This window comes from Erpetoichthys calabaricus, chromosome 3 (assembly GCF_900747795.2).
Source record: "Erpetoichthys calabaricus chromosome 3, fErpCal1.3, whole genome shotgun sequence".
Classification (NCBI taxonomy): domain Eukaryota; kingdom Metazoa; phylum Chordata; class Cladistia; order Polypteriformes; family Polypteridae; genus Erpetoichthys; species Erpetoichthys calabaricus.
Genome location: NC_041396.2, coordinates 165802623 through 166090980, shown reverse-complemented (window position 1 = coordinate 166090980; position 288358 = coordinate 165802623). Strand labels below are relative to the sequence as shown.

At 38.0% G+C, this 288358-nt stretch overlaps 3 protein-coding genes across 4 annotated transcripts; all 3 read right to left on the bottom strand.

The window, feature by feature from the left end:
- Positions 1 to 3906: 3906 nt before the first annotated feature.
- LOC127527097 (crooked neck-like protein 1) lies at positions 3907 to 9006 on the bottom strand. Its single transcript, XM_051924724.1, has 3 exons — positions 8998 to 9006; positions 6254 to 6502; positions 3907 to 4147 (listed from the first exon to the last, which is right to left on the bottom strand). Exons 1-3 carry the CDS (start codon positions 9004 to 9006, stop codon positions 3980 to 3982), a joined length of 426 nt encoding a protein of 141 aa, XP_051780684.1. The 3' UTR covers positions 3907 to 3979.
- Positions 9007 to 24952: 15946 nt separating this feature from the next.
- Positions 24953 to 25921, bottom strand: LOC127527289 (cilia- and flagella-associated protein 61-like). Its single transcript, XM_051925560.1, has 3 exons — positions 25853 to 25921; positions 25186 to 25253; positions 24953 to 25107 (listed from the first exon to the last, which is right to left on the bottom strand). Exons 1-3 carry the CDS (start codon positions 25909 to 25911, stop codon positions 24986 to 24988), a joined length of 249 nt encoding a protein of 82 aa, XP_051781520.1. The 5' UTR covers positions 25912 to 25921; the 3' UTR covers positions 24953 to 24985.
- Positions 25922 to 80371: 54450 nt separating this feature from the next.
- LOC114649383 (interphotoreceptor matrix proteoglycan 1) lies at positions 80372 to 256530 on the bottom strand. 2 transcript variants are annotated; one of them, XM_051925550.1, is made up of 18 exons: positions 256129 to 256530; positions 215358 to 215603; positions 194755 to 194921; positions 183658 to 183692; positions 176241 to 176308; positions 171847 to 171908; positions 166599 to 166748; positions 160837 to 160895; positions 147312 to 147568; positions 146515 to 146573; positions 143625 to 144297; positions 139275 to 140152; positions 93951 to 94170; positions 89248 to 89458; positions 88759 to 88944; positions 88475 to 88646; positions 83212 to 83295; positions 80372 to 81195 (listed from the first exon to the last, which is right to left on the bottom strand). In XM_051925550.1, the coding sequence occupies exons 1-18, from the start codon at positions 256202 to 256204 to the stop codon at positions 81100 to 81102; spliced, it is 3699 nt and encodes a 1232-aa protein (XP_051781510.1). In that variant the 5' UTR covers positions 256205 to 256530; the 3' UTR covers positions 80372 to 81099. The 2 variants fall into 2 exon arrangements, with proteins under 2 accessions (XP_051781510.1, XP_051781511.1); XM_051925551.1 differs by lacking the exons at positions 88475 to 88646; positions 88759 to 88944 and having other exon boundaries at positions 256129 to 256528.
- Positions 256531 to 288358: the final 31828 nt, after the last annotated feature.

The window sequence follows — 288358 nt, the reverse complement described above, 5'->3', positions numbered from 1 at the left end:
ATGGACAGAGAGTGTTAATAAATATAAAAAAGCCCTCTTTAAAGCTCACTCAGAATATTATTCTACATTAATAGATAACAATAATAAAAATCCTCGGGTATTGTTTAGAACAGTGGCTAAATTAACAAATGGAAATTCAGATCAACAGTGCAAAATACCAACAGATATTAGCAGTACAGACTTTATGAACTTCTTCAATGAGAAAATTAAAAATATAAGATCCCAGATCTCTGCATCACAGTACAAACCAAATACTAGCTTAGCAGACCCTGTCTCACATTGCACTCAGCACCTTAGTAATTTTAATCCTGTATCTGAGCAGGAAGTCTTAACTTTAATTTCTAAAATGAAGCCCACTACTTGTTCCCTAGATCCAATGCCAACAAAACTAGTAAAAAGTGCAATGAATGTTCTTGCAGTGCCTATCCTAAACATTATCAGTAGTTCATTATTGCATGGCACAGTACCTGATGCACTAAAAGTGTCAGTCATTAAACCATTACTTAAAAAGTCAGACCTAGACCCACACATACTAAATAATTATAGGCCTATTTAAAATCTACCGTTTCTCTCTAAAATACTAGAAAAAGTAGTCGCCAATCAGCTTCAGTCACACCTTACGCATTACGATTTATTTGAGATATTCCAGTCTGGTTTTCGCACTGGTCATAGTACAGAAATGGCACTGACACTGGTTGTAAACGACATTCTGATATCCTCTGATGAAGGAAAGTCCACTGTAATTATGTTGTTGGACTTAAGTGCAGCATTTGACACCATCAACCATTCTATTTTACTACACAGGCTAGAAAATAATGTTGGGCTTACAGGCACCGTGCTCGCTTGGTTTAGTTCTTATTTATCAAATCGATTCCAATATGTACCGAAATGTGCTGACAGTACTCCATCATTATACACAGAAGTTCAATATGGTGCCCCGCAGGGCTCAGTACTGGGACCTTTACTGTTTTCACTTTACATGCTTCCATTGGGATCTATCATTAGGAAACATAATGTTAATTTTCACTCGTATGCAGATGACACCCAGTTATACCTTTCATTTAAATCAGATGAAGTTTCTCCGATGTTGTCTTTAATTAATTGTGTTAGCGAATTAAAGGAGTGGGTGAAAGAGAACTACTTGTCTTTAAATACAGATAAAACATGAGATGTTAATTGTTGGAGGGAATGACGCTGATCATAACAATATTTTGTCATCATTTAACTCAGTTGGAATCCCAATTAATTTTTCTGAATCAGCCCGCAATCTAGGAGTTATCTTTGACTCTAGCATGTCATTTAAAGCGCATTTTACAAAGTTGTCCAAAACATGCTTCTTCCATCTTAAAAATGTTAGGAAATTAAGGCGCTTTCTAAATAAACAGGATTCTGAGAAATTAATTCATGCATTTATCTCTAGTAGGATTGACTACTGCAATGTGGTGTTCACTGGATGTTCAAACTGTTCTTTATACAGACTCCAGTTATTACAAAATGCGGCTGCAAGAATTATTACAAGAACAAGAAAATACGAAGACATAACTCCAGTTCTTAAATCCTTACACTGACTCCCGGTTAAGTTTAGGGCAGATTTCAAAATCCTTCTTTTAACATATAAAGCATTAAATGGCCGAGGTCCGGCTTACTTGTCTGAACTTATCATGACTTACAAACCAGAGCGCACATTAAGATCTCAAGATGCTGGTCTGCTTATGGTTCCAAGGATTAATAAAATAACAATGTGAGGTCGAGCTTTCAGTTACAGGGCCCCTAAACTGTGGAATGGTCTGCCTGCTACTATAAGAGATGCCCCTTTGGTCTCAGCTTTTAAATCCCGACTGAAGACTCACTACTTCAGTTTAGCATATCCTGATTAGAGCTGCTGATTAAATGTACAGACTGCATCTCTGTTGTTAGTCATTAGCACTAAAACATAAGTAACATGATAGTTAGAATTGGATGGGCACATCAAGGTGCATGCGCACTGCTGCACTGCACAGAAAACACAGAAACGAGAAAGTTGTAAACCGGATGTCACGCGCACTGCCGCACTGCTATGAGTCCGCCACCTGTAAACTACACTTGCTCTAATCCACTGTGCCAGTAATGTAGATCACATAACGATCATTCAGTTTGGCGCCTGCCCCAGAGTCCAGAGTCAAATGCAGCGGCGTCCCAAAATGCTGTGGCGCCTGCCCCAGAGTCAAACGCACCAACTTTCCAAACCGCGCCGGCTTCCCGGAGTCAGTAGGTGGCGCCCAAATAACATAATGTAATGCGCCGTGGCGCCTGCCCCAGAGTCAAACGCAGCGGCTTCCCAGAGTCAGTACGTGGCGCCCAAACAACACAACCTGTGAGCTACACTTGCTCTAATCCACTGTGCCAGTAATATAGATCACATAATGGTCACAGACTCTAACCCAGCGGCTTCCCATACTCAGTGGCTGGCACACGAACACCACAACCTGTAAACTGAACTTGCTGTGCAAAACTCTGCCAATTTCCCCAGACTGGAATACTGGACTGGAATTCCCCAGAATTGGATACTAACCCTCACCTATTCTGTTTTTCTTCTCGGTACTCAAATGTGGCACTTGGTGCCACGGCCTACCTGCCAAGTTGTTTTGCCTGCCTAAGGTAAAGTCATCCCTGATGGAGGATCGCAGGAATCGTGAGAAAGAGGGGTCCTTTTATCAGATTGGCTGGCCCAACACTGTTTCAGTCGTGGAATGGCCAAATGGGGGAGGCAGCTTGATGGATGAGGTCTCCAGGAGTCTAAAATTATCCAAATCTTATTATGTGATATCATCTACTGTTAAATTCTGCTCCGTACTTCTAAAAAAAATTTATTTTTTATTTTTTATTGAGGATTTGTTCTGTTCTGTGTATTGTATTGTATTGACCCCCTTCTTTTGACACCCACTGCACACCCAACCTACCTGGAAAGGGGTCTCTCTTTTAACTGCCTTTCCCAAGGTTTCTTCCATTTTTCCCTACAAGGTTTTTTGGGAGTTTTTCCTTGTCTTCTTAGAGAGTCAAGGCTGGGGGGCTGTCAAGAGGAAGGGCTTGTTAAAGCCCATTGCGGCACTTCCAGTGTGATTTTGGGCTATACAAAAATAAACTGTATTGTATTGTTTAGCTAGATACTTTTTCCATATCATGGCAGTGTAATCTCAAAAGCTATTATCAACACTGCAAGACACTCCAGTCTGTCAAAAATCCACCCACAGTCACCTACATGAGGCCTTTTCACTGTCACAAATTAGCCTAACATTTTCGATCTCCTGAAAGTTTCCAGGAAAAAAAATCCATGTGGATGTATAAGAACCTTAGGCACTGATTGGACCAGAAATTAAATCAAAGTTCCTGGGGCTGTGACACTTCAGAAATGCAATGGCTACCTCACAAAACTATTTACTAGTCCAATGATGTTAGTTAACAGAGTAAAGAAGTAAAGAAAGTATACACTTTTACAGTATTTTAAATATATGCTTATACTATATATACACTTTATACACCTTATATAGCACAGATAAATCAGAATTAGGCCTGCAACTTTGAAAGATGTTTTGAAACAGAAATTCTCATTTTACACCTTAAAAAACACTTTAAAAGAAATATGTTTACTTTTTATGCAGGCGTTTTTATCACAAGGTGAAAGAATTGATTAGTTCAACCTAAAAATAACCATTTTTTTAAAAAACCTTTGGCATTTTCTACCGAAATATCAAATACATTTAAAATGTTTACAATGTTGGGTATACCAAACACGCGTTTGTTTTGCTGTCAAATCCATGATTTTTAAGCATAATCATGAATTACCATACATCCACACATACTCTGATCATTTGCCTTTAACTTAAGGTCAGTTTTGATTTGTGAAATGTCATCAAGACACCAGAAATATTTGACCATAATGAAAACAATTTATTACTTTTTACATTAAAAAAATAAAATATTTGACAGGATAAGCACTTTGCTAAGATACACTTTCAGCTTCAGCACTATCATCATTGTATTCATCAGCAGGGCTGGTCTGTTGCTGTTTTTTCCACATTTTAGCCATTGCAAGCAGTTTGAGATGAGGCTGGTTGGCAGCGTCTTCAGGGAAAATGTAATCATAATACTCTTCCCAGCCAGCATCCGACTGGAGGAAGGGAGGAGGAAAAAAAACACTGGAATTAACAATTTATACAGAAACTTAAACACAAAAGTATCTATAGAAAGTAGCTACTACACATAATCCAAAGCTGCTTCACAAATGCAGAATTAGAGTGTAGTTGTTCATACACACTTTAAATTTACATGCCAGTGAGCTGACTTAGTTTTGTTCATATAGTGAATCAGTAGTGTAAATAAAACCAGTGCCATAGCCCTTATATTGAACTGCCATAATGAGCCTTTTATTTAAATGCACATATTGTCAGATAGGTATTTTATTGAAACGAAGGAGAAACTGTACTGTTACAGCAGTCTGCACATATTATGTAATCAGCAAAATAAATCAAGCCCATAATGTTTTTAAATAAACATATCAAGATGGCAGAAAATAGATGATCTAGCCAGAGAATAGATTTATGGGTTTATAGGGTACAGTAGCACTGTCTTAACCTGGTGGTACAGCCTTTTGTTAAAAGATACTCCACACATCAATCAGGATGTCATACAAAATGATGTGAGGCCATTTTCATGACAAAACATATCTTATCTACAAACCCTTCTCTCTGCTTCTACCTAAAGAGGGTCCAGGCCAGTGCAGACCTCCTGACTAACATGTCCCATCTGTACCACCCCACATTTGTATACACAAGCTAACAGATAACTAATCATAAATAATATTCAAAGATTACTATTACATTTATTTTTTTCTTTTTAATGAAATAACTCTCACAACCGAACATCATTATTTGATCAGAAATGTGTTTTTACTTCATCCAGCAGCAAATATTTTACAGAATCTATCACAAATGTTATGAATAATAGCAATATTCATTGACAAATGTTTTAGATGTAAATAAAAATGCTTACAAATGAGAAACGGCTGTAAGGTTGGGACTCAATCAAGACAAACATAAATTATAAAACAATGTGTTTTGTTAGTCCATTTTTGTTGGCCTTGTATTAATATATCAGGGGTGTCAAACTCCGGTCCTGGAGGGCCACAATGGCTGCAGGTTTTCATTCTAACCACCTTCTTAATTATTGACCTGATTTTGCTGCTAATTAGCTTTTTTTGCCTTAGTTTTAATTAACTCGACTCACGCCCATTAGTTCCTTCTATTTCCTTAATTAGCAGCCAAACAATAATGAGACACAAAATGAGCAAACAGGTGATCAGCTAACCACATTATCTGAACATAAAGAAAGATGAGGGTCTCAGTAAGGTTGATCTCTCAGGCCAATAATCAGAAACAGAAAATCAACAGTGTGGGAAAATGTCTGCTGTAGCAGAAAGAGAGCAGCAGCAAGCCGAGGAATTAAGTAACGGGTTTAATTAACAGCAAGTATTGGCTTCTCATTAAGAAGCTGGTTGGAGTGAAATTGGTTGGAGTTTGAAACCCCAGTTTAGCTGGTCATTTGTTGGCTCGTTTCTCGTCACATTTCTGTTTGGCTGCCATTTAATGAAGAAAATAATCAATTCAAACAAGGCTATTAAAATGAAGGGAAAAGGAGTTAATTAGCAGTGAAAACTGGTCACTGATTAGGAAAAGGGTTAGAATGAAAACCTGCAGCCACTGCGGCCCCCCAGGCCTGGAGTTCGACACCTGTGTAATATATAATAATATTACAATTGTGAATTTTCTGCTAGACACTTTAGAACTTGTTACTAATTAACATGAATTAAATTAAATTAATTAAACTGAATTTTACGAACACATCCAGACAGGATTTTCTGGTTTATCCATCAATCCGTTTTCCATAATTATATTTTTCAATACAGGATCACCAAGTGCTGGGGCCTATCTTGGCAGCATTGGCACAAATCCGAAAACAAGACTGAATAGTATACCAGCCCATCACAGGGCACACTCACACTTTGTCATACATGGCCAACTAAACAAACTTGCATAGCTACTGGAATGTGACAGGAAACCAAAGCCTCTGGTAACAAGCCAATGCAATCATAAGTACAACATATAAACTCCACAGAGAAACAGGGCCAAGAACCAAACCATGTTTCCTGGAACTGAAAGGCAGAAGCAAATATTTCACCATCTTCAAACCCAACTGTAAATGAAATATGAAGACTTACGCCATCCTCGGCTTGCAGCTTTCTTCTTTTCTTGACTTTCTCTGGAATCAGTTTCCTTACTCTGTCTTTTGTTGCCTCAGTACCGAATTCTGATTCAAAGTCTCTCCAAGATTCCAGCAATAAAAGTCTCTCTTCCTTTTCTTCACTGTTACGCAGAGCCTTGTTAGCTTCTTCATAAATCTGCCGGCACTTCATCAAGCGCTCCCCACTTTCCACAGACAGTTCAAACTGAGTATAGCTAATCCAAACCTAAAATGTAACCACACAGTAATTTGAAACTAAATTCTTAGAAAGTTAAATGATCAAAAGAACAAACATAGATATTATGTAACATAACACTCTTCAGCCTGTTGGGGTGTGACATGTAATGTCTAAACGAATATACAACAGAATTACGGTAAAATATATTCTTTGGTGCAGGCCTTAGCGTGCTTACTTTTGTGTAATTTAAGGTGCTTCTTTATTGTTTTTAAGGACAAACACAAATCTATACTGTGATAACTCATTTAACTTGCATTAAATAATACACAACTGATACTTATATAAAAAATATTACACTCCAAAAGTTGACTGAAAACAAATTGTCAAAAAGTTAACTATTCCATTAGGCAATTACGCAGTCAGTACAGACCACCTACAAATTAAATACAAGCACTGTTTTCCTTTGATTTTTATTTGCCGTTGTTGGTGGTCTTTTGCCACATTCATATCCCTGCATGCTTTTTTTCCATAATTACCATGTGTGACCTATGACGCTCTCATCAGTTGATGTCTTTCAAGACATGTATCAGCCTAAGAACGCAGAAACTGCCAACCTGGACATTTTTTGTCTGACTTCTACTCTTCTTATACTCTTCTTAACCTAAAGATTGAAAATATCTTACATGAAAAGTTAATATGTTCCACTACACCAGCAACCCACCTTTTTTGGTTTTGTGCTGAGTTCTACCAAATGCAGTGATGCCACATGGTGCATGAACACAATTTGCTGTGCATGTTCTGAGCCTTTGTGCATGCAAGCACAATTTAAGATAAATATGGCAAAACTACACACTTTCAGGTCACAGTATGAAGGTCACAGTATGACTTTCAGAAACAAATATTAAGTTTTACAACTATATCAGTTTCACACTTCTAAAAGATAAGGAGATTAAAGTGACATTTACCATTTGTTTGCTGCATTCCTGTAAAGCACAACACAGTCTTGTACAAACTAAAATATATCAAATTTAAGACAATTTCAAATGCTTGCATAAAAAGTTTTTTTTAGGATACTGAAGCTCCACAAATCAACAATATGAGAAGGACTCTACAGAATAGATTTACTGCGATGCTTTAGTCCCCTCCTTAATTATTCTTTAGATAACTAGGGGGATCCACCCCCTGCTTGCTTCGCTCACCAACCCACGGGTTTGGTCCTGTGGAAATACAATTTAAATTGTTATTTTTCATGGGACTTGTTACATATGCATTATGTTCACTTTTGATAATGCAACATATAACTGGCTGTGAGTGAATATCGTTTCAATAAAAATAAGACTTTTCTGATAAAACAATCTACTTATGAAAGTGGGAATATCCAGAGCCGATGTAGCAGGTGGCATTGTTCTCAAGAAGCTGCGGATTTCTGGCCACTGTGAATTGCACGTCACTGTAAGAAATAAATCTGGCCGACCGATAGTTCGGGATATTGCCATTGCATCATGATATAACTGTTGCAATGCTCTTGGACTACCTTGATATGATGATGGTAATATTACTGCTGTACCTATTTTGAATTTGTCTGAACTATTGATATTTGAATTTTGAACGTGATCAATGAGACCTTGCATATGTACCATTCTAAGTTTAGTTTGATTCGATTTAATAAAGAAGAGACAATTAGCTGCGTCTTTTACATACGCATTGATAATGTAATGTTGCGATAGGCGTTGAGATGATAGAAGTGGGTTAAATACATGGGAAAGTTTCGCTAATTTTGACCTGAAAAATTGTGTGGGTGTTATTCGTTTTGCAGAATGCGTTTATTTCAAATTGTACGACTATCCTGTTTCGCCATCTGAGAAATGCAAAGGTAAAGGGTTGGCATGTGGTGATGTATTTGACATAAATGACGAAGCATGCTTTGCCTTTGGATATACACGAATATCTACTCTGTCTTTGATATCTCCGTCTTTCGAAAGTATTATCGCTGACAGTTTGTCACATTTGGGTTTATTATAATTTCAACTGTGATCTTTTGGATTCATGCAGACATCCAAGAAAATCTCTTTGTCCGTGTGTTGCTGGTACATCTAGTGTAAAGTGCAATACGTATGGATGTATATCCATTATTGGCTGTATAATATCTATTACTTCGGATCGTTTAACTGTTTCGACTCTATGTTGCATTGCTTCTACGTGATCATAAAGATACACCTGACCAAATTGTGTTTTTTTTCTGAAAATAAACTTGTCCCAGTTGTAATTGTTGCGGAAACACAGATTCTTATACCGTTATGGTCCATTATTGTGTAAATCAACATTTGTGCGTTGAATGATGCTAATGCGAAACGATTATTGTAGACGCGTATATTTTGCTTGTAGTGTTTGTAGATTTCACTTTCACCAAACAACAAATCTTTTAATTCTTGTGGAAACGCCCCTTCATTACGAAGCAGTAGTACTTTTCCCTGATGGCAACAAGAAGTAGACGATCTACAAGTCTCCGACATAAACATTAAAGCCTTACAGTATCTACATACTTCCGACATATCACCTATGTCCATATATTCGATCTCTTTTTGCTGTTCCGTTATTTCACCTAGTAATAATTTCCATTTGTTTGTGCGAATGCGATCTGTACTGTCTTGTTGTTCACACTTTTGAATTTTAGTACTGTCATATCTTTGAACTTGCTCTGCGTGTGTATCGCGCCAAGATTTTTTTGTGAGCCTTTTGAATTCCACTGCTGTCATAATCTGTAACCTGCTCTGCATGTGTATGGTGCCAACGTTAGCGGTAAGATGCGCTAACGCGGGTTCCAATCCTTGGGGCTCGCATATGTTGAAATAAGGAGTTTGTATAAAACAGTTATGTAGATAGATAGATAGATAGATAGATAGATACTTTATTAATCCCAATGGGAAATTCACATTCTTCAGCAGCAGCATACTGATACAATAAATAATATTAAATTAAAGAATGATAATAATACAGGTGAAAAAACAGACAATAACTATGTATAATGTTAAATATTAACGTTTACCCCCCCTGGTGGAATTAAAGAGTCGCATAGTTTGGGGGAGGAACGATCTCCTCAATCTGCCTGTGGAGCAGGACAGTGACAGCAGTCTGTGGCTGAAGCTGCTCTTCTGTCTGGAGATGACATTATTTAGTGGATGCAGTGGATTCTCCATAATTGATAGGAGCCTGCTGAGCGCCCTTCGCTCTGCCACAGATGTTAAACTGTCCAGCTCCATGCCAACAATAGAGCCTGCCTTCCTCTAGTACTGGTATGTAAGTTAACAAATATATTTTGGAGACATTATGAACGATTTACAATGGGGCACCTTTTTCCTTTGTGTGGAATCGTGTTTACCTAGAATCTGTAACAAATTGATGAGCATAGTTTGCGTAAGGTAGCACGAGGAGAAGTATCCACTTGCAGAGCTACAGCACCATACGTCACCGCAGTTTCAGACCCGCAGTTGTAGATCCGGAAGTGACGTTACCATTTCTAGGCAAGGCGAACACAACGCCTCCATTTATCGAACACAACAAGTCTTAGTTTTTAGCACGAGCGTAGCATTTTCAAGTACAAACAAAATATGATAGGAAACAGCACGGTATTGTTATTATTATTATTTCTGTTATTCTTAACTATGATTATAAAACTGCACATTTTGCAAAACGTTTTTCAAAACAGTTTGAAAAGTTAACGTTACATTTACATGTATGTAATCTTTGGCTGGCGAGCTAATTGTTAATGACTGCAACACTGGTTACGGTGGTTTGCCTCGTAAAAACTGGGGAAATCGACACTTAATGTTGCATTGTCAGCAAAATACGATAAAAATGCACTTTGCCCAAAGTTCAGTCTATGTTCTTGATGAACGGAAAATTCCCAGTACTTTAAGATGATATTTAACTTAAATTAAGAACTTTTAAGTTCCGTTTTATTGTTTGTTATATATTTTATAAATTGTATTCATCCAGCCATCCATCCATTCATTTTCTAACGAATGTTAACGTAGTGTTTATTTAACTTTTAATTCTTTTCTTTTTTTGGGGGTGGGCACGACTTTTTAATGAAAATGAAACAATAAACATATTCCTGTTCTGTTAAGAAGTGAACCTTAAGTCTTTAAATGAGAAAGTACGGTAATCTAGAGATAAGCTTCAAAATTCTACACCACTTTATAATAAATTATGTTTTCTTATTTAGCCAGTGAAGTAGTGTCAAATGATGTTGCTTTTAAGAAAGCTGAGAAATTAAAATCCTTTGCCCAAATTGAATGTTCAGAATTTGGTGCATTAGTTAACAAGTCAAAATCTTCCTTCATTTTATTACTACATTTGTGAAAGATCTTTTACTTTCTCTTTGGTAATCCACATTTAAAAATTAAGTTTTTAAATCTTGGATATGTACCTGCATTATATATACTGGCTAATAACCTCTTCTTAAGGTAAAAAAAAATCTTTTTAACTGTGATCTATCAAATTATAGACCAATTTTCTAGTCTTTCTTGTATTTCTAAAATTTAGAGAAAGGTGTAGGTAAGCGGTTCTCTGTATTTTTGCAAATAAAAGTAATTTCTTGTAACATTTTTACCCAGGTACTGCTTTAGTCAAAGTATTCAATGATTTGCACTCCACTGACCATGGTTGCATTTTTAGGCCCATAGTATTGCATCTACAGTAAGTGCCACATTTGATACTATAGACCAGGGGTCGGCAACCTTTTGCTAACTGTGTGCCAACTTAAGGTTTCAAATTATTCAGAGTGCCAACATCACATATTATTTTATACAAGTCGAGGTCAATATTCTTATTTTACCATATATTTTATTTTTATATTTTAATTAATATATAGTGATATTCAATAATATGTAAAGTTGTAAACAACATTAAAAGAAATAGAGTTTCTTGAAAGATTTAAAAAAAAACTTTTTTATTATTAATGGGAGCCTTGCCCTTGCATGGTCTTGGCCAGTTGCTCAATATCAACAACATACTTTGTCACTTTGAGTTTGACACAATTTTCTGAATGTTCAGGCGTTAGGCGACTACGTTGTGGATTTAGCACTGCTTTCATGTGAGAGAAAATTTGCTCACAGGAATAGGTTGATCCAAAAGCTGAAAGAAGAGCAAAAGCAATTTTCTTCAAACAGATGTAATAATTCGGAAGGGATGTCCAACAGCTGAGAATAGCTGCAGACTTTTCTAGATTTTCATTTTCCAGAGACTTCCGTAGTTCAACAAATTTTGATGTCCATAATTCTGAAGATCTGAAGTCAATCTGTTGCATTTCAAAGTCATCAATATCCATCCAACTAAATAGTTCCAACTGGGTAGTTTCCAAATCAATTATATCAGGCTTAATGAGATACGAAAATAAAGATCCATGAATGTGAAAGTCTTTACTTCGTTTATCAAATTCTGCTTTGAGTGCTTCAATGTACTCTTGAAACTCATCTACATTTACTTCAAATTGATTTGAGAGATTCTTCACATTCGGGAAGTACTTGAATGCTTTGATGTTGATATCACGGGAAAAAATGTCTAGTTTCATTGTAAATGCTTTCCAATAGCTGTAAAGATCAAGTACTGTTTGTCCCTGTCCTTGTAATTTCAGATTAAGTTCATTTAAATGTGTGCTTATGTCAGTCAGAAACATCAACTTTAACACCCAGTTGTCATCATTCAGTTCAGGAAAATGTTTCTTTTTTTCATTAAGAAACACCTTAATAGCTCCAAGGCAACTGACAAATCTATTTAAAACTTTGCCTCGACTAAGCCAGCGAACATTGCTGTGTAGCAGAAGATCTCCATATTCACACTCAATTTCTTGTAAAAGAAACTTGAACTGCCTGTGAACCAGTGAAGAATGAGAAATTATAAAGTTGACTATTTCAACAACAGTTGTCATCACAGAGACCAAATTCAGAGATGAGGTCTTTGCACATAGGCTCTCCTGGTGTATAATACAATGAAAATTCAAAAGTTTGCGGCCAACATGATTTTCAAGAAGTTTTACAAATCCTTTCTTCTTGCCAACCATTGCAGCAGCACCATCGGTTGTCACACAGAATAACTTGTTTAAGTCTATGTCATGTTTAGCAAAATAACTAATAAATGCAGTCAAAATGTCTTCTGCTTTGGTTGTGTCATGAAGTGGTAATAAGCAACACAACTCTTCATAAATGTGATTATTTTCAGGATATCTTGCAACCAAGGCTAAGCGAGACAAATTGTTTAAATCAGTGCTTTCGTCAAGCGCAACACTAAATACTTGAGATTGTTTTAATCCAGATATTTGTTTAGTTGTTACATTTTCAGCTAAATCAGTTATGCGCCTCTCAACTGATCTTGCAGAAATTGGTATTTCTCTAATACGAGTGAATATAATCTCATTTGGTAAATCACTGAATAAAATTTCAGCACTGCTTAAAAAAGTTTCTTTGATGTATTCTCCGTCTGTAAACGGTTTCCCTTTCAAAGCAATACATTCAGCTATTTTATAAATACATTCAGTAGCTTTAATCTTCATTCCAACTGCTTTGCTCAAAATACTAGTTTGTTTTTCGAAACCAGAAATAGCTTTTTTGATAGCTTCACTTTTCTCTTCTGAGGTTTTAAACTTAGACTGGTGTTTTGTTTGAAAGTGTCTTTGTACACTAGATGTGCGACACACAACACTTTCACAACAGAAAGCACACACAGCACGATCTTTTTGTCCAACAAATCCATATTCTTTTGTCCAATTTTCTTGAAATGGTCGATGATCAAGTTTCCTTTTCTTTGCAGCCATATTTAACAAAAATGATCTTCTGGAAATATAAATAAATCAGCAAATATCAATGCCAATATTTACATATAAACCACTACTTATAAGCAACAAAAAACTTTACAAAGATATAAATTTTTTTTATGAATTGTTTAAGAGCACACTCAGCAAACACATCCGGTTCACATGCATATTTATTTAAATTACCGAGTCATTCAGATTTTCAGATATTAAATACATAAATACACACATAAATTTGTCCGTGTAAACGCAGAATTATAGATCTACATACGTGCATATGAGAGGAAAACCGTCAGTAAACTGTCAGCTATAACTAGTCATAATGACACTATAATGCCGATCGCTGTACACAGCTTGTTTAGAAGCGTGGGCCTTAATTATATTGACGTTTTTTCTAAGTAGATCTAGGAACTAATAAAAATATGACCATCTCAGTTTTTTTATACAATGGATATATTTAGATTAATCAATATGAACCATATATATTATTCAACTACCGGCATCCGGCCTTTGTAGATCTAGATCTGCATATTTGCAGCACGTGACCGGAAAGTCGTAACCAATGTTCATATTAGAAAACATTTATAAAATGCAAAAACCAACGTTGTTCTATAGTGGGTATCGTTAAAATATCACCTGAAAAATTATATCTGTGCTTGTATACAACGAAATCCAGATATACACACAACAGGTTTTAAAGCAAATGCGCCACAATTTTTTATGTAATAGAATTTTGATCTCGCTAGTTGGCGTTACTGTCGTTAGTTTCTGAGATTTCGCATATAGACTGTTCCCCTGACCTACTTAGACTGCTGTTACAACAAGTCTGGATAAGTCTGTGGCTGGTACCCTGCTACGCCCAAGTGCCGAAATGAGCGAGGAAACCCCGCTAATCGATTTATAATCAACTTTATACAGGAAACGTGAAGAGTCTGCGTGCCATTTGAAATTGCTTGGCGTGCCAAGTGTGGCACGCGTGCCATAGGTTGCCGACCCCTGGTATACAGTACTGAAAAGATGTAATAAAAAGATGCGCTCCCTCTGCTGGCAAACACAAACAAAGGGTGTTTCAGCAAGATAATAATTTAAAGTACACTATCTGAGCAACACTGTATTTGCTTAAAATGAAGTGATCCAGTCTGAGTCTGGATTTTAGTTTAATCAAAATCTGGGGTAATGTGGGGCACTGGGGCACCACCCCCCTCCAAATATTTTAAAAACTCTACTTAAATTAATTAGGTAATGCATAATAATAACTAAATATATTTGTTTATTTGCACAATGTGCCTGGAGTCAGTACAGGACAACATCCATTAAAAATTGGTTCCAACTTGCACTTGCAAGTGAGAGTGTATGTAAGTTCTTGATCTTTTGGCAAGCAGGTGACCTGAGACTGCCCTTTAATTGGTTGCGTTTATATTTTTTGGGGACACAACTCTGCGTCCCGGACACTCCCACATTAATTGGCAGAGAATTTTTTTTTTTTTAATAATATGATTGAACAATCATTGACGCACTATTTCAAGTTAAGTCAATGGTTCACAGTTCACACCTGCCATTAATGTAACTACAGATGAGCAAGCACGACTTTATAGAGATGGCAACTTCAAGAAGAAGTTAAGAAATCATAGAAATTTTGCTTATTTCTTTAATGAAATACCCCTTCATAAATCATTCACATAAAAATAAAATAGAACATAAAGGAACTTGGACTGGACGGACCTGACTTAACAAATGACTTACACACAAACATTGTCCTGCTTATTATAACAAATGGAGTTGGCTAACTGAGTGTGATGTAAGCAATGCCTTACTTTGCTTTCCCTGTTTGCTGTTTCACAGTGTCAAAGCGTTGTGGACAAGAACGGGGGTACAAGACCTAAAACATCTTTCTGAAAAATGCAAGCAGCATGAAAGTAGCAGTAGTCATCTACAGCAGTGTTTTTCAACTAGTGTGCCATGGCCCAGTGGTGCACCAATGAGAGCTACCCAGGTGTGCCATGGAAATAATAGTGTGGCACACTTGGGTGTGAACCTGAGACGGACAATCTCTGCAGGTGGTCGAGACCTATATAAGGAGGATAGGTCTACCTGGTGAAGCTGGCATAAAAGCAGCTCCATGATCACTATATTGCAGACACAGCATTTAGAGCACTTTAGATGCGTCACCAAGCTGTTGGGGTCCATCTGCCCTGGGTGTGTGGTTGCCAGCAAGCCTCACAGCGCTGGTGGATAGTGGGCCTCTAAGGCAGGCAGGGGCAGGCAAAAAGGCAAAGCAGCTTGGAGATGCCACCAAAGTGTTCACTAAGTGTCATATCCGCAAACACTGATCTTGGAGATGCTTTTTACCGGCTTCTCCAATAGTCTCGACCCTTCGGGCAGTTGAGCATGTGTATGAGACATAATGTGTTTGTGTTTAGTAAAACAGTGGTGTGTCTTGGGATGATTTTGGTTACAAAAGTGTGCCACTACAGAAAAACAGCTTGGGAAACATTGACACAGACAATAGTTTGAAGCTAATTATTTTGGCAGTCTTAGTGAAATGACTCAATTTTATCTGAAAGTAAATGAAAAATTTCAAGCCTGAAAGAAAGGAGGGCAAAATTTATATTCATGGAAATACACCTATCCTGAGCATAAAGGTAAAATAAGATTTAAGTTGGACTTGTCTTATGGGTGTAGTACAAGACAGGTTGGGGGACGAGTTATTTTTTAAGATGTGGGGGTCTGTGGATCTTACAATATGAATTTGTTCCTAGGTGAGATAAGCCTGGAAAACTTGCCTAGGACTGGGCAGACTGCCAGCAAGTATTGAATAAAATTAGGGTGGGAATGACTCTGTGGGTGTGGTAAATGATAAACTGGGATGTAAGATGTGAGGTGAGGAAAAATAAGAGGACTAGTGATTGTATGATGTAGATTTATGGAATACAGTGGACATGGCCAAGGACTGGACACTCTATTAGCAAAATCAGAATAAGATTTGGATTGGACTTGTGCTATGGATTTGTTATAGATCAGATGAAATTGCATGTATTGGAAGATTATGGAAATGAGGATGTGGACAATATGTAGACATGAAAAGCACTATTTAATAAATAGGTGTGAAAGGCACTATATAATAGAGAATTTTTTCAGTTTGTCCACGCAAAACCTGTCCCCACTGCCAAATTTTTTTCACCAGCTGCCACTGCAAAGATTATGCAAAAACATGATTAGATGTCATGGCTTCGGGAGGTGGCACATTTCTAAAGAATAATGGCATAATGACATAGCTGTTCTGGGTGAATACTTTTTCAAAGCACTATGTTTGCCTATGACATATTGTATTTAGGAGAGTGTTAATAAATGTTTCACCAGAATCCCATTACTTCTGCAACATTTACAGATACATTTGTGTAAATCTAATTTAGAACATGCACTATTGAGAAATTAACAAATAACACAATTCAAATGTGATTCTCACTAAGTAAAGATATCACATGTTCTTTTAATTAAAGGGGGAAAAGAGCAAATAATATGATTTAAACATATAAGAAATGATGCATAATTACACTACTCAAGATTAAGACTAAAACAACAATAGAAGGTTAACCGATTGAAATATCATCTTCTATAGAAATAAATTACTACGACAATAAAGTTTACTGACTGTTGTGAAAACCAGTAGGCATTGTGGTTCCCACAAATATACTTCTGAACTTCTAATTTAAATACTTTTTATAGGATTACTCATCCTTGTTCTAAAATGCTTCCTTAAAGAGTAATGTCATTTGTTCAAGTGTGACAATATGCTTTCATTAAACAATATTCTTGTATATTCTTCACTCTTCACTTTCAGGATTATAAGTATCCCCAGGCATTTTTTTTTACAAAGACTAACTAATGTCATTAGGCAAAATAAAATAAATGTTCTTAATCATTTGGCACAGACTTTACTAAAGGCAAGTCAGACAAAGCCAAAGATTGGAAACAATTAATGGTCTTGTATCGCAGTCACAAAAGATCAATAAATTCAAAGTCATAAGGGAAGCAACTAGATTCAATTCCAGAGCATTTGTATGAGTTTAATCAGTAAATTGCATAAAACCATTTTTTTTCACTAATTCTTTCCGTGCGTATGGATGTCTGTAACAGAAATTCTCTGCTTCACCAGAACATACAATTAACTTATTTGCTAGATTTCATATTCTGCTGATTGTTACTGAGAATTGTGTTGTCAATGGCAAAGAATAAGGACTTAAAAAATTAGTTTTAAATATGACAAGGATGAAACTTGGCAGTAATCAGCAACACCATCTTATAATTAACTGGCAAAATCACTTTAAATTATTATAAAAACATCAATGTATCTAGGAGCAAATGTCTAGGACGTAACTCTCCACTGGAAGTTTCTCAAAGAGATCCATCTTTTCTGCTTAACCAGGTATTTTGGTAAAACTTTATTACTTACAATCGGCATTTTTCTTTCCAGAGGCATTGGTTTTTAACAGGTTGTCTTTCTCAGCGACACAAACATCCCTAACTTTATTCAGAAACACGGTATAGAAAACATGGGTGAAGCATCTTAAGTTTAGTGGGGGTTAACCATAAACATTTTCAAATGGAAGACACCCATTTTGCCCTTAATTTATAAGTATTTCTTCCACTATAGAAATAATTGCACTACAGTTAGATGAAGAATTGATCTTTATTACAGCCAAGATATTTCTTCAGTTCCCGATTTAACCTCTCCTTCTGTCCTGGGTTGATAACAAGATTAGTTTTATTCCTAATTTTGTGAAATGGCTTTGCCAAAAGCAGGAAATAAACTGGGAGCCACGATCATTTTTAGACAAAGTCCCACTACCTTTCCTGACACCTACAGTCATAAGTTCAAAGTAGCAATAAAACTAATATGGCCACATCTAATTAGTACGTCGGAGTAAACCTAGTACTGCTTCAGATCTAGAGAAGACATTTTAACTTCTCAAGGCATCTAGCAAGGATGCTTTAATGACATCTCCCACTGGAAACGTCCTCAGTGTGACTACTGGTAGGAGAATCACAAGTAGACTTAGGATGTGTTTGAAGAATTACATCCTTCAGATGGTTTGAGAGCATCTGGCTTTTCACAGCAGAACCTACATATTGTTGCTGGTGACACAAAAGCCTGGTCTGTCCTGCCTACCTTGTTGATGTGCAAGGAAAGCAGTACAGAAAAAGACAAAGACTGTGCTAAATGTAAAAAAATATCACCAGCATTTTTCTAAGGGGAGTGTACTAATCTGAATAATGCACATATTTGTTTTTTTCTACTCATCAATACTGGGAAGCAAATAACTTTGACTACTTGCATGTTACCATAAGCATTAATAATATGCACAAAAGACGAAACATGAGAGGAAGGTTTAGTAACCAATATATTGTCTCTCTCTCTCTCTCTCTATATATATATATATATGGGCAGCACGGTGGTGCAGTGGGTAGTGCTGCTGCCTCACAGTTGGGAGACCTGGGGACCCGGGTCCTCCCTGCGTGGAGTTTGTATGCTCTCCCCATGTCTGTGTGGGTTTCGTCCGGGTGCTCCGGTTTCCTCCCACAGTCCAAAGACATGCAGGTTAGGTGGACTGGCGATTCTAAATTGGCCCTAGTGTGTGCTTGGTGTGTGGGTGTGTTTGTGTGTGTCCTGCGGTGGGTTGGCACCCTGCCCGGGATTGGTTCCTGCCTGGTGCCCTGTGTTGGCTGGGATTGGCTCCAGCAGACCCCTGTGACCCTGTGTTTGGATTCAGCGGGTTGGAAAATGGATGGATGGATATATATATATATATATATATATAGTAACTTTTCAATGTTAAATTGCATTTTACCAGTTTTCCCTTTTGCAGAAGAGACCTACAGTATATGTAGAATCTCAGAGTAATCCAGTGCAGCATACAGTACATGAAGTAATTCACCAAAGGACATAAATAAAAGTTCAGTTTAAATTTTCTCCAATGAACCGTATATTTTGTTGTTTACCTGCAGTATATTAAAAAAAAATATAACTCGAGTAGTGTATGAAAAACAGACCAAAATAAAGAGGTCAAGTCAAGTCAAGTTGGGGAGCATGCACTGGTACAGTGTGTTGAGCACCCACCACACAATGAAACAGCTCGGGATCCCAGTTGGCAACCCCCCAGGCAGACATGTGGTCCAGTCCCACGCTCCGGAAATTACCTTCTATCTGCCGCAGCCAGGTGTTACGTGGGTGACCCCTTGGCCTGGTCCAGCCACTTGGGTCCCCACCAATCCAACAATGAGGATCCTACAAGGTAAATCACCATTGAGGAATTGCATCAATTGGCATAGTGCCACAACTGATGCTCTCTCACAATGCAGGTAATGTGCCTCATTCGGGACTCGATGAGCAACCGCTCATTTGACACAAAGTCAAACCAGCAGTACCCAAGGATTCTCCGGAGAGACACAATACCAAAAGAGTCCAGTCTTCGTCTCAGGTCACTGGATAGCGTCCATGTCTCACAACCATATAACAAGACAGGAAGAACCAGGACTCTAAAGACTTAGACCTTCATCCTTTTGCATAGATAACGGGAGTGCCACACACCCCTTTACAGCGACCTCATGACCCCCCATGTTTTTATGGCTAAGCATATACTATATGTTAGTCAAAAGCATCATTAAGCTTTAGTAAGACATAGCGATATTGATAAATTCTTGATGGAATAAAAATGACACCAAATAGCACATCATATAAGCTGTTGAACTGAAGGATGCAGAAGAAAAACATGTCTGTAATTATTCCAACGCTTACCTCACACACAACAGCATGGTTTTGTTCATTCTGTGCTTCAATCAGCTCAGCAAGAAAGTAATCTCCATACATAGCCGTAAGATCACTGTTATGCTGTGTGAACAGAGGAATGAGATCATCATGGTCTTCAACTTTGAAACGAAATTATTATGCACTCAGTTTCTCCTATGTATGCACTAACATATCTAACAGGGAAGAAGTCACAGTAAAAATATAAACAATTAATTATACAATTAATTAATTATTCCTAGAAAATATCACTAGCTTTCAAAAAGTGAATAATTTCTGTCTTTAATTAAACTACTTTGTTAGTTGTATTTTTTTCATTTTTTCTTTGCTGTATTTCTGAAGCATCATTATTTTCTACATTAACCTACAGCATGGAGCTTATCCTTCTGGTACAATCCAATCACATCCATCAATGTTCTGTGCCCACTTTGTTCAATTCAATCCTATTTTGTGGGGGTCAAGACATATCACAGTAGCATCAGGTGTGAAATAAAAAACAACACTCTATTCCATCACAGAGCCCAGTCATTCTTGCATCTTATGTTCATGCATGAAACACCTAACAAGGGTCTCTACATACAGTATCTATCCACATTACTAACCGAGAATGATAAACCGGATGGATGCAGGGACATCCGGCAATGGGCCGTGGACGCAAAAGACGTACTGCGCAGGCGCCCCACAAATCCCCCCCCCCCGCAAGCAACGGGAACCGGATGGAATGCAACCTAAAAAAGAAATGAGGCACCGTGCACAGAAAAAAGGAGTCAGACCACAGAAAAAAGGAGTCAGATGCCGGCGCTGTGCACGAAACCCATTGCACACGAAACGGGACACACACAAAGAGGAGGATTCAACAAGCCCCTACCACACAAAAAAAAAGAAGCCGCGAGCACCACACAAAACCCATTGGACACAAAACGGGACAGACTACGGACATAGCACACGAAACGTACACAAAAACGACAATTCAGACCCACGACCACACTAACATAAATAACAAATGACACACAAAGCCCCATTTCTAAATGAACCGTCCCTATTAAACATACGTCATCTCAACACGTTCATACTATGCAACATAGGTGGATCTCATTACAATGAGGCACTATTAACCGTTCAACCGCAGAAAAGGCTCCATATTAACAGTGAGTGTGATACTCCTTATTACTTATCCATATATCTAACGCTGAAGAACAAACAAGTCATGAATTCACGATCACGGGTACAACATGAACGTAGACGCATGCAATCACAGCTGCAGTATGGAGAAAGGAAGTGACTGAGCGTGCTGAGATTTAGATAGATAGATAGATAGATACTTTATTAATCCCAAGGGGAAATTCACATACTCCAGCAGCAGTATACTGATAAAGAAAATATTAAATTAAAGAGTGATAACAATGCAGGTATACAGACAGACAATAAACTTCGAATAATGTTAACGTTTACCCCCCCAGGTGGAATTGAAGAGTCACATAGTGTGGGGGAGGAACGATTTCCTCAGTCTGTAAGTGGAGCAGGAAAGTGACAGCAATCTGTCGCTGAAGCTGCTCCTCTGTCTGGAGATGATACTGTTTAGTGGATGCAGTGGATTCTCCATAATTGACAGGAGCCTGCTCAGTGCCCGTCTCTCTGCCACAGATGTCAAACTGTCTAGCTCCGTGCCTACAATAGAGCCTGCCTTCCTCACCAGTTTGTCCAGGCGTGAGGTGTCCCTCTTCTTTATGCTGCCTCCCCAGCACACCACCACGTAGAAGAGGGTGCTTGCCACAACCGTCTGATAGAACATCTGCAGCATCTTATTGCAGATGTTGAAGGACACTAGTCTTCTAAGGAAGTATAGCCGGTTCTGTCCTTTCTTACACAGAGCATCAGTATTGGCAGTCCAGTCCAATTTATCATCCAGCTGCACTCCCAGGTATTTATAGGTCTGCACCCTCTGCACACAGTCACCTCTGATGATCACGGGGTCCATGAGGGACCTGGACCTCCTAAAATCCAACACCAGCTCCTTGGTTTTGCTGGTGTTCAGCTGTATGTGGTTTGAGTCGCACCATCTAACAAAGTCCTTGATTAGGTTCCTATACTCATCCTCCTACCCACTCCTGATGCAGCCCACGATAGCAGTGTTGTCAGCGAACTTTTGCACGTGGCAGGACTTCAAGTTGTATTGGAAGTCCAATGTATATAGGCTGAACAGGACCGGAAAAAGTACAGTCCCCTGCAGCACTCCTGTGTTGCTGAGCACAATGTCAGACCTGCAGTTCCCGAGACGCACATACTGAGGTCTGTCTGTAAGATAGTCCATGATCCATGCTACCAGGTATGAATCTACTCACATCTCTGTCAGCTTGTCCCTAAGGAGCAGAGGTTGGATGGTATTGAAGGCACTAGAGAAGCCCAGAAACATAATTCTTACAGCACCACTGCCTCTGTCCAAGTGGGAGAGTGATCGATGTAGCATGTACATGATGGCATCCTCCGCTCCCACCTTCTCCTGGTATGCGAACTGCAGAGGGTCGAGGGCGTGATGGACCTTTGGCCTCAGGTGGTGAAGCAGCAGCCTCTCCATGGTCTTCATCACATGCGACGTCAGAGCGACAGGCCGGATGTCATTCAGCTCACTAGGACGTGATACCTTTGGGACTGGGGTGATGCAAGATGTTTTCCAAAGCCTCAGGACTCTCCCCTGTTCCAGGCTCAGGTTGAAGATGTGCTGTAGAGGACTCCCCAGCTCCAGCGCACAGGCCTTCAGCAGTCGTGGCGATACTCCATCTGGACCCGCTGCTTTGCTGGCACAAAGTCTCCTCAGCTCTCTGCTTACCTGGGCTTCTGTAATTGTGGGTTGGGGTAAACTCTCTCCTATGCTGGTATCAGCAGAAGGATGGGTAGAGGGTGCAGTACTCCAAGGTGGAGTGGGTTAGGGTGGTCAAGCCTGTTAAAAAAGTTGTTCATCTGGTTTGCTCTCTCCACATCTCTCTTGATGGTGTCACCCCGCTTTGAGCTGCAGCCAGTGATGATCTTCATCCCATCCCACATTTCCTTCATGCTGTTATTCTGGAACTTCTGCTCCAGTTTTCTCCTGTACTGTTCCTTTGTCGCCCTGAGCTGGACTCGGAGTTCCTTCTGCACGCGCTTGAGCTCATGCTGATCACCGCCTTTAAAAGTCCTTTTCTTCTGGTTCAAAAGGCCCTTGATGTCACTTGTAATCCATGGCTTGTTGTTAGCATAGCAGCGTACAGTTCTTACTGGAACTACAATGTACATACAGAAGTTGATGTAGTGAGTAGTGCAGTCAACAACCTCCTCAATGTTCTCACTATAAGATCCCTGCAGGATATCCCAGTCCATAGTTCCAAAGTGGTCTCTCAGAGCCTGCTCTGCCTCAGGGGACTATTTCCTGAATGAGCGTGTGGTTGTAGGTAGCTCCCTCACTCTTGATTTGTAGTGAGACTGAAGCAGATCCAGGTTATGATCTGCTTTCCCAAGCGCAGGCGCTGTATGCGTCTTTAACATTTGCATACAGTAGGTCATTAGTCCTATTTCCCCGGGTGTTACAATCCACATACTGGGAGAAGGCAGGTAATGTTTTGTCCAGCGTTACATGGTTGAAGTCTCCAGCGATTAGCACAAGTGCCTTGGGGTGTTGTGTTTGTAATTTAGCCACATCGGAATGGATGATGTTACCCGCTATCTCCACGTCCTCCCGAGGAGGGATGTAAACAATAACAACAATTTTACTGCAAGTATGTCAGCACTATCCTGTGCATATAGCCCATTAAATAAAATAAATTAAATGATTAAAGCATTGTCTTGGTAAAGTGTTTTAAAACAGTTTTAGCCCTTCCTTTTGCAACTCAGTAACAACAGTTAGATGTAAATACTGAAAAGATGATCCAAATGTTTTACAACAAGGAAATACTGTAGGTAAAAATTAAACTTCCTCTCATATATGAAAAATGTGCATATTTAAAATGGGACAGCTGTTAAGGTGGTGTTATGACTGGAAATCCCAAAGCACCTAAATCCCAAAAGCACTTTGAAAAATACCCAGTAAAAGGGGAAATCTCGTCAAAAACCCCAGCTGGATACAAAAACGGCCACATAGAATCTTTACAAAATAAATGGTTTATTCTCACAAAAATACTCTTCAAAAAAATGAAGCTCCGTAGGGCACAAAAGCCCAAAATAGAGTTGCCTAAAACAGAAAGGCAATTCAATGTAAGCAAAGTCCCAATACAGGAATCTAAACAGTGGTCAAATTTCAGAGCAAAACAGGTTGAAAGTCTAATAAATCACAATAAGCACAGTAGAAACACATTAACTCACTAAAACTCCCAAGTGCATTATGAGCCACCAGGACCCTCCATATTTTTAGGGCAAAGGGCAGTTTCTGGCAGTTTTCCCCTCCTCTTGGGGGGGGGGGTCACCCATGAAACACATGTAACAGCAGATATTAAACAAAGGTAACATTAACATACCTGAATGACTCAAAACTCAACAAAAAAGACATAAAACAAGAGTTTGTAACCCAGTAAGGGGAGGACATCTGGCTGACACATAACAGATTGCAGGCAAATAATAAATTTTCTGTGTGCCATTTGCATGTTCTTGCTATGTCTGAATGAATGTTTTTGACTGGACACTCTAGTTTTCACATCTTATTAAAAAGAGTACTGCACTTGAGTGTGTGAGTGAATGTACCTTGTGATAGACAGGCTTCCACAGACTCAGAACCACATGACCCATAATTAACTGATGGATTTATTGGAAACATTTCTTTTTTTTTCTTCAGAAAGTTTGATTTTTTTTAAAATTATTGTTTTAAATAAGACCTATTTTAGTATGCAGCTTTCCCACCATAACAGTACAATGACTATAACCTTTTTAATGTCAGAAATGTGCATATCATCACTCACCTCGCCTTACGGACCCGAAGTACTGGGAAATGCAGATGGCGATGAGTAATAAAAGCAGTGTATTGACACACTGTTTCTGGATCTAGGACAGGCTCAAACACAGCTTCCAGTGATGGCTCTTAAAATGCAAATGTTAAATAATTATTTTTTTGCTTTAACAAAAAAAACACCTTAAGACAAAATGCAAAAATCTTACCTAAAGAAACAGTGCTTGGAATGAAAAGAAATATATAATGTAGTTCTGGGACAGCATTGAAAACGGTTCTGTAGTTAAAAAAAAAAAAGCAAAAAGAGAATTATCAATTTCTAGGTTTTAATTGGGAAATGGTGAAAAATACATAAAATCTTAAATAATGCAAAGAAATAATATTTGCTTATCTAAATCTGTCTTTTATATATAATAAAGAAGTTATCAGTAGATGGAATATGTCATGTTTTTGATTACTAGCTTATAAACATTACTGTGTAGTAATTCTTTCATATGTTTTAAAATTTTATAAAAATAAAACGAATTAATATTTAGAGTAAAAGTAAAGCAAAATAATAAACACTATGACAAAAACATGTTGTGCAGGCTTTTTATGTGGGGCCTCAAATGTGGGAAAAAATGTCACCTGCTCAATTGCTTCAAGAGCAGCTTCTGCAGCTTCATTCAATGGCAGTCTGTGTGCTGTGCTGTAAAGCACTTCTCGTTGTCCCACGATTATTATTCACATGAAAATATATAACTTAAAATATTACATAATATTATAACTGTCTTTGACCTTCATATTCTTTTATGTGATTTGAATGAATTTTTAACAAACGTTTTTAATTTTTTAATATAAATTAATAAGTGCTTTGCAGTCCTTGTTAATTCTCACCTGATGATTTCTTTAGCACCTTCTAAAGCACAATCAGCTTGTGCCACAAATAAGTGCATGAACAGAGTGTTCAAGTGCTGCAAAATATATGATAAAAAATCAAATATTAATTTAAAACAAATCGATGTGTAGCAATTTATCTACTACATGAAAATAATATAGTGAAATGCTGTGTCAAAAACAAATAATTGGTTCCTTTGGATAAAAGAAAATTACATTGTTCTAGTAAACTTGTGTTACTAAATTACCCAAACTGTTAACTACAATTCACAGATAATCAGTGCCACCTAGTGGTAAGCACTGATAATAATGAGTTAATTGTTTCATGAAAGTACTTTGATCATTGTGTTGAGTTATTTAATAATAATAATAATAATATCATCATTATTATTAATACATTTTTTTTATATAGCACCGTAAAAATAACATTTTTAAAAGCCATATTTTTTAAAACAACATTTAAAGCATAGAGTGAGGTAGTTACAGGGAAACATAGAGGTAAACCATACAACATACTTTTAAAGCTAAAAAAATGAATTCTTATTACAAAATATATTTTCTAAATATTTCAGTGTTGAACATGGCTAAAAGGTCCCTGAGAAATGAATCAACTATTCATATATGTAATTGCAAACAAGAAAACAATGAATAATATGTGCTAATTTGATTAAGTCAATTTGTATAATCTTTTATTATCTGAATAATAAATAAAATCAATGAATAATCAATAACAAAGTTAAAAACTTGAAAGTAAACAAACAATAATCAGAGTCAAAATGCATTCTGCAATAAGCAGCTCAGTCTGCCATTAATTTAAAATGTGTGAATAAAATTTTCTTTTGCTTGCTTTTAAAACTTAGTGGTAGTAGTAATTTAACTCTTATTAGCATCCACATTTTCCAGTTTTCCCTCTGTAATTTCCTGAGGCAGTGTCTTATTAAATACTTCAAAATATACTACTGTATATCTGACACAATGTACTATTTCTAGACCTGATTAGTATATCTAGTCAAAAACTGTGGATAAATGTTGCTTTTTTTAAAAAAACACTCACAGTGTATTCATTACTTTTGTAATTACTTTGAATCCAAGGGACCCACTCAGCAGGGTCAGTGAGACTGTGATTGGGATAATCGAAAAATGCAGCATGGGCAACGATCTCCTTATTCTCATTTTCAAGGGTTACTGCTAGATTTGATTTTTTCCCTTGGTAGTAAATAAAATACATTTTATAAACATAACATATTAATGTACCAATTAAGCAAACATTTCATTTCTATAACAATATATACAAGTTGTATTTTGAAAACTTTTTGCTAATTATCAAATATACTGTATAAGTAGACTGTAAGTAAAATTTAATGCAAACCATTAACAAGTTCTTTAAATAAATAAATAAACAGGTCTCTCTCTATTTTCATGTGTTGGACATTGAATAGGATTAGAATGCAGCTTTTTTGTATTTAGAATTGAATTTAGAATTTAGAATAAGAAAATTTCACAAAAAAGTTAGAGAAAAGTCAAGCAAAATGACACCTTTTATTGGCTAACTAAAAAGATCACAATATGCAAGCTTTTGAGGCAAGATTTCCTGAAGAAGGGGCCTGAGTTGCCTTGAAAGCTTGCATATTGTAATATTTTTAGTTAGCCAATAAAAGGTGTCATTTTGCTTGACTTTTCTCTACATTCATAATAGCTAACACGGTACAACACCCTAGTACTACAAAAAAGTTAGAAACATTTATAGTTTCAAAATAGTAACTTCAATAAAACATAATACTGGATGCGTGTTTAAACCCCTTTGTGGATATTTAATAACAGCCTTTAATATAATCACTTCAAGGTTCACCTAATCACTTCAAGGTTCACCTGGTGTCACCAGGAGACATATCTTTGTAATTACATTTTAGTATCATTAGATTAAAAAATAAGGGAAAACCTAAACTCACAGCAAGTAAAGTACATTAATTCTTCCAAACATTCCCATGGTTGAAGGAGTGACCAGTTTGCTAATTTCATGAACATCGAGCGATTCTGTGCAGACGTCTGGAGGTGATCACCTCTTCAGTACTACTTAAAAATGCAACAGCTGACATTTTCTTTCTTTCTAAAAACAAAAATACACAGACGAATATGAGAAATTTAAATGTTTGAGCATCATAATAAAAAATAGCACACTTCAAAGATCAGGTGAACTTTATTGAATCCCACTGCAAAACACTTTACTTACCATAAATGAATACACTATAATAATAGCACTGCAAAACATCTAACCCAACTTACAGTAGTGCAGATCAATAAGAAAATTCTGATAAAATAAAAAACACTCTGCAAAAATTTTCCTTGTTGTGTTCTGCATTTGTATGTGATGATACTTTTTGCTGTGTTTGTAAAAAATTAGCATTTAATAAGTATTAGTTTATTATTCATATTTTTAACTATTTTAAAGTAATTTTAGTATTCTGTTCTCATAAACTATGTAGTTAAAATACTCTATATTTGATTGCATGTCCTTCTGAATATGTTCACTATCAATTATAGTATGGTTATTACATAGAATACACAGTACGTTCACACAGTATAGACTCCTACCTTTTGATGGCTCTCCATATCATAGATATTTACAGTATTTATATAATCCATGGTAGGTGCTCTCCTGTTTTCCTTACATTGCTTAAGGAGCAGTATGAACATGCCTAAAGAACTGTACTTGAAACCAACTATTTCATATAATCAGCTCTTACTACAAAAAGCACAAGTCTTGTTCATTAACATGCCTGTTCTCCAACAATATATTGTAGACACTGTATGTTTTAGATTGCATTGCATATGTAATTTATTATTTTTGACAAGCATTTATACTACATTTTATATATATGACCAAAATTTAAAAAAAACAAAATATTATCAAAGTAGAGTCCCACCAAACAGTACATTTAAAAGTCATGGGAATATTGATAGCTATCAAGATATTTTAACTGTAAATATGTAGTAAATAATGGCATTTATCTGAAAACAATAAAGCAATAAAATGTACATTACATTATTTAAGTACATACTAATCAATGCAAGGCCCTTTACCCCAGATTTTGGACAAAAGGCATTTTAAATGATTATATTACAATATATGAGCCTTACAAAAAAAATGTGAGCCATAGGTTAGACTCCTGTTTCCAAAGTGATTTTAAGGATGGTCTTTAAAAGCCCTCTTCTACAATTTTCTGTAACAGCGCCTGCAGTGGAATCAGTAGGCTTGCAAAAGGTCTTTCTAACTACATAGTTTGTGAGCACAGAATACTAAAATTACTTTAAAATAGTTAAAAATATGAATAATAAACTAATACTTATTAAATGCTAATTTTTTACAAACACAGCAAAAAGTATCATCATGTACAAATGCAGAACACAACAAGGAAAATTTTTGAAGAGTGTTTTTTCTTTTTATCAGAATTTTCTTATTGATCTGCACTACTGTAAGTTGGGTTAGATGTTTTGCAGTGCTTATTATAGTGTTTTCATTTATGGTAAGTAACATGTTTTGCAGTGGGATTCAATAAAGTTCACCTGATCTTTGAAGTGTGTTATTTTTTATTATGATGCTCAAACATTTAAATTTCTCATATTCGTCTGTGTATTTTTGTTTTTAGAAAGAAAGAAAATATCAGCTGTTGCATCTTTAAGTAGTACTGAAGAGGTGATTACCTCCAGACGTCTGCACAGAATCGCTCGATGTTCATGAAATTAGCAAACTGGTCACTCCTTCAACCACAGGAATGTTTGGAAGAATTAATGTACTTTACTTGCTGTGAGTTTAGGTTTTCTCTTATTTTTTAATTTAATAATACTAAAATGTAATTACAAAGATGTGTCTCCTGGTGACACCAGGTGAACCTTGAAGTGAATATATTAAAGGCCGTTACTAAATATCCACAAAGGGGTTTAAACACGCATCCAGTATTATGTTTTATTGAAGTTTCTATTTTAAAACTATAATTTTTTCTAACTTTTTTGTAGTACTAGGGTGTTGTACCGTGTTAGCCATTATGAATGTAGAGAAAAGTCAAGCAAAATGACACCTTTTATTGGCTAACAAAAAAGATTACAATATGCAAGCTTTCAAGGCAACTCAGGCCCCTTCTTCAGGAAATCTTGCCTCGAAAGCTTGCATATTGTAATCTTTTTAGTTAGCCAATAAAAGGTGTCATTTTGCTTGACTTTTCTCTAACTTTTTTGTGAAATTTTCTTAGTACAGTATATATGAATGGATTCAATTCTAAATACAAAAAAGCTATATTCTAATCCTATTCAATGTCCAACACATGAAAATAGAGAGAGACCTGTTTATTTATTTATTTAAAGAACTTGTTAATGGTTTGCATTAAATTTTACTTACAGTCTACTTATACAGTATATTTGATAATTAGCAAAAAGTTTTCAAAATACAACTTGTATATATTGTTATAGAAATGAAATGTTTGCTTAATTGGTACATTAATATGTTATGTTTATAAAAATGTATTTTATTTACTACCAAGGGAAAAATCAAATCTAGCAGTAACCCTTTAAAATGAGAATAAGGAGATCGTTGCCCATGCTGCATTTTTCGATTATCCCAATCACAGTCTCACTGACCCTGCTGAGTGGGTCACTTGGATTCAAAGTAATTACAAAAGTAATGAATACACTGTGAGTATTTATTTAAAAAAGAAACATTTATCCACAGTTTTTGACTAGATATACTAACCAGGTCTAGAAATATAGTACATTGTATCAGATATACAGTAGTATATTTTGAAGTATTTAATAAGACACTGCCTCAGGAGATTACAGAGGGAAAACTGGAAAATGTGGATGCTAATAAGAGTTAAATTACTACTACCACTAAGTTTTAAAAGCAAGCAAAAGAAAATTTTATTCACACATTTTAAATAAATGGCAGACTGATCTGCTTATTGCAGAATGCATTTTGACTCTGATTATTGCTTGTTTACTTAATGTTTTTAACTTTGTTATTGATTATTCATTGATTTCATTTATTATTCAGATAATAAAAGATTATACAAATTGACTTAATCAAATAAGCACATATTATTCATTGTTTTTTTGTTTGCAATTACATATATGAATTGTTGATTCATTTCTCAGGGACCTTTTAGCCATGTTCAACACTGAAATATTTAGAAAATATATTTTGTAATAAGAATTCATTTTTTTAGCTTTAAATGTATTTTTTATGGTTTACCTCTATGTTTCCCTGTAACTACCTCACTCTATGCTTTAAATGTTGTTTTAAAAAATGTGGCTTTTAAAAATGTTATTTTTAAGGTGCTATATAAATAAAATGAATTAATAATAATGATGATAGTATTATTATTATTATTAAATAACTCAACACAATGATCAAAGTACTTTCATGAAACAATTAACTCTTATTATTATCAGTGCTTACCACTAGGTGGCACTGATTATCTGTGAATTGTAGTTAACAGTTTGGGTAATTTAGTAACACAAGTTTACTAGAACAATGTAATTTTGTTTTATCCAAAGGGAATAATTATATGTTTTTGACACAGCATTTCACTATATTATTTTCATGTACTGTAGTAGATAAATTACTACACATCGATTTGTTTTAAATTAATATTTGATTTTGTATCATATATTTTGCAGCCCTTGAACACTCTGTTCATGCACTTATCTGTGGCACAAGCTGATTGTGCTTTAGAAGGTGCTAAAGAAATCATCAGGTGAGAATTAACAAGGACTGCAAAGCTCTTATTAATTTATATTAAAAAATTAAAAACGTTTGTTAAAAATGTATTCAAATCAGATAAAAGAATATGAAGATCAAAGACAGTTATAAAATTATGTAATATTTTAAGTTATATATTTTCATGTGAATAATAATCATGGGACAACGAGAAGTGCTTTACAGCACAGCACACAGACTGCCATTGAATGAAGCTGCAGAAGCTGCTCTTGAAGCAGTTGAGCAGGTGACATTGTTTCCCACATTTGAGGCCCCACATAAAAAGCTTGAACTACATGTTTTTGTCATAGTGTTTATTATTTTGCTTTACTTTTACTCTAAATATTAATTCGTTTTATTTTTATCAATTTTAAAAACATATTAAAGAATTACTACACAGTAATGTTTATAAGCTAGTAATCAAAACACAAGACATATCCCATCTACTGATAACTGCTTTATTATATATAAAAGACAGATTTAGATAAGCAAATATTATTTCTTTGCATTATTTAAGATTTTATGTATTTTTCACCATTTCCCAATTAAAACCTAGAAATTGATAATTCTCTTTTTGCTTTTTTTTTTTTAACTACAGAACCGTTTTCAATGCTGTCCCAGAACCACATTATATATTTCTTTTCATTCCAAGCACTGTTTCTTTAGGTAAGATTTTTGCATTTTGTCTTAAGGTGTTTTTTTTGTTAAAGCAAAAAAATAATTATTTAACATTTGCATTTTAAGAGCCATCACTGGAAGCTGTGTTTGAGCCTGTCCTAGATCCAGAAACAGTGTGTCAATACACTGCTTTTATTGCTCATCGCCATCTGCATTTCCCAGTACTTCGGATCCGTAAGGCGAGGTGAGTGGTGATATGCCCATTTCTGACATTAGAAAGGTTATAGTCATTGTATTGTTATGGTGGGAAAGCCGCATACTAAAATAGGTCTAATTTTAAAAAAAAAAAAAAAAAATCAAACTTTCTGAAGAAAAAAAAAGAAATGTTTCCAATAAATCCATCAGTTAATTATGGGTCATGTGGTTCTGAGTCTGAGTGGAAGCCTGTCTATCACAAGGTACATTCACTCACACACTCATGTGCAGTACTCTTTTTAATAAGATGTGAAAACTAGAGTGTCCAGTCAAATACATTCATTCAGACATAGCAAGAACATGCAAATGGCACACAGAACATTAACTATTTGCCTGCAATCTGTTATGTGTCAGCCAGATGTCCTTCCCTCACTGGGTTACAAACTCTTGTTTTATGTCTTTTTTGTTGAGTTTTGAGTCATTGAGGTATGTTAATGTTACCTTTGTTTAATATCTACTTTCTTTTCTATGCCTATGCTATGTTACATGTGTTTTGTGGGTGGCCTCCCCAAGAGGTGGGGGAAACTGCACTTTGCCCTATAAATATGAAGGGTCCTGGTGGCTCATAATGTACTTGGGAGTTTTAGTGAGTTAATGTGTTTCTACTGTGCTTATTGTGATTTATTAGACTTTCAACCTGTGTGGCGAGTGGCTGGGGCTGCTACCCAGCTGGGACACCCAGGAGGACCGGAGGAGGGCTTGCGCCTCCTCCAGACCATGAGGGGGCGACCGCCCTGGTGGCTTTGGGGACCACGGGACCTGAGCTTGGAAGCTCAACCCTATAGGGGCCTGTGGTCACCGCAAGGGGGCGCCCGAATGCCTGAGGAGCCCTGGCCCTTAGCACTTCCGTCACACCCGGAAGTGCTGGGGGGAAGAAGACCAGGGACACCCGGGGGTGCTTCCGGGTGTGCAGCCGGTACTTCCGCCACACTGGGGAGTGCCGGCGGAAGATTATCGGGAAGCACCTGGAGCACATCCGGGTGGGGATAAAAGGGGCCAGCTCCCTCCATTCGTTGGCTGGAGTCGGGAGTGCAGAGGACAAGGCGTTGGTGGAGAGGAGTGGAGGCGGCCTGAAGAGACTGAGGCATTGTGAGGCCTGGACTTTGGAGGAGTTTTTTGGGTTGTATGCACTGTTGTAAATAATAGTATATACTGTAAATAAACATGTGGTGGTGCTTTTAAACATGTCTACCTGTCTGTGTCCGGGCTGTATTCCACACCTGTTCTGCTCTGAATTTTGACCACTGTTTGGATTCCTGTATTGGGACTTTACTTGCATTGAATTGCCTTTCTGTTTTAGGCAACTCTATTTTGGGCTTTTGTGCCCTATGGAGCTTCATTTTTTGAAGAGTATTTTTGTGAGAATAAACCATTTATTTTGTAAAGATTCTATGTGGCCGTTTTTGCATCCAGCCAGGGTTTTTGATGAGATTTCCCCTTTTCCTGGGTATTTTTTGAAGTGCTTTTGTGATTTAGGTGCTATGGGATTCCCAGTCATAACACAACCATAACAGCTGTACCATTTTAAATATGCACATTTTTCAAATATAAGAGGAAGTTTAATTTTTACCTACAGTATTTCCTTGTTGTAAAACATTCGGATCATCTTTTCAGAATTTACATCTAACTGTTGTTACTGAGTTGCAAAAGGAAGGGCTAAAACTGTTTTAAAACACTTTACCAAGACAATGCTTTAATCATTTAATTTATTTTATTTAATGGGCTATATGCACAGGATAGTGCTGACATACTTCCAGTAAAATCTCAGCACGCTCAGTCACCTCCTTTCTCCATACTGCAGCTGTGATTTCTGTTTAGTGGCCAGAATGTTTGCGAAAAAGAAGTGCAAGTTTCAGTGTACAAAGAGCTGTATAGCTGAACACTTTTGTGTACCTGTAGCTTCCAGTAAGTACAACAAGGTACTTAGTTTTCATACATTTCCCTCCGATGCGGAAACTCAATCTAAATGGATCATCGCTATCTGTAGAGAGAGTTTTACAGTTAGTCATCATACCTGAGTTTGTAGCCAACATTCTAAAAAGAGGATTTTCATGAGGCATAGTATTAGACATGGCTGCAACTGTTGAAGAAGGGAGAAGATGCTGTGTTGTTATAGTGGAACAATTTCTCCATTCCACTTTAATGAACGGGGGATTGGGAGAGGAGAAAGCGACTAATGGAGGATGACACACCAAATGAGGAGGATGATAAAATCCTCCAGGACCACTGCTATGCTTCAGCTCTGGATCCAGCAGTTGTCAACCTGGAGAGGAGATCCTTCAACTGAGAAAACAAATTGAGATACTTTCAATGAAGTAGTGGTTTGGTATTCACCATTTTGCTGGATCAGACAGAGACATTCACTTTTTTACAAGGTAAGTTGTCCAGGAGACTTATGATATTACTTACTAAGCTTACATACATATTCACCTGTCCCTGAATAAACTTTAATGATTAAACAGCAAAATTATAGCAAAACATTATTAATCTCACTTTACTCATTAAAATATTAGAGATCACAGAACATGTGAAAATGAAGCATCAAAACTCAATCTAGTTTCTGTGAATCCCACTACTTTCACATATTTTTACACACTATGTGATTTATGTGATCTATCATACAAAATACAGTGCATCCGGAAAGTATTCATAGCTCATCACTTGTTCCACATTTTGTTATGTTACAGCCTTATTCCAAAATGGATGAAATTCATTTTTTTCCTCAGAATTCTACACACAACACCCCATAATGACAACATGAACAACGTTTACTTGAGGTTTTTGCAAATTTATTAAAAATAAAAAAACTGAGAAATCACATGTACATAAGTATTCACATCATTTGCTCAATACTTTGTCGATGCACCTTTGGCAACAATTACAGCCTCAAGTCTTTTTGAATATGATGCCACAAGCTTGGCACACTTATCCTTGGCCAGTTTCGCCCATTCCTCTTTGCAGCACCTCTCAAGCTCCATCAGGTTGGATGGGAAGCGTCGGTGCACAGCCATTTTAAGATCTCTCCAGAGATGTTCAATTGGATTCAAGTCTGGGCTCTGGCTGGGCCACTCAGGGACATTCACAGAGTTGTCCTGAAGCCACTCCTTTGACATCTTGGCTGTGTGCTTAGGGTTGTTGTCCTGCTGAAAGATGAACCATCGCCCCAGTCTGAGGTCAAGAGCACTCTGGAGCAGGTTTTCATCCAGGATGTCTCTGTACATTGCTGCAGTCATCTTTCCCTTTATCCTGACTAGTCTCCCAGTTCCTGCCGCTGAAAAACATCCCCACAGCATGATGCTTCCACCACCATGCTTCACTGTAGGGATGGTATTGGCCTGGTGATGAGTGGTGCCTGGTTTCCTCCAAACGTAACGCCTCGTATTCACACCAAAGAGTTCAATCTTTGTCTCATCAGACCAGAGAATTTTCTTTCTCATGGTCTGAGAGTCCTTCAGGTGCCTTTTGGCAAACTCCAGGCGGGCTGCCATGTGCCTTTTACTAAGGAGTGGCTTCCGTCTGGCCACTCTACCATACAGGCCTGATTGGTGGATTGCTGCAGAGATGGTTGTCCTTCTGGAAGGTTTTCCTCTCTCCACAGAGGACCTCTGGAGCTCTGACAGAGTGACCATCGCGTTCTTGGTCACCTCCCTGACTAAGGCCCTTCTTCCCCGATCGCTCAGTTTAGATGGCTGGCCAGCTCTAGGTAGAGTCCTGGTGGTTTCGAACTTCTTCTGCTTACGGATGATGGAGACCACTGTCCTCACTGGGACCTTCAAAGCAGCAGAAATTTTTCTGTAACCTTCCCCAGATTTGTGCCTTGAGACAATCCTGTCTCGGAGGTCTACAGACAATTCCTTTGACTTAATGCTTGGTTTGTGCTCTGACATGAACTGTCAACTGTGGGACCTTATATAGACAAGAGTGTGCCTTTCCAAATCATGTCCAGTCAACTGAATTTACCACAGGTGGACTCCAATTAAGCTGCAGAAACATCTCAAGGATGATCAGGGGAAACAGGATGCACCTGAGCTCAATTCTGAGCTTCACGGAAAAGGCTGTGAATACTTATGTACATGTGCTTTCTCAATTTTTTTATTTTTAATAAATTTGCAAAAATCTCAAGTAAACTTTTTTCATGTTGTCATTATGGGGTGTTGTATGTAGAATTCTGAGGAAAAAATGAATTTAATCCATTTTGGAATAAGGCTGTAACATAACAAAATGTGGAAAAAGTGATGCGTTGTGAATACTTTCCGGATGCACTGTATATGCAGACCTAGTGCAGTATATATACAATAGGCTATTAGATCATATGATTCACAGAAACTTGACACACAGGAACTTGTCTCATGAACAAGCCTCTACTGAACCAGCAGGATAACGTACGAACAAACTGAGGTTTTTGACTTTTCCTCATTGATCTGTAACACTGAGCTATAATGGTAATCTCTCCTTTCTCTGAATCCTTGTTTGAAACTGAATTTGACAAAGCTGTTAGGAAACTTGTAACAGGGATTGACTCACATTAGCAGTATCACTATGTTAACCTTGACTTGTACACAAACATGCTAACACACCCAGATCCTACCTTTGTAAATGTGGATATAGCTTGAAACATATAGTTTGAAGCCTTTCTCCTTTTTAGCTCCTGACGTGTGGCATAATGTGTGAATAATGTGACTTACATTGTCTACTGTAAGTCTGGGCACTTCTTGAAGTGATCAGGTGAAAATACGCCATAGCTGGTCTATTTTGATATTAGGGCCAAAAGTGAAGTAGCAGGCTTATGCGAATCCGGAAGAAAGTGTGCATATTGTCAATGAAATAAAGAATACGAAATTCCAAACAAACTCTAGAAAAATAAAAAGCACTATATTTCAAAATACAAATCTTTAAAGAGAAACAGAAAATTAACAATTACCAGCATGTCACCAAAATTAGCTATTAAATAGCCCTCAGTTAAGTTCAGCACCTGAGGGCAGCAGCTTAATTCAAAAGCTCTCCCAAATGAAAAATTAACATAATAAATATGAATTAAGTAACACACCATAATACTTCACTAATACAGAATTATGCAATGTTCCTGAAGTCAAAGAATTAATGAAAATAAAAATAAAAGCATAAAGGTGAAAACAATTAACAAAGATAAAGAAAAAATGGGCAGGAAAGCATTCAAAAAAGAGCCTCAGTTAAATCCAAACATTGTCAGTACAGTGTCCATTGAAATTTTTCATATACGGGTATTGTCATTTATATTACTTGATGGCAGCAGGGCATATCAGTTGCTAATTTCTGGACTAGATTTTTTATAATGGATTTTAAAAGTGCCAATAGACTGGAAATCTGAAAACTGAAAAATTCAGGATTGTCTTTGTTATGTAGCTTTTTTATCTGGGTAGCACAAGGAAGTATTCTAGCCAGCAATACAGTGGACCTTTGACTTACGAACTTAAATCGTTCGCGAGGGCTGGTTGTACCTCAAGTTGGTTGTAAGTCAAGACTATTTTTCCCATAAGAAATAATAGAAATACCCATAATGCGTTCTGAACCTCCCACTGCAACACTTACTTAACCTTTTCATAATAAAAAAGGGTTGTATAATGTGCATAATTTACCAAAACACCAATAATTTTTCTAATGTACTAACCAAAAAGTTATAAAAAGTGCATAGCCTACCAGAAGTAGGCTAGATTAAGCTAGGAGCATGGCGGTGCACATGGTCGCAGTGGCTCAGGGCTCTCCTTTTCAGTGCACTTTTTTGTTGTTTTTGTACTTTTTTTTCTTGCTTTTTTCTGCACGATCGGTTCGGCGAACATCCGCTACACCCGTCAGAACCTTATAGACATCGGTGTCCAGAGCCAGACATCTGTTTCAAGTGTTTTTCATCACACGCACAACATCCCAGATAACATAGCAAGACCAGCGGGCTCTCCGTGGATTGTTGTCGGGTCTAGGAGACGACGCAGACGGAGGGAAAGGAAGCAGAAGCGGGGCCGCAGATCCGGTGTTATGCTAAGGCTAAAGAAACAACCATACAAGCCCTATGCAGAACTTTTTTTTGCAACTTCTTTGCATCGCACCATTTGTTTATTTGTTTATTTACTTGTTGTGTTCTACACATATGTCTGCACTGAAGGAGCTGCTTTTAATCTCATTGTACGTGTGTATAGTGACAATAAAAGGCATTCTATTCTACTCTAGAAACACCGATTTCATACTGTACTCACCATTTAATTTGACATCTTTGGGCTGCAGGAAAGGAGGAGGAGAATGAAATGGAAGGTGGTTGTTTAGAAGGAGCCTCCTTATGCAAATCTTTTCTTTGTAAAATTGTCGAGATGGTGGATTTCGACATGCATACATATTAGCGAGATAGGTCACACGAACAACACTCTCGTATTTCCACACAATTTCCTTCTTCGTTTTGATTGTGATCGCTTTCCTTACCTTTGTTACCTTCTCTTCCTTTCTTAGCAATTATGTGTCTTGCTTGCATGGTCTTAGTGAATTATATATATAGGTAAATCACTGCAATGACCGAAATTACATCCACAAACACATGTATCTGGGCTCCGACTGACGCTTACTAATGCTCTCGGTTGTTTGTTTACAATCGCGCAAGCGGATACACGTGACCACATGCGGGTCATAACGCAAGATGTTGGTCGTAAATCAAAACAAAAATTTTGGTCGTAAATCAAGTTGTTCGCATGTCAGGCCGGTCGTATATCAAGGGTCGACTGTGCATGTTTTGGAAACCTACTTTAAGAAAATTGCAAAAAGCATTATGTGTCCATCTCTTTATTAGGAAGAATTTGTTTTAATCCTTAAAGAACAGAACAGTCAAATCATTCTTAAACTGACACAATATTAGCCTGCAGATTTTTAGTGATAATGAATCATAATTATATAAACATCACTGGATTAAGAAAATGTAGTATTTATTTTCATATGTCATGCTCTTATTTCATATGGAAGTTCCAGGTTTTCTTCATGTTAACATTATCTTTTTCTACTGCAGGACCTTCAAATATTTTACAGCAATATACATAAGGAAATACTTTCTTCTGTGTTCAGAATTTACAGAGTGTTGGTCTCGTCCGTTACAGGAGATGGACGTCTGAAGTGGAGCTCCGTTAGCACTAGCTTTATTTTTTCACATATTTCTTATTATATTGAGGTATCCTGTATTTACCCGACCTGAGGAGTTTCCACTAAAGTATATAAACATGAGTAACAAGAAAGGGGGTCAGAAAGAACCGGAAAGGAAACTCAAAGCTACATCCAAGTCTAGACAGACATCAACTCCAAGTGCAAGGTACAGCCTCTCAAAGACTGACCTGGAACAGGCAGGTGAATGCACAGACTTCCCAGGACCCCGCTCCACTGCATCATCTCCAGTTGAGAGCGAAAATGGGAGCGAAAATGCAAGTGATGCAGGTCACAATAGCTCTCCAATTCCAGAAGATCACTTGAAACTAGAAATGGCCTTGCAGTCCGTGCTTTCATCTACTCCTCGCGATCCCGAAGCATCGGCTGTAACCGGGGTTGCCACTTCACCCGTGGAGCACGAAAGCCGTCACGATTTGTCTGAACTGAAGGAAATGATCACAACATTGGCCATGGCCATGGCCACAGCCATAAGTGAGCTTAAGAAAGACATTCAGAGAAATATAAAGAAAGAAAGAAGTGACTTGCTTAAGAAAAGCGAGAAGCTGTGGCTGGAGCTGCGGCAGGATAGTAAAGACCTGGAAATGCGTTTATATAATCGTTTTAATGCGACCTTTAAAGGTATGCTGGTGAAAATTGAGGAACACATTAAAGAAAATATGTCTAAACTGAGAAAACTTGCTGATCAGCTGGATGACATTAAGCAGATATTCACAGCTCAAATTGAAACAGCGGAACAATTGGCATCTAACGCTGATGGAAAAGCTACAGCTGCGAATTCCGAATGTAAAAAACTCAGAGACAGACTTGCGGCTCTGGAAGATGGATGCAGAAGGAATAATATTAGAATTGAAGGTCTACCTGAGAATCGTGAAAGTCGTGAAACCCAGTGAAATTCGCAGTTGAAGTGTTCTCAAAATTAATTGGAGGGGACTTTAAATCAAATACAGAGATAGCAGCAGCTTATCGCATGCGTGGATCAAATACCTTTAAACCTAGGTCTTTTATTGTCCGCTTTGAGAGATTACTATGTAAGCTTGATGTGATGGCACTTCTCAGACACAAGCAAGAGATTATACAGTATTTGAAAATAACCACATTCATATTTTCCCTGACTTCTCCCCCTCAACAGCTGCTAAATGGGCAGCCTTCTACAACATTAAACAGCGGTTACGGAAAGCCGATATCAAATACAGCGTCTTGTATCCTGCCAAACTGAAAGTGGATGTTCAAGGCCAATACTATGTCTTCTCCAGCAAGGAGGAAGCAGAAAAGGAATTAAGGAAGCTGATCCCAACACTTTTTGAAACACAATAGTGAGTTGCATCCTGTCATGGCATGGCAAGGAGATATCACCTGCTATCTGATCCACTTGTAATGATACGGGTATTATAATTATACATCCTTTTCCCTACTCGGACGCTTTTTGTTTATGTTTTAATTACAGTTATAGACGTATGTGTGGAAGAAATGAAAGTAGGGTTTTTTTTGGGGGGTTTTGTTTTTTACTACCCTAAAGGAGACTGTTTAACATCATACCCTTGGTTTATTGTTATTATTATTATTGCATTAGGATTTACTATGCTTATCCTGGACCACTTTTTAACACCATTCCCTGGGCTTATTATTTTATTATCTTAATACTTTAAGATTGCTGAAGACTATATTTTAAGCTTATAGAGTCTGTTAATGATTATATTATAGTATTTACACTTTATCGACAATAGATATCTCTACTTTTTAATCCTCAAACGCTGCTGCTGGGGGGCTTGTTTTGTCTTGGACGTGCTCTGTCTCTAGGTATGTCAGAGGACCGGGACTTTGTGAAGTGGGGTCCAGCCTCACGTGGGGAGGCAAAATGGGGGGGGGGGTGGGGGGGGGGGGGGAGAAAGAGAGCAGGCTATATCTAATCTATTCTTTTAATCCATATAATTATACCTACCAACGTAACAATAGGCTGCATGGCAATAACTCATGGGGAAATTGGAAATTAAGGTTAAAGCTGCCTCATTTCCAGTTTAGACTATAAAATGACATCAAAAATTTAGAATCAATGTCTCCATGATGGGACAGTTAACTTTGTGAGCTGGAATATTAAAGGCCTGAATCACAAATTAAAGAGAAAGAAAGTATTCTCTCACCTAACAGGCTTAAATGCTAAAATAGTATTTCTACAGGAGACCCACTTACTAAGCAAGGATCAGTTCCAGCTGCAAAAAGACTGGACTGGCCAAATATTCCATTCTAGCTTTACAAAGAAAACTAGAGGTGTGGGAATTCTCATACATAGAACAGTCTCATTTGTAGTATTAGATGTAGTATCTGATCCTGAAGGGAGATATGTGATTGTCATGGGCAATTTATTTAACTGTAAAATGATTTTGATAAATGTTTATGCACCCAATGTCGATAATAAGGAATTTATGCAAAATGTATTTGCATCCATTCCCAATCTGAACACTCATAAAATTATAATGGCTGGGGACTTTAATTGTGTTTTAAATCCACTCTTAGATAGGACTCCTGTCACAGGAGGGATGACATCTAACACTGCAAAGACAATTACACAGTTTGTAACTGACCACAACTTATCAGACCCCTGGAGGTTTCTAAACCCAAACTCAAGAACATATTCGGTCTACTCACCAGTGCATCATTGCTACTCCAGAATTGATTATTTCTTTATAGATAATAATTTCTTGCCTACGATTAAATCTTGCAAGTACAATGCAATTGTTATTTTTGACCATGCACCTCTAATCTTGGAGCTAAAATCATTATGCCCCACACACTCACCTCTCAGATGGCGTCTTAACCCACTTCTATTAGCAGACAAGAACTGTCAATGTCAATTTATTTATATAGCACATTTAAAACAACATAGTAATGCTGTGGCCAAAGTGCTTTACAATAATCGAATAAAAGAAAAACAAAACAATTAACATAAAACATAAATAGAAATAAAATATATGAACATAAAAATAAAATACATAATAAACAGAAGTAATGTTATATACATAAAAAAATAGAAGTAATGTTATTCTGTATGATCACAAAGAGGAAACCATCAGTATTACTGAAGGTCATGGAATGCAAGTGAATAGAAATGAGTCTTTAGTCTTGTTTTAAACAGTTCAATTGTAGACAACTCCTTTATATGATGAGGTAAAGAGTTCCACAGGCGAGGCGCAGCAGCTGCAAAAGCCCTGTCCCCCTTGATCTTACACTTGGTACGAGGGACAACCAGAGACAGCTGACCAGAAGATCTAAGCACTCTAGATGGCTGATGTAAAACACACAGTTCAGATAAATAGGCAGGAGTAAGCCCATGTAAAGATTTAAAAACTAGCAGCAAGATTTTAAAATCAATTCGAAAACTGACAGGCAGCCTGTGTAAAGAAGCTAAAATAGGAGAAACAGAGTCATACTTTCTTGCCCCAACCAGAAAGCAAAGGTAGCATTTTGGACCAACTGTAACCTGTGTATCAGGGATTTGTTAATCCCAGAATACAGCGAGTTCCAGTAATCGAGGCGAGAAAAAATAAATGCATGAGTAGCTATCTCAAGATCCCTAGAAGATAAAAAAGGCTTTATCTTACCTAATAGACGAAGTTGGAAAAAGCAACTCTTGACCACAGAATTTACTTGTTTCTCAAAAGAGAGGTTACTATCAAAGGTAACACCAAGATTGCGGACTTGAGGTTTGGAAAAGACAGAGAAAGAGCCGAGAAGTCCAAGACCAATTTGGGCTTTAACTGATGGACCCACTGTAAGCACCTCTGTTTTATTTTGATTTAGATCAAGAAAATTATTAGCCATCCAGGATCTTAGTTCAGACAGACAGTTGTGGAGTTGATTTGTTGTAGAGTTGCAGACAGGAATATAAACCTGAGTATCATCAGCATAGCAGTGAAAAGAAATGTTAAATTTCCTAAAAATCGCTCCAATAGGGTGAAGGTATATGGAGTATATGGAGAATAAAATAGGACCCAAAATGGATCCCTGAGGAACACCATATTTAAGAGGAGCAGTAGATGAAGAAGAGGAATTAAAAGTCACTGAAAAGTGTCTACCAGTTAAATATGACCTGAACCAGTTAAGAGCAGCCACTTTAAGCCCAACAAGATGTTCAAGCCACAACAGCAATATCTCATGGTTAATAGTGTCAAAGGCAGCGGACAGGTCAAGGAGAAGGACTGCCGCATCACCTGAGTCAGTAATCAGAGAGATGTCGTTGAATACTTTCAAGAGTGCCATTTCAACACTATGATAATACCTAAAGCCAGATTGGTAGATCTCAAATAAATTATTGGAGTTAAGGTGATCAACCAATTGATTATAAATAATTCTTTCTAGAATTTTAACCAGAAATGGCAGTTGGGAAATTGGACAAAAATTGGCTAAAACTTTTTTAGATGTGTTTAAAAAATGAGGGCACAACCCTCGAAATAATAGAATCATTGATGATGGCTAGTAAGGGTGGGCCCAACACATCAAAGGCTTCCACTAAGAGACGTGGTGGTACAATATCCAGAGGACTGGGGGCTGGTTTAAGGGTGTCAAAAGTTCTTTTTATCTGTGAAAGTGAGGCTAGATCAAAGGATTCTAAGACAATGTCATGATTGACAGTAGGAAGTTCATAGCCCGTTTGAACAATGCCACAGCAGATAGTATCGATTTTACTGACAAAGAATGATAGAAACTGGTCACATGAATGAACAATGCTATTTGATCCCATCGCAGAGTGGGGGTGAATGGCCGCATTAATTGAATTAAATAAGACCCTAGGATTCTTTGAGTGACGGGATGATTCTTTGAATGATGAATATGACTCAGGCACCGCCAAGAGTGGCAGCCTTTTCAGCAGCTCCGTGTACAACTTTATTTTTCTTTTATTTTTCTCTTTATTATTTTTTATTGATCACTCTTATCACTTTCTTTTATGTGGATTCGTTCCCTGGACACTTTTACTATTACAACGTGGACATGGATTTTTACACGCCGAGACCCGTCTATTCAAGTAGTCAATTTCAAGCGGAGAACAAATTCCAGTGTCAGTGTGGTTCCCTATTTACCCGACGAGGTAAGAAAGTGGTATCGTGGCAGCAGAGCCGGCACTAAGCTAAAAATGAAGCGGCTTGCGAGAAAGTGGAGTTTTAAGCCTTCTGTGCCTTCTGTGATCCTGGGAAATGTGAACTCACTACCAAATAAGATCGACGAACTGGCTGCGCTGGTGAAAAATGTCAGAACCTACAGAGAATGCAGTTTGTTGTGTTTTTGCGAAACATGGCTAACTACCACCATCCCAGATGCTAACGTGGAGCTACCCGGGTTTAGCACAGTTAAAGCGGACAGAGACGCAAATACCTGCGGGAAGCAGAAAGGAGGAGGACTCGCTCTCTATGTCAATACAAAGTGGTGTAACTCTGGACATGTAAACGTCAAAATCTCCACTTGCTGCAGGGACATCGAACTGTTGGCTGTAAGTTTGCGTCCCTATTACTTGCCCAGAGAGTTTGGACACGTCATTGTTGTTATTATTTACATCCCTCCTCGGGCAGATGTGGAGACAGCGAGTGACATCATCCATTCTACTGTTACTAAGTTACAGACGCAGCACCCTGAGGCGCTTGTGCTAATCGCTGGAGATTTTAACCATGTGACGCTGCACAAAACATTACCTGCCTTCTCCCAGTATGTGGACTGTAACACCCGGGGAAATAAGACTATTGACTTACTGTATGCAAACGTTAAAGACGCATACAGCGCCACCCCGCTGCCTGCGCTTGGGAAAGCAGATCATAACCTGGTTCTGCTTCAGCCTCACTACAAACCAAGAGCGAGGGAGCTACCTACAACCACACGCTCATTCAGGAAGTGGTCCCCTGAAGCAGAGCAGGCTCTGAGGGACTGATTTGGAACTACGGACTGGGATATCCTGCAGGGATCACATAGTGAGAACATTGAGGAGGTTGTTGACTGCACTATTGACTACATCAACTTCTGTATGGACATTGTAGTTCCAGTAAGAACAGTACGCTGCTATACTAACAACAAGCCATGGATTACAAGTGACATCAAGGGCCTTTTGAACCAGAAGAAAAGGGCTTTTAAAGGCGGTGATCAGCATGAGCTCAACCACGTGCAGAAGGAACACAGAGTCCAGCTCAGGGCGGCGAAGGAGCAGTACAGGAGAAAGCTGGAGCAGAAGTTGCAGAATAACAGCATGAAGGAAGTGTGGGCTGGGATGAAGATCATCACTGGCTGCAGCTCGAAGCGGGGTGCCACCATCGAAAGAGACGTGAAGAGAGCAAACCAAATGAACAACTTCTTTAACAGGTTTGACCACCCTAACCCACTCTCACCTCAGAGTACTGCACCCTCCACCCATCCTTCTGCTGATACCAGCATAGGAGAGACATCCCCACCCACAATTACAGCAGCGCAGGTGAGCAAAGAGCTGAGGAGACTTCGTACCAGCAAAACAGCGGGTCCAGATGGAGTATCGCTATGACTGCTGAAGGCCTGTGCGTTGGAGCTGGTGAGTCCTCTACAGCGCATCTTCAACCTGAGCCTGGAACAGGGGAGAGTCCCGAGGCTTTGGAAAACATCTTGTATCACCCCAGTCCCAAAGGTATCACGTCCTAGTGAGCTGAACGACTTCCGGCCTGTCGCTCTGACGTCACATGTGATGAAGACCATGGAGCGGCTGCTGCTTCACCACCTGAGGCCACAGGTATGTCACACCCTCGACCCTCTGCAGTTCGCATACCAGGAGAAGGTGGGAGCGGAGGATGCCATCATCTATATGCTACACCGATCACTCTCCCGCTTGGATAGAGGCAGTGGTGCTGTAAGAATTATGTTTCTAGACTTCTCTAATGCCTTCAACACCATCCAAACTCTGCTCCTTAGGGACAAGCTGACAGAGATGGGAGTAGATTCATACCTAGTGGCATGGATTGTGGACTATCTTACAAACAGACCTCAGTATGTGCGTCTCGGGAACTGCAGGTCTGACATTGTGCTCAGCAACACAGGAGCGCCGCAGGGGACTGTACTTTCTCCAGTCCTGTTCAGCCTACATACATTGGACTTCCAATATAACTCGGAGTCCTGCCACGTGCAAAAGTTCACTGATGACACTGCTATTGTGGGCTGCATCAGGAGTGGGCAGGAGGAGGAGTATAGGAACCTCATCAAAGACTTTGTTAAAAAGTGTGACTCAAACCACTTACACCTGAACACCAGCAAAACCAAGAAGCTGGTGGTGGATTTTAGGAGGCCCAGGCTCCTCCTGGACCCCGTGATCATCAGAGGTGACTGTGTGCAGAGGGTAAGACTATAAATACCTGGGAGTGCAGCTGGATGATAAATTGGACTGGACTGCCAATACTGATTCTCTGTGCAATACTGGCGTCCTTCAACATCTGTAATAAGATGCTGCAGATGTTCTATCAAATGGTTGTGGCGAATGCCCTCTTCTACACAGTGGTGTGCTGGGGAAGCAACATAAAGAAGAAGGACGCCTCACGCCTGGATAAACTGTAGGCATGGAGCTGGACAGTTTGACATCTGTGGCAGAGCGACGGGCGCTCAGCAGGCTCCTATCAATTATGGAGAATCCACTGCATCCACTAAGCAGTGTCATCTCCAGACAAAGGAGCATCTTCAGTGACAGACGTTAACATTATTCAAAGTTATTGTCTGTTTTTACCTACATTTTTATTACTCTTTAATTTAAATTTTTTTTTTGTATCAGTATGCTGCTGCTGGAGTATGTGAATTTCCCCTTGGGATTAATAAAGTATCTATCTATCTATCTATCTATCTATCTATCTATCTATCTATCTATCTATCTATCTATCTATCTATCTATCTATCTATCTATCTATCTATCTATCTATCTATCTATCTATCTATCTATCTACTAAATCGGCAAAGAAGTTTTGTTTCGTTATCTTAACTTCAGCCTGGAAATTGAAAAGAGAAGTCGTAAAAATCTGTTTAGAGACAATCAGTCCATCTTTTTTCCAACGCCGTTCAGCAGTTCAACAGGCGCGGCGCAGTGTATTTTCATTTAGACAGGGAGCAGGTCTACCCTTATTACTGCGTATCTTGGGCGGAGCAATTGAGTCTAAAATCGTTTTACAGGAAGAATTAAATTTTACGACAGAATCGATACCATTATTTTGGTCATGCACATAAAGACTAGAGAAAATGGTTTTAAAATCAGATATAATAGAAGAATTTAAAAAGCGCGAGCGGCGTGGGGGACAGCTATTAGTCGGGACATCAACAGTAATATTCAGATCGATCATTATAGAAAAATGATCAGTAAAAGAAACATCACATAAATCAGTATTATTCACTGAAATATCACGAGCAAGAACAAGATCAAGGGTGTGACCGAGAGAGTGGGTTGGCATATTAATATGCTGTATAAAATCAAATGAGTTCAAAAATGATAAAAAGTCATTGACCAAAGGTTTTGATTGACAACAAACGTGAATGTTGAAATCACCAACAACAAAAACTTTATCATGAGAGACGGTGATATCAGCCAAGAGATCAGAGAATTCAGAGATGAAAGTATCATTAATTACAGGAGGTCTATAAACCACGGCAAACAGCAGAGAAGGGGAGCTGCACACTTGAAAGTTGAAGTTCAAAGCTGCTAAACGGACCCCTTGTAAGGCTCCGACACAAGAACATTCTTTTAAAAATAGTGGCAATGCCCCCCCCCCCCCCCCCCCCCACACACACACACACAACGAGTCAGGCGAGGAGAGTTTAAAAATGAATAACTTGGCGGAGTCATGTCAGTAAAACAAGAAGAGTCACCATTTAAAATCCAAGTCTCAGTGATGAAGAAGAAATCCAGATTATTTGAGGTAATAAAGTCTTGTAGAATAAAAGTTTTATTAGACACTGATCTCATGTTCAAGAGAGCAGCCTTGATAGAGGTAGAAGAGCTCGTTGCAGGATGAGCACGGGTGAGCGTGCGAAGTTTACTACTCGATTGCAGGCTGAGGAAAAGTGATGCTGTCTTGAAATGGAGAAATTAATTCCGGTGTCCAGCGCCCATAAACCAGTGATGGAGTCCTGAGCAGGAGAAGATGGGTCATAGACGACTCGCAGGCATCGGGAATCAAAGCTCTGGGACTTGTGTCTGCGTTGTTTAACAGCAATTCCGGCTCTTTTCCCACGACGGCGGTGGGTGCGTTTGTGTCTCCGAGGGGCATTCATCTCACTGATATAGGTGAACACCAGCATCCAGGTGAAGAAGTCAGGAGATGAATAAAACAAAGGTGGAGGTTCACAAAAAATCCAACCAGGAGATGAAAATTGAGAGGAAAGCAAGCCAGAAAATATGTTTAGTAAAGACTCATGATCATAGGACAGTGGTCGTTGGGATAAACTAAAACATAAAAACAAAGTTAAAACATAGACTAGAGAGACAAGCAGACGGCCAGTCACACCAGTCGGCTCCATCTTTGATATCTTGAGGTGAACTGTACAGAATTTATATCCAAACAAATCAGTTTCTTCCTAGAGACAAATACATCCTCAGAGGTCTCTGCAGGAATACTCTGGAAAACTCTAAAGGCCTTCTTAAGAGGACAGATTATTTCATATTTTTCCCACTAGAATAAATTAGAAACCAAGAAAGTGTCAGAGCTAAGAAGCGAAATTACTAGAATAGATGAAGAACATGCCAGGTGTCCAAGTGAGGCCCTTCATAGGAAAAGGCAGGCTCTGCATTCAGACCTTAACTTCTTGACAACTAAAGAAACTGAACAACTTATTTTAAAATCGAGACATCATTACTATGAACATGGAGAGAAAGCTTTTAGCTCAACAAATCCACAAGCAAGAAGTTCGCAATGCAATCCCAGTAATCACCAACACGAATGGGGATGAAATCATTGACCATAAAAATACAGTATAATGCACACATTTAGAAACTACTATAAATCCTTATATTCTATTGAGTTTAAAGAAGAAAATACGCAATCTAATGCATTTTTGGATACATTACAGATACCACAAATAGATATTTTTAGTGTTGAGGAACTGGATAAACCTCTGGCGCTATCAGAATTACTAGATGCTATAAAGTCACTTCAAGGCAGGAAATCAGCAGGCCCTGATGGCTACCCTGTAGAATTTTATAAGAAATTCTCCACACAGCCAGCTCCGCTCCTATTAGCAACATTTACAGAAGCTAGAGACAATCAAATTCTACCTCAAACTTTTCGCCAAGCATTAATCACCGTCTTTCCTAAACAAAGTAAGGACTTGTTACAATGTGCATCATACAGACCAATTTCACTTCTGAATAATAATATTAAGATACTCTCAAAAATCATAGCTAGAAGGATGGAGAAAGTGCTGCCTTCGGAAATATCACAAGATCAAACTGGACTTGGCCGACACATATCTTCCAATCTTCGATGCCTGTTTAATGTAATATATTCACCAGCAAAGTCAAACAGTCAATTCTCAAGCATATAATATTAGATTGGACACCCTACCTTTTATAATTGCAGATCAGTTTAAATACCTAGGGGTAAATATCACAAGTAAACATAAAGCTCTTTATCAACAAAATTTTGCCGTCTGTATGGAAAAAATTAAGCAAGACTTGCATAGATGGTCAACCCCTTCATCTCACTCTAGCGGGAACAATTAACGTTGTTAAGATGAATGTCCTTCCTAACCTTCTTTTTTTATTTCAAAACATTCCAATATACATCGATAAATCATTTTTTAAGCAATTAGATTCTACCATAACCTCATTTATCTGGAACTCAAAACATCCGTGTATCCAAAGGTCGACCCTACAAAGACCTAAGGCAGAAGGTGGCATGGCTCTACCTAACTTTCAGTTTTATTACTGGGCAGCAAACATACAAGCTATAAAAACCTGGACACAAATAGATGAACATACACTGGCTTGGTCCGCAATAGAAGTAAAATCCTGCAGTACTTCTTTATATTCCCTGCTTTGCGCCCCAATAAATGCAAGTTATCGCAAATATACTAATAACCCAATTGTGCTTCATTCACTGAGAACATGGAACCAATGTAAAAAACATTTCAAGATGGAGAATCTTTTATCTGTGGCATCTCTGCAAGAGAACCACCTCTTTCAGCCCTTGCAAACATATGCAGTTTTTAATATCTGGAAAAGATTTGGGATTAAATTGCTCAGAGATCTTTACATAGACAACATATTTGCATCCTATGAAAAATTACATTCCAAATTTAACTTTCCAGCTACACATTTCTTTCACTATCTTCAAATTAGGAACTTTGTTAAACAGAACCTGGCTGATTTTCCACATCTCGCACCCTCCTCTATGCTGGAAAAAATAATGCTCAATTTCGAGGACTTAGACACCATTTCTGCAATATATAAAATTATTTTACAGTCCCTCCCTTTCAAAGATCCAAGAGGACAATGGGAAAAAGACCTCTTAATCAATATATCAGATAAGGGGTGGAAGGTAGAAATGCAGAGAATTCACTCGAGCTCCATATGCGCAAAGCATACAATTATTCAACTGAAAATTTTATATCGAGCACATCTGTTTCGCTTAAAACTGTCCAAAATGTTTCCAGGGCAAGATCCAACCTGCGAACGCTGCAATCAAGTCCCAGCCTCACTGGGTCACATGTTCTGGGCCTGCACCAAATTAACATAATTTTGGACCAAAATTTTTAAGTGCCTTTCAGACAGCCTTGGTGTCACAATCCCTCCTAACCCATTAACAGCTGTGTTTGGTGTTCTTCCAGATGGGTTTAAAGTGGAGAAGGACAAGCAAACTGTGATTGCATTCACTACACTTTTGGCACGCAGACATATTTTGCTAAATTGGAAGAATCCTAACTCTCCTCTTTTAAGTCAGTGGGTAACCGATGTTTTATACTATTTGAAATTGGGAAAAATCAAATTCTCAGTTAGAGGATCTGTACAGAACTTTTTCAAAACCTGGCAGGATCTAATCAATAATATTTTAGAATTAGAAGGAGTAATTCTCTCCGCATTTCTTTTTTTTCTCCATTCATTTCAATTGCCCTATTAAACTCATCAATATAGGTATGCTTACAAGCTTTAAGTATTACTCTGTTGGCCATGCTCTCTTTCTCACACACTGTACCAGTACATGCTCCCTAACTTGACTTGACTTGACCTCTTTATTTTGGTCAGTTTTTCATACACTACTCAAGTTCTATTTTTTTTTGATATAGGTAAACAACAAAATATATGGTTCATTGGAGAAAATTTAAACTGAACTTTTATTTATGTCCTTCGGTGAATTACTTCATGTACTGTATGCTGCACTGGATTACTCTGAGATTCTACATTTAGGTCTCTTCTGCAAAAGGAAAAACTGGTAAAATGCAATTTAACATTGAAAAGTTAGAGACAATATATTAATTACTAAACCTTCATCATATGTTTCGTACCAAACATGTCTACGGATCCACATTGTTTTGAAAAACTCATTACAAACTTCAAAAGACTTTCTTGGACAGTTATCTTATCCGAAGATCTTGACCATACATTGTTCTTCTCTCTCTTGTTAAATTAACCCTAGCCTGAATGAATCTATTAATTTTTTACATTTAAAATTTCTCATTTAAAGATTTACCAATGTTGTTTCTTGTCCTAGAGTGTGTATATAAACACAGGGGACTCCAGTTTCTGTATTACATCTTGCCTGAAGAAGGGGCCTGAGTTGCCTCGAAAGCTTGCATATTGTAATCTTTTTAGTTAGCCAATAAAAGGTGTCATTTTGCTTGGCTTTTCTCTACATTCGTAATGGCTAACACGGTACAACACCCTAGTACTACACCTGTCTGTAAATTGCCCAGTGCCCATTCTGCCAAAACCCAGACCATATTGTCCACATCCTCATGTCCATAATCTTCCAATACATGCAATTTTATCTGACCTATAACAAATCCATAGCACAAGTCCAATCCAAATCTTATTCTGATTTTGCTAATAGAGTGTCCAGTCCTTGGCCATGTCCACTGTATTCCATAAATCCACATCATACAATCACTAGTCCTCTTATTTTTCCTCACCTCACATCTTACATCCCAGTTTATCATTTACCACACCCACAGAGTCATTCCCACCCTAATTTTATTCAATACTTGCTGGCAGTCTGCTCAGTCCTAGGCAAGTTTGAAAGGCTTATCTCACCTGGGAACAAATTCACATTGTAAGATCCACAGACCCCCACATCTTAAAAAATAACTCGTCCCCCAACCTGTCTTGTACTACACCCATAAGACAAGTCCAACTTAAATCTTTTTATGCCTTTACGCTCAGGATAGGTGTATTTCCTTGAATATAAATTTTGCCCTCCTTTCTTTCAGGCTTGAAATTTTTCATTTACTTTCAGATAAAATTGAATCATTTCACTAAGCCTGCCAAAATAATTAGCTTCAAACTATTGTCTGTGCCAATGTTTCCCAACCTTTTTTTCTGTAGTGGCACACTTTTTGCAACCAAAATCATCCCAAGACACACCACTGTTTTACTAAACACAAACACATTATGTCTCATACACATGCTCAAGGGGTCGAGACTATTGGAGAAGCCGGTAAAAAGCAGCTCCAAGATCAGTGTTTGCGGATATGGCACTTAGTGAACACTTTGGTGGCATCTCCAAGCTGCCTCGCCCTTTTGCCTGCCCCTGCCTGCCTTAGAGGCAACTCGTATGCCCACTATCCACCAGCGCTGTGAGGCTTGTTGGCAACCACACACCCAGGGCAGATGGACCCCAACAGGCTGGTGACCCATCTAAAGTGCTCTAAATGCTGTGTCTGCAACATAGTGATCATGGAGACTGCTTTTATGCCAGCTTCACCAAGTAGACCTATCCTCCTTATATAGGTCTTGACCACCTGCGGAGATTGTCCGTTTCTGGTTCACACCCAAGTGTGCCACACAATTATTTCCATGGCACACCTGGGTAGCTCTCATTGGTGCACCACTGGGCCATGACACTGCTGTAGATGACTACTGCTACTTTCATGCTGCTTGCATTTTTCAGAAAGATGTTTTAGGTCTTGTACCCCCATTCTTGTCCACAACGCTTTGACACTGTGAAACAGCATAACAGGGAAAGCAAAATAAGACATTGCTTAAATCACACCCAGTTAGCCAACTCCATTTGTTATAATGAGCAGGAAAATGTTTGTGTGTAAGTCATTTCTTAAGTCAGGTCCGTCCAGTCCAAGTTCCTTTATCTTCATTTTTTTTTTAAATGAATGATTTATGAAAGGGTATTTCATTAAAGAAATAAGCAAAATTTCTATGATTTCTTAACTTCTGCTTGAAGTTGCCATCTCTGTAAAGTCGTGCTTGCTCATCTGTAGTTACATTAATGGCAGGTGTGAACTGTGAACTATTGACGTAAACCTGAAATAGTGCGTCAATGATTGTCCAATCATATTAGATTAAAAAAAAAAAAAAAAACTTCTCTGCCAATTAATGTGGGAATGTCCGGGATGCAGAATTGTGTCCCCAAAAAATATGAAAGCAACCAATTAAAGGGCAGTCTCAGGTCACCTGTTTGCCAAAAGATCAAGAACTTACATTCACTTTCATTTGCAAGTACAAGTTGGAACCAATTTTTAATGAATGTTGTCCTGCACTGACTCCAGGCACATTGTGCAAATAAAAAATATATTTAGTTATTATTATGCATTGCCTAATTAATTTAAGTAGAGTTTTTAAAATATTTGGAGGGGGGTGGCACCCCAGTGCCCCACATTAATATCAAAAAGGCAAGTTTACAGGGAGATGTTATAGTCATGGGGGACTTTAATTATCCAAATATTAACTGGGATAACCTTGCAGATGGAGGAGCACAAGAGCAGGAGTTTTTAGAAGTAATCAATGACTGTTTTTTAACCCAGCATGTGAAAGCACCAACATGGGGTGAAGCCTGTCTGGATTTAGTATTTTGTAATAATCAGGATAGAATTAAGAGTGTAGAGGTGATTGAACCACTAGGGTCAAGTGACCATAATGTAATACAATTCTCAGTATTTTGTAAGAGTACAGATGAAAAGACTAAAATTGTTAACTTGAACTTTGGTAGGGCTAATTTTGAGCAGATGCAACAACGTCTAAGCAGGATACACTGGGATAAGCTTTTAAGTGTGGAGACAGTCGAGGAGCAGTGGAACAGGTTTAAAAATGTTTTACATGTAATGCAGGACAGATACATACCTAAATTTGGAATTAATAGGAAACAAAAAAAAACTCCATGGTGGATTAATAAAGACTTAAAAAAGAAGTTGCAAAGGAAAAAACTGCTTTATAAGGCATATAAGACTAATGACTGCAAAGTGAATTGTAGAGGGTATAAGAACATGAGAGCAACCATTAAGAAGGATATTAGTGAGGCTAATAGACAGTTGGAGAAGAATATAGCAGATAAGGCGAAAGAAGACCCTAAGAGATTCTTTCAGTATTTTAGTAGTAAAAGAACAGTCAAGAAGGAGGTCAAGTGCATCAGAAATAGTAAAGGGGAATTAAAAGATACAGACAGTGAAATAGCAGATGCCCTAAACTTATATTTTTCTGAGGTGTTTAGAAGTGAGCAAGTGGATAACCTCCCAGAGGTAAACAGGACTACGAAAGAGGTACTGAGGGATTTGGAAATTGTAGAGGGAGAAGTGCTGCTCAGATTAAATAAACTGAAATCAAACAAATCACCAGGACCAGATAATATTTACCCTCGAGTTCTTAAGGAGGCTAGCAAGTACATACTGTATATAAACCCTTGACATATATTTTTAGGATGTCACTGCGCACTGGAGAGATTCCGAAGGACTGGAAAATGGCAAATATCATCCCATTATATAAAAAGGGTGACAGGGCAGATCCAAGCAACTATAGGCCAGTAAGCTTAACATGCATCACAGGAAAATTAATGGAAGGAATTATTAAGGATAAGATTGAGCAACACCTGGCAAGGACAGGAGTTTTTCAGAACAGTCAGCATGGGTTCAGAAGAGGGAGGCCATGTTTTACTAACATGCTGGAATTCTATGAGGAGGCAACAAAAGGATACGATCAAAGTGGAGCATATGATATTATTTATCTGGACTTTCAGAAAGCATTTGATAAGGTGCCGCATGAGAGGTTGGGCATCAAATTAAAAGAAGTGGGAGTTCAGGGTGATGTTTTTACATGGGTGCAAAATTGGCTCAGACACAGGAAGCAGAGGGTGATGGTGCGAGGAACCTCATCAGAACTGGGCGATGTTAAGAGTGGTGTTCCACAGGGGTCAGTGCTGCTGCTATTTTTAATAATATATATATAAATGATTTAGATAGGCGGCACGGTGGCGCAGTGGGTAGCGCTGCTGCCTCGCAGTTGGGTGATCTGGGGACCTGGGTTCGCTTCCCGGGTCCTCCCTGCGTGGAGTTTGCATGTTCTCCCCGTGTCTGCGTGGGTTTCCTCCGGGTGCTCCGGTTTCCTCCCACAGTTCAAAGACATGCAGGTTAGGTGGATTGGCGATTCTAAATTGGGCCCTAGAGTGTGCTTGGTGTGTGGGTGTGTTTGTGTGTGTCCTGCGGTGGGTTGGCACCCTGCCCGGGATTGGTTCCTGCCTTGTGCCCTGTGTTGGCTGGGATTGGCTCCAGCAGACCCCCGTGACCCTGTATTCGGATTCAGCGAGTTGGGAAATGGGTGGATGGATGGATGGATGATTTAGATAGCAATATAAGTAATAAGCTGGTTAAGTTTGAAGATGATACCAAGATAGGAGGATTAGCAGATAATTTGGAATCTGTTATATCATTACAGAAGGACATGGATAGCATACAGGCTTGGGCAGATCTGTGGCAGATGAAATTTAATGCCAGTAAATGTAAAGTACTACACATAGAAAGTAAAAATGTGAGGTCTGAATACACAATGGGTGGTCGGAAAATCGAGAGTACACCTTATGAGAAGGATTTAGGAGTCATAGTGGACTCTAAGCCAGGCATGTCAAACACGTGGTCCCTGGGCCGCATGCGGTCTGCAACAGAAAGCCCGCATGAAAGATCCTAGTTAGCGCTAAACTTGTACAAAATGATTGCTTTCATTTGTGATTGAATCATTCTGCATCTTCGGCGTTACTTATTGACTTTTCTTACTTCTGCCTTCTGACAAAAGCGCATTTTCCCATGGCATTATGATACTGGAAACGTCATCTGCTGGTATAGCCATGAGCCTTGTCCAAAGTTAATGAGCCGCGATGTCGCAACTGAAGTGCTAGGCTGCAGCAGCCAGGCAGCAGGGGTGGCCTTAGGCACGTGCAAACTGTTCACCTGCACAGGGCCACCACACCAATATATATTGAATATAAAACAGAAAGAGAAAATATCGACACAGTTGACGGCAATGTGGCCGAAAAACATTGTGTTTCTTGTTAATTAGTACGCTGTGTTTACTAATGTCGCTCGATTGGAGCAGTAAGCTATATGTAGTGTAGCTGCTCCCAAAAGTTTTCTCCTGGTATAGATAAATCCACGCTCCGACTGATGTTTGAAGAGTATTTATTTGCTCTCTCTCTCTCTCTCTCTCTTTTTACAGCTCTCAAACACCGTGAAAAACTAAAATAAAATAAAGCTAGTAAATTAAACAATTAATGAATTACACAAGTGTAAGGATAACAAATTAAAACATACCGTCTGCGCCTTCTGACCAGAAATTCAGGAGTCTCTATTACAGTCTCTCTGATACTTCACTTTTTACTATCTTATTAAAACTAAACAGCTCAGCGTCCATTAAGCGTGTCACTATGTGCATTTCCGCTCCACCAATGAACTTTATCATGTGACTACTGCGCCCTTCCGTTCAGACCAGCTTTGCAAACTTATGTACAAATACATTGAGATTATAAAATAAATAAAATTACAATTAGAAAAGCAATTATTATCAACAATAAGATTGCACCACAACTATATGATATCTATATATATAATTCAATAAGCTGCCGACAAGTAAGACACCCATGGCGCACGCAGGACGGAGCCATGCCCACCAACTCTAAAACCATTGGATACGACGACAACTCGCAGAGCCAAGCCCACCAACTCGGACGCGATGACTCGGAAAATATGGCATCATTTATGTTCGTCTGTGCTAGAGTTCACATACATCTCTGAGCCACGTTGACTGTTCATAGAGGCATGTTTCTCGCGGATGTGAATGGCTGTATGCAGCGTGTAAAACAGTTTGCGAGGGGTATCCCATGGGATCCTTAAAACAACCCTTTAAAACTGAGGTTAAAACACAATGAAGGAAGCAGTCTTTAAAAACCAATAAGCCCTGTGCCTTTTTCATTAGCGTCTCACCTGCTTCACCGATGCAGGCCCTGCAACAGTCGAGACGCTCTCTCAGCAGCTGACCTTCTCTGTGCCTGACTCCACTACTGTCAGTTGCCTGATTAAAAATGGCCTTTTGAAGGGGAGCTATGGACCCGCTATACCACAGGAACACATTGCCTTCGAGCCTGCTCTCGCTCACTCTAATGTACCGGCTTTCTCTCTCTCCTCACTCGCTCGCACACTGCACAGGGGAGAAACGCCCGCAGCACGACTCCACCCGGAAACCGTTTCAGCCACACTTCCACGCCCCTTGCTACACTTTGAGTGTGATGATTATTTATTTAAAAATGGCCTTTTGAAGGGGAGCTGTGGACCCACTATACCACAGGATCACCTGTGAAATTGCCTTCACATTGTTTTCCTTTTATTTCTGATCCCGTCAAGCAGATCAGACACCCAGGCAAACAACACTGAATAATCAATAGCTGCAACTACTTTGCCCACCTCAACTCCTCACCTGAGTCGGTTTCGTCTGTGTTCAGCAGTGTTTACCAAACTCAGTCCTGGTGAACCCCTGTGGATGCAGGGTTTTGTTCCAACCAGATTCCTAATCATTAATGCCGGTGAAACTCATCCGGGATAAGTTGGTTTTTCAAACGCAGCCGTGTAGCAGATTAGTCTAGCAGGATGTAATAATCCGAGATGAATGCGCGCCCTTGCGCTGAGTGAAAAGCCAATGTATATTGAGTCTAGAAAACATGATCAGCAGTCTTTGATAGGCTGCAACAAAATGATGAAAGAACGGGCGCATTTTTTTCACACAAGCTGGGTGGGTGGGTGTTAGTTAATTAGTTACTTGAAGGATTTCAAGATTTAATATGCACAAGCGGTAACACTGCAAAAGCAGCCCAAACCAGAAAAGACGGCTGGCAAAAAGTGGCTGACAAATTAAACGTGTGTGCATTGTACTTACTGAAAGCAGCGTAATGGATTTTGCAAATGTTCATTTTTTTCCCTCTGCTTAAAAAACATTAAAAAAGCGGCGTGATTATGCGGCGTATACTACGCCGCGGGTTGGTATGCAGTGTGTAAAACACTTTGTTTGTCGCGGATAATTTGCCTTTTACTTTTACACGAAGACAATTTCCTGTTAGATTTGCCTTTGCAATGACAATTAATAAGGCACAGGGCACACTTTCAAAAAGATATGCATGTATCTGCCAAAACCAGTTTTCAGTCACAGACAGTTGTATGTTGCTCTCTCCAGAGTTCCATCTTTTCATTCACTTACTGGCATGCCTGCAGGAACACGTGCAGCGAGCGAGTGAGAGAGAGCGAGCGACACACACACACACACACACACACACACACACATACATACAGGCGCGCGCGCACGCGCGAGAGAGAGAGCGTGCTGGACACATAAGAATAATAATACTTCATTACATTGATATACCGGTGTTTTCAGTATTCAAAGCGCTATCCACAGTCTCCTTACTGCAAAGCAGCAACACTACCACTGCGCTACAAGGCAGTTAAAGAATGTATCGGGCTCAATTTTGTTTTCGCTTCTGTTTACAGCGATCGGGTCGTAGCGTGCATTATTGCAATGTTACTTTTCTTGGTGGCTTATTACATTACGGATGTTTCACATGTTCATTTTTTTCCCTGTGCTTAAAAGACATTAAAAAAGTGTTCCTCAACTGTGACTCCGGAACAACTCAGTATGCAAGCTATATTAAGCGTCAACAACAAAGACTCGCTACACCTTAATGAACAAGTGCTGAAACTTATCCCTACCGACGAAGTAACTTTCACCAGCGTGGCCTCTATCATCACAGACGATCCCGCTTTCAGTCACGGACAATTGTATGTTGCTCTCTTTCATTCACTCACAGTGGTATCCTCAAACCCGCCCCATTTGGACAACTGTGTCGTTCAGGTAGTGTTCACCTAATCAATACATAATTATGCGGCATATGCTACGCCGCGGGTTGGCTAGTACAATATAATTTACAAAATATATTTTACAAATTCAAACATCAAATTAACATATATATATACAGTATAAACACACATATTTTGTGACAGCTACACTGCCACCAAAATTACAAAGATTTATGTTAACCATATTCAAACAGAATTTAATAAATCTTGTAATTTTCCTTTTACCCTTTTTAAGTCAAAAATTAATCTTACTTCTTGTATGTTACCTCAGGCTGAAACTTGCGAACGATACCATGATTTACATCTCTAAGACATCTATTTTAGTATTATCTGCATAGTAATTTAGGAATCACTCTCTACTAATACAACTAATATGTGAACTGGTTGTTCTAGAAAGGATGGTTGTAGCAGACGTTCACCCTTCTTTCCTAAATCCCTTTGTCCTATTTGAATTTTAACCTTTCGTACTAAGCCATCATCATCTTCACTTGTTTCTATAGCTCTGGCAAGTTTCCACTCATTTCTGGGAATATTGTCCTCCTTGACAATTACTACATCCCCAACTTGCATGTTTCTTTTGGGTGTATGCCACTGTTTTCTAAGGCTTAGGTTAGTCAGGTATTCCTTGCGCCATCTGCTCCAGAACTGCTCTGACAAGTATTGCACTCTGCGCCACCTTTTCTTGGCATACAAATCTTCTCCGATAAACTTGCCAGGAGGTGGAAGAGGCACAGAGGTCTTCATTGTGAGCAAATGATTGGGTGTTAAATGCTCAACACTCTTAGGATCATTAAATGTATTCATAGTGGCGATTATTCACAATCAACATGGCTTCATAGAAAAATGTCCTCAGTGAAGAGTCATCTAGTCTTCCTGCAGCTTGTGTCAGGACAGAGCTCATTACACTTCTAACTGTTCATATTTGGCGTTCCAAAACTCCTCCCATGTGACTTGCCTCGGGAACATTCATTAGAAAGTCACACTGGTTTCTTGCAAGATAAGCTGCAATTCTTTCCTTGTCTAACTCCAACAGAGCTTTCCCCAGCTCATTCCTTGCTCCAAGGAAATTCGTACCTTGGTCTGATCGAATCTGTCTCACTGTCCCTCCAATTGCTATAAAGCATCTCAAAGCATTTAAAAATGCATCAGTTGTGAGATCTTCCACCATTTCTATGTGAATGGCTCTAGAGCTTAAGCATGTGAACAACAGACCATATCTCTTGAATTCTTTACACCCTTGTCTTGTATGGAAGGGTCCAAAACAGTCAATTCCGACATATGAGAATGGAGGAGAAAGTTCGACTAGATCAGCAGGCAGGTCTGCCATGTGTTGCCCTTCATTCTGTCTTCATGTCTATCTGCAAGTGACACAATATTTAATGTGCTTGGCTACTACCTTACTGGCACCTATTATCCAATATCCACTTGTTCTAAGTTCATTTAGAGTTAATTGTGTAATAATACCATCCTTAGGAAGAATTACTGGATGTTTCAAGTCAAACGATGTGGAAGATTTTCTCAATCGACCTCCAACCCTGAGCAGTCCATTTTCAAGGAATGGGTCAAGTTGGAACATCTTGTGAGTTTTTGATAGCTTGTCAGATTTTAGACTGAAACACTTCAACTCCTCTTCAAAGACTTGCCTTTGTGCTGCCTTTATGAGTACAAAGGCGGCTATTCTTCATTTTTCTACACTAATGGGTCCTGTTTGGTCTTTATTTGCCAGCCTTAGAATTCTAGCAACAACATTAAGAGCTGCATTCCAATCTGAGAAACTTGAGAACCTTTCAAGAAAACTTTCTCTTTCAGAAACATCAGCCTTCAAGACCCGTACCTCTGGATCACCTATAAGTAGCGATGGGGATCCTAGGCTTGTTACAATCTCCCGTTCCCATAGGAATTTAGGTCCTGTGAGAAGGTGGTAATTTAGAGAGTTATTTTCAAATTTTGCAGAGCAGTCAAATACGACTGTAATTTTCTCTGGCTTTCTAAGATGATACACTCTATGGTGTGGAATGTACAATGTGTTACCCTCCTTTGGTGGGGAAGTTACTTCTTCTGCGTCACCATCTTTCAACACACCATTCATGAATTTCACATAATCCTCTTTGTACTTGGGACTTTTCTCCAGTTTTCTTTTTAAATGCCTCAAATGTACTTCAGCCAGCTGCTTATTGTTTGGCAGCAGAGGATGCTCTTTGAAGGGTAGAGGCATTTCAAGATGTCCTTCTTCATTGTGGTGAATTTTATCATTCAAGAGGTTTAGAAATTGGATATCTTCTTGAGATATTTTCTTTCCTCTGGGCTCCGTGTCCAAGAAATCAGTTTCTAGTGCCTTAATCACAGTGGCAGGTAGAACAAATGGTAGTTCCTTTACAGAGATGCGGTGACAAAATCCTTTCACCTTCCTTTGGTTTATATAAGGTGTTATGGATCCTACTATACTCCAGCCTAGTTCAGTCTCGACTGCATATGGCTCATAATCCTCCCCTGATATCACTTGTTTCGGTTTCAGGGCTCTTGCACAGTCATAGCCAATTAAAAGACCTGCAGGACAGTTCAACAGATCTGGCATCTTTTCTGCCACACTGAGAAGATGGGTCAAACCTTTCACTGTTTCACGAGTAGGGATGCTACTTTGTTCTAGTGGGAAGTACTCTCGTGTATATACAGGTGGTAGTACAATGTACTCTTGGGAAAAGTACCCTCTCACTCTTAGACCAACTGCTCTTTGACAATTCACTATTGAACCTTAATCTTGTTGACAGCCTTAATCTAACAGGTTCTGTGTCTGCTTGAATTTTCTCACAAATATCCTGGTCAATAAACGTATTATTGCTCTGTGTGTCCAGTAATGCATACACTAAGATTTCTGGGCTGTTCTTTGCTGCACAAGAAAGCCACACTGGAACAATCATTGAAGTGCGCACGCTGTTGGCTACATTCACACTGCACAAAACAGTGGATGAATTCTCCTCTAACTGTGGCAAGTCTGGCCCCTTTTCTTGAAGACGTTCTTCATGAAGCGGTGTGGGGTGGTTACATCTGCAGACATTGCAAATGGCCCTCTTTCTACAATTTTTGGAAATGTGGCCAACCCTAAGGCAGCCAAAACACATGTTATTGTCGACGATAAATTTTTTCCTTTCCTCCAAAGACATTGCTGCAAATTTTTTACATTTATATATATATATAAAGTGGTTTTGTTGACAACAGACGCATTCTACTTGCATTCTACTCAAAAAGTAGTTTTGAGTGGCGGAAGAGCTGGTTTTGGAATCTTTGTTACCCTTTGATCCATCCGAGTCTCTTAAAGTGGATATTGGATCCCGAGATGTCTTTGTTGATGTCATTAAGGTGCTTGCCTTAAGATGCCTTTGTTCCTTTACAGGTTTTTCTTCCATATGTTTCAATGCATAAAGTGAGGAAATTGGATTGCATGCAATGCGTGCTTCCTCTTCCACAAAGTCTGAAAATTCCTGGAAGCTTGGATAAGGTTTGTTATCACTCAGTGCTTTAGTAACATATCGATTCCACTGGGTTGTTAGCCAATCAGGTAGCTTCTGCAATAATTTCTGATTCTCCTCACAATCATCCAAAATCTTTAAGCCCTGCATATGCAGCATTGCATTCTTGCATGAGATTAGGAAATCACTAAACTCTCTCAATTTAAGAGATTCTCTTGGTCGAATCTTTGGCCAGGTACTCAGTTTTGCTCTGAATGCTCTTTGGACTACAAAGGGGTGACCATAACGTTTGTTCAATGCAACCCAAGCTTGCGTGTATGCTTCCCCATCACTTCTATAAAACATTCATTCTACTACGCTCAGTGCTTCTCCACTTATGTATCTTTTCAAATACAACAACCTATGTGCTGGGTTCGTGCAATTTGTTTCAATTAAGGCCTTGAAGCAGGTGCTCCATTCAATAAATATGAGTGGGTCCCCTGTAAACACAAATGGCTCTGGTGCCGGAAGTTTAGTCACTGCCAGGGATTCTCTTAATGCCTGAACTAGCAAGGCTTCTTTCGATGCTGATTCCGTTTTACCTTCAGGAACTGAAGTGCTTTGAGGAACTTGGGCAGGAGGAATGCTGTCATGCTGCATTGGAGACTGACTTGGAGGCAGTGTGGTTATTATTCCAATATCTCCTATTTCGGCACTCAACTTTAATTCCTCTTCAGCATAAACACTGTATTCTGCCTCTATTACTTCAAGATCCCTTTGATTTTCCAGCATTTTTAATCTCTCTTGTTGGGATAGGACCTCCTTTCTCTGAATAGAAATTTTCCTTTCTCTGTTAAATTTCAGCCCGTTTTGCTGCCAAGCATGCTGCAGCCTCCGGCCTTTTTGTTGACATGTGACTTCCTTGCTGACTACAGTAATCCCTCCTCGATCGTGGGGGTTGCATTCCAGAACCCCCCACGAAAGGTGAAAATCCACGAAGTAGAAACCATATGTTTATATGGTTATTTTTATATTGTCATGCTTGGGTCACAGATTTGCACAGAAACACAGGAGGTTGTAGAGAGACAGGAACTTTATTCAAACACTGCAAACAAACATTTGTCTCTTTTTCAAAAGTTTAAACTGTGCTCCATGACAAGACAGAGAGTTCACAGTTCCATCTCACAATTAAAAGAATGCAAACATATCTTCCTCTTCAAAGGAGTGCGCATCAGGAGCAGAGAATGTCAGAGAGAGAGAGAAAAGCAAACAAATCAATAGGGCTGTTTGGCTTTTAAGTATGTGAAGCACCGCCGCACAAAGCAGTTGCAAGGAAGGCAGCAGCTCACACCCCCTCCGTCAGGAGCAGAGAATGTCAGAGAGAGAGAGAGAGACAGATAAAAACAAACAATCAAAAATCAATACGTGCCCTTCGAGCTTTTAAGTATGCAAAGCACCGTGCAGCATGTCGCTTCACGAAGCAGCTGCACAGAAGGGAGCAACGTGAAAGTAATCTTTCAGCATTTTTAGACGAGCATCCGTATCATCTAGGTGTGCGAACAGCCCCCCTGCTCACACCCCCTCCGTCAGGAGCAGAGAATGTCAGAGCAAGAGAAAGAGAGAGAAGTAAAAATCAAAAATCAATACGTGCTGTTTGATCTTTTAAGTATGCGAAGCACCGTGCAGGAAGCATATCGCTTGATAAAGCAGCCATATGTAAGCCCAGCAAAGAAGAGAGCAATGTGAAGGTAATCTTTCAGCGTTTTTTGAGGAGCGGCCGTATCCTCTAGGGGTGTGAACAGCCCCCGTGCTCACAATATATTTGAGGAGTTTTATTTAATAGGTAATACGCGCTCTGGTTGGGTAGCTTCTCAGCCATCTGCCAATAGCGTTCCTTGTATGAAATCAACTGGGCAAACTAACTGAAGAAGCATGTACCAGAAATTAAAAGACCCATTGTCCGCAGAAATCCGCGAACCAGCAAAAAATCCGTGATATGTATTTAAATATGCTTACATATAAAATCCACAATAGAGTGAAGCCGCGAAAGTCGGAGCGCGATATAGCGAGGGATTACTGTACTACATCCAGCTCTTGATACAGTTGAACCATAAATCGATCTGACTTCTTCTCTTTGGAGTAACTGGAGGAGAGTTTCTTTTTCAGCAACTGAATTAAACATTTTGGTACCTGCTTCCATATAGCACCTTTTCAGAACTACCATTATTTCACTAATTACTGAGATGCTGCTATCCATTTTTCTCCTTATATCTTGAGATGGGGTAGCCAGTGCACGTAAACCCTCATATTCCTTTTTCAGATCTGACTCATATTTTTCCAAATCCAATATCATTTCACTTAACTCAGCTTTGGATAATTCTTCCTTATAAAATTTATGTACAAATACATTGAGATTATAAAATAAATAAAATTACAATTAGAAAAGCAATTATTATCAACAATAAGATTGCACCACAACTATATGATATACAATATAATTTACAAAATATATTTTACAAATTCAAACATCAAATTTACATATATATATACACACACATATTTTGCGACAGGTACATGTAGTATTATAATGTTCTGCCGTAATGAGAATATCATGGGCCGCCACTTCGTTTTCAAGTTACGGACACGTACATATAGAAGCGTGTCATGAGCACGAGGCAGCTATGCAGTGTCCACAATGGACGTGGCCATCTGCCATGCATAAGATACCATATTGACATTGGCGGGCGAAGGGGCCACTGATTCTTTCTCTGCCCAGAACCGCCACGAGCCTAGAGCCGCCCCTGGCAGGCTACACTACTGGCTGGGCTGCTGAGACTGGCCACTAGGCAGAACTGACCATCACGAGTAGTAATAGCTCGCATATTTTCATGTTTTTTTGCTCTAGTTTTATGTAATTTTGTGCTAGTTTTGTAACGAACAGTTGCTGAAGATCTGAAGTGGACGCGAGAAATTGGTGAGTTGTTTATTAACAAATTTTTGTGATTTTGAGTTTGTAAAATTATTGTAGGTCAGGGGGCTTTTTGCATATCGGCTTATTTTACAATATAAATTTTGAAGTAAACTTAGTAAAGTAAAATTAGATTTTTGGAGGATTTGTTTTCCAACTTGAATTACTGAGCAATGAATTCAGTGAGCGTTTTCGTAATTTCAGTTCACACAAACAGAACTTTGCGCTGTTTACGTCACCATACTCTTACAACATTGAGAATGTGCCTGAGAATATCAAAATGGAATAGATTGAATTGCAGTCAGATTCTATTCTGAAGGCAAAATACAATAAAGTTGGTGTTCCATTACATGCTTCCATTAGGTCAGATTATCTCAGGGCACAACGTGAGCTACCACAGCTATGGTGATGACACACAGCTGTATTTATCAATTGCACCTGATGACCCCGATTCTCTTGATTCACTAAAACAATGTCTAACTTGTATCTCAGAATGGATGAATAGTAACTTTCTCAAGTTAAATAAAGAGAAAACTGAAATCTTAGTGATTGGCAATAATGGATACAATGAGGCTATTAGAAATAAACTGGATACATTAGGATTAAAAGTCAAAACGGAGGTAAAAAGCTTAGGGGTAACTGTTGACTGTAATCTAAATTTTAAATTGCATATTAATCAGATCACTAGGACAGCATTTTTTCACTTAAGAAACATAGCAAAAGTTAGACCTCTTATATCATTGAAAAATGCTGAGAAATTAGTTCACGCGTTTGTTTTCAGTCGACTAGATTACTGTAATGCACTCCTCTCAGGACTACCCAAAAAAGACATAAATCATTTGCAACTAGTGCAGAATGCAGCTGCTAGAATCCTAACCAGGAAAAGAAAATCCGAGCACATCTCTCCAGTTTTGATGTCACTACAGTGGTTACCTGTGTCATTCAGGATTGACTTTAAAATTCTGCTTATGGTTTATAAAGCCTTAAATAATCTCGCCCCATCTTATATATCGGAATGTCTGACGTGTTATATTCCAAATTTTAACCTCAGATCCCCAACTGAGTGTCTCCTTAGAATTCCAAGAGCAAAACAAAAAAGAAGTGGTGAGGCGGCCTTCTGCTGTTATGCACCTAAAATCTGTAATAGCCTGCCAATAGGAATTTGCCAGGCTAATACAGTGGAGCACTTTAAAAAACTACTGAAAACACATTACTTTAACATGGCCTTCTCATAACTTCACTGTAAATTAAATCCTGATACTCTGTATATCCAATTCATTATAATAACTATTCATGGTGGCTCTAAAATCTGTACTAACCTCTACTCTTTCTTCTGTTTCCTTTTCCGGTGTCCTTTTGGTGGTGGCACAAGCCACCACCATCTACTCAAAGTACCATGATGTTCCAACAATGATGGATGGATTAAAAGACAGAAGTCTGTATGACCATCAGCATCAAGTGATTCCGTGAGAACCCTAACTACAAAGAGGACTATTTCATTTATGTTAGGTAGAATGCCCAGAGGGGACTGGGCGGTCTCGTGGCCTGGAACCCCTGCGGATTTTATTTTTTTTCTCTAGCCTTCTGGAGTTTTTTTTTTGTTTTTTCTGTCCACCCTGGCCATCGGACCTTACTCCTTTCCTATGTTAACTAATGTTGTCTTATTTTAATTTCTTATTTTGTCTGTTATTTTTCTTTTCTTCATTATGTAAAGCACTTTGAGCTACGTTTTGTATGAAAATGTGCTATATAAATAAATGTTGTTGTTGTTGTTATATGCTTACCTGCCACCCTTGTATGTGCAGATCTGTAAGTTGGCATCGAGAGTACTGTCTATGTTTGGAAGCACTTACCATTATGAGCAATTGTTTTCGTTAATGAAAGCTACCAAAACTCCACATCGCTCAAGACTTACCATCGAGCACCTTTCATCCCTCATAAAAGTTGCAGCTGCACAAGATTTCAAGCCTGATATTGATGAACTGGTTACTAACAAGAGATGCCAAGTGTCGGGACAAAAGAAATAGATCTCACACTGTAAGACTCCTATATAAGCAATGAATATAATATAATGAATATAGTATAATAATATAAGGACCTAGCTAAGAGGCTAAGACTCTAATTGTATGCTGTTGTACGGAGATTGTATGGAAATAAATTGCTTTTCTTTAAACTTTAAGTGTTACATTTTTTTAATGTTTTCAGTATTGGAAAGAAAGCTACAGTAACTTTGTATAATAGTATTTGTTACAGTGCGGCCCGCTGACACACGTATGGCAGTTGAAGCGGCCCACCAATGGTAGTGAGTTTGACATGCCTGCTCTAAGCTATTGACTTCCTGACAGTGTTCAGAAGCCATTAAGAAGGCTAACAGAATGTTAGGTTATATAGCACGATGTGTGGAGTACAAGTCCAAGGAGGTTATGCTCAACCTTTATAATGCACTGGTGAGGCCTCATCTTGACTACTGTGTGCAGTTTTGGTCTCCAGGCTACAAAAAGGACATAGCAGCGGTAGAAAAGGTCCAGAGAAGAGCGACTAGGCTGATTCCAGGGCTACAGGGGTTAAATTATGAGGAAAGATTAAAAGAGCTGAGCCTTTGCAGTTTAAGCAAAAGAAGATTAAGAGGTGACATGATTGAAGTGTTTACAGTTATGAAGGGAATTAGTACAGTGGGCCGAGACTGTTATTTTAAAATGAGTTCATCAAGAAAACGGGGACACAGTTGGAAACTTGTTAAGGGTAAATTTCGCACAAACATTAGGAAGTTTTTCTTTACACAAAGAACGATAGACACTTGGAATAAGCTACCAATTAGTGTGGTAGACAGACGTTGGGGACTTTCAAAACTCGACTTGATGTTTTTTTGGAAGAAATAAGTGGATAGGACTGGCGAGCTTTGTTGGGCTGAATGGCCTGTTCTCATCTAGAGTGTTCTAATGTTCTAATTACCCCAGATTTTGATTAAACTAAAATCCAGACTCAGACTGGATCACTTCATTTTAAGCAAATACAATGTTCCTCAGATAGTGTACTTTAAATTATTATCTTGCTGAAACACCCTTTGTTTGTGTTTGCCAGCAGAAGGAGCTCATCTTTTTATTACATCTTTTCAGAACTGTATACCTTTCATGTTTCAGTCAGTTATTACTAGTGAAAGGTATTTCCATGACAAAAAGCTACCCTAATCCTTCTTTATTGTGTACATGTTGTGACTTGACTTTTGTAAAGTAATTGATTTGTGCCACACATATCTTTATATATAGTACGCTACCGTGGCTGTTCGTTTGTCTGTCCAGGATTTTAAATCACCTGTAGCTCGCAAACCGTTTTACCTATTCACCTGAAATTTGGTACACATATACTACGTGATGTCTACTATCCACTTTCGGGGTGATGATTGACCTCCAAGGTTATTCCTCTTTTTATTTTTATTTTATTTTATTGTAGAATCAACTCTCGGCAGCGGCCAGCAGGGAAGCTGTGTGGCGCATGCGTACAGGCGCGTTCTCATCTCTACCACCTTCGCCGTCACTCCCCCTACCTCTTCATATGTTAAATCATTCTTGAGGCAGATTGAAGACTTAAGTGCCAGCTTAATTGAAAAATTAATGAAAACTTACCAAGTAATTGCAACACAAACACTGACTGTAGCTGCGTTTTCCCAAAGTTTCCAAAGTTCAGCAGCTCTAATTCAAAAAATGGGATTCAACAAAAGCCTGATGCGCAGAAATGATTCCACAGACAAATAACTTCGTTTTTAAAAGTTTAGTTAAATTTAAAGTAAAACAGTTCACACAAAAAAAACGGAAAATTAAAATATCAAAAAAAAAAAGAAAAAATTATAATAAGAAAAATTTAGTTCTAAGATTAATTTGTTATATCTTAAATCGTTACTAATCACTTATAATTTCTGAAAAATTTTGAAACGGTCAGAAAACTGTATGCTTATCCCATTTCTAACTTGAAAATGGGTCTTTCAAGTCCCTGTTTACTGGGACCTGCTCTAAACACAACTAAACCTAATATCACACTGTTTCTCAATTATAGCAAGAAGATTCTATCTCTTACTAACTTATAGTGGGGAAAAAGACTTTACCATTGTCTATGACTATAGAAGAAATTATATTCTATTCAAATAAAGCAAACATTAATATGAGTTTAACTCAAAACTTTAAGTTTCTAAAAGTGGCTCTTACACTGACAATTAGTTTTAATGCAAAAAGATGCCGATGAAAGAAGAGAAGAAGCAGGTCCCTAGGGTCTAGAAAAGAAGAGCTGCTCAGGAAGCAGCAAGTGCATCAACCTCTGAGCAAATTAATGCTAAACGTACAGAGAAAGTGTATGAAAACTATGAATACTCAAGTCAAGTGTATTCATTACTGGTAACTACATATTTAGCCTAGAAATATCCACATTAACCTCAGACAACTATAGTTTCTACCACATATACTGTATTTTATAAAAATGTTGAGGGCTAGAATGCAAGAGTTTTGTGAGCCAGGTATACTTTTTTGCCCCTCTTGCCCTTCTTGTGCCATGCTTTAGATACATTTTCATTAATCAAAGCTACAGCTAAATCATTCAGAGCCAAAATTGATCCAATAGAACATTCCAGAAAATATTCCTTTGTTGTCTGTCAACCATGATCTAGGCAGCATAGTGGAAGTTGTGTGTTTTTTTCCACTTCTGTATAATGAACTTCAATAAACAGAGATTAGCTATACTATAGTCTATTATACAGAATGATTGTATTTATCGTGGCAGAATAATATGTAATAGGTGAAGTGGTAATTTTTCTCACAATAGTAGTCCCTCAGAAAATTGTGAGATTTCATAAAATAAAATTACTTGCAATCATAAATGGGATTATTTTTGATACATTAGATCAATGAGGAAAAAGCTCCTTGTGTAAACATGTTTCAAATGTGTCATCTCACAGAACAAACTTGAAAAAGTTAATGGGAGCTGCATACTTTTAAGTACTCCAATTACCATTAATCATGATAAGGAAATAGCAATCATGAAAAGTAAAACTTGGGATAAGCAGAAAACTAGTATGAGTGAATGAATTTCTAGATCAATTTTGTGAATTATACAAAAGATAGTTATCTGCTTCATTACAATTGTATCAAAGGCCCTTATGTACAAAGGGTGGGTACGCACAAAAATGTTGCATTGCTCATTTCCATGCTCAATTCAAGTTGTATAAGAAATAAACTTGCCGTAAAGCCACTGACATTTTCACGGCAGCCTCACACCAATGCATATGCACTTTTCAGCTCAGTTTTGCAAACTGGTGGCACCCAGCATCAAAGCAATGCTACTGTCTCTGTGGTCTTATTTAGATTCACATCTATGATGCGAGCTGTATCAAATACACCAAAATTAATTGCATATCGTTTACAAATTTATGGCATTTGACTGTAATCATTCTCTAACAATATAATGGTGCACGGAATGGCCAAAGTTTTCCAAATACCATAGCTTCTTTAGCGTTGTTACTGTCTGCACCTCTGAGAGTATTTTAATCCATTGTATCTATGTGTAGTATCACAGCTGCAAAGCAGCTGATCAGAAAGCTGTACAGCAGGTTGTGTTAAGAGCGCAGCGTATTACACAGTTACAGTTTCCAGTCCTGGAGGACATTTATAGTATACACTGCCTCAGGAAAGCCACCAGCATCTGCATGAATTCCACTCACTCATGCTACAGTCTATTTGAATTTCTTCCATCCGGCAAATACTTGAGAGCCTTTCCTGCATGGACCTCAAGGCTCAGAAACAGTTGTATCCCAAGAGCTATAAACGTACTCCATCAGTCCATCAATTGCTCTTGGCAGAACTGTTTGTACTTATAATTACAATTACCTTACTGTAAATTTGCACTACAACTGTAATATTGCACAACCTGAACCACTTTATAAAGCATGTGCACTATATGTAAATGTAAATTGTACTTATGCTTTCATATTGTATATTTTTAATTGTTTTTTTATCATTTTCAATCATTTTATAGGAAAATAGCTGAAATACCCAGCATTGCCCGGGAGGAAAATAAGGGTTTTTTTTTTTTGTTTTTTTTAATTGTTTGAGAAAAATATAATTAAAAAAACACAACTTTAAAAATAAAAATAAATTAACAAACAATGAAGACTCACTAATGTGTTTGTCTTGTGATCTTGTATGTATGTTATCATCCAGTTGACGCTCAGAACTGGCCAACTCTATTTAATGTCAAAAGCAACAGGTGCGCAGTGATGCTCTAACATAAAGAATGCTGGCAGTCACCTCCAGTTTGCCCTCTGGTGGTCGTTCCGAGTGTCACCTGGATGATAACATGCATACAAGACCGCAAGATCACCTCCCACCCTACCCTGAAGGGGGTGGGTTAGGGCTGATTTCACCCTAGACGTCTCTGCAACTTGTTGCATGCGTTTCTGCTTTCTAACAAACATATAATCGTATGGTGTCACCAGGGAGGTGCCCAGACCCTTTCATGTTGTCGTGTCTCCCTTTACACTTTTTATTCTGTACAAATTGTGTTGGGGTGGTGATAAAATAATAATAACAATAGTAACTAAAATGTTGTTAATAATAAGACAGTATTAGCTTACTTTATTAAATAAAGGTAATTTTAGGATGATTTAAGTAATGCTATGTCACTTTTGGTAAGTATACTAGTATTATTAAAATAGTAGAATTATTGAATGATTTTTTTAAATGCATTTTTAATTTCTGTTTCAGAATTAGCTGTGCTAAGAGCTGGTTTCGTGTACACACGTGAGTCTTGTGTAGACCTTTTTTTGTTGTAACTGTTAGTTTAACTAGGTAGTTTGTTTTTTTTTATTTGACTTTTCAGTTGATCGTATTCTTTTAACAGAGTGTGCATCACTGGCACTCTGGAAATGCAAGTCTATTGAATTCTCAGGTGATGGCATTTCGACAGCACTTACATGGTGGGTTTTCGTCTTTGTTCTTTCCTTCCTCCTTTCCTTTGAAGTTTTTTTTTTCTGATGCGTTTGTGCTACTTGCTGCTCAGTCCGTCTTTTCGCTTCTCTAGTTTAGAGTTTCTCAATAAAAATACATTCTGTTTTTATGTGGTGGCCTTTTATTTATTTTGATGTCATCTGCAGATGGCTTCACCTTTAAAGATTCTTTTTTTTCTTATGGATGTACCTGTGTGATTTCTATTCAGTTTCTATTTCTTTAGTTTTCTCCTTTCATTATTTTTAAGGATTTTTACAGGCAGCCTCTGAAGAACTGGAACTCTGTGTTTACAGGCTTCTTGCTTTTTTCCTTTTTTTAAGTTTGATTAAGATTCCTATGCAGGTGACTGGCACTTCATAGGGTTACAAACTGACCCTACTTTTCTCATCGTTTTGCTTTTTTTCCTTTGTTTTCAGCTGTTCACACTACAGGTGACTGGCACTTGTGGTTTTGCAGAGAGGAGGTCTGTCTGTCTTTATTTTTTCTTAAATTAAAAAAAATCTTTCTTTTATGCTTTACTTGACCTGCAGGTGGCTGGTACAGAAGATGTTAGCTTCTTTCGCTATTTTGTAAAGATTTGTACAAATTGTACAAGTGACTGGCACTTTGCTTGACCTAAAGCTCACTGGCACTGTATGTGTTTCATTCTCTATGTAATTTAAAAAAAAAAAGTTTTCAAGTCTGTGCAGGAAGCTGCCACTTTGTAACCTTCCTTTGTAAGGAATATGCCTGCCACCTTAGACTACCCCACAAGGGATCAGCAGTCACAGTCCATGTACAGGACCTGAGGTTGGGACACTCTGGAGTCCCTGTATGGCTGCATCAGCTTGGCAGCTATGGGGTCCAGACCAGCACCATCAGGGTTGGTGAGCACCTGGCCATGCCCATTGCCCACACTGGTCACCCAAAAAAAAAGCACTTTGTTGGAAATCTAACCGATGTAGGCTGCCGCAGAGAAAGAGGCAGTGGTGGCAGTGGTGGTGAGGGTCTTGAGTCTGGTGGTGGTGGTCTTGATGGGGCTAGTGATGGCAAAGGAGGAGAATAAGAAACTGTCTGCCTTTGCCTGGGGACTCTGCTTCATGCAGGGATAATAACAACAGTTAAGGATGACACTCACCTCTTCACCTTCCAAGTGATGGTATTTTATGGGGCCTGGAACATCAGGTGTCTGTAAGTCTGAAGCCGATGGGCCCCTGCCTTCTTGAAAATGAAGCCCCCATAGTGGCCAAACTGTAGCTCACTGTGACTGCACACCAGATTGCAGGCCATGGGGTCGCTACCTGCACACTGCCCCTGGCCTCACCAACTCAGGCCCCCTTCACTGTGATACTGGTGGGCAATCTGGACCGCTTGGAGGGTCAGTGGGCTAATAATCACCTCCTCAATCTCAATCTCACAGAAGAAGAGGGCAAATGTTGCGTGTTTTTATCTTCATTAGCACCATCTATTTTGTAAATGTTGAATAACCCAGAATGCATTATTATTATTATTATTAACACCAGACACACTTTGCCTCAAAACACACTAAGATGAATGATTGTTTCTACTTCCATCAACTACATAATTGTCACCGTGAGCGTTCTGGGCGATTGTCCTATTTTGTAGAGTTAATATTTCATTGTTAATTATTATTATTATTAAATCGGCACACTATTTATATAAATGGATCCAGCAGTTTTAAGGTTCAGGGGGTGTGGAACTTGAAGTGTATACAATGCACCAATCAGATCTTGCAAGATTAAGACTCAACCCTGAATGGCCAATTCAGAGGACACAGAGGAGGTTGGAGATCCAGTTTAGAATCCAATCACAGCCTGACCGCGACAGATTAGAATGAGCCAAATAGGTGCCACCAACCTGAGGTACAGCCAATCTGCCCTCCATTCTGTTTGGATCTTATGGAAACCTTACCAGCCTATTCTGTTGTCCAATGTAGCGGCATGGTACAGTGGTAGCGACTTTCTTGCATCCGCTCAGGGGCCATGTGATGGCTGATAACTTGGTGCGATTGGCAATGGATGAGTGAAAATAAAGGTAAATTGATGTGCACATCGGGAAACTAATGCTCAAATACGACTAGGCTAGAGTCACTAAGCCAGACCAATGAGGTAACAACTACTGCCACATTTTCCCAGCAAAACACTTCAACCGTAAGAGTGGTTCAGGAAGAGAGTAAATTTTAACTTGTCCACCCCAGGGACAGCAAAATACTGTAGTGTGGGTTGTATTATCACTTGGCTAATTAATTATCAGTTTTACCTTCAGCAATACCGGTATCTAATTAAAACAATCAACAAGATGTCTGCAAAGGGATGCCAAATAAAATATAGGTTGAGTGAGGGATCTCTGTTTGACTTTTCCACCAGGATCACCAGAAATGAGAAGAGATCTGAACAGTTTAAGAATGACTTGCTTTTACAAATAACCCAGACATGCTTATTTAAATTAACAAAATGATATAATTGTATTTATAATATAAGATTAATAGAAGATGGATAAATGCAAGAAATTAAATATAGACATAGATGTATATACATACAGTACATAGATGAGAAAGATAATAATTCAATTATGGAAGCTTAGTTTAACAGAAAAAGGCGCAGAACTTATGAATTCCATCTCTTGGCTTAGATAGATCTTTTACTCTCTTATAGAAAAAGGCATATGTCTTATGAATCCTGATTCTTCAATCCATGGCTTCAATATAGATAAGTCCATTATCTAGTTAGTAAGCCTCTTGTGTTTTATACTGTGGCATTAATTTGGAAACAGCAGCCTGTATATGCTGGGTTACCGTCAACGCCACACAAAGCTCTCTCTGTCTCTTACACTCACTCTATCTCTCTTTGTGACTACATGTGTGTGAGGTGCTGTTCTGCACTTTTTTACTGGATATAGAATGAGAATCTCTTATCCTTCACAAGGTTATTACCTTACTATGACACCAATACCATAATATGTTAGCTGGTTTTGTTTATTTAATTACAATGAATAGCTTTCAGAATCAAAGTAATACAGTAATTATGGGTCGAGGTGAGTGATGTTTGCTCTTTTCCTGGTAGGCTTTCTTTAGGAAGAATTTTCAGTGCACTTTCTTTCTTTGTTTACAAGCTCACCTTCTTGTTTGTCTTTTGTTGCACCTTCTGATTGCACATGGTGCTGCAGTTTTTCTTCAAGGTTTTACACACACAGTGTCTGCAATAGCTAGCAAATTTATATCTGCTGGGTCAGCTGGTGATCAGTCGGCTACCATCGTTAGCAAGACGAATGTATGGCTTATAAACAGTCTCTCTCTTGCTTGTGCACTCTGCTGTCCGTCAGGAAGGCTGGACTAATGGCAATCTTGTTCAGACTTCAATATGGACAAGTATTCCACCCTTCCAGTTCAACACAGTTGCCCTCAGGAGTTAAAGGATTGATGTGGACTCTGTTGCCCCCACATCATCTCAGATAGAGTTTTGACTAGGGGCAGCCAGGCTGAGCTGTAACTTCATGAGAAGTGCTAGTAGTTAGGGTGTGATTGGTGTTTTTAAAGGAAGGAATAGGGGTCTTCTCATTGGTTTCCTGGGTGCACATATGTCCATTCTTTTGGCTGGCCATTGGTGCAAAGTTCTGTCTCCCAGGGTTGTCATTTCTTGAGTTATGAGCCTTTGTTCAAATTTGGTTGTACAGCTTGTAACTCCCTGTGATGTTACAAGATCTAGTATTGATCATCTTATCAGTTAAAGTGCATTCCGGGGAGAGGCCCCACCATAGAGACTGACGCTTTGTAGCTGGCAATAAGCTTTTAAGCTACAATCTGTGTTCTAGCCATAGGAACAGGACAGATAATCTCAGTCTGTTTTACAGCAGTTAGTTCATCAAGCAGTGCCAAGAGGAAGCCATATAAATGGGTGGCTCTATCTGAAGAGGAAAAGATAACTGCAAGGAAAAAGGGATTGGGTACATATTATTATACCAGACTAAATGGAAAACCAATTTATCAGCTAAAAACATGAGGTTTACATTGATTACAACACATCTCAGACGAGTAGCACATCCAATTTGCTATAAAAGCCAAGGCAATTAAAAAGAAACGGAAGGAAAAATAGAAATCCATTACCTTCCACAGCGTGGAACTGATGAAACTGGTGACAATGGTAAAATTGGACATGGACCCATGTCAGTAAAACTAAGAACAGGGGTCTTCTAATGAGAAATATATTCGGTGCTCAGTTAATCTGTTCTGCATAGTCTGGATGCATAAACCGCTGATTGAAATTAAAATTGACAACTGATTTGGCGGAAAAGGAGCTGCACTTAACAAGGGAGTGAGAGAGATGGGGGAAAAAAGCAAAAAAACCCATTATTCACTTTGATGGAGTTGATGAAATATCACATTGTACAATGTATCAGAGGATGTGGTGCATCAGCTTGAGCTCGCGTAATGGCCTCTACTGGACAATCAATGACTTCTGCCTGTTCCCCCACATCTGCTGTGGTATCCAAGAGAGTTGTGTGCTCTGCTTAGATTTGCAGATACTTTTTTAATTGCACACCTTGTCTAAGTGGATATGCAGATACAGAAGACAGAGGACAAAACAAATCCGCATACAGTATAATATAACACTCAGCCTCAAACTGTAACACCGAATTTTGAAACATTTTCTCTATATATTTAATGTTATCACTTACACTTAACTTCTCAGTTTCAGCTTTGAGAGTAAAGATTGGAACTTGCCCTATCTTTAGGTACAGTCTCTGCCATCTCTCAGCTTATCCATGCTTTTTACATTCTGTGAGCTTTCCTTGGACTATGTGGGTGGTTCTCAAGGTGCCCACTGGCTTGGCTTCTGCGTGCTGTGATGTGCTTTGGTGGTTTTGGTTGGCTTGCAGGTGGGTATGCGGCGGGAAGGAAATGAAACACGTCACACGATATTAGTCCGGGAACCAAAGGTCTCTGCAGAAAGCACAAAGATGGTGGTGGTTCTAAGCCTTGCAACTAAAATAACAATGCCTGAAATTCTTTCTGAAAGGTGAGGCCAGGAAAAATGATCCAGCGCAAACATAGACATACAGTATTCATAAGTCTAAAGATCATGACACTGTGCAACTCATCTCCATAAATACATACTGCATTAAATCAGATATACAGTATTCAGACATGAGAACCATTTTGTGTTTTCATGATGGAGATAAATAGTGCTGGTGGAGATGTTGCTTCAGAATCTACTGAATTTCTCTGCAGAGTTACAAGCATTGCATAGGATTATTTTTAGTGGTCTTCAGACCATTCACTGACCTCATATACTTTGTTCATGAATTACTGTATTCTATCCTGGACAAGTACACTACCATCATGGTAGAAATTCTTCACTATGGAGTGAACACAATCACTCTAGGGTGCAAATTGTGATTTGGCATTTAAGGGTTGGTGGGGAATCCAACAAAATAAAGTGAGCTGTGATGATGAAGACCAGTTACGAAATATTGTGTCATTTCTTGATATAAATTAGTATTATTTGTCTAAAGAAGCTCCTTTGGCTTCCTCCTCAAATTTTTCTGTGCATGGCTGGTTTACTTGTGCATTAATCTGCTCCTTACATAAGTGCATTTCCTTTTGATGACCTTCAGTGCGTCATGCACCATTTATTCCTTCCCCAAGTGTTGTGTGGGGCAGGTGGTAGATCTATAGAATATTCTGCTGGGCTGGCTCCTGAAGCCTCTCAGATAGTGTCTGGAGGGCCTGCACTAGTGGGCTTTACTGGGGTAACATTAACAGCGCTGAACAGATTGCTTAGTTTTGGTTGTCTTGTTAAACCAAAATTAGCAAATGATGCCCTGTGTTTCCTTTTTAACATGGTTGTAGAAAACGGACCAGGATCCATGTCACGGGTGATTTTTGATTTTCTTTGTTGTGGAGAAAAAGCACGCAGCCAATACTAATTTACAAATCTATGCTTTTTCCTTGAAAATCTTAATGAAAGGTGCTTGTGCCAATTTGTGATATGGCTTCTGCTGAAAATTAATGTTACAAAGAATGAAGACTTGTAATGAAAATAGGCAGTTTGTATTCTGTAATTAAGTTTATTGAAAATACTGAAAATGGTCTATTTAAATTAAATGAGACTTTCACATACTACCCTTTAAGGGGAGCTCCTAGAGGTGCCGGACCCTCATCGTTCCCCCATGTTTTGTACTATGGATCAATCAGAATCCTTAAATATTTTTTGGCATTTACCTTGTTCACTAAAGGAATCAGGACCTATATATATATATATAATGTCATGAAAATGAATACCAAACCAGAACAAAGAGGTCGTCCAACTATGGGAAGCAAGCATTTGGCCCATAGGATTCTGGTGGTCGGAGGGCGCAGTGGTAGAGCTGCTGCTTCGCACTTAGGAGACCCAGGTTCGCTTCCTGGGTCCTCCCTGCGTGGAGTTTGCATGTTCTCCCCGTGTCTGCGTGGGTTTCCTCCGGGTGCTCTGGTTTCCTCCCACAGTCCAAAGACATGCAGGTTAGGTGCATTGGCAATCCTAAATTGTCCCCAGTGTGTGCTTGGTGTGTGGGTGTGTGTGTGTGCCCTGTGGTGGGCCAGCGCCCTGCCCGGGGTTTGTTTCCTGCCTTGCACCCTGTGTTGGCTGGGATTGGCTCCAGCAAACCCCCGTGACCGTGTAGTTAGGATATAGCGGGTTGGATGATGGATGGATGGATTCTGGTGGTCTTTGCTTCTTGAGAACAATATACCAGTTTCTACATAAGTGTGTTTTTAGGTGTAATAAGAAATTTTGGCAACCCATCCATAGTACTGATCTTTGTCAAGCTCTTCATAGCCTGTTTATATCTTATATTGACAGGATACAGAGTTACTTCCCTCCATGTTTTTCTGTCTGTCTTGAATCAATGCACAGACATCATGGTCAAGGAAATTGGAAACTTCATCCACACTCATGCCTGGCCAAATAAATCAATCCATAAGTCTTCCATCCAAACGGCATTTTTGTCATGTTTTATTCTCATAAATAATAGAGAAAATCATTTATCTTACATAAAACAATTTCTTTTATTTGTTTATTTTTTTCAAAACAAATAATTATACATATAGAATAGGATTCACCATGCAGGCCCATATCTTTCAGCTGTTCGTTATTTCATTTCATTATGTACATAATAAATAAAATAAACTGACAATTTATGTAAATATATTTAACAGCTTTAATACAATAGCATTTCATTTGTTTCTCTGCATTTAAGAACAAACATTTTTAAAACATAAATCACCTAAAAAATGCACACACTAATTTAACTAAAAATTCTGGAGACAAATAGTTGCACATTTGAAGAATTAGGGATTCATAAAAAATAAACAAAAGAAAGGCTACTTGAGATTCAGAGGACAGTAGAGGGAGACCTTATTGGAAATATTAACATTCCTAGGAATCACAAGCTCCAAAATCATTGCCTCACTGTGAGGAAACAAGATACTGAAGTGTGTTCACCCTGTGCTCATTTTCAGGTACGAGTATATTACGTGGAATTCCAAATTTGATTAATCATTAAAACAAACCTAATATGTTTAACAATAACTTTCTCTTTACCATACACGTTGCAAAACAGTTCTCCTCCAGGTCATAGCTTTAACCTCATTAAGTTTCCATTTTAAAGGATAAAACTACAAAGAAAAATAAATACAAATTGACAATTGTGAAAGACAAGGGACAATATTTACAATCTGCGCCACTCTTTCCCCTTCATGGAAAATGTCCTCACAGTATAGTCAGTTCATATAACTCATGATCTGTGTCACTTTTTTGTGGCCAACTGGATGTTCTGCATCTCCCAAACTTTGACAGATGATTATCCTGCAAAAATAAGAATAAGAAACTCTATAACCAATATAAGGGAAGTGCCATTAGGTGTATCCAGTTTGGAGCTTTTGAGTTTGAAACCAATTAGGATGAAAGATGTGTCACGTACTCTTTGTATAATTTGACAGGGTCTATATGGCATGTCTATGATCTGCTTTTCACAGCTGAGAGGACGGAACACTTTGAAAACACATCAGATCTCAATGGGAAAAAAAATCCAGCTGGATATCTATACTGATATGGACTGGGTAATGTGTTAGGAACAAAAGGATGCCACATTTTTTAATGGAAATGAAAATTATCAACCTACAGAGGGCGGAATTTAAAGACACCCGAAAATCAAGTGAAAAAGTGATGTGGCAGGCCAGTCCATTTTGCTGAAATTTAATTGCAGCAACTCAGAATTGTAGTTTGTATGGCCCCCATGTGCTTCTATGCATGCCTGACAATTCCAGGAGTTGTCATGCTCCTAATGAGATGAAAAGTGGTGTCCTGAGGGATCTCCTCCCAGATCTGGACCAGGGCCTCACTGAGCTCCTGGACAGTGTGAGGTGCAACCTGGCGGTGTCATATGGACCGAAACATAATGTCCCAGAGGTGTTCTATTGCATTTAGGTCAGGCGAATGTGGGGGCAGTCAATGGTATCAATTCCTTTATCCTCCAGAAACTGCATGTATACTCTCACCACATGAGGCCAGGCATTGTTGTGCACCAGGAGGAACCTAGGACCCACTGCACCAGCATAGGGTCTGACAATGGGTCCAAGGATTTCATCCCGATACCTAATGACAGTCAAGGTGCCGTTGTCTAGCCTGTAGAAGTCTGTTCGTCCCTCCATTGATATGCTCCCCAGACCATCACTGACCCACCAGCAAACCGGTCATGCTGAACGATGTTACAGGCAGCATAACGTTCTCCACGGCTTCTCCAGACCCTTTCACATCTGTCACATGTGCTTAGGGTGAGCCTGCTCTCATCTGTGAAAAGCACAGGGTGCCAGTGGTGGACCTGCCAATTCTGGTATTCTATGGCAAATGCCAATCGGGTAGTGTGCACAGGGCCCAACTAGAGGATGTTAGGCCCTCAGGTCACCCTCATGAAGTCTGTTTCTGATTGTTTGATCACAGACATTCATACCAGTGGACTGCTGAAGGTCATTTTGTAGGGCACTGACAGTGCTCATCCTTTTCCTCCTTGACCAAAGGAGCAGATACCAGTCCTGCTGATGGGTTAAGGGCCTTCTACAGCCCTGTCCAGCTCTGCTAGAGTAACTGCCTGTCTCCTGGAATCTCCTCCATGCCCTTGAGACTGTGCTGGGAGACACAGCAAATATTCTGGCAATGGCACATATTGATGTGCCATCCTGGAGAAGTTGGACTACCTGTGCAACCTCTGTAGGGTGCAGGTATCGCCTCATGTTACCGGTAGTGATACTGACCATGGCCAAATGCAAAACTAGTGAAAAAACAGTCAGAAAAGATGAGGAGGAAAAAATGTCAGTGACCTCCACCTGTTAAACCATTCCTGTTTTGGGGGTCGTCTCATTGTTGCCCCTCTAATGTCATTAACACCAAAGCAGCTGAAACTGATTAACAATCCCCTCTACTACTTAACTGACCAGATCAATAGTCCCTAAATTCACTGATTTGATGCTATACTCTGATTAAGAAGTGTTCCTTTAATTGTTTTGAGTAGTATATATATACTCCAAACCCCATTTACATAGTGAATTTAAAACATTTATATAAAGAAATTCATGACATATGGTTAATATTTCTATAACAGAGTCACAAACAAGACCTACATTTTGCTTTTATTCATTCCCAGGGCTACATGAATAAAGATTAATTAAATTTCCTTAAAGGAAAGTGCTTTTAACTGAAATGAAATCTGAAGGCAGACCAATATGCTTTTATAAGTGTTTGGGTCCCCCACGTTATTTTAGTAAGAAGTCTTTCTTGATAAAGAAATTGCTCCAATTCCCTGCTGTATATTCATTCATTGCTCACCTTGCTATGTAAAGGGCAGTACAGCAAATCCATCTTTTCTGAATCTAACTTGCCGGGCCAGGTTGCATATTGATGGCTGGGTATCTGTTTAAATAAAGACACAAGTTGTGAAAATGTCTGCATGACTGCCTCAAACACATTTTTATCAATGGTGATCAAGCAAAAGAGACGATTTATCATTCCTGCTCTTTAACATATGTAAAAGAGGTTAGAATAGAAAAAAAATTAAAACAGTTGTATAAAATGAACATGATAGGAATCTTGCTGCAAAGAAGATATGTTAGTTAGGAAAGCTACAGTATGTGAGTTCCTTGAGTAGCAAGGTCTGCTTTACTTTCCTATGGTGCAGTGTCCTCTTGCAGAAGAGTCAAAGGGCTTAAACCAAACAACTGATATGGCCCTTCTTCCAGCCCTAATAACATCCCACAGTCCCTCAAACTTTTTGAACTGCCTCAAATTCAGTGACAGCTGCTAAGAAATTGTAGTATTTTCTTTGCAAGAAAAGCTAAAGAAGCCAGTGTAATAATTAAGAACACGAATTTAGGAAATATCACACGCACAGTGCTTGGTCAAAAATGGTAACAAATTACCAGGTATGTAATCAGTTTATTTTTTGTATTGAATTGAGGCTGATTTTTGGAATTTGTTGCATAGTGACACTGTCAGTGGCATGGTTGACTCATACACAATCTAGGCTGAAAATGAAGAGTTAAGTTTAGGCTACTCGCTTCACCCTACACAACCACATCTTTAGAGATAATACACTACCGTGGCTGTCCATTTGTCTGTTCAGGGTTTTAAATCACCTGTAACTCACAAACCATTTCACCTATTGACCTGAAATTTGGTACACATATACTATGTGGCGTCTACTATCCACTTTTGGGGTGATGATTGACCTCCAAGGTTATTCCTGTTTTTATTTTTATTTTATTGTAGAATCAATTCTCTGCAGCAAGGCAGCCATGCAGCGCATGTGTACGGGCGCCGTTCTCATCCCTACCACCTTCACCATCACTTCCCGTACCTCTTCATATCTTAAATCATTCTTGAGGCAAATTGAAGACTTAAGTGCCAGCTTAAGTGAAAAATTAAAGAAAACGTACTAAGTAATTGCAACACAAACACTGACTTAATCAATTTTAAAACGAAAAGATGCCGACGAAAGAAGAGAAGGGGGCTGCTAGGAGGGATAAAAGAAAAGCTGCTCAGGAAGTAGCAAGCCCATCGACCTCTGAGCAAATGAATACTAAACGTACAGAGAAAGAGTATGAAAACTATGAACGCTTAAGTCAAGTGTATTCTGCAGTGCGCTGTTACTGGTTTGAGAATATTTCACGTGAATGATTCCCTAATTGAATGCTGATATAACTAGTGGGAAATCATTGAAGATGAAGTCCCTTTCAGTCATTTGAATGTGAAATGGTGTTGTTATGAGCAACAATTGGGGCGTTTTACTTTGTTAAATAGTAAGGGATTGCCTTTCAGTCCTAGTTTAGCACAATTGCTGGGTTACATGTCATTTAGGGGTCTGGACCTCCTAATCGATATGGGGTCCTTTGAGATATGGATCTTGGAGCAACTTGCACTCACCTTTGGACATTAGGCAGGACAAAAATCCTGACATTCCTGAATTCAAGAAGTAACTACTTATATATATTTTTAAGAGTAGAGACTGATCTCTAATAAGTGACAAGAACATGTTTATGTGGTGCCTCTAACCTAGTTAAATTCTGGTCCCCAGAATGTCACAACCTGTGTCCACAATCTGAAAACTAGGCGTTTAGCTGTGTTTCTTCATTTTTCTAAAATTCTTCAGCCACTGGAAAGATTCAAGAATTGAGAATGATGCCTACACAAAAATTCCTCAGTCCAAGTATCTCCGTTTTAAAAGCTTTAGTGAAATTCAAAGCAAAAACATACATAACATAAAACATCTTCTTGTCTGTGATGTTTCTTTTTTAGGCTTACTTATCTGAGTTATTGTGCATTTCTTTTACTTACTGTGTTCATTACTGTTGTAGCACAACATAAAACTGTGTGCCTCTCTAGCTTGTATTTGCAAACAATCTTATCTTTCTATTATTTTGTGTTTCCATCTGAGTTTATTCTACAGCGACATCAGAGTTATAACAAAGTGCTAAGAATGTTCCATTAACAGGTTAGCTTATAGGTGATGAAACTAACATTATATTCTTGTTAAGCAAAAACTTCTGTAAATTTAACATTAACTTACTAGGATTCCCTCTAATAAGGCCAATGAGTGATGCAGTAATTGAGATTAGGATGTAGTAATCTGGCTGTCTACTTTCAAATGTTCACATGTTAGACAACAAGCTGGATAACCTCAGACTTCAACAGATATCCCAGCGAGATATGAGGGACTGTTCTGTTTTTATCTTTACCAAAACGTGGCTGCATAATAACATCCTTGATGTAGCCATTCGGTTCAATGGACTAAGCACTTTCTGAGCAGACAGAGTTGCCTCAGCAACCAGTCAGGTGCGTGGAGACAATCTGTGTGTTTATGTGAACAATGAATGGTGCCAAAACGCTGTAGTAGAGTCAAACCACTGCTCTCCAGTGTTGGAATATCTAACTGCAAAGTACCATTTTCTTCACTTGCTACAGGACTTTACTGCTATTTTTATTCTGGCCACTTACAGTGCATCCGGAAAGTATTCACAGCGCATCACTTTTTCCACATTTTGTTATGTTACAGCCTTATTCCAAAATGGATTAAATTCATTTTTTTCCTCAGAATTCTACACACAACACCCCATAATGACAACGTGAAAAAAGTTTACTTGAGGTTTTTGCAAATTTATTAAAAATAAAAAAATTTAAAAAGCACATGTACATAAGTATTCACAGCCTTTGCCATGAAGCTCAAAAATTGAGCTCAGGTGCATCCTGTTTCCCCTGATCATCCTTGAGATGTTTCTGCAGCTTAATTGGAGTCCACCTGTGGTAAATTCAGTTGACTGGACATGATTTGGAAAGGCACACACCTGTCTATATAAGGTCCCACAGTTGACAGTTCATGTCAGAGCACAAACCAAGCATGAAGTCAAAGGAATTGTCTGTAGACCTCCGAGACAGGATTGTCTCGAGGCACAAATCTGGGGAAGGTTACAGAAAAATTTCTGCTGCTTTGAAGGTCCCAATGAGCACAGTGGCCTCCATCATCCGTAAGTGGAAGAAGTTCGAAACCACCAGGACTCTTCCTAGAGCTGCCCGGCCATCTAAACTGAGCGATCGGGGGAGAAGGGCCTTAGTCAGGGAGGTGACCAAGAACCCGATGGTCACTCTGTCAGAGCTCCAGAGGTCCTCTGTGGGGAGAGGAGAATCTTCCGGAAGACTTGTCAGCGCATGCGCACTTCACCAGAAGACACACAGACACCTGGACGCACAAAGGCATTTTATTAAAGAGGATCATCAAACTTGAATCACTAATAAAAATGAGCATAAACATGTTGTAAACTCAGAATAGTTAAGATATGTATTGAGGATAAATGAGAGTTTGATATCATGAAATCCTAGATACACCTCTGTCCCTAGTGATCGCCCTAATCCAGATGTCAGCAACTCCGGTCCTGGGGTGCCCCAGTGGCTTCAGGTTTTCATTCCAACCCTTTTCTTAATTAGTGACCTGTTTTTCTGCTAATTAAATTCTTTTGAATTGATTTTAATTGACTTGCTCTTGATGACCCAATAATTGTTTCTTTTTCCTTAATTAGCAGCCAAACAATAATGAGATACAAAATGAACCAAAACATGACCATCAAATTGTGTTGCTCATACAATATCTGAAAATAAAGAAAGATGAAGGTCTCAGGAATGCTGATCTGCTTAGGTCCCCAAAACATTTACTAGTGCTCTTAGAAAAGAGAAAATCAACAATTTCAGAAATGTATACTACTGCACAATGAGAGCAGCAACAAGCCATGGAATTAAAGAACGACTTTAATTAACAACAAGAATCAGAGCCTAATTAAGCAACTGGTTGGAGTGAAATTGGTTGGAGTTTGAGGCCCTGACTTAGTTGGTCCTCTGTTGGCTCACTCACTTCACATTTAATGTCTGTTAATGGAACGAAATGAAGTAATTCAGAGGAACAAATCTTAAAAAACAAGTCAATTAAAATTAATTCAAAATTAATTAGCAGCAACAATAGGTCACTAATTAGGAAAAGGGTTAGAATGAAAATCTGCAGCCACTGGGGCCCTCCAGGACTGGAGCTGGGGGCCCGTGCCCTAATCAATGCACAATAGCCACGCCCTCCCTTAAAATATGATCAGACGCTGTCATGTGAGTTACGGCTTACAGCCCAAAATGCACTCTTGCTCCTGGGCCTACAGTGCCCACAGTAATGTTTGGAACAAAGATATATCATGTATGTGCAAAACTTGCCAGTGACAAGTCACTATGATGAAAACTTTAAAAATCAATATTAATTGGATAGTCATCTGGAAAGCTCCTAGTTTTTCAAGAACCAGTGCTTTACTTCCACACTGTAAGTTACATCGACAGCAGCATTGGGATGATGTAATGAAGAAAGCAGTTTAAGCATCTTCCTGAATGCCTGACACTTTAAGTTGCATATCAAGTGATTAGAGACATAGAGATGGTAGACTTCACCATATGTAAGTAACATCCGGTGATCAGTGACGTTACCTCAGAAATGGGCATAAACGTTCAACTGAAATTAAAGTTATTAAAGAAAAAATGGCCAGCGTTGGTGGATTAGAAGAATAAACAGTGGGGAGTGTGGGAAAAACAAGATTGTTGCCTTTACTGGTAGAAAGGATTCCAACATAGGTTCAGAAAGGCCTGCAGGATCCAGAATCTGTTATGCGTTTAAGCCCTTGGCTATCCTCCTATTTATAATTTAGCATTTCACATTTTTAATCCTATGTGGTACCATAGCACAAGTATTTGATCACTCTAATACACATGTTAATCAAAATTAAAAAATACTGAACATGATTAACTTGTTTACATAGGCTCTTTCAGAACCAAAAATATTAGCCTTTTAGGTGCAAGAGGAAACCGCTCCATTTCCATGGACAATTAGTGCTGGTGCACCACTAAACTTGTGTAAAAGAGGAATGAGAGTTAATGTTCTACAGAAGACAACAGAGACAGCAAACTCAGACGTCCCAAAACAATCCACTCATTCACTGACTACATAATAAAGCACTGATGATGGCTAAAGGTAAAGCATTTCAAATGAAGGAGATATTTCTGCTTTGCTCTTTACCTCTACACTGAGGGGCATGGGTTCGATTGTGTCTAATGTTTCTTGCTCATCAGCCTCAACACGTGGAGGGCAATGCATGCTGGCAGCATGCGTGGAGGGAGCAGCGTCCTCATTTTCAAAAACTGGATTTCGCTGCACAGTGCTCTCAAGTGTATAAGAGCTCTTAGAGGGTCTATAATATAGAACAGATGGGGAGTTTCTTTTGAAATCCAGAGCCTTTCAAAAACAGATGCATAATTATTAAGATACAAAAACAAGTAGTGAGAAAAGAAACAACTGCTTACACCAGGTTCACTCGCTTTCTTGTCTGAATAAATTTCTTGTTTATCAAAACCAAGACACCTAGCACCGCAGACACTAGCATGAGGCAACCGATAACTGTAGCTACATAAACAGAAGGCTTTATTGGCTTTGAGGAAAATTCGGCGCAGTGGTCACCATGATACAGCCAATGTTTACCTAGAGGACATCTAAAAGGTTAGAAAAAAGAGCATTAGATTTACACTGTGAGGAAGAGATTCTGGGCCATGAGAACCCTTTTCATTGAACGTCTGTAGCATCAAAGAAACAGAACATAAAAAATTAATGAAATGCCAAGTTGGCAAGGAAAGCTAAGAAGGGAATTTGCTGTATTTAGGCAAAAAGTGGTGATTAGTGTCACAAAAATATTTCTTTTGAGGTATTTTGATAGTTCTTTAAAGATAATAATAATGACAAGATCAAGTCATCCTGGAGTATGGTAGAGAAGCAGCATCCTTTATGGCTACAGGTACCTGCAAACTGCTCCTTGACCTGGAACGATTTCACACTGCCCGCCATTATGACAGTAGTTTGTCTGCAGATTGCAAATGCTTTGACATGGCAGTCCATCAATGCTGATGTAGCCAGGATCGCACACGCATTCTGCTTCCATTGTACGGCGGTTCACAACGCATCCTGAAAACTCATTGCATGCCAAAAACTTGCATGGATCTGCTTGATCGCCTGAATGTTAAAAGAAAAGAAAGGGAAAATGAAGGTTAATAAGTTATACTCTCTCTCCTTCCTGTTTAAAAACTTTGTCATAATTCAGCCTGTTTTCCCCACATTTTTTAAACTTAACATTTCAGCACTGAAAATAGAGTGAAGAACTGATTGCCAAGCCCATCCACAATAATAATCCCAAGTGTGAGGTAACTAACATTTTACACATGTCAGTGGGATGAGACATTAAGGTTAGGGAAACAAAGGAAGGCGGACAATAAAAAATGAAAGTAAACTAGTAACGTCGATAAGAACATTCAAAGGAAGCAGTTTCTCAAAAAGACATTTAGTTTGTAAAGCAAATGATTAACCAGGAGACAGAAAACACTGAAAGGGGTAGAATCATTCATAGTAGGAGATGGGCTTGAGTTGGTAAGCAAACTAGAAACTCTACAAAACCGGGCAACCAAAACAAGAATGTGAAGCTGAATCATAGTCAAAAATAATGAAGAAGAACTAAGACGGAAAATCCCTTCTAACACATTGGTGATGGTTGTAGAAAAACGGTGTGGAAGTGACATTGCCTCCAAAAAATTACATTTAATAAAAGAGGCAAAAAACACATAGATAATTTCCAAAAATATCATAAGTTAGTTCTTATGAATCCATAAATCAGAATTATTAAATGTGCAAACATGCCTGACTGGTCACTCTGTCATTTAAGTTATCTTGAGTTAGTAGGGTACAAAAATAAATCTACTCTTTATATATAAAACCCTAAGCCTAAAAGTGCAACGATTTTATGTGACGTTTTTATGTCAAATTTTTTGTCACGCTTTAAATCTGGCTTATTTTAAAACCTTCATATATATGTTTAGTATCATTCTTTTCAGAATTTATCGAACTTTAATGTGATGTTGTTAGATTTTCAGATTCTAATTCCGTTTTTAAAATATAAACTAAAAAATTTCAGACGAGACTTTGTGCCAAGAGATTTAACCACGCCCGGGGCCAGAAATAAAAGACAAAGAGTAGATGACAAAGTAGAACGTCGTAGAGACATGGCAGTGAGACAAAAGGACAGCTGCTGTACCGGCTTTTAAATGTTTGAAGTGCCATGTGAGATGTTTATCACGTGGCACGGCAGCAGCAGAAACGAGAAGTGGCTGACGCGTAGCGCAGGCTGGGGGAGTTGGTGACCGTAGCGAGCAGGGGGCGAACCCCCTAGTCTATTAAATGAAAATAAGTATTTATTTTAAAGAAAAACCTTTAATCAGAAGCTAATAATCAGCATAAATAACAAAAATAAACACCACAGATCCTTAAAAACTGTCAGTGGAAAATCTTTATCGATTTTCACTTCTTAAAATGACAATTTTCGTAATCATAAAACTAAACTGCATTTCACTAACTTTGAGTCTACCTCCCTCTGAATCACCTTCATATCCTACACCAAAAGCTTGGTTGCTTGAAATAACCCACATTACAAGTAATCATCAAATCAACTACTGGTATACTAGAACAAGCACTCTTCTTTTCTAATATTCAGGAATCATGCCTTTGCATAAAAATCATGATGTACAGGTGTGTCAACCATTCAACTCCAGAAACCTCTACAGCATTCAACATTTCTAGTACATCCATCCATCCATTTTCCAACCCGCTAAATCCGAACACAGGGTCACGGGGGTCTGCTGGAGCCAATCCCAGCCAACACAGGGCACAAGGCAGGAACCATTCCCGGGCAGGGTGCCAACCCACCGCAGGGCACACACAAACACACCCACACACCAAGCACACACTAGGGCCAATTTAGAATCGCCAATCCACCTAACCTGCATGTCTTTGGACTGTGGGAGGAAACCGGAGCGCCCGGAGGAAACCCACGCAGACACGGGGAGAACATGCAAACTCCACGCAGGGAGGACCCGGGAAGCGAACCCAAGTCCCCAGAACTCCCAACTGCGAGGCAGCAGCGCTACCCACTGTGCCACCGTGCTGCCCCATTTCTAGTACAACTCCTGTTTAATATACCTTCATCTTTTTCTATGCTTATGACCTCCCATTTCCAAAACTTACATCTTATACCTTCTGTTTTTCTCACTGTAAATATTACTGTTCCACACATTTTCATTTAGCATCTTCCACATATATTGTACTTCATCCATGTGTCCTTACTCATATTAATCATAATCATATTACGATCAATCGTTATGTTTCTTGCAGTATTTTTAAAACAGTTCACCCCTACTACATACTGTCTTACTTTTGCCATATGCTTCGCTATCTGGAACGCATTTCTCTTTCCTTCCTCATTCTGCAGCTCATTCAGAAGCTCCAGTCTCTGACTTTTTGAGTGATCCGTCCTGCATTTCTAGCATTTCCCTGTAAATGGCCCTGTCACCTTCTGTCTTTTTTCTACCACTACTTATAGCATCTATTCTTTCCCTCAATTGCAATCTCTACCTCAGCACTTCATCAACGTGTTTCTGTGTGTCCTGATGATTCCTTTGTCCAACTGCAGACTTCTTATGTTGCTTTCAATCTGACATACTTCATTGCTTCCCACTGGCTATTCACACTTAATTTTCGGAAACCTCTTTCGTTCTTGCTATCAACATTGTTGCAAATTTACTTCCCACACTCTCCTTCTTCAACTTCCAGATCTTCAGCCTTGGTATATAGGTCCTCTGACTTTTCTTCTTGCCACTTACTAAAAGATTTCCTACAACTAGACGACGTAGTGTTACACAATCTTCTCCAGAGACCACCCTCACAGTTTTCACCATGTCCCAATCAACCTTCCTCACAAACAAATAATCTGCAGTACATTTTACACCACCAGATTCATATGTCACTAACTTGTACCTCTCCTTCTTAAACACAGTGTTACACATAGCCATTTCTACTTTATTAACAAATTCTGTAATTTAGAAATCAACATTCCTATACCTAATGCCAATACCCTCATGGAACTCCTCATAATCATTAGTTGTGGCTTTAACATGCCAATTCAAGTCACAACCCATTACAATCAGTTTTCCCTTGGGTGTCCAAGATGTCAGCTCCATTTACCTGTCCCGAAACTTATCTTTCCTTTCATCAGTAATGCCAACCTGTGGGGAATATGCTGAAACCATAGTCATCAGTCATTTTCCTACAATCATCTTAATGACACAATACACTTATTCACCCTCTTCACCTCAATTTTTCTTACATAAACATAACAGCCCCAGCTTTGCCATCACTGCTTCTTTGCAGAAACATGTTTCTTTCACTAGGCCCAATAAGCATCCTCATATCTTTACCTTTCAGTCTTCTCTCCTCTATGTTGCAAGCAGCTACTCTGTTTGTTTTCAGTACTTCCATCACTTTGCTTGACTTTCCTGTCATACTTCCAACATTAAAAGTTACAATTCTCCACTCACCCTCACACCCCTTACCCACTGCCACTCCCTCACCTTTATGCCACCAAACTGGGCTTCCTGAAGTGCACGAAGTCTAGGACCATAGCAAATTGGATTTCCCTGCCTGTAGTTTGGCTCGGCTTCCCAACTTATCGTTTGACATTGGGTATTATGGGCCGTATGCAACCCATGCTTTGTATCATATTTGTATCTCATCATCAAGGCAAGCATTGGCTGTTTAAGTCTGGATGCTATATCTGATGAAAAACCTCTCTTAGTTGTCTTTTACAAAAACGAGTTGGAACCTTGCCCTTATCCCAAATCCAGGTTCACAGTGGACATGTAAAATTCACTAAAGTACTTATAACATAAACTTATACTTGTGAAATAATTCTTGATCCTTGCTAAATATGAAATTCATGCATCAATAGTTTTTTCTAGATTTAGTCACTTCAAGGCCACTAATATATACCATAGTTTGTTCTTCATAACTGTTCTAAAATCATATATTTATTTTGTGAATTTGCCTCTTCTATTAAAAAATTGCTAGGAAGCTGAAGTCTATCTGAACAGTAGCAAGCACTAGGCTATTACAGTAAATGTGACAGCACTTCTGTGTTCACATGTATCCTGCCAACAGGTGAAGTGACTTGCTCATGGCCACATAGTGTCAGTAGTAGGATTCAAATGTACAACCTCAGGGCTTGAAGTCTGAAGTGACACCACACTACCTGACAATAATATTAGCTGTTAGTTAAAAAAAATACAAATATTATATATATACAAACGTACATATGTTATATTCAGAAAAACATTTAGTTACATAGTACTTCTGATACATCTGATTAAATGACAGTACTATAACTGAGCTGAACTGAATTGTCCATTGTCTTGCGAAACTCAGCTGGTTACACTTATAACTTCCAACCATTGTTCTTTTATTAATAAAGTTTAAAATCTCAGTAAACAAAAATGAAATCAACTCCCTCATATATAAACATTTTAAATACATTTAAAACTAACATATTTGCTAAATCATTTAGCAATAAGCAGGTATCAATGGTGACATCAAGACACATATAACTAAACTTGAAATTGTTCCTTACCTGGCTCTATGTCCAGTGACTGGCTATCAATTTCAATGTGATGATGCTTGGCTTCTGTACTGCAGAAATCTTCCAAAACACAATGTACAGCATGTGTGATGTTATATGGCACAGACTTGGCAAATTTCATTTTGCTATTAACTATTACACTTCCATTCCTGAAGTTTATAATTTCCAGCTGTTTAAATCCTGTTAGATTTGACTGCAGATATGGCAGAAGCTACAAAAAAAACCATTGGATTGGAGTGAGTTATGCAGAACACTTTCCAGTTTTTAGATTTCAACTCTATTTAGTAAGTTTTGCTGTCATATACATCATGTTCTTACACTGTGTTGCCTTGAAAAAACAGCATTCACTAGTCCTCTATTAGATATTCTACAACAGTGTGGCCCAACTTAGCAGTCAATTTAACTGAGCTTGTGCAACAGGAAAGTTATCAGATTGACCCATCTACACATAAAACAACAGAGTAAATTACATATCTAGTAAAACTTACATTTTAGACAACAAACCTTTCCTGGACACATGCTAATATACTTGAAACTCACATTCATAATTCAACCACTATGATCATAAGCTCACATTGCAGAGATAATAGAAGGGCAAAGAAGACATTTATAATCAAGTAAATAATAAATCCTGTTTGGTCTTCTGATATTACAGAAAGAAGCACTTTCTCAATCCTTCTGGTTAGAACTTTGGAGAGTATCTTAACATCATTATTCAGAAGAGAGATTGGACTGTATGATACACATTGTAGTAGGTCCTTATTCTTCTTAGGAAAGATGGTAATTAATGCTTGGTGAAAAGTTTGAGGTAGAATTTTTTAGATCCATTCTGGGAATTTTGCTGATTAATTCAGATACCTTCTTGATTTCCAGTTTATTTTTGTGAGAAAGATATGATATAATCCATCCACTTAAAAATTGCCTTCAGAGTTTCCCAGAGTATACCTGTTGAGACATCTGAGGATGCATTTGTCTCAAGAAAATAATCAATTTTCTTGGATATTAATTCCGTACAGCTCTCTTCAGCTAATGACAGGAGGTTAAGATGCCAGCTACAAGATGAGTAGGATGCAGTAATTTAAGCTCTACGATCAGAGGGGCATAGTCAGAGGTAACAAAAGCATCGTACTTACAAGATTTAATAGTGGACAAAAAATATTGTTTATGAGGAAATAATCAATTCTCGAGTAGCAATGGTGTACAGGTGAAAAGAAGGAGTATGCTCTTAGGTTAGGATTTAACACTAGAATTACCAGAGCCTACGAGAAAATTTGTAAATCCGGCCCACCTTAAATCCTTTCTCACCTCCCCATCAGTGTCTTTTGTCCTGTAAATGTGTCGATTAGTAGCAAGCAGACTGGTAACTGCCGCAGTTTAATTTGCAAAGAAGTTTCTCAGTGGTCAGTGTTTATCTTAGAGTGAAGTGCTGAAGCTTCATAGGGTAAAAAATTACATTGTCATTTGGAATACATACATTTCATGTGTGTTTAGTGTCATCAACAATCTATGTAAAAAGAAATCAAATGAATGTTTTTATTGTATGATATTAACAATAAGAGCAGCTCACTACTCAAAATGGTAAATTTGGGAAGCAGCTGATATCGAAACCGCAACCTCTTGATTGGAAGGCAGCAGTTCTTATCATTGCACCACGCAAGCTGTCATATCAACCGCCTACCGTTTCACGTCTACATTTTGTCAATTATTATTAAAACATGAAAAACGTTTCTGTAGTAACAACATTTTTACATAGATTGTTGATGACACTGAACACACATGAAATGTATGTATTCCAAATGACGATGTACTTCTTTATCCTATAAAGCTCCAGCACTTCACTCGAAGATAAACACTGAGCCCTGAGAAACTTCTTTGCAAATTGAACTAGTTACCAGTCTGCTTGCTGCTTATCGACACATTTACACAACAAAAAACGCTAACGGAGAGGTGAAAAAGGATTTAAGGTGGTCCGGATTTACGAGTTTTCACATAGGCTCTAGTAATTCTAGTGTTAAGAACCTCCATGGGTCAGATAAGTTATAATCCGTTATAAACTGTATAATTATCTTTGCAGTATTAGATGTTATCACTGTTGAATCTGAGGAACTATCCAGGGGCCTCATGCATAACTCTGTGCGTAGAATTCACACTAAAACATGGTGTACGGACAAATGCAGAAGTATGTGTACGCACAAAAAAATCCAGATGCATGTATCTATGCGTATGCCAACTTCCATGTTCTTCCACTACATAAATCACGGTCAGCATGAAAGTAACGCACGCGCCTGTTGCCACTCCCCAACTCCTTCCAGAATTACGCCTCTTTGAATATGAAAATCAATATACATAGCCCTTAAGTTCAGCATTCGGTGAAAAGACAATGGCAAAAGCACGGGGGTAAATAGAAGGATTTCAGCAAATACTAAGTGGAGGCAAGGAAAAACGTACTATTTGTTGGTTTAAGCAGTGGTATAAACAACAAAAGGAAGTTGATCGAGTGACATAGAGTGTTGGAGAAACTCAAAGGTTCAAGTTCACAAAGTCGCAGTGCCCGAAATAAAAAGAAGTTGTCAGATATCAAAATTGCCGTTAAAAGGCGAGTCGTAGCCCACTATCTGAGAGTCATATAGAAGCTTATTAGGGTACAGAGAAAGGACAAAAAATAGGCACACAATGGAAAAAAAAGCTCGAGAAGTCAACTTTAATCTTGAACTTTCCACTTTAATCATGTAGTTTACTTTGTCATTAAAGTAGAATATTATAAACTTCATCTTAAAATCGTTTAATTTACTAGTTTCTCAAATCCCATCGTAACTAAAGTAGCATGTTAAATGCTTTGTTTTGTATGGGTTTTTCTATGTGATCTATGTGTGTAAATCACTACATGCTTCTTAAACGGGCTTTCTCTTCCTCTGACAGGACACAGAATCCATTACATTCATGATATTACAGCTCTCTGAATAAATTAAATCGTTTGGCCATTCCGTATATTGTTACGGGTTAATTACAATCAGATGCCTTAAACTAATAAACAATATGCGGCTAATTTCAGTGTATTTGATAAAGCCATCAGAAACCACACAAAGAAAGGGAAACCACACTGGAACAAAAGCACTGCTTTGACGCTGGGTGCCACCAGTTTGCAAAACCGAGCGGAGAACTTGCGTATGCCAAGGATTTAGCTGCCGTGAAAATGTTGCGTGGCTGTACACCAAGTTTAGTTTTTATACATTGTGATGCAAGCATGGAAACGGGCGTATGCAACATTTTTGTGTATGCTTTGTTTATACATGAGGCCCCAGGTCTGGATTTAAAACACAATTAAAGTCTCCGGCCATTATAATTTTTTGAGTGTTCACATTAGGGATAGATGCAAATACATTTTGGAAGAAAGCTCTATCATCCACGTTAGGTGCATGTATATTAATCAAAATCATTTTAGTATTAGATAAATTGCCCGTCACTATGACATATTAACCTTCAGAATCAGATATTGCATCTGACAGGACAAATGGGATAGTTCTGTGTATTAAGATTCCCACACCCCTGCATTTCTTTGTATAGCTAGAGTGAAAAATTTGACGAGAAACATAGAAACTTTGGTAAACTAAATCTGACTGGTTGTCTTCACCTCCCACCTATTTCAATTACAGAAAAGATATTTAAAAATTTTGGTCCAGAATGATGTTAACTTCTGTGGTGGGCTGGAGCCCTGTCCAGGGTTTGTTTCCTGTCTTGCACCCTGTGTTGGCTGGGTTTGGCTCCAGCAGACCCCCGTGACCCTGTAGTTAGGATATAGTGGGTTGGATAACGGATGGATGGATGGATAATAATGGATGGATGATGGATGAAATTTGGAAACAGTATTGACCAGTACTAGTTCTAAAACTGGTTTGTCTGAACAAGAAACTATGGTCTCTCACAGATATGTTTCCAGCTGTGTGGCAGCAGCTACTGGAACAGAGCACAATGATGCCTCTGCATGTTCATCTATAATCTTATTAAACATGCACTTCATGTTACAACTTGGCTGGTCTTTCCAGGGACTTTCGGCAGGCGGTTTTGCATAATCCGTTCCAACTGCCTCTGGGCCACAACTCCAACAAAACCATCTCTTTGGTCTCCTTGGCGGTACTGATGCTTGAAAAGAACTGATCCTTATATATCTATAACAAGAAACATTTCTTTCTGATGATATTCATGCCAGTTTTATATAAATCCATTCAATATTTTTTGATATTTAAAGACATTTTATGTAAGTAATTGAAGAGATTGTTTCAAAATGCTACACACTTATTTTAAGAAATTTGCCAGTTATTTTTTTTTTTTAAATTAGTCACCTTATCAGTGCATGCTAAAGAAGTAATTAATAATAAATTCTTCAAAGTTTTAGACAGTCATGTTCAGCATACAAACTTGTGAATATCTATGCTAACACATGCAGTTTCAAAAGAATATCTATCTATACTGTATATATGAGTGAGAATGAGATACATTGAAAACATTTTAATAGTGAGTATATGGAATATTAAAATAATTAATTGGGATAGAAATATGTAAAAATAGCATTGCTTCAGTAAAATAAACAATTTGAATGCAGAGTTGTAAATATTTATGTAGACACATACCTATTAAACCAACATGTAAGTTTTATGTTCTTTGCTTGTTTGCAGTTTTAAAGTAAATAAAACTCTACACCAATTTAGAGAATCAAGGATGAAGCACAGCACGGATTCTATTCCATCACATTTGTCAGAAAACAGATGCATCGAATACAGTATTTTGCAAAGAAACACACTCTTCATGCCAAAAAAACCCCAATTTACTTTTAAGATGATCCACCAAAATTAGCATGTACTGTATATTAAGTGACACTTGAGCGTTTCATTTCATTGATTAAAACACAAAGTGACAACCAGGCATTTATCGTGTCCGAAGTAAACTCTTCAATTACAAAAAGCTTAGAAGGTAACAAAACATTTCCATGTTAATACAATACATGAAAAATATGTAGCATGGTATAAATAGGGAAGACCATAACGTTTCTAATTTTAAGGAAGTCATCTTAACATTTACTGTTTAGTTTCCCCACTAAAAATAGAATATGTGACCTAGGAAAAGTCCACATGTGCTGCTTTAAACTCAAGTGCATCACGTAGCTTATTAAATGGACATACCTTAAATCAAGTAAGAGTGGCGATGCTGAATGTCCTCTAAGCGGGAGTATGCTAAGGCGGAATGTGCATTTTGCGCCTGACTATCACAGAATCTGCAACATTTTCACCTATGCAAAAACGCCATCTGCCACTGCCAGCTGGAGTGGATGAGCAAAACAGAAAGAGCTTGGGACTCCAGTGTTATTAATGCCTTTTATTGTATTTTTGCCATTGTTGTAGACCACAACATGCCCATAACTTATCGGAATGGCTCATGTGCCAAGCAATTCCTGAAATGCATCGTCTATTGCATGGCATGTATGGGAGCCTTGAAACTGCTTTGCATGCAGCATAACACACTGGAGTGCAAAATTCTCATCTATCCACTGTTTAATTAAGGTGATAATAGATATTGGACAAACAGTGTTGCTCCATATGTCAGGGGCAAAGCTGACAGCTGTTTTGTTGTGCACGAAGCTGCCAAAAGGCTGTTTTACAAACTTGTGCATCCTTGGTAAGAGGACCTCTGTGATGTGGGCACCACTTGGAATGTTGTACTAAGGTTCAGACTTTTCAGGGGGCACAAAAAAACCCACATTATCAACAACCAACAGTGATTGATCATCAAGAACAACATACTGGGCAAGTGCTTCTGTTATTTTTGCTACTCTCAGGTTATTGTTTGACATTTTTTTTTCTCTCCTTGCTTGAGTCTGCCACAACATTGGCTGATGCTGTGCGCCACCAGAGGTAATTTCGCCATGCTCATTCTTACGTTTACTTTCACAGTTTACAGTCTGCTAGGCTTTGGTTGTCATCATTAAATATAAAAAAAACTTCCATAGACATTTTGGTTATAGTCATTGGGGGGCATTTTTATGAGTATGAGTAGAAATACAAGAGTGTCGGTATCATTGCTTCCCTAGGGAGAACCGTACTAAATACTAAACTAGAACTATCAACTGTGGGAAAAAAAAGAAATGGTCTGACTGGCCAATGATGATAAAAGGGAAGGGGCTTGACCCACTGTAGCCATCACACTCTGCATGTCCCTGTTGGTTAAGAAAATCTTAACTGTCAGAGGGTTTCAGAATTTTGTAAGCTTTCTGTGGTACCCTCTCCAGAAATCTCATTTTTCTTCACTAATGTTTTAATGTTTGTTTTTTGGCTCTTCATATGCAAGCTCATTATTATATTTTTAAAATAAAACTTTTTGTTCAATCCTATTTCCAGATGATGAGTCTCTGAGGGTGTTGTGGATGACTGCTTTTCCCTTCATTTTATTGACAATCCATACATCTTCTCATCTGTGCATTGCATCCAATATCTTCAGCTTGCAGTTTAATAATTCAATTGTTAAGAAATACCTTAGGAATTGTTTTTTTGAAAGTCTAGCTAAATAATACTACTTTCCCTGCTGTAACAAATAAACATGCTGGTACTGATAAAAAACCTTATTGATTAAATACATCATTTTCTAAACAAATACATTTGTTTTTGCTAATCAATGCAAGCTTAATTAACTTTCAGCCATGAAAATTTTCTCCTAATTAGAAGTAAAAAATTCAGGTATAAATCTGAAGCTCAGTGATGACAAACATCAATGAGACTAACAGTTTAAACCTTTTAAAATGTGGAGTTGGATATTATTTCTGTTCACAGAGCTAATTGGCAATTGTTTTTCAAAAGTGGAAGTATTACTCAGCTCTCCTGGACAGCCATTTTTTTACTCCTACCTTCTGGCAAATTCAACAAGAGCATTGACACTTCAGATACATTCATATTTATATATATTTATATGTAAATATGTATATATGTATATTGTGAAGAAATAAACAGACAAAAAAACACAGATTAAGGGTTGGGAGAATTCCCCATATAATGTAGGTGGATCCAAGCAGTCAATTGGGACTGATATTATGGTCAAAGATGCAATATCCAACCAAACAATCTTCAAGGGCTTTTATGTACTAGTGGCAGGAAGTAAAGAAGGAGATAGGTATAACATGGAGAGTAAGCGACTGAGATGACGTCATCGTCAGGAGCCGGAAATTAGGTCATCATAAAGGGACCAGAAGTGAAGTCAGCAATGTAGGACGGAAGCGTCACCAGTTGGACGGGAAGTGGAGTCATCTACGGGAGTCGGGATGGACATGATATTAGTGGATTTCCAAAAAGTGCATTCTCTAGTCCTAGTCCTAGTTTTTCTGATGAAGAAGGGAGAAAAGCATTAATACTCTGTTTTAAATCCCCATTTTTTGTTCATTCGCACTCTGTTGGGCCTGTTGGCTGCCCCCTAATTGCACTTGTATGTAAATATATATATATATATATATATATATATACACACAGTGCATCCGGAAAGTATTCACAGCGCATCACTTTTTCCATATTTTGTTATGTTACAGTCTTATTCCAAAATGGATTAAATTCATTTTTTTCCTCAGAATTCTACACACAACACCCCATAATGACAATGTGAAAAAAGTTTACTTGAGATTTTTGCAAATTTATTAAAAATAAAAAAATTGTGAAAGCACGTGTACATAAGTATTCACAGCCATGAAGCTCAAAATTGAGCTCAGGTGCATCCTGTTTCCCCTGATCATCCCTGAGATGTTTCTGCAGCTTAATTGGAGTCCACCTGTGGTAAATTCAGTCGATTGGACGTGATTTAGAAAGGCACACACCTGTCTATATAAGGTCCCACAGTTGACAGTTCATGTCAGAGCACAAATCAAGCATGAAGTCAAAGGAATTGTCTGTAGACCTCCGAGACAGGATTGTCTCGAGGCACAAATCTGGGGAAGGTTACAGAAAAATTTCTGCTGCTTTGAAGGTCCCAATGAGCACAGTGGCCTCCATCATCTGTAAGTGGAAGAAGTTCGAAACCACCAGGACTCTTCCTAGAGCTGGCCGGCCATCTAAACTGAGCTATCGGGGGAGAAGGGCCTTAGTCAGGGAGGTGACCAAGAACCCGATGGTCACTCTGTCAGAGCTCCAGAGGCCCTCTGTGGAGAGAGGAGAACCTTCCAGAAGGACAACCATCTAAGCAGCAATCCACCAATCAGGCTTGTATGGTAGAGTGGCCAGACGGAAGCCACTCCTTAGTAAAAGACACATGGCAGCCCGCCTGGAGTTTGCCAAAAGGCACCTGAAGGACTCTCAGACCATGGGAAAGAAAATTCTCTGGTCTGATGAAACAAAGATTGAACTCTTTGGTGTGAATGCCAGACATCACGTTTGGAGGAAACCTGGCACCATCCCTACAGTGAAGCATGTTGGTGGCAGCATCATGCTGTGGGGATGTTTTTCAGTGGCAGGGATTGGGAGACTAGTCAGGATAAAGGGAAAAATGTACAGAGACATCCTGGATGAAAACCTGCTTCAGAGCGCTCTTGACCTCAGACTGGGGCGACGGTTCATCTTTCAGCAGGACAACGACCCTAAGCACACAGCCAAGGTATCAAAGGAGTGGCTTCAGGACAACTCTGTGAATGTCCTTGAGTGGCCCAGACTTGAATCCGGTTGAATATTTCTGGAGAGATCTTAAAATGGCTGTGCACCGACGCTTCCCATCCAACCTGATGGAGCTTGAGAGGTGCTGCAAAAAGGAATGGGCAAAACTGGGCAAGGATAGGTATGCCAAGCTTGTGGCATCATATTCAACAAGACTTGAGGCTGTAATTGCTGCCAAAGGTGCATCGACAAAGTATTGAGCAAAGGCTGTGAATACTTATGTACATGTGATTTCTCAGTTTTTTTTATTTTTAATAAATTTGCAAAAACCTCAAGTAAACTTTTTTTCATATTGTCATTATGGGGTGTTGTGTGTAGAATTCTGAGGAAAAAAATGAATTTAATTCATTTTGGAATAAGGCTGTAACATAACAAAATGTGGAAAAAGTGATGCGCTGTGAATACTTTCCGGATGCACTGTATATACAGTATATATATATATATATATATACCGGTATGTATATATATATATATATATATATATATATATATACATACACACAGTGGTGAATGACCAGGCTCTTTACCTACCTGGAACGCCTTCATAAAGGAAGGACCAAAGGAGAGAACATGCACAGGGCATTATCTCCCCCAGAGCACTATACAGCAGTCCCCCTGGGTTGCAGCAGTGCCTTGGATTCCCACAGGGCTTCATGGGAGTTGGAGTTTGGTGCAGGCCTTTTGGGTTTTGTGAGTGCCGCCAGGGCTTCCACCTCTCCTGGAAGTGTTTTCGGACAATGCTAACAGGCCACTAGATGTACTCCCAGGTGCAGCACAAAAGAAGCCCACCGCCTTCATTCCAGGAGCCAGAGTCAGGAGGAAGGTGACAAAGCTTGCTGGTGGAGGAGTGAAGGCGGAACAGAGAATGGGAAGAAAACAGTGAGAGAAGAGAAGACATAGTGTCATGCTTCTTGATACATTCTTGTCTCATTAGCTCCTTTGGGTTTGTGATTACACCACCTGCCTCCACAAATGCAGTTTAAATAGAATGTTCAGGAAGAGAGGGGAGAAATCTTTGGAAGGAAAGCAGAAGCAAGGACAAGCAAGCATGCACAGAAGTGAGGAGGCAGTGTGGTCAGGTCTCTGTGTGGGAGTGAAACCAGGGCATTCTGAGGGGTGTTCCTGCTGAGAAATTGTGTTGGAGCAGGGATTGGGAATTGAAGCCTCTCAGGGATCCAAGGATATGTTTTGACACATACTACTGTAGTGGAAATTGGCAGGACGGGAGTCAGGAGAGGGCAACTGCAGCTGTTGGTGTCCCTGCCAGATGGGAAGACCTGTTGGGGTAAGCTAGGGAGACAGAGAGAAAGAGTGAGCCACTATGAAAGGATTAGTGATCACTGCAAGAGACCTAGTTTCCTTAGTGGATTTGTAATTTTTTATTAAGTTTTTAGCCTGCACATGAGCACTGGATTTTATCATTATGTATGTATGTATGTATGTATGTATGTATGTATGTATGTATGTATGTATGTATGTATTGATATTTTATTTATTTAATGGATTTGCAAAATTTGTACTTTGGGGTTTTGAACCTGAAACAGATTTATAGAAATAAAAACACTTGGCACAATGTTACACCATCTTTCTTGGGCAACTCTGATGCTAAGGATCAGCATTGGTATTTGGAAAGTTGCAGGTTCAAATCGTGTTACTGCCCAAAGGGATCCTACTCTCTTGGGCCCTTGAGCATGGTGCTTAATCTGAAAATTGATTTGAGGCACTGAACAATGACTAACCCTGCACACTGACCACCAAAAGTTATGACAAAAGACAATTTCCTATTGGGGATTAATAAAGTATATCTAATTAAAAAAACATAGAAATTGTACTGGCTTATCTAAGTTTATGACTATCGACGGTTTGGTTTCAAAAGGGACTTGGCAGCTGTTGCCAACCCGGACCTTCACACCCTACATTTATATCATGTTGAGAAAACATTGGGCCATTCGTCAGACAGTTTTGGATTTAAATTTTCTTTATGTCCTCTTATATGATTTGATATGCAACATGATTGTATTGAAACAATTATTTATTGAATTCTTGTTTGTTCTGTGTCTCATTCACTGTAATGTAATTCATAAGATTAATAAAAAATATTTTAAAAGATGCGGAATCAATACATTTCCATATTTTAAGATGAACATTCGGCACATTTCTTTGTGAGGTACTCATTAGAAGGTATTCATCTGGGTAAAGCATGTATCTATGTACAGTATATAAAATGCTATGGTCACACAAGTACTCCCAAACTACCTGGGTTAGAACCTTGATCTTGGTCTTAATGGAAAGCTTGTGACCCAACAGGTATTGGAAATGCAAAATAATCGAGGTGGCCACAACCTCAGAAACTGCCCTCTGCTCGTGGGTTTATTATAGAAAAAGTGAAAGGTAAATGAAGTGACATGGTGAAAAGAAAAAGAACACCAGCGATACCTGCCGAGCGCCAAGTGCAGAACACAGAATGCAGGAGCTACAAATACAAATATTTATATATTGATATATTTATCAGATATTAATCATTTAACAGATATTAATCATTAAATGTAAGATACAGAATGCAAGAATGACAAAGTTAGAGAAATGCATGTGATTGTCACATGAGTGTTCTGAATCCAGAGGGAAGTGTGAGATCTTACATGTGTAAACAACTGGCGGAGAGTTTAGTGTTGTTTATACAGTATCTAGCCTTTTGTTGTGTCACACAACCCACTCCGTAACACAAAAAGATCCTTACTTTACCACCTTTCCCACCATTAAACAACATACTTTGCTTTAACTTTTTATGCACAGACATGCACAGCAACAATCGAGAACATCATCAAATACTCAAAACTTCTGCCCTTATGCAGGCATTGCTTTTACATCCTTGTGTAAAGAGTACTACTTAGGAAAGTTAGATCTCCAGTTAGAAAACTGTGGGGCTGTATTTTGTAATGGTGAAAACAAGAATATGTTACCCACATGGAAAAGTTCAGCTCACTCTGTATGGACCACCTTTATTGTAGGACCGTAGGTACACGTCTTTTACTAGTTTGCTATAACAGGCACAGTTTACATTAGCAAACACATCTAAAATACCTCATAGATGAGACCTCATCATTAACCATCTTCACAGAATAGTAGACTCCTTGCTGTAGCAGCATGAGCCAAACCTTCTCTTCTAAGTGTATTTGGGGCAGCCGTACTCTGTCCTCATTCTCTCCCATCACTACTGTGTATAATATGCTGACCAATATGATACATTAAAGAAATTGAAAAGATGCTGGATGTAATCGCATACCTGCTAGTGTAAGTTAAATTTTTATTTATCCAGGAGTAATCATGAGAAAAATAAGTTAAAAAAGAACAAGAGTACTTCTTTCTTCTAAAACATAATCTTCCAGATGGCAAATATAAAGAAAACTTTACCATCCCAGAATGGAAGCACAGTATGTCACTGGAAAGGAGATGGATTTCAAAACACAACTGGTCAGGGGTTACGGATAAGCGGAGGCGTATTAGAAAAGTCCCTGCCAATTTACCTCAAGGCATCACATCTGTACATTGAAATTGGAGCACTTTGAGATTTTGGATTAATCACCGATTCTCGCAGATAAATTCATTAGCAGGTTTAAATCTCCTCATAATGCTTCTCCAGCACTTGGTTCTCACAAACAAATCAATTGTTTAAAGAAAGCGACAGATCCAACTGAGCAACTTCATTAATTCTAAGAGGGTACGGTGCTGGAGCACAAGAGCAGAATAAATCCTCTTGAGCTCACGCTGAAGGAGCCCAGGACTCCAGTGATCAAAATAAGTCAATATCTTTGTACTAAGCATACATAATTATAGAAAGAAGAACTCAAACAGACAGAGATGAAAAATAAACATACAGCTGAGCAAAAAAAGCACACAGCCTCCAAGTTATAAAATCTTTGGTTGATCCTAAAATGAGAGAGCAATTATTTCAAGATGACCAGTGCAAGTGTGAGCTTGTATTGTAAAGAGCAACAGGAGAGGCAGGGATGAGAAAGCTAACAAGAAATCAATTGAAGTAACTGCTTTAAAGGGAACTAAAGCACTAGCCGAGGAAGAAACTTAAGTTTACTTTCAGGTGTAATCAAAGTTTTGACTGTGGGGAATTCAGTGAAGTATGTGAAAGCAGATAACAGCAAATGCTGTTGGACACTGTGACTTTACTTTTACAGCAGGCAGTGTGACTTGGTTGAAATTAGTTGGAAAGTAAGCCATAGTGTTCCTAGACTGATGTTGCGCAAACTACTTCATATATATATTATATACTGCATATGTGTGTTTGTACTGTATGTAGGTATAAATAAAGAAAAGACAATGGTGCTGTGCATCTAGGATGGGTATTAGTCATGGCATATAGCAGGATTATGAGAACACTAACATCTATGGAAATGTAAATAATCTTGTCGAGAATCACCTTGCTAACTAGCTATCCAAGTATCTTCATAAACCCAACAGAACTGTGTAAGGGTCAGCAACAGGATGGAAGGATTGACAATCCAGTAAACATCCCTCTACTTGGCTGTGAAGCCACACCAACAGTCTTGCCTGGGGTTGAGGTCTATGCAAGTAATAGCAGCCCAGGCTAATAGTGAGCAGCAGCAGTAAAAGAGGTGAGGGTTTAGAAGAGGTGCCTAGGAAATTTGGTATTTGTGGCAGTCAATGTGGGAACAGAGGTGACCTGGAAGCCCTGGTAGACTGTTGCAGCACTGGGAGTTATCTTATGAGGGCCTCCACATCCCTCAGTCAGACGAAGTTGGAGTTATGAGAGGAGCAGAGGCAACAGCTTTGAAGAAGAGAAAGACTGCTTAAGCTGTGCAGTCAAATATTTGAATAAAGTGCTTTGTAAGGCCCAAAAGAGCCCATGTTTTGTTGTTTCATAACCCACATTTGTTTGTTCAATCCTTCCATTTGACTCTTCTTTGCATTCTTGGTTTTGTATAGTAAATTATCAGTTCTAACCTATTACTGAACTGTACTAATGGTTTTGGGTCCAGGATCTACTTAAGACTACCCCCATTTTGTCACAACTCTTTATATAAAACTTGCCTTGCATCTTGTAATGTGCTGTTTGTGTTTGTAGTTGATGTATCATAAAATAATCCAAGGAGACTGCATTTGCCTTCATGAAACATCCCAAACTCCTTGTACCTTCACTAGTGAGTCTGTATTCCTTGTTAAAATTATTTTAGAGCTTATCTGAATTGATTATTATTAAATGATTTTTATTATGAAAGCACATACTAAATATATCATACCATTAAAATACTGCTAAATTGGCCCTAGTGCGTTTGAAGCGTGTTCACTCTGCAATAGACTGGCACCATGTCCAAGGATTGTCCCTACCTTGTAAACTGAACTTTGGCTGGATGTAATGGACAAAGTAAGGCTCCTAGATGCAGGCACTGTATCTGTAACTGGAAGCGACTTTAATCCAACCACCAGAGATTAGACCTTCTTTTAAAACTAGGTGCATTCATCTTTTCTATCTTTTTGGTAGCTGAAGGCTGATGATCCTGTCTCATTGGCATGAGAAGGAAAATAAAATGGGAGCCTTACCAGATTAGCTAATTAATTACTGGCATTGCCAAGGACAACACTGATATGAAGCTGATTAAAATCAATCAGTCAATTATTTGTCTCACATATATATTCCCTAAAATGTTTTGGGCAGAGTTCTTTAACAACATTGTTTGGCATGTCCTCGAATGCCTTTCCATACTTGACTGAACAACATCTTAACTTTCTGCAACAGCAGTTCTCTTTATTTAGAGCTTATTTTCCTGTTATGTTCATTCCACATCAAAGCACTTGTGTCACACATACCTTGACTAAACAGTATCATAACTTTGTACATGTATCTTAAATATGTTGGCTTTCCCAACTTTTCCAGTGTTTATCATCTATTGTAATTTGTTCATCTTCATTACCCATGTCTATACTAAAATGCCCTGTTACTCAGCTAGTGCCTATGTATATGGATATGTTCAAAGAGTCCTTGGCTCAATAGAAATTTTCTGAATGTCTTAATGCTTTTACAGTTACAATAAAACAGAAACATTCCTGCCTTAATAATTACAGGCCAGTAAGTTACTCTACCATCTAGATTCTTTCAATGACACTAATCTTGACCAATCAATTAGCTAACTGTGCCAGTAGGCCAGTAGCAAGCACAATAGACACAGATCTCCATTCCATCTTGCAAAATTAAGAACTTCCACAAAACTGTTTGTGGATTTTAATTCTGCATTTAGCATAATTACTCTAAAACTTCAAAACACTAAACTCCTATAAATGAAGTGAGACAATGTGACATTGTCATTGTTATTGCATGGTATCATCTCAATTATTCGATAATTGTTTCTTTGTTGATTTGTTTTAGAAAGTGTTTTATCAAAAGGGGGGGGGGGGGGGGGGGGGGGGGGGGGGGGGGGGGGGGGGGGTGGGGGGGGGTTGGAAAGCAATTCAGTCCATTCAACAGTAAGTTATACATGAGGCGGCAGATGGAGCAGGCAGCATTAAAAACTAATTTTACTGACTCACAATATGTCACTGCTTCTTGTGATTACGTTGTAAATTTAAATTATCATTAGTTTCTGAATCCTACTACTTGTTCTTTTGACCCAGTTCTATGTGTAGGATGTTCGAAGACCATTTTGAAGTAGTTGCCTAGCCCATACTTGTACCCAATTACTTCACATTAGCTATTGTTAGACATTTGCTGAATATGAATATTCTTAAGAGTTCTTTCTAAATGTTAACAATGACTTTAATCACATAATATACAGTATTTTCAAAAATTAATCCTTTTCAAGAAAATTATGTTTACAGTAGACAAATGGGTTTAACTCATATTTAAAATAATATTGAAATATTATGCATTATACTTTTAGACTTAAGTGCAGTATTTTGATGATATTCATTTGTGCACACTTGTGAAATCATTTTCAATTTGTACAGACGTCTGACATGTCTGCAGTTAGACATCCCTTCAGGGCTCAGTGCAACAAATTCTTGTTTCTTCATTTGTGATGCTGCAGAGGTTCACTGAAATATAATGACTTTTTTCTCCAATAATTATTATTGTCTAAAGCACTATAGTTTACTTTATTTACAATTATGTGATATGTTTTGGCAAGCCACACCAATGACTGAATATTTCCAAATAAGACATTATAAGAAACCTTTCATAGATATAATATGTGTTACTTAAACTGTTAAAGTATTATCTTTTCTCTGGAAAAAAGTGTATGTATAAAATATGTATTGGTCTAATAAGTAAGAGCTGTTAGTTCTAAGGAGTACCTAAGCTGCACATTCATTAAAAGTCTGGGTTAGGGTTAGGGTCAGGGTCTACTCTCAATCTGAACATGTGTGTCAACAAAATGCTTCCTGAGTTCAACTACTAAACAGACATTAAAAATGGCTTCTTTCTAAATTTTATGTTAGAAGTTGTATCTCCAACCTCTGGTCTGGGAGACAGCCTCATGTAAGTGGGCACAGTAGCAAGAATGACCATGACAGCTTGGCAAATGAAAGGTCAGAAATCTTTACACTGCCATTTTGATCCCTGGGCTCTGTTTGTGCCAGGGTTGTCTCTGCTTTCACAGTGTGTGTGAGCATTTATTTTATGTTTAGAAATCAAAAGAGTCAAAAACCAATCAAATAAGAGAAGACCTTTAGATACAGAAGAAGATTCCCTGTGATGTATTTTGGAGTTCCAGCTAGAAAATAAAAGTTACAGAGAGTAAAGAAATATCAAGCTTAAAAATGCATAAAACTACTGTATACTTGTATCTGGAAGAGATTGCTTCATTTATCCATTAGATTGAATAATATTTCTTGAACTGCATCATTAATTAACTTCTTTAGTGTGGTGAAAACATTTATCATTCAAATCAGAAAAAAAAATATTTTTAATGAGTAAAATCTCTGCAAATAGTAGGACTACTAAAGACCCTTAAGTCAAAAGCACTGAAGATTAGCTTGGCTGAATAGCAGCAAAATTTGGGTGTTATCTTAAATATGGATTTAACCTTTAATCATTTTATTTCCATGTTAAGGTTTGCTTTCTCCATCTTAGAAGTATAGAAATTAGGGCAGTTTCTTAATATGGAAATCTTTAAAGACTAGTTAATTCTTTTACTTTAAGATGACCTTGACTGCTGTATTGGGTGCATTGACAGGCTATTCAAATGATTACTTTCTGCACTGCAGTTAATTCAAAACATGATATCAAGTAACTCAGGAGAGGATGGAGCAGAGGGCAAAAACTATTGTTTTTGGGATGAATCAAAAGAATTGTCATTAAATGGAGAGAGGTCAAGTAAAAATTAATTGAAAGAGGCTTTCAAAACAACCAAAACCAAATTACTAGCTAGCAGTCCCTCGCTTAAGTGCACAGGTGAGGAGTTGTTCGCATCCGTAATTGATACTGGGAGCTGCTAATTGCCACACCTGATCCACGTCCCCATGATAAATAATAGAAGCACTAGGGAAAAGGAGAAAAAAAAGAATGGGAGGTTAATGGAGATAGATAGATAGAAAGATAGATCGATCTTTATTTGGCCCCAGGGGAAAATTCGGCTCTTTACATAAGCTCTTTAACTAAATACATAAAACAATAGATAAATATATATATACATATACATACACTATGGTCTGAATACACACCAGAATGACTAAAAAGGAGAAAAATTAAAAAAGAAAGAAAACTTCTGGATTAACAGTCCCAGTCACAGTGAGGTATTATGCAGGCATATCGCTGTTGGTAAAATGGAGCCCCAGTGGTGTTTCTTGACACACATCTGCTGTCAATTTGTTGGCTGAAAGTCCTCAGTGTTAGTGTGTCAGAGAGAGGGTTTGCAGCATTTTTCATAATGGCACTCAATTTTAATTCTCCCCTTTACTACTATCTTCAGGGGGTCCAGAAAGTGTCCTATAATTGAGCCTGCCCTTTTAATTATCTTGTTCATTTAGTGGGCCTCTCTTGAAGTGATGTTACCAGCCCAGAGCACCACAGCGTAGAAAATCAGACTGGCTATCACAGAGTTGTAGAAGATGTAAAGGAAGTCATTACCCACATTAATCGAATCAATAACATTTTAGAATAAACATTTATATTGGGGACAAGGACTTCTTTCCCTCTTTTCTACTCTCAAAGTTTTATTCTGGCTGTTGGCCTTCCTCTCTTTCCCATGGGTAGGGGTTGAAATGAATTTAATTTTGTTAAGTTTTACTTGATTGTATTGAATATTACATTCTTTTAATAAATTCAATAAAAGATAAAAAAAAATGAATGTAGTCTAAGAAAAAAGAGCTTGCTCTGCTCCATCTTATACAACTCCTCTGTGTTATGAGATTAATCCAACCTGTCATTTATGTGGACCCCCAAGTACTTGTAGAAGTGCACCACCTCTGCATTCACTACCTGAATAGTGACCGGACACAAAGGTTCTTTGTGTGGCAAAAGTCAATAACCAGTTCCTTGATTTTGCTGATGTTACTTTGCAGACAATTATTTCTGCACCAAGAAACAAAGTTCTCCATCTGACTCCTGTACATTGTCTCATCCCCTTTCTCAATACACCCCATAAATGCAGAATCATCTGATGATTTCTCCAAGTGGCATGACCTGGTGTTACATTTATAGTCTGAGGTGTAAAGCATGAAGAGAAAAGGAAACAGGACTGTTCCCTGTGGTGCTCCTGTGTTGCTCACATTAGTACCAGAAACACAGTCCTTGAGTATCACAAGCTGGGGTCTGCCCAACAGATAGTCCATTGTCCAGTACACTTTAGGCTCATCCACCTGCATATGTCTGAGCATACCCCTTAACATGGATGGCTGGATGATACTGAAGGCACTGGAGAAATTAAAAAACATAATCCTCACATTGCTGCGAGCTTTGTCCAGGTGAGAATAAGTAATGTGGAGCAGATAGATAATCACTTCACTCCAGTCTTTGTCCAATAGGCAAACTGCAGTGGGTCCAGCAGGTCTACCAGAAGAGGACTCATATAGTCCAGGACCAGCCTTTCAAAGGTCTCAATGATGTGAGACATAAGTGCCACTGGTCTGTAGTCATTAGGTGAAGAGACTGTGACAATGCGGGTTCTGCTCCATGTTCCCATCTTCCTTCTGGGAGCACTCGAACTCGACACTGTCGGTAATGTCACCGATGAGTTGGACAGTGAGGCACAACAATGAAGCAAGGGGATGGTGCAAAAGTGCTTTTATTAAAATCAATAAACAAAACCAAACAGTGTCCAAAGTGCAGTGCTTCAAAAATGTTTAAATAAATAAATCATCCAATAAAAACAGGTGAACTGTGGAGGTTAACACAATAAATAAATCCTTTAAAAACGAGGTTAAAATAATGGCTGGAAGCTGTCCTTTTAAAAACAAAGCCCGGCGCCTTCTTTCTACTGGTGACTCCCCTGTTTCTCCCATCCAGGCTATGCGCCAGGGGAGTCACTCTACAAGCAGCTGACCTTCTTCACAGAACTGGTCTTGTGGCCTTTCCGATCCCTGGCTCCGGTTCTGCTCACCCAGACTGAGACTTGGGCTCCCCAGCGACCAGGACGCTCACACTGGGGCTTCCACTTCCCAAGTCCCCGACTCCTGCTGCCTTTGCTATGGTGAGCCAACCTTCTCCTGGTCACTCCTGCTCCAAAACAAGCGCTCAGCAGGAGCGACCACTACTGTCGGCCCTCGCGTGCCGGCCAAACACTCCACTCAGGCTCGCCTCTCCCAGCTGCTTGCTAACAGCGCGAGTCTGCGATCGCTCACTCGCTTTCTCTCTCTCACCGGCTTTCTCCGTCCTGCTTCTTTCTTCTCCATTAACCTCCCATTCTTTTTTTTCTCCTTTTCCCTAGTGCTTCTATTATTTATCATTGGGACGTGGATCAGGTGTGGCAATTAGCAGCTCCCAGTATCAATTACGGATGCGAACAACTACTCACCTGTGCACTTAAGCGAGGACTGCCCGCATCACAAATTCACCCAGGAACCGCTCCAGCCATACTACCACGCCCCCTCTCTAAGCCGCGAGTGCTGCAATTATTTATTTAAAAAGTGGCCTTTGATCTGAGCTGTGGGCCCGCTATACCACAGAGACGCCTGCCTTTTTTCGAACAGGAACAATGCAGGATATTTTGCACAGCAGCAGCACTTTCTGGACCCTTAGGAACAGACTGAACAGGTGACAAAGGGCACCACAAAGTTGGTCAGCAAAGCTTAAGAGCTGTTTTAAGAGCTGCACTCCCCCTGGGATGAAAGGTTTTGGTCCACCTCTCAAGATAGCTACCTTTAAAAGGGCTAGACAAGTAACCTAACAGAGGTCAGGAGAAATTCCTGCCAGGATCTTATAACATTAGGCTTCTGCAACCCTAACTCCAAAAAAGCTGAACAAATATCGAATCACATAAACGTGCACAACTCAAACTCAACCTGAATGATTCAAATCAATGTCTGTACTGCCAAGATATGGATGTCCATGTAAATTAAACAGTCCATTCCTTCTTAATCCAACTAAGGTAATCTTTAAACATACAGTATGCACCATTGCGAAGGCTTTCTCCTCTTCTCCGCTGAGGTGCATTTTCATTTTGTGGTGCTGTACTTCCGTCTTCTGACACAATGATGATTTGCTGTGTCTTCAAAGCTGCCTTTGCCCACTTCGTCTCATACCAACATTGCGTTTCACATTTCTCATAATAAAAGTCCTATACCATCTAGCTCTGTTAAAAGCTGTACAGCCAGCAAAGGCACCTTCTCTTTTACTGTGGCTTGATAGGCTATTTTTAGTAAGTGAAATCAATCAAAAATCAGCTGTTTCCTCTGGTCTCCCTACCTGTCAACCTAAAGTTATTTTAAGCTAATTATGAGATACAACAAAGATCGGTTCCATCCATCCATCCATCCATTTCCCAACCCGCTGAATCCGAACACAGGGTCACGGGGGTCTGCTGGAGCCAATCCCAGCCAACACAGGGCACAAGGCAGGGAACCAATCCCGGGCAGGGTGCCAACCCACCGCAGAAGATCGGTTCCTAAACCCCTATTTCATATCTTCTTACAAGCATATACACACTGGTTAGTTTATCTGACCCTAAACACATATAGTCTTATAAAAAATATGTTAGTATTATCATATATAGTATTATATAAAATATATAAATGTTAGTTTTTAACATTTACTTCATATTTGCATTTATTTCCTAGAATTCCTTCTATTTGCATAAATGTGTCCCAGAATACAACATTCTGTTAAAACGCATTACTATTCCTTTCATTTTGTTGAGCTTCTTGTTCAAAAGAGGAAGCGATAAAACAGCCCCCTTTTTCTCCTCTTCTAAAGTCGTCTCAAACTTAGTCAATAATGTCCTGTAAAACCTTACTTCTCTTGCTGGCCTTTGCACCTCGTCTTTTGCAGTCTTCTCCCCCATCGCCTGACAGCATGATGCCGTTAGTGCTCATGATCTGTGAACTAACTGCCTGCCTGCACTGGCTCTTCTCTAAACCTTTTTGCTAAACTCCTGTTTAAATACAAAAAGTTTATACAGTTTAAATCTACATCTTAACTAAATAATCCTAGACACAAATAAAATAGCAAGAGTCTTATTTAATAAACTGAAAAACTTATTTTTTTCATTATTATACTACCACTTAAAAATTGCATCACACATCAAGAATGGCTGTGAAAAAGACTTTCATTATTTTTTTTTCTTGTGGTGTCACTTCAATTCAATGCCATTCTCATCACTGGAAAGGAACATTATATGTGTCATGGTGCATTACTGGAGTGTTTAGGAAATGCAGTTTACACAATGAAAGTTTGTAAATATTTATGTATATTTTCATATTTCTAGTTATTTTGTGCTATGATTTTTTTTTACATATTTTTGCATGTTGTTATGTATTGCGTTTTACATTTAATATATTTGTAAAGACCTACTTTACTGGGCAGAGTGGTGGCTCTGGAAAGTTGCCGGTTCGAATCCCGTAAACAGCAGAAGTGACTCTACTCTGTTGGGTCCCTGAATAAGGCCCTTAACCTGCAATTGCTCTGTCCTGGGTATGATGTTAACCTGCGTCTAGCCCTGCAAGTAGGCCCTCCAAAAAACCTGGGAGTTGGTTGCAGAATTGCCACTCCAGCCACCATAAAAAACTTCACATTCCATCTGAACTAGTGTGGTGCTGAGGTGTCATCCATTGCATGACTGCACTCGGCGTCCACTCAGGTCCTAATCTGGGACCTTGAGTTGGTTTGTCATGTGGTGGGTTCAGCAATGCGCTATATCCGCGTGTGCTCCTAACCTCCTCCTCCTCCTACTTAGTGCTTGTAAATGGTATTGCACTAAACAAAAATAAATTGAACTGAAAAATCAGGAGGTAAATATTCTGAAACTAAATGAAATGGCTGTTATAAACGGCAGACACTAGATTCTGAATAATACATGGTATTACAATAAGGTAGAAACATGTAAATTCCTGTGAACCACCTTTTCTTAAAACCTACATTGGAATGAAAGAGATTTTACTAATAATGAAAGTTCAACAGCAAGTGTTTTTTTTTCTTTCAGCTACAAATGTTTAATCTGCACAAATAAAAAAGTGATTCAGTTATACAAGAAAATTGTTGTGTCTTTACTTTTTTCTTAGAAATAAAGTGTAATGATTTGTCTAGACAGTGGAAAGAACTGTGGGCTTAAAATTGTACTCTGTACAGAATCTATAACCATCTTTTCTCAAGAAATGAGCAAACAATCCAATCAAAGACCCCTCATTCAGACAACTATCTGGCGCAGTTACTGTCATCAAGAAAATGTTACAGGTCTTTGAAATCAAGGAACATTTACTATTTTCAGATCTTTCTTCAACAGTAGTTAGTCTGATTGATGAAAATTTCTGATACACTTCTTCCCAACACAGACCTTCCGTCCACAAATTGACCATGAAGAAAATGTGCAAGTATTCTGTTTTTGTATTATGTAGGGCTGCAACTAACGACTGTTGTGCTTGCAGATTAGTTGGTCAATGATTATGATTAATTGGAGATTTTAAAAATGCAATATTTATGCAAAAATGCACTTTTTTCCCAACATAGTTTAATTACTTGTACAATGCTCTCCTTCATAACAATAGCAGAAGTATGCACTAAATTTACATTTGTCAAAGAAAGTGTATATCAACAAATTACTAACTGTATGGTCTAACTTAACACAAAATTCAAATTCATGGGGTAGAAGGCTAAAAACACTGTTAAGCATGGACAAATGTTGCCTAGTGAGTATATTGTTTAACTTTATCCATTAGATGGCAGCAGTGACCTGAGATAAAGTTTCACACAACTCTTTTCCTTATTGCATGGCATCAAAAAAATGCCCATTGCTATCATCAAAAGACATACTCTGCAGGAGAAGTTCTGCATATTTTGAGATGCCAGAAGAAAAAGTGACATTGGGAGTGCTGCTGGATTCTCAAGTGCAAGTGAGACAAATACGTATCACCTTTACTCCAATGTGTTTTTTTTCAGGTGCTCCCAAAGAGCAGAGTAATCAGTATGAATGTGGACTATGCCACATGTGTCTGGATCTCTGACTTTCTAAGGAACAAACCTCAGATAGTGAAGGTAGAAATCATGGCCATTGACATTGAGTGCAAGGTCACCTCAGGGCTGTGTTCTGTCTCCTCTCCTTTTCCCTTTCTCTGCACCAATAACTTTCATGGAACAGAAACAGTTCTTTCCCACTGCCTTTCACTTTAGTTAAACACAGTCTCTGATTCATGTCTGTCTTTTGCTTGTTTCTGAACTCCTCCATCTAATCCAAATTATGTTTATTTATTTTGTTTTATATTATAAAGGCTTACTTGATATGTTACTGGGCAGGAGTGCAATTCTTTGAAATACTGTTTTATATTTGTTTTTTGTGCAATATATTTTTCATTTCTACTATATATGATGTTGTGATGGTGTCATGTATTGCATATTGTGTTGTTTAATTGTACTTGCCTTATTGAGCATGGATGGAGCTACAAGAAAAATTCCTACCAACTCTGTTACCTAGCAATAAAAGTTCAAGTTGAATTGAAGGTCTGCCCAAATAATGAAAAATTAAGGTTGCAGTGCCAGTCACAAAGGCAATTTCACATATTCCAAATACACATATTATTTTAGATAAGAAAATCCATTGAGCATATAACAGAAAAACTGAAAATGTTAATACAGTAATCCCTCCTCCATCGTGGGGGTTGCGTTCCAGAGCCACCCGCGAAATAAGAAAATCTGCGAAGTAGAAACCATATGTTTATATGGTTATTTTTATATTGTCATGCTTGGGTCACAGATTTGCGCAGAAACACAGGAGGTTATAGAGAGACAGGAACGTTATTCAAACACTGCAAACAAACATTTGTCTCTTTTTCAAAAGTTTAAACTGTGCTCCATGACAAGACAGAGATGACAGTTCTGTCTCACAATTAAAAGAATGCAAACATATCTTCCTCTTCAATGGACTGTGTGTCAGGAGCACAGACTGTCATAAAGACAGAGAAAACAAACAAATCAATAGGGCTGTTTGGCTTTTAAGTATGCGAAGCACCGCAGCACAAAGCTGTTGAAGGCGGCAGCTCACACCCCCTCCGTCAGGAGCAGGGAGAGAGAGAGAGATAGAGAGAGAGATAGAGAGAGAGAAAAACAAACATGCAAAAATCAATACGTGCCCTTCGAGCTTTTAAGTATGCGAAGCACCGTGCAGCATGTCGCTTCACTAAGCAGCTGCACAGAAGGTAGCAACGTGAAGATAATCTTTCAGCATTTTTAGACAAGCGTCCGTATCGTCTAGGTGTGCGAACAGCCCACCTGCTCACACCACCTACGTCAGGATCAGAGAAAGCGCAAGAGAGAGAAAGAGAAAAGTAAGTTGGGTAGCTTCTCAGCCATCTGCCAATAGCGTCCCTTGTATGAAATCAACTGGGCAAACCAACTGAGGAAGCATGTACCAGAAATTAAAAGACCCATTGTCCTCAGAAATCCGCGAACCAGCAAAAAATCCGCGATATATATTTAAACATGCTTACATATAAATGCCGCAATAGAGTGAAGCCGTGAAAGGCGAAGCGCGATATAGCGAGGGATCACTGTATTATAAGTTGAGTTTCCTCTAAATATTTTAAAAATACAGTACACTAAATTATTAAAGCACATTTATTGCTTATTTAATTTTTGCACAATAGCACCATCTGCTGGGAGAGGAGGGGCAGTGCCCCAGTTACCCATAAAGGAATACTCCACCCAAAAATAATATTTTTTTTATATGCTACTTATCCCATGAAGTTTGTGGTGATAGCTGAGAAAAACTTTTTGATCTCACATTCTCATGCAGTTTATGTTATAGTTTCATCAATTTATGATATAATCGAAAATAATGGCAACCTGTTAAGTCGAACAGGAAGTGATGTGAAAAACGTTCATGAGAACAAGAAAAAAAATTGTCACATTTCTCGTGTCACATAATCCACATATCTGTTATCCAGTCAAATGCTGAAAACATACACAAGGCATGCATTTACTGCAAAAATATTATTAACTTTCCATGCTACCTGTTCAAGACAGTTAACCGAATTATTTAAAAATATTTGCTATCTCTTGCCCTACTTGTACTTGGCATCTGCGTGAGTCTGACCAGTGTACCCACTCTCAAACACATTTCTGTAAAGTGCGCTTCTCAGACTCTTTGTCATTTGCTTGCTTGCTTCCTGTCTGCTTTAATACTTCCCGTCTTTGAGGGCGACTCTCAGCGTGCCTCCGGCGCATTTACTCCTCCTCATGTCTCACACTCACACTTTCTCTTTTAATTGTGTCACCAAAGCCAAACTAACCAATATGATTGTTTTGAAGGACTGGACACACAAACAGACCTTAGTGTTTTATTAGATAGAGGGGGAGAGAGAAAGTCTTCAATTCAAAATTCATAATTATGGGATTGTGCGTTTCTTGTTTACATTCCAAAAAATGCATACATTGTGTACATTTTAAACATACTGTACAAATGGATAACAGCTATGTGGATTATGCGACACAAGTTGTTTAAGAATTTTTTTCCTTTTTTCACATTTTTATGTAGTTTTGTTTTTCATATTGCTTGCTGTTGGATAGAACGGGTCACTATTAAATTCCATTATGTAATAAATTGTTTTCTCTCATTCTGTATGAAAACTTGAAATAACTTTTATTTGTCAGCCACCACTAGTAAATACATGGGGTAAGCAACACATAAAAATTACCGATTTTGGGTAGAGTATTCCTTTATTAATGCAAATACCACTGGTAAAGGGGCAACACAATTAATCAATAACAATATTCTCTGACAACATGTTTACCACAATGATATGTTTATTATCAATGACATGGATTAGTTATTGCAGACCTAGTATTATGTATTTTGAAGTAATCTGAGAAATATTACACTTTGCTGTTCTTGCATACAATGTTCTGGTGATGGGGTTTGTTGTTTATTGTGTTGCCAACTTGTATTATTCTCTTTGACGTTTAAGGCTTTATTGCTGAGGCAAATTCCTATATGCAGTTTTACATTTCATTTTTGTTTCACAATTTCCCTTAGTCTGAATGTAGTGAATTATACAGTAGTATAAATCCTCTTCTAGTGAAAAAAGACCTTAATTGGATTCATAGCCATTGTAATGGTATTTTTATTAATAATTTATTACTGCATATAGTTTTGTAGGTAAACGTGATAAATAGAGTCTGGAAATAGAGTGAAAAAATAAAAGAAGTCCAATAACAAAAACAGTTTAGAATCTGCTGTGCATTCAGTATCTTGGGCTCAAAACTGCCTACAGTAAATGTCTCTTCTAAGTTTTTCATTGGAATAATTACAGTCTGTGATTATTACCTTTATACATACTGTACATCTCAGCTACAAAGGTAAATTATACTGACATCTACATTTGACTTAACTAGAGTCAGAAAATCATAGAAAATATAATGAAATCACATTTTTCTTCACTAACTGCAAAAATTCATAAGTCTTATTAATATAAAGCTCTAAAGAGAAATGTGGATTTGCATTAGTGACTTGTTCACAATAAAACTTTGATTTTATTCTATAAATTTTTTTTGATTCTCACATATCATAAAAGACTTTGTCGGTTATGAAAATCCCAATAGTGCTGTGTTATTTTCAGACAAGTATTGTGACCATACTGTACTGTACAGAAGCATTCTCTAAATAAAACTCTCTCCTTTGTATGACATTTAATGAAAATTTAGGCTTATCCTGTTTCTTAAAATAGATTCTGCCTAAAGTGCCAAATGTTCAGGGTAACATTTATATTCAAAAGCTGTTTTAATAATTCTATTAATTTTATTAATCACATTACAATAACTGAGACATAGAACAAACAAGAATTCATCAACGCTGCTTCCCATGTATTTATGTCCCATATTAACTCAGATCAATAGCAGTACCTCTCCGATACTCACTCTGTGAACAGAAACCTCCAACTTGTCCCTCCAACAGGATGAAATATCAAAAAACTTAACAGAGTTCCATCTTGCTTACATGTCATATAGCATTCCTTAGTTTGTTTTTTTCTTTGCCATTAACGTATGGGTGTAACATAAGAAACATACTGGTTCAGTTGACACTTATTTTCTCAATTTCCCTTTTGTATCCCCATTCATATTCATGCTGCACATCTTTTCAATATCACATTAACAACTGACTTAGCGCTTTAGATTATCCCCATGTGTTCCATTCCAAGCATTCTATTTATCTAATTATTTTTCTGAACAGATTGCAGTTTACTCCTTTGTTTACATTCTTACAATGGTTGATTGCAATCAATAAAGAAATTGTTCATTTCAAAGTTAATTTCCAAGCAATTAAAGGTGTTATACTGTACAGTACATGTGAAAGAACAGCTCTACCTGTTTGTCTATTATGCCACCACATATCATCATTTTACTTTTTGCCATATACATTCCTTTTACCTTAGCATAATATTTAATATTCTTTTGTGCTGAAAAGCATTAAGATTTTAGAGCATTACTGCTTTTACAATTACTGTCATTATAATAGATTCAGACCCCTTCATTTTCTGCACACTTTATTAAGTTGTAGATCTCATTTTAAATTGTGTAATTGTAAAGTTGTGGCAGATATAATTTAATTTCAGTAAATGTAAAGTATTACACATAGAAACTAAAAATGTTAGGTTTGAATGCGGAATGGAAGGTCTGAAAATTGAGAGTACACCTTATGAGTAGGATTTAGGATTCGTAGTGGACTTTATGCTATCAACTTCCCGACAGTGTTCAGAAGCCATTAAGAAGGCAAACAGAAAGTTAGGTTACATAGCACGATATGTGGAGTACAAGTCCAAGGAGGTTATGCTCAACCTTTATAATACACTGATGAGGCCTCATTTGGAGTACTGTGTGCAGTTTTGGTCTCCAGGCTACAAAAAGGACATAGCAGCGCTAGAAGAGCAACTAGGCTGATTCCAGGGCTACAGGGGTTAAATTATAAGGAAAGATTTAAAGAGCAGAGACTATACAGTTTAAGCAAAAGAAGATTAAGAGGTGGCATGATTGAAGTGTTTAAAATTATGAAGGGAATTAGTCCAGTGGATCAAGACTGTTATTTTAAAATAAATTCATCAAGAACACAGTTGGAAAATTGTTAACAGTAAATTTCACACAAACATTAGGAAGTTTTTCTTTGCACAGAGAACCACAGACACTTGGAATAAGCTGCCATGTAGCGTGGTAGACAGTAGGACTTTAGGGACTCTCAGAACTAGACTTGATGTTATTTTAGAAGAATTAAGCAGATAGGACTGGCAAGCTTTGTTGGGCTGAATGGCCTGTTCTCGTCTAGATTGTTCTAATGTTCTAAATGAATTCATTACCATTTTTGCTAATCAATCCACTCTTAATAACACCTAATGACAAAGTGAAAACATGTTTTCAGAAAGGTTTACAAATTCATTAAAAGATTCTGTGGTCTGATGCAAGGTTATTATAGTTAACGAAAATTAAGTCAAAACTGAAACTATTATTAAAAAAAATTTTTCGTAAACAAATAAAATAATTAACAAAACTGAAATGAAAAGGTAAAACTAAACAAAACTATTAAAGTAGCTGGAAAGATTGACTAAAATAAAATAATAATTTACTAAACATAATTTTAGTTTTAATTTTTGAATGAATATTCTTGCTGTTAGTTTTTAACCCTTTTAACTTTTAACTCTAAAACTGAAAGTCGTTCCCCACGAGCCGCCTGCGTGTATTCATCTGCTGTTCTGGGCAATTTCTAATCATTTACACATCTCCCACAGTTCAAGAGTCTGAAACAGACATTCTTGGCACTTCTTGGCTGTAGTATTCTGGAAGAACGTAACATACTTTCACCCAAGTCACAATTTTCTCTTTCTTTCTCTCCAGTACTGATTTCCATGCTTTTTGCCTCTTTAAGTCACCCAGTACATTCACATGACAGGACCCTTCTTCCTTCACTGCCAAGTTGTATTCCAAATGACAGAGTGGGTTTTTCTATTTCTTTTAGTGCTTCACTGGGTCTTGCTACCCTTTGCTCCCTGGAAACCTACTGTCAAATGGGCAACCATTCAGAATACAGTAATCCCTCCTCCATCGCGGGAGTTGCGTTCCAGAGCCACCCGCGAAATAAGAAAATCCTGTTTATATGGTTATTTTTATATTGTCATGCTTGGGTCACAGATTTGCGCAGAAACACAGGAGGTTGTAGAGAGACAGGAACGTTATTCAAACACTGCAAACAAACATTTGTCTCTTTTTCAAAAGTTTAAACTGTGCTCCATGACAAGACAGAGATGACAGTTCCGTCTCACAATTAAAAGAATGCAAACATATCTTCCTCTTCAAAGGAGTGCGCATCAGGAGCACAGACTGTCAAAGACAGAGGAAAGCAAACAAATCAATAGGGCTGTTTGGCTTTTAAGTATGCGAAGCACCGCGGCACAAAGCTGTTGAAGGCGGCAGCTCACACCCCCTCCGTCAGGAGCAGGGAGAGAGAGAGAGAGAGAGAGAGAGAGAGATAAAAACAAACAGTCAAAAATCAATACGTGCCCTTCGAGCTTTTAAGTATACGAAGCACCGTGCAGCATGTCGCTTCAGGAAGCAGCTGCACAGAAGGTAGCAATGTGAAGATAATCTTTCAGCATTTTTAGGCGAGCGTCCATATAGTCTAGGTGTGCGAACAGCCCCCCTGCTCACACCCCCTACGTCAGGATCAGAGAAAGTCAGCACAAGAGAGAGATAGAGAAAAGTAAGTTGGGTAGCTTCTCAGCCATCTGCCAATAGCGTCCCTTGTATGAAATCAACTGGGCAAACCAACTGAGGAAGCATTTACCAGAAATTAAAAGACCCATTGTCCGCAGAAATCCGCGAACCAGCAAAAAATCCGTGATATATATTTAAATATGCTTACATATAAAATCCGCGATAGAGTGAAGCCGCGAAAGGCGAAGCGCGATATAGCGAGGGATCACTGTACCCACAAGAAAGTGCTTGGGCCAGGTGTCCAGAGCTATGAGGCAGCAGCAGTAAAATTAAGAAATGTATGGTTTATTAGCTCATTCCTGCAAACTGAACTTCTAGAAATATGGCTTTGATTTCTGGCAGCATCATTGTCTGTTTGAATTTAAAATGCTTTTCTTATGCCTACTGTATATACAGTATGTTTTTTCCATTTACTGGCCTTGTATGAATGGATGTGTAGAGTGTGTGATGTGATATGGTATTCATTTGTTGGTGCCAGGTAAGGCTTTAGCTCTAAGAGATCATGTAATGAAAAAAGTGAGCATAGAAAATAGATACATTGAAAGATGTGATTTCTTAAAATATATATATTTGTTTTGATTCTATTTCATCCCTATCACACAAAAGACTACAAAATTCTTCATATACATTGACCTTCCACAACCCTGTGTGTGTGTGTTGGGCTAATTTGTAACTGTAAATTGGCTCATTGTGGAAGTGTGCTTGAGTGGGCTCTGTAATGCACTGGTTGATAACCAAGTACAAAAATGTCAAATAAAGAAATATTAGTATCTCTTCCCCGTGACCCTGTGTTCGGATTCAGCGGGTTGGAAAATGGATGGATGGATAGTATCTCTTCACTGTGGTGGACCTCTGTCCTGTCCAGCGTTTTATACTTCCTGTGAAAAAATGTGAATGAATAGGCTTTGTTCCCTGAACTCCTGCAATGGGAGTGGATTGACATTGACAATTGTGTTTTCTCTGTGCCTTTTATTGTATTTGTGGGATCTTTCTTCGCTCCATTCTCACTTGGAAGCAATCTAGTGCATCCCCTAGCCCACAAATGCAGCCTAGGTGGCTTCACTTCCAGGAATGAGTACCTACTATCTTCAATTTCTGCCATAGTACTCAACACCACAGCCCCATCACATCACCTACTGAAGAAAAATCTTTCTTGTTCCTGGACTCCTAACTGCTCAGAGGCTGTCCTTCTCTGAAAGGTACAACTCACATCTCCACCTGTCCTAGCCTATTCTGACATCAACTGGCCAGCCTTTGGTATGTGTGATGCTTCCAGGGTAGTGGTAGGAGAAATTCTGCCTCAGCTATAGAATAATTAATAATAATAATTTTTTGCATTTATATAGCGCTTTTCTCACTACTCAAAGCGCTTAGCAATTGCAGGTTAAGGGCCTTGCTTAAGGGCCCAACAGAGCAGAGTCCATATTGGCATTTACGGGATTTGAACCGGCAACCTTCCGATTGCCAGTGCAGATCCCTAGCCTCAGAGCCACCACTCCACCAGAATGGTACTGAGTGACCCATTGCTATCATATTCCTGGCTTTAAGTCCAGCTCTGTGTGTGAACTGGAAACTGTAGCTTGTGCCTGAGCTTGTGATTGGTGGCAGATGTTTCTTTATGAGCAGGCATTCACATTATACACTAACCATCAAGCACTCACAGCCCTATTGTCAACAGCAGACACTGGGCACATGTCCATTAGGGTTTACCACTGGTTGGAGATACTTTGCAGTATAATTTCACATTACAGTTCACCCCTGGCCATGAAAATATGCTGGCAGAACTGCTGTCCTGTGCTTTCCCCTACACCACAACAGACCCAGGAACTGACATCAGTGAAATGGAACTTGTTCAAATGCTCCACTCTCCACTGAGAGCCATTGTCTCCTTACAGAAGCTTCAACGGGCCTCTGAACATAATCCTGTTCTCTCCCAGCTGCAGGATTTCATTTCTACAGGTTGGTCCTCAGAGATCTCAGATGAACTGCCTCAATGCTACAGACTATAGGCAGAGTTGTCCTGTTGGAATGGATTTTGTGTAGCCTATACATAGGACTCATAATGTCATTCCTAGCTAGTTCTGAACTTGCATTCTGATCATGGCTCATGAAGGCAATTTGGGTATTGAGCAGGTTAAACACTGCATTGATCTAGTGTTGTGGCCTGAGACAGACAGAGATATTGAACATGATGTTTGCATCTGCACTGCCTGCCCTGTCAGTGGGAAGAATGGTTCTTCCTTTCCACCCCATCCACAGCCCCATAGTTTTGACAGATCAGTGGCCATTGTTTTGACAGATCAGCCTTGGAAGCGCTTGCAGCTGAATATTTCTGGGGAGTTCCATGGAGTTCACCACCATTAACGCTTTCACATTGTGGTCTATGATCTGCACTCTAAGAGACCAGGCTGTTTGCAGGGTCTGTTACAACAGACATATATAATGACTGACTCTTGGATTCTATGTTTAATAATAATAATAATAATAATAATAATAATATATTTTATTTATATAGCGCCTTTCCCATGCTTAAGGCACTTACAGAATATAAGAAAGAATGGCAGGGTATACAGTATATAGCATTGTACAAACCAGATAAATAAATAAAGAAGATTACGACAGTGAATTCAGAAAAAAAAAACAGACAACATAATTGATGGTCTCGCACACACACATACAGGTTACATGAGCAACTTGACAGAGAAATAAACTGAGAGAAGGGTAATAAAGTCAAGAAGAGCTAAAAGCCTTTCTGAACAGATGAGTTTTGAGTTGTTTTTTAAAAGAATTCATGGAGTCAGCTGACCTGATTCATTTCGGTAGGTCATTCCAGAGTCTTTGCGCTATACAGCTGAAGGCCCTGTCACCCATGGAGTGTAGATTAGTGAGGGGCACAACAAGGTTGCCAGAATCAGAGGACCTTAGTGGGCGGGCAGGCACATAGTGATGGAGAAGGTCACTGATGTAGTTTGGCGAGAGGTTATTTAAGGCTTTGTAGGTTATTAGTAGGATTTTATATTCGATTCTGTAAGACACAGGGAGCCAATGAAGATGGAGCAGGATGGGTGTGATATGCTCGCTGCTGCTGGTTCAAGTAAGGACTCTTGCAGCTGAGTTTTGAATAAGCTGGAGCTGTGATAGAAGATTAGAAGGGGCACCTACCAGTAGGGAATTACAATAATCAATGCGGGATGTGATAAAAGCATGGACAAGTTTCTCAGCAGTAGAGAAGGAGAGGAAGGAGCGAACACGGTATATGTTATGGAGGTGAAAGTAAGAAAGTTTCTTAATGTGATTTATGTGGGTGGAATAAGAGAGGGAGGAATCAAAAATGACACCAAGATTTTTTACAGTAGAGTCAGGTCTGACGAGATCACCACCAAGATAGACTGGGAAGGAGCTCATTTTTTTAAGTTGCATTTTAGTCCCAATTTGCAGGAATTCAGTTTTATTGCAATTTAATTTTATAGAGTTCTGCTCCATCCAGGTTTTAATTTCACTAAGGCAGGTTGTGAGCTGAAAAAGCTCAGATGAAGTTCCACTTTTAACGTTGAAGTAGAGTTGAGTATCATCTGCATAAAAATGATAACCCAGTCCATAGCTACGGATAATATGGCCAAGGGGAAGCATGTAAATACAGAAAAGCAGAGGACCGAGGACAGAGCCCTGAGGGACTCCTTGTGTGACTGGCGCTGAGCTGGATCTACTGTTGCCAAGACTAACAAACTCTTGCCTATCAGACAGGTAGGACTTGAAAGACTGGAGGGCAGTGCCAGAGATACCTAGCATATTCTCCATTCTGGACAGTAGAATGTCATGTCTGACCGTGTCAAATGCTGCGCTGAGGTCTAATAGAATTAATATGCTGGTTTGTCCAGAGTCTGCTGCCATAAGCAAATCATTGGTTACCCGTAGCAGAGCAGTTGCACAGCTGTGCCGCACCCTGAAACCAGACTGAAAGGGTTCCATCAAGTTATTAGAGGTTAAGTAATTGGTGAGTTGGGAAGCTACAACACGCTCGAGAACTTTTGACAGGAAAGGTAAATGGGAAATAGGCCGGAAATTGTTAAGATTGTCAGCAACAAGACCAGACTTTTTTAACATTGGGGTTAGCAATTTTAAAAGTGAGCGGCACAGACCCAGTGTCAAGGGATGAGTTTATTATTGTTGTAACAGTCGGGATTATGGCATGAAGGCAGGATTTAAGTAGTGTGGTGGGGATGGGGTCCAGTACAAAAGTTTTCAGCCTCTTCTTACAAAGCAGGTTATTAACAAACGCAGATGTGACTGGTGAGAACTTAGAGAAGGAGTTGGATAGAGTGGGAAAACAGGGAGAGATATAAACAGATGATGAACTTATGTTAGTTGAATTATTTAGATCTTTAATTTTGTTACGGAAAAAGTGGAGGAATTCTTCACAGACTTCAGTAGAAGAGGTAGTTGGGCCAGATATGGGTTCGAGTAGTTTATTTACTACAGAGAACAAAACCCTTGGGTTATCGTGCCCATTTTCTATTATTCTGCCATAATGGGTGTTCTTTGCAGAAGTTAGTGCTTCTCTGTAAGCTCTTTAGTGGTCAGAGAAAGCCTGGATGTGCACGGTGAGGCCAGTCTTACGTGACATTCTCTTAAGGCCAGCTGCTTTCATAGATCGCAATTCTGAATTATACCAAGGAGCTGAACGTTTAAAGGAAACCTCCTTTAAAAAACCTCCTTTGTTTGCTTGCTGGGGTCTGCCCTCTGCTATCATGACTGACAATGGACAGAATTCTTTTTTCCAGGTCATCTGGAGCATTCATCACATTCAGACAGCTCTCGATCATCCCTAGGCAAATATGGGTGTAGAAAGACTGAACCAGACTTTAACAAATGGCATTTGTGCCCACTTCGTTGAGAGTTGCGCATATTCAAGTGCTCTTCTTTGAACTCTCTTCCATTTCATAGCAACGCAACACTCCGCTACAGGCAGCTCTCCCACATGTCTAATGTTAGAGTGTGAGCTGCAACTTCCTCTCGATTATTTGTGGCTTCAGGCTTGCCACACTTCCTCAACGCCTCAGCAAATTACTGTCTCCAAACACCAACAAAAGAGGTACTCGGGGAACTATAAGAGCAATCAAAATTCGAAGTAGCTGCACCCTATTAAGGGAAGCATCAGCACACCCATCTTGTTTTCAGTCTGCTACTGATGGCTAGATGCTTAAATTAAAACCACACAACCTGTCTTGTGTGAAAGTACAATCTTAGCCCTCCCTCCAGAAGGTGTGACTTGTAAGGATTTAAGGTTCCTTTTTGTGGCTGCTTTTATGACTTGCTATTCTGACAAGGATCAAGGCAAATAATGACCAGTCAAATAGTAAGACAGAGACAGTGTGAGAACAGTAAACAAAGTAAAACACCAGGCAGATTGAAGGCAGAATTGTTCTGTTATTTGGGGAGTGTACATTTAATATGGAATTCAGTAAAAAAGCTGGTGACCACCTTTGGAATCACTCAGAAATGCGCAATCGTCATGGTATGGAGTCAGGGTCATACAAAGTGTCTACATTTTCTCCTTCTGTCTATTAAGATACATAATTATACTTTTACATCACTAAAGAAGTGTTTAGAAAAACTGCCCTGAGAACATTGTGACAGACCTGTCACCCAGACCAAATATTAAGGCAAGACTTTGCATTTCTGTGTGTGGGCACTAATCATTATGAATTTCTAGTTTTAAATAAAGTACATTCTTTTGCACTTTTTTTTAACAGAAAACTGACTTCAAAATAAATGAATAGCAGAGATTCTGACATGCTAATCAATCAAGCGCTTATTTAAAGAGGTGAGTTGTAGTGAGAGGTTGGTGCCACTTTGAGCAGCAGATGAGCTCACATCAACAGAGCAGACCTCGTGCTCAAACACTACACAACAGAGTTAACTGAAAAACAACAGATGTCAAGTCAAGTCAGTTTTATTTATAAAGCACATTTAAAACAACAAAAGTTGACTGAAGTGCTGTACGGTTTACATAAATTCACAAATAAATATGCCAAAACTGATTAAATAAATAGTATATAAATGCTAATTAAATAAATCTATACTAATAAAAGGCAAAGCCCTCACTGACTCACTGACTGACGGACTGACTGACTCACTCACTCACTCATCACTAATTCTCCAACTTCCCGTGTAGGTAGAAGGCTGAAATTTGGCAGGCTCATTCCTTACAGCTTACTTACAAAAGTTAGGCAGGTTTCATTTCGAAATTCTACGCGTAATGGTCATAACTGGAAACTGTTTTTTGTCCATATACTCTAATGGAGGAGGCGGAGTCACGTATCACGTCATCACGTATTACGCCTCCTACGTAATCACGTGAACTGAAAACAAGGAAGAGATTTACAGCACGAGTCAAACGTGGGAACGAAGGTAAATGACATTAATTGTTGAGTGTCTTTTAATACTGTGTAATTGTTGAGTGTCTTTTAATACTTACATATTAACAGATGTGCAATTAAACGTGTGCATTTACGGGGTGATTTCTCAGGCTTAAAGCTCGAAGTGATCACTTGAGTGAAGGCAGCTTCACAAAAAAAACAGATCCTTAACAAACTGTTATTGGTATATTTTACCTCAATTTTAAAAGGTTTTCTTTTCTTCTTAATAAAAATTTAAAAGCAGAACTTCGCCAGTGATATATATATATATATATATATATATATATATATATATATATATATATATATATATATATATATATATATAGATAGATAGATAGATTTTCATGTGATGACCTATCAAAGAACGCAAATGCACTAAGACCAACGCAAATGCCTTTGTTTTAATAAGCTGTGACTGAGTTATAGTACCAAACACAGGCACTCATCTGAAGGTGTTAATAGTATGGTCCAGAGTAGCAGTTGTCACACACGTGCGACTATGAAGACATTGTATGGACCAAGCAAAGGTAATTCCACACCAGGCCAGGGGATGGCGGGGTGCACTAAACCTTCTCCTGTTATCTCTACAGACCAGCTGTGGGAAAACGTGTCTGATTTAGAACAGATGATGTCACTTCTGGTTCTGGTGCCCAGAATAATTTCACTTCCAGGTTCCGGCGCCCAGATGAATATCACTTCCAGCACCTACTCTGACATCTGAAGAACATCACTTCCAGCTCCCTTACATCACTTCCTGTCCAATCCCTTAAAACCGCCATCTTGACAAACCATCAACAGTTCTGTTTTAGACTCAGTATTGAGAACATCTCTGTACTATTGCAAGAATCTTTTACAGCCAGGAATAAAATACGGGTGGCTGCCCCAAACCTTTTTAAGTATGTCAAGTCTATTCTTTTACGCAGTTCTATAATTGGGAAGGTTTCCATCTTTAAGTTCTTAGTACATATGAAATAATATTAACAAAACTACTATAAAGGGCCAAGGAGTTTACATTTCTCAGTAATATTGTACCCCGACACACCAATGTCATGTCTGCCCAGATACTGAGCTAGCCCAACGTCAAGTGCATTAATATTGTGCATTTAAAATGCTGAATACCAAGCATCACTGTTCTTTTATGATGACGATGGTAATGTTGTTAGATTTAAGACCCACATCATCTGTACAGTTGTGGAGTGGGATCACTACTGAAACTAACATCTGTTCTGCATCCTTATTAAAAAATGTAGAACGGAAAATTGCTTCAGGATAGTTTTACAGTTTTTTCAAGAAACACAGGAGGACATAGAGTATATCACATACAAGTTCTTACAAGGCAAATCCTGAAAACGGCTAACTACAGCTATCCATCCATCCATTTTCCAACCTGCTGAATCCAAACACAGGGTCACGGGGGTCTGCTGGAGCCAATCCCAGCCAACACAGGGTGCAAGGCAGGAACCAATCCCGGGAAGGGTGCCAACAGCCGCAGGACACACACACACACCCACACACCAAGCACACATTAGGGCCAATTTAGAATCGTCAATCCATCTAACCTGCACGTCTTTGGACTGTGGGAGGAAACCGGAGCGCCCGGAGGAAACCCACGCAGACACGGGGAGAACATGCAAACTCCACACAGGGAGGACCTGGGAAGCGAACCCGGGCTCCCTTACTGCAAGGCAGCAGCACTACCACTGTGCACCGTGCCGCCCTAACTACAGCTATGAGTCACATATTTCTCTTTATATGTAAGTAATTTTACACGTTTTAAAAACCCTAAAGATCTGCTGGTTGGATTAATTGGCCTGCTGGAAGTTAGGGCCTTGATTTTATGTTGCCTTGTGATAAATGGGGAATCTGCTAGGAGTATGTTCTTCCTTGAATCATAGATAGATAGATAGATAGATAGATAGATAGATAGATAGATAGATAGATAGATAGATAGATAGATAGATAGATAGATAGATAGATAGATAGAGATATATATATATAGATATATGTGTATGTATGTAGATATGTATATATGTGTATATATATGTAGATATGTAAATATGTATATGTATATATATGTGTCTGTATGTGTATATATATATATATATATATATATATGTGTGTGTGTATGTATGTATGTGTGTATATGTATGTGTATATATATGTTGATATATGTATATATATGTGGATGTGTATATGTATATGTATATATGTAGATATGTGTATATGTAGATATGTATATATAAGTATATATGTTTATGTATATATATGTTTACATAACCTCTTTAACGCACTACTTCTCCGCTGCGAAGCGTGGGTATTTTGCTAGTAGTATATAAATGCTAATTCATGCATTTATCTCTAGTAGGATTGACTACTGCAATGCGGTGTTCACTGGATGTTCAAACTGTTCATTATACAGCCTCCAGTTAATCCAAAATGCGGCTGCAAGAATTATTACAAGAACAAGAAAATACGAACACATAACTCCAGTTCTTAAATCCTTACACTGGCTCCCGGTTAAGTTTAGGGCAGATTTCAAAATCCTCCTTTTAACATATAAAGCATTAAATGGCCAAGGTCCAGCTTACTTGTCCGAACTTATCATGACTTACAAACCTGAGCGCACATTAAGATCTCAAGATGCCGGTCTGCTTATGATTCCAAGGATTAATAAAATAACAGTGGGAGGCTGAGCTTTTAGTTACAGGGCCCCTAAACTGTGGAATGGTCTGCCTGCTACTATAAGAGATGCCCCTTCGGTGTTAGCTTTTAAATCCCGGCGGAAGACTCACTACTTCAGTTTAGCATATCCTGACTAGAGCTGCTGATTAACTTTACAGACTGCATCTCTGTTGTTAGTCATTAGCACTTAAACATAAGTAACATGACAGTTATAATTGTATACTAACCCTCACTTATTCTGTTTTTCTTCTCGGTACTCAAATGTGGCACTTGGTGCCATGGCCCACCTGCCAAGTTGCTTTGCCTGCCTAAGGAAAAGTCATCCCAGATGGAGGATCGCAGGAATCGTGGGAAAGAGGGGTCCTTTCATTGGATTGGCTGGCCCAGCACTGTTTCAGCCTTGGAATGGCCAAATGGGGGAGGCAGCTTGAAGGATGAGGTCTCCAGGACTCTACACAAATCCAAATCTTATTATGGGATATATCATCTACTGTTAAATTCTGCTCTGTACTTCTAAAATGTATATTTTTTTATTTCTTACTATATTGAGGAATTGTTCTGTTCTGTGTACTGCATTGTATTGCATTGACCCCCTTCTTTTGACACCCACTGCACGCCCAACCTACCTGGAAAGGGGTCTCTCTTTGAACTGCCTTTCCCAAGGTTTCTTCCATTTTTTCCCTACAAGGTTTTTTTTGGGAGTTTTTCCTTGTCTTCATAGAGAGTCAAGGCTGGGGGGCTGTCAAGAGGCAGGGCCTGTTAAAGCCCATTGCGGCACTTCCTGTGTGATTTTGGGCTATGCAAAAATAAACTGTATTGTATTATTGTATTGTATAGGTAATAGTATAATTAAAATAAAAAGTTTAAAAAGGTGAGGCAAAAAGAAAGGCTTTCAGGTGAGATTTAAAAGTAACCAAAATTGGTGCTGATCTAATATAAAAAGGTAGATTGTTCCAAAGTAGTTTATGGGCAGCTATTGCAATAGCATGGTCGTCCCATCTAAGCTTAAGTCTAGATCTCATCATGACCAATAACTTCTGGTCAGAGGACCTCAGTGACTGTGAAGGAGAATAATGGTGTTAGAGATCAGTAAGATAAATGGACGCTAAACTAAGCAGGGGCTTAAAAAGAAACAGGAAAATTTTAAAGTTGATCCCTGTAACGAACAGGAAGCCAGTGAAGAGAAGCTAAAATTGGTGTGATATGACTCTGTTTTCGTGTTCCTGTTAGAGGCCTGGCAGTAGCATTTTGGACTAGAAGAAGAGGAACAAGGGATGATTGATTAACTCCAGTGAATTATAAGTCGCAATAGTCAAGCCAAGAAGAGACAAATGCATGTATTAGCACTGAGAACTCAATTCATGCATTTATTTCTAGTAAGATTGACTACTGCAATGAGGTGTTCATTGGCTGTTCAAATTGTTCTTTATTGATCTTTCAGTTAATTCAAAATATGACTGCAAGAATTATTACAAGAAACAAGAAAATCCAAACACATAAATCCAATTCTTAAGTCCTTATACCTGATCCCAGGTATGTTTAGGGCAGATTTAAAAAAATCCTTCTTTTAACTTAGAAAGTCTTAAATAGCCAAGGTCCTGCTTACTTATCTGACATTCTCACTACTTTCAAACCAGACTGCGCATTAAGATTGCAAGATGCTGGTCTGCTTATGATTCCAAGAATTAATAAAATAACAGTGGGAGGTCGAGCTTTTAATTACAGGGTCCAAAGCTGTGAAATGGTCTGCCTGCTACTATAAGAGATACTCCTTCGGTTTCAGCTTTCAAATCCCAACTGAAGACTCACTACTTCAGTTTAGCATATCCTGAGTAGAGCTGCTGATTAGCTGTGCATACTGCATCTCTGTTGTTAGTCATTAGTACTAAAACATAAGTAATATGATTTTTATAATCTGTTACTAACTCTCACCTATTCTGTTTCTCTTCTTGGTACTCACATGTGTTTGCCTGCCTATGGAAAAGTCATGTCTGATAAAGGAGCATCATCAGGTAGAAGGGTCCTTTTTTCAGATTGGCTTGGCCCAGTGCTGACTCAGCTGTGGAATGGCCATTTGGGGGGAAGGAAGCTTGTTTGCCCGAGGTCTTCAGGTCTCTGAACAAATTTGAATCCTTATATGTGATAGTTCTGCATTTAATAGTGATATAATCTATTCTTGCATTTTGCTTTGTAGTTTATACTGTTACTATTGTACTATTCTATTGCATTCCTGAGGTGGCATTAATAGATTGACAATCCAGCTCTATGAAGAGAATTACTTGTGTTCTGTTGTGTGTATTGTATATTTACCCCATTTTTTGACACCCATTGTCACTCTCTCTGAATTGCCTTTCACAAGATTTCTTCCATTTTTTCCTTACAAGTATATTTTTTTGGGAGTTGTTTCTTGTTTTTGTAGGGAGTCAAGGCTTGTTAAAGCCCATTGTCATACTCCTTGTGTGATTTTTGGGATATATAAGAAATAAATTGTTGTTGTTGTTCTACAAAATCATCTATAAAAAGGAAAGTCTTGAATTTAACTAATACCCTAAGCTGATAAAATAGGCTTTAACAGTGGAGTTAATTTGTTTATCAAATTTAAGGGCATTATCAAAAATCATACCAAGATTTTTTGTTGAGTGTTTGCATTGGGTTGTCAAAAGGCAAAGATTACTTGCAGGAGCACAAATAAGATCAGAAGGTTCAAAACACACAATTTCTGCTTTTTTGTCATTTAAACTAAGAGAATTTTCTGACATTCATATTTAATGTATTTCAGACATTCCAATAAAGGTCTAAGAAAATTTGATTTGATCTGTTTTAGTGGAAGACATAACTGTGTATCATCCGCATAGTTCATCTTCATAGCAATGAAAAAAAATAGCGTTTTTTTTTTTTTGTTTTTTTTTTTAAATTGATCATAAGGACAACATGTACAGTGAAAAAAGAACAGGCTCCACAATGATCCTTGTGGGACCCCGCAGGTGAAAGGGGCCAAAGAGGAGGAGAAGTTGCCCAGGCTGATTGAAAAGTTTCAGCCAGTGAGGTATGACCTGAACCATTTCAAAGTAGTCCCTTGAATACCCATAGACTGCTCAAGATGAACAACAAGGAATTCTCCAGTATTTTAGAAAGAAAGGGTAACGTGGAAATGGGTCTGAAGTTTGAAAAGGCTGTAAAAATATGTTTTTTTAATTAAAGGCTGCATGCACCACAGCTTGTTTAAAACAGGCTGAGACTGAAACTCAAGACAACTATTTATAATGTACAAGATGCTGGGCCCAACCACTTCAAAAGTATCTTTAAGAAGACAAGCAGGAACAATATGTAATGGACAAGTTTAAGGTAACTAATTACTTTTGCCAAGAAAGGGAGGAATGCAGGCTCAAACTGATTAAAAACAGCTGAGCAAGTAGGAGGAACCAAAGGGTCATCAACTGCGGGTGTAGTAATGTGGGATTTAATGTAGTCAATGTTTTCAACAAAAAAAATCAGAGATAATCTTCACAGACTGTTGGTGTCATGTCAGGCCATGTAGGAGCAGATACAACAACAACAACATTTATTTATATAGCACATTTTCATACAAATAATGTAGCTCAAAGTGCTTTACATGATGAAGAAAAGAAAAATAAAAGACAAAGTAAGGATTAAAATATGACAACATTAATTAACATAGAGTAAGAGTAAGGTCCGATTGCCAGGGTGGACAGAAAAAACAAAAAAAAAAACTCCAGACGGCTGGAGAGAAAAAAATTAAATCTGTAGGGGTTCCAGACCATTAGACCGCCCAGCCCCCTCTGGGCAATAATGGGTGAAGCATAGTGTTAACACTAAAAAACTGTCATAAAACTCTAGGTCTATGACAGTTATTTGAGATAATATATGAAAAATACTTTATTCTAGCAGATTTCACAGCTTCCTGGTAATTAGACAAACTGTCCCTTAAAATATCAAAGGACACGTGAAGCTTGTCTTTTTTCCCCTTGCGCTCTGCTTACCTAAAAATAATAATAAAGCCAGGCAATAAGCACATTGCAGTATTTTACAGGTGTAATGTTAGTCAGATTCTATAGACTGTATTAATTACACATTGGAGATCAGAATATTGTATCATTAAACCAGACAGCACGAATCTATAAGGCAAAAAAGATAAAGCAGCGACTGCACAACACGTGCTTACACGCAGCTGAACACAGAAAGAGATCGAAGTAAAAGCTTACCCCGTGTGGAGCTATATCAGTACAACTTGGTTAGGATTGTCGTCATCTACAAACTTAGCACATGTTATTCAGTCCAACTCGCTTCTCTGGCATGATAGCTGAATTCTGTAGCTAATATGAGGATCTTCCGGTGTAATAATCAGGTAGACAGTCATGAAATTAAGAATTGAGAGCAAAGTCTGGCATTTTGCAAAATCTATAAAGTATTGCTTTTAAGTTGATGCGCTATACCTTCTAATTATTAACAGTCCACACTGTTAACTTTGGACATACGCGCAATCTCCTGTCAAAGGTAATGTGGAGTTATTGTCTGCACCAATTAACCAGTCTGGGCATGATATGTGATTATATTCGCCAGGGCACCTATCAAAAGAAATAACCGCTTTGGTTCAACAACTACAAACAGTATGTACATTTTATATGAAGTAGTAATCTTTCCTCATTAAAAAATATTAATGGATGACCCTAGTGGTATGTTTGGATGGACATTGCACCCTAAGGCCCACTCACAACGACAGGTCTGACTTGTGGATCAAAGAGCACAGCAGTGGGGCAAAGAAAAAAACATGTTGAAGGGGTCCAGCTGTAAATTTTACTAATGAAACAAAACAGATCTGCAAAATACTACAGCTTTGCATAGCGCGGTTGCAGTAACACAATGCCAAAGTTAGCATGGGCAAAATGAGACAACCGTTCTTTTACAATTGAATGTCAGCTTTTGCCTTCAAATAAGACTTTTTAAAATAAATTCTAATTACATTCAAATAGCAGCATTCAATCTAACAGCCCTATTTGTCAGATACTCTACATGATATATTCTAAATCACAGCCTTTGCAATTTGCTAATCACACTGTTTCAAATCGCTATTTCAATTTGAAATCAATTAATAAAATTAGCCCTAGTCCTAACCTCTACAAGTTCTTAAGCAACTCACCACTGCCACTTTCCGCCTCTCAGATGGATCACGTTGACATGCAAGCTGCCATCATAAAGTGTCCCCAACAGCCAATGCTGAGATAGAGAGCAATGAAGACCTGTACTCCCTAGATTAAGTCTGCTCACCTCTTTCAGCTCTGCCAGACTCCCAGCCACAGCAACCAATTGCATCTTCTCTTTGATCTGTTAGAAATCTGTCTCATCCAGACTACCTAAAGGACTATGTCACTGCCTTTTAACTCTTCAGAATAAGAATAATCCCTCCTAGTGTTCTAGTTTTATTGTTCCTGCTTTGCATTTTTTATTCTTTCTTTTGGGGTGAGAGGTTTTTATCTGAGTAGAGGGAAATTGCTACTTCTGCATAGCTTTGTGATAGTGCTGTATTTTGTGCTCTCTCTTACATGTGTTAGTGTAGTGTGCACATTTTAAAAAAATGGAGATACTTTGTCAAGTAAAGTGTGATTGCCTGCATACTGACCATTGTGCTGTTTTCATTTTGGCAGTGTAACAGCACCACCATCTTATATAGGAAAAACAGATCTGATAAAGCAATATATCATTGAGTCATATGATCAACAAAGGCCATAGCAACAGAAAACAAGATGGCAATGGCTGTTATCAACTACACAAAGTGGTGCCAACCACAAACAAAATAGAAATTCAAAATGGTGACATAGTGATGTCACTGGCACTATTATAAAAATAACAAAAAAACCAATAACAACGTAACAAATCCAGGGTGAATAAAGAATTCTGCAAAGATATAAACTGTGATTAGTAACAGACTCAGTTAAAACAAGAATAATGTCATCATGATTGAGAACTTGAGAATTATTGACTTTAAATATTTTGACATGCAAGTTGTGTTATATGCACATCTCATGTTCTGTGTAACAGTTAATAAAAAGCCTAATTTGTGTTTAACAGGCTAATTCTTTCTTTAAATAAGCACTATATCTAAAAAAAATCACTGTACATAATTGTTGAGAAAACAAGTAACTAATGAACTTACCACTTGAAGGAATGTGTTTTCCAAGGATTTGTATTCAGGGGAGCTCTTGTTGAAGAGATCTTCTGAAAACATCATATTTGTTACCCTCAGGCTGAAGAACACTACCAGCTCCTTACCCTTATTTGTTGTGGTCATAGAAGGAGTTGTCAGATACTTTAGTGTAGAAGGAGTGGTTTCAAAAGGACGGTCCTGAGTGAAAGATGAGAATCCAGTGCTACTGTCTAGATCATAGATTCTTTCTGTTCTCTCAAAATCAACATCCTCAAATGCATCAGTAATAAGCTTTGCGTCTGTTGCAATTTCTAACTCATGATTCATATTAAATACAGTTGGTTCAACGTAAGTTACTGGCTTTGGATATTCTGTAGAGGAAGGTGTAAACACAACAGAACCATCATCAGGAAGGACATTTTTCATAATTGTGGTCACATCATGGAAAAAAGGCTCAGTAGTTTCTTCAATGGCATCTGGAATTTTCAAAGTCAGATTGTATTCGGGTGAAACCAGAGAATCTGTTTGTAATGCAGGAGACTGAGTGGCAAGTTCACTAGACAATAATTCATTGCTAATTGGAGTTATTGTTATAACATTGCCTTCATCTATCCATAAGTCAGTTGGCTCCATATTTATTACAGTATGTCCAATAGCTGATGATGAAGGCACAAAAATAGGAGATGTGATGTGAATGGTTTCGGTATGAGAAACAGAATTAGCACCTAAGTCTTGCTTATGAAGTAGGTCTGTTTGTAGGCTGTGAGTTGTTGGCATTATAGAAACATCAGTAAATGAAAGTACATTTTCCCTGCTGTCTTCAGTCTGCAACAATCCAGGGTCTTCAGTAAATCCAGATGATTCCAAATCGTCTGTAATGATGGCATCTTTAAAAAAAAACAGATAGTTACAAAATGATTTTGACTGCAGACAAAATAATAAATCTAGAAAATAACCCAGGGATTTAACAGACTATGTCTGGAAATGCAATGTGTGTTAATGATTTATGCTGGCCTATTACATTACTTCTCCTCACTCATACTTACCCCTTGTGATATTTTAAAACATATTTTGTGTCACACATTCCTACATTTTCATAATAACCATCAAAAATTATCAAACATATGTCATGTTTTCCCTGTTTTGAGACTTTTGTTGTTACCAATTATTTATCTATTTAATTGAAAGCAACCTGTTTGATTCTAAACTTAGATTTACTCAATCTTAAATCGAAGGAGTTTATGCCAAAATTGTAAAGGCCACAGTTTGCTCCTTAATTATCTGATAATTGTACTTTTGGAAGATGATCAGCTGTAAATGATTTAGTCTCACGACTTTTATTACATGTACGAAGACTTTCTTATGCATGAATTCTCAGTCTATTAACTGAGGAGGAAGGAGGGGAATTCATTAAAGGATGCACACCACCTTCAAAGTGGAGACCTTACTTTTTTATTTTTGGTGGCACTTTACATTTTTTTCTGTTGTTACTTTCCTAATTCCTTCCAAAAAACTAGTTAACCTGATGGCTGACTTATTATAAACAAATCAGTTGCCTCAGGAAGTACAAGATGATGCTGGAAATTATTAGTGGTTCTGCACTGAAATGTGCTGCATCAGAATGACATATCTTTTCTAACTTTGCATTCACCAAATTAGAAAAAATACACAATTAAGGAAAGACTTGACTGGAGACATTCAATGTTCATGTCCTTCTTATAAAATTAGTGGCACATCATATGTTTTCAGTAATGGCCTTTACAGCACTTGATTGCATCAATGTACACTCATTGGCACTTTTAAATAATATCAAAAAGATTCAAAGCAAGACAGACTTGAGTTAACGTATGTTTGTGTGTAAGGCCATAAAATTCTGTCATGTTTGTTTATAAAATATTCAGATGTGGTTTCCTGTTCCAGACTGCCTCCTTCAAAGAAACAATGCCTTGGCCAGAAACCTGAGCAGAACAGACATGGTCTCTTAAGCAATCAATACTAGACTATACCAGAGAAGCTACTGGACTGAACCAACAATCCATTAGGGGACAAATGTTAGCAAGTTAAATCATTTCAAAACAAATGTCCATTAAAATTAGATTTAGTAAATCAACCCAACTAGAACTGGTTTAAAATGGGTTCAAAGGTAGGAGTTCACCAACCGACAAAAGAGCTGTTTGTCACGTGTACAACCTGACATTCTGTTTACATCTCTAAGGTTGGGACAAGGGAATTCCAACAGTCAGAGGTGCCACTTTTGTTTTTGTTTTTTTTTTGGAAGTGAAAGTCCTTAGATAGATAGATAGATAGATAGATAGATAGATAGATAGATAGATAGATAGATAGATAGATAGATAGATAGATAGATAGATAGATAGATAGATAGATAGATAGATAGATAGATAGATATTATAAGTGAATCTTCCTATTTGATGTCCTTTGGTGTCATTACTATAAAATCTGCCATTGGCTCATTCCTTTTCCACAGAAGTGGGAAGTTTTAGGTGCAAGTCACCTCCTGCACAGTGTATGTTATAACATAAACATTATTTTTTTTACATATTTTGTTCACTATTTGCAGATGCCCACATCTGCAATAACAGTTAAGAGTTGTGTTTTTTCTCCATTTTAAGAGCAGCCTGTTGCAAAGGACATATAATGTTAGCAAAGATGGTTTACAGCTCCCGGAGTCCTAGGTTCAAATTTCTGACTAGCTTATTACAGGTATATTCATGTTTGTATGGGTATGTGACAGATGTCTCAACTTCCATCCACCCCACAGTCACATGAATTAGGTTAATTTATGACTTTAAATTGGTCTGGAATGGGTATTTGTGGAAATGTGAATTATTGTGCCCTATGACAGAATGACTATCTGGTCGTGGTTCTGTCTATCACGCTATCTAATAGCACTTTTATCTGCTTAATATAAACAGTGCATAGTTGGTGGTTCAATAGACAGAAAATACATTTTTCAGGTCAGAACTTTTTATTGTCAACCTGAAAAAATAGATGAGCCTTTACAGCAAAGATGCTTACCAATAAGAACAAAATCAAAAAAATATATATATTCTGTTTTGTTTTCATTCCTGGTACAGTGACTACTTTAAATGTAATGATTTCAAACAACATGGAATTGGTTTGGAAATGGACATGTAAGGAAGATTATTTATAAATGAATTCCACATTCCAAAAACACATGACAGCAAAATTATGTAATGCATAGTGTATGAATGTATGAATAATAAATTCAATAACAAGAAATAGACAATGCCAAAGCCCCTAGATGTTCTACTCAATTGTAACAGGATCAGACTGCCATCCTGCTTCAAAGCATGACTCCTAATCAAGGGCATATTTAGATTTACATTAAAGAAAATACTTTAAGATGGTCTTTATCTTGAAAAATATTACATCAAATAAAATGTAATTTCAGTAACAATGACATATAGATGAAATTATGCTTCATTTTTGTAGTTATCTTTTTAACTGAAAGGCAAACAACTCTCTCCTTTCTTAGCAGCCAAGTACTATATATCTGTTTTTAATTAACAGCTTGCTCACATCTCATTGGCAGCAGAAGAAAAAGCTAAGCTAACTGTGAATTTTATTGACTGTAACATCAACTGCTGTGACATTGCTCTAAGAAATCTTTAAGCTTTAACATCAGATTTAAGAAACACACTCTTTGACTAATAAGCTACTTTATTAGTAAAAGCGTATCTGTGGGAATGAAACAAATAAACGGATAAATACTCATACTAAATGAATATGGTTCAGTGTTTTAGGCTGATTTAAAATGTTTTTCCAACTGCTTAAAAAGCAAAAGCTTTCTAATAAGAAGTTAAATAGTACTTGGTGTTGTTCTTATGAGTTTTCTGAATGTATCATAGTACAGATATGAAATGATTACCTTTCTGCCAGTGTATATGAATCATAAGACCAGGGGTGGCTTGACTAGATATGGCAGAGATATCTGAAACAAACCATCTTCAGTAAAAAGTACATAGGTACAATCTATCATACATATTTTGAAAATGATATTAAGACAACTTATAATAACCAACAAATTCAATTAACTACATTGGAATGGACTTGTCTGTACAGTTTTTAAAGTTCTTACCAGTCATATACCAAACATATCATTTTATCATAAAAGCTCATATATGTATTGTAGTCTTGGAAAATTTAAGTGAGCTACAGTCATCCATGACACAGTACCCCCCATACTCACAGACTCCAGTGACCCTATATTGTATTAAGAGGAGTCGAGCATGCTATGTTATGTTATATGATACTCAGAGATTTATACTGTATTTTCTAGAAAACATTTTTGAAGACTAGCAATGTAATAAAACTTACCAGTTTCTTTAGAAAGAGTGTGTCGTTCTGAAGTAACATAACTAGTTTCGGATACCACTTTTATGACTTCTTCACCCTGAAAGTCTATATTGGCTGCACCATTTTCCTCATTAATGTTAGAGCTGCTGGTATCACTTCCTTGTGGGAAAAAATCCACCAATTTGGTAGGTGGCTCCTGGGTAACAGCAGGAAGAGCAGTGACAGACAGCCAGGATGATAAATCTTTTGTCTCATCAAATACCTCTAACTGATCTGTTATGCTTTTCTGAGGAGGGCCTAGACTGTATGTTGCAGTATCTATTTCTGTGTTACGTTTAGACACTGATTCCTTGGAAGTATCGCTGCCATCTGAGTTATGTGATGGCAGTATGTATTTTACAGATTCGGGAAACGCGCTAGTTGGCTGCTCTTCTTTAGACTCTTTTATATCTGCCCATTCTGGTACTTTGCTTGATGCTGATGGCATGGCACTCTGAAAAGGCTCTGCTAATAAAATGTCTGTTGTCGTGCTCTCTGTGACTTTTACTGTGGACTTCAACGTAGAATTCAGTTCACTTTCTTCATAAGTAATCTCTTGACCTGAAAGGTTAGGAAAATAGTCTACTTCGGGCAGCTGGCTGTCAACAGAAGGAATTTCCGAAGAATCAGCTAGTGCATTTCCAAGACTGGGATCCTGTAATTGTTAGAAAGAGGAACAGAATTTCATTACTTGCCTAAAAAAGTAAAATACTGCATTATGTGGTTTTTTAATCATATTAAAGTTATTAATGCAGATTCAACCTATTTTATTTTTGAAAAATATGTCTAACATATAATTTGAGCTTACAGGTTAGCTACCTGAGACCGTGAAAGAAACATACTGGAAGTATGCAGAATAATTGCTTGAATATCTCTTATAGTGATCATTTGTGTTTGAAAGTGAAATGGACAGTCAAGTTTAGGTTTGCTCCTTATATTATATATTGTGGAAGATCAGCCTCGTCATAGACAGGCAGACACCAACAGTTCCAAAAACACACACGCATTATTTACACTATGTACAATAGTCCTGCACACAACCCAGTGTCTTGCACCAAAAAATTCAGTCCCTTTCTCCTCAAGTCTCTGGACTGCTTCTGCCGCCTTTCCACCTCTCCTCCAGAGCGTTGTCTTCTTCCTCCCAACTCCGGCTCACTCATTTTAGGGAGGCAGCCTCTTTTATAATCACCCGGATGTGCTCCAGGTGCTCTCCGATGAACTTCCGGTGACACTTCCTGGTGTGGCGGAAGTGCCACATAAGCACCTGGAAGCACTCTGGGTGTCCCTGGAATTCCTTCCCCCCAGCACTTCCGGATGTGGTGGAAGTGCTGGCTTCCCAGGCTCTACAACTGTCCGGGCCCCCCTGGCGGTCCAGGGGAGGTATTGCCCCCTCCCGGTCCCTCCAGGTGTCCTGGCCGGGCATGAGACCTGGCCGTCTGCCACAATGTATAAATAAAGTAAGGCTGCAGCTAAGAAATACTTTCTAACTGATGAATCAATTGATTACCACTTCAATTAAATGAATGAGAGTTTTAAAAATATAATGTTTGTGCAAAAGTTTTTTATTGAATAATTACATCTTGCCTGAAGACAGGGTCTGAGTTGCCCTGAAAGCTTGCATATTGTAATCTTTCTAGTTAAACGATAAAAGGAGTCATTTTGCTTGATGTCTCACTACATTCATAATGGCTAACACAGTACAACACCCTAGTACTATTATTCAAAAATGAAAAGGTTTTATCCCCTGCACAATGCTCTCCTTCATAGCAATAGTACAAGCACACTCTAAAATTATATTTGCCATAAAAGTGCAAACCTTATTTAGCTTAATAGTTTCTAGGATATTTTCAATAAAACTCAACATAAAGAGTCTGAAAGCTGAAACCATTATTCAGTGTAGATATAAGGTGGTTAGAGTGCATTGTTTGATTTTATCCAATAAAATGGTGGCAAAATCACAAGATGAACTGAATCTCGCATTTTCTCACAATACTACATCAAACACAGGCATCTGTGATCACAAAAATAAATAAATACATACTCGACAAAAAAGTTTATAAAATATGTTTGATGTCTCAGATTCTGTGATGTTAAATGAGAATTTTTAATTTACATCTTGCCTGAAGAAGGGGCCTGAGTTGCCTCGAAAGCTTGCATAATGTAATCTTTTTAGTTAGCCAATAAAAGGTGTCATTTTGCTTGGCTTTTCTCTAATTGCCAAAAGAAATGGAAGAAGTGACGTTGAGTGTGAGTAAGAAGGATAGCGCCATTACACTGATGTGCTAGCTTTTCATGTGCCCCACATCACAGTCTGTGCTCTTGCAAGATGCAATTTTTTTACCAGAGGTGAAGCTGAAATAACTCCACATGAGTTCTTTGATCTTTGACCCTCAATCCAATTTACATTCTCTGAATTCACTATGTCTCAAAATGTGATTAATGTTATTCTTGGTCAATGAAGAGAGAGATATGTAATACATATCAAGGCCACAAACTGATAACAAAAGTAATTGGCAACCTACTCAGTATCACTTATTATTATCAACACTATCCATTAACTGTTACAGCCTTAGAATAAATACCACATGGCACATAATACACTAAGGGTTATGCATTGGTTTTTAATTATAAAAAGATGAAGTGAGGTTAAAAGCAACACTCCATTAAAGTAGGGCGAGTGGGTGCTCACTGAAGTAAGAAACCTGTCTAATGATGTTATGACACCAGGTATTTACATAGAAACTACAAATATCACATGCAAACAGTCAAAACAGATTCCTTATTTGTAATGCTTCATATTGAGTCCCAAAAAGAGCGAGACATTTTCAAAATCACCACAACTACAATATCATAGCTTTCAAATTAAACTTACACTTGCAGTGGCCTCAGAAGTCATGGGTGCCAAAGTTGCTCTCTGCTGATTTGTGTCATCTGTAGGAAAAAAACGTTAATGGATGTTTAAAAATATTATTATACAGTAAATATGGTTACATTACTCAGGATGACTAAGGACTGAGGGGTACTGAACAGGGATTACAAATTCACATTGCACAGGACAAATGTGATTACTTGAGTTTAAATATGTTAGGTTATAACTCAACTCAGTTGCAGAGTTTGTGAGCATTTATAGTAGGGCTTGAATGTTGCTGTTTTTTAGTAGCCATGTGTATTTTAACAAGAAAATTCCTGCATTTCACCTGAAACTTTTTACACTACAATATGGTGGAAAACATGTTACTATACCCTAAGATACAGTATGTTTGCCATCAGAACACTGAATTACATAATAAAAACAACCCCTTGCTTTAAATACTTACTAGTAACTCATGTACATACAGGATATTGGAAATGACATTATCTAGGTAAAGGAAAGTTTAAGTTTAATTGGAAGGAAGCATCCAAGAATAGAGAATTTGAGATTATTATTATTTAAAATGTATTGTTTCCTCAGACTCCAGAATCATAAATATTAATCATATTTCCTCTTTTGTTAAATTAAATCTAATTTTGTTATACTGTTGCTTAAACATGATGCAAATCTAGTTCCTTTACTAAAGAGAACATTTTTAGAAGTAAACATAAATTCTAAAAGCATTTACTATTTTCATGATGGTGTTAACCAAAAAATTTCAATATTTATTTACTGTATAATGACTAAACATGTCTTACCTTTCTGAAATCTAAGTGTGTTAAGATCCATAGGCACCAGCTTCTTATTATTACTCAAGACCTTGACCACCATCTCTTCCAGGTTAGCCATATACGAGGAACTTCCTGGCTTTCCCTGCTGCTTCACATCAGGGTCAAAAGCATCTTCATCACGTTCAAGTTTATTACCAATATCCAAGTCTGCATCATCTATTTTATTGGAATTCTGTAATTTGTCCTCAAACACCACAGCATAACGTACAGAAACGCTGCCAGACCTAATTAAAATGATACTCATCTTTAAAAATTCAGACAATATAAATGTTTAAAGAATAATATACTACAAAACAGAAATATACAGGAAACCTATGATATGCAAAATCAAAAATAATTTGAATTGCTCTTAATTTAAATACCTTTTAATTCTTTAACTTTATGCCAACTTTTCCTTCACATTCACTTTTTTGGTCTCAAGAAAATCTTAACATTTTCTAGTTTAAATGGAAGGAATGACATCCATGCAGCTTCTTCTATACCTGCTTTTGTCCTGTTCTCTGTTATAATGCACTACAGATTATCCAAACCACAAATACAAGGCATCTCTGAAAGAAAGGCCATGCTCACTCATGTTAGGTCAGTTCAGTTTCCTTTGGGCTGTGAGAGAAATAGAAAATATCTAGAAGACTCAGAGGAAAACACGGGGCCCCTTGCCAAGAAAGTCCAAGCAATGTGGGATTCTTCACAATGACACTGATAGTATATCAGACCTTTGGTAATAATGACAATAAAATAAAAAGAGTAAAATATATACCTTTCACTCTAACCATTTTTATTATCAATTACTGCAATAAATAAGATAATTTACAAATGTAATAATTTACAATGCACCTAATAGCTAATGCAGTAGCAACCTAAGTAGCTTGACAGAATGCAGTGCCCCAGAACATGCTTGCATTATAGTAACATACTATGGTAACACTTTAGTTTAGGTACTGCAAAAATGCACCTATTACTCATTTACTGTTATGTAACAAGACCTTAACATACACTTCTTTGGGTCTTCATAACACTTACAAAGCATCAGTTTTTAATGTTTATTCATCTCTGCAATGTGACCTACTAACAAAACTTTGGAGTGGTCTGAGGTGGCTTACATAAGAAGAGAGGCTGGGAGCATCCACTGATACAGCAGGTTGCCTCAACACCACACGATTTGACATTACAAATTTAGTACAAGATCTGTGAATACCACATATTAACAAATAATTTTATCATCATATCAATATGGCATCCTGCTCAGAGATGAATTAATCTATCTAGTGTTGTTTTATAAGTGTTATGAAGACCAAAAGTCGCTAAGGTCTTGATACATAAGAGTGAGTAACAGATGCATTTTTGCAGTAGCTAAACTTTATACATTATGTAAAAACTATTAACTATATCAACAAGGGAAATGATTTGTCAAAAGACTGTACATTAGGTGTAAAGACTATCGTATATTGGGTATATTGGTGTCGCTGCCGGTTAGCTACCCATAACTGCGGCGACTGTCACTCAAAGCGCTGAACCTATTTTATGCTCTCTGGTGTTATACAATTAAAAACAGCTGAAAATTTAGCTTGAGCCATTGCTAACCCTATTTGTGTAATTTCATAACTCAGAAATTGAACATGATCAGTATAAAATTTACATTTCTTTAATTTCACAAACAGGTGATTAGCTGTCAATCGTTTCAGTACCCCATGAACATGTTGAATATAGCTGTATAAGTCTTTCAAAAAAAATCAAAATGTTACCAATATAAACTAACACATCTAGACCAAGAATATGTTGTTAACAAATGATTGAAATGCTACTGATGAGTTTGGCAAGCCCATAGGATATCACCTTGTATTTGTAATACCCATCAGTGTTGTTAAATGTTGCCTTCCATTCATTACTTCCTTTAGTCTGATTAAATTATAAAGCACTTGTTAAATCCTACTTAAAGGAAATGGTGGAGCCTGTCACTTGGTTAAAAAGTAATGAGATAACTGTAAACTGTTGTTTACTGCAGTTTGGTTTAACTCTTGATAGTCAATTCGTGGTCTTTACTCTTCAACAATAAATCTATTCTATAGATTTTTCTATATTGATGTTTTGAATGGGTTAATGTATAACTTGTACATTTACATTTCATACTCTAATTCTTAATTTCTTTATTTTCCCATATTACACTACATATTATGTTTATGTAACCATAGAAGACCCAAAATAATCAGACAGATAGAGGATGGGATGACAAAGATTGCTACTAACTCTTTATGAAATAACCCCATTTGTAAATTCAGAGGTGGGGATATATATTCTAGAGAACCGGAACCGATTGCTTTCCTATCCACTGAAGCAACTCTCAGTTTAACATTTACATTTATGAGTATCATTCCCAGACTCTTTAATAAGGAAGCACTAATAAAATTCTCAACTGCACTACAATTAACCAGAGTGGATAACTGAATATTCTTGTTGTCAACTTTTTCAGGGCGGATGTTGTTCTTTGTCAAAAGGAGGGGTTGACGGTGGTAATCAACAGTAAACGGTGACAAAACCCACTGTTATGTTTTAGTTGCACTCTATTTTTTAGCAGCAAAGTTAACTTCATTGGTTTGACTGAGATTCCCTGCACTTGCGTGAGTAGAGAGGAGAAAACAATGGCAAAAATGGAATTGACATCTGACATGAGATACTCCGTGGATGACGTTTTGCATATTATTGCTGAATTGGACTCAAGTGCTACAAATATTCGAAAATGAATGTGAGGTACCAGCATCAGCTTATCGTTCCCCAGCTGATCATGGTGCTGAACAGGTTTGTGTAGCTGACGTACCTACACCAACTTTCACCTGGAAAGACCACCATTTATAATGACAAGATGTACAAACTAGATTGTGATACACTGTGACCATGACTGCTGACCTCGCCCTCCGCCCCGCAAAGACAGCCTGGCTATCAGCCTGCCATGCATTCCTGATGAACTAGTGGGCACAGCATGCAGCAACAGACGTTTTATATTGATTTCTGTGTTTAACCTTTGCTTTGTATGCTTTTCAGAGAACTGTGTTTTTTTAAAAAATATTCAGCCCTCAAAAATGTTGGTGCCATAAGCAAGTTTTGCCCAAATCCACTCTTCAAACATTAACTGAAAGACTTTTCATTCACATTTGCCCCTGAATTGATTCCTAATCTATGTACTTTGCTTTTTTTAAGTAATGCACTTTATTTCATGAAACATTGGTCCTTTCCCTTTATTGTGTTTACCTTTGTCCTGTTTCACTTCTACGCGGGCAGAGCCGCGGGGGATGGCTAGTTAGCTAATGATACGAAACTATTACCTTGAAAATCTTGTTATATAGAGATCAGAGGCAATTTCAGAAAGTTGTCGCCGCCAAAGGTTTAATTCCCCCTTTATTTTGTTTAATTCAAAAAACTTTTTTTCTTTTCCCAGGGTCACTTATTGTGATCCAAAATTATAAACCAACTGCAAAAAGGGCAGCCAGTCCAGAAAATAGGAGTGAAGCAGAGGAGAAAGAACAGAGTTAAGGTAAAGCGACAAAAAATCAAAAAGAGAGAACGTCAGTGACAAATCATTAACCAAAAGGCAGATCTTTTCTTTAATGCCCAGTAATCAAAATATCAAGTAAAGTGAGTTGCTAGGTTTGGTCAAGTCTCAGGTAGAAGTGAATTTTTAAGCGAAATCGTTATACTGGTGCATCAATGACATCACAAATAATGCAGCTCCAGTGCATCATATGAGAATCTCCATGGAAATGGATGACACAAATGCCACAAAATGGCACCACCCATTGTCAAACCAAAACACATACAGTATTGGGGTCTCTGGAACCCCAAACAGTGAGAGAAAAGAGACCAGCCCAACTAAACATAAGAGCAAATTTGATAGAGTATTTGCCAGTTCTTTTTTACCTTGCTGATTTTTATTTTGTTCCTTTTTGCGTTTGTTTGACACAGATCCCTGCCTGCCCCCAATACTGCTTTGAAGGGCATTTATCTATTTTTTTCCTACTTTCGATTTAACATAGGAAGATTGCTCATACTGTATGTATAAATCCAGGGGGAAATTTAATGTCTAGAGTTCTATCTAATATCAACAATTAATTCTATTGCTGAATATCACTGACTTTTATCCTCAGCAGGTATTGATATTCCTGGGTTGATATTTATTCAGCATTTACAATCCATCTTTTTCAAACCTGCACTTTCTTGTTCACAGTAGTGGAGGCAAGACAGGATCCAACCCTGGCTGAACCACACGAGGTTGCAGTACTATGTGTGATTTCTCTATAACCCTCAAGGCCTTAACCATTGTTAGCACTGACAAAAACTTTCTGGATTAACACACACAACTTTATTAGTTTTCATAACAGTTAAATAAAATCTTCAGACATGTCCAAAGCCATTACCACATCACAGTATTAACGGATTACACAAAGCAAGAAACACATCGATACTCTTGTGGCCACATGTAGAATGCTCTTGTTGTACATTCTTCCTTCCATTTCTGAATATACTTAGTAAAATGTAAGACTGTGGAGGGTCCCAGTCCTATCATCAAAACACTGAGCACAAAACAAAAATAACCTTCAACAATCTTTAGGCAAACTCATGCACATATTTATAATCATTCCAATGGAGACACTTGAGAAATTAACTTAGCACACACATCTGTGGGGAGTGGAAGGTAAATCAGAGAACCTTGAGAAAAATCCACATAAACGTGAGAAGAAAATCAAAACAACACACAGAGGAGGTGACCAGGCCAGAATGAAAGGCAAGTTTCCTAAAGCTATGAGGTCCCAGTGCACACCACTGCATCACACACTTTGAAAATACAATAAATAAATATTCAAAGAGCTAGTCTTAATAAACTTGATTTGAAAGTGCAATGTGATTCATTTTTGCTGTTATAGTTTTACATGAAGGCCAGAAGAAAATATAATACGCTATCTGACCAAATTAATGGCAATAAGCTATAGTCATAAGAAATGGATTTGGGTCAAAGACACATGTAATGATACAACTTGACTTGAGCAATTTTGCATCAGACCTAGGGAAATGGTCTTTCTGTATTAGGCTTTAGGATATTATGATACTACCATTTTTTGAGTAAGCCATCAGAAGTTTTCATATATTTCTCTTTAATTTCAGATTTCTGATCTTTCAAAGCTGGATGTGAAAAGACCAAAGTGGAACATAATTCTCACTTCCTGGTCACTTCTGCCATAAACCTTATTTTTACATGTAAAAAAAAAGCTAAATTTGTGTGCTGTGACTTATAAACATGCATGGAGAGTCAGCATTAATGCAGTTTGTTAAAACTAGGCAATATGTAATATTTTGATTTGAAAGCAATTACACAATAACACAAATGTTAGTCAATAGCATGGTTTGATGTTAGTGTTAATTGCATACGTGAAGAAAAGAAAATCTATCCAGGAATCAGAAGGGGATAAAAGCAAACATAAAATAGCAAACTTCCATTGACAGATGTACTGTGAACATTGGCTTTCATTACAATTCTCAGTTAGACTGCAAGAGCCAAATCCATGTGTGAAAATGGCCTGGTCACTGACTGAGTCTTACTTTTGATGACTACCAGATGCACATTTGTCAACGTAAGAAGTTAGAATCCAAATAATACTTGTCTTCAAGGCAAATCTGTGTGATTTCTTGTTGCCATGTGTTGTGGAAAAAAAAGCAGTCTGACAGCAACTACAGCCTGCGTTTGTCTGATTCAGATGCTGAGATTATAAGGACAGATGGTGCTAAACTGTGATTAAGCCTCATGAAAATGACACAAACTGTTTTATTCTGGTTATGGTAACATTATGCTTTTGTGTTATTATCTCAGCCTTTAACATTACACAAGTGATAGCTTTTTAGTAGCATTTCAAATCAGACTAAACACTGCTTTCAAAAATGTGGAGAGAAAGAAAGTAGAATAAACCTTAATTGAAAAAAAAAAATCATGGAATTATTGCTTCACGTGGTTACGTTTAAATGAAGAAAGCTTTATAAATTAATTACTAAGTTAACATCATCATCTAAATTATGATCACAAAGATCTAGAGTTTATCCCACTAGCAAAGGGTGAAAGGCAAAAACTAGCTGTAGACTGGAGATAATCGAATAGATTTGAGCTGCGGGAAATCTTTGCAGAGCAAAAACTCTTCGGCCTGCAAGACACTGCCCTCCTCTCCAAAGACTTCACTCACTTTGACAGACACGTTAAACTTTCAATCCCAGCTTTCATTCAGTCACCCACCCACATAACCACATCACACACACGTTAAGTCAGTTTAAACCTGTTAAATTCATTCCAGATAAGGAATTATAAAGCATATGTTGCAGTGAATTCATTCTGGTGTTATTATAATGCCAATGAAGCAAGCTCATCCGTTGAAATTAGTATTTTTTCTCAAGAAAATCCACAATGGTTGAACTCAATCATGTAACTTTTACTATTTAACCAGGAAGCAACATTCAAAATTCACATTGCAAATTAGCTATCAGAAACAAGTTAGCTAACAAAAATATCTGTCTAATTGTCTTGAGGAAAACTGGAACTGTGAACATTCATTTCAAATGTATGGACCAAAAAACAATACCTTTATAATGCCATCATTCCTAAATGTTTAAAAGACCTTTTTGACCTGCAGTGAAACAGTCCCTGTCATACAAGGTAAGGCGTCGCTATCATCAGAAACGTGAATCTTATCCACCACAATCTAAGGGCTGGTGCAGAACATTCAGGCCTTCAGGTCTTGAAAGCAAGCTACATTCACAACATTTAAAAAGTCATTATTTTATTAACTCAACTAGAATGATCAACAAGTATATTCTTCCATGGATACTGGCTAAGCACAAAAAAAGCTTTCACTGCTGCATAGAAAATATGAACACATAACTCCAGTTCTTAAATCCTTACACTGGCTCCCGGTTAAGTTTTGGGCAGATTTCAAAATCCTCATTTTAACGTATAAAGCATTAAATGGCCAAGGTCCGGCTTACTTGTCTGAACCTAGCATGACTTACAAACCAGAGCGCACATTAAGATCTCAAGATGCTGGTCTGATTATGATTCCAAGGATTAATAAAATAAATGTGGGAGGTCGAGCTTTTAGTTACAGGGGCCCTAAAATGTGGAATGGTCTGACTGCTACCATAAGAGATACCCCTTTGGTCTCAGCTTTTAAATCCCGGCTGAAGACTCACTTCTTCAGTTTAGCATATCCTGACTAGAGCTGCTGATTAACTGTGCAGACTGCATCTCTGTTGTTAGTCATTAGCACTAAAACATAAGCAACATGATCATTATAATTTGGTACTAACCCTCACATATTCTGTTTCTCTTCTCAGTACTCAAATGTGGCACTCGGTGCCACGGCCCACCTGCCAAGTTGTTTTGTATTAATACAGGTTTGCATGGCCCGATAAAGTGATAGTTTTCAAGGGGGTGGTACTAATGAAGAGAAGGAATCACATTGCATGACAGATGCAGCCTTTTTTTTGCAAATTTTGCAAACAACTTCAACCATAATTTTGACAACATATTTTCAACCATCCAAAGAGGCATTTAGACTTAGTAAAATATCCAGAGTTGTATTGCACTGAACATGTCTTAGAAAAGGAATAAAGAGTAAATATTTTTTGTAAACCAACTACACTTTCTGTTAATGTTAACAATCTCTGTCCACTGACTCGTTAGCTATATGGATTGTAATGGCGTTGGTTATCTTGATCCACCGCTTGCTTTTTTTGTCATAGGCAGTACCTCTAGCAAACACGTCTACAACTGACGTCTGACTCAAGTGTCCTCTAGCTTTTTCAGTTTTACCTGAGGACATGAAGGGTGCCAATCTTAGTTCCATACATTCTTGGTACTCCAAAGCATGTGTGCGGCTAAGGTGGTGCAGCAAATTGCTTGTTTTGCCACCTCTAGCCGACAACTTTAGCTCTACAGCATTTGTAGTAAATAATTGTTTGGTCCACATCCAACCTTTTAAAACCAAAGTATCTCCAGACAACAGACATGGCTCCTTTTTTCAGCAAAAGTTCTTCTGTGTCATCATGTTCAACTGTATCATCTGATACAGCTTCAGAATGTTCTCTGTCCATTTTCACCGCTCAAAAGCTCCAGCAACGCATGTACTCTGTTGCATGCGTGTTTAGCGGTGTAGCAGTGAAAAAGGTCCCCCCTTAAACAGTTTCCCGCTGCGCCATATTCTGAACGTTGTTTAGGCTATTTAAACCGGTATTGTGGTATAAGGGAAATCCGTATCATAACAAAAACAAAAAACGGTTTTCGGTATGAACCAGTATACCTCACAGCACTACTTGAGATTAAATATATTTCTCAGCCATCATTACAAACTGCATACTGTATAAGTAAGTGAGTAAAAAAAAACTTTTTGGCAGGAGTATTCCTTTAAAGGATAAGTGTGGTGTATTTCAAGTAAAAGTTATTTCTTCACTATTATGGTATATATTAATTTGTCACATAAAATTCTATTCTATAGTGAAGCATTTTTTTTTAATTTTAAAAATATTTTGTCTCCTCTTGCAGCTCACAATGAGACTCTATAAAGCCACATGTCCATATATGATAGCAAAAGCCTTAAAACTTACGAAATATTTTCATTTTGTTACTGAGTATTGATCCACGACTCTAGATTACACACATATTACAAAACAATGTATCCATTTTGTTTTAGGAAGAAAAAGTAAAAAGAAAATCATTTTTGTGAGCCATTTTAAAAGGAGACCAGCTTTAAGCCTCATGTCTTCACCAAGTTCCCTGTTTCTCTTACTCCAAGGTCCCCTTGCTCTCTCTGCTCTGTAGACAGCTACACAATCAGAATGGAAAAAGTCACTTTTATGATCGTACATATTCTTTCACTATACAAAAGATATTGCCTGCTCCAGTTGGATTGATAAAGCATGTGTGTGCTTCAGTAAATTCAGAGAATATTGAGCTCACGTAGCATTCAATGAAGTGTGAGGAAATGAGCAGAGACATACATCCTGTGATTGAACAGGAGAAAGCCTGAACAGCATATTGGAGCATACTGCCTTAAATTCAAGCCTTATCGTACATCCATATACCCATCAAATCATCTTTTTAACATGTTTATCCAGGGCCCACTAGGCCAGAACAATCCCGGAAAGGGTTTCAGTCTATTGCAGGGAGAATACACACTCACACACACACACTACATGGCCAATTTAACAATGACAAGTCAAATATATGTAAACAGGCTAAGGTTTAGTAAACTCACGACAGATGCTTTAACATTGGTCAAGTAGGCTGACATTCCTGCCTCACAGTGCCAAGTTCTACATAGAGTTTGCATATTTACAGATTTAATGGTATCAGGGTCAATGAATTTACACACTCAAAAAGATCATGATTAGCTCTTTTATTACCATATTGTCAGCAAGAGCGACTCATCATGCATTAAAAGAAAGTGTGGTGCTTCAATGTGCTCTATCGTAAACTCTGTCTTTTTCTGAGAGTTTTTTATTTTTTTAACCATACATGTGCAAGACACAACTTTGCAAAAGTGGCTTGGCTCTTTAAAAAAATTAAGGCTTTTATTAAAAATACAATGTAGTTTAATCAGCACAGTTCAAATTTATTATTATGTGTATAAAGTACAATGAAAGTCCTACGTACACTTTTCATTTTGCTGCCACTTGACGTGCATTTTGCTTTGTAGCTTATGTAAAAAAGCCACACATGTTGTAATGGGGGGGGGGGGGGGGGAGGGGATTGGGGTCAGCATTGCTTTGTCATAACTTCACAGGAGCTGCAAACACGTAAACAAGTATGTAAAATGTAGTTAACTCATGAATGCCGGGTTCCATACAGCCCCATTGCAGGAACAAAGAATTTTTAAAATAAATAAAACACGCTTCACTTTAGAAGACAATTTTATATAGCAAATTAATATTTACCATGATTGTGAGGAAATAACATCCATCCATTTTCCAACCCGCTGAATCCGAACACAGGGTCACGGGGGTCTGCTGGAGCCAATCCCAGCCAACACAGGGCACAAGGCAGGGAACCAATCCCGGGCAGGGTGCCAACCCACCGCAGGACACACACAAACACACCCACACACCAAGCACACACTAAGGCCAATTTAGAATCGCCAATCCACCTAACCTGCATGTCTTTGGACTGTGGGAGGAAACCGGAGCGCCCGGAGGAAACCCACGCAGACACGGGGAGAACATGCAAACTCCACGCAGGGAGGACCCGGGAAGCGAACCCAGGTCCCCAGGTCTCCCAACTGCGAGGCAGCAGCGCTACCCACTGCGCCACCGTGCCGCCCGGAAATAACATTGACTTGAAAAATATCAAACTTACTTTATAATGTTGCAGATTAAGGAGTAATTGTATTAACAAGTTGTTTTTATTTTTTTATTATCTTTCCTTATTAGAACCACACACATGCACATTGTTCTAATGTATATGTACTTCCCGCATTTCTTCATTAAAGGAAATGGATCTTGAATGGTTGGATTAGTTCCTTTGTTCCTTGTGGTGATCACAGCTAACAAGTTAGCATTTTCTTAAGTGTTTAACCAATACTACTACACATCCTATAATTTTCAGAATTTTTCAAATTAATAGAGGAGACTTTAACATTTGTTATTTACTTTAAGCTTTTGTTTTAATTATTAGCAGCATTACACTATCAATTATGGTTTTTTAGTCTTCTTCTTGTTTTTTGTTTGTCTTTTTTGATTTTCTTTAAACTGTAACTTGGTGAAAATGGAAAAAACACAAATTAAAATTTGGCAGGAAAGAAAATCTATCATTTTTATATACAGTATGTAACTAAATGTCTCTGTTGTATTTCATACGCTTTACTATTTTTTGCAATAAAAGTTCTATTATATTCAATTAGCAAAACAAAAAGGAATAATTGTGAACTTTTTCTGCTATAACGATGTAAACAAGATCTTCCCCACTGATACCATCCCAATACTGAGCCCAGCTCTGAAAAGGTGAAATTCCAAGAATGTTGTTGACCTGCCTGAGTAAGCCAGTGGTATTGGGCAGTAGTTAGTAAAATCCGTGAAGTCAACTGTCCAGTGTAGATGTATGCATGAAGATGTTCCTAAGATGAAATGATATCACGGCTCCAGTTTTGCACAACATTTCAAAGGAATAAACAGCTATGACAACTAATGACTGGTTGAAATTTATAGATGAACCTACAATATCTGAAATATAACATGTTTGACTTTCAGAACAGAACATCATACTATATGATTTTACTTCAGCTTTGGCTTTATTGTGTAGTGGGAAAAGTTACCTAAATTGAGTATTGGGCTTGCCTAACCTTAAACTGAAACACAGGAAAGTATGACTCACTCTCACAACTTATATGTATTACTTATATAACTGGGCAAATAGCATTTCAACATGGCTGTTCAAGTCGAAATTATAAAGTCATCTATCTATGCTTTCTAAATGCAGCTAACAGGTGTATCTTGCCATTGTGCACATAAGCTGTGAATAAGCAGAACAGTGCCATTCTGCTCAAGAAGTTATGGACATAAACTGAGGTTTTATTTTGATGCAATAAGTAGTAAGGACCCAAAGAAAAATAATTAAGTCTTATAAGATCAGTCCTGAATGAAAATGAACCTGCACTGCACAGCAGAAAACTAATAAGCAACAGCTACAAAGAAAACTATAACTCTTTGCACTAATCAACACTTGATATGCATTTATACCAGTTTTCTCCTCCTAACTTACAACAAATAGCATAAACCCTAAAATACATCTACTTGTTAGGTTTACTCAACAATAATACATACAATCCTCCCAGACTTCACATATGACGTAAAGCATTTAGGAATATGATCTCTAGCAGTAAAAATGTTCAGAGCATTGCATTTAATATTCTTTTCTGGATTATATCGAAATCTTGCTCAACCCTACATGCTAAAGACTGAGTTTTAGGGAATGCTGAATTTCATTAGTTTGTGCAGCAAACATTTACAAGCTGTATTAACTTGAAGAATTTCAAACAAGTGTCATAACTGGTGAGTACTGTATTCAGCCAATCCACTCTGTTTCCAGATAGTCCAATAGAAGTATATGGCCACTGACAATCCAGTCCCACACTGGAAAAACATAGAAGAGAAGAGCTCTCCTCAAGAGCTGATGCACAAAGAAGAAACATATAGTTTGAATCTGGGGGAAGTGCTGCTTTAATCTCAGATTCATTCACCTCCATTTAAACAAATGTATCTGAAAACACTGACCAAAAATTTCAAGAGGTACATTATATTTAATATAGACATGTACTTGGTATAATTATAATAATCCTTCTTGGTATCAAACATAAATACAAGACAACTAACCAATAATGTTATTTCATTTATATTTATTTAAAAAAAAAAGTTACCCATCATTCTCCTTCTTTGGGCTGCATTAAAGTATATCAAAGAAAAGGAGGAAATAAAAACACTTGTCAGTATTTTTTATACAAATTTAATTTGTTTTTAATAGTTCAGAAGAATAAGGTCAAGTGAATTTACCATTTGGGCTAACAATTAACGAGAAAAGGTAAATATAGATGAATTTACATGCTTATGTCATTTATTATTTACACAATCTTTATTGAAGAGTACCAACCTAACATACTTCACATAATTAAGGCAATACAAAAATATACTTTATCCTTATACAGTCAACTAGCATCATATAGTATAGCAGGCACTGAAAATCAATTCTGCAGCCATGCAATTTCAAACCCATTGCCTTACCTTTTTATTCCATAGCAAGGTATGGTAGTCCCATAAAAGAAACAAGTAGACTGAACACATACAGTATTATTGAGGTTAGGTACCGCACTTACTGCTCAGAGACCTGAAGGATTCTTTATGTCAGTTGTCATAATCTGATTTTTAAATGAAACACTATTTATTTAAATAGAGGACGTCCTGGATCGCACCAAATGGAGGAGATGTTGCAGACAAGCAAACCCTGCAATCTTGTGGGACTAATGCTAGGAAGAAGAAGATGAGGTCCAAAAACAGTCTATTAAGGAAAATTTGTAATTTAACTTCAGCAGTAGTGAACATGTATTTCTGCACCAACAGTAAACTCTGAGCTATATATGGTAAGCTATAATTTCTTGTTTTACATGACAATTAATTACATTTGTAACAGAACAGTTTTTAAATATCAGTTTGACATAACCAGCATGATTCAAAACACCAAACAAGTTTGTGAAAAAGCACTCTCTGCTGGACGGCTAACACAAATGACTTGCAATGATGGACCATTGTCAGCTTCATTTTTTTCCTTGTACAAATCTCAAAAAGTGCTTCATTCGAAAGCTTTTAGTGCTCTGCGAATGTTGTTATGAAAAAGACCCCTCTAAATCTATTTGGTAGATTAAAAAAAAAAACAAAAAACATTTATAGCTGATTAATTAGGAGCATTATGTGTTTTACCTACCTAAATCCTAATACTCGAAGTTCTCTAAATCCAGGAAGATCGTCAAAAAGGTGCAACATCTGGAACGCAAAATAGAAGGGAAAATTTCACAGAAAGGATAAACAATGTTCTTATTTACAATGTATAAAGATATACAGTGTAACTTCAAAGCACTCTGAAGAAGACTCATGTTGGAAATAATCGCTTTTCATTTTATTTTCAAAGCAAAGAAGAAAATTAGTAATTTTTTAGTAGGATCATATTTTGCGTCTTATCAGTTACTATTTTTTAGTCTATAATATCCATATCCTTGGAAGTGCACTTAAATGAAAGGAAGGCTGATATCACACATGGATCACAGAATAGTTCCATAGTATACTATTCAAAAACATAAAGACATGTTCACGTTCATTTTCAGGTTTATTGTCATGTATACATAGTACAATTAAATTCTTACTTGTATGTCTCCTTAGAATTGTTGACAATAATACAATCCAAACAAAGACACACACACGCAGAATGAAGTAATGCCTTTAACACTGATAAATTTGAATTTCCCCTTGGGATTTTGAATTTCCCCTTGGAATTAATAAAGTATCTATCTATCTATCTATCTATCTATCTATCTATCTATCTATCTATCTATCTATCTATCTATCTATCTATCTATCTATCTATCTATCTATCTATCTATCTATCTATCTATCTATCTATCTATCTATCTATCTATCTATCTAAATACAAAATTAAATAGTTCCAGTCTTGGGCCATAGTCTCCCACAAACCTGTATTGGAACAAGTGAATTTGGAAAATAAGAGTAGAATGAACTGAAAACTACATTTAATTTGCTGATGAATAAACATTAAATTGTAAAAGTAATATAATTTAACATGGGTCATAAGGCTGGCAAAGTGGAAAGTATGTGTGTCTGCTAGTAGAAGTAGTACTGTCACATGTACAGAGTATATCCAAATTCTTACTAACATGTTCAACTACATGTCACCACTTTCCAGTTGGAAAATGATATTGTTAGTGCCCCCATATAATGAAAAGTTGGACACTTCAGTGTGCTTGTCTGCATTTGTACATAGTATTCTATTTTCCTCCTAATAAGTCCTAAAAGACATACTGGTTAGGTTAACTTATGTCCCTAAATTGTCCAGGCATGAGTGAATGTGAGTGTGCTGGACAGACTGTGAACTGGCAAGAGTGTTTCCGGGTTGTCTTCAAGGTTGGTAGGAGATGGTATTCAGTCTTACAGACAGCCTTGATGGTGAAAACAGAGAATCACACAGATGATAAATGTTGCCGATGTTAAACCACAGATGGCAGTTTAGTGTGCCTAGTCCTAAATGTTAGCTCAGTGTCCCAGAAGGCAACAGGCTAGAGCATCAACATGTGTAGCAGTTAGAGAGAGGCAGAGAGAGTGACTGAAGGCAAGGTGGAAACACTTCCTGGCTACTACAGTGTTTGCAGTCCCAGAAGAGTAAATAGGGGATTATGGTGTCCTTAAGAAAATGCAGACAGGTGTGTAGGAACCCTGAAGACATAACATTTTACGGCCAGTGTATGGCTGATGGATACAGGGGCATCAGGAGTTGCTAAAATAAGGACTAAGCTCTGGTTCCTGGAACTAAAAGATGGCTACCCAGCTTAGCTAGAAATTTCCAGCCATCTGAGCATAGTGATGCAGCAGCAACTACACACAACATGGCAGCAGCCACAGAAACCCAAGGTGGCCTTAACCTTTTATCTGAGTCCACTTATTCCAGGTCCAGGATGATGAGGGCCACAGCCTATCACAACGGCATCACTACCCACCCCACTGTTGCACACTCACTCATATTTGGCAAATTTAATTTATCAATCAACCTAATGTACACCTGTTTGAGCTGTGACCAACGTTCCTGCATATATAGACAGTGACAGGACTGTGTTTTATGTTTTGAGGATTGCCAACTACTCCACTGCCATGCCACATCTTTTTAACATAATTAATTAAACAAAGATTGATGTCATGGCCAAGGAGATTTCTATCTGTGTGTTTGTCTGTTCACCCAATATATCAAGAACCAACAAACCTGAAAATTAGAAAAATCAGAATAACAGTACCTAATACCCTCCACTCTTTTTTCATGTGATGACCTATCAAAGAACGCAAATGCACTAAGACCAACACAAATGCCTTTGTTTTAATAAGCTGTGACTGAGTTATAGTACCAAACACAGGCACTCATCTGAAGGTGTTAATATTATGGTCCAGAGTAGCAGTTGTCACACACGTGCGACTATGAAGACATTGTATGGACCAAGCAAAGGTAATTCCACACCAGGCCAGGGGATGGCGGGGTGCACTAAACCTTCTCCTGTTATCTCTACAGACCAGCTGTGGGAAAACGTGTCTGATTTAGAACAGATGATGTCACTTCTGGCTCTGGCGCCCAGAATAATTTCACTTCCAGGTTCTGGCGCCCAGATGAATATCACTTCCAGCACCTACTCTGACATCTGAAGAACATCACTTCCAGCTCCCTTACATCACTTCCTGTCCAATCCCTTAAAACCGCCATCTTGACAAACCATCAACAGTTCTGTTTTAGACTCAGTATTGAGAACATCTCTGTACTATTGCAAGAATCTTTTGCAGCCAGGAATAAAATACGGGTGGCTACCCCAAACCTTTTTAAGTATGTCAAGTCTATTCTTTTACGCAGTTCTATAATTGGGAAGGTTTCCATCTTTAAGTTCTTAGTACATATGAAATAATATTAACAAAACTACTATAAAGGGCCAAGGAGTTTACATTTCTCAGTAATATTGTACCCCGACACACCAATGTCATGTCTGCCCAGATACTAAGCTAGCCCAACGTCAAGTGCATTAAAATTGTGCATTTAAAATGCTGAATACCAAGCATCACTGTTCTTTTATGATGACGATGGTAATGTTGTTAGATTTAAGACCCACATCATCTGTACAGTTGTGGAGTGGGATCACTACTGGAACTAACATCTGTTCTGCATCCTTATTAAAAAATGTAGAACGGAAAATTGCTTCAGGATAGTTTTACAGTTTTTTCAAGAAACACAGGAGGACATACAGTGTATCACATACAAGTTCTTACAAGGCAAATCCTGAAAACGGCTAACTCCAGCTATCCATCCATCCATTTTCCAATCTGCTGAATCTGAACACAGGGTCACGGGGGTCTGCTGGAGCCAATCCCAGCCAACACAGGGTGCAAGGCAGGAACCAATCCCGGGAAGGGTGCCAACAGCCGCAGGACACACACACACACCCACACACCAAGCACACATTAGGGCCAATTTAGAATCGTCAATCCATCTAACCTGCACGTCTTTGGACTGTGGGAGGAAACCGGAGCGCCCGGAGGAAACCTACGCAGACACGGGGAGAACATGCAAACTCCACGCAGGGAGGACCTGGGAAGCGAACCCGGGCTCCATTACTGCAAGGCAGCAGCACTACCACTGTGCACCATGCCGCCCTAACTACAGCTATGAGTCACATATTTCTCTTTATATGTAAGTAATTTTACACGTTTTAAAAACCCTAAAGATCTGCTGGTTGGATTAATTGGCCTGCTGGAAGTTAGGGCCTTGATTTTATGTTGCCTTGTGATAAATGGGGAATCTGCTAGGAGTATGTTCTTCCTTGAATCATAGATAGATAGATAGATAGATAGATAGATAGATAGATAGATAGATAGATAGATAGATAGATAGATAGATAGATAGATAGATAGATAGATAGATAGATAGATAGATAGATAGATAGATAGATAGATCTTTATTGTCATTGTCACTTTTACAAAGGAACAACGAAATTGAAGGTGCAATCAACTCAGAAAGACAAGAAGACAGAAAATAATAACAAACCGAAGAGTAATAAAAGTACTTTACAAAATATACAAATTGCACTTGTTGACTTAAGGTCTATATTGCACATTGGGAGAATGATACGGAGCAATTTTATTCTGAGTTCAGGACCATGATTGCTTTTTGATAAAAGCTGTTTTTATGGCGGTTTGTCCTGGTTTTCATTGCTCTGTATCTCTTGCCCGATGGCAAAAGCTGGAAGAGGCAATGACCGGGATGTGATGAATCCTGTGAAATGTCTATTGCTTTTTTGCGGCATCGGGAGGTGTAGATTTGTTCCAGAGTGGGGAGGGTACAACCAATTGTTCTCTCCGCTGTCCTGACAACCCTGTGGAGCGCTTTCTTTTCTGAGGAAGTGCAGCTGCCGTACCACACACACAGTCCATACGTGAGCACACTCTCGATGGAACAGTGATAAAAAGCAAGGAGAAGATTTTTGGGGAGATGGTTCTTTCTGAGAATTCTCAGAAAATACAGTCTCTGCTGCGCCTTCTTCAGCAGCCCAATACCCAGAAACCTGAACACTGGGACCCTCTCCACACATGCCCCGCCAATGATGAGTGGCTGGTTGTCAGTTTTGTTTTTTCTAAAGTGAATAACAAGCTCCTTCATTTTTTTGGTGTTGAGGAGCAGGTTATTGACTGTGCACCACTCTGACAGCCTGCCCATTTGGGTTTAGATGTATGCTCATTTATGGATAAAAAAAGGTAACTGGAGTAGTTTTCTTTTTATTGTTAATTTATGTTCAGTTTTTTGTTAAGCAACAAATTATTACTTACTGGGTTATTCTATTAAAACCAATGCTGTCGATTTCTTTGATTTGCATTTCAAGAGCTTAAATTATGAATTCCTAGTATCCCTCCGTTTTCAATTTTTCAAAAAAATGTGTGTGGTTTCTGGAGAAGGTTCTTTCCTAATGAAACAATACAAATATTTAAGGAAAACTGGGAAAGTGTTTCAGATTGTTTTGACTCAGTAAAATATTATTAGATATCATTAGTCTACTTTCTAAAACAAAACGTTTTTTCATGTTCTTACTTAGTTGATGAAGTCACATAAAATTCCTAAATAAAATAACATTCTTAAAGTGTCTTACCCGATTAATTTTCCAGATTTGAGACCACTGTGCAAGAATAATCATACAATGCGCAATCACTCCATTAATATTGGACTAGGGTGGCATGGTGGCGCAAGTGGGTAGCGCTGCTGCCTCGCAGTTGGGAGACCTGGGGACCCGGGTTCGCTTCCCGGGTCCTCCCTGCGTGGAGTCTGCATGTTCTCCCCATGTCTGCGTGGGTTTCCTCCGGGTGCTCCGGTTTCCTCCCACAGTCCAAAGACATGCAGGTTAGGTGGATTGGCGATTCTAAATTGGCCCTAGTGTGTGCTTGGTGTGTGGGTGTGTTTGTGTGTGTCCTGCGGTGGGTTGGCACCCTGCCCGGGATTGGTTTCTGCCTTGTGCCCTGTGTTGGCTGGGATTGGCTCCAGCAGACCCCCGTGACCCTGTGTTCGGATTCAGCGGGTTGGAAAATGGATGGATGGATGGAATATTGGACTAACTTTATTATTATTAATGAAATATCATAATTTAATAAAAGACTCATCTACACCCATTCATTTTCATACATGTTGCACGATTTCTGCAAAATTCCTAAATTCCAAATTTCTTTTAATGAAAGAAAAGAGAATTATCAAGCTTAATGTTATTTTCCCTTCATTGTGTCACAAAATATTTCTCTTCTTTTCATAAACTCTGCTGCCTGCCAGTTTACTGTTACAAAATTATGCAAAGAACAAAATATAAAACACTGACTCATCTGCATTCTGGAATTCATTACAAGATTCATTTATGCAGACAGCTTTAAGAGCTCTTTTGTCATACTGACCTGATTGTGAAATCTTCCGGCCAGTTCTTTGTATCTTGGAATATCAGGATTGCTCAGCTGCTCAATGTAGCCTTGGTTGGTGAGTGTAATGCTGAACTCTACAACGTGCTCTATTAATTGCTCTGGCAATTCATTTGTATGATCCAATTCCTGAGAAGCAACAAAACAAACAAACAAAAAATAAATAAAAACAAAATGCAAAACAGTTAGTTTCCAGAAACCAAATGTGTCCACAATTTTTCTGACAGATTAAACAAAAAAGTGCATAATTTTCTATCATGTTGTTAGCAAGCTCAACACCATATTACAAAAAAATTCTGCTTATGACAGACGTATCATGCTTCTAATCACTACAGCCTTCTTTTATATAATCATGTATGCAGTTGTGTGTGTTTGGTTACAGTGCAGATTCTTCTGAGACAAGTAAGCCTGCGATTCTGTAGAGAATCGTAAATCCAAGAATGGCAATCAGTTTCTGTTCCGTCCGATCGCTGCGTGATGGAATATCATGGAGGGTGGGTGCGTCCAGGGACAGTTCATTTCAACGCGCTTCTGTTATTGTATTTCTTCATGCAGTCTCGTTTTGTTTTTTTTATGGCTGTGTCGTCATATATGCAGTGGTGTGGGCAGTCGCGTCCGGACGGCTGTAGAAGCTGGCGTGCACGCTTCACCTCAGGTTTAGTTCACAGGTCGTAGGCATGGTAAAGTCCGTTATGTGATTCAAACATGCCACACAGACTGCTGGCACATACACATACTATTGACTCTGGGAGGCCGCTGCGTTTGACTGTGGGTTGTGGTGGTTGGGCGCCACCTACTGACTCTGGGAATACGCCGCGTTTGAGTACGTATGCGCCTCGGTGGGAAGCCGCTGCGTAATGAAATATCATGGAGGGTGGGTGCATCCTGGGACAGTACATTTCAACGTGCTTCTGTTATTGTCTCTGGGAGGCCGCTGCATTTGACTGTGGGTTGTGGTGTTTGGGCGCCACCTACTGACTCTGGGAAGCCACTACGTTTGACTCTGGGGCACCGCGGCACACTGCGCATGCGTATCGGTGCATCCGTGCATAAATTAAAACTGTGGTTTAGTAATATAGATGTGATGAGAGATATCATTCCAACTGAAGAGTCTGAAAAGAGTGGTCATTTGTCTTTGAGACTTAATATATTAATTTCAGTCAATTAGCACACTTCTCAAGTACAAGCTCAAAGCACTATGCACATTGATAAATAATATTTAATTAAAATAAAAATATAACACATGTCCCGGCTCACCTTAAATTCCATCAGTGTCTTTTGTTTTGTAAATGTGTCGATCAGCACAAGCAGCCTACTATCCCATCCCCCCTTACTGCCACAGTTCAACACGGGCAAAAAGTTCTCCCAGCTCAAGGCTCTTTATCTTGGTGTGAGGTGCCTGGTGTTGTATAGGGTAAATAATATAGTAATCCCTCCTCCATCACGGGGGTTGCGTTCCAGAGCCACCCGCGAAATAAGAAAATCCGCAAAGTAGAAACCATATGTTTATATGGTTATTTTTATATTGTCATGCTTGGGTCACAGATTTGCGCAGAAACACAGGAGGTTGTAGAGAGACAGGAACGTTATTCAAACACTGCAAACAAACATTTGTCTCTTTTTCAAAAGTTTAAACTGTGCTCCATGACAAGACAGAGATGACAGCTCTGTCTCACAATTAAAAGAATGCAAACATATCTTCCTCTTCAAAGGAGTGCGCGTCAGGAGCCCAGACTGTCAGAAACAGAGAGTAGAGAAAAGCCAAACAAAATGACACCTTTTATTGGCTAACTAAAAAGATTACAATATGCAAGCTTTCGAGGCAACTCAGGCCCCTTCTTCAGGCAAGAGAGGAAAGCAAACAAATCAATAGGGCTGTTTGGCTTTTAAGTATGCGAAGCACCGCCGGTACAAAGCTGTTGAAGGCGGCAGCTCACACCCCCTCCGTCAGGAGCAGAGAGAGAGAGAGAGACAGAGAAAAACAAAGTCAAAAATCAATACGTGCCCTTTGAGCTTTTAAGTATGCGAAGCACCGTGCAGCATGTCGCTTCACGAAGCAGCTGCACACAGAAGGTAGCAACGTGAAGATAATCTTTCAGCATTTTTAGACGAGCGTCCGTATCGTCTAGGTGTGCGAACAGCCCCCCTGCTCACACCCCCTACGTCAGGATCAGAGAAAGTCAGCGCAAGAGAGACAGAGAAAAGTAAGTTGGGTAGCTTCTCAGCCATCTGCCAATAGTGTCCCTTGTATGAAATCAACTGGGCAAACCAACTGAGGAAGCATGTACCAGAAATTAAAAGACCCATTGTCCTCAGAAATCCGCGAACCAGCAAAAAATCCGTGATATATATTTAAATATGCTTACATATAAAATCCGCGATAGAGTGAAGCCGCGAAAGGCGAAGCGCGATATAGCGAGGGATCACTGTATATCGTTATTTAGAACACATGCATTTCATGTGTGTTCCGTGTTTATAATGATCTATGTAAATGTAGGATGACAGGAAATGTGAGAAATGCAGGAAATGTTGAACACATAGCTAAAACAGAAACCTTTTTCATATTATCTGAACTAGTGTGGTGCTGTGGTGCTTGGCTGCACTTGGGTCCTAATCTGGGAATCCTAAATTGATTTGTCATGTGGTGGGTGCAGCAATACACTGCATCAGCGCATGTTCCTAACTACTATACTACTACTATTATAGTACTGACAAAATTTTGACATGAAGTGTATAATGTATAAAGACTGAATTCCAAATATCATATAAACACTTTCACAAAAGGTACACGTATAACAAAACAAGTGTACTTTTATTCAAGAATATAACCAAAGAAAAAGAAATCAGATTAGGGTATGATGCTGACACGACTGCTTAGCTAGTACAGAGGTAAGAACTGCTGACTCATAATCAATAGGTTGTGGGTTTGATTCCGGGCCCTATATGGATTTACTGTTTTGAGTAGTGAGCTGCTCTTATTGTTACTATTATACAATAAAAACATACATTTAATTTGAGTCTGTAATAACTGGTGTAAATTTATGGTACATATAAAGGTAAATGTTTTTTTTTGTATTCAGTTTTATTCTCTCAGTCACGTTCACACTTCCCCTAATCTGACACTGCTGTTTTCAAATAAAGATGTGCTGTAACAAAAGTGAACTCAGATGAGGATGAGGGTTCTACATCGGAGAAATAGAACAGAAGCAATCCCCACAAGAAATGTCCACTTGCATATAAGAACAACACAGCTGCACCAGGCATAAAGACAAAAGATGGCAGTGTTTGGATGCAGCAAGAGATCGGCATCATCCTGCCAGTCTGTCTACCCCACACGTGTCCTTCAATGAAACAGCAGGGCCTACAGAGCTTGCCAAGGTATTGTGCAAAGTTCCGTCTGCGATTATATTTTTTGATGGTCTTTATATGAAAAACTTTTGTATGTTACTTATATAAATGTCACAACAAATGTTTTTTACTTATATTTATTTACATATCTTCGTATAGCATAAAGTCATAAGTAGACTGCAGAGCTTCGTGCGTTTTCCTTACTTAGGAAATGATCAGTTACATAAAGTGTGACGGCAGCTTCCACCTGCATCTATAGACACTTCAGTACGCAAGCAATGGTACCGAGAATGCAGCCAGACTTCTTTTTTTGGGCACAGACACCATCAACATGGCGCTGCCAGATCAAAGCACTAGCATGGAGAATTAAGAAGTTACATGCGTCCCTTAAAATTGTGTTTAAAATTCTGAACAGAAATGGAATATAAGAATACAGGGACACGGATGGAAACTCATTAAGAATAAATTTCACAAAAGCTTTAAAAAGTTTTTCTTCACACAGAGAACGGTAGGAACATTGAATAAATTATTAAGTATCTTATTTTGGTATACAGTAGTACTTTGAGGAGCTTCAAAATCAAATTAAAGTTACTTTTGTCAAGCTTTGTTGGGCTGAATAACATGTTCTCATCAAAATTGTTCGAATGTCCTAACTATACAGAATCAAATTTGATCTATATTGTATGAGTTAAAATCTTTTAAAAATAAAGTCAAATATTGCATTCAATGAGTCAGTTCTGAATATATAAAGTCAAACTTGAAATATGTGGAATGAATTATGAATATGTAAAATCAGATCTGAATATTTAAAAATTGAACTTCAAATGTATAGAGTGAAATCTGAATATACTGTATAAAGTCAAAGAGAATTCTGAATGTATAAAGTCAACCATACAATGCATGAGTTAAATATGAATATACAGTTTAAAGTTAAGCTTGATATATATAGAGTGAATTTTCAGTGTATAATGTCAAATCCAAAAAAAATTAAAGTTAACCTTGACTATATTACGTAAAACTAGAAAACATTAAGTCATACTTTAAGTCTATAGAACAAAATATGTAGTACATTGTTGAATATAAAACATCAAGGAACTCTACCTCACCTAGGTCTTTGAAAATAACTCAATTCATTATTTGCATTATATACAGGAATATTATTGTTGCACAAGTTTTGCAAGTTTTTTATTTGCAAAACATACAATCTGCAACAATTTATGATAAAGTGGCATGCAAACCAGCAAAGAAATGAACATATAGTTTATAAACATGACAAGACTTTTGGAAACATTCTCCTGCAGTGTATATGTCTTACAGTATTCTATAATCAACTCTTACAGCAATCATTTCAATATTTTAAATTTGAATATTCATTTTATTATTATTTAACTTGCCAGAAATGGAAAAAAATGCTTCCATTCTCTTTAGATAATCAAATACACAAATAATCACAATTTATGACCACTTAGTGAACAAAAAACAATATTTTTCACACATTTCAGATATAGACATATCTGCACCAAAGAACATATAGGGCTAAACTCTTATATTTTCATTTCATTGCAAGGTAAGAAGACATAAAAATCTTTACTATGCATTGTGTTTCTTTAATCAAAATGTAAGTCAAACTCTGATCAACCTCTTTATAAGAATGCTGTGTAAGTATACCCAGTTGTTTAAGTGGCCTACTCCATTGTTACACATTAGCATATACCTAAATTAGAAACATCCTACTTGGCACAAGCACCTGCATATATATTGTAAATAAAGACACACAAAATTAGTCTGTTTTAAATACTACATTCATTAAAAAACTGAGAATGTTCACATGAACCATTTGTCAAAACTAAAAACAGATTTTATGAGTCAGAAGTCATACCTTTTCTGGTTCTTTTTGGTCACCTTCTACTTCATTAGGCAACATGCCATTTGGATGTGACCCTTCAGGAAATGGAGAAATAAAACCATCATTAAAAGTAAACAGAGCAGTTAAACAAAGTTATTACTTGCAGAGTTGAAAAAAAAAATCAATGTGCCTTATTACTGTTTGTGTTCATTATAAACTCAGAACAAACTTTATAAAACATTCAAATGCATGCAATTAAGATAAAAATCATTACGTTACTAGGTATAGAGTTTAACGGAAGTACCAAGGAAATAAACAATGAAAGAGCAAAGGCATTGCCCATTCTGTATGAAAACACCAGTTAGGAAATTTTTTTTTCATGTTAGAAGAATGAGTCACTAACTTCAGAACTGTGAAATAAGTATGAATTTTCTAGTTAAAGAAGGCTGATCATTCGAAAAAACTGCTAGAAATCCAAAATCCAGTGTGTATGTATTTTCAGAATGATGAATGATCCCATGATGGCAAGAAGGTGCCTATGGACTTTATAATATCACACAATGTGCTTTCCGACAGTCAAAAACATTCTTATTATATTTTTTGTTGAAAAACCCCTTCATTTGGCATAAGCAAAACAGTGGAACATCTTGCAGATTATTTGTAGGAGCTTTTAGAAATAGGGCCTATATTGGCACATTACACTTGTTGCCACAATGTTTTGTCTGTTGATACTGTGCCACAGCAATTCAAATATGCCTAACAAAGAAATTGAAGGACAGAAGGAAATAAATTCATTCTTAAACCAGTTTTGCTCATTGTCCCTGCACTGAACTAAAAACTAACCTTTAAACTGGATGCTTTCTTTTCCCAGATGGCTGTCATTCCCAACCATTCTGGCCTTCCCCATTACATTCTCACCTCTGTGTTTTACCTGTTTACAGTACTGCAGACACATACCTGGCAGAAGCTCAACAAACAAAGCATTCTTCTTCGAACTTGCACTATCATTTTCATCATTGAGGACTTCCAATATGTACAGTAAGTATTCTGACAGCGGAAGCCTACACAGGTTGAATATTTCACTACAGAAAAGTTTCGTGAAAGAAAAAAATGAACTGCTTGCCGTTTTGCTCTAACGACAAGTTATTCATACATCCATCCATTATCCAACCCACTATATCCTGACTTCAGTGTCACGGGGGTCTGCTGGAGCCAATCCCAGCCAACACAGGGCGCAAGGCAGGAAACAAACCCTGGGCAGGGTGCCAGCCCACCGCAGGGCGTGCACACACATACACACACACACACACCCACACACCAAGCACACACTAGGAACAATTTAGGGTCACCAAAACACCTAACCTGCATGTCTTTGGAAACCGGAGTATCCGGAGGAAACCCACACAGACACGGGGAGAACATGCAAACTCCACGCAGGGAGGACCCGGGAAGCGAACCCGGGTCTCCTAACTGTGAGGCAACAGTGCTATTCACTGCGTCACCATGCCACGTTATTCATACAGGTGTCTGTCATAAAACAGGGTGCAGTAAGCTGACCAAAGACAATTTTCAGTTTCTTTAGGAACACGTCTATTTGACGCAGGAAAGATGACCTTTCCTTCTTTAGGATCTATCTGACAAGTAAAAAAAAAATAAGAAAAGATTGCCCATTAACGTAATAAAATAAAATGCTTAAGTAAACGATATTATGCTTTTTGATAAAGTAAGGGGGAGGGGGAGAAAGAAGAAATTATAAAAAGCCAATCGAAAAATGTAACTTTGCCCATCTGCCTTGCAATGTAGAATCCAGGTACTCATCTGTGACAGAATAAAAATCTAATTGATTGAACTTGTCCTGTCTTCCTTGGGGGTTTTCTTCCACAGTTTCGAGAATGAATTTTAACTTCTCTAGTATAATTCTTAGGTAGTGTAACACCTCTCTCTTCACTGCATTTAAAATGCATAGCAAATTTAGAAATACATAACATAACATTGCCAAACCCATGTAACCTTATTCAGAGTCACAAGGGGCCAGAGGCTATTCTAGTGGTTAGAAGCCAATTCTGGACAGAGCACTAGTCCATTATAGGTACCAATCATGCACACAGCCACAAAGGGCCATTTCAGACTTGCCAGTTAACGTAACACACACATGTTTGGAAGGAAAAAAACAGAATGGCCATAGGAAAACCTACATATGCACAGGCACAATTTTACACAGAGTAAAACTGGAAATGGGATTTGAACCCAGCAGAATGGATGTGTGAGACAGCAGAAATAACCGATGTACTACTGTGTCATCAAGTTTTAAAAATACTGTTTTGCACAGTTTATTCATTTTTAAGACTAACAACACTGCCTAGTAGATGGGAGAGGATTTGCATATAAAATTTAAACTCTAATTCTATACATTAATGACTGAATTGAATGACTATAAAAATTCAACCCTAGTGGCTATGATGCTAACCTCGGATTAAAGAATGTTTCTTTAGTCTCTTACAACTCTTCCACAACACATGTATATCAGTCTGCAGAGTTAAAAGAACACTTCTCCAACCTTAGAAGCAGTTTTTAGTGGTTCACTCTGCAGATCAGTCTACAATATATACTGTACACGTTACCACATCAGTGGCGCAGGATTTGGATTGGCTCTTAGTCGGCCAATTACCTATAACACACAGACATGTTTTCAGTGTTAAATAACTCTTGTAGTGATAAAATAACCCTTAAAAATTTCCCACATTTAAGTGTACAGAAGTCTATTAATTGTCCACATTTCTCTGCTTCATTTTAGCTTACCCTCTTGACAACATTCTGAATTGTTAACCTTATTTTCTATAACTACAGCACAATAACAATTAAGTACAAATAAATTTTTTTTCTATTTTCTTGTGAATGTAATTGCTTGTAAAGAAAAGGTCATTTCAATTACTTAGAAAGAAATGAGAGAAAATATTAGGGATGGATGATCTATTCTGGCTCACTAAACATTTTGTTGATCTTTTTCCAGAAAAGTAAAGTGCACACTGGTAGAAATTTCTGACACGAGAGAATGAAAAGAGGATCAAACCCTCTAATTAAATGACATGCTCCATGAACAGCCGGAATTGGTTTTTAACTAAGAAGCTGGCTTGATTAAAAATTTGCAACCACTGTGGAACTCTAGAAGCAGGTTTGTATATCCCTGTACCTTATAGCTGTTACTTAAAAATAACTATGCAAGTATGAGTGCCATTTTTGTGTTTTTAATACAAGATTTATTTACTATACCACAGACTCAATTAATATGAAAAATACTATGCTAAAATATCATAGGTTAACAAGTTGCATTGTGAATTTGTGTTCATTTGCTTTACCCTTGCTTTGTAAACTTAAGATTTCATCTCCCAATGGCCTTCTTTAAAAAAATGCTGCTTTATTTGTCCAGCATCCTAATTGCTGTCCTTGTAGATTTAGCACATTCTCAATGTGCCTTTGCGGGTTTTTCTTTCTCATTCCCAAAGAAAAACAGGTTAGGGTTTTTGGAGATTCACATTGGCTCTGTGTGAGTATGGCCATGTTCTTCAGGGGGTCCTGCAATGGACTGACACACTGTCCAGGGCGGTTTCCTGCCTTGTGACCGGTGTTAGTGGGTTAGGCTCCCAAAGCCCTGAATTGAACAGAGCACTTCTGAGAACGTTATACAGTATATAAACTGAAAAGTGATACAGAAAATAAAAGAGAGGTGATATTTCACCAAACAGGAGCTGGAGTTAGTACTGTCGGTTGAACAATTAATCTTGGGTGATGGTGAAACCATTTTAATTTCTAAATGCAAGAACTGGAAAAGATTAGTGATCACAAAAGTTAAAGGTGCCAATGCTAGAATCCTGCTGTAAGGTGCACTGAAATCACTGCATTACAGCACCACCCTCGTGTTTTTTATCTATCAATCACCCATTTATTGTACACAATCTAGTGTGTACATGAGCAGGAATCTCTCCTAGAACAATGAGGGCAGGCAATCACACACAATTAAGCAACATTTAATAATCAATTGTATCATCACTTCCCAATGATCTAAATGCCTTTACAGTATATTTTTGATGCAAGCATGTTTAGCAAAGTTTATTTTTAATTAGTTTAGCCTTGTTCTTGAATGACCATTCTCACAAAAAGTATTCTCACACTGTAAGCAGTTAAAATACACATACTTATAATAAACAGCCACTGTCATGGCTATGTACTGTACCATGCCTTTCAGTTTGCTGCTAAAAAACACTAAATCTTCAATTTTCTGTTCTTCTTTACAAATGTCCAGTTGACCACAGCACAGTATATAATTTAACAAACTACCTTGGTTCTGAAAGTGTAACTTAAAGCACATATGTAATACCCTAAAGTGCCATAAATATTTATTTTACATTTTAAATACATTTTAAACATACCTGTTGCAGAATCTGGGACTTTTTCAGTTACTGGCAGAATTACAGGCTTTCCAGCAATCATGACACCCCTAATGATGAAATGTTACAGTTAACACATAAAAAGGCAAGAGAAGGAAACAAGGAGAAAAAGAGAAAGAAAATATTCATAAAATGAATAGTCGGCATACTTAAACGGCACATGTTGAACACTAGAGGGCACTTTTGTAGCATCCTCAAAATGCAGAACAAAGGCAAGGATGCCAGATTTTTAAAGCCAAATGATTATTTTAAAGAAAAAAAATCGACAGGGTAATGTCAAACAATGAGAGCATTTAACAGAAAAAAATTAGAACAAACATTAATATCTAGAGCTCATCCTATTCCCTTTTTCCAAAGCTGTTTTCAATATTAAATCAGGGAGTGGTAGATAGTCTTTCCCTCTGTTTTATACTTTCAGTCTCTCTTTTGTCCTCTTCACCCCAAAAATCAAGTGTTTTGTTCTCTCTGCTCTCACAGGTCCACATCCATTCTATTAATCACCATGAGAGACCTTTAAACCCAAGCTTGGGGCACTTCCAGGTTCAGAAGTGGCTTCATACCCACTCCAACAATGCCAGACTAGCAGCTTCAGGAGTACCTGAGCCCTCCTTGTGCCTAAAGGTGCCAAGTCTCCCAAGCAGTTTCTTATTAGCAGGATGGCATGGTACCATATTTCCCTGTTGGGCTTAGAGTGCCCTTTAGCAGCTAGCTGGTGTTGCTACCTCTGATATTTCTTTAATAAATATTCTTTTTTTGCTTTCTAGATTGTAGATCAGAACTTTCAATAAGCTGCCATCTAGCCACTGAATGAAGCATTACTTTCTTTTTTCCCAGTTTGTACTGTCTCTCTCCTGTATGGGTGTCCCTGTTTACTGTTTTCTTGTGTCACCTAACATAAATATGGGACTAACTTTTGCCTGGCCACTCCCTTCCTTCCACACTGGCATTTCTGCCACAATGTATTTTCCTCTCTTCACTAAAGGTCTGTTGAGCTCTGTTCCTGCTTTTGCTCTCTTGCTTGTAGTTTCCCATGTGTACACCATAAAGCATTTGTCTGTTAATCAAGCATTAGAACCCACTTATTCAATCAGATGGACATAGGGTGCAAATCACAGTTCTGGTAGCATCAAACACAACACAGAAAAAAACTCTGAACTAGATGCCACTCCATTGCATGGCACGTTAACCTATGTACCCACTCAAATAACATAACATTCCTTTATTTGGGAGAAGTACCTGTTGAAAACATAAAAGCAATACACAAAGAAATAACTGAATGCACTTTAAACTTAGATCCTTGGTGCTGGAAGACAGAAGTGGCCCTTAATACTTCATCACTGTGCCTACCCTCGAGACAGTTTTGCAAAATATAAAAGTCATACAGTCACTACTGTATGTCATGGGGCAGTACAGTTCATTCACTAGGTGCTAATTTTCCATTCTTGAGGTACCCTGCTTGCCAATAAAACTGCAAAACCAAGAAAGACATGAGATATCAAAGTGATATATATATAGAAGATTATTTATGATAAACAACGCACATGATTAGAAGTACCCCCTGATAAGGGCTGTTCGGTCCCTGTACAATCGGTGTCAGAGCTTGGTCCGCATTGCCAGCAGTAAGACGAACCCGTTTCCAGTGAGAGTTGGACTCTGCCAGGGCTGCTCTTTGTCACCGATTCTGTTCATAACTTTTATGGACAGAATTTCTAGGCTCAGCCAGGGTGTTGAGGGGGTCCGGTTTGGTGGACTCAGGATTGGGTCACTGCTTTTTGCAGATGATGTTGTCCTGTTTGCTTCATCAGGCCATGATCTTCAGTTCTCTCTGGATCGGTTCGCAGCTGAGTGTGAAATGGCTGGGATGGGAATCAGCACCTCCAAATCCAAGACCATGGTCCTCAGCCGAAAAAGGGTGGAATGCCCTCTCAGGTTTGGGAGCGAGATCCTGCCCCAAGTGGAGGAGTTCAAGTATCTCGGGATCTTGTTCACAAGTGAGGGAAGAATGGAGCGTGAGATCAACAGGTGGATCTGTGCGGCATCCGCAGTGATGCGGGCTCTGCATCGGTCTGTCGTGGTGAAAAAGGAGCTGAGCCGCAAGGCAAAGCTCTCAATTTACCAGTCGATCTACGTTTCTACCCTCACCTATGGTCATGAGCTATGGGTAGTGACCGAAAGAAAGAGATCGCGAATACAAGCGGCTGAAATGAGTTTCCTCCGTAGGGTGTCTGGGCTTTCCCTTAAAGATAGGGTGAGAAGCTAAGTCATCCGGGAGGGACTCAGAGTAGAGCCGCTGCTCCTCCGCAACGAGAGAAGTCAGATGAGGTGGCTCGGGCATCTGATCAGGATGCCTCCTGGACGCCTCCCTGGTGAGGTGTTCCGGACATGTCTAACCGAGAGGAGGCCCCGGGGAAGACCCAGGACACGCTGGAGGGACTATGTCTCTCGTCTGGCCTGGGAACGCCTTGGGATTCTCCCGGAAGAGCTAGAAGAAGTGGCCGGGGAGAGGGAAGTCTGGACATCTCTGCTCAAGCTGCTGCCCCCGCGACATGATCTCGGATAAGCAGAAGAGGATGGATGGATGGATGGATGATTAGAAGTATAGCTTGGTCAACCATTTAGAATACATAATAATTATTTTTCCACACGTGGAAATAACTGCTTATACATGGTTTGCCTTGGACAGAAAGCTAGGTTGGATGTGCACTTGTGAAATGGCATGTCATGCAACCCCTATATGCACCCAAAGTTCATCCATGGTGACCGCTGGTGGTTTCTGGAATACCAGTTGTTGTTCCGACCATGTTCCTGACGTGCTTAATGGGGTAAGAAGTGGCACATGGTGGTCATCCAGTGGCACCTCAAAACATAACACATGGTATTGGGCTGATATGGCACCAAACAGCATGCCCTCAGGAGCATTTTGCTGCTATGTACCCATACATGGTGCTGTAAACTGAACTGGGACTCATTGGGAAACACTATGCAATGCAAGTCATACTGCCATTGGCAGCATTCTTGACATCATTGTAGTCACAGATACCTGTAGTCAAGGGTCAAAGGTATTTGAAGCAATAGGCAGTGAGCAAGGAGGCCATACTGCTGAAAACAGCATTGAACGGTGCTTCTCATTGCCTGTTGACTTGTGACAGACCCCAACTGTTGGGCTAGGCTCTGTGATATGGCTGCTCAGTCCATCACCTTCATGTGCAAAAGAAGTTTGTCATCTTGTTTGTCTGTTCAACAGGGTATTCAAGACCTCTCTATTCAGTGGGCTCAACCATCATCCACTCACAGATGCCATACTCTTGTCACTTGCATTCTGTCCAAAATAAGTGCTTATGTCCCAGAAGGACAACCTGGCATCTTGCATTCGCATAAGTTTCCGTGCTCAAACTCCAAGATCTGGAAACATGGATGTTACTATCTTTATTTGGTCCCCAAGTGGGCAATAACTGCCAGGACTCACTCAATTAGGTTACCTTTGTGGGCACCTTTTATATACACTCTGGGGAAAGTCTAGGGTGCGTTACCCACATACATCATTTACAAATGCGCTGCTGTTGTAATGATTTACACACTCTACTATGACCAATCCATCCTGCAGATTTCGGACCACTATGATGCATTTTTCCCAATGTTGTAATTTTAATGGGTAGCACTGGAGATGGCATCCCTAAATTCAATTAATCTGTGCTGTACATTTCATTCATTTTAGAGTCCCAAGATCCTAGCAATGGTCCTGTCACACATCCTTGCTATGGGATTGCCTTCTGGGACAACAGAGGGTGCTGTCACTGATGGTGTTATCTCCTTCTTCCCTCACATTGTCGAGAAGATGTCCAATGAGGACAACCAAGTAACAGAGACCCCGTTCCTTCAGCCCTAGACAGTATAAGACTAGACATTCCTAGAAGGCGGCGTTGCATTTTGGATTAGAGCAACCAGGTGTATGGTGCTCTACCAAAACCCCGACCCAAGTTCTATGAAGTACAAGTGATCAGGTCTATCTTGACACATGGGCACACTGGGCAGTTGCCTGGGGGCCCCTCAAGCATAGGGGCCCTATGCTAATCTATGTATGTTGTGTCTTGCTGAGTGGTTGTGTAGGCAGGGGCCCCAGTGCACAGCTTTGACCGGGGGCCTATAATGCTGTTACGACGGCCCTGCAAGCGATACATTAATCTAGGCAATGGCCAAGAATTGCCTATTTCTTTTCTGTTTTTTTCTTCAGCATTAAATGGCTGGCACCCCTACTCTCTTTGGGACTCATTCCATTTGACATAGTTCATTTTCTTCTGCAAAATGATAAGCTGCTCTATGTGATCGTGAAAGTTATTTTTTTATCAATGTTATGTTAAATACACTCAAAACAGACTTATTACAAATATTATTCAATGTTTTTTTTATTAGAACATTCCTCTCTATTTTTCTTGTAAAAAATAATTTGTCAATAGATTTTAACTGCGTAACTTAGCTGATCATCAAGGGAACATGGAATCATTAAGAAACACCCTAATAGTAAGACACTCGCAACTCATTTAACTGTATTACAAATTATTTTTCTACTCTTCAGTGATTTCTTGTGTGCTTTTTCTGTTGTTAATTTGTACAAATTTATGTTGACTTGAGACTGTTAATGAGTAATTAAAGGTTTTTAGTTCAGTCAATCATAGGCCAAATGAAGCTGAAATAATCTTCCAGCTTTCAATGTTTTGCTTTCTTAAAGAAAAAAAAAAAACAAAGATGCTCCTTTAAAAATCAAATTATATGAAATAAAATATATTGAAATAATTAAAAGGGGAGTGGGAAGATATATTTAATTTTTAACCCAAATGAATTACTAGTATACAATGGCTATTAAAATTTAAGTATTATAGGCAGTCTTCTAGGAACACTTTCTGTGTATCCATCTATATGTATTAATCCATCTGTGTGTTTATGTGTACTATTTCTGCATTTATAAAAAAAATAATAAAAAAAAAATAAAATAAATTATACTTGTATTTTACCTTTTCACAGTGTTCTTCTGCACCTACACTCAGTGAAGAGCACTATACAAAAATAAACTGAATTGAATTTAAGATACTATATTTTCAAAGAAGGATTAAACAAATACTTCTGGAATCTAGATTCCTTTGCAAGGCAATATAATTGTTCGAATTTTTCTGAATGTAAAACAGATGACAACAAGCTCCTTTTCTAAAAGGAATAGGCAGAAAATAGCCACTACTGAGGCAGAGGACCAAATTCAAAAGTCAAAAAAAAAAACAAAAACAAAAAAAATCGGTAGTGATCTCCTCTAGACTTTCTCATATGCTCAGATGTGGGGAAGGATATTTGAAGAGTAAACCGCATGACAGTGATTCAATTTTTATATTATGTACATTAAAGAAACATCAACAACAAATGAAATCAATAATATATTGAACAATTATTATAAAAAGTAAAGTTGAATAAATCTGCATTATTCAGCAGCTGCATGAATAATAAAGTACCACTTTTAGTGGAAATAGCTCAAAATTTGATAGAAATCTACATTTTGTTTCTAATACTTGTATGCAAAATTTGATTGGCCTAACTGAAAGCATTCTCAAGTTATCGTGTTTACATACACACAAACACAGACAGACACACAGACATAATTCCAAAAATGGTATTTTTGGACTCAGGGAGGTCTAAAATGAAATTGAATTTTTGGATGATTACAATATTTTCCCTATACTTCGTATACGAGAAAGTAATGCATCAAAGCTAACCTGTTACTTTATTTAGTTTACAAGTCATTAAAAAATTACAGGTCTTAATGTTTGGAGACTGATCAATGCAAGCAACCATCTTATATACATTATGATTGCCACCAGGATTTCACAGCACAAATGGCACATACAGCAATTGGACACACAAAATCTACAGTTCATATTCTAACCCTTTATTTTTTAAGTTTATGAAACCTTTCCACATTCAGGCTTTCCACATCGTATTCTGTACTTGCCAGTACATTTGTGCCTTCCTCAATGTTCTTTTTCTTTTTGCTAATAACGGGTCAAGGTGCATACTTTTTATTCTGTTACATTTCTTTGCCTTTCACCATTACCTAGTTTCCAATATTTCTAAACTTTATCACATTTGCCATTCTCTATATACTGTCTTTTGCATCATCCAGTACATCTTAATAATTCTCAGTCTCCTTTTGTGTTTTTCCCCACCAGTAAATTTTACATGCTGTTGCAATTTAAAAAGTGTCAAACTTTGTTTTTTCCTAGTTCATCCTCATTGCATTGATGAGGAAGATGTGACAAGTAATAAAGGGGACATTACCACTCCTACTGTGCACATTTATATAGGCTAGTCCTTTAGCTAATAGTGTCTGGTACACAATCCCAGTCAGTGGATAGATAAATAGTTAGACAGATAGAAAGAATTGGCATAGGAAAAAAGCCTTGGTTACAATAACAAATAATCTGCTTCAGGCTGCTGATTCAGGATTACTAAGCATTCTTATCCTTCTTGATCTTAAGTTCAGCATTTGACACTATTTGCACACAGTTTTATTGGTACGTCTGACTTCAATTTGTTATAACTGCTGCTGCCAATTAATGGTTTCAATCTTACTTAACTAACACATTTCAATAATTCAACTAAAAAACAATTTAACTGTTACTCATTATGTACCACAGGGATGTGTAACCCTGCAAAATCCCCACCTCCCTTTCCGGGTTCAGTTATCATTTTTGCATCATCATGGTATTCAATCTCATTGTTATGCTGATGACATCCAGCTTTATGTTCATATATATATAGTAGATTCAGACTTTCAAGAGTTAATAAATATAGATGGAGGAATATTCAGTTGATCCTTTTTTCCTTAGTTGGCAAAGTAGATAATGTATCTTAATTCTTTATTTAAGTTTTTCAAAGAGATTAGGCAAGAAGTAGCACAGTGTTCCATGCAACATACAGGAAGAGAAATTTAGAGATTAATGTTTATTTTGTTCTGTTTTTTTTTTTTTTTTGCATAGTAAAAAGCAAATAGCAAGAGTGTTTGATAGCTTTGAATTTCCCATTTTTTATGAGGTGGTGACATATTTAGGGAAATTAAAAATATCAACAGAATAAAAAATAGGCTAAGCGGGCTCAAAGAAAGTGTACTTGTAGAAATTTTCTGTCAAATTCATATTTGCTAAACATAAAATTTTACTTCGAATACATAATTCTCTTTTTTCAAACAGAGCACCCTCGATTATTCTTGATGGATATTACTAACCTTTAAAGAAAAACAAGGAAGAGGAGAAAAATAAAATAAAAGCAAACTTTTTAAAGCATTATGATTAATTTCACCTCAAAGCTAATTATTTAAAGAGATAAGAAAATATTTTATTTCTTATAGATCCGTACTTACCATTCGTGTAGTTTCTCATCCCTCATCTGCACTCTCTGCAAAAAAAAACAATGATAAGTTGACTTAATTTATAAATTGTATAAATATTAATAACATATTATTTATTGGGCGGCACGGTGACGCAGTGGGTAGTACTGCTGCCTCGCAGTTGGGAGACCTGGGGACCCGGGTTCACTTCCCGGGCCCTCCCTGCGTGGAGTTTGCATGTTCTCCCCATGTCTGCGTGGGTTTCCTCCGGGCACTCCGGTTTCCTCCCACAGTCCAAAGACATGCAGGTTAGGTGGATTGGCGATTCTAAATTGGCCCTAGTGTGTGCTTGGTGTGTGGGTGTGTTTGTGTGTGTCCTGCGGTGGGTTGGCACCCTGCCCGGGATTGGTTCCTGCCTTGTGCCTGTGTTGGCTTGGATTGGCTCCAGCAGACCCCCGTGACCCTGTGTTCGGATTCAGCGGGTTGGAAAATGGATGGATGGATGGATATTATTTATTTGTAACTAATTCATTATATGGTCCTTTGTGACTTAATTCTTTGAGAATTTCAGAATCCATTAACTTTATATTATATTAAATTAACCATCAGTAACTTAGTTATTTCTTTGAAATCTGTACTTAATTAAGCATATTGTATTTTGACAAAATATTTGCAATAATCCAAAACATATTACAGAAAAAGCTTAGGTTACATGATTTAAACTTTAATGTGAGCCTGAAAAAGAAGAAAAAGAATGCAAAAATTAGCTTGATTCAAGAATGACCTGTGGTATGGAGCAATACAGTTGGAATCTCGTTATAACGAAATTCATGGGACCACAAACATATTTCGTCATAATAGAAATTTCGTTGTAATGAATATCTGGAAAATATGTACTGTATACTATTGAGACCAGGGTCACCGGCAATTTGCTATCTCTGACAGCAGCACCACAAGGATAGCTCCATAGCTGCTCTGCCACATTTCATAAACAGTAAACCAAGGGCAAAGCAATTCATTGTCCTCTGCAGGAACAGGCTTATTGCGTAACATGCTTGTCACACGACATTTAGAACATTTAACACTGGGCTTTGACCAGCTCTTTCCTCACACTCTCCTGGTCTGGTAGTGGTCTGGCAGTGATTGTGAGCCGCTGGTGTTCTATTAATCTGAAGATAGGAGCTAAAGCAGGATGATTGCCTCTGTGTTGTGACTCCTATCTTGTATGCTTGAATGAAGAAGTATCAGCTCCTGTTTTGAATGAAGACTCGAGACTGTACCTGTATTTGTGTTTTTACTTTTTTTCCTTAGTTTAACATTTACAGCTGAAATTACCTTATATTGTGAAAGATAATAAGCTGCCAAAATAATGTTTTTAAATATTTTCCCTCCATCTCTCCTTCTCTCTTTCACACTCTACCAGAATTGCTAGTTGAAAGATCATACTCTCTTGGCTTTTAATATTTGACATGTGCTTGGCACCCTGCCTGGGTTTGTTTCCTGCCTTGTGCCCTGTGTTGGCTGGGATTGGCTCCAGCTGACCCCCGTGACCCTGTGTTCGGATTCAGCGGGTTGGAAAATGGATGGATGGATGTTGTATTCTGTCAGCTGAAGGACAGCTTGCACTTATTCTGTTGTGCTGTCATGGATATCAAGTATAATCTTAAGCTTTGACATGGCATACGCTATCTTTTATTCTCCATCTTTTTATATACAGTGTCTATGTATTGTGGTGGATTACCGGTTTCCCATTCTGGCCCTCACCCCCAGGCCGCCAGGAGGAGCTCTCCCGACAGCATGATCGTGCCCCGAGTTCCCGCAGGGCCTCATGGACTATGTAGTGTTTATACACAGCCCTGCTGGATACCTTGGGGGCCGCCGGGAGTCGCTGTAGGGGGGCTCGTGGGCTCTTATGTGCCCTATAACCCGGGAGTAAGTCACGGTCACGTGACAGGAAGGAACGACGTGCTCCCGGGGTGAAGAAAAGGACTGATTACCCTGACCCAGAAGGAATAAAGACTTGTGGGGTTTGAACAGGAACCACTTCCGGGTCAGGGGGTATAAAGGACTCCGGGGAAAGCCCAGACATTGAGCTGAGCTGGGAGGTAGGGTGGCAAGTGTCTGGGTGAAGAGGATTGGTTTGAGAGAGTTATTGTGATTTAAATGAGTAGTGTGGTGTGTAGAGTGCTTTGTGCACGTGACAAAAGAAAAATAAATAGTTGTTACACTTTTACTTCGTGTTTGGAGTGGTACCTGAGGGTGTTAGAGGTGGCTCCACGCCTCTACTGTTACAGTATATACACACACATAATCATAATCACAGATGCGGTTTCTGCAGTTTTTGTGGCTATCCATACACCTACTACTTACTCTTGCATTACTTGTTTTTATTGCATAATGGCTGTTAAGTGGGAGAAACTCCTACACTTTGCCATTCTAAGCTAGTTTTTCTGTTGTCCCCTCAGAACTGATCTGGGTGGCGCTCATAAAGGGTCTCCCTCCTTTTAGACTCCCCTCACCCCCCATGCTGATAATTTCATTATAATGTTTGTCTATTCTTTTGTTAAGCTTTTTATAGGCTTAATAAATTTATAGAGACCATGCCAGGTAGCTGCGGTGGGCTGGCACCCTGCCCAGGATTGGTTCCTGCCTTGTGCCCTGTGTTGGCTGGGATTGGCTCCAGCAGACCCCCGTGACCCTGTGTTCGGATTCAGCGGGTTGGATAATGGATGGATGGATGGCATGCCAGGTAGGGTCCTCATCCAGAATCAAATTTTGTCACATCACAAGATGACAACAGTAATTTTTTTTCATCATAAACATGGATCTTAGTTCACAGAACAGGACAGCATGGCATATAAATCACAGAATCATCAGTAGACAGGAAAAGAAAAAAGCAACTTGAGAACAAAGAAGAAGATGCAAATAAATGTTGTACCTCATAAGCCATCAGTGTTTGATTGATTGTCAGACATGCTTAGTCTAATATGAAGTCTCACTGTGACTGAAAGGACAGTCTTTGGCAAACTGGCAATGTTAAGATTGTTTCTGAACAACTGCAAAATGTTCTGCACCACAAAACATGCTTTCCTTTTTGCAGCTTATCTGTATTTTTCAGATTTGTTTTACTTTCTAAAGTTTTTGTTCATCATTGCAAGTTCTGAATATTTGAGTAAGTTTATGATGCAACACTGCGAATGCAACTAGTTTGAAAGAGATTTAAAGAAGTGCTGTTTCATTATTCCATTATAAGAGCATGACAACAATGTTATTATGCTTTGAATAGTTTCTTTTTTTGCATGTATTGGTACTTACCTTCAAGTGGTGGTTGTCATACTTCTAAATGCTGTTAATGCTCTTAATGTTTTAATTTGTATTTGTGTTAATGTTCCACTTCAAAGTACTAATATTAGTTTTAATCACAATTCATCCTTTATGTTCATTTAAAGTCAAACAGCTACACAGCACAGCAGATTCTGATAAGGAAGGGGTGAAGAACAGACATGTATTCATGGAAATGGGGCCCCAAACAGAATTCTACTTAGGGCCCCAGGAAAGCTAGGATTGGCACTGCAGTCAGGTACTTCCCATGTGCTTGCTTTCTTACACTCACCGTTGTAGATTTTGACACGCGAAAGAATGAGATGTCCAGAAAATGAAATAACCATATATGGTATTTAAAGCTACGAGGATATGATTAAATTTTCTTCTGATATCATAGCAGTCAGACTAACAGTGATATGAAATAGGCTTTAAACTTGATATTTTTCATTCAATTATTTTCTTGACATTGAACAAAGTATTATTTATGGTGTCGACCACAACAATTCTGGGCAATCATCTTTTGACAGAAGATGTTAAAACCTGGTTTTAAAAGCTTTTCAGAAAGACATCATAACACTCTTAAACTTTAATGTTCCTTATTATATAAACTATACTATACTATACTAAAGGTATTATTTGTTAAATGTTTTGCCTTTGAATTGCAATCATTTGGACAGCCATATAGCCTTAACTGTATATTAAATACGTAAAGATGAAGCAAAAGTTTTTTGTAAATTGAAATGAAATAACATAGATAGCCACACAGGTGAAGAACACAAAATAAAGCGAATGATGTATTCTTGTACTGTATGTTAAGTCAATATTTTTTCTAAAGAATAGCTTCATACCTCTCACAACAAATATTAGTCTAAAAAATATAGCAAAGGTTTTTCCTTTTTTCTACTGTACTGTACTGTGCAATTTGTATAGTGTGAGGATGCATATACATTAAATATATTTGTGAAATTAAGTTATTTGACTCTGTGGTGGGCTGGTGCCCTGCCCGGGATTTGTTCCTGCCTTGCGCCCTGTGTTGGCTGGGATTGGCTCCAGCAAACCCCTGTGACCCTGAGTTAGGATATAGCAGGTTGGACAATAACTGACTGACTGACTGAAGTTATTAGACTCCTTTGAGCATATGCCTCTTTGAATTAAAGGAAAAAGGTCAAAATTGTGGTTGTATTAGTTTTTTGGAAGATACTCTGGTTTGAGGACCCTAGACATTTTAGGGTTTCTTCTGTGATGGTTTGGCTAATCCAGAAATAACCCCAGCATGTTAAAGTGGAGGAAAGGCTCCCAGTCCTTTGCACTGAGATGTAAGAGTAAAGAGAAAAGGACCAAGATCATCAGTGGGCTAGATATTAAGTCAACGGATAAGCATAGATCAGAAATACCAGGAAAAGCAGTCAAAACTTGGACTGCTAAGCCAAACATCTGAAACAAAATATGTGGCAAAAAGGTCCTAATAATGACTTGCTTTAACTACTGCCAACAAATTGGTTTTAGAGCTGAGAAAATGAGCACTATCATTGTATACAAGAGAAGCAAGATGACATAAAGTGTTACTTGACTTCCATGTCCAGTAATGGGCCTAGCACAGTAAATATTATGACTGCAGCTATGCAATGATTGACATAAAAAGGCAGCAACCATACCAAAGCTAAGTCAGCAAGAGGCCAACATAACCTACCATCAGACTTACTAGATATATATATTTACTTTGTTTGAGACTCTAATGTATATAACATTCTTGCTTTGTGAAAAGACTATTTTAAATCTTATCATGAAAAAGTTCATTTAAGTTAAGCTCTGCCTTTTGAACTGGCCATTCTATAACAGAACGTGTCCTATTACCTAATACAGTGCCACTTTCTTGCAGGCTGTATCATCATGGAAAACACTTTTCTTTTCATACTCACTGTAAACTTTAGTTCTTTGTTATAAGGAAGTATATACTGCAGTCTAACTGTAATATTATATAACACCGTCACCTGGAGAAACCACAGGTAGAATCTGAAGGCAAGCTGTTATTCTATTCAATATAATTTAAATGTATTAAAATACAGAGAAGCACAGGCAGAAGTACTACATAAAATATACGACACAGACTCTTGTAGCTGCAGTGGTTTATACGATGGTACTTCAGTCCAGGTGGCACACTTCTTCATTACACAGACTCTCTAGAGACACACAACAGCTTATGTAATTCTCAGATGTAAAGAAGGAACACATTCTCAATCTAGATTATTGTCTGCTTTTTTTATGTTTTCTGTATACTGCAGGACACATTGGGCACTGCCCATTCTAATAGGCGTTAGTGGCACAACTGGCTTGTTAAGAAAGCAAATATAACAGGGATGCAGGCATCCAGTTGTGCCTTCCCCCAGTTACATTCCTAACTAAATGAACACCAGCTTGTACCAGGATCTGTCCGTACTTCATCTTATAGAGGAGAGAGAGGTTAGGAGCACATGCTGATACAGCACATTGCCACACCCACCACATGACAAACCAACTCAGGATCCCAGATTAGGACCTGAGTGCAGCCATGCAACAGTTGACACCTCAGCACCACACTAGTTCAGATGGAATGGAACAGTGTGAAGTTTTTTTATGGTGGCTGGAGTGCCAATTCTGCCACCAACCCCCAGGTTTTTTCCCTGCAGGTTGGAGGGCACACATGCAGGGCTGGATGTAGATTAACGTCATACCCAGGACGTTCATCTTATAACAAAGGTGTAAATCAAATGTTGAGCTGATATCTTTCTAGAGGCCCCTCTGAAGACTTCTTGAGCCAGAAGGTGTGTACTCAAGAAAGAACAAAGAGCTATAATTCAAGGAATGACAACTCTGATGGACAGAAAAACTTGCCTATCAACCGCTTTGTGATTTTGTAACTAGAGGTGACTTGAATCCAGTCAGGACAAGTTATATATTCCCTTAGCACTACTTACACTCATTTTACCTGAGATACTTAATGGACAATGTCATTGAAATCCCTGGGGAGTCTCTCGGGGCACCCTCTCTGTAATGCTCTCAGGGCGAGGGAAATCTACAAAATGACTTTATGAAACCTGCTCTCTGAAACTAATCAGAGATCTTGGGGGAGGTGAAATTGACAATCCTCTTTTCTTTATGGAACTGAAAGCAAAGATCCAGTTAGAGAAACCAAAACTGTGGGCTACTGGGGGATATTCTTTGGACACCCCCTGGAGATTCTTTTGGGGTACCCTCTCTGGGATTCTGCCAGGGAGGGAAAACTCTCCAAAATGACTGAAAATCTCTGAAACCTGCTCATCGAAACTAAAATGATTTGCCATTCTCTGTTTAAGGAGTAGAGAACTGACAACCTCTTTTAGTAGAACCATCTTGAAATGTCATATGAAAACATCAGGAACCTACCCAGGTTGTACAAATCTTTCTGTTGCTTATATTTGCTGTTATTGGTTATTCTGCAAATAAATAGGATTTTCAAGTAAAGGTTTAAACTCAATGTCTCTGTCTGAATTGATTTTTAGTGAAATGAGAAGTTATGATTTACCATTCTCTGTCTAGTTGTGATCCCTTAAGGGCTCAAAAGGACTTGGTAAACTGGGTGGAAGCAAAGGAGTGAAAGAGTTATAAGTAACAGGTATATTGATATGTCATCCCAATATGTCATTAAGAAAAGAAACATAGAGTTTAGTTGGTAGCCTACCTTTTTGTGTTAGGTGCGTGTCATTACCGATCTGATAACATGAATAATCATTTCTATACAGATTTTTTTTTCCAAAAATGTACAAGATCTTTTTTCTTTTGACTATTCATTTCCTCAGAATTCCTTTGTCTCTTTAGCCTGTTTATATTGTTGAGGAAGGAACATGTACATCAAAAGCAGGAAAAAGAGCCTAGAAATCCTTAAATAGGATTCCTGGCTGTTAGCTGTTGGAGTAAGTTTAGAGAATATCCACATCTACAGTAGTTAACATCATCTTGATTCTAAATTTTCTTTGTTTGTAGACTGTCCTATAGTATCCTTATCAATTCAAAAACCTATGTCACCTCTATAACTTTCAAGAATCACTTTACAAAATTCCTAGCTCCACCAAATATGTTAACTGGATTACATTTGGTAACTTTAAGAAAACTTTAGATACAGCTTTTCTTCTTCCATCCACAAATGACTTTTTCCACATGGTAAAAGAGAGCAGACACTAGGAGACAAATGTTGAACAAACTTCTTTTAAGAGAGTATGGTCCTGAACAGAAAGTAGTTGGTATATTTTGTTGTAGAATCTTATTAACTTTGGCCTTAATGTAATTGTCATTTTTGTTATATATTTTCTACCTCATTTTATCAGATATTAAGCCTTTATCATTTATGAACATTTTTATGTTGTTGATACTGTATTACTATCACTAGCCTATGTGAGACATGCATTTCATTTAAACTTGAACTTACTTCACTTGCTGGAAAATGTATTACTTAGTCACCTTATTGGCTATTTTCATTGGTCTTTTCCAAATGAAAATTTCATTGCTGCCTGTCTGATCTATTTGACTTTTAAGCTGTGTGCTCCAAGCACTTCCTAACACTTTCCTAAATCTTTTCTTGTCACCTCTATAAATGTACAATTAACACACCTTGCTTATTTCAATAAATGCCACCTGTTAAGAAGAACAAAATAGATTGTGCTAGTATTAAAAAACCTTAAAACATTCTCCAGCCCATCTTAGAGTACACCAAACAAAGCGGTTGATGGGTTAGGAGTGATTGTGGCACCTAGGCTATCTGATAGGCATTGAAAGATTTTTGTCCAGAATGATCACTTTGAGAGGAGACTGGAAGCATTTCCCAGGTTGACATTAAAAGAAAGCAGAGGCAGTGGGTGGGGTACACTCTTGGAGGAGGAGGAAGGAGGAATTGTGATTGAATTATTTGTGTGTCTGTGTCTGTGGAAGGGTGAGGTATTACTGTATCTGTGGTTTGGGGCTCTCTCGCACCCCCTTGTGGTCACAATTAGCACAGTTGGAAGGATTTCTGGCCATCAGCTTGGCAAGGACCTGCAAAAGTATTTTATTGTAACCAGAACCCTGACTGTAATCCTACATTTCCAGCATTGACACCTGTCCCAGGAATGGGAAGAAGATCTGTCAGAAAAGCAGACAGTTGGGGAAATAACCAGTCACCGTGGCGAAGCATTGCAATATGTGAAGACAGCTGGCCAAATACCGGGTCAATGACTGGGATCCGTATGTGCAAGAAAAGCTTGCTGGGAGGAACTCTGAATGACCACTTTGACAGAGCATTACTCGCCACAGACAAAAACGAGGTACATAATGTCAAAGGGTCAAAACCACTTTAAAGGACCATCTGTTCTATGTTTCAGCTTACCGATCTGAAGGCCGCAAGGCACAAGTAGACCGGGATGACAAGAACGTCGCTTTTAAACCCCTGACTGACTGAGCTGTAAGTGACTCTCCTTTCTTAACCGAAGATGATAAGAGGTACAAGAATTCAATTTTTAAAACAGAACAGTCCGGCCCAGAAAAGGGACTTCCACACTCTTTTTCCCACAATAGCATGGAAAACTCGACTGCGCATGCGCTAGACCAGCACTCACCAGACTCACAAAGCCAGGGCAGAAACACTGGAAGATTCTCCCGAAGAAAAACAAGGCCAAGTAGACCTATAGGAGCTGCGAGAATAATTAAAGTTGCTGATGACGCTTCTGTCTGTATTTGATACCATACAGGCTGCGATACACAAGATTGAAGATGTCATCAAAGCACATCTGGAGGCACTGAGTAATTATTGTATGTAAGGCTTTCAGACCTTGGAGCGCTGTCTGGGGTGGATTTGGCCATACAGGTAAACATTTCCTGTATGGTACAACATACAGGAACGTAGTGTGAACTAATCCCCAGGTTTCCTGAGGCGAAGCAAATAGCACTTGGTCCTACAATTATAGTGTCCCATAGTCGGACCTTGGGTTAGGGAGGTGGTTACCCACACCAGTGAGGACCACTTGAGTAGAGAAAGGGGGACGCAGTGTGAAGGGATCCCAGATTATCTTGAAGGAAACGGAGGAGCACATGCTTCTACAGGGCAATGAGATGTTAGAAAGAAGCAACCCTAACTGGTAATCAAGGCCACACAAACAGTCAAGGGTCCCTATTTATCTAATAGATGGTCCCAAACATTCCAAGGGCCACAGAATAAGACAAAAAATCCAAAGCAACCAATCCGGTATACCAGCTGGAGTCATAAACATTTTAATAAAGTGGAAAACAGATACATTATTCAAATATGGAGACACAGCCACCTTGCACTAAGTCATATGTCATCAGTTGCAGGCTATAAGTTATTGCGAAATACAGCATAACTAAACTAGCTTAGAAAAAAAATGTGCCAGGGAAAAATGGTCAAGTACAAGGACATACACAGTAGGGACAATTGATTACAATGGATGTAAGAACAAAAAGCCAACAGAAAGTCAGAAGGATGTACATATGGCACTTAAATGGTATTTTAAAAAGTTTATTATAAAAATCAGAAGCGAAGAAGAAAGGGACATGGGTGGTGATCTTGCTCACATTGATGTTAGTGAGATACCAGAAGCTTTTCCCTACCTCCTCCACAGCATACAAGAATCCTACAAGACACCAATGTCACTCTGAGATGGCTGAGACATTGGTAAGAATAATTGCTCAACATGTGGCATTGGGATTGAATAATATAAAACTGTGTTGTTTTGGTGTTTGTTATTTCCTCACTGATGCTTCTTACCAGAAGTTAATAAATGAATAGGTTAAAAATCAGGGGCAAATGAGTACTGGGGAACTGGAGTGGGTAAGGGGAGATGAGAGGTAGTGTGATTTTGCGAGGTAGCATGGAGGGTAAGTGGATGAGCCAAAAGAAGGTTCTTGTTCTGTGGTCTGTTTATTTTGTACTTACAGTTATCTCTTACATTTATCCTGCTCTTTTTTGTTTTAAAGATAATATGTTCCTATTACTTGTACGTGACTAATTAACTGGAAATAACGAAAAATAATTCAAAAAGTGGAAAAATGACAAAACTGAAAGTTAATGTAGAAATAAAAGGAGCTGTGTCACTGAAATCAAAAAAGTGCTATAAGTATCTTCTAATCTTGAAAGATGAAATGCAATTAATAAATCCATAATGTTTTCAAAAATGCAACTTTCTAATTAGGTTTGTTTCTCCACAGCCCACATAAACAGTATGTTAGAGGGAATGGCAGTCTCGTAAAGGGTGAAAGTGGCAATGTGCCGAGAGTGTAATGAGAGAATAGAAGGTGCTCTGAATATTGAAGATCTAAAGCAGCAGTCTGGGGATGGAGGGGTGGAGAAACAGACACAAGACTGGAAGATATGAAGACAGGTGTCAGATGCATCCCTGAGGAAATTAAGAGTGCAAATTATTTGTTCCACAAGATGATACAAGAAGAAACTGACAAGAATGCTGAAAAATAAAATATTACCTTAAATTCCAGAGTTTTTATTGTCCATAATTGTTTAGTTAAAAATTAAATTATGTCTGTATATATAAACATTTATTTGTATTTATGTATGTGAGTGTGCATTTAGAAGCTTCCTTAACCAAAAGCAAGTAACAATAACCAAATTACAAGCTTTAAAGACATCAATGGCAGTATTGTATTTAACTGCATGAGTACTGTTCATGAAAAATATTTATGGTTATGAAAACAAACATTATTTGTTTTTTCATTTGTAGAATTTATGGTTTATCTTGTTTATAGCTACAGTAGTAGTCATTTATATTCAAAATATAAAAAGCAACTTACCCTTTTAACCATATCAAGATGCTCTTGAGACATGCTGAAGTTTTTTGCAATATCGGAAATGGTGAGAAATTCCTTTTGGCATGTAGTGACCCAAATCTGGTATTCTGCATTTTCAGGGATTCTGTCCAGAAAAACCCGGAATGCTTCCCAAATGGCTTCCTGGCAAACTGAACAAAACTGCATATTTTTAGATAATTTTAATTTGGATTTTTTACTCTGCATTAAATATCATTGTTATCATATTATTCTTCCTTCATGTCACCATCAGTAGCTGTATATTGTGGTTTTGTTTGCTTTGCAATTAATTGTATCTTTAATGGCATAAAATGGGAGAGATATTGGGTTTTTTGCAACAAACACTAAAAACAAAAATTACAAGTACAGTATATAATTAACCTAAGGTAATTGTATGTATTAAAAACCTATTTTTTTAATATGGCTTTGTTTTAGCTACATTTTTGCTTTATTCCAAATAGACTTTTTGGGCATAGAACTATGATTTCTTCTGGGATCCACAATCTGTACTAATCCCCACTATTCTCTGCTGTCTTTTCAGATTCTTCTGTGGCGGTGATTAGCACCACCACCACCTGATCAGGTCACCATGCAGCCCCCTGTGTTGACATAATGAAGGCGGGGGTTTCAGCTGTTCATAAGACCAACTTCACCATCTGAAGCGTGAAAAATAGGAGGACTGAGCTAGGAACATTTATGTTAAATAGAATGCCCAGTGGGGGCTGGGGTGGTCTTTTGGCCTTAGGATCCCTGCAGATTTTTTTTTTCTGTCCTCCCAGCCATCTGACCTTACCTTTTCTTTTTTATACTTTTTCTTTCTTTATTATTTAACATTTTTTCATGAATTGTTTTTTTTTTCTTATAACTTTTTCTTGGTCTTCTTGTAAAACATTTTGAGCTACATTGTTGTATGAAAATCCATCCATCAATTATCCAACCCGCTATATCTTAACTACAGGGACACGGGGGTCTGCAGGAGCCAATCCCAGCCAATTCAGGGAGCAAGGCAGGAAACAAACCCCGGGCAGGGCACTAGCCCACCGCAGGGCGCGCGAACACACACACACACAGAGGACAATTTGGAATCTCCAATTCACTTAACCTGCATGTCTTTGGACTGTGGGAGGAAACCCACGAAGACACGGGGAGAACATGCAAACTCCACGCCGGGAGGACCTGGGAAGCGAACCCAGGTCTCCTAACTGCCAGGCAGCAGCACTACCCACTGCGCCACCGTGCCTCCCTGTTGTATGAAAATATGCTATGTAAATAAATGTTTAAGCTGTATCTATAAAGTGTAAACCGTTCAATACAAATATATTGGAAAATGCAAGATTTAAGAATAGATTAGAAATAACATTTTAACAGCAACAGTTCAGCACTATTGACAAAAGAAATAAACATAATATCAAAATATATCACAGTGGGTGTCCATGGATGTTAATAAATGATGTAGCTATTGTCACATAGTATTTAAAGACAATAAATATATTATTAATACAGATTGTTATTTATTTCATTGACTATTGTATGGCATTGAGAGATGAGCATTAATGTCAATATGTTGTTGACTATGGTGTGCTTCAGTAAGGAAATGTCATTCTGAAATGCAGTTACTTTGACCACTAAATTGCATTATAAACAAAGGTAAAAGGTAAAAAACGTCCCAAAAATGTTGTTGCAATAAGGAATTAGAGAATAGTGGAGAAGCTGCAATTACCATGATAGCAGAGTCTTTGGATGTTTTCGGTTCTTATCCTATTTTGTTGGTATATTTTACATCCTTGCAGTTTGGATGTTGTTACACATTTTTTATCCCAGTACTCATCTGTCTTTTATTAAACACACACAAGTGGTCTTCTTTGCTGAAGTTGTGTGACACCATGCACTCGGTAAATCATTATAGAATATTCTGCCTATTTCAATGCAAAGACATTCTGTCTGTATTTAATACAAACACAGGTGGCCCAGTGTGTTTACAGGTCTATAAGTCAACAGCTAACATTTAAAAATTTTGCTTTTAATAATTTAGTAATGCAGTGCATTTCGTTACAATGCATTAATGATGAAGCTATCCTATAAAGGTTTCACTTACTTTAAGTACATTAATCAAGAAAAACTTTAGCCGGAGTGAAGTCCCCATTTTTCTGCCATTTAATGTTTACAGAAGTAGGGAAAAGTATAAGACAAAATTGTGGATGCAATTAGATTTTTTGTTGTTGTTTTATTTAGTTTTATAGGCAAACACAAAATAGACTTCAACTGTACAATAATCCGGAGTTACAATAAATGGTGATGAAAATCATTTGTCCTACCATAGGCATGTAACACATGATGGAAGAGGAATTTTCCTTGTCCTAGTTATAATCCCACTTTTGTATATTTTTACAGTATAGTTACATAATCAAACCAAAATCAATGACACACACATAATACATTACATCTATGGAAATCAAACAAGAAAATGAGTTCTGTACTTATGCTTTTTGTGATTGCAATTGTTAGCCCCAAGTGTAATGTGTGCAATAGATGTGCTGTGATGTTTTAGGTTTTGCTGTTTCAGTATACAGCCAGAACTAGTGGTGATAGTGTGGTTTTTATTCTTCTGGTAGGTTTGAACTTAATTTATTTACCTTGTTCAGAAAGATATGGAAGAAGATGATCTGCTGTGGCAACCCCTAACGGGAGTAGCCGAAAAAAGAAGAAGAAGTTCAGTATATGTTGTAGACTGCCTTTGAATATTAAACATAATTAAAAGGTACAGCATTTATATTGCTTTCGTTCAGTTTTTTCAGTAAGTTGATCGTTTTTATTGCACCTGCTGATTTATTCATTTAACAAATAGTTAAAATTGTGTTCTTATGACTTTCTCTCATGCTTTGTGGTCATGCATTCTGTTTAAGTTGCTTCATTGACCATTTAGATAGATAGATAGATAGATAGATAGATAGATAGATAGATAGATAGATAGATAGATAGATAGATAGATAGATAGATAGATAGATAGATAGATAGATAGATAGATTTATTGATTAAAGGGAGCTCGGCATCAATAAGGACATGTTTATTAGATCAAAAAGTATATTTAATACTATAAATTCTGTGTGCTAAGGTACCAAGACAAAACATCTATTCTTTGTAATTCTTCACTTGCATTTCAGCTTGACTTTCTCTCTCTGCTTGTTCTATGTTTGCCAGTGATTACTATCTGTATTGAAAATATACCAGCAACACTACTCAGGTACTGGTCAGCAAACAGCCTGGTGGGGGAAACCATTATGTCACAGAACTCATACATGCACACCAGACTTATGTCAAGCCATAATGACCCGTTGATTTAATTTTTAAGACTTTGGAAAGTAAGAGGAAACCTACAGTATCTAGTGCAGACCCACATGGAAAATATACATGCATTCTATGTGTATATTATTTAATTTAATAAGCTTTTTCACATACAGAATCAAATTAAATTTGTTTTACATTTTGAACAGAAATCAATAAAGTCATTACTTTTAACATCTTGACTTATTTATGCAACGGCATAGTATTGATCCCTCTCATTATTAGTGTTAGTGTCTTAACAAGTAGGCCCTAGTGTCAGAAGTTCATCTTCTGGTTTTGAACACTTTGCTCTTCAACCCTCGAACTTTGTTTTGCCCTTTGATTTTGATTTCTCAGTTTCATTTTGCTTTGAAGATCAAAACCCAACAGTAGGACTGCTTGTTAAGAAGGTAACAAACATCAATAATGACGATTCCATCAATGAATAAACTGAATGTGTAATAGCTGACATATTTATTTGTGGCGTTGCAACAACACATTCACGTTACTAGTACTAAAACATTACATAGATAATTAAAAGCTAGACAGTTAAAATAATGACTGTTTATATCACTTCAGAAGTTAAAACAAATGCAAGGATTCATTCAAAATAATTCTTTGTGTGCATAAGTAGTGGAAAAAATATTATCCTAAACTTTTTGCTTTAAATATAACCAGCCAACCAATGAATTAAAAGTGTTTCAAGAAACACTACTGGTACTCCTTTATACCAGTGGCAGTACGTCATTGTAATACCTCACTGTGACTGCTCTTTTTATCTTGAGCCAAGTCAGAAATTTTTTACTTTTTTCAAGTTTTCTTTCCTTTTAGTCATTCTGATACACTTATTTCCATTTATTTGTGTTTTATTTACCTAATGCATTTGCATTCAAATTAGCATTGGTATCTGTTCTGTTAAGATTCTTTTCAAATCTTATTTGTATTGTATTTTTAAGTCTATGGGAGTACTTTTGCCCATTTTAATTTTTTTTTACCTTTGCACCTTCAGACCCTTTAAAAATTATCATTGTTTATGGCATTGCTTTTCCTGTATGGCTTTGTGCTGATGTAATCTTCTTTTCTTCATTATGTAAAGCACTTTGAGCTACTTTTTGTATGAAAATGTGCTATATAAATAAATGTTGTTGTTGTTGTTGTTGTAATCTTTATTTGAATCTCACATTCATACGGTAAACGTTACAGTGATTCTTTGGGGAATTTCAGTTGATTTGGTATGAAAGCCTCAGTAGATGATGTGACATTTTGCATGTTCCAGTTATAACAGACTTGATGAGAAAATATGAAAGTCATTTGTGTACACTGGCATGATAACCACGGTTGCAGCTAAAATTTTAAAGTGTCAGAATTTTAAGGCATCTAATAACAACAAATTATGTTTTTTTTTAAATCCTGTAGATCATTGTGTTATCTTATTAATATTTAACAAATACATTATGTGAAAGTTGGATTCAGGGTTTTAATGGGGCCACAGTGGTCAACACTGCTGCAGCCCAGCTTTAGAGGTTAATTCCCAGACATTTCACTGTCTGTGTGATGTTTCCACATTCTTCCCACATCTCTTTATTTTTTCTTCCATAAGATGAACATGCATATGCCAAGTCAACTGCCAGCTTTTCATTGGTACAGCATCAAAGAGTGTGATTGTATGCACATGAAAAATGACACATTCTGCAATGCACTGGTTTCTCATTCATGGCTGTGTCATGTCATGCATCTGGTAATATTAGGCTCTGTTTTTTTGTAACCCTTTAATAGACGGCTAGAAGAACAAACTGAGGATTGGTTTCAAGTACAGCAGCAATCTCTGTCTGAAAGCTAAGCAGTGTGTAAGAAAATGAATGTTTCATTAATATCCATCCATCCATCCATTATCCAACCCACTATATCCTAACTACAGAGCCATGGGGGTCTGCTGGAGCCAATCCCAGCCAATATAGGGCGCAAGGCAGGGAACAAATCCCGGGCAGGGCGCCAGCCCACCGTAGTGTTTCATTAATAGCTTGTCTAAAAGGCTTTTCAATTAGACTTTGAGCTTCCCGGTATGCTAAGTACAACTAAAGATTTTTTAACAAGGCTCTTACTATTCTGAAAGACATCAGACACAAGACAGAAACCAAACCTGCTCATGGTATTACTCCATCACTGATATTGAGCTAGTCATTTAACAAAGACATAGTAATTTCATAACTAAAGAAACTTGGCCTGTTTTCACCACACACGTTTCCCCTCTCTTTCCCCTTCTTTTACAAGGTTTCTCCCACCAATAAGCTTCCAACCTTTATGCTCCAAAAACTCTGGTAGTGACAAGCCATTTATATGAACGATATAATAATGTTATAAAAATACAACCAGCTTTAAGTATGTTGTTGCTTGGGCTTATCATAAAAGATTTTAGAAACTTAGTGATTATATTGATTTCTTGTAAAAAAGCTATAATATTATCCATCCATCCCGCTATATCCTAACTACAAGGTCACGGGGGTGTGCTGGAGCCAATCCCAGCCAACACAGGGCGCAAGGCAGGAAACAAACCCTGGGCAGGGCACCTGCCTGCTGCAGGGCACACACACACAGGACAATTTAGAATCACCAATGCATGTAACCTGCATGTCTTTGGACTGTGGGAGGAAACTGGAGCACCTGGAGGAAACCCATGCAGACACGGGGAGAACATGCAAACTCCACGCAGGGAGGACCTGGGAAGCGAACCCAGGCCTCCTAATTGTGAGGCAGCAGTGCTACTCACTGCACCACCGTGCCGCAGCTATAATATTATGATTCATTTATTCTCTTAATTTACATATGAATTTAAAAAAATACAACCTGTCGTATACAGAATACAGTTGTATATGTATACAGTTGACCTAAATAGTACATTTCCTGGGGTGAAGGGAAACCAGAGTACCCAGTGGAAACCCGCACACAAGTAGGGCAAATTTGCACACTCAGGAATGCAGACCTAGGATGCTGTGTCTGTGAGGTGGCATGGCTAACCACTTTAACATAATGCTGAAACAAACTGAACAATTAACTTATATATTTGTAAATAAAGGGCAAGCTATTGTTTTATATTAAAGACTCCGTTCCATTGAACTGAAAAAAAGGCTAAGAAACAGGGTTAATGGCAGCCTGCATTGGGATACATGGCAATCCGGGAGCAGCATTCTTTCAACAAAATGCTTTCATGAATAATGGCAGTGAGCCCAACTTCACAAAAGTAGTATTTTAATATACATTTATTTTTATATGGGTTGCAGTTTTTACTGAACCTTTATAGTGCAAGTGCATAAAAGCTAAAGAAGTAATACCACTGAGTTTTGCATTTCAATAGCTTCTAGGGAGACAAGTTTAAGGAAAAAGCAGATAAAACATAGAAGCAAATTGCTTTCCCTGGACCCATAGGTGGCTTTCAGCACAGACTCGGTAACACCTACTGCTGTGGTTGCCTTTGGATGGAAAAAGGATATGGGCTTCATCGATGAAGGAAGTTGTTATATATTCAGGATTTTTTCAGCAGCAAAGAGAGGTTTTGAATGCAAACACGGAATATTTATTGACTATGTATTCAAGCACAGTGGTGCAGTAATTTGTGCTTTTTTTGTATTGTGTTTCAAGGAGGTTGCTTATTATGTGGCTGCCAGAATTCTCTTTGTTCGTGCTTGGATGCAGAAGACCATTAAAAAACAAATTAAAAAAAAAACAGAAATTAAGCAAGAAGGCTAAATCCATCAAGGTTCACTTACATGCAAGCCACTCCAGAATCAAAGTCTGCATTTCAGTTAAACTTGTTATATAGTTCTCTCCAGATTTTATCAATCTTTTGAATGAATCAGTGCTTCCTGTTTTCCACATTGAATGTCCTTCCTCTAAATTGCCATCAACACCCTCTAGTATGCCATTCACTGTTTAATAAAAGGAATTCTTCAAGCATCTGTACCTGTTTGTGGAACTGAATGGAAGGTTGGAGTTACCAGGAACTTTAGGCATCAGCAGTTACTGACAGAGTCAGATCTTCAGATTACAGTTGCGTACCTATGCATGTGATTGTTATTAAATCTATTGATGGCTTTTCCATAGGCCTGGGGACATCCAAAGGTTTACAGTATTTTGTCTAAAAATGCTGATGACAGTGAACTGGCCAAAACTTTTGTAAGCTGAGCCGTCAGATAGCGTAATGTTCATTTCATTTTTTGACCACTGTGTTATCGTTTATTTAATTAGATATGTCTGTGTCTGTTTCTGAAATGTTCTATGTTATGTTCTGTACTGTTGAAACATTATACTTGTAAATCTTTTAGCACTTTGAGACAGTACAATTAGAATCTTTTCAAATGATATATGAGTATGGCACACTGTTTCTATTGATAACCTCATTGTATTCTTAAGCTTGTGCATTTACTTTTCTTCAGCTGTCCTAGCTGGCTAGCTGGTTAGGGACAGCTAACCGAATGAGTCTGTTTGCTGCTTAAATTCTTTGCTTGGCTTCACAACAAAACATATTTATTGTCTAGTTTGAACTGTAAAATCATATTTTGGTACATAATAAACTAAGTTTTATTGACTCTGAAGTGCACATAACATATAACATATTGAAGACCTTTTAAGACATATTGAAGACTTCTTATTTTTATTACTTCTGCACAAACAATATTTTTATGTTTCAGTACGTATGCTGCATATTTTAGTATTATAGTTTCTTTTTTATGTAGTCATTACTGTCAGTGAAAACCTTGCTCTTTTCCTTTATTACTCCATAATAGCTTAAATGATGAGCCACATGGTAGAAGCAAAAGTTTAATACAAAGACCTGAAGTTATCATACATAACAAAGCGTCTGCTCTACAATGGCATAGAAAACTAATAACCTCAGTACATTTCTGACAAGCTTAACATATGCTTTTTTTCTTCCAATTTTCACTTACTATGAAATCCTAGGTTAGAAAGTCTACATGTTGTCTTCATGGCCTTAAGGAAACAGTTGTAAATGTCTACTATTACAGTAGATGAACTTCCGTGTGTAAATCTGTTGGTTTGCACAAGTCTTTTATATTTTTAATTTGATTCTTATATATAGATGTCCTTCATTGTAATATTGTCCTTCTTTAGGTGGATTAACATGATTTATGAAATGCTCTCTTTTGATATTTTTATTTGCTGAAACGACTGATCCTTACAGAATTTTAATCAACAATTTTTAATCATTACATTGTATTCTTACAATTTAATACAAGTATGAAGTCATATCAATGGATTATTAAAAGCATAAGGAAAAGGACTGAAGGTAAGTAAAGGTTTGACTAAATGTGGCTTAAAGCTTGAGCATGTGTGGGCTGCTTCATCTTAGGAGGAACCATCAAGGTAACTAATAAGATTAAAATGAGGTAAATGTAATGTAATAAACACCCCCTTAAAAAGCGAGAACAAACTAGAGAGAAAGCTCAAACACCCCTATTATAAAGCGGTGATAAAATCAATGGGAAAACCCGTAGCACATCCCTATTAACAAGGGGATGTTTAGAATAATGGAAGAATTAACATGTTGTCACACACGTGCGATTAGGAGGCAGTCAAAGAGCCTAAAGGTGAGTGAACTATCGCAAGATATGGAGTGGTCACGTGGTACTTACCTGAATCTCTTCTCTCCATAGAAAGTCAGAAGGAATTTAATTACCTCCACTTCCAGGTATACAAAATGGCCGAGGCAACATCACTTCCGGCCATCTCCAATGACACCACTTCCGGCTCATCATAATGAGGTCATTTCCGGTTCTTGTCTGATGTCACTTCACGCCAACCATTTCCTGCTTCCATTAACCTTACTGTATAAAACCGGCATTTTCATCTCAGTAAATTGTCAATTGTACTTTTGCATTCAAAGACTTTTGATTTCTTTTTTTTCATATATTGTCTTAGGGCAATATACGGGGACGGTCCCCAAACCTTTATATTTGTCAAGATTTATTTTTTCAAGAAGAAACTTTACAATGTACACAAAGTTACTGGTGGCTGTAGTCAATTGGCTAAGATGATAGAATTCTAAATATTGAGAGTCAGACGACATGATGTATTAGGTACGGAAATGGTAATAGAAAAGTATAAAAGGGAATGAATTGTTTTCTTAATTGCTCACTCCATGGACTGAGACATGTGTGCATATCTATGTGAAAATAAAGAACTGGTTTGCATTTTCATCTGGTCTCTGTGAATGACTTCTTTGAAAACAGAGGAAAGTTTTTTCCACAACGTCCTTCAATTAACTTATGGACTTTTTTTTTTTTTAGTTATTTTCTCATTCTATCAAAAACAAGTTAAACTTGTTCCATAAACTGTATATTGAAAACATATTAGGCATTCACACACAATTTACGTATACATATTCATACCTTTAACTTACAGTGTATTATTGATATTGTAATGCGTGGCAGCAGTTGCATATTACACTAGAAGAAGAAAATATTTTCACGGAGTTCCATTAACCACCCTCTGAATTAGAATCTGTGTTTTCATGATTATTGTTGCCGGCTTATGATAACAAGAAGCTAATAAATAGTAGTTAGATAGAGCAAGCAGTGGTCTAAAGTGATTGGGAGTTGAGTTTGGGATAGGGATGCACAGAGTAAGAAAGGCTTAGGCAGGTTTCACAAGAAATGCATTTTTTTCATTTTGGTGGTGCCTGCAACCCTAAAAGCAGGATTTTTGCAGAGAAATCTTGAAGTGAGTTTAAAAAGTGGAACTTAGAACCTTCATTAAAACAGTTCAACCGCCCTCTTCCTTCACCTCTATGTAACTATAAGGTGATTCTGGTAATTGTGAAGGAGAATTCAGACAGCATCTCCAGAGTATATCATAAAAGGAATTTACCCCTTGATGATTTGGGGAATTATAGCAAATGGGTCTGTCAATTAAAATTTGTAAAATAGACTCAGTATGTGTCCATATATTTTAGAGTGCAGCCAGGGCCTTTGCCTGGCTGGGATGCCTCCATGCTGGGAGGACTGGGGGAGCAAGTGTGGCCAGAGCGCTACCTCACCCGGGATGCTAGATGGCATCCCCCCTGGGTTGCAGCAGTGCCTTGGACTCCCTCAGGGCTTCATGGGAGTTGGAGTTTGGTGCAGCCCTGTTGGGATCCAAAGGTGCTGCGAGGGGGTGCTGCAGCAGGAGCTACTAAGCCCCTTATGGGTAGTTCTTCCGCCACACCCGGAAGTGCTGCCAGAAATGAGTCATCAAGCACCTGGAGCACTTCCGGGTACCCTATAAAAGAAGCCAGAGTCAGGAGGAGGAGCGACAAAGCTTGCCCAGAGGAGTGAAGGAGAGAATTAAAGAAAGAGAAAAAGAGGAAGACAAAGAAAATGACATATTGTGTTTGTGCTGTGCTTTGAACTGTGTTGTGCCTGTGGTAAACGGGGAAGGCGTTTCCCACAAGGAAAAATAAAAAACAAACGTGTGTGCCTTGAACTTGTGTCCCATGCTTGTCTGTGTCGGGTTCACATGGCAGTGCCTGCCTGGGTGTTCCACAACATCCTTTTTCAAAATAATAATTGTTCAACAATCACACATATCTTATATAAAAACATGTAATGTTTTATTTGTGGCACTGACTATAAAATTTAAAGATTGAAACTTATTACCTGTTTGTACATTTTGCTCTTATTTATCACTGAGTTCTTTTCTCAGCTAGGTTAATCAAGGTGAGGTAGAGATAAGTTACAATAACAGTCATACCTGGGTGAAGTCTTACAATAGTGGACAATAGTCCCGAGTGTAAGTACTTTGCAAATGTGAGCAGTATATCTGTAATGGTTAAATGTAAGAAGAGACAAATAGGAGTAGTAACAAAAAACTGTGCTCTATAAGAAAAGAATCTGTGTATTTGATAAAAGGGAATTTATACTTTAAGAAAAAGTGTCCCAAAAACCTCTCCAATGATAAAACATTTGGTGCTGCAAGAGAGAGTGAGCAGGGTCAATTTAATGTTATAGTGTGACAAAACACCTTAATATAAATAATAATATTAGGAGTAATACCAGATGGAATAAATGAGTGCTATTAAAAAATTAGTTGTAATATCTTTTAACACATAACTATCAAAAAAGCTGTTTTGTTGAACTGGAAGAATCTTAGTCAACTCTCTATAACTCAGTGTGAAACTAATATTCTGTATTATCTTAAATTGGAAAAAATTAAGTTCTCTGTTCAGAACTTGGCAAGAACGCATTAATATAATCGTAAAGAAAACATGCTGCGTCTGTGCTCAGCCTTGTTATTTTACTTGCTGTTTTATCCTATAAAATTAACTATGTGAGACTGAACTATAAAAAATGCAAACAAATACATTATTTACCTAAAAGCATGCTTCACTTTATACTTTGTGGGTCCTACAAAACTTCAAATTAGACCCCCAAACATGTTGACAATAATTATACTTTTTCCAGTTTTAAATGATCACCCAGACGAGAACTGCACAGAATTTATATCCAAACAAATCAGCTTCTTCCTAGAGACAAACACGTCCACAGAGGTTTCTGCAGGAACACTCTGGGAAACTCTAAAGGCCTTCTTAAGAGGCCAGATTATTTCATATCTTTCCCATAGAAATAAATTAGAAACCAAGAAAGTGTCAGAGCTAAGAAATGAAATTACTAGAATAGATGAAGAACAAGCCAAGCGTCCAAGTGAAGCTCTTCACAGGAAAAGGCAGGCCCTGCATACAGAACTTAACATCTTAACAACTAAAGAAACTGAACAACTTATTTATAAGTCTAGACAGCATTACTATGAACACGGAGAAAAAGCTAATAAGCTTTTAGCTCAACAAATTCATAAACAAGAAGTTCACAATGCAATACCAGTAATCACCAACAAGAATGGAGAAGAAATCATCGACCATAATAAAATAATGCACACATTTAGAGATTACTATAAGTCTTTATATTCCACTGAGCCCAAAGAAGACAACACGCAATCTAATGCATTTCTAGATACATTACAGACACCACAAATAGATGCTTTAAGTGCTGAGGAACTGGATAAACCTCTAACGCTAACAGAATTACTAGACGCTATAAAGTCACTACAAAGCGGGAAATCATCAGGCCCTGATGGTTACCCCGTAGAGTTTTATAAGAAATTCTCCACTCAGCTAGCTCCACTCTTATTGGTAACATTTACAGAAGCTAAAGACCACCAAATACTACCTCAAACATTTCGACAAGCATTAATCACCGTCTTTCCTAAACAAAATAAGGACTTGTTACAATGTGCATCATATAGACCAATTTCACTCCTGAATAATGATGTTAAGATACTCTCAAAAATCCTAGCTAGAAGGATGGAGAAAGTGCTGCCCTCGGTAATATCACAAGATCAAACTGGATTTATTAAAGGCCGACATCTATCTTCAAATCTCCGACGCTTGTTTAATGTTATATATTCACCAGCAAAATCAAACACCCCAGAGATATTACTATCATTAGACGCAGAAAAGGCATTTGACATGATCGAATGGAATTACCTTTTCACTGCATTGGAGAAATTTGGGTTTGGCCCGAATATTTGTGCTTGGATCAAACTACTGTATACCAGTCCAGAAGCTTCAGTTTGTATTAATAACATTTGCTCAGACTACTTTAAACTAGAACGTGGTACCAGACAAGGATGTCCCTTGTCGCCACTGTTGTTTGCAATCGCTATTGAACCACTGGCGGTTCACTGCCGAAATTCTTATCAGATAAAGGGGATTGTCAGAGAAGGACTGGAACAGAAAATTTCTCTATATGCAGATGATATGGTCTTATATATATCGGACCCAGAAAACACTGTCCCTGCTGTTTTAACAGCACTAACAGAATTTCAAAAGATATCTGGTCTTAGAATTAATCTGAATAAAAGTATACTCTTTCCAGTGAACTCACAAGCATATAATATTAAATTAGACACCCTACCTTTTACCATAGCAGATCAGTTTAAATACCTAGGGGTAAATATCACAAGTAAACATAAAGCTCTTTATCAACAAAATTTTGGCGTCTGTATGGAAAAAATTAAGCAAGACTTGCATAGATGGTCAACCCTTCATCTCACTCTAGCCGGAAGAATTAACATTGTTAAGATGAATATCCTTCCTAAACTTCTCTTTTTATTTCAAAACATTTCAATATATATCAATAAATCGTTTTTTAAACAGTTAGATTCAATAATAACCTCATTCATTTGGAACTCAAAACACCCACGTATCCGAAGAGCGACCCTACAAAGACCTCAGGCAGAAGGTGGCATGGCTTTACCTAATTTTCAGTTTTATTACTGGGCAGCAAACATACAAGCCATAAAAACCTGGACACAAATAAATGCACATACACAGGCTTGGTCTGCAATAGAAGTAAAATCCTGTAGTACTTCTTTATATTCCCTGCTCTGCTCTCCAATAAATGAAAGTTATCGCAAATATACTAATAACCCAATTGTGCTTTACTCACTCAGAATATGGAACCAAATTAGGAAGCATTTTAAGATGGAAAATCTTTTATCAGTAGCACCTCTGCAAGAGAACCACCTCTTTCAACCTTCGCAAGTATATCCAGTTTTTAATACCTGGAAAAGTTTTGGGATTAAAATGCTCAGAGATCTTTATATAGACAACATATTTACATCTTTTGAACAATTACGTTCAAAATTTAACCTCCCAGCTACACATTTCTTTTACTATCTTCAAATTAGAAATTTTGTTAAACAGAAATTGCCTGATATCCCCCACCTTGCACCCTCCACAATGCTGGAAAAAATACTGCTCAATTCCGAGGAAACAAACACGATTTCCGCAATATATAAAATCTTATTAGAGTCCCTACCTTTCAAAGATCCAAGAGGACATTGGGAAGAAGATCTCTTAATCAATATATCAGAAAAGGAGTGGAAGGTAGCAAAGCAGAGAATTCACTCGAGTTCTATATGCGCAAAGCATAGAATTATTCAACTAAAAATTATATATCGAGCTCATCTGTCTCGCTTAAAACTGTCCAAAATGTTTCCAGGCCAGGATCCAACCTGCGAGCGCTGCAACCAAGCTCCTGCCTCACTGGGTCACATGTTCTGGGCCTGCACCAAACTAACATCATTTTGGACAAAAATTTTTAAGTGCCTCTCAGACAGCCTTAGTATCACAATCCCTCCTAACCCACTAACAGCTGTGTTTGGTGTCCTTCCAGATGGACTGAAATTGGAGAAGGACAAGCAAACGGTGATTGCATTCACTACACTTTTGGCACGCAGACTTATTTTGTTAAATTGGAAGAATCCTAATTCTCCTCTTATAAGTCAGTGGGAAACCGATGTTTTATATTATTTGAAATTGGAAAAAATCAAATTTTCAGTTAGAGGATCTGTACAAAATTTTTTCAAAACATGGCAGGATTTAATCAATATTATTTTAGAATAAGAGAAATAACTATTATTGCATTTAACTCCCTTCTCCATCTCTTATTTATATAGATATTTACTTCTCCCCTTCTTTTGTCTAATGTTGCCTTATTAAAAAGCTTAAAGAAATTTTCCTTTAGCTAAGCTCTCCTTCTCAGGGGTGGGGTTTGATTTGTTTTCAAATTTGTTGGGTTATAAATTGATCTGTTTGTATGGAATGATTACAATGAAAATTAATAAAATAAAAAAATTATAAATGATCACCCCTTTCATTTTTGGGTGGAAAAAGAAAGTTAGAAGTATAAGAAATTTGATAACCCTTACATTTTGAGGACAGTTACACTGTTTGGCTCTCCTGAATGTTTATCTGTATGACATGCTCCAAATATGCTGCTTGAAAGATTGTACAGTTTCAAATTTAAAAGCATGAAATGAAAAAGAAATCACATTTTCACAGGTGATACAATTATTGCCTGATTACATTTTTGCTATGTATCATTTTGACAGCATTATTCTTTTCATTTGAGGGAGAAAATAAAGGTAACATGAACGATAAAGACTTTATAGCACTCTCTGGGTTCAGAAGCTGATTTTGAGTAGAGTAGCAGAGCTGTGGTAATTGGTGGCAACTTATATTTGATTGGAATGTTAAAGCTTCCTGTTGTTTAATGGTCATTCAGTAATTTTGAGTACAAACTGAAAATTAAAAACATAAAGATCTTTTATATTAAAGGCTATATTCACAAGGTGTTACACTAAGCTTAGCAAAGCAATGTAAAATATTAATAGCACAGGAAATAATAAAAATAACGTAATATTGTGAAGTTTGATTAGTTTTAATTTTAGGATTACAGGAAGTTGTAGACTATATCCTGACAACACTGGCCACAAGACAGAAAGCAACTCTGACAGGGTAATATTGTTATGGAATTGACAATTAACTTCACATAAATACTATATCTTTGGGGACCAATGAGGAAAGCCGGAGTACTGGGATGAAAACACATGTTGAGACAGTAAAACATCTGCAGACTGTATCTGAATAATGACTACATATCGGATTCAAATCCAGTGCATTATGAGTTTGTTGCAGCAGCAGTAAACACTTTGCCCCCATGTCCTTCATAATTGTATTTTTTTCTTATTATTTTTTTTCCCAAATCCAGTTTTACCATTATATGTGTAATCCTCTTTCCTCCATGGTAACAAATAGGGAAAATGATCCTTCTTTTAAAGTTGTTTTAAAATCTTTTGATATTTTCAATCCTTCATTCATTTCTCCTTTTAAATATTACTCTTCATGCCACAAACTGACTCTTTTTGAAGTCGCCTTGAAGATTCTGAATATATATATACACACACACACACACACACACACACACACATACACCAATCAGCTACTACACTGAAACCACCTGCCTAACATTACAATATGTAGGTTCCCCTTATACTGTCAAAACAGCTCTGACCAATCAAGTCATAGACTCCATAAACCTCTGAAGGGTGCTGTGGTATCTGGCACCATAATGTTACCAGCAGATCCTTTAAATCCTGTAATCCTGTAAGCTGCGATGTGGGGCTTCCATGATTAGACTTGTTTTTGCAGCACATTCCATGGGTGCTCTATTGGATTGAGATATGGAGTATTTCGAGGTCATATCAACACCTTGAACTCTTTGTTAATCTCATCAAACCATTCCTGAACAATTTTTACAGTGTGGTAGGGTACATTATCCTGCTGAATGAGGCCACTACCATCACAGAAAACCATTGCCATGATGGAGTGTATGTGGTCTGCAGCAATATTTAAGTATGTGGTATTTGTCAAAGTAACAATGAAATGAATGCCCAGAGTTTACCAGCAGAGCACTGCCCATAGCATTTTACTGCCTCTGCCTGGTTGCCTTCTTCCATAGGGCATCCTGCTGTCATTTCGTCCCCTGGTAAAAGGTGCATACACACCCATCCATATGATTCATCAGACCAGGCCACCCTCCATTGCTCCATGGTCTAGTTCTGATGCTCACGTGGCCACTGTAGGGACTTTCAGCAATGGACAGGGGTCAGCATGGGCATTATGACTGGTCCATGGCTATGCAGCCCCATATGTGTTCTCTCACTTTTCTGTAATGGCCAGCATTGAATTTTGCAGGATTTTGTGCTTCAGTAGATCTTCTGTGGGACTGGACTAGATGGACTAGCCTTAACTCCCCACACACATTAATGAGCCTTGATACCCAAGATCCCGATTCACAGGTTATCCTTCCGTGGACCACTTTTGGTAGGAACTAGACACTATATAACAATATTATTTACATCCATATATGCTTTTCTTACTACTCAAAGTCCTTTAAAAAGTGAGTAGGGAGACATTTCAAGCACCACTAATGTGTAGCATCCACCTGGATAAAGCGACGACAGCCATTTTTGTGCCAGTACACTCATTACACATGAGCTAGTAGGTGGTAAAAGGGTGAGATAGTTAGCCAATTAGAGACAGGGGATGATAAGGGGGCCAGAATGACTAGGCTGAGTTGGGCAATTTAAGCAGGACATCGGGATACATTCTACTCTTTACGATGGATGCCCAGGGATCTTTTATGAACACAAAGAGTCAGGAAGTTGATTTTATGTCTCATGGGATCCACATTCAGACCACACAGTAAGCACTTCCTGCTACCCTCGCCAACACCTCTTCCAGAAGCAACTCAAGCTTTTCCTAGATGGTGATCCATCCAAATACTGGCCAGAACACCCCAAAAGGCCTTCAGTTTTTGGAGATGTTGTGACTCACAATTTAGCCTTATATATATATATATATATATATCCATGCAATACTACTAATATTAAAGGGAATATAAAATGTAGCTGCTCAGCCCAAAAACTACTTCTTCTACTTGTACACTAGCCTCTGTAAAGCATTTCATTCTGGTGTTAACATCTGCAAACAAGAAAAATGCTTGTCTTTGTCTTGCTGCAGGCAGGTGACATAGTGTGCAATGCCTCTGGAGTAGCTGTCAGCTGCTATAAACTCTGTCTGAAAGCAACCAGCTGTTTTCCAACACAGTGAAGAGCCCTGTGACCTGCCAGGCAGATTTCAGTGTCGGCAGACTTTGTGGTGATTAGCTGAGGGGAGCTTTCGCTCTGTTCATCACTGTCTGTATGTCTGCTAGAGTGGTAATGGATACTTTTTATTCTTTAGACATAAATTGTAAAATTCAATGAAACGATTAGTGAACTTTTACATTTAAAGATAACAATATACTATATATCCATTGCTTACTGAATATGGTACATTTTGGAAAGCACAAAAGTAATTAAATACCTTTAGATAAATGTGATGTGTGTATGTGATACTTGTAGCGTGCAGCAAATATAATCAATAAATGATGTGACTTGATTAGAAATGAACATCAGGCACACAATGTTACTGTTACTTGTTAGTTTCTCCCATGGCTCACAATTAAATGTCTTTTTTGTATCTTCTGTTTGTTTTTAATTCATTTATTACAATTGTTTTGTGTTAATATCATTTTATTTTGTGAGGCTTGGCCACCAGTACATCACTGTTGAGTGATGGCTCCCAGTCCTATAAAGGCTCATAGAAAATGCAGTCCTTTGTCATTAATTGAATGTGTTTGGTGGTTTGGTGAGTTATGCTTTTGAATATTATTTCTTTGTATTTATTGATTTTGATTTTTGATTTAACGTGTTGGAACTTGTTCGCAGAAGATTACTTTTAATTTTATAAAGATTTTGTATGAACTTGTCTCTACCTCAGCTAGAGGTTTTAGAGTTCTCCTCCAGGATAGACATGCTTCAAGCTTTTGATATTCTTAGGTATTCATTTTGAATTTAAAAGCCTGACCTTCATCTTGACCCTAGTAAAACTTAAAACCTCCCATTTTCCTGAAGTTTGTTAAAAGACCTGTTTTGTGGATTATTTTCAAAACCTCACCCTTTACTATTTTGTGGAGTATTCATAAGACTTTTATATAACCAAGAACTTCCTGTCATAATATTGAAGTGAGAGAAGAATTGAAAAATATAATTGTATTGTTTATCAGACTAATTTTGTAAATACCAATAAAAAAAGATCATAATAGAGATTGTTTGAGAGTTGCAGTTCTCTTTGGTTGCATTTTTTGGTAATTTTTGTCATTTATCAGTCATTTAGTCCTCTCAGATATTGCCCTTGACTAAGCAGAGAGGCCTTAAACCCAAAGAGTCCCACGTGAGACACCTGCTGCCTCAGCTGCCTTAGTGTGCGTCTGCTTTTTGTAAGGTTTGTGGACTATTGATTTGAATTTTGGATGTGACCCTTGAAGGTATTTTGTTAATTTTTTTTGTAATTTATTTCATTTCTTTTTTGTTCATAGGTTAAATAGTTAAGATTGTGTATTTTTATTGTTGCTTTTCCCATTTAAATTACAATTTTAATTTAAATATTGCAAGTTTTGAATTAAGGCAGCATGGTGGCGCAGTGGTCGCACTGCTGACTCACAGTAAGGACACCTGGGTTCACTTCCCAGGTCCTCCCTGCGTGGAGTTTGCATGTTCTCCCTGTGTCTGCGTGGGTTTCCTTCGGGTGCTCCGGTTTCCTCCCACAGTCCAAAGACATGCATGTTAGGTGCATTGGCAATCCGAAATTGTCCCTAGTGTGTGCTTGGTGTGTGTGTATGCCATGAGGTGGGCTGGCACCCTGCCCGGTGTTTGTTTCCTGCCTTGCGCCCTGTGTTGGCTTGGATTGGCTCCAGCAGACCCCCGTGACCCTGTGTTAGGATATAGCAGGTTGGATAATGGATGGATGGAAGTTTTGAATTAGCGAGGTTTTTTGAAGGTTTTGTCCTTCTCCTTCAAGCACTGATCATGATAGTTTGCTGCTGCTTGCTCACCTACAGACTGCCTGTCTATCATGATGGTTAATGCCTGAGTGCTGGAAATCATTGAGCCAATCAGCCTTTGCACTTTTACTCTGAACCAAGTAACCTGCACACAAATGGACAGCCAAACCCTCAGCTGCAGACAAGATATTTGCCCATGATGTTGTTGTACCAGAGATTGGTGTTATGTTGATGGGGTCCTTTCAAAACTGTTTGTTTCAATAAATTAAATGAGCAGTAAAAGTCAAGAAGAGTAATTTTTCTACTAATGTTCAAGTGTTTTTACCTCCACCCATTCTCAGGTGTGGGTGTGTTATGTAGTAATAATATTTTTAAACAATTTAGTTTATATTCTCTCCATTTGGGGCGGCACGGTGGCGCAGTGGGTAGCGCTGCTGCCTCGCAGTTGGGAGATCTGGGGACCTGGGTTCGCTTCCCGGGTCCTCCCTGCGTGGAGTTTGCATGTTCTCCCCGTGTCTGCGTGGGTTTCCTCCGGGCGCTCCGGTTTCCTCCCACAGTCCAAAGACATGCAGGTTAGGTGGATTGGCGATTCTAAATTGGCCCTAGGGTGTGCTTGGTGTGTGGGTGTGTTTGTGTGTGTGTCCTGCGGTGGGTTAGCACCCTGCCCAGGATTGGTTCCTGCCTTGTGCCCAGTGTTGGCTGGGATTGGCTCCAGCAGACCCCCGTGACCCTGTAGTTTGGAATATAGCGGGTTGGAAAATGGATGGATGGATTCTCTCCATTATTAAAATTAAAAATATTTACATTATTATTGTAAAGTTGTAAAATAATCTCACTATTTACTGTCTGGTCATAATCATTCCCATTTTAAACAAAGGTTAACTAATTTGTTGTGCAGAGAGAATCATATTTACCAATTCTACTAAAATAAATGTATTACTGCATATAACCAACTTACTGTTTTAGTTATTTATTTAGTTATCTCACCTCGTAGTTTGTAATAGGCTTGATGGCCAGCTATGATTTGTTTCACTGATTCTTGTGGACAGATCTTTACTCCTGTTGACAAAAAAGTGGATCTTTTCGTTCTGTGTTTTCCCTGTTCAAATATTTTCTTTATGGCTGATGGCTGTTTAATGGACTTCAGAATATCTGTTGCATCTTTTAACTGAGATTCTTCAAGGTGAATGTTGTTGCTGACCATTTTTCCATTATCATGAATCTTCTCAGTATCTGTAACAAATTTTAAAAATAATTAATTTCAAATAATTTAAAATGCAATAATACCTTGATTAACAAATCCTCTGAGAATCAAGCCTCTTCATAGCTAAGGTTACATAAAATACAATATGGCACATAAACGTGTTCAAGTTCCTGTTTAATAGAGCACTGTGCAAACTCCTTATATAGAATGGTCATTGTCATGATAATGTGCATAGTATAGAGGATGAAGTTATTACAGTATACGTGAGTGCTTAGTTATTTAAGGCATACTGTAGTTATTTTACAATTTTCACAGCATAACACGAAAATGTAAAACAATATCTTTAAAAACTAAAATGCAGATTATAAAGAGAGTAGCAGCTGGACAAAAAACAATACCATGTTGCAGAATCGTTGAGGTTAACACCTGGCCACAGACGTAGCCAGTACAGAATGAAGAAAGGGAATTGGACAGGTAAAACTTATCAATAAGTAATTGGGAGACACTTCTGCTCTGCAAAAATCCATTGGCCTGGGTGCATGGCCACCAGTGATTCTCCCAGTGATCCTGACTGGGATCAATTCTTGGAGTTGGAGAAAGTGAGGCAGATGGACCTACATTGAAGAAGCAGTGGAAAAACAGTGTGGCAGCACCTGCAGTGGAGGTTGGCCACAGAATAAACAATGGCCACCCCATCTAAAAAAAATCTATCTATTTACACATGTACATACTGTATTTGTATATATACATTTATTTATTTGACGGACTCCTTTATCCAAGGTGACCTACAACATTTATTATAAATTGGGTTACATTTCTTTTGGGTTTCCAATTGGAGCACAGGCAGTCAAGTTACTTGCTCATGGTCACATAGTGTCAGAAGTAGGACTTGAACCACAAGCCTTAACCACTACACCACACACACACATATATATATATGCCATATATATCAGCCATATTTATATATATATATATATACTCTATATAGTGGAAAATCAGCCCCAGACACAGGCACAGGTGCCAAAATATGTTCTTTTATTTTTCTTCAGCACACACTGCCCTCAATTATGGCTCAGTTTCTTCCTTCTTTCTCTCTTTTCTTTCTTTTCTGCTACTACTATTACTGTGTTCACTCCTTCACACAAGCTCTGTCCTCCACCTCCCGACTCAGGCTCCTTCAATGGAGTGAGGAGGCCTCTTTTATATCACACCCAGAAGTGCTCCAGGAGCTCCCTGATCCTCTTCTGGCAGCACTTCCGGGTGTGGTGAAAGTGCTGCAGATCAAGGCTCCAGATCTGTCCAGGAACCCCCTGTCGGTGGCCATGGGCCCCAGCAGGGTTGAGCTTCCAAGCTCCAAGCCCGTGGCCCCGATACCATCCAGGGGGGCTGTCCTCTCATGTTCCGGGGGAGGTACTGCTGTTGACATATACAGTGCATCCGGAAAGTATTCGCAGCGCATCACTTTTTCCACATTTTGTTATGTTACAGCCTTATTCCAAAATGGATTAAATTCATTTTTTTCCTCATAATTCTACACACAACACCCCAAAATGACAACATGAAAAAAGTTTACTTGAGGTTTTTGCAAATTTATTAAAAATAAAGAAACTGAGAAATCACATGTACATAAGTATTCACAGCCTTTGCTCAATACTTTGTCGATGCACCTTTGGCAGCAATTACAGCCTCAAGTCTTTTTGAATATGATGCCACAAGCTTGGCACACCTATCCTTGGCCAGTTTCGCCCATTCCTCTTTGCAGCACCTCTCAAGCTCCATCAGGTTGGATGGGAAGCATCAGTGCACAGCCATTTTAAGATCTCTCCAGAGATGTTCAATTGGATTCAAGTCTGGGCTCTGGCTGGACCACTCAAGGACATTCACAGAGTTGTCCTGAAGCTACTCCTTTGATATCTTGGCTGTGTGCTTAGGGTCATTGTCCTGCTTAAAGATGAACCGTTGCCCCAGTCTGAGGTCAAGAGCGCTCTGGAGAAGGTTTTCATCCAGGATGTCTCTGTACATTGCTGCAGTCATCCTTCCCTTTATCCTGACTAGTCTCCCAGTCCCTGCCGCTGAAAAACATCTCCACTGCATGATGCTGCCACCACCATGCTTCAGTGTAAGGGATGGTATTGGCCTGGTGATGAGCGGTGCCTGGTTTCCTCCAAACGTGACGCCTGGCATTCACACCAAAGAGTTCAATCTTTGTCTCATCAGACCAGAGAATTTTCTTTCTCATGGTCTGAGAGTCCTTCAGGTGCCTTTTGGCAAACTCCAGGCGGGCTGCCATGTGCCTTTTACTAAGGAGTGGCTTCCGTCTGGCCACTCTACCATACAGGCCTGATTGGTGGATTGCTGCAGAGATGGTTGTCCTTCTGGAAGATTCTCCTCTCTCCACAGAGGACATCTGGAGCTCTGACAGAGTGACCATCAGGTTCTTGGTCACCTCCCTGACTAAGGCCCTTCTCCCCCGATCGCTCAGTTTAGATGGCCAGCCAGCTCTAGGAAGAGTCCTGGTGGTTTCGAACTTCTTCCACTTACGGATGATGGAGGCCACTGTGCTCATTGGGACCTTCAAAGCAGCAGAAATTTTTCTGTAACCTTCCCCAGATTTGTGCCTCGAGACAATCCTATCTCGGAGGTCTACAGACAATTCCTTTGACTTCATGCTTGGTTTGTGCTCTGACATGAACTGTCAACTGTGGGACCTTATATAGACAGGTGTGTGCCTTTCCAAATCATGTCCAATCAACTGAATTTACCACAGGTGGACTCCAATTAAGCTACAGAAACATCTCAAGGATGATCAGGAGAAACAGGATGCACCGGAGCTCAGTTTTGAGCTTCATGGCAAAGGCTGTGAATACTTATGTACACATGCTTTCTCAATTTTTTTATTCTTAATAAATTTGGAAAAATCTCAAGTAAACTTTTTCACGTCGTCATTATGGAGTGTTGTGTGTAGAATTCTGAGGAAAAAATGAATTTAATCCATTTTGGAATAAGGCTGTAACATAAAAAAATGTGGAAAAAGTGATGCGCTGTGAATACTTTCCGGATGCACTGTATATATATATATATATATATATACATATATATGGACACACACACACAGATGCTAGCATTTCAGAAACGAGCCATAATCTTTCAGCATCACTTGAACAAGAAGAGAGTCTGATGTATACAGTATGTATCCTTGCAAAACCGTAGTGCTATCATCCTTTCTTCTCAGAAAGACCTTTATTCAATATCAGAGTATTGGAGAACATTCTGGGTTAAAAGATATATATTAATAAACAATCACTTATTAGTAGTAATATTTGATAGTAAAAATGTAATGTTTATAAGTTTTGAGACACTGCTGTCTTTTTGCCTTTGTTGAACTCTTAACTGTTTATTAATCCTTGTTCTAATTTATAAAGTCACAAAGCTTCCTAACCTTGGCAAACTTATTATATAATCTGCAATTATAAAGTGTCAGCTTTTTTATAATTAGCATAGAGCCACACTGACAATGTAAGGTCACCTGTAACATTTCCAGGTTTGTGAATCAGTCAAGAAAGAATGCATGGATTGTAGAAACTTACCTTTTAAGAGAAATTAATAGAAGTATGTTAATGAATCATGCCATAACTAACAAAAAAATACCATTTTCATACAGATTTTTTGTCATTTCAGATTTAACCTTAGTAAGTAATTTCCATTTTTTTAAACTGGTTATTTTAAATAATTCTTTATTTTATTTAAACAAGGAGAGTCAATCTTAGTTGTGAGGAACTTTTTGCTAGAGAAGAAAAACTTCTTTCTTACCTCACTGTTAATATGCAGGACATGTGTCACAATCAATAAGATACAAAGCCAAGGCAATAGAAATCAAGAGAACTGCAAAAATCCTTAAATCCATGATGCAAAACGCTGACATTTCTAATGACAAGAAAATAACAAACCACTCAGCCAGAGAGTGCCTAGTGCTGAAACTTTCATACTATAAAATGACACCAATTGATATAATCCACGTTACAAGCCTCAGAAACCTTGGCAGACTTAACAGGTCCTCTTAAATGAATAGAAAGTGAAAAGAACATCAACAGTCTTATCGTAGACATGTTTTGGCCTTAAAAATGCTTTTTCCAAACTATAAATTGATGGACTACAGCTGATGCTTAGTCTAAAATGACAGTTTCAAAGTGACAGATAACAGGATTCAGAATTAATCTGCAAAGCATTTGATGAAAATTGCACCAGAGATACTTTTAAAATTATTACATAGACAATTTTGAATTTATAATTTATAATGCTATATCATTATTTTTCCTTTTCCACTAATGCTACTTCATTACAAAAATCAAATAAATATCAAGAAAATCTAATTTTAAATAGCCTGACTTTTCTGTTTTACACACTTTCAACTACATTTCAGCAGTTCCACACTTATTTGACAATATAGGAATGTTAAGTTATTAACTTCACAAACAGATAAATGGTTAGCAGACATAGAAAATACTTAATGTTCAAGTAGTATGAAATCAAAGTTCTTCGCAATCAGTTCCACAATGAGCTGTTTTTAGTGATTTCATTTGCTGCAGAAAAATATATGGGCATTTGTAAATGTCTTTACATACATTCATTTATAATTCAACTTGTATGGAACTTGAAAATACAACAGCCACATTTCTGTAAATGTCTCTAAACATTGTAGAATGCTAAGTGATATATATGCAGAATTACAGTTTCAAAACTCACTCACATAAGGTTAGTTCCTTTGTGTCTTACACCTGAAGTTCCTGAAACAGACTTCAGTCCCCATGACCCTGATTTGGATTAAGGTCTTTCCAACTGCAGCTTGGGAAATCAATCTTCTCATATTAAATTACTGTAAATTAATTAATTGTATGCTGTAGGGATGGTGGTTTAACAGTACTTTCTGACAGGTCCAGCTCAGTCACTGGCTGTAACATTTGTAAATTTACATCACATCTGTGTGGGATTACCCATACTCATTTCACATTCTAATATTTTGTAAATTAGGTTAAATATCAAATTTCAATTGGCCCAATGAGTATAAATGTTGATGTTTGCATGAGTGAACTGTGATAAGCTGCCCATCTCCACAGGGTTGTTTTTTTTCTTGAAACTATTGCTTCTCATTGCAAATTGATAATTGAATGGATTCAGAAAATGAAGGAATAAATAATAATTCTGTCAGAAAAATATTTATGATGGCATCCATCCATTTTTAAACCTCTTATCTAATTATACACTTACATGGGATTGGTGCCTATTCTTGCAACATAGTGCAGAATCTAGGAGCAAATTCACAATGAGTAGTCAGTTCACAACTCACACTCTTATTCGGAGTTAATTTAGAACCTCCTGTATGTATTCTAGCCAAGGTTCCTTCCCCGGCAGTGTTCAAATTATTGATTTATGTCTTCTTTCTCATTGCTGAGTGTGTTTTTATATTAATAAAACCTTTGTTTTTTAGTTACTTTATTCCTTATGCACATGTGTTTTGTGGGTGGTTCCCCGAGAGAAGTGGCTACCTGCCCATCACCACAAGAGACTGCCCTCAGCCCTATAAAGGCGGGAGCAACCCAGAGTTCCTTGTAGTTCATTTGAATGTACTTAGGAGTGGTGAGTTCTTGGATTTGTAATTATTTCTTGTGCTTTTTGAATTTCTGGATTTTTTTTTCTGTTTGCTCCATATTTTGAATTGACTACTCTCTGGATTTGTGATTGGGACTTTTTACTTTTTGCATTGCCTTTTCTGAAGGTATTGCCTTCTTTATCTGTGTGCTCCTCAGAGATTTTGAATAATAAACATATTATCTACATTGCCCTAAGTAATGCTAACAGGGGGGTTTGATGGCATTTGCCAATCTAGTTTGCATTTTTTGGGATATTTTGTGACTTTGTTGCTTTGGGACTTTCAGGTATCATAACAAGAAGCCTTTAGTATGTTTGAGGAAAACTTCACAATTCTAATACTCCTAATCCTAATTTCACACTCTTGATGTAATTCCAATTCATCTTTTTAAATAGATTTTTTTATGTTTTTGACCTTTCTATTCAGCTTATTATTAACTTTTCTTGCCACAGGTACTGCCCCCCTGGTACTGCATCATTTAAGAATGCAGTAGTCCAGCCTACGCTTAAAAAACATGGACTAGACATGATTTCCTTTAGTTAATTCGGTCCTATTTCTGAACTGTCATTTCTCTCTAAAGTTCTAAAGTTAAAAAATCTGTTTTTTCTCAGATCCTCTCTTTCCTTTGTAATAGTGATATTTTAGAATCATTCCAGTCAGGGTTCAGAGCTTTTCATATTACTGAGTCTGCTGTTTTGAAGGTTAACAATAACTTGTTACTTGCAGTTGATTCTGGTGAATGTGCCATTTTGATTTTACTGAACTTAACTGCTGCCTTTGATATGATAGATCATAATATATTCCTTGACCGCCTTAAAAATTGGGTTGACATCTGAGGTACAGCACCGAACTGCTTTGTCTCCTATCTCCAGTATTGAGTCTTTTCTATCAATACCGGAAATCAGTTCTTCTCATCTGCTGCTGTTTCATGTGAAATCCCAGCAGACTTTATTTTAGGGCCCATTTTCTTTTAATTTTATATGCTACCTTTAGGGCAAAGTATTAGAAAACAAAATACTTCCTTTCACTTCTGTGCTAATGATATTCAGCTTTACTTGACTGTGAAACTGAACAATGACTACTCTTTGAAGAACTTCTTTGACTGCTTATGGGAGATTAAAGGGTGGTTGGCAAATAAGTTTCTACAAGTGAATGAAAGTAAATCAGAAGCAGTCTTGTTTGGCTCACCTTAAAGTACTACAAGGCTCCCTAAAAGGCTAAAGCAATTGCCAAAAGAACTGAAACAAAGCTGGGTGTCGTTTTTGACACCGGACCTCAAATTTAAGAAATAAATAAACTCGGTTGTCAAAGGTAGCTTTTTCCAGATTAAAATAACTTCTGATGTGAAGCCAGTATTGTAATTTATTGATGTAGAGAAAGTGATCCATGCATTAGATTATTGTAATTCTTTGTATATTGGTGTCAGTCAGTCCTCTTTATTATATCTGCAACTGGTACAGAATGATGTGAAAGGATTATTGACTGTGTCACACACATGCGAATAGGAGACAGCTAAAGGGCTTGAGTAGTAATAATACCATATCAGACCAGGGGGCGGCAGGGTGTACTGACTGTCTTTCTCAGTTCCTTGCAGACCATTCCCAGGAAATCCCACCAGGTTCTGGCCCCTTGGATGACGTCAGCTCCAGTTCTGGCCACGATGACGTCACTTCCTCTCCGGTCCTTTAAAAACGCCATCTTACCTCCAGTCTGGCAGTTCTGTTTTGGACTCAGTCTTGTGAACAACTCTGTTCAATTATTTTCGAACTTTTGTAGCCAGGATATAATATACAGGTGGCTGCCCCAAACCTTTATAATGTCTGGAGAGTATTTCTTGTCGCAGTGGCGTAGTCGGCAGGATTTTTGTTCCCTGAAGAAACCAGGACAGGGCCAAAGAATTAACCAGGTGAGAAAGTACTGGGGCCGAGTTTCCAGGTGGGGAGCTCATCCGGCGGTAAGGAGTAACTTGGTGCAGACTCCACTTCCTAAATACGAAACCGGGCTAATATTTCCTCAAAGGAAGAATATACAGGAGACTTACAGACATGCGCTGGTTCCTATGGAGGAAACAAAAAGGGCTCACTATGTTCTCTCGGAGGAGAGAGCTGAGCCACCCAGTGGGGTTATAATCCCAGATAAATATGGGCTTTCCCCATATTTATTTCCCCATTTTCTCTGAGTCTTGTGAATATCTCTGTTTAATTATTTTTGAACTTTTGCAGCCAGGATATAATATACGGGTGGCTGCCCCAAACCTTTATAATGTCTGGAGAGCATTCTTGTCATAACTGGCATAAAGAAAAGAGTAACATTACTCCAGTTTCAGCTCCCCTTCACTCACTCCCAGCTCTTTTTAGGATTCATTTTAAACTTCTACTTTTTGTTTTTAAACTTTTTAATGGATTGGCCCCACCTTATATTGTTGACTTGCTATGCCTTGTGACAAAGCAGTTTAGCTCCACATTCTCTATTACCTTTGGGGAGCATCTTGAACCTGTTACTGTTGATAATGTAACTGAGATGAGCCAGGCAAATGAGAACACACATTTACGGCAAGGGGTAGGTGTAAAAAGGTGCCCAACGCTTTTATTAAAACAACGACAAACTAACAGTGATCCAAATAAATGGTGCACTGCAAAATCTTCAAGAATAAATAATGTGGAGGTTAAAAACTAGTCCCGCAAATAATCCATAAAAATGAGGTTAAAACACAGAAGGAACCTTCCTGTTAAAATCAGTCCCCAGTGCTTCCCCTTTAAAATGGACGTCTCCTCAGCTTACCCCCAAATGGGACCTTGCAACCAAAGTGACGCCCAACCGATAGTTCAGCCAACCAACTTCACTAGGTTTGGGTCACATACTGTTCCACGGCTAGAGCTCCATGCCGAACCTCATTTCTCCAAGGCTTGGCTCCTGGCAGCCATCTGTGGTCCTGGTAGGGTGCCACACCAAGCCTCCCTGACTCCCTCTGCCTACCCCGGACTTAAACGAGAGCAAGTACCGCATTACTCCAGCTACCTGAGTCACTCAGCTGGAGTGATCCACTACAGTAGCCCCGAACGTTGACCTCACACTCCCCAAGGGACAGTCCTCCCTTCTGTCTGCCTCCTCTCTCTCTCTTTTTCACTTGAACAGGCTATCTTCTATTCTTGCCCTTCTGCTCTTTCTCCTTCCTCCTCCATCTTTTCTTTTTTGTCTCCAGATGATCTCTCCATCTCTCGTACTGGCTTTTCCCAATATACCTCTGTGGGCACAGTATATCAATCATGAACCGCGAAAATCCAATGGAGCAATCAAAACAGTCCACACCCTCACGTGCAGGTGTGCTCTATCTCAACTGCCCCATTAACTTCATGCAGCTGTGTGAGTATGCATACCCACGGTGATCGAGCCGGCTATTTCATTGTTTATTTCTTTCAAAACAGACCAATATCTGCTAAGTCGCGGACCCTCCATTCCACATGTATCCTCTCAACACCCAGGTCATTATAGTCATCATGTCAGCTGTTATTACATGTGCCTTGATCCCAGTTAAAATATAAGGGGGATGATGCCTTTGCAGCAGTTGCCCTCAATATCAGAGTGACTCCTTCTATTACAGTTTTTAAATGTAGACTCAAAACTCAAAAACTTTTTATTAGCTTTCAAATCTTTGTAGACACATGTTTTTTATACTTTTGCTTTTTTTTTTTGATGTGTTTATGCCAATGATCATATGGTTTGTAATGTTGTTGTCTTTTTCTTAGCCTTTTTACTTTTTATATGTACAGCTCTTTGGCTAACACAATGCTGTGTTTAAGGATGCATCATAAATAAAATTTTGCGAATGTTCTAAGTTGTTGAAAAAAGTTAAATGCTCATTTTTGTGAAAGAAAATATTAGTAAAGGATATTTTTATTTAATACATAGTTTTAATAGAATATTGTTGGTAATGTATGCAATTCCTAAAAACTATATTATTTCTTGCCAGTGAAGACCCGTCGGGCGTAGTGGCCAGTCCCGTGATGGTAGGTTTCCCATGAAGCGGGTTCAAAACGCTGTCGTCCAGGGTCCGGTCCTACAAGAAATAAAATTGACACAGGAGTTGTTGCCCTGACGCCACTGTCTGGCGTCTTCCATTCCATAAAAGGGCCAACACTCTCCCCTTCGGCCAGCACCCGCTCCATGTCTTTCGTGCCCCCCTCTTTGGGTTGACTAATGGGACTGCTCGTATTCTTGTCATCCCCACTGACTTCGGGGCTTCCCCCTGCCACTGCAAAGGACGGCCCGTCACGATATGTGAGCTCACGGGCTCATGTCTTACTTTGTAGGAAGAGCCAGCTTTCCTCCGCCGATTCTTCCTTTTCCTCTGGGGCGTTTTGATGGCTTGGGTCTCCCTACGGGAAAGGAAGAAACCCCTCGCCGTCTGCACCCCTGTGGAGTGGAGTGAAACTGATGCTGGTTCTGGAAGTAGGGCATTAAGACCCATGGCACTCATTAGCCGTAGTCTTGGCTCCACCCCTTCCACGCAATCAGCTCTCCTCGTTGCCACCACTATCGGAGACGCGGCTACTCATTCACCGGAACTGCACGATACCGAGACACATTCGCTCGCTTCTCCATTTCTCTTTACGGTACCGGTTTCACTTACCCGTACAGATACGATCCTCCGGCCAAAGATTCCAGCGCCATGCCGCTCTGCCCATTGACGTAATGTCTGATGTGGCGTGGTCACTTTCCCCTTCAGATCGTCTATGCAGACTTGAAGGTCGTGTTCCACCTGCCACAACAACTTTGCGAACTGAAGGGTAATCTCTGAGTCGTCTTGAGCTGCAGGCACAAACAAAGCATCATCCGGCGAAGGACTTACCTTTAGATCGGTCCTACTCACAGGCTGTGCACTCTGGAGCTTTCTTCCGGGTTTCACTGGGCCCTCCCCCTGCTCAGGATGGATGTTCGCCAGTCCCGCCGCCAACCAATCATCGATGGGAGCACGGCATACACCGTCCAATCCCTCGCCTGTCATGTGGAGGGACTTCCAGTCCGCTACCATCTTCTCCCTTCTCTCGAGGGTTCGGTGAAACTCGATGCAGCACCTCTGCTGCGGCTTCTCAAGACGTGGCGGATCCGCCCTTTCTTCTAGCGTCACTGTCCCGGTTTCGCTATCAGGATCGGCACACTTAAGCCGGCGACACAGATCCAGGCAGTCCCTTCCTGCAAAACCGATACAGAGCCCTGAACAGCCGACCCCTGTGGGCCGCCTATTGCAGGGCCTGGGTCTCACCTCTTGGATCCCGTCTTTCAGAGCTCCTAGCATCCTACTGGCTGCATCAGTGGATGTGCCTACTATGGTCTTCACGGTGACAGCGAACGCTAGAGAATCTGCCAGTCTCCTGCCTCGCCTGGCATTCCTCACCCCAATCGGGTGAGAGACGGCGCTTAGGTGAACCTCTGGCAGCCTCTGGGCGCGGTGTGTGTGCGGGCGGCTTCCATGCGGCGCGTGTGTGAGGTAGACTGAGGTGCCGGGCAGCTCACAAAATATTTATTTATAGGGGTCCCCGCCTTGGAACAGGCAGAAATACCCTGTTTGGGCACCATTGTGAGACTTGCCCAGACACCACCAGACAGAGACCACATCTTTATAAAAGCACACGTTTATTTTTCTCCAAATAACACAGTCCCGCATACAGCACACAGTGCTCCCAGCACGAATCACCCCTATTCAGGGCTTCTGTTTCAATGTCCGCGGCCGCCTTTCCTCTCTTCACGGGAGCTTTGTCCTGCTCCCACTCCCGACTCAAGCTCCCTGATTGTAGGGAGGCGGCCCCTTTTATTCTCAGCCGGATGTGCTCCAGGTGCTTGATAATGTTCTTCTGGCAGCACTTCCTGGTGTGATGGAAGTGCTGCACTTGCACCTGGAAGCACTCCGAGCGTCCCTGGAAGGATCTTCCTCCATCTTCCCAGGTGTGGCGGAAGTAAATGTTTCCCGGGTTCCATGAGGCTTGAGGCACCCCCTGGCAGTGGCCACGGGTCCCAACGGGTTGGAACCTCCTTGCTCCTCTCCCGTGGTCCTCTCCTGATCCAGGGCGGTTGCCCCCTCGTGGCCCGGAGGACATAAATGCCACCTCCCGGTCCTTCCAGGCGTCCGGGCTGGGTAAGGACCCCAGCTTCCTGTGACATTCTTTATATAAAATGTTGGCTGCATATGCATTGGAGGAATACACAGCTCATTCTGATTTTTGAAATCACTAACTTAGTCTTAATAATTATACTTTGGCAAATATTTTTGTGTATGAAGCATAATCAAGATTAAGATAAAACGGGATCTGAGCTGACTTACAGTCAGACAAGCAACTGCTTGCTCTGTTCTGTAACCGCTATAGACTAGTCCTAAGATCACCCTTTTTGACTGTTAAAAGCAAAATATCATCAGTTTTCTCACATGTTTTTTTATCATAAATTAACTTGTAGATGAGGTTGCTTTTTCATACTATTGCTCCATTAGTGAAAACTATTTTTCCTTAGTTTGTCCTGAAATGACTAAGAATTTCTTGTCAATCCATGTCAGTCAGTGAGTGAGTCAGTAATGGACATGTAACTTTATATTAAAGATTAAGAAACCTGAAGTGTAAATAACAGAAACATTTATTGAACTTTATAGATTGCAATATGAAAGGTCTGAATTGAAAACACTATTTTTAGACCTTAATTTATCAAAGTCAGATATAGCTTACTCTCAGGAAACCGATTTAAATATTAAAGATTAAGCTGAATTGAAAGACACTGAAACCCAATGAGTCTCATTATGGTTCTTAAAGCAGCTATTTTTTATTACCTCTGGGTTATTTTCTAAGTCTAATGGCAACATTGTTATAATAGTGAGAAAACTAAACAAATTGTTGCTAACATATAAACACCATAATAATTGGAATAATAAGATATCTATTGATAATATTCTGTATTTATCCCCAATATCGACAAACATCTAATGGCTGAACAACTAAACTTTGTATCAATCCCTGCTTTAGATGATCTTTCTGATAATGCCCCACCTATTCTGGAACTAAGAATGTCTACAAATTTACAAAAAAAATACTGACTTAACCCATTATTGTTAAATGATGTAAATTGGATTAAATGTATTTCCATTTAGGTTCCCCTCAATGTGAACCTGATGGGACAAATGATATCTTATGTTTCACACAAAAAATATATAATAAACCAGAACAACAACAGATTTATTCAGCCCTGTTTCCAAAATGAATGATCAATATACAAACTAGTCTTTGCACTCATAAACACCAAACTGTCTATGCAGAGTATTATATTTATTGACTACAAGAAAAACAAAATAATATTACTTAACTCACATCATTCATATTATGGATATAGAAAAATGCCTAGTAAGACATTAGCCCCATCACCAGGGTTGCCAGATGTCCCCATTTTAACAGGAGTGTCCCAAGTTCAACAGCAAATCCAGAGTCCCGCATTGCCTTTGATAATCCCAATTGAACAGAAATTGTATGTAGTCGTAATTCCATTTTTATATTGAATATCTAATTAAAAAGGCTCCCTAAATTTCTGCAGACAGCCTGGCGTACTACCTTTAATGAATAAAATTTGTAACTGTCAGCTGAATCTGAGTGTTTGAATCGTGTGTGTTCGTGTATGTGGTGTGCTTGTGTCATCGTACATTTCACATGCTCATCGGGGCTGCTCATGCTCATGTGTAATTCATTTTGAAAGTTAAATGATACTGAAAAAAGACTTTGACTAATAAAGTAGGTTGTATCTGTATATCTGCATTCTATTTACTGTACATATATTATGTCATATTAAATGAAACATCAAATATGTTATAAGTTAATGGTGGCTGTCCCGATCTGTGATTTTTGAAATCTGGCAACACTGCCCATCACATACCTAGGAAAAAGGTTGAAACTCTATCAGAGAGATCAGCCTATAGAAATAAATCATTTGAATGCAATGAAAATGATACTTTAAAATAAGACTTTATTAATAAAGTAGAAATAACAGAATTCCAGAGATGGATATATGTTTAATGCTTTCCAAGATCCTGCATGCTGTTGTATGTCTGCAAAGTAAATAACTGCAGTCTAAGGCTGCATCACTAAGGCACTAAGGCTATCGAGAGGAATTTTATTTTTTTTTAAAAATATGCTCGATTAGGCGTGTTAATCTGTTAACATTAGCTAGGTTCATGGAATTTAGACTAAGAAATCCTCTTTCTAAAATGCTATGCTGGGTATAAAATGCTTTTTCCCAAGAAAAATAAAAGACTTACAGAATGTGCATCCTACAGGCCAACTGCTATACCGAACAAAGATTTTAAAATTCTTCAAAAAGTTAATTGCAAAAAAAGAATATAGTTTCATCTTCTACAATTTGGCAAAATCAAAATATTAAATACATATGATTCCTTTCAAGGAGAACTTCCTGGGGTATTGCTATGTTTGGTTGCATAAAACGCCTTTGACTGAGTCAAATGTGGTTAATTATTCACCACTATACATAAATTGGGATTTGGACCAAGTATACAGTGAGTGCATGGATTAAAATATTATGCTCCAACCCAAAATCCACAAGTCATTCAAATAATACAAATACTGATTATTTCATTTTAGAATGTGGAAGTAGACAGAGATATCGTCTGTTACCAGTTTTATTTACCACAGAAGTTCTTGATGGTTACTTAAATACACAGTGAGCAATTCTATGGATTAAAAGGTAAAGATTTAAAGAAAAAGTATATTTTCAGTTGATATGATACTTTATATTACTAATCCATACTTTTGTCATCAGTATACACTAAATGTGTTGGAAAGATTCTACAAATGTTCAGGGTTCAAGATTCATTTGAATAAGAGCCTATTATTTCCTGTGAATGGTTTTGCATTTCATGTGAAATTTGATTGGTTTTCTTTGACTCCCTCACAGCAGCTAACATACTTGATTTAAAGAGCTATTCAGATTTCATTTTAGTGGCCTGATGGAAGACATTATCAACTGGTCACGTCATCTTAAATTAGCTAGGAGAATTAACATTTTTAAAGTGAATATCCTCACAAAATTTGTATACGGTTTTTAGTGCATTCCAATATGTATTAACAAATACTGATTTAAATAAATTTAACTGATCTGGAACACAAGGAGCCCACAGTAAGAAAAAAAATAGATTAACTCTGCGGCTGCTTGGCTGCAAATACATGTCTGACTGTGAGTTTTCTGAGATGGTAGAAAACAAAAAGAAAGAATCATGACACACTAGGAGCACGCCATTATGATATTGTGGGATCCTTTTCCTTATAAAAGAGAGCTTGATTAACTTAAAATTAGACTTGGAAAGTCTAATTGAACTTCTTGCACAGTTCTATGTGTAAAATTATAGTACAAAAAAACACAAATACTATTCATCATATTTCTCAACTAGTACGTGCACCTTCACAATATACAGTAATTTAATTACATTATGTATAGTTTCATTCAATACAGTACACATATATTAAGTTATTATGAATGTTAAAAAGATGAAAATGTGTTTTATGATCTTTCTAAATTTATCTGAAGAAATATAAAAATAAAAGTAGAATATTCACCTAAACAATCTGCATTTTAAATGCCTTTCTGCCACCAGGGATGATGAAATATCATACTAAGTTTATTAGACTGATGTGCTCCGGGTGAATAAATTGTAACTGCTGCTAAGAAGTGATCTTGGGTCTTGACTGGTGCTGTGATTTTTTCTGCCTTTTAAAGTCACTCCATTTTGGGCTTTCAGTGAATTTCAGTTAAAATAGGGAAGCCAGACTAATGATATTATTTAGACCTGTTTCCAATATCAATAGAAAAACAATAAGGAGTTTATTAAGCAATATTTCACCTGTAAGCCATTGCTCATCGTGTGGCATGTGGAATATTCCAGTTAAAAACATTTTCAGCAACTGCTTAATTCAAAACAGTCCAATAATAAGCTGGAGTAAACTAAAATAGCCCTGGACACAAGGCAGGAAACCATTCCAAATTAAACAAAAAAATCACTCCAGGCAAATTATAGTTAACCGCAGAATATACTCATACATAAACCCAAATTCAGTCATAACCTGCCAGTTTAGTGTCAACCTTTTAACCCAAAACATGTCTTTCACTTTAGGGATACAGCTACAGTAACAAAAGAAAACCTGTGCACTCCACAGAGACAGTGTCAAACACAGGCCCGTGGACCTGTGCTAAGCATTGTGCAAATACTGCATCCAAATGAATTCAAGCAGACAATAAATGGACAAGACAAGAGCACTAAGTAAACCCAGATCTTAAAAATACTACTTTAAGCCTGAACCTTATTACATTTTTGTGGCTCATGATAAATTGTTTTAGGAGGGGAGGTTAAAAACTGATGCATAAATGGTTAACGATGCTTTACTTTTAGTAAATAACCAATACTTATTGAAAAACATAAATCTAAATGAACACATTCTTCCTAAACAGGAGTCATAAACCATTTTATTATTGAATGTCTATAAAGCTAAAAGAGTCAGTATTTCAAGTATAAACTTTAGAAACCATATGTAAAGAAAGAACCCTATTAATAAAAATTGCTTTAATAATAATTATTAGAATTGTTAGTTTGCTGAAATAACAGCAGGCACCTCTTCTCTGTTTAAGCATGTTATAGGTGATCATGTTTCTGATTCTTAAAAATGTTTTTGTTCCTCACAGCTGCTTTGATGTCAATGGCAAGTGTGAGATATGAATGTATTATTATTTGTGAAGCGAATCTGCTATTGTTATTATGTGTAATTAGTTCTTAATATGTGTTATGAGTTTTAATGTTTGCACAGAATACATATGCTTCTGTTTTCCCTTCTTGATTTTTTCCTATAAATTTCCTGTATATTATAATTTTTTATAATATTTGAAATGCTCTTTCAATATAGAATTAAATGATTACTCATGAGCATTTCTGTGCTATTTGAATTTTTTCTTTATCATTTTAATTAAGTCAATTGAAATTCTCAGACTTGTAATGACATTTTTAAAAAGACTACCCTGTAGAAAGCACAAGTCTACTGTACACAACTTAGCAGTATTAGAAGATCATGACAAAGTACTTTGAAGGTTATTCACTGTAGACAATAGCATGTTAACAAAATTAATCAATTTAGTATCAAACACATGTAGTTCAGGGTGATGGCATCAGGAATCTACCCCAGTAGCATTAGGCTCGATGCCAGACCAAATAACAAATAGACTGCCAGTTCATCACAAGAAACACTTACTCACAAATGCTAAATATCTCTGGGATGTGGGAGAAAAAAACAGAACATCCAGACGAAATCCCATACACACAAAGTAAAATGGTGACAAGTCATTTAATGGGTGTTCAAGCAAAGCAAACTTAATACAAATGTGACTGTCTGGGTTGATTTCTCATTCAGATTTATTTTTGAATGAAGGTTAAATGGATTAGTCAAAGTATCATTTGTGTTAGCATGAAGTATTTACTGCTGAACTCAAAACTGATGGGAGAGTGTTACTGTTAAAAAGATGTAAATAAGGAGAAAAGGAAGAATATCGTTTTAACAAAGGAAAATGTCATTCCACTTCATTCATCTTGAAATTGCTTTCATAGAATGAATTCCTGGTTTACATTTTGCTGTAAAGGAAATATTGATGGGCGGCACGGTGGCGCAGTGGGTAGCGCTGCTGCCTCGCAGTTGGGAGACCTGGGGACCTGGGTTCGCTTCCCGGGTCCTCCCTGCGTGGAGTTTGCATGTTCTCCCCGTGTCTGTGTGGGTTTCCTCTGGGTGCTCCGGTTCCTCCCACAGTCCAAAGACATGCTGGTTAGGTGGATTGGCGATTCTAAATTGGCCCTAGTGTGTGCTTGGTGTTTGTGTGTGTCCTGTGGTGGGTTGGCACCCTGCCCAGGATTGGTTCCTGCCTTATGCCCTGTGTTGGCTGGGATTGGCTCCAGCAGACCCCCGTGACCCTGTATTCGGATTCAGCGGGTTGGAAAATGAATGGATGGAAATATTGATGGAGAGCTTATACAGAGAGGTAGAGGGACAGGTGGTGCAGTGGTAGTGCTGCTGCTTTGCAGTAAGGAGATTGTGGGTTCGCTTCCTGGTTCCTCCCTGTGTGGATAGCACTTTGAGTACTGAGAAAAGCACTATATAAATGTAATGAATTATTATTATTCTTATTATTAAAAGATATTATATAAGTGAAAGACCTTGAAAGATAATACTGGATGTTTAAAAGATTACCTAAAATGGAACAATGTTTGTGCTTAATGCAGAAAGATAAAGGTAAAAGCAAGAGGAAGTCAGGAAGAACCCTCATAATTTGTCAGTGGATAGCAGTGGCGTAGAGTTGTTGTCGCCCAGGGCGGTCTCTGAGTTTGACCCCCCCCCAACTTACAAAATAAAACATAATACATATCATGCAAAAAATTAAAATGAAGAAAATTTTAACTACATTTTTAATTATTAATTATGATTAAGGTATTTCAATAGTGCCCCTTCATTCTTTTTAAAACCTTCTTCCCTCGCCTTTTTCTTTTTTGTAAAACACCACCACTCTCCTTTGTTCACTTCATCTTGAGATTGAGAGAATGATAAAATATTAATAATGAAATTGAAGGGTTCGTCCCTTTCAGTTGGAATAAGTCTACGGGGAGAATCTTCTGTAAGTCGAAGAACTGCTCAAGGTTCACAATTGTAAAATACAATTTTGCAGCATATGTATTTGTAACAGTTTTTAAACATTAAAAATGGAGTAATTTTGACATAGTTTACACACATTAGCTTGCCAAATCCCTATCAAACAAAATTGTCAAAAAAGTCTAAAAAGTTTAATTTATTAAAAAGTGCCAATCCTAAAAAAGACCCCCTCCACCCCTCCCAGCTACACCAGTGGTGGGTAAGGAGAATGGAAAAGACTGACTCCCAAGAATAAACCCAAGAAACATGTCCCATGGATAAAGGGACAACCAGGAATTCAAATCCTGATGACAATATTAGAGGACGTTGATAGGAAGAATTGGAAGTGCATAGTTTACAATGGTCAAAGTGATGGGAGAAAAATGCATCCTGAACATTATTTTTAAAAATGCTATTTATCTAATTCAAATACAATATTTTTTTCACTAATGCAAAATCAAAGATGCAAAGAAAAAACAGGATGGCACCAGAGCCAAAAAAAACAAACTTTTGTTTGAGCTATTAGTTGGGAGAATTGTTACAAGCTACAACACAAGAAAACACACAGACAACCCTCCCTGCCACCCACCCACCACCTCAAACCCCCACAGCAAGCAGAGGAAATTATGAAAAATACACCGTGTTCACCTCAGGCCAATTACTTTAAGGCAAAAATACATTTGCTTATTCAGTTCACCATTACTACTTTTTCGTTTTATCCACAGAAGCTCAAATGATTTTCACGGTAGACAGCCCAAGAAGCACACAATTGTAAAAATGGATTTCTAGGAAAATAGACAAAGAAGGAGACAGAGAGAAAGAGGTAACTGAATGCCCTCCAGTGAAAGATCAGAGCATTTTTAGCCACAATGCTACTCAAAGATTAAATTATCTGCTGGAAGGATGCAAGAGAAAAGCAGGAGAAAGCTAAAAGAGGAAAAATATTTGCAGAAAGTGGTGATATATGGTGTTCCATGTAAACAGGAGGACTGTGAAAAAGGACACTATGCCAAAATCAATCATATAATAATTTGTTAAATTTGTTAAATTGAGTTGAATAAATCTGTGTTTTGAGTGGAAACATCTTCTAAGAGACAAAAAGGAACTCTGAAGAGGTAATAAGAAGATACAGAGGAGGGCAAGAACACGAAATTCCACATGATCTGAGGACTGCCCTTAACTGAAGATAGAAAAATAAAAAGAAGAAAAGAACAGAGAGCTTAGATTTCAAAGTCTCGAATTTCTGGAGCCCCAAATCATCAAATAAATTGCCCATGGTTCAACCTCATTGGAACAGCCATCAAAATGAAGGAAAAAAAAACTTGGATATGAAACTGAAATTTATGGCAAAATCCTAGGAGCAGTTCTGTGTTGCAGCAGGGATTTAAAAACTTGTGGAATGCCATACATAGGGGGATTTTATTTTCAAGGGATGTACATGGGTGGGTTAATCCAATGCCAAACTGGACAAACAGTGAAGATTTTCCCCCATCTCTTGCCTCAAAAAAAAAAACAGGTTTAAGAATAAGAAGTTTAAATTTGGATGTAACACTGGCTTTTAAAGCCGTGTGTGTATTCTGGGCATTTTGATTATATTACTAGCACTGTTTAATGGGTTTAATAAAAGAAAATATCCATCCCTGGAATGAGGAATGAGGTTATTAATATAAGGAATGAGTCAGGAATGTGGAGAAGAGAAATTATTACAGCTTATTAGAATAATTCTACATATTGTTGTCTGAAGTAAACTTTGATTCACAGATGAAGATAAAGCTCTGATTACGAATCACTGCTTAAGCTCTTTGGCTAGAAATAAATCCAAGACATTTAGTTTATTAGCAGTAATCAGAAGATTGACCATCACAGCAGAATCTCTAACTTTGTTCAGTATCTTTCAATTTCCTAGACCAGTTAATGAGGATTAAAACTTGTTATATATTACTTTCAGCTATTCAGTCTATACTTAGCTATTCAAAACATGCAGAACAAACAGTTGATATGTTGCACTTAAAAAGAATAACATAACCATAGTGTTAATTTAAATTTGTGGGGACACATGCAAGAATATATTTTAAATATTTTTTAAATTATAAACACATTTCCAAGAACCCAAAGTCTCACTTATTTATTACATTTTCATTTCTGCTCTTAACTTTATGTGGCTAGTTTATATAATAGTACTTAGTGGTAGTGCTTATGAGGTGCCATCATTTAACATTGCTTATTGCCAAGGAGACAGCACTCAAAATGCTGGACCATAACACAGCATTATTCAGCTTTCAGATTTTCAATCCTTGTCACCATGGAGACAAGCTGTAAGCATGTCTAATTGATACAGATTCAGACTCTGAATTTAGAGCATATTCATTTTTTTCAGCTCTCATACTGCAGCTAAATGGATAACCAAGGGATAATATTTAATATCTAGTAAAAAAAATGTGAAATCAAATTTTCAATCTGTTGCATCTGTATAAGGACAGATGATGCCTTTTTGGTACCACAGAGTGTCTTCTTAGAGCTACTTCATCAGTTTTTAATGAAGCCGGTTATTTGCTTCCAGCAGATTTTAACAGCTGTTTATTGTAAGTGCATTTTGGACATCTTGGAACTTTTTGGTTTGAATTGCAGGAGCATTTGTGAGCTACTGTATAATGAATGAAAGAGTAATGACCGTACATACTCATTGTGATGTCCTTGTCTTTCAAAAAGTCCTCTTGTTATAGTAAGCAGAATCTAACAACTTTTTCCTGTAACTTATTAGGATGTCATCCCTGTCTAATAATATGAAAATACAGAAATGTTGGAGAACAAGGGAAAAAAATGAGCACCTCACATCATGATCTGCAGCATGATAAAGAGGATATTCATTTTATCAAATAAATTCCATCATGTAGTGTCATAAAGAATTAAAATAATGGATTGACAGCAAAGCAATTCTACTGTCACCTTATAATTTTTTAAAATGTTATTAATGGTGTCCAAAGTAAACTGGTTCCTCAGTAACAAACAAGCAGTTTTTTTTCTGGAGCATTTGTGAAGGCTACAATTTGCCATTTACATTAGAAATACAAAAAACAGGCTCAGATATGGAAATTAGTCAAACTTTTATTATTTTAATCAGTGTGCAAATTGCCCTGTGGTAATCAGTTGCGCTTCCTGTAAAACCAAGTGGTAAACTATTTAAAAAACGGATTAGGAGATGAAATTTAGTAAAAAAAAAAAAAAAGAAACAGACTGGGGTCAAAACTCAGAGAGGGTTAAAACCCAAAAGAGACTAAATCTTGCATCAAAAACCAAGTTGCCAGACAGTCATGAAATGTTACAAAATAGTCCTTTATAATTTCAGGTAAGAATGTCAAGTGGCAAACCCTAATTACAAAACAAAAGCCAAAGTCAAAAAATACATAACAATACTTCAATGTTATTGAACTGCGAAAAACAAAACAAACTTCTGAGAAATGCTTTTGAAAGAATCCACAATCCTGGACAACTAGAAAGTGCATGACGCTGACTTTTGTACCGTCGCAACAGTGATATCATGTGTCACACATCCCCACTTGTCCTTTCATGGCAACCACTTAGCTACCTTCAATAACCAAACCCTACAACGGAGGTGCCCACAGAAAAGAAAATGGCATTGTGGAGACACAAAAATATTTTAACACCATTACAACAAAGGTTAAACTAAATTTAAATGGTGAAAATGAATTCTCTATAGCCCAACACCTATAGGTCTATAGGGACTCAAAAACCTTAACAAAGTGATCACATCAAAATATCAACAACAACAACATTTATTTCTATAGCACATTTTTATACAAACAATGTAGCTCAAAGTGCTTTACATGATGAAGAAAGAGAAAAAAGACAAAATAAATAATTAAAATTAGGGAATACTAATTAACATAGATTAAAAGTAAGGTCCGATGGCCAGGAAGGACAGAAAAAACAAAAAAAAACTCCAGACGGCTGGAGAAAAAAATAAAATCTACAGGGGTTCCGAGACCATGAGACCGCCCAGCCCCCTCTAGGCATTCTACCTAATATAAATGACCTCAATCAGTCCTCATTGTATTCAGGGTTCACATGGAAGAATTTGATGATGATGGTCATGTGGACTTCTGGCCTTTAATCCATCAATGTAAGGACATCACAATGCTTTGATTAGGTGGTGGTGGCACAGATCGCCCCCACAGAAAACCAGAAAAAGAACAGAAGAGAGAGTAGGGCTTAGTACGGATTTTGGAGCAACCATGAATAATAATGATAATTAATTGAATATACAGAGCATCAGGATTTAACTAAGATGAAGCTATGAGAAGGCCATGTTAAAGTAATGTGTTTTCAGCAGTTCTTTAAAGTGCTCCACCATATTAGCCTGGTGAATTCCTATTGGCAAGCTATTCCAGATTTTAGGTGCATAACAGCAGAAGGCCATCTCACCACTTCTTTTAAGTTTAGCTCTTGGAATTCTAAGTAGACACTCATTTGAAGATCTAAGGTTACGATTTGGAGTGTAAGGTGTAAGACATTCCGAAATATAAGATCAAGCAAGACTATTTAAGGCTTCGTAAACCATAAGCAGTATTTTAAAGTCAATTCTAAATGGCACAGGTAACCCGTGGTGCATTAACAGACATTTCTGAAATTGTTGATTTTCTCTTTCTAAGAGAACTATTAAAATGTTTTGGGGATCTGAGCATTCCTGACATTCCTGAGACCTTCATCTTTCTTCATTTTCAGATATTGTATGATGGACATCAGTTATTTTGGCTCATTTTGTATCTCATTATTGTTTGGCTGCTAATTAAGGAAAAATAAACAATTAAGGGGTCTGAGTCTTCAGGAGCAAGTCAAATAAAATGAATTCAAAAGAAGTTAATTAGCAGCAAAAACAGGTCACTCATTAAGTAAAGGGTTAGAATGAAAACTTGCAGCCACTGGAGCCGGAGCTGGAGACCCCTGACTTAGACCACCCATTTTTCATGAAACTTAACACACTTAGGTTCTGTCTATGCAATGCTGCAGTGACTATTTCCGTATGTGATTTAAGGCAGTTGCATACCATAAATAAATTTTCCACTCTGCCAAACTTAAGTTCCAGTGAGTTCAAAGGCACAAGCAATTCATTTCAAAGGCAAAGCAGTGTTCACTCAGAAGGTGAACACTGTAAATATCACAGTATCAGAAATTTCAATCAGTTTCTGCTATTTGCCATTACACTCTTTTGTATCGCTGAGACTCAAAGAAGCACCAACAGTTGCGTGGAGCTCCTATTTATACTTTTCTTCTCTGTAAGTCTTTGTACTCTTTCATGAATTCTCATAAGACTTGTCAAAGGATGCTGCACTCAGCTTCCCCTATGCATGGCCTGCTACTACTACTCCAAGCATGTATAGTAGTGACTCTTAGGGTGTGAACAGCTGTCCCCAGTAATGGACACTAAATGATTTATAACACCATGCTTAAATAACATGCTTAAAAATTTATGGTCAGGGACCGCTCACAATGTTGTTTTTTCTCTCTTTCAGGGGGACCAAAAAATTAATTAGGGGGTCCATAAAATAAAAATTACATAATCAATAATTTAAAAAATATCCCTCAGTAAGCGAGTATAACATCAGCAACATCAAAATACAAAGCAAAAGTTAATGCATAACATTCTCAAAACAGCTTATTCTGATTCAGGATCAATATATCTGGTGTGGATGCTGGAAGGACCATGACAGCAAGCGTGGTCAGAGCGTTACAATCCCCCGAAACACTAGATAGCAGCCCATCTGGGTTGCAGTGGTGCCTCAGACCCCCACAGGGCTTCATGGGAGTTGGCGTTGCAGCCCTGTTGGGATCCGTGGGTGCCGCCAGGGGGTGCTACAGCTGCTGCTGAGCCTTGGAGAGCAGCTCTTCTGCCACACCCAGAAGTGCTGCCGGAAATAGGTCATCAGACACCTGGAATACTTCCGGGTGCCTTATATAAGGGGTCAGCAGACACCACTTGGAAGCCAGAGTCGGTAGGAGGAGGACGAAGCTTGCCGAGGAGGAGTGGAGGAGAAAGAGAGAAAGGGACTGGGAGTTAAAGAGGAAAAGAAAGAAAGAAGAGAGATAAAGAAGAAAAGACAGAAGAATCAGAAAATAAAGAGGGTGTTTGGGCTGTTAGGGACATTGTAAATAGAAATAAATCTTCTGTCTGTGTTGGGTTAGCGCATTATGGCCAAACTGGATAGGATGCCAGTTCTTTAAAATGCCCACTCACACATCAGTTAACCTAACATGTATTTCTTTTGGATTGGGGAAGGAGACCATAGTACCTGGAGTAAAATCCCACATAGTCATGGGTACAAAGTTCAAACTCCATAAAGGCAGTGATCAGGTGAAGAATTCATACTAAATGTACTGGATGTGTGGAGGAAAATAACTAACAGCTCAGCCAAGATCCTGCCCCAAGAACAAAATGTCCATATTAAAGTAAATTAGAAAAAATAGGCATTAAAGTGCAGATGGTATGTTGGGATTTAAAAATAGATGAATGCAAGTTCAACACAAAATATGTTTGGCCAACAGATAATAAAAATATTGATGCATATACAGTATATTATACCCAAGTGCTCTCATGTCTACTCTCCTTCAAGAAAATGAAACCATGTGCTACAAAAAAATACAACTTGAAATAACCAATAACAAGATAACACAAAATGGAAAATGTAACCAGCACTCAAAGAAAATATAACAAAACAAAATACTATTTGTTCAGATTGATTTTTTTTAATGTGATTTTCATGTGAAACATATGCTTGGTTTTTCTGAAAACCCCATCATAGTGGGGGTTTCATTTCTTTTTCTTTTTTTGTGAAACATTGTTTTTTACTTTAAATATTATGGACCATGTATTTACTTAATTAAATATGTCATATTAATCAATTTGATGATATTCTAATACACTTAGCTTTTGAGCTCTTTGTTGAATTGGATGATTTTTCATAGCTTTCAACATGTGTTTGATGGCTGCTATTCGACAGCAAAACTCCACTTCTGGAATAACGTTAACTGTAAGCTGATGCTTCAGTACCTCAACTGTGTCATTCAGATCCTTTCAAACAAGCTAACAGAAACTGAAAAAAGAAACTTTGCATTCCCACAAGATTAAGTACATGTAATCAAATTCCAGGAGTGATATGGAACCTGTACAATTCCATTCAAAATGATTTTGAAAATGAGCACATAATTAGTGAACAAATAAATCTGACAGAGGAAAAATTATAAGAATTATATGTTGGGACTTTTGTTTTCTTATATTTCCATGGGTTTTCCTCATAAATTTTGATTATCTTCCAAATCACAAAGACAGTTTTGGCTGTTGCCTTTAAACTGGACCCCAAGGTCCATAGTATGGATGAATGTATAATGATGCCAAATGATGGATGCCTCCTTCAGAGTAAGCTTATGCCTCACGTTTGCCTGATATGGATTGGACATAACGTCTAGAGAGTCAATAGCTGGGAAAACATTCATGGATACATAGTCCATTCTCAAACTTGCTTAATCCAGTTTAGGGCACTAGTTCATCACAGGGTACGTGTACTTGATGGGCCTAATTAACATTGGCAGGTTAACCTAAGCCCTGCGGTGGGCTGGCGCCCTTTCCAGGGTTTGTTTCCTGCCTTGCGCCCTGTGTTGGCTGGGATTGGCTCCAGCAGATCCCCGTGACCCTGTAGTTAGGATATTCCGGGTTGGATAATGGATGGAGGTTAACCTAACTTGCAGATCTTTGGGGATGCTGGAAGAAAAGCAATCCAAATGGAATTCTTTTTTTAAACAGAGAGCATGTACAAATTCAACCCAGAAATCAGTCAAATGTGGGATTCAAACCTAGGGGGCTGGATCTGTGATCTATGCAGGGCTACATACTGCTCTACCATGCAGCCCTGGACAAAGAGTTTATCAACATTTTAACATATTAACAAAGAATCAAAGGTAAATATGACAGCAAACATTAAGTGAATTTAGTGGATTTCCAGTCTGTTTATCAGCTCGGTGATGGCGAAATACAGTAACCTGTTCTTTAGATATTATTGCCTCCATCACCTGAAGGAAATACAAATCTCAGGAGTATAAATGAAATTCAAATACTGGCAAAAAGGAATAAAAATGTGAAAGTAAATGTATAAATAAATATTAACACAGAGAAAAAGTAGGTAATGATGTGCACCTAATCAGAACAATAACCTATTTGTGAAAGTCCAATTATGAGGATTGTAGAAATCTACTGTACACATCCCTTCAGGACTTTCCTTACACATTTATCTTTTATTTCCATTTATATTTATATGTTCTGTTTTGCATTATGCTTTTTTAAAAAGAATGTGCAGAAAATCCCATCCATCCATCCATTTACCAACCCACTGAATCCGAACACAGGGTCACAGGGGTCTGCTGGAGCCAATCCCAGCCAACACAGGGCACAAGGCAGGAACCAATCCTGGGCAGGGTGCCAACCCACCACAGGACACACCCACACACCAAGCACACACTAGGGCCAATTAATAATCGCCAATCCACCTAACCTGCATGTCTTTAGACTGTGGTAGGAAACCCACACAGACACAGGGAGAACATGCAAACTCCACGCAGGGAGGACCTAGGAAGCGAACCCAGGTCTCCTAACTGTGAGGCAGCAGCACTACCAACTGAGCCACCGTGCCGCCTTGTCCAGAAAATATATAATTTAATAATCATTGTAAATTTTCACATTACTGTAAGAATGATGTCGTAGTAGTATCCAGTGATACAGTGTACTAAATAACTAAAATTTCTTAAATTCTTAGAATGTTAATGGAAGGGCGGCACGGTGGCGCAGTGGGTAGCGCTGCTGCCTCGCAGTTGGGAGATCTGGGGACCTGGGTTCGCTTCCCGGGTCCGCCCTGCGTGGAGTTTGCATGTTCTCCCCGTGTCTGCGTGGGTTTCCTCCGGGCGCTCCGGTTTCCTCCCACAGTCCAAAGACATGCAGGTTAGGTGGATTGGCGATTCTAAATTGGCCCTAGTGTGTGCTTGGTGTGTGGGTGTGTTTGTGTGTGTCCTGTGGTGGGTTGGCACCCTGCCCAGGATTGGTTCCCTGCCTTGTGCCCTGTGTTGGCTGGGTTTGGCTCCAGCAGACCCCCGTGACCCTGTGTTCGGATTCAGCGGGTTGGAAAATGGATGGATGGATGGATGGATGTTAATGGAAGTACAAAGTATTGTACCATCTATGCAGTTGTTCCCAAGATGGTCCTTTTCTTCACACTTGACATATGACAACAATTTCAGTGCGCACAGTACAGTTATATATTCTTAAGAAAACTGATGAACATTACTTTTCATGGTTATTTTGTGTTTGTTTACTTAAACGAAAAGTCATTATTTACTAGAGAAAAATGTATTTAGAGACTTTTTTGGAATAGTGCAACTTTTATTATAGTTATACAAATGCATTAGGAAATAAATCATAGAATGGTTAATTCTGATAGGCACTGTGGTTTTATGGATAAGGTAATGAACAGCAAATTATGAAGCTGACAGTCAAATCCACACCAACCAAAGATCATGTGTGCTCTGAATAATTCGTTTTACTAGACAGCGCCTCTACTTATAGAAATACTCGATCATCCAAAAAAAGAAAACAAAATTGCAGAAAATTTTAAATATAGTATATCTTTAAATATATTGCAAAACATAGTTACTGTTTAAGGAAGCATAGAAATCTGCGGTGGGTTGGCACCCTGCCCAGGATTGGTTCCCTGCCTTGTGCCCTGTGTTGGCTGGGATTGGCTCCAGCAGACCCCCGTGACCCTGTGTTCGGATTCAGCGGGTTGGAAAATGGATGGATGGATGGAAGCATAGAAATATCTGTGAATTTCAATTTCACATTTTCATAGAGCTGGATGAGAGCACCAAACACTAATAGATACATGGCTATATAGAGGTGGGTGAGTAATTTTAAGTTGCTTGTCAATGATTTTCAATGTGCTTCATCGTCATATCATACAGTATATCTGTGACGTTGTGCTTGTCTAAGGATGTCTTATCTCTAAAAAGGGATCACTCATGAATAATAATATCACTTATGCAACTTGAAAAGCTCCTCAATAACTGCAACACTACCCCTCCTCCAGGAAGGTGACAATATTATTATTTTAATTATATTAAGTGTTCTTTTTCAGTCACTCAATATGTGTACAGTTTGATTTGCTCTTGTGAGTCACCTGTGCCAAAGAATCATTGAAAGAAAATAGTGTAAGAGCTGACTTTTTCGTTCCTCTTAATTGAACTAAATTATGCACTGTTTTGCCATTACAATAAAAGTGCTGCTGTTGCTGTAAAACTTTAAATCTGTAAGGTAATTATTTGAATATCAATTAAAAGTCTACACTGATCACTTACATGGCCTGCTGTTGGCACTGTGACTCAGTTGCTACATTATTAACAGAAAATATTCTAATTCCACTCAAAAAATGAGCTGAAGGCAGGGCTGAGCTACTCAAGCTGAATTCTTTAGAAAGGTTTACTAAAGACTTTAAAGGATGGAATTAGTTGCCCATATCTATTCATCCATCCATCCATTTTCCAACCCGCTGAATCTGAATACAGGGTCACGGCCAATCCCAGCCAACACAGGGCGCAAGGCAGGGAACCAATCCCAGGCAGGACACACACACACACACACACCAAGCACACACTAGGGCCAATTTAGAATCACCAATCGACCTAACCTGCATGTCTTTGGACTGTGGGAGGAAACCGGAGCACCCAGAGGAAAGCCACGCAGACACGGGGAGAACATGCAAACTCCACGCAGGGAGGACCCGGGAAGTGAACCCGGGTCTCCTAACTGCGAGGCAGCAGCGCTACCACTGTGCCACCATGCCGCCCATATCTATTCATTATATAATATAATAAAAATGTATTTAAAATTAGATTCATTTAGAAAAATATCTCAAAAAAGCTTAATCCCGTTTTTAATCTGTTTCTTTTATATTGTAAGTATACAAATAATGTAAAATCAATTTTATCTTTACATCCACCTAAAATGTTAAATTGTTTTTATCTTCTCTTTTTGCATCTTGGTGAAAAGTTTATCGTGAAGTTAATGATGTGAACAAAATTATTACTCTCTTTTTACAAGCCATTGAAATAAAGCAATGTATTTTCAGCAGAGATTTACACTGTCATTGTTAATATCTGTAGGGATCTATTGTTTTTTTTCCTAGCTTGAGAATTACTTCTTCAAATTCAGAAAAAAAGTACATAATAAAGGGAGTTTAGGATGCTATGTCCTCTTCTTAAAGGGTCTAAATGACATACAATGCTTTTCGTCAAAATTTTTTTTTTTTTACTAATTTTAAAATTTTTTTAACCCTTCATATGAAAAAAATGAATGAATAATGATCTTTTTCAATTTCGTAATCTTTAATGTAAAGCATGTGATTTAAATGATACGTGTTGATGAGCATTTTTTTTACACATTTTTCTAACGTGAAAATTATCATTAGGCTGACACCTTTATCCCTGGTGACGTATAACATTTGACAGATACAGTCGGTTACATTTCTTTTTGTTTTTCCAATTAGAGCACAGACAGGTGAAGTGACTTGCTCATGGTCACACAGAGTTAGATTCAGGATTTGAACCCACAACCTCAGGGTCTGAAGTCCAATTACATTACACTGCCTGATAAATGTTGAAGAGCTTGTATAAACATTCATATCATGATGAACTGTATGTATTTAAAAGAAAGAGTATTTAGACCTATTTTTAAAAAAATAGGGGATGGTGATATTCTTTCATTTTATCTACATCAGTAGATATTGGGGAAAAAAATCCAAATGTAAAACAACCCTTCAATAAAGCAACTCTAATGGGGTAATTTTTTTTTGTAGTCAGGTATTTAAAATAGATCATGGAAGTGCCTATTCTTAATAATATTAGTAATGAAGATTGGATTTGGATTCGGGAATCACATGACACATATACAGTAAATGCCAAATGGCATTGTTTAAAAAGACAAAATCTAATCAATAAATAGTAGAAAATGATATATTGGCATAGGTGTTTAGTAAAGATAAGCAAAATGATAAGAACAAACCATCAGTGCAGATCAATGACAAAAAGTTGACTTTTTTTGTATTTTCACTTTATAGTTTCTTTGCTATATTCATTTATTCATTTATGGAAGCCAGTTAATCCAGTTCTGGGCTTACAGTAAACAGAAAGAATTCCAAAAGCACTGGGGATAAGGTAGGCGCCACACTCTTATACACTCACCTCCACTCATTGTTAGCAATTAGACCAACACAAACATCTTTGACATGTGCTAGAGAAGCGTGCACAGTCACTGGATGACATGCAAACTTCACACAGACAGGTGGAGATAATAACTTCTTTTTTTTATAATACCTACCTTGCTGGGCGGAGTGGTGGCTCTGAGGCTAGGTATCTGCACTGGCAATAGGAAGGTTGCCAGTTTGAATCCCGTAAATGCCAAAAGTGACTCTACTTTGTTGGGCCCTTGAGTAAGGCCCTTAACTTGCAATTGCTCCGTCCTGGGTATTACGTTAATCTGCATCCAGCCCTGCAAGTAGGCCCTCCAACCTGCAGGGAAAAACCTGGGGGTTGGTGGGAGAATTGGCAGTCCAGTCACCATAAAAAATCTCCACTCCATCAGTGTGGTGCTGAAGTGTCATGGCTGCACTCGGGTCCTAATATGATCCTGAGTTGGTTTGTCATGTGGTGGGTGCAGCAATGTGTGGTATCAGAGCGTGCTCCTAACCTCTCTCTCCTCTAAGTTACTGGGACAAATATTACATATTTTTAGAACCTATTTAAAATAATGCTTTTGAAGAGTGGCCTAAAATAATATCTGCAGTATTTGTTTTATGGATAACATTAAACTGTGCAGTCAGTAGATACCAACATTTACCTGCTTATCATCCCAACTAAAGATTTTAAGTTTCATTTAAACAATTACAGTTATTGCATGTGCCTCACTTTATAGTTCACATCTGCATTCTTCTAATGAAGTAAACTATACAGGTAAAAGAAATATTTGTATAAATTTTACTAATGGGGGGCATCAGTTAATTCATTTTCTAACATGTGTTTCTGGGATCAAGAATTTATTAATAAATTTTCATGAAAAGCTAAACAATGAAAAAATTTCCTGAAGTAAAAAATCACCACATTTAGAATGTTAATCGTTTATATTCCATAGGTGGTAGCACATACTGTGTGGTGTTCATACGATATAGCAGTGTTAGTTAAAACTAAATTGCCTCATTCCAGAGAGTTGAGATAGAAGCCCAATTTGGAAACTTCATTAATCAACAATTCATACAGTTTTACTTTATATGAAACCTCTGAAATCTAAGACTCTTAGGGCTTATTTATACTGCACGCTCAGAACTCGTACGCACACGCATCATGGCTGCCACATGTTCCCAGAGTTCATTTGACATGTCCTCTGAGAAGGTCCTCAGAAATTAATGCTACGCGTGCACAAGTTGCAGTACCAGCAAAAAGTCGGGGGCGCTGTGTGACAAAAGTCGGAACATGACGTCAGAGTCTCTGTTTACTATCTACATGTGACAGAGAGCCGCTATGCGGATCCTAGTAGATTCAATGTGCGCGCTTCGATGTTTGATGAATGGTTCAATATGGTGAACCAAAATGCCGACATACAGATGAATCCGTGATGCTTTTATATTCAAGCGTTGCATATTCCCGATCGTAATGACACGATACATTTTAAAAGTCTCACATACCATGTTTTGTGCCGTCTTTTTTTTGCAACTTCACAACAGCAACATAATGTACAGCGCTGTATTTGAGCCACAGAGAAAAAAATTAAGGACATGGTGAAAAGGTGTATTTTGTGACTAAAGTGGAAATTTCAGTTTTAATCTCGAAATGTCTACTTTAACCTCGTAGTTTACTTTATCATTAAAGCAGACCGTTGTAAATGTCATCCCAGTTTTAATTCGCTGCAAACTTCTTGGACTTCTTCCTGACCTGACAGCAGCGGCAAGTGGCAATAGATCACCACACAGAACACATTAAATGTATGATATTCCAACTCTCTGCAAATTTAGAATCTTTAGATTTTATACTTGATATCACTTTCATGATGAAATGCATTAAAGTATGTATGTTACATTTTACAGATAAATCGTTAATTTCGTTTAAATAATGAATACTGTTAATAATTACACACATGGGGGTGACGCGGGGGTAGAGCGGTAGTGTTGCTGTCTCGCAGGGAGTCATGTCGCTGGTATTCCCTGCTTGGAGTTTACATGTTGTCCTGCTGGGTTTCCACACTGTGCTCCAGTTTCCTTCCAAAAATATGCAGATTTGGTGACACTAAAATGACACTAGTGTATGTGAGTGTTTGTTTTCACCTTGCGATGAGCTGTTTCCCTGTCTAGGGATTGTTTCTGCCTCGTGCCCAATGCTAGCTGGAATGGGCTCATCCCTGGATTGATGAATTTAATCATTAAACATCCTTTTCAGAGATACTGTGCCAAGGTGTCATTGAAATTTAATGGGTGTTCCAGGCAATTCACAACACAGCGAAGCCGAACCTGTTCTCACCATGATAATATCTCACACTGCCACCTGGTGGATTCCTCCAGATTTACGTAAAGTACGCGCGCAAGTATAAACAGTAAAATGCTTGCATGGTAGGAGTGTCCGCTGTAGCATGCGTTGCGTCGCGTGAAGTATAAACCCGGCCTTACGGTGTTTCTCACAGTTTATAGAAACAACTTGAATTTGTCCATCTTAGCTGAAGAAATAGTCTCTTATCAGGGAAACAACACCAATGCAAAACAGTTAATATAATACTGGTAGATAGACGAAGTTCCAACAAATTCATGCTATCGAACACACATATCAAAGTAAATAATACAGAGAGTTGCCTGGTGCCTAGCAGATGGGCAGCTTTTTTAAAGAATACAATCTACAGCCTTGCTTCATAAATGCTTAACTTCATTTAAATTTATTATGCTTTTGGAAACTCAGTAAGCACTAAATTGTGAGGTTACATTTGTAAAAGAGACCCTTGACATATGTTAATGTGGGTCTTGAAACATTTTTCATTTTGGAGATAAAAAGCCCTGTTTAAAAAAAAAGATGCAATATTTCAGGTTTCTGTGTGCATTTTTTCATATTATTGATTCCTACTTCTGGCTTGATTGAAGATACTGTATACTATGCTGTCCTCATGTAACTTCAGTCTGAAGTATTGTAAACTCTGTTGTATGCTACTCTATAAACCCAAATTAGAACAAAACAATGCTTACTGAAAAAGAGCACGATAGCTAATTTGTACTTAAGTAGATCTTATACAAAATTCCAAGAATGTAATTAGTTTTTAATATGTTGAGTGTACCTGTGTTCATATTTATATGAACTGACGGCATTAGCTTAAAATAATTGGTGTGCATTTTTATTCAGCACATGAAAATCATTTCTGTCTGTATAATCCACTTCATCCTCAAAACACCTAGCAACAGATCTCCTTATCCTTGTCATGAAGGTAAGGTATCAGATTTACTAGTGTTTAAATTGCAAACTAAATGTTTGAAAACATGCATCAAATACATGTTAATGCAGATAGAGCTGCATAATTAGTGACTGATATACAAAATTATGTCAAGTTTCTCTGTATACAGTACAAGGTTTTATGGTGTAGTGATGGTTCTACCCTGATGAATGAAAGCAATACTAGTTACATGGGCCACCAAAATGTTTTTTGTTTTTTTTTTCTGTAAGGTTACTTTTGTGTTTGCCCTGTGATTGAGCTTTGTGCGTGGGGTGTCATCCCAGGGGACTGATAAGCTGTGGTTGTTGCCACAAACAAACTTCATCTCTGTTACAGTAATACTGTAGTAGATCTGCTTAAGATCTGAAGTGAGATGGCTAAGCATGGAGATCAGAAAACACAGTTGCAAATGTTCACTAACAGATGGTGTGGTCAGGCAGAATGAATATCACTCTACCGAAATACACAGTACAAACAAAATGTAAATAGAGATCATTGTGTAGATATTTGAGTATCCTAATTTTGCGCATTAGTATTAACTTAACAATTTGATTTGCTGCTATTTTCATAATTATGAAGTAGTCAAACTTCTTTTAAAAGTCAAAGGGTATAAGGTTTGAACAACAGGGTGATTCTGATTGATCTGTTACAAAGGAACCTATATCACAAAAGTACGATATGTAGGCACAGAGTTGCGTATTGTCATTTGTTGTGCTGTTTTTTTTTTTTACTTTTGTATTTAGTATAAGTAGTAATAAAATTGTCACATGTATAGAATGCAATGAAATTTAAACTGTTAAAGAAATAAATGTAAATAAAAATTGGAAATTAATTGCATTTAGATTTCTTCAGGCCGTTATTTCAATATGGTTAAAATGCATAAAAACAGAGCTGTTACCTTCTCATTTTATCTGCATACCATCATCTTCCCATTTGTTAATTAGTATATTTAATCATGGCTTACAGGTCCGCTGAAAAAATGCTTACCCCATTCTAGAAATTCCACCTACCTCTAACATAAAATTAATTGCACAGTACACCTAAAATGAAAACATTTTGCATTAGTTGAACATGAAGCTGCCCACATTACCACAAATCTAATCCTTTAACAAATAACGCATTAATCAGAATGAATTAGTGTACTTACAGAGCATAAACAGCACGCTTTTGTTTAGTCTGGTAATGGAAGACAGTAGAAATTAGAGGACTCCAGCTGTTGTACCGGCAAAAATTCATTCGCATTTAAAAAAAACAAAGAACTATTTGTCACCTCTTTCAAACTTATTATGGCATTAACATAATAAATTGAACGAGGACAATGCATACTAACATGAAAAACAGATATGATTATAATCACAGAATAGTCATTCATAAAACCTTGTAGTTACAGAATTTAACAATCGTTATCATCTCTGTGGTTCTCTAAGAAGCATATAATGTATAATAAAGTTAGGTCAGCAAGGATTCAGTATGTATGCAATAGTATTCCTTACCTGTAGAAATCATCTAATGTAGTCTACCTAATTTTCTGCATGAAATGTCCTGACACTGCACTCTATGTGGGAGAAACTGGACAAACACTCCGCAAGAGAATGAACTTACACAGGTTCCACATTAAACATGGCCACACAGATGTTCCTGTGGCGGCCCACTTCTAACAGCCATGGACACTGTGAGAAGGACTTTAAGGTCACAGTGCTTATGGGCAACTTCAAAACACAGCAAGAGAGAAAAGAATGGGAAGTTAAACTCATGCTAAAATTTAATACTTTACAACATGGATTGAATAAAGACAAGAGTTTTATGGCCAGATATGAGGATTGTTTACATCTCTCAGAATGACAGACAACCTGTCTACAGACCCACATTGTTTTGAAAAAACTCATTACAAACTTCTTGTATATCTGTAGTACTAGGGTGTTGTACCGTGTTAGCCATTATGAATGTAGAGAAAAGCCAAGCAAAATGACACCTTTTATTGGCTAACTAGAAAGATTACAATATGCAAGCTTTCGAGGCAACTCAGGCCCCTTCTTCAGGCAAGATGTTACATCTTGCCTGAAGAAGGGGCCTGAGTTGCCTCGAAAGCTTGCATATTGTAATCTTTCTAGTTAGCCAATAAAAGGTGTCATTTTGCTTGGCTTTTCTCTACATTACAAACTTCAAAAGACTTTGTTGGACAGTTATCTTATCCAGAGATCTTGACAATACATTGTTCTTTTCTCTCTTGTTAAATTAACCCTAGCCTGAATGAATCTATTCATTTTTTACATTCAAAATCTCTCATTTAAATTTTTACCAATGTTGTTTCTTGTCCTAGAGTGTGTATATAAACATAGGAAACTTCAGTTTCTGTATTACATCTTGCCTGAAGAAGGGGCCTGAGTTGCCTCGAAAGCTTGCATATTGTAATCTTTCTAGTTAGCCAATAAAAGGTGTCATTTTGCTTGGCTTTTTCCTTACCTGTAGAACAATTCTTTAACATCACATCAGCTTGCTCAGACCTGCTTTCACTTAACTGACCTAGGCTCTATACAATACTTGTAATTTCTGCCATTTCATGTGCCAGACATGATAACAGAACAAGAATCCCCATACCTATGTACATGCTACAATCATTCAGTCATCAGCCTTGAATGGTAAATTAAGTATTTCAAAATCTTTTACATTTTAGACAAAAATTAAAGGATTACAGTTAGTCAGCCATTTTGCCACCCACTTAGTCCTGATAAGGGTCGCTGGGGAGGGTTGGGTGCTGGAGCCTATCAGGACACCAGTCCATCACAGACTGAACACACACACGCACACACACACACAAACCGCACACATGGGCCCATTTAGTACCAACAACCTCCATGTTTTTGGACTGTTGGAGGAAACTGTAGCACATGGAGGAAACTCAAGCAGACCCTGGTCTCCTTAGTGCAAAGCAGCAGCACTACTGCTGCACCACCATGCTACCCAGGTTTGCAGTGCACTGCTAAATAAATATGCAATGTAACAAATAATTCATTTTGATAAGATGCATAATAAATAAAAATCCATGTAGAATGTGTATAAGTTAATAATGGGCATAATCAAGATTCATATCAGACACCAAATGGCATGGCACCATAAACACATTTTTCTTCCAGCCACACTATGCCTCTTTCACTGCTTTATAAATAAACTTGTTGCTTAATTAAGTCCCTCATTTCTACCTTCCTGCAGGCCAGTGGCCTACTCATCACTATTGCTGTGTTACTATATTTCACATAAATGTGCATGGATGGCTTTAATTCATTTCTTGTATCTGACTGATTGCTAGTGGCTCTGGTTAAGTCTGCTGAAATAACTGGGGGGAAAGTAGTTGCTCCTGTAGAGCAGACACAGGTACACAACAATTATCAAAACACAGTCATTTCATACACTGTATCACTATTCAAAGCAATAATGATTGCTAGTAGCTTGACAATGCTGATATCTCTCCTCTTTATGACCAAAATGCTTTCCTGAAAAGCCCTTTGGAAGACAACCACTCGTAATTAAAAAATATAATCATTATTAATTTCAATGGGAAGAAAAGAATGCTTTCTTGAGCTCTAAAACTGACAATTTTTCCCAACATCAGACTAAATTCTATTGGAATTTACATATTAACTTTAAAAGTTAATTGTAGTTATCAGAACACACTCTAATGCATGGCATTTCCCCTTCATTAACGACTCAATAATACCCCTGTTTACTTGCTCCCATTAAGCTTCATATAGCTACTATATTAAACAGCATGCACTAACATTTTCAAACAAAGCAAATATATGATGCTAATTGTTTGTGTGCACAGTATTTGTACATTGATTTTAAAAAAACAATAACAAAACAGCAACTGTACAATAAGGATAGGGAAAAAAACATCAATATCACACTCAATGAACAAACTGAAATCAAACAGAAGAGGTGGAAATGACGACAGCATTACTGCTGTAGGCTAGTTGGTGATTGTGTTGGTGAGTAAGAGGGTGATGGCTTTGGGAAAGATGAAGAGATCCTTGAACTCAATTTCTGAATCATCCACATCATACGTTTCTTTCTCTTTCACTACAGTTGAAGGATGAGAGAGGGAAGAATGTTGAAAGTGAGGACACTGATGTAGGAGCACCCATGTGGAGCAGAAGGGGCAAAAGCAGGAGGATTAGATACAGAAAAAAATGATGAGATACTGATCTGTTTAGCTTATTGTACCTTTCTTTTTTTACAAGCTGACTTTACAATCTCAGTAGAAAATGGCACATTGATTCTTGTAACTGAGAAGAAGATGCCTCATAACACAAAAACTAAACGGAACAACTAGTAAACACAAAAAAATTGTATCTCAAAGAATACCTGTAATATGAAATATAAACTTTGGCATCTGTGGCATTACCAGAAGTTAAGATTGCATGATAAATAATTATTGTGTAAGGTTATTTATCATGAAATTGTAAGGGCAAAGATAATTTTGTCATTTATTACTAAAACATGAAAAACGTTTCTGTTTTAACAATGTGTTTACATAGATTGTTGTAGACATGGAACACACATTAAATGTATGTATTCCAAATAACGATATATTATTTATCCTCTAAAATTCCAGGGCTTCACTCCAAGATAATCAAGGCTTGAGCTGGGAGAGCAATTTTTGCTGTTTCTGTGGTGGTGGGGCTGCTTGGGCTTATCAACACATTTACAAGACACAAGACACTGACGGCGAGGTGCAAAGGGATTTAAGGTGGGCCAGAATTACAAGTTTTTCGTAAGCTTTGGTAATTCTAGTGTTAAATCATTTGTCACATATTAAATACAGTTTTCACAGATATGTATTTTTTAAATGATATACAAGAAGGTTACTACTTTAAGATAAAAAAACATCTTTCCAGACATCCTGAAAGTTTCAGTAACATGTTTTTTTTTTACCAAGAAATAGAAGGTTTTGGAACACAAGCACATTAAAAAAGTTAAAATATAATAAAGGAGAGGAGGCTATTCAGTTCATCAAGCTCATTTGGTTAACCAGTACCTAAGGTGTCTAAGAAGACGGCTGAGAAAGATATTCTTCTCTGGCCACTTTCTAGTGCTGCTAAGAATGAAAAAAACATAACAATCTGACAAACCAGAGAAGAGCATTCAGTCTGTTAAGCTTGTTCTTTTTTAGCTAATGGTAGGGTGTCTAATGATGAAGATGTTTAAAAAGCCAATTACACCATATTAGTCAAATGCACCTATGCTAGGATATCATTGAAAGGGAGATTACAGCTGTTTTTGTGTTAATTATTCCTATTTCTGTACACGTTTAATCAACACAATAAAAAGAAGCAATAGGTATCTTAATGGAGCAGAAATAGGACAGGAAAAACTGTACTTTAATTAATAGTTTATAGGATGCTTGCAGTCCATCTAAGAAACTGGTAGATAGTATAAGTGAAGCAAATATCAAAATATTTCCTCCTACATTAAAGTCTTTATAACAGAACCCAGTTTCTTCCAATCAGAGATGTTTGAGAAGAAGGTCCGCCTGGATACTGGCTCACTTTTTTAGGCACATTGTGTTCACCCTCAGATTTCAACAGTGCCTGTTCAGCATTTTATTTTGTTCACTGAGTTCAGTCTCAAAGGTTTGCTAAACAGTTTGTATAAAACCTTTACATAATAACAGAAAGAAATACAGAGCACCATAGCCTGAATGTTGCTATGATGGGTACACTAATATGCCAGTTTTTGTCTACTGACCATGTGATTTGCTTCAAACAATATTGTGAATCTTTATGCTGCAAAACACTATTTAATGGCTGAACTGAGTTTAATGGAGCCTGTCAGTAAGCTCTCTGCCAGGAATAGTATACAAAAGCCTGCCAAGGTACTGAACCCCTTTCACTAATTCGGTCTAATTCTGTTGTGCAACCAACTGCTAATCACTGTTGAATGAATCTTTATCTAATGGCTGCTGAAACTCATCAGCTGGGTGTATTCACTATTGTCTATGTCTTTTAATTTACACACACATAAAGTGACATATACTGCATTGTCTACAAAACCAAAAAAAGAAACCTTAATGATTTATTGACAATTAAGTATGATTTGCATTATACAAAACATTTAAAGTACATTATTTAAATATGAATAAACAATATTTAAGTCATACTGAAGTATTGTATTTTGTACTGTTCTGTAACAGTATACAGAATGTTAAAGTATAACACTTAATGAAGCTAGCTCCTGTTGTATGTTTTAATTATGATTAGCTTTCTATTTTTGCCTTATACATGTAACTAAATAACACCATCAACTATAAACCTCACATGCTTATCAACTTTATAACATTAAAATATGTATTTTTGAAAATGTTATTAGTTTGAAAAATACAGTAACTGCAAAACATTGTCAAATAATTTATATAAAATTATATATTTATATTGTATGGTACATTTTTAGACTAAAATTACTGTTAACTTTATGAAAAACATGACACCCCCCCCAACCCCCTGCCCAAAATCTTCTGGCAGCAACATTATGGTATTGTTTCACATTTTTTAAAGTTAAAACTAACAATGACATCATTCCTGGAAGTTAAAGCGTATATCAATCATTTTCATTTAGCAAGTCATATTCTTAAAACTTACCTCTGCTTCCATAAAGATGAGTAAAGAAAAAGATGACAAAAAGTAGTCCAATTTTAAAAAGCATGGTCATGCACATTTTTTTTCTTTTGGAAATCCTTTAATAGTGATAGTTTAATCTTGCTGTTATCAATTCCAAAAACACTTTTCAAATATTATTAGACTTCAGATTTATTATATATTTTACAGAAGAGCAAACCACTGTAGGTTACAGAGATCAGTTAAGCCACTGTGTAGTAATGAACTGAAGAATTAGGAAGGGGCAGAAGAAATGACGTGACTGACAAAGTTAAAAAAGCACTGTTTGTTTCTGGAATGAATTGTTTATCTGCTGCTCAGACATAATCCTACTTACTACTGGATGGACTACCTTCATCTTGTTAGTGTCCTTATGGAGTGGCATCTGTTAGGCTTATTGGCAGCTTCCTCTTAGGCTTTGGTAAAAACACGAGACTATTACTAGAAGGATGGGCAGGGAAGAGTTTTTTTTTTTCCCAAGCCATTCACAACAAAATAGATTGTGCTGTCTACAGGAAAATGACATTTTCACAGTCTATTTTATGAACTTCCATATTGGGTTTTGTTAGCAAAGTAACCTGATGAATTGTAACTTAGTGGATGTAGTACATATGTTGTTAAAGAAATAATAAACATTAAATGAATTATAAATTCTAAAATAAATTATTCAGTAAAGGGTAAATCATTATAGCCACATAATTTGCAATATAGATAGCTCCCTCCCCACCGTTTTATCTTTTTTGAAAACAGCTACTATTTAGAAATGAGCTTCAATATTTCTGTTTGTGGCCAAATTTTAATGCATAGTAACATCATGACTTTGAAGGTTGTAATTCATCTTTTTCAACTCCAACCTGTACAGATGCTCCATTACATAATTTCAGTGCTGTGTATGTAAGTGGAGGGTTGAGCAATATAATGCAATTCTTAAATACTTTTTTTCAGTAAGAGCTGTGCACACTAGGGGTGCATCTTAGTCCCCAAACCCAGACCACAGCTTTACCAGCACAAGTGTGGGGTTTAACAACTGAGTACACACACCAAAGTGTCTGTCTGTCTATCTATCTATCTATCTATCTTGCACAGTTACCTTCTTTTCCAATGCAGCAGGCACCTACATAGTTATCAGTTCAATATAGAACAATACTCTTCTCCTTCATTCCAGATGAGTTCAACTCCACTCCTAACTTGAGACTGGGATTTCTTCTTTCCACCAGTATTGCATCTGGTAAGCACTTCTGGGTCAGGCAGAACCTTTCATGTGACGAGGTAGCATCCTTTCAGTGGCACCCAAGGACTTCTACAGGGTTATCCACTGGAACTACCACTTTCATGCAGCCCTCTGGGTGTCAAAATTTAAGCTACATTAGAGGGATGCTTGCACACATTGTGCTTGGGGAACATATTGCCTCAGGAGACATCCTCCATCTGTTCTTCCTTTAAACTTGCCTCCTGAATGGGAAACGGAATACCAAACATTCCGACATGGATACCCATCTATCTCTTCCATCACACTTCATAAGTAATTAGCATCATCAGTAAAATGTTTTGTATATTAGTCCTGAATTAACAAGTACATCCAGCATGGTGTATGTGCAGTTAAGAAATCTGAAATACATTATAATGTGAAGACTAAAATGCAGTGAATTCAGAAAGCATTTTGACCCCTTCACCTTCTGTACACTTCATTGTGATACAGATTTAATTTTAAATGGATAACTGCGCCATTTTTCCCCATCAGTCTATACTTAATAACCCATAATGACATATTGAAAACATGTTTTCAAAAAGTTTTGTAGATTTATTAAAAAATCAACAAATGAGATCTCCATTTAATATAAATATTCAGACCCTTAATTAGGTAGTTTGTAGCAGTCCCATTGGCAGCATTTTTGGCTTCAAGTCATCCATGGTAAGTCTCTACACACTTTGCATATCTGAAATTGAGCATTTTATACCATTCTTCCTGGCAAATCCTTTCAAGCTCTGGAAGGGGGTGTTTGTTAACTGCTATCTTCAGGTTCCTCCACAGATGGTCTATGAGGATTAAGTCTGGGCTTTGGCTAGGCCACACAAGGACAATCAGAGACTTGTCCCGGAGCCACTCCCATCTTGTCCTGAATGCATGCTTTGGATCATTGTCATGCTAAAAGGTGAGCTGTTGCCGTAGTCTGAGGTCACGTGCACTCTGAATCAGTTTTTCTTCAAGGACCTCTCTCTATTTGGCTGCATTCATCCTTCCCTCATTTCTGACCAATCTCCCTGTCCTTTCCACTGAGAAGCACCCCATAGCATGATGCTGCCACCACCATGCTTCGCCATAAGGATTAAATTAAGCAGGTAATGAGCAATGGCTGGTCTTTTCCTGCCAAAGTGATTGGAGTTCTTCCCAAAGAGTACAAGTTTTGTTTCATCAGACCAAGAAAATCATTTTCTTCATGCTCTCACTCTCCATGTGGGCTGTCATGTGCCTTTTACTGTGTGGCTTCCATCTAGCCATCCTACCATATATACCTGCTTGATAGAGTGCTACCGAGATGGTTGTCTTTCCTACATGTTTATTCCATCTCAACAGAGAATTTCTGAAGCTGTGTTAGAATGACCATTAGGTTCTTGTCACATCCCTGACCCAGGTCCTTCTTGCAATATTACTCTGTTTGGCCTTGCGGCAAAGATAAGGAAGAGTCCTGGTGGTTCTAAACATCATCCATGTTTTACTATTATTGAGGTTCCTTTTATATTGGGAACACGTGCCCTGATCTATGCCTCACCACAATTTGATTGTGGAGGTCTGCAGAGAGTTCCTTGGACTTCATGACTTGGTTTTTGTCCTGACATGCAGTATGGATTCTGAGACCTTGTGCTTTCCAAACTCTGTCCAATCAGTTCATTTTGTCACAGGTGAACTTCATCAAATTCAGAACACATCATAAGGATAACTAAAGCAAACAGAATGCACCTGACCACAATTTAGAGTGTCACAACAAAGTTACAGAAGGTGAAGAGATCTGAATACTTTCCGAATCCACTTTTAAAAATAAAATTGAGCTATAAGAGAAAGTCATTATTAACTGCTGTGAACCATTAACAACTGCATGACTTAGTTTAACTGTTGAAAACTGTTAGAGAATTGATTGTGAAAATCAAAATATTGTCATTTTGTCGATTAATAAAGATGTAGCAACACTACAATAAAAAGTAAATATTCTGGGAATCATGTCAATCCTGACAGAAGACTTTCGAAATGGCATCTTGTCAATTTGCAGATATCTCAGATGTGTTTTAAGATATCTCAAAGTTTCCTCCATGCCTCTTCTGCCGTTTAATATTTCTGAAGTAACTTTAAGTGAAAATTGATTTTCTACATGTTTTCAAAATTACATTACAATTTTAAAATAACTTATTTATTAATTAATTTATTAATATGTATTAATTTATTAATACAGAATCTTTTAATGCTAGTAAGAAGTGGTAGCCAAGTAGTGGCACTTTGTATACATAAATATGAGCTCTGTCCTATGATACTGTGCATGATCACCATTTAATGTCAGTTTTTGTTTAATAATTTGTTTATTATTTTAATATTATTTTGTTGACATCATTTAATGGGTACCTCCATTTTGTTTACATAGGCTCTGCCATTTTGTGTTTTTAATTTTCACAGGTGCCGCCATTTAGTGTGTCAATCTGCCATGATACTATGTGGTTGCTACAGTAGGTGTGTAATGCTTCACAGTGAAAATTAATAAAGATTTTGCAATTTCATTGAAAGACAGTGAGACCAGTATTGCTCTCTGCATCTTGGAGTCTGAGACAACTGATGCTCTGATCCTCATCAATTGTGAGACAATGAAACCTCAGCATACAAATTCAGAGGTCTTGTCAGATCCCATGTGGTCACCCATTAATTGTGAAATTACCATAGTAACATTTTACGATATAGCTGTGGAACTGATTATTGTGAGCACATTTCACCTTCTTAACTTATTATCCATCCATCCATTTTCCAACCCGCTGAATCCGAACACAGGGTCACGGGGGTCTGCTGGAGCCAATCCCAGCCAACACAGGGCACAAGGCAGGAACCAATCCTGGGCAGGGTGCCAACCCACCGCAGTTAACTTATTATCCAATACAATAAGTGATAGTTAACTGATACTACAGCATTTAGTGTAAGCTTCAGTGATTTGAACTATTATAAGGGTGGTAAATTCCTCATTTTTATGAGAACAGATGGATTCAAGAAGAGCATTTCATATTTTGTCACTGGAATTCTACTATGGGTAAAGTTTCAAATGCCCTGAATTTCAATGTGTCATATGTAGTAATGAACAAATTGAATTTACAGAGAAACTCAGTATTTCACTTCACAAAAAAATCAGAGAAACATATTGCTATTTGCTTACAGCAAAATTTGTGGCATTTACACAAGAATAAAGCCGCTAAGTTCCTTTCTGGAAGTATTTTAGTACATTGATTGTGAATGTGTCTGCTTCTCTTTTAGCTATAAGTAGTCATGTTCTCTGTTTTCTACCACAACCAATACCTTTAAAACCCCAAAAAGCTCTTTAGTGAGGTTTGCATTTTACAATTGTGAAATTAATTTTAGCATTGGTTTCATGAAACTACAAAACCTGCCTGTTTAACTCATTACTTATGCATCCATCTGTTGTGCCCTGTAGGTGATATTGTATAGTTTAGGCTCACACTGTATGACCATCTCTTTTGGATTTGCATTGCCCAGCTAAGCATGTGCAATGCATCTCTGTGTAACTTTGAGTTTGTCCTGCAACAAATATATCACAGACCTCTCTTTAAAGTAGCTTGGAAAGTACAGGAGGTTAGAAACACCTCTTTTAATCTCTGGCCAGTCCTGATCCCTGATCACTGCACAAGTGAGCATAAGGAAATGCTATCATCCATTGATGCTGCTTTATAACCCTACAATTAAGACTTGCAGTGTTCTAAACAAATGGTTACTAACTATGGTAGTATCACTATCTGGGTCAAGAAGGACTTTACACTAGAACAGCACACTCATACTTTGCGTTGTTAAGCTAAATATTTACAGAGGCAACACAGTACTGCCTGCCATACCTGTTCTAGGAATAGTACAGGACTACAAATACTGGGGTTCTATTGGAGTTATATATTGTTCGGTGGCAAGTGGGCGACAGTCAACTCGGTGAAAGACAACTCGGCGAAAAGACAACTCAGCGAAAAGACAACTCAGCGAAAGACAACAAGGCGAAAAGACAAGTTGGCGAAAGACAATTTGGCAAAGAAACAACTTGGCGAAATACAACTCGGCGACATCCTTTACCAGTTAGGTAATAGTTAGGTTTAAAGAGAGGAACAAACTCTATCTTACGTTATCTTCTGCAACCAAAATTGCTAATTCTTTACATAAATTGTATTGATTGTAATCGTATGATAACGTTATTTAGAATACAACAGGTGACCTACGAGTACAGCTTAAGGAATATCTTTACTCTCAACATATTGGGACTCTCATAAAGCAGGTGATTCCATGGATTTTCCGGCGCCCTACATTGTCATTTAAAGATCACTAAAAAATCTCTTTGAACCTAACTATTACCTAACTGGTAAAGGATGTTGCAGAGTTGTCTTTTCTCTAAGTTGTCTTTTCACCGAATTGCCTTTTGCCAAGTTGTATTTTCACCAAGTTGTGTGTCGTTGAGTTGTCTTTTCACCAAGTTTTCTGTCACCCAGTTGTCTTTTCGCTGAGTTGGTTGTTGCCCAGTTGCCCCGAACGGTTATATACCCCATTATTCAAACAATATGTATAATCAAAGAGAATCCAAATTAAGAGGCTTAAAAGAGACTGTACTTATGGCTCACATTTGGCTGGTACTCAATTTTCTTGCACCATTTATAAAGATGAAGCTGTCCATCACATTCAGTTAATCTGGATGGGAACATCATACTATATCACACCATCCTGCTTTCATAGTTATAGTTATTATAGTTTGTCACAAGAATGAGTCACAGACATCATGTATATTGTTCCATGGCTGCAAAATTTTGTTAAATTGAACAGAGATGTTCACAGATTCGAGTCCGAAACAGGCCAGTAAAGGAAATGACTTCATCTGAAGCCAGAACCAGAAGTAACAGGGCTGGAACCAGAAGTGACGTTGTCGGGACCGGAAATAACATCATCATCAAGCCTGGGAGTGGAACTGATGTCATCACCGCCGATGGGACTGGAAAGTGAAGTCATCAGGACAGGGAAGTGATCAGTGGCGCCGGTACCCTGCAGGATTTCCCATGGATGGTCTGCAAGAGATTGATAGAGACAGTCAGCACACCCCACCACCCCCTGGTCTGGCGTGGAATTACTATCATTTAGGCCCTTCAGATGTCTCCCAATCTCACGTGTGTGACAAGTTATTGCCAGCAGATACCATTAGGAATTCCACCTGTTTATAATTTTGCTGTCTATTCATTTATACTATACAGAACATGAACAAGCTGTGACACACGCGCGCTTGGGGAGCAGCTAACGGGCTCAACGACGCAGGATAACACAAAGAAAGTGGGTTTTGTACAGGGCAATAATGTCTCTTTCTCTCGTTCAACAGAAAAACTGAAGAATGAAATGCACCATTGGAAGCCTGGCAGATGGTCCCACACACACGATAACAAATTCTTTACTTCCGACCTCACCTGACGACTGCACTTCTGGTCATTTCCGCTCGACCTTCTTCGCAGCGTCCCCTCTGTATTCATTTTCCTGCCAGTATTGCTATATAAAATCCACTCATTCATTTCAATGTTGTCCTCTGTATGATTCATTTGGAATGCATAAGCCAGGAAAGGCTACTTTGGACCTAACAGTACACTGGGCCAACACCCCAAACCTTTATGAACGTGTTGTCTCAGCTTCTTTCTTTCACAAAGCTAAACATGTCAATGAGAAGAAGCTTTTTAATCCTTTGATTGACCAAAGCCAAAGTGTACTACTCCCCTAAAAGAAATCTAAAAAAGACTTCAAGGTCCTAAGTAATAGACATTTTTTTATTATTACCAGGTAGAAAAGTCAGTTCAAAGGACTAATTTTTTTAAGAAAGAGATGAAAAATTTAGGGTAAACCAGAAGGTCTGTTATTAAATAGTCAGAACTCATATATCCAAAATAAGCATGAGGATACTGAGCATCAAAGTATGAACAGAAACCAAAAATTATAATTGTAATTAAATATAGTACATACAGTATGTCGCTATCTTTCATAATGCTGTTATGATAACATCACATGCCTTGCCCTGGTGACACACTCTACTACTATGTGACTGGCAATGGAGGTTTTTACTATAAACAAAATGGCCACCACCATGGAAATAATGCAGGAAAGGATGGTGCCAATGGGAAAAAAATATACCAAAATAGTGCTAAATTAATACTATGAAAATAGTGATAAAATTATATTAACTGAAATCAACAACTTCCCCAATAAATAATGCAAAAATGTGCTTCAGAGTTCAACAGCACAAATTTTTCTATGATGGACCATAAAGGAGCAGATTCATACAACTCACAAAGTCTAGGGTTATACCCCAAAGAGGAAATGGGATCAGTATTATTTGGAAAGAGTCTAGGCAAAGGTTAACCATTTTATTGTGTTAGAACTCCAGTTTAATTTAACACACTAGCAATAAGTAAAATTAACAACTGAATACACTTTACATTTTAAGCCTGTTTGTGTTTGGACAAAAGTGGATAGATGTATAATTGCTTGATAAAAACTGTACATGTAACAGAAGTAATAAAGAATAACTCTAGATAAATTTAAGAGATATTCTTATTAAATGTAACACTGAGGCTATGATCACTTTGTGAAGGGGAATGGCAAAATGCAACTAAATTAGAGGATATAAATATGGTATTCAATATAACCATAACAATAGATTATAGATAATGTTAAAGATAAAGGGGAGCAAAAAGTTACAGAATATGTAAGAAGAATGTAAGTTCTTGTCAGTTTGTATCTGTACCTACTCATATAAAGGCTAAAAAATCAGGGTTATGCAAAATCTGGATTAAGTAATATGATGGGATTTTGGGCTCAACATTATCTACCTTTTAGGGTGTCATATACCTTACATTTTACACTTACACTTTCAGCTATCTGTCCTTGATAAATATCTAGCTGGTTGACTGCACAAAAGCTTATATATTTCCAAGGTCTTACATATTTTTAAAGGTCCAAATGAACAATACTAATCCTAAAATATAAGTAAAGACAGTATGTGTCCATGTGATGGAATCAGGAATTAAAGTAACTTGTGTCAATTGTTTGTCCTGTGCTGCTCAGTGTGAGTAGTCTTACTGAATATAAATGAATTCAATAGACAGAATATGTATAAGTCAGAGATCACAGATGGTGGAGAAAGTGAGTTTATGGTTATTACATGCTAACTGCAGCTGGAGAAGTGTAGTTACCCATCAGGTGTGTAGCACAACAATAATGAATACCAAATGGTATTCACAACAATTATTTTCTGAAGATTAAGATAAGCAGAGAGTCACAATAATATCAATAATTCTGTAAAAGTTGCAGTATCTCCAGTGGTGTGAATATATGCATGATGAAGACTTTGATGTCATATTAGTTAACTTGAGAATTCTAATTTCAATTATGTATTTGTGGAAAAGATGGAAATACATTCAACACAGAAATCAAGCAAGGCTTGAGTAATGTGATCTCAAGTCAGGCAGAACAACTGTGCTACCTTGCTGCATCTAACAGTATATGCTTTTTCCACTGTGGTGTCACCTTTATTTGTCATTTTACTGTTATGTATACTGCAGGGTGATTTTGACATTATCCTGTCTATGTATTGTCTATCTATTGTGAATTTCCCATTGGGATTAATAAAGTATCTATCTATCTATCTATCTATTATTGTTCATAATGATCATATTTGTATATTGCAGTGTATTCTCATTAACTTACTGAAATTTCATAATATCAAGCACAATTATTAAAAGACTATAAGAAACTGAAAGAAACTTAAGCATTTAGATGTTCTGTATAGGTTTGGAGACCATGGTCTTGGAGAAAGGAAAGCTTTGGCTCCCTAAGACCCTAAAATTGGATGAGGTGGATTCAGTACACAGATGGATGGACTGACTGAATAAGTAAAGTAAAAAAAAAAACAGGAGGACTTTTAATTGTTCATTTTAAATGTGCAGTAATGTACAGATGAAAATGGTGTAGTTAAATGTGATGTATAGACATCAAATAGTTGCATTCATGTACTGTATATTCAGCAGTGGGTATCAAGGGGAATTCCTTTATCCCCTGCAGAACTGTAGGGATGAGTGAAAACTTCATCTTCATAATGATAAGCATCTTGTAAATTTTACCCAGTGATGCGTGTAGCTTCCTTACGGCCTCTTATTTAAGCATCTGCTTAGCAGGTAAAGCTGGGCAAAGAAGATTGGTCTGTGTTTATGGTGGCACTAAAGTACTTGGCTAGACAAGTGGATAGACTTGACTGAAGGGTTGAAAATAAACTGTTATGCAAACGCATTAAGGCAGCTGGATATAAATAGTACTTCACATTGAAGTGGAAAAAACAATACTGTTAAATAATTCTGAAACTTCCAAAGAGTAGTGTCATCTATGTTTGTTAGAGTCATCAAAAGATAAATGTTTTAATTGTGTGTTTATATATTTATAAATCACCAGATAGATATCAGTGAGGTATATTTTTTAAAACACAAATTCCTTCACGGTTAACTTGCTGAATAAAATTGCACACTGTAGTTTCTATGCATTATTATTGGCATACAATAGATTTACAGTATATTCACACTGATTTGTTTTACTCACAATTTATACCATATATGTTTCTAATTTACTTTTTCTCCTTTTCAGTAGGCTAATATTACTGTTTTTTTCTGGTGGTAGAAATTTATCAATTGACTAAACAATTAAAAAATATCACAGAGTCAGTCTGACTGTATCAAATTACATAAGGACAGAGTTGTCAATGCCTTTTAATGAGGATTTGCTTGGGTTCCTACGGAAAGTTTTCAGATATTTGATAACCATTCATTCACATAACCACCTGCCTTTCTTTACCCTGCATTCATTCCTTTATTATCTGTGACAGATTGGCAGCAATATTCTTTACAAGATGAAGATCTAAATTCCTCCACCCACAGCTAAAACAGCCTTGTTACGTTAATAGAGCAAATCCTATGGGAGTACAACAGTAACAGATCACTACTCTAGCTAGCAGGCAGCTAAGTCAAATCTCTTCTTAAACTTCCTGACCTCGGCAGAAGCAGTAGCAAGTGAAGGATTAGGCATTTTAAATTTACACTAAGTCTCAGCTCCTCTCATCAGTCTACTCAAAATACGTCTTTAAATGAAATCTAATTAATTTCGCAAAGCTGCTCTAGACCTGTGTTTGTGCACTACAAGATTGCTAGGTGAACTGGCAAAGGCAAGAAGGTCTTAAAAAAGTCAAGCTAGTTTGTTTGATTAATGTTGGCAATCATTTGCAGAGAAAAAAATACTGCTACTAATTCAGCATTGGTATAGAGCAGCAAGGGATTAAAAAGGCATGAATCCATGAACACAATAAAAGACTGCAAAAAGATTTGCTTAAGAAATATATTGTTCAGTATGGCATACTGTAAATTACACATTATTCCTTTATGACAAGTACATAACTATGAGCATGGGGTGGACATGTCAACAGCATATTGTATCGTACAATATGACATATCGACCGACACTCAGTTGACCTCTAGATATAATATTCAACGACTTGTACAGTATATTCTAGGTTATACAAATACATGCAAAGGTTAATGACACCTCCCTAGCTTACCTTACTGTGCCGTCAACTCTGCATTAACCCAAGATGCAACTCAAGTTTTCTTATTTCAGTCTTCTAGCTTTCCTTAATTTTGCAAAGAAGTGTTTGACAAATGCTGTTTTAGTTGTGTGGATACAAAACTATGGATTTTTCTTTACAGGTCTGTTTAGAACAGGGGTGTCCAGCTCTGGTCCTTGTGGGCCACAGTGGCTGCAGGTTTTCATTGTAACTCTTTTCCTAATCAGTGACCAGTTTTCACTGCTAAGTAACTAATTTTCCCTTCATTTTAATAGCTGTGTTTTTAAGGATTCAGCCCTCTGAATTGATTTGTTTCTTCATTAAATAGCGGCCAAATAGAAATGAGATGTGAAACAAGCCAACAGATGACCAGCTAAATTGGAATGTCAAACTCTAACCAAATTCACTCCACCCAGCTTCTTAATGAGGAGCCAATTGTTGCTGTTAATTAAAGCCGTTATTGACTATCACAACTTTTTGCTGCTTTCATTCTGCCACAGCAGACTTTTGATTTTCAGTTTTTTCTAAGACCACATGTCAACATTTTTTGGTGACCTGAGCAGACCAACATGACTGAGACCTTCACCTTACTTTATTTTCAGGTTAGCTGGTCATGTGGCGGCTTGTTTTGTGTCTCATTAAGGAAAAAGAAACAACTAAGGGGTCTGAATCACATCAATTAAAACTAAGGCAAAACAAGTTAATCAGCAGCAAAAACAGTTCACTAATTAAGAAGATGGTTAGAATGAAAACCTGTAGCCACTGCGTTCCACCAGGACCAGGGTTGGACACCCCTGGTTTAGAAGATTCCATCAAATGTAATATAAGATTCCATTAATGGCAGCAGGTGAAAGATACACACCTTTACTCTTGATTTCTAGAGCTCTTCTTTCTGCATTATCAATAACTTATTCTTTTACTAAGAAACAAAGTCCTTAGGTTTAGTTGATTTATTTGTCTTCACAATGCAACATTGTACATTCATGTCTACCCTTTTTGAGCGTCAGTATTGTGCAAAAATTGATTTCCATTTCACCTTAATATGTTTATTTACTTATTTTAAACTCAACTCATGTGTTTTCAGTCTGATAATCTATGCGAAATTTTCTTAGGGACCTGGCACCACACCTAAAATGCTCCTCCCCATCTTTCTCCACTCCTCTCTGAATTGACTACATTAGTATTTCTTTTATCAGTTTGAAACAATAAAATAAATAACAAATAAACAATGAAGCACACATCAAAAACAAATGCTATTTTAAAAATCTAAGCTTCAAAGTGAATGTATAGGGGTTTCTTCTGTCTCTTTGTTGCATATCTCAACAGCACATATCTGCATTTTGTGAAGTCAAAGTCATCTATTAGATCATCACACAATATCTTCTGTGCAAGCTTAGAGCTGTTGCTGATAATAGCCAAGCTGCTTATACGTGCGTGTGCCATGGATGACCTCAAGTATGTTTTGATGAAGTTAAGTTTTGAAAAACTGGTACCTGGGAGGGTTCCTGCAAACCTGAGGGCAACCCAGAGATTTGGACTTCATTGGTTTTGAATGAAGGTTATGTGAAGGTCTAATTAGTAGTAATAATAATAATAATAATGATGGTCCAGTGTATGAAGGTACTGTTACTCTTTGTTACTTGATATAGCCAAAAATATCTCTTGTGTCATAATACAATTACAACAAAAACAATTTGAATTACTATTGCAACTACTACTAATAAAGATAATAACATAAAATACAACTAATACTACTACAATCACTTAATACTACTACTAATACTGAACATACTTAATAAACTTGCTTAATGCAGTAAATACAGGGTCAAAAGGAAGCTGAATATTTAGATATTTAAAAAATGAATGTGTCACCTACACTAATTAATTTATCTAAACTTTATTTTGTCCTTAGAGTGACAACAGATAGCAATAAACCATTAACTAAATCAGAAATGTTAGCGGGCAAAAAAAAAAATTAACGAGAAATTGAAGTTAATCTGACCTAATTGCTCTTTTTGTATGTCAAAGCTGCTTTTCCACAATTCAGTCAATAACTCACTAGTAAGTAAGACAGCCACCTGAGGTTGGTAAAATTTAGAAATGCGTCCTCAATGCAATGACACTCAGAGCACGTCACATATCAACTAATGTTAGCAGCTCCTAACAACGTGTAAAGGTCTACATGGCGGTAATATCTAATCCTCAGCCATGTGACAGCTAGGTGCTGTAACATCAGATAATATCTATTACATTATCTATTACATCTATTAACCACTCAATATCAAAACTATTACACATAATGGTACTCCAGTAAACCACTAGCTTTATTGTAGTGGTTCTGTGCACACTGCAAGTGCAGCCCGAGCTGTTTCTTCTGTTTTCTTTTTCTCTTCTGTGTTCATGATCACAACAGCTGACTGTCAACAAATTTAATTTAACAAATCATTAAACAGCAAACACCTCAAGACAGTCAAGCTGCAGACCTCCAGTGCTCCACTTTGTTGAGGAGGTTGTTACTTTACATTGTACATCAGTGATGTTAAGCGATATGTCTTTTTACACTGTAGTTAAGATTTGGGTTTTTGAGGAGTTGTCTGACTCAAATCTAATAACCAAGTGACAAAACAGTGCAATTTTATTGGCTTGTCCAGCCGTACTCCTGATTTGTGGAGTTCTATAAATCCCCAATGGTACTTCCATCATCAATCCTCTGATCAGGGGCCCCATGCACAGTGCGTGATCTGCATATACGTAGGAAGCGATGGCTCTGGTACTACATACTGTCAAAATTATTATGTATACTACCTTGCACATGAAAAGTATTTACCCCTTGAAAGTTTTCACATTTTATTATTATATAACATTGAATGACAGCAGATTTCATTTGGCTCTTTTGACATTGATCAACAAAAATACTGTTCAGTGTCCAAGTGAAAACAGATCTAAACAAAGCGCAAAATAATCAATTGCATAAGTATATGCCCCCTTTTTTATGACAACCTAAATCATCACTGGTGCACCAAATTTGTTTTAGAAGTCACATAATTAGTTAAACAGAGATCACTTGTCCAGGGGTACTGCTAGAGATGTTGGGCCATATGAAAGGATAACATATTGGGCCATCAACAAATATCTGTCCTGTATATATCAGGTATTCTTTCTGACCACCAATGAGGGGTATCTGACAGATAATAATTTCCCTCTGTGGCCCTTCCACATTTCTCTCAATATATCAATTGTTTTTCCACTTCCTTAAATTGAAACTTTATTATTCTCTTTTTACTTCACATTCTATACTCCTAATTTCACGTTCTCCCTCATAATCATTACTTTCCTTCACCGACTTCCAGAATTTTCTCTGTGTCCTCTCTGGGTGCATAACAGGAAGGTAGTGTCAAACATTATATACTGTAATAACAATTATTAAAGAAGCTTCATTAATAAATCATTACAAAAAAGATTCAGATTAATTTGTGAGTGAAATCAAGGTGTTGTATTGCCCAAAATGTATGCTTTCTAAATCTAGAAAAATGAACACTGATATGTCTGTGTCACTGCAATTTACTAACTAAGGTTGCTTCCTGCCTTGTGCTTGATGTTTCTGAGATGAACTCCTAGCCCCAGTGAGCCTAAAATTGGATAAAGTGGGCTCAGCAAATGGATGCATGGATCTCTGTGTTAATGAATTTAGAAACAAAATGAGCTACTGTTAGTGCTTCATATAAGATTCCACATGAATGAGAACAATTAGAGCATTCACAACACTATGAAGCAATGTCAGAAGGACCTCTTAATCCATTAAAATCAAATAAGAGGAGAAGTGGGCATGGGAAGTTCAAAGGGCCAATCTTTAATTTAATTAAGGCTGATCTGTTTTTAACACTTTTCTAACCTTCTAAAATGCAAAATCCTGCAATCCTGTGAAGTGCCTGTTGGTTGAAAAAAAGAAGACAGAGTAGGGATAGACTCTGAAAATAAAACAGTCGACATGTTTATGCTAATGATTGCGAGATTTATTGATGTAAAAAGATATGACACCAAAGGGAGGATTTGCTCCCCTACTGATTACTTAAATTACTGTCCAATTATGGGGCTGGTGTTAATTATGCCAGAAATACCGCATGCCGACTTGCTGTCACCAGTCATTACATCCACTTTGAGAAGCAGTCTCGTTCTGTTAGTCATTTGGCAACTCTTTAATGACATGCTTGAAAAAGCAAAAGGAAGAAACGACTAAGTAATTTAACCCTATTAGATTCTGTGCCCTTTTGGGACGACACTTTGCAGTTACACCTCAAACTTAAGCAAAGAACTTTTGACAGCAACATATTATTGATGGAATTTTTTTTTCATTAACTATGCAGTATTATAGTCTCTGATTCTGCATGCAAATGAAATGAATATGATATTAACCCAACTCTGGAGGGTTGTTATTTTTTACAATTTGTCTTTCCAAGCTTTATAAGAGAATTAAATGCAATTGGAAAACATATGTTTTCAAAAAAATAGTGGTCATTTAAAAAAAAAAAAGAAAAGTCTTTGGCTGACAGAAAATAAATAAATAAATAAATAAAGCAGGAAGAATATCCTGCAATTTGCGTGTAGTGCAATAACTGAATTTTTATTACAGTTACTTTATTTGTACACAGTTACTATAAAAAAGCAGACATGATATGTCATTAGTTGTATTGCTCACAGTGCCTGGTTCAAAAAGAAGTTTTCATACAAAATGGAAAACACTCTCTGCTAATCCAGGGTTTCTTAACATTTTTCCCACCTGTACCCACTTTTAACATGTTTGATGACTGCATAGCTTTGAGCAAGTCCTCTTGAACGTTGCATAAAAAATGGATAGGGTTGATTTAGAAGGTGAAATTGCAAACACTCACTGGCGATATTTGAAAGACCTATAACTGATAATTTGCCTGTATCCTCCAGATGACAAATATATGCATTAGTTTCTTTGTAAACACAAGCCGAGCATCTATCCTAGAAAAACTAAGCTATTTATCTTGTAAAAGTACCATGTCAAAAGGTAATTGTATTGTGATGTAATAAATATACTACGATTTTTATAAAAAATCTTGTGTATGTGTTTTGATTATTTTTTTATGCTTGACTTTTGGAAATATTGTGAACAATAAAACTACTGATTATGAATAAACATACTAGCATATTTATTATACTGCAGCCAAACAGTGGCCCTGGAGACTATTAGATATGCTAGTGTGTAGTGAAAGTGTTTGTATTATATTTAAAAAAATAATTCTGAAATGAAATCCATGCAATTCTTGACATTTAAGCTAAAAACACTATTATTAACTGGGCAAATACATGAAGAAAATAGGTGAAAATAATGATAGCAGGGAGTGGGATGTATATCAGTCAAGACCAACATTTAATGCATGTCTACAGCGTATTATGGTTATGCAGATCAATGCTCTTACTAACTGTGACAAGTATTTTAGTGAATCCAGTCATATAAATATCACTTTAACATAAGTAGCTGATACCATTATCAAAATGTACATTCCTCATGTACAACTCCAAAATTTAATTTAGCAGGGAGTAAAAAGCATAACATAATTTATTAAAAAAAACTAAGCCTATGGTCATAATTATGAAATTACTGTATGCACAGACTTTATCATAAAATGAGTATATGTTCAATTTCATGCGTATGTCTACATTCATTATTATTAATATGATGTTACGCAAGATAAAATTCCATAACAGGTTTGAGCTTTGAATATGCAAATTTCTTTAATTGGAAAGGCTGTACTGCATCATAGTTTATACTCTTTTGTAGCAATAGTAGAGACATTACCAGCACTAGCTATCAGAACTTAGGGTTACCCCATTACTAGGTTAATCTTCAGTACACCTCCAAAATACCTTTTCATCAAAGTGAAAAAATACAATAAAATTAAAATTACAAAGCAATCAAATAACTATTTAAAGACTTTTTAAAAAAAATGTTTCCATTTCCTTTATTACATAAGTCTGTAAAAGAAGTAAAAAAAAATGAGTTAAATGTAGGTCTGGTACCACTGACCAGTCTTGTTTTTGCACAGTGCTGAATGTAAGAGACAGTAGAGTAGTGATTTGCGGTGCTGCTGAGTCAAATTAATACAATAAAAGCCATCTAAATAAAAGAATATTTGTCTGTGAGTCCATCCAGTTGATATGTCTCTGTCATTCCAACAGATAGTGTATCACACATATTAACACTGCTTTTTGCAAATCCCATAATAAATTACTTATAACAGAGACATATGCATTGCATTTGTCATTGCAACAGATGGCGTATCACAAACATTTATAGTAATGCATTTAATTGCAAATGTTTGAAATGTGCCACCTGTTGGAATGACAAATACAATGCATTTTTTTACTACATGCATTATAAAATACATTGCAATAGATGGTGCGATGCAAACATTAATGCTTAGGTCAGGGGCTGGCAACCTTTTTAAAACAAGAGCCATTTTATCCTAAATGTTTGACCCAAGATTTACAATGAGCCGCAATAAATAGAAGAGGGGGTTTGAGATATGATATTTTAGTGCGATATGGGTATATATGCATTTAAGACAAAAAAGACTTTTAAGTATTTACAGGACGTAAAGAAAAAATAGTTTGATGACACTCTTGACACTGCATTTCTGCACAGAGTTGTTTCATGTTCCGTGAGTACTTGGACGTCTTCAATTTTAAACAGGATTCCAAGCTTACATCATTAAGCTGACTTCTTAGCTTGCTTTTGATATCATTCATGTTGGAGAACGTCTGCTCACAATAATAAGTGGTCCCAAAAATCATCAGAATTCCATTTATTTTGAGTTGCCAATAATAGTCTGGATGGCTGTTCCACATTTCAAAAATCAATTGATCCTCCTTTCACAGTTGGAAAGTTATATCCACTTGTGATTCATGGCTAAAGTTGCCTTTTCTCTTTCCAGGTTTTCTAGTTCTAGTTTTGAAATTTTGAAATTTTAAATTTTGAAGACCACAAATACTTGCTGTTCAAGTTTTTTTTGCTATAATTCAAACTGAGCTCTGTCAACTATTGGAAATGGCGAAAAATTTATTCAGTTGACATTTGTCACAAGTGGTTTTGTCAAGAACGAAAGAGTGGACTTCTCATCTCTGAAATCTTTGTAGTAACCAGTAAATGAATCATGTATTTTTGCAATAGTTGCCAGAATGAACTTGCAGCCAGTGACACTTCCAGTAGTTTCCAGATGTTTTTTTTAAAGATTCAAAACAAAACAGATTCCCACTTTTCAAGTCTTCAGCAAACAAAAGTAGTTGTCGTTTGAAGGAAAGGATAGTTTCCTAAAGTGTATTTGCAGAGTTACCTCTACCTTGTAGCTTCTGATTCAGGTGGTTTAAATGTGTCGTTATATCAGCAGCAAAGTAAAATTTCTGTAATCATTCTTCATCACTTAACTTTGACTTAAAAAGGTCTTAATATGTTCAAGACATGAAGCAAAACATTTCGTAACTGCTACTCTGGATAATTAATGGACTTTATTGTGCAAAAGAAGGTCGGAAAATATTGACTGTTTACTTCTTCGAGAAGGGCACAAAACTGTCTGTGATTAAGTCCTTTTGCCATTATTTGGTTGGTTATTTTTATTACCAAATCCATCACCCTTACAACTTCAATGGGAAATGTCTGCACACATAGCGCTTCTTAATGAATAATACAAAGAAACATAAAAACATCTTGCTCCACATTTAGGTTGAAGTGGGTAACAAAGCCTTTATTTTTACCTGTTGCACTTGGTGCTCCATCAGTAGCGATAGATACCAATTTATTGATGTCAATTCCCTAACAGTCAAAAATTCCAAAATTGCTGCAGAGGTATCGTCATCTTGAGTTTGTCCTTTAAGAGGTATCAAAGCCAGTAATTCTTCATGGAGACCTTTATCGGAAACATACTGTCTCAGAAGGCTAAACTGTGTGATTTCCTTCACGTCACATGACTCGCCACATGTTAAAGAAGGTACAGATGCTGATTTTATATCATTAATCTGTCAATCTGTCACATTCTTGCCTACTTAATGATTCTGTTGTAAACATTTTTTGTGGACAGTGGTGTGTCTTTAGTTTTTTCAATAATATCTTCTTCATTTTTGAACTCAGAGTACAGATGTTCGGGCAAACTTAAAAAGCATTTTTTTTACATATTCTCCATCCATGAAAGGTTTTCCAAGCTTTGCAATCTCACCAGAAACAGCAAAAGTTGCTGTAGTTACAGCAAGTGAGCTATCTGAAGATTGTATCCAGCTAATGAATATTGACGTTGATTGTTGCATTTTTGCTTTGATTCTCCGAAAGAAAATTATTATTTTCCAGATGCATCGTGCTTTGTTAAAAAGTGACGTTTGATATTTGATTTTTTGTTATTGGATAACTTTTCATTGCAAATTAGACATGATGGAAGAACACTTTTGTATAAAAGCATAATTTTATACCCATTCGGCTTTAAATTCATGGTTTTTATCTTGTATTTTTCACTGTTTTTTCTTAGTTGCCATCTTCTGCTTTGTATGTCTCAGTTTGAAAACGTGCTGTACAATTTTTTTTTGAAAAGCATTGGTGAACTTTTAGACTTGTCTATCCTAAAACATTCTATGCAACTTCAGTTAAGATTAGTTCCTTTCAAATTTATGTTGAGAAACGTTACTTGAACTTGTATTTTTTTCACTTTACACTCATTTAACAGCTATTCTTGATGGTTAAACAATGAAATACCTGCAGCGTTCTGTTGGTACATACTGAAACTGGCCACACCAGCTCACTTCCCCTACTCCTTGAAATTATAGTGGGCAAGTAACATGATTTTCATGACTGAAATAAATGAAAACTGTATGTGTGCTTAAGATTTCCACTGTATTAAAAAGAATGTCACAGCTGTATTGTCTGCAGATAATAATGATGTCATATTTCTCTGACCCTACACTTCACTTGTAAGGTGCCACAGTGTTCTACTATTCAGGCAACCATTTTATTTTGAGCCATCAACACAGGTTTTAAATCTCCATGAGGTACTTCTTTGAAAAAGTCTGTGTTTAAGAAATTTGAACTACAACTAACCATCGATCCTCCTTGACCAACAACTATTTTTCTTTATTTGAGTTGAAATCTGCTGTCTGTGAAGGGTATTTCAGCCAATAAGAGCCCAGTTTGGCTTTATTTTTAAAATATTATTGTAAAATGGCATTAAAACATATTTTTACTAGCCATGTTATCCAGCTTTGCCCAGGAACTATCCTAAAAGAATGTTTGATATTAAATTGCCTTCAATCATTCTTTTTGCACCAAATGATGTCAATTAAAATACACTATTACATTTTCTTATATTACTGAGAAAAATGTTTGAGTCTGGGTGTAAACCAAACAGTTAACTTTTAATAGGCCCTGGTAAGTCTTTAAAAGTCGACAGTTTGATTTTTGCACATATTCCAGGTGGTTCATCAGTCCATTTCAATGCACCACAATATGGACATTTAACATTCATGTTTTTAAGTTTCTCTGTTCGTATCAATATGTTTTGAGGTGTGTTTAGTAACAGTGGCCCTGTGAATTTCTGGATGTTTGTGCGTGTACTTAGCAGCTGCACGTCTGCTAACTTTAATTATTTTGTGCATATTTAGTAACTGCTGTTACTTTTCACCTCAAGATTTTTATGTGTGCACTTAGCAACTGCAAGTATGTTCACTTTGTTTTTTTTGTGTGTGTATTTAGCAACTATAACTGTGTTGCATTAGGATTTTTTTTATATACAGTATATTTAGCCACATATTTTTAAATTGATTTTGTCTGATATTGTTTGTTTATCTAATATGGTGCTTACATTTTCCTGTTCTGCTAGTGTAGTTTTCAGATGATTTGGTCATATCAGATAATCAAGAGGATGTACTCAATTGCAATGTTTGATGTAACCAGTTTTGAGTGTGAGCAAGATCAATGGCAGTAAAAGGTTTGTAAACATCACAATGATCTTCACATAAAGCTCATGTGAAGCTCAGTCTTTTAATTGACCAACCGTTTACCCAAAATGTATCAAATAATACACCATTTATGTAACTTCAAGTGCACCCTCTAAACGTTTCTGATACAGCTAACAATTCAAAAGTGGTAGCATGGGTTGAGGGATTTTTCATATCATTCTTATTCATTACAACACCATTGTAATTGTCGCCATTTGTGTTATATGAGAAAACTTGGTATCATACTCAATCGCTCACTACAAATTAGAAAATCTGATGCCAAATTTACAAACTTGCTACATCCTTAGCGTATCTACCTTCACACATATTATACGGTGTGGAATTGGTATGTTGTCAATCAAAAGAGATTCCACTTTAATTGATCAAAATCAACATACAACTTGAAACAGGCATTGTGTATGGAAACGAGTTTTTTTTAGCAGACCTCTCCTCCTTCTGTCCACTGCACAATTCTGTCTGCACGACACCTGTCAATGGTGTTTCTTTATCCTGTCTAAGACACCTCCACTTCTTCACTCGTCAGTCTATCCTATTGGTCAGTGGCACTGTTAATCTATACCACTCATCAGTTCTTCTGAAGACCTTCATTTGCATAGGCTGCTGAGCAGCTGCTACTCTCTGTCCTCGGGCTTCTGTCAACGCTGCATGGCACATTAGCATAGTATACTCAGCATAGCCTTATTATCAACAAATATCAACACATAAAATCATGTGCCAGCTCATTTTCTTTTTTTTTATAACATCACCAAATTTCAAAAAATTAGTCAAAGCATTTTTGAGATTTTGGGGTATTTCATTTTTCTGTATTAGGCTGGGATTTTATCCACAGATATTTGATATTAAAATGTCCTTTCTTAGCAGAAAACTACTGGCCTAGATGTACCAATCTGCCAAAGTTCATCTTTTTAACTAAACAGAAAATAGTGTTTGTGTTGATGAGTGAGTGAATGAGTCAGTCAACTTTATATTTTATATATATAAAATAATCAAAAATAATAAGCAGAAGTTATTGTGTCGCTCTGCGGTGGGCTGGCGCCCTGCCCGGGGTTTGTTTCCTGTCTTGCGCACTGTGTTGGCTGGGATTTTTCCAGCAGACCCCTGTGACCCTGTAGTTCGGATATAGCGGGTTGGATAATGGATGGATGGACATTGTGTCGCTTATGAGATGTCTTTCCAGATGCAAGTCTCTGATCAGAGTGGAGAAAGACAGTGGTGGTGCCGGTTATAAAGTCAGAAGTGATGATTACAAGACAGTGCCAACCCTTGGCATGGGGTGGAATTACAACTTAACAAAATCCTGAACTATTTATATATAGTTGTAACCTACTAATAGACAGACAATACTTTATTTGTACCCAATAGGAAATTAAGATTTTACAGAAGCTCATTGCATTGTACTTTCACTTTTTTAATATACAGTAATCCCTCCTCCATCGCGGGGGTTGCTTTCCAGAGCCACCCGCGAAATAAGAAAATCCGCGAAGTAGAAACCATATGTTTATATGGTTATTTTTATATTGTCATGCTTGGGTCACAGATTTGCGCAGAAACACAGGAGGTTGTAGAGAGACAGGAACATTATTCAAACACTGCAAACAAACATTTGTCTCTTTTTCAAAAGTTTAAACTGTGCTCCATGACAAGACAGAGATGACAGTTCCGTCTCACAATTAAAAGAATGCAAACATATCTTCCTCTTCAAAGGAGTGCACGTCAGGAGCAGATCATGTCAGAGAGATAGAGAAAAGCAAACAAATCAATAGGGCTGTTTGGCTTTTAAGTATGCGAAGCACCGCGGCACAAAGCTGTTGAAGGCGGCAGCTCACACCCCCTCCTTCAGGAGCAGAGAGAGAGAGAGAGATAAAAACAAACAACCAAAAATCAATACGTGCCCTTCGTGCTTTTAAGTATGGGAAGCACCGTGCAGCATGTCGCTTAAAGGAAGCAGCAGCACAGAATGGAGCAAAGTGAAGATAATCTTTCAGCATTTTTTGACGAGCGTCCCTATCGTCTAGGTGTGCGAACAGCCCCCCTGCTCAATCCCCCTACGTCAGGATCAGAGACAGTCAGCGCAAGAGAGAGAGAGAGAAAAGTAAGCCGGATAGCTTCTCAGCCATCTGCCAATAGCGTCCCTTGTATGAAATCAACTGGGCAAACCAACTGAGGAAGCATGTACCAGAAATTAAAAGACCCATTGTCCGCAGAAATCCACAAACCAGCAAAAAATCCACGATATATATTTAAATATGCTTACATATAAAATCTGCGATGGAGTGAAGCCGCGAAAGGCGAAGCGCGATATAGCGAGGGATTACTGTATGACATAAACAAAATTGTGATAACTCTTTGATAAAGTGACTATAAAATGTGAAAAATGTTCAAATTTCCAAGACAGTTATATATACACATATACACCTGTTATTTCTCTGAATCTTGCATAACACTGTGTGTTCTTCACTGCTTTGAATGGATATTAGATTACATTACATTACATTTCTGTGAGCTTCATACCTGGTCAGCGCTGTTCTTGTAAGGCTTATGGAGTTTAGTTAAAGAATTTGATTTATATATTTCTAAATATATTGTTGTGAAACCACCCAAGTTGTCCTTCCTTTAGGCTTTAAACTTAAATCCCTGGCAGACATGATTATGGGACAACCACACAATTGCACACAAGTTATCAGGGAGTCTCCATTCCTGAGGCTTTGCAATGTGAACACAGTCTGTTTTGATCTATAATTGGCTCTGAGGAGCTTTATTTCTGCTTTTCAGTCTTTCCAATAAATGTATGTAAGAGAACAATGACTAAAAGAATTATAGTGATAATCACAGATAAGTACTTCAGTCTCAGATAAAGCGTATTAGTTTAAGTTGACCAGATGGCTCTAAGTAAAGTTTAGTAAGTCAGTATTAAACCTTAAAGTAAATTTGGTTTTATCTCATAATGCTTCAAGTGAGTACAGTCAAAGTTATATTATAATGAGTTTATAATAACTAAAGCATTTGTTAATATACTAAGTAATTACAGTGAAAGTAAGTTGTAGGCTCAATACAATGTGTATTGCATTATCTATTATACTTTACTATACGGTGCTCTATATCATTTTCCATTCCACACTGCACTTTTGGAAGATATCATTCATCATTTCCTATCCCAGGAATTTGTATATCTTTTTTAAAAGTGTCCATCACATGTCTTCTTATATTGAACCAAATCATTGTTAGGGGAATTTTAAATGGCATTCATGCTAAATAGAGTAAGAAAGCATTTGTACATAATGATGATATACAAACTGATTAGAAATATATGTGTGGCAGGTGCTAGATCCATTTTGGTGTTTCTGTGTTTTGCTTTATTTCATTTTTTTATGGCCTCTCAAATTGTGATTAATAACCTTCATCAAGGTGTTGGTTGGTGGCGGCACCTTTACTTGCACTGAGTTTTCAGTGGAGAAAATGTGCACTGCAGTATATTGTGGTGTGTCTTTGTGTGGAAAATATGCAGTATGCTGTTAAAAAACAAACTACGCTCTAACAGAATGATGTGAACAGAGGTATGAATAGAATTGATTTTTATCGATGTGATACACTTTACATGTTTAACACAGCTACAGGAAAGAATACAAATAAACATGAAGTGTGAATGAGGTTTTAGGGAGTAACATTCCTTGTGTGCACCTCAAAAAAAACTTAAAACCTCCAAACAACATTTTTAGTGAGTTTCAACTTTAAAAACTACACGTAAATTGAAACTTTCCTTTTTCTATGTACACCGATCAGCCAAAATTTTAAAGCCACTGACAGGTGAAGTGACTAACATTGATTAGGTCATTACAGTGACACTTATCAAGGGGTGGGATATATTAGGCAGCAAGTGAACAGTCAGTTCTTGATAGTGGTGTGTTGGAAGTAGAAAAATGGGCAAGTATAAAGATCTGAGGGACATTGACAAGGGACAAATTATGATGGCTAGATGACCTGGTCAGACCATCTCCAAAATGAGAAGTCCTGTAAGGTGTTCCCAGTATGCAGTGATTAGTATTGCGATAAATTAGATGACTCCAATACACAAAAAGGAGTTGGGGACTGTTCCAGTATAATGTCCAAAGGACAATAATGAGAAAAAAACTGAATTTGAGATCAAAATACTATATAGCAATTTGACAGTTTTACATATGTGAGAATGGTGTTTTTATACAAGCAAATATGGCCGACGGAAGTGAGTTGGCAGGAGATGACGTCATGGCTGGCAGATGGAGGTGACGTCATCTTTGAAAGCCGGAAGTGATGTGTAATCAGAAGTGATGTCATGAGGGTGGAGCCAGAAACGATGTCGTGACAAGGTGATGTTGTCTTTGGGAGTCAGAGGAGGACGTATTGAATCATATTTTCTATCTGGTGCTTATCATTATTTACTTGGGGTAGAGATGGAAGCAAGATGAACTATAGGAAGAAGGCAAGCCAGTGAAGGCAGTGTGATGCTCTGGGCAATGTTCATTCATGTGGTTTTTACTTTCACAGGTACCACCCACCTAATGATTGTTGCGGACCACGTCCACCCCTTTATGGCAGCAGTATTGCCTGATGACAGTGGCCCTGCCACACTGCAAAAATTGTTCAGGAATAGTTTGAAGAACATGACAAAGAGTTCAAGGTGTTGACCTAGCCACTACATTTCCCAGATCTCAAACTAATAGAGCAACTATGGGATGTACTGGAAAGACAAGTCTGATCCATGGAGACCCCACCTTGCAATTTACAGGAGTTAAAGAATCTTCTGCTAATGTCTTGATCCCAGATACCACATCACACCTTCAGAGGTCTTGTGGAATTTGTGCCTCAAAGGGTCAGAGTTGTTTTGGTGGCGCGAGGGGGACCTACACAATATTTGGCAGATGGTTTTAATGTTGTGGCTGATCAGTGTATGTAGCACTGCATTGCCAGTGGGACCTAAGTAGTCCATCCAACAGACATTGATTGATCTCTGGGGCCTTAGGAAGTTAAAATTGTACCAAATAAAGTGTCTACCAGGTAAAGAGAGTATATTTTTCCATTGTTTGAATTTATCAATAACCTTTTGTCATATCTATTATGGCCAAATAATGGGTATTTCCTAGGTTTAGTAAGCTCGTCTGCACTTGTTTTCAGTAATTATAGTTACATCAACTCTCAAAAATGCAACAGTGTTGATTTGTTTCAAACCTAATTTTGTTAAACCTGACTTGTTTGTATGGAATGTTATTTGATTTTAATAAAATTAATACAATGTTTAAAAAAATAATAATAATAAAACAGTGGTCTGTTCTTATGAAACAGTAGGAGGCCCTTCAAAAATCTAGAAAGAATAGAAAACAGCAATTTTGGAGAGTCCTGTCACATGCTTCTGCTGTTCTTTTTATACTCTAGAAGAGGCAGGTGTCCATTTCTCTTTGGACATTCATAGGTGTCTCTGGTCTCCACAGATTTCCTGTTGACCTTCTGAGGTGTGTCCGTTGCAGCCTCAATCTTCATCTCTTGTGCAAAGAAAGCAGAATAAGCAATTAGGCACCCTGAGTTCTTAAATTCCTTAAAAGTGAGTTCCCCTGTTCGTCTTGCACATTTTCTTTGAAGAAGCAATGTGAACCATAGCAAGGGCTAGATAGATCTTACTATATAACACACAGAGGTGTTATTTTTCACACATTGTAGCACTGTTATTCTGATATGCTTCTTTCTTTCACTAGTTTTATACTATGTGAATATTATGTCTTAATGAATAGGTTTGATGAGTGCCTGGAGATAAATAAAACTAAATCTGTAAGGCTGCAATATAAACCAAAGGCACACTTCTAAATCTACTACAAACCATATGTGGTGTGACAGATTAAGGTCTCCGTGACCCCTTGAACCCTCAGACTAGACGTCAGACACCAGATAAAAGTCCAAATAATAGTTTATTATTATTAATAATAATAATAATAAATGTGCACAAAGCACCCTCCTCTCCACAATACTCAATAATAAATCAATAATCTAATAACAATAAACACAATCCTCCACTCCCAGACGCGTTGCCACCCTTCCACCCAGCTCAGCCCAACGTCTGGGATTTCCCATAGTCCTTTTATATTCCCTGACCCGGAAGTGTTTCCCATCTTACAGTCCATGTGATTTCTTATCACCTCCAGGTCAGATAAAAAGTCCATCTTTTCAACCCGGAAACACGACGTTCCCTCTGGTCATATGATTATGACGTGCTTCTGGGTTATAGGGCACGTATAAGTCCTTGAGCCTCCCTGCAGCATCCTCTGGTGGGCCCCACAGTGTCCAGCAGGGTTGGGAATAAAAACTCCATTGTCCATAATTCCCTGCTGGTCTTCGGGGCACTTCCATGCTACAGGGAGGGCTCCATCTAGCGGCCTGGGGGTATTGGCCAGGGTAAATGGCCGGCCATCCCTCACAGTTCCCTCCCCTAAGCGAAGACCACTGGGGCGGAGCGGCCAGCCCCGCGAGGGACGTCTTCCTCCAGGAGGACTCATCAGTCGGGCCTTGGCTGTGCTGTCTAGACCCCCCAGAGAACCCAGGGGGAACGGTGTATCGGCTGTCCCTCCAATCCCACGTCCTCCGAGGACAACTTCGCCATACGTGGCCCGGTTGACGACAGTCGTAGCAAAGTCGTTGCCCTCCTGGTTGTCTTCCTCCACAAGACTGGAAACACCTCGGGAACTCTGTCAACTCCGCCCTTTTCTCCGCCAAGGGAGGTTTTACGGCCACCTCAATGCACTCAGCCCTCCTCTCTGATTTGTAAGGAGACCCGCGTTTTATTTTGGGGATCTCCTGCTTAATCTGGGGTTGGTTCACAGTTTGGGTCTCTCTATGAGCAAAAGAGAGCCCTTTTTCTGTCTGAACACCCTTTGATTTTTTATTAGAAGGAGGCGGCGTCTTCAGCACCTTATCGCCCCGAGAGACAGTACCTTCCAACTGCTCCGGTTTGATTGGCGCTTCCCCCGCCACTTCTGTCATTTTCCCACTCTCTCATGTAGGTCTCGCAGTGGTTTGGCACCCGCTACTTATCAAACGTGGCCCATTTCACACTGCATCCCTATTTCATTATATACGGTACCGGTTTTACCCACCTGTACCGCCAAATCAAATAATACGGAAGGCTCACGACCTAATCGCCGCAGGTATTCCTCCACCTTCTTTATCGGGGCTTCGGCCATCACTCCCAAGTCTCCAACGATCCTCTTGATCTCAGTCAATACCTGAAAAATACTACGTACGGGCTCTATTAATTTTTCGAGCTCCTGTACGTCAAGAAAGTTATTTAATTCGGCCGGAGGCAGGTTCACTTCCGCATTCTCCTTACCAACCGGCCGGGAGCCAATGAGCACGTCCGCTGTCGGCATGTGCTCTGATGGCATTCGCGGAGGCTTCTGGGATTTGGAGTTCTTAATTTCCGAGAACCGGGTTGCCTTCTTCGGCGGACTGCGGTCTGTCTTTTTTAATTTGTCGGCAGACCGATCAGCCATTTCCCGGCCCTCCTTACCTTCTTGCAGGGTGAGCGGTGCTTCGCTCGCCTCCCCCATTCCCTTCGGAAAGTCCAAGTCCGTCTCTTCAGAGACGAAGGCGCAAACAGCGGGACGCGGACCTCCACCTTCCCAGAACACACAGGAGTCGATAACGTGTTCCTCGCCGGCCGTCGACATGCGGAAGTTGCCTTTACTGCTCGTCGGCTCGAACAGGAGCGTGTCACTATCTTCGGGAATATCTCCGTTTTCCTGCGGAGCCTCCAAGTGATCTTTTCCGAGGTACATGCACGGGACAAAGTGAGTTATTTTAAATGGATTATTTGTTAAATTCCCAGCACGTACCTTAGAGCGATCGTCTGTACAAGGAGGTTTCTCCCGACTTGTGTAACTGCTCCGTAGCTCCTCCCGGGCGTCGGCCATTACGAGCGTGGCTCTCCCGCTGGCGATGTCGCTCTGCTTGTCCTTCTTCTTCCCCATATCGGACGTGGTGAAGGTAGGTTCGGGCGATGTTGCTGCGTGTCTGGACGTTGTCCTCTTAGGGTTCTGTCCACAGTAAAAAAATTTTAAATACAGGTCCTCTGCCAAAATCGACGGCCAGAGAATCCTGCCGACTACACCAACTGTGACAGATTAAGGTCTCCGTGACCCCTTGAACCCTCAGACTAGACATCAGACACCAGATAAAAGTCTAAATAATAGTTTATTAATAATAATAATAATAATAAATGTGCACAAAGCACCCTCCTCTCCACAATACTCAATAATAAATCAATAATCTAATAACAATAAACACAATCCTCCACTCCCAGACGTGTTGCCACCCTTCCACCCAGCTCAGCTCAACGTGTGGATTTCCCATAGTCCTTTTATATTCCCTGACCCGGAAGTGTTTCCCATCTTACAGTCCATATGATTTCTTATCACCTCCGGGTCAGATAAAAAGTCCTTCTTTTCAACCCGGAAACACGACGTTCCCTCTGGTCATATGAGTATGACGTGCTTCCGGGTTATAGGGCACGTATAAGTCCTTGAGCCTCCCTGCAACATCCTCTGGTGGGCCCCACGGTGTCCAGCAGGGTTGGGAATAAAAACTCCATTGTCCATAATTCCCTGCTGGTCTTCGGGGCACTTCCATGCTACAGGGAGGGCTCCATCTAGCGGCCTGGGGGTATTGGCCGGGGTAAATGGCCGGCCATCCCTCACAGTGGTAACAAAATTAGATAAATTAGGAGAGGAGTAACGTAAATGTTGTGAATTATCTATTGTAGGATGTTGATTTCAGGATGAGCAGTTGTGGTCTTATGGTACCCTCTAGAAATCTTGCCAGGAACTACAACAAAATGATGGCCTATGTTTGAACTAGAACATGGAAATGAAGAGATAGACTAGAAACCTGTGCGTTGCTTCTTAAAAAAATTTTTGTTACAGTTTTTTGATTTTATTGATTACATTTTTGCCATATAGGCACCACACCACTTCCAAAAGAGAAGGATTCTTGGTTGTCAGTGTCCAACTGTTGTCTTTCAGAATCACAGCTGTGTTATTCCTGGAAGCCATCAAGCTCACCTTCCTCGTGTCTTTATTACTTGCTTTACTTTTGTTGCTCCACAAGGCTAGGAAAGAATGGGAATTGCTTGGCATTCTGTATGGTATCTAAAATTTACTACAAATAATGTATATCTTTTGTGAGATAGGAGAAGAATCTTTCTCAGAAAAGACATCCTTGCATGTAACAGTTAATACCAGCAGATCAAGCACAGCATTACTGCAAATGCTGCTTTGATCCAGACAAACAAACAGGATCTGAAACATTTGATATATAGGTAAAATGGTTACATTGGAAAAGAGAAAATAACATCGAAAAGGTTGTAGAGCTAGTCGCATGCAACTATTTACTACGTGCAATGCCTGACAACCGGGTGCAACCCGTCCATCAGCTATTCGGAATTGATATGTTGGAACTGGTGGTTGACATTGAGAGGTACCACGTGGCACTCCAATCTGAGAAGCCGGATTAACTCAGAAAAACTTGGCCCTCATGACAAAAAAAATCTTTATCGGATAAGAAGGAATACAAATTTTGACTCAGAAGGAAAAAGTATGGTGAGATTAGGTATATTGTACCTAATTGCTCCCGGTTCAACTACCAGATGGACAGTGAATGGACTATCACCCACAGGTATTGTATGACGTTGATAAATAACCCTCTCTCTTCTACCATTTACAGGTACTGTATTGGTTAATGGGTATACTGTATTGGGTCTGTTGGAGTCCAGCAACAACACCAATGTTACATGTCATTACATTCACCTGCAACAGTATGAAGGAAAGAGATCATTAAGACCTGTATCCATATTGAGACATGGAGCTATCATTCTGCTTTATGTCTTCCAAATTCTGAGAGTAGCAGTTCTGCCTGATATTAGCCCAAGACTGGTCCAAAAATAAAAGAACTGAGTGTACACTGCATCCTGATGAAAAGAAGAGTCTCATGGTAGAAGAAAGTAATTCATCTTAAGATGGCTCAACCCCATGCAAGAGACCAGGTAAAGGACTGGATACCCAGTGTAGTAATGCTGACATCTGGGTGTGTGATGACATTATGATTTCTATGTCATCAGAAGAGGCAGCTGTAGAGTCAGCATCACAGCAGGAAGTCACACCAAATTCTTTGGCTTCTCTACAGCTTAATTATAGGCTGTTGCCTACTTCATTCAGTCATGAGCAATGTAACAACAATTCACTGAAATCTGCACAAAATGCTGTAGTTTCAGTAAAAAAGCCACTGACTCCACACGATCTGCACATCGTGATGGACTATGATCTGTTATACCAGGTAGCTGAGCATGAAGGTGATGCATGCCATCAACTTCTGATTCCCTGCCCATTTGGAAGGGAAATCTGCGAGCTGGCTCATGCACATTTTTTGGATGGTCATTTAGGTACGGACAAAACCCTTGGCTTGGCATAAACAAGAAGGTATGACAATTTTGCATGTCGTGGTCCAAGTGTTAGCTTTACCAAATTCTCCACAAAGAGAGTGCTCTGTTAGCACCGCTACCAATTATTGACATTCCACATTGAGCCAGTCGGGGTGGATATCATGTGTCCACTAGAATCATTTGCCCAAGTGCATAAATACATTTTGGCTTTGCAATAGAGGTGCAACCCTGAGGGAGTTTCAACGCTAAGATCTTATGTCTGCGCCTGTATTAATTGTTCCTGTTTTGAATTTGCCTTTTTTTCTCAAGACTGACACGTCTGACACAGGTCTAGGGACTTTTTTAAGTTAGACAATCTGCAGAGCTGAATACCCTTTGATGTACATTAGTTGGAAATTGTTGGCTTGGGAGTGTGAAACTTTAGCCATTAAATGGGTAGTTGCACAGCTAAAGTACTATCTTCTAGGATGGGAGTTTGCTAAATCTTTATCCTTACTGGTTTAAGGAATCACATTACCATGGGTTACTCCATGCCAATGCTGAATCCTTTCCCATATCCATGATCCATCGGTTAAGTCCATCTGCTCCATTGGGGTTAAGCTGAGTGTTAGCTGTGTCATGCACTAGTGCTTTGGAGTTATCTTAAGGGCTCTGGAAAGGTAAGCATTACCACCCCGAACCAGGAGAGGGTGCCAGTATTAATGGATTCTTCCTCTCTGTCCACAGTCCAAAAGTTTAAAAATCTTTTTCTATCAAATCTCTCCCCTTCCAGACTCATTATATACAATAAAAGGATAACTGCCACCAGAGACAGTGTTTATCCATGGATACCACACCATGGAGACCTTCATGATCACTAGAAAAC

Bases quoted from the DNA above. Each gene is read 5' to 3' on its own strand.
- LOC127527097 (XM_051924724.1), bottom strand. The intron at 4,148-6,253 runs GTAAGTCTTCAT...CCCTTCCTCCAG, and splicing joins AGCTGCAAGCCGAGGATGGC to TCGGATGCTGGCTGGGAAGA.
- LOC127527289 (XM_051925560.1), bottom strand. From the start codon at position 25,911: ATGCACTTATTTGTGGCACAAGCTGATTGTGCTTTAGAAGGTGCTAAA. The intron at 25,254-25,852 runs GTGAGAATTAAC...TTTTAACTACAG, and splicing joins GGTGCTAAAGAAATCATCAG to AACCGTTTTCAATGCTGTCC. The intron at 25,108-25,185 runs GTAAGATTTTTG...TTGCATTTTAAG, and splicing joins TCCAAGCACTGTTTCTTTAG to AGCCATCACTGGAAGCTGTG.
- LOC114649383 (XM_051925550.1), bottom strand. From the start codon at position 256,204: ATGTGCATGACCATGCTTTTTAAAATTGGACTACTTTTTGTCATCTTT. The intron at 166,749-171,846 runs GTATGACTTCTG...GTTGCTTCTCAG, and splicing joins ACCAAAAAGAACCAGAAAAG to GAATTGGATCATACAAATGA. The intron at 94,171-139,274 runs GTAAGTTCATTA...TTTTTTTTGTAG, and splicing joins AAAACACATTCCTTCAAGTG to CTTCTGCCATATCTGCAGTC.